The following is a 284,034-nucleotide window of genomic DNA, read 5'->3' as shown; positions in this document are numbered from 1 at the left end:
AGGGATCCTGCACATCTGGCGGAGGAGGGACAACAGAGTCGAAATGCTTCCTGTCATCAGCATCCGCTCCTTGTTGGAAAAACACAAACAGGTTTGTTAATTAACTAGTCAAGTCAAATGGATGATGTGTCAGAATCGGGTTTCTAATAACTAATTTTGACATTCACTTTTGTTTAAGACCCAAGTTGGAATATTTAGCCCCTACAAATTCTGATTTTATTTATTTATTTTTTCACCTTTAAATTTCTGTGACTGAATGATTGACACACTGGCATCTTGGAGTAAAAATTATCTTGATTTTCAGTTCTGGTGAGACATGACTGAGCTTTATGGACTCATTATATTCCATCAGAAAGTTACCAAAAAAGACTGTATTTGGGCTGTAATTTGGATCATAATCTTGTGTAGCCAGACTTTTGGCTCATGGCTATGTGTGGCATCAGTTGGCTTGAGATAAACTATCAGCCATTTTTCCTTCTGAGAGGAGTCTTTGTGTTCTGGGCACACACTTTTGTTCTTGGCGTTGTAAAAGGCGGTCAGTGGTAAAAATACAACTGAGAGTGCTGTGGCTGTAGGAGACCTCCCAGGACAGGCTGCTGTGGGCCAGGGACTCCTTAAAGTCATACATGCTCATATTCACAAACTGCATTAACATAGTGGAGGAGTTTTTAAGATATGTAATGACATTACATGCCACTACATGTTATGCAATACACTGGATTCAGTCTTTCCATGTGTGTTATTGACCGTTTGTGCAGCAGGTGTGACTGACACGTCACCTGGTGCTGCTGCATGCCAGTTTGAAGGGGCTGAGAGCAACAGCTCCACACTGGCATCCACACTGGTCCCATCGAGTGATGAAGGGTATGATGAATGCTCCAACGTGCGAGTTGAAATTGAGCAGAGGTGGCAGCAAGTTGAAACCGCACCACTGAGGGAGGACAGACGCGTATCCACAAGCAGCACTTGCGAGTGTACGCAAGAGAAGGAGAAACTGTGCTGTGAACAGCAAATGGGGCAACTTGTCAAAGAGGTGGGTGAGTGTGTGTGTGTGTGTGTGTTTATGTGTGAGAGAGAAAGACACTGTGAAAACACTGTGTGGTCCTTAACGCTACAGTTACTGAGTCAGGAAAATAATTACCCACCTTTACCCCACTCTTCTCAAAATAAATAACTGTGTAAAAAATAAGATAATTGTGCTAGAGGCAACAGTGATAAGTGTGAGCAACACTGCAGGTGAAAAAGCTTAAATTAAAAAAATGACAAAAATATATAAGTTTATTCAGTATCACTTTATTTGGACTGTCCACTGTTATTATTCAATTTAGTATCAACCTAATCCTACCACTAACTCTAACTCTAACTCTAACTGATATAAAGTTGATGCTAATGTTGCGTTCATGCCATGTAGGAGAGATTGTAAGTTCAATGTCCGAGTCTTCACACGCCCATTAAACTGTTGCAGAACTGTCTCTACAGCATCTGAATTCAAATTTACCTTGATATCAATGATAATAATGACAGCTAGAGTTTTCACTCTGAGCACTTCCTGCTTCCTCTGCGCAGATGTAGAGAGGCATAGGAGACAAAACAGATAAAAATAGGTAGATATGAATTCATTTCTATTAACTCTGACACTGACCTCTTGTCCATGCTCTTCTGTGGTAATACATCAAGTGGAGACATCGTGCGGAAGTAACAAATCCAGAGTTTCCAAGTTGTTAATCCGAGTATGAGAAAGATGTGAATGTTTTTTTCCCAGAAGGAAACTTGTATTTACAGCTACAACACAATAGTGAGAACTCGCTTTAAGTTACAAGTCAACTGATAGTCAGCTGATACTAAGTTCAGTATTGACATTGAGCAGCTTCATATGAAGCTAAGTATTTACTTTGACTCAATTGTAAAACTTGGTTGATGGAGATTTGTTACTAAATTGTCTCTTTACATTGAATAATCCAAGAGAGACTGTTTCTTGTCATTATGTTCACGTCATGTTCATGTTACAGTAGGTCTTGAGTCTTAATATTTCAATGTCTTCTCTTTGTGCTGCTTGTTTTTCCATCTGTCCAGCTGGAACAAACACAGAAGGAGCTGTCCCGACTCCAGCAGCTAAACAGGAACCTGCATGATCAGCTGCACCGAGAGAGAGAGCATCGTTCAAGGGAGAGAGGCCATCCACAGGTAAAATGAGCATCACACTCAAAGAAACATAATTTGTTATTTGTTTGTTTTAAGTTGACCTGTTCACTCCCTTCATCATCTTTGTAAAAAATCCCAAATATTATATAAAAGCACAATAAGCTGCTTTCAAATGCAAAAGGCTTGTCCTGTCATAAAAAGTTTGTCATTCACAGCTCAGTTTTTCTCACAGGTTGCATGTGTAATGAAAGGAGCAGTTTATCAGTTTAAAGAACAGCCTCATTTCATTCTTCTTTGTAACAGCTGGTGTGAAAGGTTGTCATTTCTTCAGATAAAATCACAAAATGATTTTGGACAGTATAATCCATGTGTTCTGCATCCAAATGATTGGGCTGACAGTCAAAAGGTCCAAATTTTACTTTATGATCTCTTCTTAGAAAACTGATATGATAATATTCTCCTCATTCTCCTCATTGTCCTCATTCATTGCTGCTCAATGTACTTCTGAATCACTTAATTTTTATTTTCAACCCAAAGTAATTATAAGCTACAATGGCAGAATGAAGTACAGGATATTCACAGCCGGTCACAATTACACATTTGTGTAACTGGTAAGTTAATTGGCTAAACGTTTTTATGGACCTAAAAGTCAAATAAAGGGTGAGAATGTCACATCTTGGCGTCTTTGGTATGATCTAAAATTTCCCTTTCCTATTTGTACTTACAACTTCACTGGGTCATTCAAGTGCACTCTTGCCATAATTACTATATTCCCTGCAGCATTTGAGGGCAACATCTGCCTACTGCTGCAGTGACAGCTGACTCATTGCAGAATAAGTGAGGAGAATCTAAGATAAAGTGAATGCTTAACCTTTTCACTCACAGTTCAGTCACTTAGCTTCAGAATATTTGGATTATGGTTTGTGGACTAATTTTATAGTAACTATTATTATTATAGTCATTATTGGCGCTCTAACTAAATAGCCTCTGTTTACTCCAGTTATTTGGAGAAGGATGAAATTCAGCCAGTTAAGTGTACATTATATTGACAAACAAATTTAAGCAGTATTTCAACTGACATGAAGGTGATTAGATCATGACAAAAGTTATTCCTTAAATGGATGTTAACTCAAAAGTAGTTAAGTTGATATAACTTCAACTATAGGTATGGCACCACTGGCACCATTTGTCTTCATGAAAGCTCATTGTTGTCCTGTAGAATGGCCTTGTTTCAACCTCCAGCTCCTCATCTGCACAAGCTTTGGCTTTACATCGACTGCAGAAGATTAACCACGACCTGCGCTTTGAGCTGGAGGCACAGAGGAGGAGCCAGGAGGAGGCCAGAGAAGCTGAACTACGGCGAAGAGTCGATCTGCTAGCTCAGCAGGCACAGTTACTGGTCACAGGGGACGCCACAGCACTGGCACATGCCATCCTAGAGCAAGATCGTCGACACTTCTGTGATCAGCAAGGAGAGTGGGAGCGCTGTGTGGCGTCCATGCGGTCCCAGCTGCGCATCAGTGAGGAGCAGAGGAAGGAGGCTGAGTCGCGCCTGACGCAGTTGCAGGAGGAATCTCGGGGCTCCCAGAGTCTCCAGCAGGAGGTTAATCGGCTACGGGAGCGTCTCCAAGATATGACGGCTCAGCTTTGTACCAATGAGGAGACACAGGCTCAGAAAGAGGCTCGGCTGCAGAAGCACCTGCTCCTCCTTCAAGAAAGCCAGGACAGAGAAAGGAGGAGCCTGGCTGCCAGCCTGGCACAGGCCGAGCAACACTCCCAGGTGCTTCAGGAAAGACTGGACCGGGCTGAGCAACAGGTGGACAGCCTAAATAAGGGTCAGTCATGGACCGGCCAAATAGAGGAAGCACAACAGCAGCTTCAGCAGGAGCTAGCGCGCACTGTGTCTGCTGTACAGAGGCTGCAGGAGGAGAGAGAGCAGCTCGACTCTCGCTGTCAAGAACTACAGAGCCAGTTAGCTGAGGCAGACGGGGAGGTGAGCCGGCTGCAGAACCGCCTGAAAACAGAGGAGACACACTACTACAACCTTGAGCATTCGTATGAGAGAGTTTATGAGGAGCTGCAGCTGCTCTTAGGGCAGGTACAGGGCAGGGAGGTTGAAGCACAGGACATACGAGAGGGCTACGAGAGGCTCCTGGACAGGAAGGAGCAAGAGCTAAGTGAAGTTTTGTTGAAGATGGAAGTCTTAGGGAATAGCCTTGAAGAGACAGAAGTGAAACTGACTGAGGTGTTGAAAGTTTGCACCTGCGCCTCTTCTCAGCGGACGAGTGAGTCTTCAGCTCAGCACAGTGAGGGGAAACAGGAGACGACTGAGCCTCCTCTCACAGTGAATGACAGTGGGCCTGACAGCTTAGAGTCTGTCAGTGTTGCTGAACTAAACAGCAACCATTCCTCTGCAGAATATGCAAGAACGCGCTCTCGCTCGGTTGACCCGTCCTACCAGTACATTGTGACCGCAGGAGACGACCCAGATAGGTTTATGTCCGTGATCCAGTTCCTAGAGACAAAGCTTTATGTGACAGAGGAGAAGCTGAGGGACATTACCCAAAGCCTGGAGGAACACCAGAGTGACACAAATGGCCAGGACCCCCACCTTTGCTCCCAGCTCACTCAGAGCCGAGCCACAGCCCAGCACCTCAGCCTGCTGCTGCACAACCAGGCCAAGAGGAGCCAACGCTTTGCCCTTGAAACAGAGAACCGCTCCAGGATGCTGGCCGACAGGTTTCAGGCTGCGCTGAAAATTGTAGACGCTTGCAGGGAGAGGCTTCAAGCTCTTCACAAGAACCAGGGAGAAATCAGCTCCACTCTTGAGATTACTGAGTTTGAAAGACAATTAGCCACTGCTTCTGCTTGCCTCCAGCAAGGAGAGAAAGATGCTGAAAAACAGCAGCATGAATCACATTATGCCTGCAGAACGGAGGATAAGATGATCAGTGATGAGACCCAGGCTGAGATCAATGTTTGTGCTAAACAGGCTAAAATGTCATCCGCAGTGGATGGAAGAGGAAGTATTGGCAGAACATTAATGAGGGAAGCTTTAGTAGTAGACAAAATGGTATCTGTCCTTCAGAATCAACAAACCATTGGCCAGTTGCACTTAGTATCAGGAGAAGATGAAGGGGATGTGACACACAGGTACAAAAGCATAATCTCCCAAAGAATAGCTTTAGAAATGGAGAAATGGACCCAGCCAGGGAGGGCAGAAGGGGACAGCAATGAATCTTTGGAAAGCACCATTGTCAGAGTTTGTGCTGAAGCAGAGCTCATTCATTCTGCTCTAAGATATCAGCAGCAGTATGAGCGCGTAACTCGGGGAGACCTTCGGGTAAATGATCAAGAAGTGGAGCGTCTGTGGCAAAGCCCTGTGAAATGTGGTGATATGAGCGTTGTTTCTAGGAGGGGTCTGGCAGATATTAATCCCCCAGAGCTGGCTCCTTATGAGGAGCAAGTGCAGGTGGACGCCAGGGGTTCTGCAAAGCCACTTGACAGAGAGCAATCTGTGACTAACAAGGTAGAGAGGCAAACAGGCTGGTTGGAGAGACTGGTGTCCCGGTTGCAAAGAAGGGCTAAAGTCTTGCGTCAGCTCTGCCAGGAAATCTCTGACTGCAGTGAACCAGACAGTGAGAGTAATGTGGACTGTAACTGTGTAAATGATTCTGCAATAGACTTGACTTGGGCACAGGAGCAAGCCAAGCTGATCTATTTGTCAGACAGGCTGTGCTTGGATTTAGAGCTGGAGTTGCAGCAAAGTAAGGCAGCGCATGACCGACTGCAAGCCGTGTGTAAAGAGAAGGATGCTACTTTTATTGATGAGCAGCAAGCTTTTAATCACACCTTATGTGAGCTCCAGGACGACAACAGTGTCCTCAGAGAGCAGCTGGAGCGTGCAGAGCAAAAGATAATATCTGCAGAGACTGGGAACCAGCGGCTCCTAGAAGACATACAGAAAATTGAGGATTATCACGAGGCGAGGATGCAAAAACTAGACAAGGAGTTCCAAGAGAAGATTTGTGAATTACAGCAGATCCATGAAGAGGAAATGAAGCACTTACATAATTATTATGCCAAGTCAGCCTGCATTCCCAAAGATAAAGAGGCCAGATCCTACACTGAAGCACCTCCTGCCACCTCCCCACCAGACCTGACCCTGAACTCAGACTCACAGGCAGCTGAACTGATAATGGATGGACCGGTGGATCAGGTTAAACTATCATCCACTGGGACAAAGAGGGGTCAAATCAATGAGTTGGAGGCAAAAACAAAAAATGAACAAGGGAACCACATGGTGGAAGGTGATGCAGCTGCTGTGAGAGAGGCTTACCAGAGGGACTTTGAAAAATTTAAGGTAACACAAACCTTTCTATCCACATATCTGTGTTGATAGTACACACACAGAATCTCATTGATATATTTTGTCTCCTTAATAAGTAATTAATAACCAAATTTAACTGCGGTTATTTATGATAAAAAACATTTTCAAGGAAATGGCTTTCAGAGAAGATTCTATTTCTATCGATCATGTACCATCATTTCTTAGAGTCTTAATTGACTTAATGTACTTATTTCCCTTTGATTCCCGTATGCTAGTTACTTAAGATTTTTTTAACTTGGAAAAAAAATAGCTGAAGGTTGAAAAGAGTAAATGTTAAAATTATTAAAATGGTCATCAGTTCATATGTATGTTTGCTTTGCAATATATTGAATAAAACTGTCTGCTGGTGAAGTTGCACTGTATGTCCATTAAAAGAAAACATTATCTTAGTATGATAAATATCTTAATGTGTCATACTGATGGAAATTTTAAACAATTTCTGTGTTTCAATACAGGCATCTTGTGATGAAGGTTTTACCTGTATGGAGGAAATGCACAGGAAGCTGGTGGGCGATCTGCAGCAGCAACATCAGAGGAAGGTGGCAGCACTTCTGAGGGAGAAAGACCAGCTGCTGAAGGAGGAGACCGCTGCCACAATGACAGGTGACAGAGCCTCAGTGAAAACAGTGGGAAACTGTACAGGCACTGTAACTGAATGGAAACTGAATTGCACTTTTTTAGGAAATCATTTTTTTGTGACCAACACACTTTGGCACATCTTTTTACATTGCAGAAATGGCGAAGATTCATGAAAAATATTCCCTAAACTTGCTTTAAATCAAAATGTTGGGATTTGAATGTTTAGCACTTACAAATAAGAGGATACAAAGGAAGGCATGGTAATGTAAAGACACTCTGCTGATAAAAAGAAAGCAGACTCAATGAATATAGTTTCTCTTACTTTAAACTGCATGAACGTCACATTAAAATGATAAGGTTTTACTGCTAGAGGCGATGAATAGAAGATATGAAACAGAGAAAACTACCTGCCATATTTGATTTAATCTACCCTTGCAAAAAATGTTTTGTCCTGACAAAAAAAAAAAAAAAACTTGGAAGAAAGGCTCATATTTATGCAGGCTGTTGATTTTGTCCTGTCTGTCCTGTTTACAGCGATTGTGGCGATGAGGAAAGCCCATAAGGACGAGCTGGAGAGAAGCCAGCGGTCTCAACACACCAGGCGGAGCGGCGACATCACACAGCTGCACAGCCAATATGAGTGAGTGACTGCTGCTGCCTTCACAAGCTTATTTTTCAGTTACGGCACTGATGTCACTGTCTTTATCAGAAATTGTTCATAGCCGAAATCCTCTAAGATGAACTGATAAAATGCACTGATGCGTGCCTGGAATAAAAGTCAGTTTTGGTGGATTCCCCTCTGGACTGATGGGAACAGAGTTGCTCTCAGTTGATTTGGCCATGACAGCTCATCTGGATCTTTTTGAGCAATGGGCTCTGAACAGACTGATGATTTGTCTGCTAATGCTGATGCTCATGCTGTGTTCATTTCAACTCGGAATTCACAGTTTCACACTGTAAATTTCCCAAAAATGGAAAAATGGATGTCAGCATGAGTATTCTCTTACTTGAGCAATAAATAATACTTTTTGGTACCTGCATGCTCTTAAGTAGGGTTTGACCGACATGTCAAAATTATTACTACAGTAAATGCTCTTGAGCAAAGCAAATGACCAAAGAGAATATTGCACATGCAACATAAACAGTCAGACAATAGAACGACACTTTAAAACAATGTGGTAAATCTGTAAGAAAGAGCCAGAGAATAACCTATTTCATGTTGAAGAGAGAATAGATGGACATGTCAATATCCAATTTTCAAAAAAGGCTTGATATGTCAATAAACCAATTACTCAGTCTAGATCTACTACTGCTGTCACTTGAACTGAAATTGCAAAAAAAACAGACCTCTGACCTGAAGTGATACTCAAATTGCTGAATGACTGCAAATTCAGAGTTTGGACTAATTTATTTATTTCGGAAAGTAAACAGAGATTACAACTTAGTTTTCAAAATAAGTCATAAGTCACTTTGTTACTTTGCAATGACTGGGTGGAAGCCTATTTTATGCGGTGTGTGTATCTTATTGGTATAGGCATCTGTTGTCGTATCATAACTGTACACACTGTAATGCAGCATCATCTGTGCTTCTGTTTGTCTGTGCAGGAAGGAGATCCAGTTGTTACATAAGGAGCTGGAGGTCCTGTCAGTCCAACACACTCAGAAATGCCTGGAAAACTCTCAGATGAGCCAGGAGCTGCAAGCCGAGCGACAAGCCCTGTTACAGTACCGCAAAGAGAACCAGGAGCTCAAAAACAAACAGGTACTCAGCAGGCTGTGTAAACCGCAGCTTTAGGCAGTTTTTATCTGGGTTCTGCTGGGGGATAATGATTATAAACCCTGTTTTCCTCTGAGGGAGAAAACTACATGTCACCAATACTAACCAGAAGTTAAAAAAAAGGCAAAAATTACTCATGCAACCTGAATATGAACTGAAAGAATATCAATATGGTGTATGTGTACCAGGGTAGAGGAGGGGGTTGTGCCAACTGAAACAAAAATCATCACAGAAAAATAGTATTAATTTGTAAATTGACTTGATCCTATTTGAGGCTTTTTAAAAAATGCCTTAAATAACGTTTCAAGTTCTGAATAGTGGTGCACAATTTCTTGCTAATCCCTGGACTACATGAGAGCGCTCGTTCCTGCAGCAGCAAGCCCGTGCCTGCATGGGGAATGTGGTTTTGATTTTGCTTTGACAACAGTGCAAGAGCACAAACCTTTGAGGAAACCATTTTGAAATGGTTTGAATTATTATCACAGGATTATTATTTTTAACTAAAACTAAACTAAAAACTAAAAACTAAGTTTGAAAAAACATTTGACTGAAATAAAAATAAAAACTAGACTTTAGAATAAAATGAAAACTAACTTAAATGATATTGCATTCTTACAACAACAAAACTAAAATAAAAATGTGCAGAGAAAATGTCTTTAGTTTTAGTCTTGGTCAGTTTGGTAAAAATGTGTGAGGGCAACAACATGAGGAGGTGTTGGTGTTGATGTTTACTGAGAGTGGGAGAGTCAACTGCCTTCACAAAGTGCTGGGTTTAGATTGTAAAACCTATTCTGAACTTCTTCAGTCTTGCCCCTGACAAACACCACCCTTATTATAATATTAAAAAACAAGCCAAAACTAATACTGAAACAAGTAAAAACTAAACTAAGACCAAACACTTTTAAACAGTAAAACCAATACTGGACGAAACTCACTCTGGAAACTACCTGAAAGTAAACTGAACTGAAATCGAAAATTAAAAATGAAACAAAAAACAGTGTCAAATTGATCAGCTCTCTCTCCTGCTGCTGGCTGCCCCTGGAAGAACAGAGCACATGAATAAGATCAGTTTTATCTGATTTTCAAAAGAAGAGTGAAAAACTTCCCTATCACTGAACTTCTTTGTTTCAAAAAGGTTTCTCAGATGGCAAGTTAAAAAAAAAAAAAAGGTTGTGTTCATTATAGCTCAGATTGATCTTGCATCTCCTCATCCTGGCCAACGGTAAATCCACAGTAGCAGAAAAAAATGTTGAATAAGAGTTTCTGATGCCATTTATCCACACATCGCCTTGTGCTCCTTGTGCTTCTGCAAAGGAAATAAGTCAGAGAGCGACAGAGGAGATTCGGTCCTCGCTTAATGGGAAACAGTGCAATTCAACATCTCAAGCAAAGGACCTCTATGAGATGGAGGTGAGTGTGTGGAAACCCAGTTTTACAGAGGGGCAGAGCTCATACTGCAGTGGACTGTCATTTTTATTCAGTTGGAATTCACTTTTTAAAAATGTTACTAGTGAACACTGTAACAACAGTTTCATCCCACTACTTATTTATTTTACTGGCAACAAGAATTGATTATTATTTTTTTTTTTCCTACTGTGTAAGCTGTTGTGTTTTCTGGCTAAACTGAGCTGTAACTTGAGTTACATAACTACGCTGGGATCTGAACGTGATTAATAGGCTATTTTCCTTGGCATGGCAAGGACCTTCACTGGAGATCTGGACTCACTCGCCCTCAGAGCGAAATCAGAAGTTTACACATGGTTTACCTCTCTTCTGCTGCAGGTGATTCTGCGGGTCAAGGATGCAGAGCTGCAGCTCGTCAGACAGGAGGCCCTCTCTCTCAGGGAAGAACTGAAAACAGCTCAAAGGGTACCCACATCTCTCGACATGTTTCTGGGGAACTGGCCGACAGAGAGTAGTGTGCTAGAGGAGAGGAAGCTACGTTTAAAGCTAAGCGATTCTAGATTAAAGGTAAAGCCAATCTAAATAAAGCATAACGTCCAGTATGCATGCCCTGGACTTACATCAAAATGTAAGTCACTGTGGGACCAGGAACGTGTTCCTTTTCAAAGAAAGAGGAAAAAACTATTCCTCACATCAGACGTTTAGCAGCCACTGATCTGAACTCTGAACTCTGAACTCAGCCAGGAAAGGCATACGCAGAATTGTCAAATCAAGAATGTGTTATTTCTCTGGCCAGGACAGTCAAATAACATTTTAAAAAAACAAAAATCAGCTCTGGCCATGAAACTAAATTCAGTCTGTGATTTCATCCTGATGCAAACTTGGAGCTTTTCTGTGCAGATTAAATGCTGGAGCCTGAAACTTACACTGATACTGCCTTCCTGTTATCACTGGAATATTTTAGGGGAAGTGTTAAATGGAGGGATACAACACTTCAAATGTTGACCTTGCATTTATTACTGACAAATGTACAGACCTTAAAACTAGTCTGGCTTCCAGTGTACTACAGTGAAAATATTTGTTTACCGCACAGGTCGGTGCGTCTGTTTCCAATCTAGGTTTTGTACTGTTTCGATCCAAGCCCTGAACATGTGTGTGTGTGTGTGTGTGTGTGTGTGTGTGTGTGTGTGTGTGTGTGTGTGTTACAGGACAAAATATATGTCTATAACAAGCCCAAAGGACTGTGTCCCAACAAGCAGGACAAGGCCCAACATAACGACACCAAACTCTGTGAGGATTTCAAGTACGCGACTTGGTCTCCCAAAGGTCCCAGCTGGGTCGGTCCCACCTCAGGGCAAGGGCATGGTGAGGCACTTTTTCATGTATTTATGTTGATCATGCAATGTATGGAGCCCCGGAGAGGCCACAAAATGTTTTTTTTTTTTTTTCCTTTTTCATGCACACAATGTACTAAATCATACCAATGAAGAGCTCAGTCACACACATCTGATTTGTTTTGTGCTCTTAATTTAGTACGCCAAGCTCTCAGACTAATGAAACTGTGGCCATGCTTTTCCTAATTTGTGCTCTTGTTTATTTATTGAATTTAATGACTTGATCCAAATCAGCATATTGATGCCGGTGGAGCTCATGCACGCCCAGGATCCTCCCTGTTCACTGTAATGCCACGAGGGGCGAGGGCTCTCATTATGTCTCCATAATGCATCCCCATGTCAAAATACACTTTAATCAAAGAACTCCAAATACACACAGGCTGCTGTCAGCTCGGTGATGGGGAGGGGACAATTTAACTAAAACATGGGCGCAATTTGATGTATTTGAGAGCTTGAAATGTCACATTGAGAACACAAAAAATAAATTGTTCATGAATGCTCACAAATGAGGACTATGTGACTGTGATTTAGGATTTTGATGGCACCATTTAGGATTTTGTGCGCACAGAATAATAAAACGTTTCATTCAAGCCTGTAGATTAGCTGGCGAGTGAATGGTGCTGCCTGCCTCATGACGCCATCAGCTCACGGCTGACTCAGTGAGCTCCTCTTTTCTCTCTTCCTCTTCTCTTTGCGCCCCCCACCCCTCTTGTTTACCCAGGGGACATCATCACAAACAAAAGTGAGGCTGTTTTTCTGAAGAAAACAGAGAAATCGTCCCTCACCCGCCAGATCAGAGGAGTGAGATCAAAGGTAGAGGTTGATGCTAAAGTTTTCCTCTAAGAAATGCCAGTTGTAGGAGAAATTATTGACCAATCAAATAAGTATGTATTGTCATCATAGATGGCCCAAATCCTAAGGTGAAAGGTATATATTATTTCTGCTTACATTAAAAATGGCCAGTCAGAGGTTTTATTAACAGCACTAACAAGATAACCAGATCATTGACACCAGCAAGCTGCATGGACCTGCTGCATGATGCCTTGTAGGCAGTTCACACCACCTAAACTGTGTGTGTCAGTATTTGTGGATAGAAATTCAAAGTTTATTCCGCCTCCAGAGGGGAGGACACAGAGCAGGCAGACAGAGTAAACAAAGGAAACTGGTCCCAAACATTGATCCAGGGTGTGAAACCTTGGACCTGCCCGTCTAGCGGCTCAGCCTCTGGGGATTCAGGCGATGGCAGGCTTGAGGAGGCAGAGTGGTCCAAAGTTTCAGCACAAACTTTACTTGTGCACTTTCTTCAGCAATTAAAATAACCGGGTGTCCTTGTGGCTCAGGTGGACAAGGTGTGTGACACGTACCTGATGTGTCCTTCCCCTCCGCTCACACACAAACACACAGAGCTGCGTCATGTTTCAGAACATATACATGGTGCCATAACTGTGGTGCCATTGCATGATATAAGAATTATTTGCTCTTATTTATAATTAATAGTTTTTGGGCTTCTGTATGAATGCTCACCTTGGATTATAGTGCAAAGGATTGCAGCATGAAGTCGTGGTTTTGGTAAATTCAGATCATCTTTAAAATACAGTACATCATTTGTTTTAAATTATTGCATGATATCATTTTTTGTCACATTTATTAAATAGACGTTGTAAACTCTTGGTGCATTTCTGCGTCTCTGCTCATCTGTGTATATTTATTTTTATTTTTTTTCCTGTTTGCCTCCCAGAGCTTAAAAGAGGGCCTTTCTCTCCAAGAGAGAATGAAGCTGTTTGAGACCGAGTTCTGAGCCGGTGAAGACGACCCTGTGGGATTTTCTGGATGAACAAAAACACATCACAGCGATACCTAATAGTGTTTGGTCGAGGCAATTTGCAAACATTGTATTTTGCTCAAATTTGCATTATACTTTAAATGTTTTTTTGGTTTGTTTTTTACTGACAACAATATCATAGCAGGGCACAGACCATTTCTTTTGTATGAATGTTGATTTTGTTGCTGTAATTTGTTGTGTCACATTCTGCTTTGTTGGTTATTTGTCAGAAACAAGAGTTTAGAATTGACAACAGGAGCAGAGAGATTGATTTGTTTCTAGTAGGTGTGTGTGTGTGAGAGTGTGTGTGCGTGTGTGTGTGTGAGAGAGAGAGTCAAAAAAAAAAAAAAAAAAGAATCAGAATCATAAAAGTGAACCACTAGAGGGCGCAAGAAACACTGACTTTTCTACATGAGCAGCAGTTCTAAATAACATGCAGTGATAATACACAGTGTGTAGCTGATGGCGTTTTATGTGTAGTGTGGTGACTGTTCACATGGTCGTACTGCAAGTTCAAATTTGTCTTTATTATATACAGACTGGAATTTCAAAGTTTGCCAGTAAAGTGTTTCTTACCTGAAAACTGAAATGCTGTCAGGATTTTATATGAAGTTTATTTCTCACATGAAGTGTGTGATGATCCATCGAGAGCAAGATTTACAGGCACATCTTTTATTCCATTAAGCATGGGGGGGGGGGGGGGGGGGGGGGGTTTGGAGCTCAGAGAACAGGCCGAGTCTGAATAGCCCTTTTTTTCTATTTTGCTTTTCATAAAATGTTAACAAATTTAATAAAACTTGAATAGTAATTTCTACCTGTGCTTCCATTAAAGTCACACTATATTCCAAGGGTTGTAGAAAAACTGTTATTTGCATATTTTACCACTAGAGGAAGCATAATACACTCATAACTCACCCAGGCAAGACTGAGACTCTGAAACTGAGGTCATTTGAACATGTGGGGAAATTTCTTAACCCTAAAGTCTGATGTGCATTTGTTACAGTCACAGTAAAAAATGTTTGGGTGGGAGAATAAAATAGGCATTTTCATTATAATCTTGTTGCACTACCATCAGCATACAAAACTAGTCATGATGCATTTTATCTTGTGCTATGAATAATTTTTAGTCTGTTAAATTGCTGTAACCCTGTGGGAATCATATCAAACGTTCCTGTGTGAACAATTACTTTAAATAAATCAGTCAGAGTTGTGGTTTGAAAAAAAGAATAATTTTGCTGAAAACCACATGCCCTTCCTCTTCAGCTCCCTTTAACCAAATGTTTCCCAAACTGGGGGCGGCGTCCCTCCAGAGGGACGCAGCAGGTTTGTCAGTGGTATGCAAAACAAATGGACAAAAATAAAAATGCCGTCCTCACTGCCCACGCTCAGTAGTGCATCATCGTCAGGTGTCAGCTCGCTTTCTGCCTTGTACCAAAGCGAATGATTTGTCTCCTCCTGACAAAATGCGAGCAACAGAACCCGAGTTTACAGCAGCAACCGTCTGAGACGTGTAATTGCACTCACCTGGCGTCCCAGGTGTAACACAGACCTCTGAGACTGAGATTGAGGATCAGTGCCGTGCAGACTGAACGTCACAACAAATGCAGACCTTTCGTGGCCTTTAGTAGAAAAAGAAATGAGCAACTCGTGGGCTAGAGTGCAAATATTCATCAGTGGGACATGTTTTTTTTTTTCCCTGATCACAAGCCGGCCTCTAACCTCTCAGCCATCACTGCCCTGTAGCTGTCATGCACGTCTGTTTCAGGAGTTATGAATGGGTTTTAATGAAATGTGTTGCCCATGGCAGCCTGACTGAGCATGTGGAGCCGATGTGGGATTGTATGACAGACCTGTGACTTGTGGTCAGGAAAACGTCTCAAACGCATGTTTCAGTTTTAAGTTAAATTCACTTTTTTTTTTTAAATTTATACCCATATAATGGTATTTGTTGATCTATGTGAACGTAAAACATCCACCAGGTTTGGTCCATAAACTCCTCCACTGTCATGAGAATGAGAGCTTCACCAGTCTGCTGACCCAAAACGGATGAAGGAGATAAAGACCGGAAGACAACACGGCTCTGAGAGGAAACACAAAGATGAAAAATGGTTTTGAAGGACGCACAGCAACGCACATTTGTTTTGGTTTCACTTTCATCGCTCTTTTCTTTTTTTCGCATAAACACCAACAAATTACACTATTATATGTGTAAAAATCCAAACTCTCACTTTAACTACCCGGTGTGGAAGCCTAGTGAGCTGATCATCAGTCTTGTCCTTGTGAATCCCGGTCGGCGACAGTGTGTGACATACAAACTGTGGCCCTCCGGAGTGAAGAAATGACACTGGCGCAAACAAAACACTGATGTTCTCACTCATAAGCAACGCACACCTCGCTAATGAAGCATCACATTTGGACGGAGTCTGTCCAGGAAGTGATAAGACATTTCAGCGAGGCAGCCAGAGCCAGAGAGCCCCTCACAGAGGAAGAGGATGAGGAGATGCAGGAACTTGGCAGGCAGAGGAGCACTACAAATAACTGGCAAGCTTGATCGCTCTGGTTCCCTCTCCAGATGGCCCCCAAAGGTTTTGTAAAGATTTTTGAAATCTACAAAGGTTAATTTTCTTCTCGCTTCACTAATCACTAAATTATCTTTTGCTACTGGAGTTGGACACAGTGTTTTCTGAACACACTCTTGTCTCTTAAGCAGCATGCCTCACACACAAGCTATCCGAGCTATACGGCTATCCTCAGATAACCACAATATGATCTAAAGTTTATCACCTTCAGATTAAAAAGGATATTTCACGTATTTTAGCAATCTGTCCGGTTATATTCTATTTATATAAAAACAGATCCATAATACTTCTCTATCTGCCTCAGTCATCCGCGGCCTTAGATCTGATTTCTTTGTCGGTAATAAATCGGAGATCTTCACGTCTCTGCAGAGGACTTCATCTTGATGTTGCCGTCTTCCTTGGACTCACATTCCCTGAGAGGAACATGGCACCTCATTAAAACTCAATACTCATCTCTTCCTTGTGACTCCTGAGCGAGAAACTCCGTTCGTGTGAGCCGACACTTGTATAAAGAGCAAACAAAACAAGTGTTGTCCGTCATGGATACTAAAGAGCCTGTGAGCTTTTCTGGCTTGGTGTGACGGTTGAAACAACTTGCAGCCTAAACATGTAAACAGTCATAGTTTAACATCAGGGAGGCAAATTTGTTCAGCCTAAAGCACCATAAGAACTTGAAGCTCCACTTAGCAAGAAATTAATGCATAAATACGCCTCTCTAACTAGTCTAAATAACAATGTAGCGTGCAGTTCACTGACATTTTGTTGCATGATTCTTTTTTTGATGTACAAAATTTAGAAACAGTTGCATCTTATTGTTTTCATTGCCTACCGGGGTCAGCACTTTTTCTGTGATGTACCATTGTGCGATTTAAAACTACTCTTCCTCTTTCCAGACATTTTGTCTTCAACATAAGTCTTAAAGGGTATTTTGGGAAGCCACAGATGTGCAGAAAAAATAACAGAAAATGCTGTTGAGGTTTCTGGGAGGCTAATTTAGGCCTAGATGATGCCAGATCATTAATAATCAGTTGTAATCTACCTGTGCTAAGCATGTTTCTCTTAACCCGACTCTGGAAAACAAGTTTATCATTTTACATGGTATTTCAGAACTTGGATAACTTCTTTACATGGGGAACAAGCTGATTATTACACTTACCCCTGAGGCTATTTCAGCTGCAGAGGCCTGGGTTTGAATCCAATCCAGACCCTATGCTACATGTCATCCCCTCCCTCTGCCCCATCTTTCCTGTCTCTTTCCACCGTGTCTTTATAAGAAAGCAGAAATGCCCAAAAAATAATCTTACAAAACAAACACATTGGCAGGGAGAGCCTGTAACCTTGTCAGCGTTGAACTGATCTTATCAGAACGCACAAAATGTTGAGCAGAGGAAAAGAAAGTGTAGTAGTTTTGTTCTAATGAACAAGCACATAGACCTACTTACTTAGAGAAGCCGGTGGGGAAGTGTACTTTCAGTTGGTCTCCCCAGTGCTTTTTGTGTACCTATATGTGTGTGTGTGTGTGTGTGTGTGTGTGTACACCTGCAGGGCTTGTTCTGAGCCGGGCTGCCCCACTAACGCTCCCAGCCCTCATGACTGATCAGCGGCTGATGTTGAGACACCGGCACACAGATGCACCTGCTCAGGATATAAAAATAAGTGGCCCATTTAGCCATGCAAAGATCAATTACTGCTACCTGCTGGCAGAGGCGCTCAGCAGCACAGCCTGCCTTCTTGGCCCAATGATACACTTCAGCTACGCTCACGCTGCTCCTCAAGCCGGCCTTACGCTGTGTTTTTTTCCCCTCTCTCATGTGACACGGGCCTGTCGCTGTCACATCTATGGGGAAAGCAAACTACAACATGGAGGCAGATGTTTCTCAGTTCCTGTGCTTTTTTTTTGGTAAGGTTTTTATCTCACCTTCTGAGCAAAATTGACCTCAATATACTCCACTCTTTCTTTCTTTCTTTCTTTCTTTCTTTCTTTTCTTTCATTCATCATAGTAATTATCTTTATCTTTATCTAAATCGATTTGAAATGTACTCTATATTTACAATAATTACAAATAGTGTTCGTAATTTTCGGTAATATTTTGCTTTTTTCTTAACTAATTTCTTGCTGATTTGGGGGTTACTTGCTAATTTGCTTGTCGCCTTTTCCCTATATATATATTTTTTAAAGAAATCAAGTCAATTTGCACAGCTTTCAGACGTTTAAACAGCTTGTGACAGGCATCTGAGTACAACCTAAAAAAAAAAAGCTGCAATTGCAGTTAACTATTTGGTGACTAGACCAACTATAACAATTCACTGGTGGGCTAAAGTGCAGGGGACAGAGGGAACCAGCTCCAGAAGTGAGGGGGAGATGCCCCACCCCCCTCCCTGCGTCCGCTATGCCCCTGCATATGTGCTACATGCTTAGTGGGTAGAAAAATCAGATTCACACGCATGTGACCTACATGCAACGTGTATTCGCATGCTCCAGCTGGAATTTGTCACGTTTTCCATGACAAAGGGTGAACCCTGCATGATTCACCTGAGACTCCCGTCATAATTTGGCATCCACGGCTGCTTGGTCGAACCAGTTTTAACAGAGAGGACAACAATTCAAAGAATGTGAGGCGAGATAGACTCTCCACCATTGCAGGTTGCCTCGCTTGCACCACATGGGAGGAAACATCAGTACGTAGTTGTCTGTACTCAAAAAAAAAAAAAAAAAAAAAAAAAGCAGGAGGGCCGGAGCCTCAAAAAATAGCCATGACACTGAGATCAGGGGGCTATGGATTTATTCCATAATTGCAGTGAAAAAGGTGGTCAAGTGCACAAATGAGGTTAAAAAAACATGGAGCTATAGGAAACATTTCAGTCACCAGTGTTGCTCTGGAAGGACCGAGCTCTCCCCCTCTGTCACAACGGCTGAATCGTTACTCATATTTCAGAAACTGAGGACACATCTCTCATGTAAAGTCATGTGACAGCAAAAACAAGGAGGCATTTAAGGAAATGCTTCAGTCAAATCAAAAGTCAGAAGCACAAAAACAGATGTGACGTCTTTTGTTAGAGTTACAACATCACTGTCGCCTCACACCGGCATCAGATATCAACAGCCAGGAATAGACATGAACACTGACCCCCCCCCCTCCAAAAAAAAAAATTGGATATGGGCTGCAACTTCCCAACTGAGCATGAAGATTAGAATCTACTTCTCTCCATCGACGGGGTGATGCAGCTACAACATTATATGGATGACAACGCTGTGATGATCTTCATCCGTCTTGTCATCTGTCCGTCTTTGTTTATCAGCCGGCCTCTCCCAGCTGCAGCCGGTGAGTGACGGCTCGCCGAAGACGACGGAGAGCTTTGTCAGCTCCATGCAGACAAAACAGAGACAAACTTGCAGACTTTTACTCAGACCTGGAAAGTAGCATGCATCGTGTTTGAATCTTGTTTGCAGTGGAAAGCTACTGTATGGAAACATAGCAAGAGATTATTAATCACCTGTACACTCTTTACTTCCTGCAAAATTATATTTGGAATAGTGTTCTGACCCCAGACTTTGATGGGGCTCCCCAGTAGAATATTCCCTAACCAGAGCAAAGAAATTAGTGATAGGCTGCTCTTCCTTTTAAAATCCCTGCCTCTTTGTGTATGCATATTTTTTCCCCTTGAAAATGGCATTACATGTATTAATGTCACAACAGTCTTGGGCTTTTTCAGCTACACCAGTGTTTTTAAAAAGATTTTCCTCTGTTTCACCATCTACATTTTTATCCGAGTTGGCACATTTATACTACCCTGTCTACACTGTGCGGCATGTAGTTGTCCGGTCTTAGAAATGTAAGTGACTTCTAATACCCTGTGTATCCTATTCTAATCCTGCGTTGAGAAATGGAACTGCACTCGTGTCATCTTCCATTGTAACTGAGTTACTGTCGCAGTCATCAAATAAGTAATTATCCGCTGATAAGGGGAGGAAATCGATCATCCTAATCATCTTGGAAGTAGCTTGCACCATGTCACTGTCACACTGTGAAATCGTGTATCTGAGCAAAATGAAAGGCATGCTAACCGGGACATGAAATTTAATGGTCAGAGGCAGGGAAATCAAAAGCAGAGTAAAGGGAAAGGGAATCACACCCATATTATACAAACTGTCTTACCAGTGAAGCTCATAAAACCTTGGATACTGACAAAAAGAACGCCTTCTTTCCATGGAGCACACTCACAATTTTGGGAGCAGGCGGTAAAAGAAAAAACAATTTTTTTTTGTCTATGAAGGCATCTGTGGGTCAGCATGCAGTATACTGTTTTATAAGAAGCATAAGAACTGAGAAACTGATGCTTGAAGGCAACATGTAGATCTAGCTATCTATTTATGTATGTATCTGTCTATCTATCTATCTATCTATCTATCTACAGTATATATATGCATGTCTGCAGGGAGTTCAGAGCCTCTACTCGTAGCCTTTCATCTGTGATTGTAGGCCATTAAAAAGGTAGATTTTCAATAAAAAAAATTGAATTTTTTCCCCCTAACTGTGATGAGCTGTGTTCCCTTAACCTGACTGAAAAGGAGTGAGGAGTTTCACGTTACAAGCTCTAGCTCAAAGATGTTAAAGGCTGATCTGAGGTGACGCCACTCTTTGGGTATTAATTTGACTGCCGCTGTCAATTACAAGCCGGCACCTTACAGCTGTTTTATAGGACAGTACATAACATAAACACACAGCAGTGAGGCTGAACTAACACACAGCTGTGCCACCACTTCAGCGTGTCATAGCTGTGGTACCTGCCATGCTCATGATCCTCAGTGTCCTGCCAGAGTTCGTTACGTCTGCCTGAGCTTTGTGCATACATGCTGTGCTCCTCGGAGCCACAACATGACATAATACTCTAAATGAGCCAGCCGCGCGTTTTATGTGTGTTTGTGTGTGTGCTGATTACCTGATAGGCAATCAAGTTTGATCGGGCGCTGCAGCTCATGTACTGAGCGTGGTCGGGCCTGGCCCACTTTGTCCTGCCGCATCGAGGCAGCCTTTAAATAACTCACCGTGTACGTGGTATTGGCTGGACGCTGGGCTCGCTCTGTCCCAATAGCACACTTCACATCCCCATCTGGTTTGCCATCCCCTCACTGTATCTGTAACCCACTTACAGGCCTGACATCACAGGAACGCTTGATACCAAAACACACACATACACCCACACACACACCGACAATGCTCCCTCTGCACAGATGTTTCACCGGTGATATTTTTTATACACTTGCTGTTATATATTTTATAGAACAAGTTCTAATGTTTTATGTTGCAAGTTCATGCCTATTCTCAACAGACTTCTTAGTAGTATTAGAACCAACAAGTCCCGCAAAACCAATGATTTGAATCTGAGCAAACTGTGTGTTGACTGACCCATCCACCGCTCCAGGACTTCCTAAGGTTTTTGTCGCTACATTAATACGACACCACCGTGTTGTTATTTACAGGAGCGCTAGGGGTCGCTTACCTTTAAAATGTAATTATAAGTCATAATAAGCTACTGTACAGCCATTTGTAAAGGGCTGTTCCTCCGACAAAAAGTCATTTCCACAATAGATGGCGTACATTCTGCCATGTTGGTATATGGGGTGTCAAAAATCCCGTGTTCACTGGAATTAAAATCCAAGTGCATTCAAAGTCCTAAAATTTGACATATATGTGACATATATTAACATTGCTTCCATGATTTTATATCCATATGCATTGCTCAAAATGATGAACTCTGGCCAAATATGCATGCTTACAAACAAAATAGCAATACAGTCTTGTGTTTACCTTAAATCCTACAATTGACAAAGATAAGTCATTCATGGGAGCAGAAGGTGTAAGCGGTGATGATTTTATTGTTAAAGCCTAAAGAAAGGCTAATCTCACTGTTCTCTCCTTTATTAAAGAATTCCCACTGCAGATCTAATGTGTTTTAGTGCCTGCCTCGAGGTAAAACTTCCTGCTGGATAACAATAATTTGGTGTTGACGTCACCGTACCTCTTGAACAGCAAACGTCCAGCACTATGCATGAAATGTCGCAGCTCTACAACCAAAAAGGTCACGTCGGGCTTTCTTTTTAAATGGGAAACTGACACCCGGGCGTTCTCGACTCCTCCTTGGTTACCACTATATTACAGTGTCGCCTGCACCTTCCCCTTGGTTCTCTGCTCTGTGATGACCTCTAGTGAATTTGGGTCAGGCCAATAATGGAACTGGATGGATCCTGTTTCTGTCCTGTGAATGTAACGAAACGACGCAGGACCCCTGGGGCCAGTGGGGTGGTCGTGTTTTACTGGGGTGGTCATGTTTTTTTTTTTTTTTTCTTTCAAGGGTACATCCCCTTCTTGGCCCCATGACTCAGCTTATACCAGTAAACACCCTGCACCCTGCAGACGCAAGGAGTTCATTGAGAAACCACTGCCTTCGTTAGCTATGGAGAGCGCAGCATGTTCAACAAGAGCTGGTGTGCTTTTTGGATTGATGAGTCAAAATGGAGACCACACCACCCACTCTGTGATCTGTTTTGTCTTAGCCAAAAAAAGGTTTCATCACAGAGCCAGTAAGCAAATTAAATGCATGAATTACTTATGATTTTACCCTCCGATCGGCAAAATGCTGCTGCAGAGAATTTTGTTTCAGTCCAATTGAAGCAAAGCGGCGATAATATTGTTATTCATATTTATACATATCAATAACACGGTTTATTATGCTCATTTCGGTCTGCGGTGCGTTTCCAATTGATTCTTTTAACCGTGAGCATCAGGTTGCCTCCCCGGTGCTGGTACAACACTTGTCAGGGGGAAGAGCACATAGTCTCCAAATGCCAAGTAGCTACAGTGACATGGTGAAAGGGAGGGGGAGGATGAGAGCAGAGCGGTGAGCAATAGTTCACTGGATGTGGGATAGAGAGAAGGATCTGCAGCAGAACAAGATCAGATAGCAGAGATACTAAGAAAGTGTGAGACACGGGAAGAGGAGAGGGGGAGACTGCCGACTGGCCACGACTCTAAAATAAGCTGTGTGGAATTCATTTTTTCACTGGAGTTGGACCCTGCAGAGCGAGAGAGCCCCTTATAAAACACTACCTTCAATTAGGGATATTAGCATTGTTCAGTCAGGTCATTGCACTTTTTTTTTTTTTTTTTTTTCTTGAACGTGGGGGGGCCAAGATCACGGCTTCGATGCTTCACTGAGGTCATTTCCCAGTTTCTGATCCAGTGGATGTAATCTGTGCCCAAACTTCGGATGACCTCACAGTGAAAAGTGAGAGGTAATGCCCTCTTTGTTGGGAAGAGGAGCAGACACATGAAAACTAGGAGGGATAGACATGAAGGATCCCCGTGGCCGCTTACTTCTTCTCTGCCTCGCGAGGATAGAGTGGGTCTACCCTTGAAAGACCTGAGCAGAGGAAGCCTGTGTAGAAACATGCAGCAGTTTGGCTAGGAAACCTGGACACACCTGGGGAGACGAGGCAAAAACTTGGAAATCATCGTTTGACCGGAGCGCTTGCACACAAGGTAAGCTTTTACACAGTTGTGATCTAAATATTTTCCTGGAGCTGCCACCTTTCCTCAGACTTGCAGTGTGCTTTCCTCCGGCTATGACCGCCTCTGACTGTTTAAAACCTGCATTTCAGAGGAATCTGGGCTGAGAGGAGTTTTGTTGTGAAAATGTATTTACAGTTTACTCCTCTGCGTGCCTTGTAAGATCTCTGCACAGCGGGCTTACTGTAGCTCCTGAGAAGCAGTCGCACAGAATATTAGATATTAATATCCCTTGGACACTCAACATCCTGCTTCCTAGCAACTAGAGCATTCGGCAACAGCAACGGTGGAACGTGCACGCGCATGCACGCACATGCACACACACACACACACATGAGCCCGTACATATACTGTACAAACACATACACAGCAAATTTGAATCAACCTTGGGTAAAAAAAAAAATTAAAATCTGTTGAATAATGTAACCCAGGAGCCTGTTTGCACTACAACCCTCACAATTCAGACCGTGGTTTAGTTGGACCTACACAATGAGTTCTGTGAGAGAAATTCTTCATAATCACAATTGATAATTTTTGTTTCCTTTTTTCTTTTCTTTTTTTTTTCTCCAAGTCTTTCAGTTATTCACACGCTCTTTGTTGGTTGGGTTTTCAGTTTGTTAGACATCAAGGACAAAACTGTAGGATAACCAAGGCTGGGGAATACCCGTAGGTGCCTTTCACACCCTCTATGAAAACTCCCAGATATAGATTTAGTTAGTTTGCTCCATTTGAGTGTCTTTGAGGTAAGATCACAGCGGTTTAATGCTGATTTTGGAATTTGTCATTAATATATTCATGAGAAAACCCAAGTTGTTTTGCCGACGCAGCTGTTCAAATTGCTCAAAGTGTTGCACCTCGCCTGCTCCCTGAAACACAGAGAAAGCGGTCAGTGTGGAGACCCTTACCACCTCACCTCACTCTCTGATAAATCACTGTTTGACTTTCACTCAACTGTCAGTGTAATAGTCCTGTGATGCTTGTATGTGTTTAGATCATCTAAAATGGCTGTAACAATATCACATCAGTCACAGTATGAAAGTTAATATGCTGCCCCCCACACGCACACACACACACACACACACACACACACACACAAATGACGCAGTCAGTCAGTGACAAATATGCCACCTTGTTCTGACCTCCCCCATGGGATTAAAATGGTGGAGTGCCCTGGAGAGACATGAAACTCCTCCAAATTTCGTCAAAATCCAATCGGTGGCGTCTGAGATACTGCAAATGATGAACAGACAAACTGGCAAATGGACGGAGACGAACCCGTCCACAATCCTTCCCTCTGATTTTAATAGCAATTTGAACCATTAATGAGCAGAGGAAATCGCAGTGGAAACATCCTCCCATGTGTTTTGTGCTCTGACTATTAAGCCTCATCCTCAAATTTGGGCTCCGGCCAATTAATTTTCAAGTTAATGGAATAATTTATGACGTGATTGAGGAATTTCTTGATTCAGTCATCTGTTTCACTCCCTTTTAATCTTATTGAAATGGTCGAGTAAAGGGTCTAAAAAGACTTAAAATCATGCCTTTCCCACTAATGTTGCAAACCTAATGTGAAGCTATAAATGGATTATACTTGATCAGATAAATGGATTGGGTATAATTCAATATCTGGCTAATAATCCCCAGAATTTTAACCATGATTCTGGCTTGAACATCACTACTTGTCTGAACTTTGATTATTTGATCATTACATTTTAATCGCAGCTTTGTTTCACACACAAAATGTTTAGCTGCATTAAATTTGGATGATCTGACCAGCAGAGCAACACCAGCGGTGCCACACGGTGAATCTGCAGTGACATAATGTGGCAGTGACAAATGTTCTGACTTGAAATTAATGAACTTCCTTCAGAGCAAAATGTAATTAGTGGATAAAGATCATACCACCTGCACAACTTCATAGGATTTTAACTCGAGGTTTGTTCAGCCTGTTACCTCGGAGCAGCACAGTGTGAAACACGTACTTGTGTATGGTTTTATATGACAGGTGGTTCTTGAAGACCACCAAAGCAGAAAAGTCTCTCTCGCCGCTATAAGCCGGCACAGAGATAAGACACTGTGACTTTCTTTCGGCCGATTTTTCCATTGATCTCCTCTGTAAAAATTTGCCGGGAGAATTTTCAGGCTGGAAAGTGAATTATCATTTAGAGGCACAATAAAACTTTGTGGAAAACCAAGTCACATCTGTCATAGCCGCACTGCAAATGACACAAATAACAGTATGGGTGCAGCAAGAAAGACTCTGTAGCTCCTGCCACTGTGGTTTCACATTTATTTTGTGTGTAGTGTCCCCTTTCAACTGGTCGTAGCCTTTCTTTCTTTCTTTCTTTCTTTTTTTTTTTTAATCATCTAGTCTCATTAACTTTGGCTCTAATGCTGTTGTCGGAAATGAGATTCCTCTTTAATTAACAAGACTGACAAACGCATGGGCAGTTTTTTGCCCAAATGTTGTTTCAAGCGATCTAAGCTGCACTCACCTGGTCCATAACCCGTCTCTCATTGAAGAGCCTGGGAAACTATTTTGGTCCCGCTGACAGCACAGTGTCAGGAAGGAGCAAAGTGGTTCGGCTGTGACTGGACTGCCTCACAGATGACATTTTGAATCCAGCAATTGCGGGTGATGTTTGTTGACATAGTTTAGCTAAGTCACTCTCGCTAATGTGTGGCCCGAGCATCAACTGCCTGTTTACATTTAAATCATCTTCCAGCCCATTAAGTCGCCGAGCTCAAGCTTAAGCAGGATACAAACAGGTAAAATGTTACATTAAGACCACTCCTGCTTGATTTTGTGCAGAAGGCTCACCTCGCTGCATGAAGACAAGACAATGACAAACACCAGAGCAGGCTTGAAACAAAATTACTGAAATTTGAGGACAACATAATAGCATAATGAGCAGAAAAATAAAATAGTGGCCACACAGTTTGCAGGAAATTGTATAGGATGTATCCCTGTTTTTTTAAAGAATAATTCACATTGTATTTCATGACAAAACAAAAGCTGCATGTATAATGAAGGCAGCCTGAGGTTAAGATCTTTTTCCCTTAAAGTGTCTGAAGTTATCCTGTCATTCCCTGGCTCAGCAGCACATTTCCAACTCAACTCCATCACTTCTCTGATACCTACATTTCTCTCTCCATCCTCTTTTTTTTTTATTTTTATTTTACCCTGTATTGTTTTCCAGCACAATCTCACAAGGGAATCACTCAGAGCCTCACTGAATCTGATAGCTATGCTGCTGGAGGAAACAGAAAATACGTCATGTAACATGGCAGGGCATTGGATTAGCGAGCTATTTCTGTATCTTGTTGATCAGAGCAAGGTGTATCCATTAGAGCAGGGAAATAAGAGAGGTAAGACAGAAAAGCTACTGGACGCTTTGACAGTAATTCATATTTAAAATGTTTTTTTTTTTCTAGGCAAATTTACTTTTATTTTATTTCTTAACAGAAGATTAAAATATGTAATGCTTCAGGGAACCAGGATTTCACCACAGAAAGCAATTTGGAGATACACGATATTGTATAACTGTATCACCTCCATGATGACGTAGGCCATAAATTGTGCATTTTATATTTAAAAACAGTAAAGCATCTTCCAAATAGTATATTGCATTTACAACAACAGCAACAGTCTTTTTTTCACAATACTGAGATAAAACCATTGTTGTTCCCAGATCAGGGCTGAAGATGTTTTAGTTGGAATACAGCATGCTTTGGCTGAGAAATGGTTTTATATTAGAAGCTATAATTAGACATGAATCAGTCCTAAAACTTGCTCTGGGCCAGACTTAGAAAGAGATGACAGTGAGTGATAGACCCTGAACGTCCCAGTCAAGATACAGTACCCTAGTGCATTATGGGTGTACACACAGCTGAGGGAAGAGACACCCCCCTTCACAAGTGCCACCACAGTTTACACACTCATTTTGCTCCAGAGTTTGAAAACAATAGAAATGTAGGCAAAGCACAGATCTACAGCAGTCTGACAGTGAAAACATCTTTGTAACTATGTGACAGACGGTCAGGCCTCATTTCACCTTCACACCCCTTCTCCTTATTAAAGAAAAAGTGACTGACACCATTCTGTGATTCATATGTACTATTATGTCATTAATACATATTTTATATGAGTACTTAATTCATGTTTCTAGAGAGGGGTTTGGGGTTTCTGATGTTTTTATACAGGGCCTGCACTGGGCATTTACCTTGTATCAGTGGTTCTCAACCTGGGGTCTGAGGACCCCCAGGGGTTCTTAAGGGAGTTCCGGTTCGTCCCCCCAAAAATTAGGAACATTTTAATTTCACTGATATTTCACTGACTAGAAGCTCGTCCAGTGAGAGAATATATGGGAATGACTATTCTGTTCATAGGCTTCACATTCTTCACTGTTAATCTGCCAATCAAAATTAAAGACAGTTATGGATTAACTAAATTTGATCAGAGGGGGGTCCCCAGACTAAATCTCATCAAATACAGGTCTGCAGCCTGATGTGCATCAGTTCAGGAGTCCTTGTCACAAACATGTTGGGAACCACTGCCTTGTATGATACTTAATGGGATGGTAAACCCCGTTAAAAACTGTGATTTTTGTCACTTAGTGCTCTTGAGTACCATCTGCATTATCCACCAACATCTGAGAGTTCCTAAAAATCACTAACTGCGATAAAATGAGTTTTAGGGGCAGCATTTTCTATAGTAATCCATTCCAATTTCTGATCGGATCTCCTCATTCTTATATGCGAAAAAAGCTTTTAATCCTCAGCAAGACTGCTGGTTTGACTCAAGAGAAATCAACCGATAGGCCTCTTTCTGCATAAAAAACAAACTCCAGTTCTCAGTTTCTATCTCATGATATTTTTGTCTACACTCAATGATGATGACAAAAAACGTGTTTTAGGACAAATTACATATTTTAGTTTACCATCTGTTTAAAATTTAAGGACTATGCCAGTGAACATGATATGCAATGTTCTCAAAAATGTGAACGTATGTGAGTGCCACCTACTGAGGCAAAAGAAACTGGCCCATCTTCAGCATAATGGTGTCACATGTCCAGACAGACAAAATGTTGGCTTTTGTATGATATTATGATATCATTTACTGATTTTTAACTATGTTGAACAAAGGCAAATACCCACAGAATCCATATGGCATCCAATATGGCAGTGTTAAGACATGAGAGAAGATATTTGTTACTAATCTTTTGCCTCTCCTGTCTTCTCCCCAGGAGGCTTCACTCGTGCCTCACACCGCTGCACATCCAGGTCTGTGCTGGAAACAGCTGTGGATCGTCAGTGAGGTTGGTCATTTTGTATGAGCCGGAGTGATACTGAGGAACCACGTAGCTGTGCCACACTAAGGCATGAGTGTGGGAAGGGCCCACCGCTACAGCTTCGTGTCCTGTGAAGAAGAAGGCCTCAGACTAGATACCATGCCTGCCGTGGGAAGTTTTGGCAATGGAAAGATCCACACAAGACGCAAATGCCACAGTCGGTTTGTCAGCAAGACTGGGCAATGCAACATCCATTTCTCAAACATGGATGAAAAGTCACAGCGGTACATATCTGACATTTTCACCACTTGTGTGGACATCCGCTGGCGATACATGTTTTTGGTGTTCAGCCTGGTCTTTGTGGTTTCCTGGCTGACATTTGGGCTGGCATTCTGGGTCATTGGCCTGCTACATGGTGACATGGACCATCCTGAAGGGGATGACAGCTTTGTTCCTTGTGTCACACAAGTGAACACCTTTGTGGCAGCTTTCCTGTTCTCTATTGAAACCCAGACAACTATTGGGTACGGTGCCCGCTGTGTGACAGAGGAGTGTCCCACCGCTGTCTTCATGGTGGTCTTTCAGTCCATCGTGGGATGCATTATCGACGCTTTCATGATCGGTGCAATCATGGCCAAGATGGCACGGCCCAAGAAGCGTGCGGAGACTCTGCTCTTCAGCCACAACGCAGTGATTGCCATGCGGGATGGGAAACTGTGCCTCATGTTCCGGGTTGGTAATCTCAGGAAAAGCCACATTGTGGAAGCTCATGTGCGGGCCCAGCTTGTCAAGCCCCGTGTCACGGAAGAAGGCGAGTACATCCCCCTCGATCAGATTGACATGAACGTAGGATATGACAAAGGCATTGACCGCCTCTTTCTGGTTGCACCCCTCACCATCATACACGAGATTGATGAGGAAAGTCCGTTATTTGGCATCAGCAAGCAGGATCTGGAGACATCAGACTTTGAGATTGTGATCATACTCGAGGGGATGGTGGAGGCCACAGCCATGACAACGCAGGCGCGCAGCTCTTACCTGTCCTCGGAGATCCTGTGGGGTCACCGCTTTGAGCCGGTCGTCTTTGAGGAGAAGAGCCAGTACAGGGTGGATTACGCATACTTTCACAAAACATTTGAAGTGCCGTCCACCCCGAGATGCAGCGCCAAGGACATGGAAGAAAGAAAATTCCCGACACCGAGCGCCAACTCTTTCTGCTACGAGAACGAGCTGGCCTTCATCAGCAGGGATGAGGAAGACGAAGGGGACGTAGAGAAGGAGGAAGACAGGAAGAGTTTGTCGGACGAGCAGGTCACTCCTGGACGAGATCAAACGTCCTCACGTAAAGAATCTGAGATCTGACCTGTGGCTGTTGCTTTCCAGAGCATTCTGCTTAGATCTGTTCTGTTGTTTTCAGATGCGGTGAAGTGAAAGTGTCATTTGACGACACAGGAGGTGCCCAGTGAGTGTCACTCTGCTGCCACGAGGACACTCCTGAAGAACGCTCTGCCGTGGAGGGGGAGGAACAGCAGCACTGACCTCCTAAGCCAACAGGAAGCTGAAGACATTTCTCATTGGAAAAACTGGTTTTCTTTCATGAGATGGTTAACGAGCTTTATGAAATCCAAATGAAAACTATATGTTTCAATTTGTAGATGACAGTTGCATGAAAATAGCATAGTTTTGTATTAATATTTTGAGAGGATTGTGATTATTCTGGTGGGATTGCCTGATTACAGCCCTCATATATGTAGTTTAGAGTTCGGTCTGAGGTGTTGATCCTGCAGATTTCCACCAATAGTGAGGTTGAGATTGGCACCTTGCCAGTTTTCAGAGAACCAAGGCTTGGGGAACAGTTCTCTAAACTCAAGCGTCAAACTATAGAGGAATGAATAGAGCGACAGTGGGTTTTCATCGTTAATTGCGTAGAATATTTGAACCTTATAATTTACAATGGATCACTTATAGATTGCACTTAGGTACGAGAGGCGCACAAAAAGTAGAGCTATGAATATTTCCCATACAAAAGTAGAAGCTACAGTTCACGGTGCATCCAGTTTTATTTACAAAAGCTTAAAGGAAAACTGTCCAGCCAATAGAAGCCACTGGAGGTGAATTGATATAAAGTTTGCATTTTTTTGCAACTGAGAAAGGATGGGATGGGTAAACATATATAATTGTTTACAACAGTTAAAGCAGTATACAGTGCAGCTGCTGCTCACTTAAGTTGTAGTCATGTTTCCAGGTTCAAAAGCCCGAAGACCTACAAACCTAGCAATGGACTCTCACAGGTACTGTTGCTTAGAATTTGTAAACCAAATGTCTTCAGGGTGGTGGACGCCGCCTGGATTAATGAACTCACCGATTTATTTTAGATAATTCAAAATGTGTCCTGAAAGGAAAAGTGACATGGAACGAACAACTTGGCATTAAAGGCTTTACTCCACAGATGAGACATTTTCCCTTCAGAGACGCAGCGTTGTAGGTTAAAAAGCCATCCCTGTGACCTCGGAGAGCCTAAACTAAAAATCACCCAAAATAACAAATAACCAAAGGCAAATAACACACACCTCAAAGTTCAGCAATTATGCTAACCTCAGGGCATAACACTGGGGAGGATGAGGAGGGGAAAAAAAGACTCCAAATGCTACTTGAGCAGGGGAATTAAACTCTACCCCCTCACACATGTTCCTGTTAATGGGAAATCCAAGACTTGACACATAATTTTGGAAGGCTCCCATAGGCAATAGAAGAGCCTAATTAAAGTCATCCAAAATTAAAGCCTGTCACAGGCAAGACTCCCGGGTGAAGGAGTGGAGTAGTTTTAATACTGTACAACATCTGTGCACTATAAGCTTAAAAGCCAAAACAAAAAAGCAAATACTAGCAAAAGGGAAGCCCTGACACAGAAACACCCAGACGTTTTTTGCTTACACAGATCCCCATACAGCCCATATGTTCATAATATTTTATATTATATTATATTATATTATACATCTATATTGTCTCTAAACTCTCAAACAAAAGAGTCTTTTTTACTACAGTACAATAATAAAGTTATGACATGCTCTAAATCATATTTTATTACATGATGATGCCTGGCAGTGAAATTAAGACGTTTCTCAATCCAAACATTAAATGACAGTGAGTCATTTTACATATTAGATCAGTAAATATATTTCAGCTCTTAAGTCAAAATGAAATAACCAAGAGGCAGCAGGCAATTATGAAAACAGAGTATGAAGAGGAAATAATTCAGCTTGTAGATTAGGTGACAACAATACACACGGCGTGTAAGCACGTCGAGCCTTCCCTTGGGCAAACTCCTTAGTGTGTCATTACATTGCATGACTATATAAACAGCGAGGCATTCTAGATGCATTCGTCTGATGATCATGTTGGTTTTTTTTTAGCCAGTTCTGTACAGGGCAAGCGCGGTTCCCTCCAAGTGGGCTTTTAAAACGTCTTACACAGATAAAGTCAGACTACAGCCACGGTGAGCCTGACCATTTCTCTCAAAAACACTCCATCAAGGTTCACTTGTTAATATCAAATCTGAGCATGTGTTTTAATTCTGGTTCTTGTACCAATTCCAGTGCTGATATTATCATGATAGTTTTTGATGCTCATGAATCCCCTTGGTCTGCTCCTTTCTTTCTTTCTTTTTCTTTCTTTCTTTCTTTCTTTCTTTCTTTCTTTCTTTCTTTCTTTCTCTCCTTTGTTCTTTCTTTCTTTCTTTCCTGGGGATACAAGATGCGGAACATGATCATCCCTCTTGCAGACATCCTCTTAATGGGATGAGCAACAGAGATATTAGGTCAACAAATATATTACTGCCTCACAACAACTTATCCCGAGCGAGATGAATTAGTTTTCCCTCCACATTTTTCTAAAGTAAAAGTTGCATATGGGTTAACCTATACACCTGACTGCCATTTCAGCACATTTCAACTCATTTGTATTTATATCCTGCTGACTTGTGCTCTTTGGAGATATGCGAATATGCTTGCTGTAGAAAACAAAGCGTGGCTCCACTAGACCACCACCACTTGCACTAACAGCAGAGCTCAGGACGTCCTGCATGCGTAGTAAGAGAAATGAACCATGCGCTAGAATCCGATTTGGAGGGCCATCGTTGTAAATAAGATTTTTGTCAACTGACCTTTCTAGTTAAATAAGTAGAAATAAATGTTAAATCGATGTTAATATCATAAGCCATTCGAGCAAAGCAAGTTAGTGCAAAAGCTCTCTTTGCCCGATGGATGACTGACATGACGTCTGCTGAAAGGGATGAACTGATCAACTCTGACCTCTTTAGAGCTGTCTTCCACCTGAATGCATCTGAAGCAATCTTGACTCTGAGTTGCACCTTATTTCCTCCTCACAGGCTTCAGTCTCTTCTGTGAGAAATCAATTTGCAAAATGACAGATACATGGAAATAAAAAAAAAAAAGCAAATAATGCCAGGTAGATTACCATAATAAAATATATCTGACTAAACCAACTGTTTCCTTTTTCCTTCATAGTAGACAGACCAGGGATGAGTAGCAACATAAGCGCTGGAATAATTTTACACTAAGTACCTGCTGGATTTATTTGTTGTAGGAGTGAAAAGGCAGTGAGAGCAGTGGAGGGAAAGTGGGAGCAACCTGTTTGATAAACAGAGAGGAATGGACTGTAATTTATGGCTGTGATTTTGTGGGATGGTATCTGGTTGGGGTCAGAGGTTTCTTCTTTCACTCTTATGCAATCCATCATGCACGTCTTTGCATATGCACGGACGAGATTTGGCCGTGCTGCCTAGTTTCACGCCACTGTGACCTTGAACACTGGAAACAGATCACACGCACACACATACCCACACACACACACAGTTCTGTGTCGACAACAAAAACTTAACTCAAATTTAGTTTTGGGTTAAAATGTCTAATTTGTGTTGAGGCTTGTATAACATTTTACTGTATTTCAGACAACACTGGATTTTTGAGGGGTTCATTTCAAGACAGAGGAAGCTTCATGCATGAAAACAAACACTTGAACATTACAAGAATGCACTACAAGAATGTAAAATGACTGTCTCTAGTATCATTACTTTACATAATGTAGTGGAACGCATTGGCCGCGCTCTTGCTTTTCATGCGTCTTAAAAGGCTATAACCAGTTTTTCCTGATGGGTTCAGGCTCATATTCCTGCAAAACTGGCCAATTTAACTTGAATATCATTTTTTGTGTGAGTTCGAGGAGCGAGGAGGGGGGAGGGGTGATGCACCCCCATCCAAGGCTAAAAGAGTTGCACCGCCGCAGCACTTTGTGAGTCAAGACCAGTGCATCGACAGGAAGACCCCCGGCTATCCACGCTTGGTGCCATTCAGTTGGTAACCCGACCGGTCAGCTGAAAATGTGTCAGGTGTAAATTGTTATCATGGCAACCGAGAAGTGTCGCTTCACCGAGGGGCATTTTGTAAAATCTAAGCCCCATCACAGTAACATTTACCAGAATAAATACAAACAGAACCACTGTTTCATTCATTTTCATCATCTCGCTCATTTTCTCTGACTTTCAGTAATTCATGTCAGAGCCCAGTGGATATTATTTTAGTGCCCTGAATCCTCTGAAATGTGCTGTGTGATGATTTTTTTTTTTTTTTTTCATTTTTTCTTGTCTTCACGGAGGGAGCACAGAATAAAATGGGTTACTTCCCTCCTACTTGTTAGTGTTGGAGGATGAAAAAGGCATGGAGGGTCATTCCTCCAGCCTGCGGAGTGGGTTGTTTAAAGGCAAATTCGGCCTTAATTAAATCAGCGATATCCTTCACTGGCATCCTTTGCCTACAAGAAGGAGGTGGAAGATGGAAAAAGAAACATGATGTAACGCTGACAGTTGCCCTCCACACAACATAGTATAAGACTTATCTCTGGCCTTTTCTTCTCTGAGAACCTTCTTTTCCTTTACTTTCCATCACACCAATCAGCTCTAACTTAAATCATGTCGGTGGCTTCACTATAGAGCTGCTAATGCCTTGCTCAGGTGGCTGCAAAGCTCTCGATCACAGGCCTATAAAGCTTCCAAGTCATCCCTGCGCTGCAAAAAAGCTCCATCTCAGCAAGTCATTTAGTCTCATGTTCAGTCTTAAAATCATAGGAAAAAATAATGATAATTTAAAAAAGCGTAAAAACAAATCTTTCCAATGATAATCAACTTGTTTCTGGATTTTTTTCCCTTGTCATTTCCTCAACACCGGCTGTCTGATCTGATTTTGCCTCGTCTCAATATTTTATATTTGGCCCAGAAAAAATCCTGAAATAGGTGAAACTGCATTGGAAACAAGAAGGGTTATTTCATCCCACTAGCAGAGTTTTTCACTTGTTTTTAAAGAAAAATGAGGTTTTAAGAGTCAATTTAAGACTAAATAGCTTGTTAAGATGAATCATTTGCTTTCAGTAGCATGAAAAGGATTTTTTTCCAACACAGAGACTGCTCGCTCTGTAAGGAAACATGCTGTTAAAAAGCTGTGGATGAAAATGATCTGAAGTCATGCTGTTCCTCTACAGTTGAGATACTACCTTGGCCACTGTTTTTGCACTTGCTGTTTACTCATTACTGGCTGCAGCTGCCTGTGTACATGCTCCACTCTGTGAACTTTTGTCACTGATTAACTGAAAACCAAATATGTGCATGTCAAACTACACCATGAATGTGATAAAGATGTGCTTTGGCTGCTTTTGCAGTTGATTTTGTCTTTTGCTCACAGGCCTGATGCTTGTAGGACTGGCTGAGCTGCACGCTGAGGCCAGAGAAGCACAGACTGTTGAATGGACGTTATCAGTCATAATCAGCCCACAGGTATGGGTTAGCAGGTCCCTACTGCACCTTATGGCTAAACTTAACATCTGCTTGGCTAACACTGCAAAAATGCAAAATCTTACCAAGATTATTTGTCTTATTTCAAGTCCAAAATGTCTTATTTCTAGTCAAAATATCTCATTACACTTAAAATAAGACATGATCACCTCAGAAGTAAATTGTTTTTAGACAATTTTCACTTGTTTCAAGTGAAAATTCACTTGAAACAAGTGAAAATTTGCTTGTTTCATTGGCAAAATTTGCCAGTGGAAAAAGTGAAAATTCATTTGAAATAAGTGAAAATTAGCTAGAAACAAGAAACAAATTTTGCCAATGAAACAAGCAAATTTTCACTTGTTTCAAGCAAATTTTCACTTGAAACAAGAGACAATTGTCTAAAAACAAGTTACTTCTGTGGTGATCATGTCTTATTTTAAGTGTAATAAGACATTTTGACTTGAAATAAGACAAATAATCTTGGTAAGATTTTGAGTTTTTGCAGTGAAGAAAGACTGATGATAGGAATAGATAACTAATCCACCAGAAAATGCAGCTCTAACCCATACCTGTGGGGGTGATTACAACTGATAACATCCATTCAAAGGTGTGATAACGGTTAAATCAGATGCGGAAAAGTGTAAGTACCTCTGTGGTGAAGTTGTGATGAAATTTTGATGAGACAGGTGTGGTGGAAAATGATGGGAAAACAGGATTCAGGTCAAAAATGGCTGGGAATTTGTTTAAAGTTGTGTCTCATGTGGTCAGTGATCAACTATCTTCACAACAGAGTAAGTATCCTCACGTCTTCATGCTGTTTCTCTCCTGGTATAAAACCCAGTTGCTAGGGCAGTCTCATATTGTAAGTGGACCTGATATACTGGATGGATATCTTAAAGGTTAAAGAAGAGGACTTATGGCTGGGAAACTGAGTTCCCCACCCTGACAGTGAAAATCTGAGCGGGGCATCTGAGCAACGTGTTTGATAAAACATGGCGCACTGGGCTGTAATTTAAACTCCGGCCCGACTGCCTCTATATGAAGCCGTGTAGTGGGGCACCATGTGAACTTCCAGTTCAAGTCACAGGAGGAAAAACAAACCTGTACCATGAAGGTTGTCTTTTGACAGCAGAGATACATCTTACATGTTGAAACCGCTCAGATGGCAGTCACATATCGTCAGATGAGAAATAAATATGACAGCAAACACTTAAAATAAGGCAACATACTATGTTCTGGAATTAGCGTTCCCATTTATCCTTCCTGTCCATACATGCAAATGCTCACCAGTGCAAAGCTCAGAAGTGGAGTCTGTCTGCATATACAAGTGCTTTATGCATACATTTTCTCCTATAATACCAACAACTGGATTAAAAGTCTTTAAAAATTGTTGTAGTGCAAATAATTTCTTACGTCTTGTTTGTTATCAGCCTACATGAACAAAAAAATGTTTTTTTAAAAAGTGCCAGTTTGGCTTGTCATGATTTCACTACAATGCTGTAACAGGAACCAGGTCTGTCCAAGGAGAGTTGAATCGAGGGCAATCAGACTTTTTCTGTAGATCAGCTTCATCAGAACTGAAGAAGCCTCTTCAAGGAGCTACAAACAAGTGCAGTTGCCCTCGATTCAACTCTCCTTGGATCATGGAGAATCACAGACCATAGTGACCCTACAACTCCAAATCTGCCAAACTCATCAATACAAACAACTTCAGGTTCAGTGAACGCACCAGCTGAAACATTTATATCAGCAACAGTGCAAGAAGGTTTACAGAAACGGCTATCATGTACAGAGGCAGTGTCTGTTTTTTTTTTTTTTTTGCACCGGTGTGAAACATCTATCCCTTTAAGTTGTTTTGCTTATGCAGACACCGTTACCCCAGCTGAGCATATCACTCATACAGTAGTCGTAGCTGCTCCAACTCCACTCCTGCAGGCATATTTGATTACAGCAACAAGCTGATTCAATTACAGGAGGTGCTGACTCAAATAGCCGCAGCAAACGCAGAGCAACAGGAGAACTTCCTGCTGGGAATGCCGAACAGGAGTTTGACCCTGAACGTACAGGGGGCCACCAGGAACTGGTCCCCCCAACTAATACTCCAATTTTTTGGGCAAAATACCCGTTTTCCAACTTACCCAGACTGAGACAAGATGTTCAATGCCATTTTCACCTCTGTGTGTCCAGTGGTTCGGTTCCAGTGGGTAGCAACTGGTGTTAGCTTAGCATAAAGACTTGAAGCCTATGGGAGTCGTTAGCCTAGTTCTGTCAAAGTAAAAAAAATAAACCTTGCAGCAACTCTGCAGCTGTCTTATAATACGTCATGTGTGTTTGAAATACAAATCTTGAGATTTCAAAAAGAAATCAAGAGTCATTTTAGGAGATGTGGATGGTGGAGCGGCAACTCTGAACACATTTATTCTTCCATTTATCACAGTGATCTGCACACCGCTGACTGTAAAGGAAGATCCAGGACAAATTAACTTCTTACTTTTTTAAAAAATTCCAAGATACGTTTTTCAAACACAAATGATTCATAAATGTGAATAAGACAGCTTCAGAGTTGCTGTAAGGTTTATTTTTTCATTTTGATGGAGCTAGGCTAGTGACCCCCACAGACTTCAAGTCTTTATGCTAAGCTAACATGACAGGACGTACAGAGGTGAAAATGTTATCAAACACCTTGTCTCAGTCTGGGTAAGTTTCAAAAATGGGTATTTTGCCCACAACGTTGGAGTATCCCTTTAACATACTGACCTGATTTACTCAAGAAAATCACAATTCTGTAAACACTGAAACAGTCTGGACTCCCCTGTATGGAAAACCATGAAGTATGGTCTGCCTCCTGGTCCCTAATGCCAGCTCTTCATTTTGAAATGTATTTCCCCTGCAGGGCCGGCGCCCTTGGTCTGCGCTCCTGTCTTCATGCTAACAGCACTGTCCTGCTCTGTCTCAGCTCATCTCTCTCTGTTTGCCGAACTTAATTTATTCTTTTGACAGAGCGTTTCCATTCCTTGACTTCATTTTTGTAATTTCACTGACAAGACTGAGCCAGGAGTAGAGACGGAGGGAAAGTGTGTCTGTGTGTGTGTGTGTGTGTGTGTGTGTGTGTGTGTGTGTGTGTGTGTGTGAAACAGGGGCTGCAGCAGAGCAGTGTATTTACAGTTGTCAAAGTAGATATATATTTGACTGTACTGATAACAGTATTTGTTCTGAGAGCTACAACAACAAACTCAGCAGAGCACGGCAGCGACGATAAAGACGTCTCAACTTTGCTGTGTTGAGTTTAGGCTCAGGACTTTTAACCCCTCATGAGCCAGACCATGAGACTTCAGGTGACTGATTTTTTTTTTCTTGCCTTTTAACATTTTACAATCCATCCTATTGTTTGTAAAACCCTGCTGTGTTTTTTTCTGGAATATTTCAAAACATGTACATCCAGAAAACAGACAAAGTCAAGTCATTAATGATGAGCAAAAAGTAATAAATTAATTAAAATTCAGTTTGCTATACATTTTAATTCTTAGCGCTAATAATTTTAAATCATAGGTAATTATCGATATGGAGCAGTTTGGCCAAATCCTGGAGGTAATCAGTGTTGGGCAAAGAGACTGATGCCCCTGTTTGCTGCCCTCATGTGGCCGGTTTATGTATATGCAGTGCATTATTGTGCAAAATGAATTGATTAATCTATTATACATGTTTTATATACAGCACATATATCCACCAGTGATCTTAAAATAAAGTGGATAATTTAAATGATGTTTTTCCCCACAAATGATAAATAAAAGGCTGAAATGCTTTTGAGTTGTTAAGTATTCAGTCCCGTTGCGATGGTACACCAAATGCCCTAGTGTCTCTCAATCTGACTGCGAAAGTTCACCCATGGCCGGCTCAGCTGATTGGACGTGATATAAAATCACAGATGACATCACGAAAGAGGAAGAAACTACCTTGCAGTCCAAAGAACTGTCTGTATAATTCAGGGACAGCACTGTGAGGAGGAACAGACCTGAGGGAGGATATCAAACAGTTTGTCAAATGTCGGAAGCTCACCCCAGTACAGCGGGGCCCTTCACTGGGAAATGGAAAAACAGTGAGAAATGTGCGGTGCCTCTTCCTTCAAGGGTCTCAAACTCCCAGTGCATCAAAGACTGAGTCGTACTGGAAACCACTAAGTTTCCCCTACCACTTATTGCTTCTGCCCTCAAAGGCAACTGTAATGATTTTTATATTGAAAGCCCATTATCTACTTACGGTCAGCTCCTCACCATGTTTGTATGACATACTTGTATATATAATGCACTACATTACTGGCTTTTTTCACAGCAGCAGGTAAACACAGGAGTTATTAATGAAGACTCTGTTCCATTCAGGTCTAACAGAGTCAGGCTCCTGCTGGTGTTCATGCTGTTTCACTGGAAAGACTCTCACACTTAAATTGAATTAAAGACACTTAAATTGAACAGAATCTTAATTAATGTCTTTAGTAACACCTGCATTTTCCCTGCTATTTCATGCCAAAATGGCTGCTGTGAGGAAGTAATATTGGATCAACATTACAAGTGCATGTCAGTGGTGAAAAGAGTACTGCAAATTGCTATTCAAGTGTATTGTTAGTTTGCTGAGATTTTTCTAAAGTAGAAGTACTGCTGTAAAAATCGACTGTGGTGGGAGTAAAAAAGTACATCATTTAAGGTGTACTCGGAGTAAAAGTTCCTGAGTTACTTTTTATAAACAGTAACTGTGTTTAGGTGTGATCTCTTCCATGCAGTTAGAGGACGAGAGTACTTAAGGTTCAAACTAGATTCTTTTTAAAGGGGTGTTGTGTAAATTTTCTGAGGTTTGATTCAAGTGAGGACCCTGGAGACTCAACTGACCAGTGTGTAATAAGCACATAATACGATGATATACTCACTAATATTATTCCACTTTTTCCAAATGTATTCCCCATTTTTTCCAGTTATACCATCTGCAGTTTTCATCCTGCATCTTTTATTGGAACTTTGGAAATGGCAGCAAGTAGAACCAACAAAGTAGAAGCAGATTCCTCCTCTGTTTATTGTGAAAGGTTCCACAATCTGTCACTGATCATTTGTACTTTATAATGGAAATGATTTAAAATGTAGTGAAGTACAACAGTCAAGCAGATGTGTATTTAAGTAAATATAAAATTACTGACTTTAAGAAATACTCAAACCAGTACAAGCAGCCGACACAAAAAGCCTGTCTTAATTGCGAAAACAAGCACAGGAGGAGGCACTTTCATTATTAAATACATTTTATTACATAAATGACAAATGACAGTCCGGCCTTTAGACACAAAGACAATGCTGAACATCCCATTGCAGATATTCTGGTTTGGTGGAACTGCAGAAAAGAGCCATGCCTTCCTGCGACTTAACTCCTGTTGAAGGTGTGAGCATGTGTTCAGTATATGTATATTTCTATCAGTATTTCATATCTTAGCCAGACACAGAAATCTTCTCCCCATTCCCAGATCACTTTCCCATATACATGCCCCCCTCCCACCCTTTTTGCCTTTCTCTCTTTCTCTCTCTCTCGTTCTCTCTCTATGAGCCCCAGTTGCACTGGTCTTCTTCTGTCATGGTCAGGATTTCTGTGACCAGGCCGGTGCCGATGGTCCTGTTGCCATCTCTGAGAGTAAACCGCTGACCTTTCTCCAAAACCATCGGCTGACGCAGAGTGAGCGTCAGGGACGTGTCCTCGCCTGGCATCACCATTTCCTGGAGGAAAAAGGACAAATGGTTACCATCAAAGGCACTACAAATGTAAACAACCTGAAATACATGATAATAAATGATCCAACTCCCACATCCCACAATAATTTTGATTTAATGTCAAAAATTACATTTTTTTTTTTTTTTTTTTTTTACATACAAGCATATTCAGAAAAAATATCCTTCACTTCCAATAGGGTGATAGGACCTTTAACATTAGCCTTATTAAAATGTTTCTCTAGAATTTAAGGCACAGATTTAACTGTTATCTTGAAATCAAATACAAATACATCCAAGTCTCAGATAAATGTTGACATTTCTGTACACAGTTTGTGTCCCGCTCCCTACCACACAAGGAGATTAGCTTTCAAGTCGTCTCTCCTAAAATTAGCTCTGAGTTTTGGATCGCTTCCCAACTCGTCCCTCCCTAACGCTTGTCTTGTTTTTATTTGTTGATGAAACCGTCAATAGACTTCATCATAGGTTTTGTGATCATAAATTAGTTTTTATTAAGTTATTGTCTTGTTTTTGTCGTTGCTGATGAAAAGTAGGGCGAAAATTATTTGTCCATGACATTAACACTGACTGTGGGCTACCCAGAGCAACACACACCTTCTCAGCGGGCAGAGAGATTCTGCAGGCCATGTCCCAGGTGAGAGAGAACATGACGGGCATGAAGTTGCTGACAAACGGCTTATGTCTGCCGCCCTCCTCCTTACTCAGAACGTACACCTGAAACACAGAGGGGACACATGAGCACACACACCACGCTCATTTTCAGCTCACCAAAAAATACTGCAATAATCATCACTTAGCATAAACACTTCCTTAAAATGTGTATTTTGCTGTGAAACCAGCCATTTTTCAGTAGTCCCAGATGTTACTGTGGCATCTGGGTAAACCAGTAGAAAGAGGGGAAAATGACCAGAGAAGATTATTGGCCTGACAGAGGGAGTGTTTCCATATTCAGAACTGATGCACTGTTTTGTTTTGACCAGTCAGCAGTTGGGCTGAACAATCAATTGAAATATTATTGAAACTGCAATATGGCCAAGTGCAATGTCCAAATTGCAGGGGCTGCAATTTTTTGATAAAGGTAAAATGCTTGACAAACATTGTAAATGAAGTATTATGGTGTCATAAATATCTCTTAACTTACATATTCTTTTTTCCAGATGTAAAAAACACGATTTTTGGTACAGACACACACAAACAAAAAACAAAACAAAAACAATATCATCATGATATTAACAGCTTCTTCAGTGAAAATAAAAATTATTATGCAGCTGCATCAAAGAGGCTGCTCTTTTGTCATTGCAGGTGTGCTACAATTGTTGCTTGTGCCTACACAGTGATACAGTAAATGTGGATAGCAGCATGCAGTACTTATTTTCATCTGGATTCAAACTGAATTCAGTGACTCATCAATAACCTACATGACAGATTAATCAGTCAAAACCATCATTAGCTGGAACCCTGCTGGACACTACGGCAGGCCTTACAGCTCATCACACAAAGCACAAACCTCAGCAGCTGTAAAGTCACAGACAGACAGCAGTCTTTAGAACATATTCTTAAATTATGAGAATATTCCAGCATGAAAAAATTAGTTAAAAAACTGAGGAAGTTATAGTTTGTATTTCATTGTGACTTTAAAAAAGTGTGTTTCTGGAGAAAGACTGTTGATATTTGTAATCAACAGCCAGATTTACCGTCTCTCTCACTCGCACTGCCTCCTCTCCCCGAGCTCTCCTCCCCTTCCCCCTGTCCTGTGCATGAGCGTGAGCGCCCCCTGCTGCTGACTGGCTGGTATAGTGTTGCCTGACCCGTTCTGAGCCACTGTGTTTGTTTCCTATTTACCAAGCCAGGGCTGTGTAGCAACACCACAAATCACAAGCTCTCTCCAGACTCGCTGGCTGTGCCTTTAAATCTTCACATGACATTATGGCAGTGAAGCAGCAGTGAAGTGCAGACCTGGGCCTTGACTTTCTGGTGAGGCATGATGGATCCTGGTTTGCTCATCACCATGCCTCGCCGTATATCTTCCCTCTTCAGGCCACGGACCAGAGCGCCCAGGTTATCTCCCGCTTCCGCCCGGTCCAGAGACTGGTGGAACATCTCAATACCTGAAGGCAGCAGGACGGACAACACAAGGAGGAACAACATAAACTTTCTGTGTGATGGCAAACAATACCTGCGCCACACTGATCACTCGTCTGCCAGGAGAAGACGTGAATAGATATTTACAGAAATACTAACTAAATGCAGCTGAATGAATTTAATTGCTAAGTTACACTGACAGTGACGGGTACTTCACGTGAAAACAAAAATGCCACCAGAAGCAGTTGCGCCCATCAGAGCTGAGCCCGGCTGCCACGGCGACATCGCTGAAAGCCGAGGTGACTGACGGGCAGCTCTACTGACAGAACAGCAGCACTACCCACAAACCTCAGCCACAAAAAGGCTTTATGTAATTTTAAAGCATGGCTAGGTCTGCCAACAAAGTTAGGAGGTTTTATTTTCTTCAGTTCAGTTTTTCAGTTGCCAAACAATCTGGACAGAAAGCTCTGAAATAGATATGATGAGTATTTTTAGAACAATTGACTCTGGATCCTTTCCAATCCATGGTGCAAAATTGCTGAAGGTCGATTAAAGTGACGTCTGTTTAGACCCCACTAACAAAAAACGTGTAATGTATATAATGTGATGAAGTATACATGGCTCTCATCATCATCTGACTCATTGATAGATTTATACACAAAATCCATGATTTCATCAGTTGAGTCTAACTTGTCCTCATTTCAATTGACCCTCTACAGTTCTGCATGGTGGACCTTTAATGTCACAAAAATCATTTAGTTGTTATTAGGAGTAAAGCTGCTAGTTTGTTGCTTTGGTTTGGTGGTGTTTACTTTATGGACAAAGACATGCAGGTGTGCTGTTGATCAAATAAAAATGTGACTAAAAGCAAACCAAACAACATAAACAATGAAAACATGGCTATAAGACTAAACCATTATCTGTGACGGATCACCTCAGTTCACGAGGTTATCACATTAGTTAACTGAATATCATTTTTGTGCAATACAGCATCCACCCTCTAGCCCCTTTACATCTCTATGTGTCATTTATGCAATTTATTTTCAAATAAAATTATGAAGTGCATTGTTCCAATACCAATTTAATAAAGTGGAATGGGAATTTCAGATTCAACTGCTTTCTGTTCACGTGTCACTCGACTGGTCAAACATGTTGCATATTTGTCTAAGCAGTAGGTTGTATTTTTAGACATTTGTCCCTACACAGCACCGGAAGGCCAGATACACCAACCATCTGTTTCCTTTTTGAGGTATAATGCAGCCTCTGCCGTTCAAACTGAGGCAAAATTTTAATATTCTTGTTATGTTTAGGCATATTTTCATATGAGTCGAAAGCCACACAAGAGCTCAGTCTCTTTGCTTGATACCCTCCACCTTTCACTCACCTGTAACCACAGACTTTATGTGGCGGTTATGTCCCACAAACTCACAGTCATCTCCCTTCTTGATGGTTCCTCTTTCCAAAGTGCCCGACACAACCGTACCCCTGCCTGAAAAAAAAAAAAAAAAAGGAAATCCAAGTTTCAGATTCAAGTTCAGAGTCAAGTTGGAGATGATCTTTGTTCTGGTTTATAACAATTTTCAATCAGTCCCCTTCAATCGTGAGATATGACATTTTGCAACAAGCTAATCTTGCACATGCTCAAATCTGTCATAATAATTTAAGGTACAAAGCACACACATTAACCTTAAATACTGTAAAATACATGGAATGCTGTAGTTTTTCCCACCTGGGATGGAGTACACTCCCTCAATGGGCAGCAGGAAGGGTTTTTCCAGCTCCCTCTTGGGAAGTGGAACATATGTATCCACGATCTCCAGCAGCTTCAACACGGCATTGGCACCGAGCTCAGGCTGTTTGTTCTGAAATGGAACAGGAAACTATTTGATCAGGAACGATATCATCACTGCAAAACAATTTAAACTCCCAGGCAGGACTGAACGATGTGGTAAAAACACTTAACTGTAATGATTTTCTTACAGAGACTGTGATATGATTGACAGTTTTGGTGGGAATGATAATATATGTACCAGAACAAATCACACTTTTGCAAATCTTTAAAACATCCCCTCTCATCAACCTGTCCCTTCAAATAAAATTGTGTTTCTCTCCAAATCTGACATCCTATTGGGTTTGGGTTTGGTCTGTGCTCTTGGTGTGAATGATCCTTTGCTGCCCTGCTGTCCCACCCAAACATCCTGCCTCAACAGGAACTACATATAATCAAGAAAGTAAGAGTCCACTTCAAGCTTCTTTAGCTATGATACTGTGACATACATACATATAAACATAGATGCATTTTCTATAAAAGTTTGATTAATTGTTCAGTTGAACTCCCAAGACCCCGAATTTACTTCAATAAATGATGTATCCCATGCTAAATTCTTTTCAACATTACATGAAAACTTCAGCCATGTTCTGCCACAGCTTTTCAGTCAGACTTGGTTACATAACTGTGAATTTCAGCAGAGGATAGACTCAGAAGTTCAGCACAGCGTTGTTAAACCGTTTAGTCACGACCCTCCCCTCACCTCCAGGGCGCAGAGGGCGGAGCCTATCACGACAGGCGTGTTCTCGCCGTCGTAGCCGAATTCGGTGAGCAGCTCGCGGATCTCGAGCTCCACCAGCTCCAGCATTTCCTTGTCCTCCACCGCGTCGGCCTTGTTGATGAACACCACGATGTACTCGACGCCGATCTGCCTGGCCAGCAGGAGGTGCTCGCGTGTCTGAGGCATCTGGCCGTCCGTGGCCGCCACCACCAGGATGCAGCCGTCCATCTGCGCCGTGCCTGTGATCATGTTCTAACAGAGGAAAGAGGTGGAGGATTAGAGGACATTCACAGGATGGAGAAATTAAACAAGTCAAATCGGGGGAAGCTGCATCATGTTAAAACTTTTCCTTTTCCAGGTGCTTTGAGAAGGAAAAGGAGCTACCTTGACGTAGTCGGCGTGGCCGGGACAGTCTGTGTGAGCGTAATGTCTGTTGGCTGTGGTGTATTCCACATGAGAGGCGTTGATGGTGATTCCTCTGGCCTTCTCCTCAGGAGCATTGTCAATGTCTTCATACTTTTTGTAGCGAGCACCGCCGGCCTCCGCCAGCACTGAAGTGCAGAGACAAGACGAGTCATATCGACAGATCAACTCCACGGTCTGTTCAATTCCCTGTGGCGTAATCCAGAAGATGGGAAGTAATCCTACCTTTAGTGATGGCTGCGGTCAGCGTGGTTTTGCCGTGATCAACATGGCCGATTGTTCCTATGTTCACGTGAGGTTTGTCTCTGCTGAATGTCTTCTTAGCCTCCGTGGCAAAGGTCCGCCGACTCAGAGGCACAGCACACTGTCACACAAAAAGAAATTAAGAGTTAATTTGTTGTTTCTGCCAAGAGTTCCACCTCTATATCATTAGAACTTTATAAAAAATCCATTTGAACCGAGCTTCATGGTTTGTGTGGATACTCACTAGTTTGAAGGAGCTGTGCAGCAGACTTGGCGAAGAAAGCTGGAGGGCTGAGCAGCACGAATAAATAGGTGAGAACAGTATAAACCTGATATGACAGTGAACCACAGTTTGTATTCCACGATTATCTGCATAGCCTCTCTGATTTCATACATTTTGAACTGATGAGTGGCTTCATCCAACACTACAGGTGGTGCATATTTACCAGAAAACCCAGGATCTTTACATGAACTTGCCAAAGGCCGTGATATAACTTCAGCTGCCTTGTTAGTTAAATGGGACACTGCAGGTGTAGCTGTGATTGACAATACAATGAGTCAACAGTGCAACACCCGTGTGTATGTATGGCATATTTAGGTATACAAGTGGACTTTTTTTTTTTTTTTTTTTACATGGCTCAAGTTTTTATTTCTGTAATTATTGTTGTAATATTTTGCAGGATTAAGAACATATCTACACGTAACACACTTCATTTCTTTAATTTCTAAAGGCACATTTTTTTTTTCTATCTCTTATGATTTTATTCTTCACTTGAGAATTTGAGCAACTGCAAATGACTTTATTTCCCCTCTGGGATCATTAAGTATCTTTGGTTCTGTGTCTGATTCTAGCTCAGTGTTTGGGCTTGCAGGATTACAATAATATCTCCACAACTCAAACTATAACACGGTCGGTCTCTGGTTTCTGGCTCTAAGCTGATGATGCCCACAAATTAAAAAAACACAGTGTTGGGGTCACACATTAGCAGAAAGCAGAATCAGAAATACTTAAATGATCCCCTAGGAGACAATTCTGCAGGCCTCTGTTAAATTATGTCTGAGAGAGTCACTGGGGTTTTATCCTTTGCAATATTTTCCTCGTGGTTCAGGGGACATTCAGATGACATTACTGCAGCTTACATCGGGTGAAAACAGTCAGCTAATATGAATGAATCCCTGCAGACAGGACAGCTAGCGAGCTAATGTTAAGCTAGCAGCTCCCCTGAAACACACGGTGACAGCGTCCCTAAATTAGCTTGAGTTTAACAACCAAAAAACCAACGGCACCAAGTGACGAGACAACCTAATACCTAATCAATACCTAATCAATCCCCTGTCCTTATCAGCGAGCTCACGGCGCTGCGTTAAGACACATAACGTTACTCTGCAGCTAGCGAGTAACGTGACCTTGCTCTCCCGTCGGAAGAGACAGCATCACCTCAGTCTCCATGCTCTGTCATATTTGTACACATGCAGAGAGTGTGTTATACCGCGGAGTTAAATGTGTGAACCAGGAAATTAATATTAACTGATAAACAGACGGAGACAGACACAGTTTGACATGCTAGTACATAATTTACCGGAGAAACATGCACGCAGCCCCACAAGCGCCGCCATCTTGGACGGTTAGACAAGCCAAAGATGTTCTCTGACGAAGATGTTCACTCGCCCGCGGGAACGTGGCTGCTCAGTTTGCTACCTAGAAAGGCGCATTATTACGATAATTTAATTTGGACAATAGACCCAACAACGCACTGTGTTCACATTGAGAAGATGCATTCATTCAGACCACAGTTTTATTCCTTGCTTTTAATTGAAAGTATATTTCATCTCCACAGTCTTGCCCTATGTGGTATCAGACACCCAACAAAGCCAATGAACTTAATCTGAACGTGCTGCATCTAGAACATAATAATATTTCTCCTCTTGTAAATTCTAATCTAGACAGATACTGTGTTGCTCTTCCCGATGCTCAGATTTTCTTGATATCAAAAGAAATATGGACATGCTCCATGATCTCTAAACTGGTAGGTCCTAATTAAATAATGCTTATAACACTTATGTTTTTGATAATTTCTCCAACTAAATGCAGGATGGTGTGGTCCAAAGCCAGTATTCTATATGATAATTCTTTTAATCTTCTGTAAGGACTTTTGGCATATGTTTCAACTAAATAATAACATGAATAAAAACACGTGTATTACATATATATTTTATGTACTTGACCTGAATTTCCCCAAGTGGGGTGGGGAAGTGGGGGCATCGACGGAGGACTGAACAGAGCGCGCTGTTCGCTCTCATTTTTTTTACTATCTCTGGACGAGCCACCGAAAATGACGTCATCATCCCGACGACGCTCAGCTCTGTAGTAGTCGCGCGTTACTCGTTCACCTAAACTGTATCAAACCATATAAACATCAAACTGTTTGTCGGAGCGGCCCTTCGTCAACCACCTCTCACATGCGGAATAAATCTTTTTCGCTCTCCCTGTTTTATATATGATTTTAATCGGACTGAAACGACTTTAGAGAGAGTGGCAGTGCGCCGGGGGAACTGTACCTGCCCGTTTGGTTGAGTCTTTACGGTAAAGCATGGCAGCTTGCATGACACTCACGAGAGCAGCTACCTTAGCCAGAATGTTCTAGCATCTTCATGTTTGTGTGTTTAAAAGGTGAGTCAGCCGGCACACCGAGCAGCTCACACACACCGACGGTGGACTGGTTTAACACAGACACACAGGACGCCCGGTGAGACAGGCTGACTTTGTTTTGTTCTCGTACAAACGGCAGTTAGCCTTCTGGCTGTGTGGCCGAGCGAGCAGGGAGCTAACATTAGCTAACGGAACACGAGCAGCAGATACTTGTCACCCCCTTCGTGTTTCGGTACGTATTTTGACTTAATGTGGTCTTACATCAGTGTGACTTAAATTGTAGAGTAATAGTTACAGCAGCGACTGTGGTAGTAAACTGCTCTGAAACGTCTCCATTGGGAAGCATGCCTGGTCAGGGCTCATAGCTGTGAATGGAATGGATGCTGTGGTGTTTGTTAGTAAAGGGCTAAATGTGTTTTTTTCCTTCTCAATCCTAAAGTCATGGCAGAGGACAGACAAAACAGAAGATACCCCCCAAATCTCCAGGGGGTCCTGCGGCTGGCGGTGGAGGCAGGCTCTGCAGCGGAGGGACCTGCTCCTGTCCAGCCCCTGTCAGAGGAGGTACTTATACACTGTGTTTTGGTCATTTTGACAAATTAAATTAAAAACCAACATAAAGTGCTCTAGTGTGGGATTATCTTTTGGAAGAATGGTATTCCATTCCTCCAGTAGATTTTCAGAAAGTTGATGAATCTGTGCCAATTGTGTTGGTTAGTGGTGGCCCAACTCCTTACTAAAACAAGTGATATTTTATTCATCGCTCGTCTGTGTTTGTCCCATCATGATTATTAACAACATTAGCAGGGGTAGCCTCATGCCACAACACATCTGGTTGATGGAGAACATGAAGCTCTTCCACAGGAAACACTCTCATAAGCTTTCTTGCTCCGTGTTTCTGCTCCAGAGGAAGGAGTGGTTGAGAGGAGCTCTTGCAGAGATGTGTAAAGGGCAGCTGGACGAGGTGGAGCAGATGAAGCAGTGCTTGGCTGTCCTGCACAAAGATGGAATGACCGCCAGGGAGAGAGACGGAGAGGAAGAGAGGGATGAAGAGGACGACGAAGACGAGCGGGAATCAGCCCTGGAGCTGCTGTCAGAGTTGTGTGAGAACCTGGACAACGCTAGAGGTTTGTAACAAACTGCACTGAGCTAATGAATATACATACATTATTTATTTATTTATTTTTACCTCATCCAAGTTCTGTGATGTAAAATTGTTTGTATCCCATGCAATGAAAACATTAGGAAGGGCTTTAAACTTCCAAATTATAGATTATTAAATGATTTGCTGTAACCCATGATGTGACAGTCTGTCAGAAGAAGCATAAAAGTAAATAAAATACATTTTATTGGCTGTATCCTGACGGCGTCCCTCTCTCTCTGTCTCACAGACCTGATGGCTCTGGGTGGACTGGAGTTGTGCGTCTCTCAGTGCTTGTGTCACACCCAAAGTGGCGTCAGGTGGCGCACCGCCCAGCTGATAGCTTCCTGTGCCCAGAACATGCCAGAGGTGCAGTTCCACTTGCTTGGCTTGGGAGCGCTGCCCAAGCTGCTGCAGCTGGCAGACTCAGACCCCCATCCCACAGTCCGGGTGAAAGCCCTGTACGCCGTCTCATGTGAGTGTGTAAGACTTTGGTGCTGAGAGGCAGCCAGTGCCACAGGAGCTCACTGAACTATATAGGATCTCACATTAATAACCACTGATCCATAAGGACAGCAAAGAGCTGGTTCATAAAATGCTGTGGTTGGATTCTATTGTGTCAGATGCTGGGAATGTGCAGCTGTGATGCTTGTTCACTCCAAAAGTGTGATGTAGCTGTGACATAAGAATATTGTGGAATATTGTGGTATGTAGGAAACGCATACATAAATTATTATAGACAGCACATCATTTATATCAGTCTACATGTACAGTATGTATTGAGCATTCTGTAGCTGGTCCAGTTTACCGTGACAAGTTGTCTTATTTAGAAAGCATTCATTGGACATGAGAAGAAGATGATGAGTGTCATTACATGTCTTAAGTGTTATGTGCTGCCTTTTGTATAGTTTAAAATAACTGGCCAATAGAGGTGAGAATCTTTTGCACAACATTAGTTCAATCTATTAAATCTATTAATCCATGCTGTAGCATAAGAATATCCTTTTTTCCTGAAATGAGAAAAAAAAAACAAAAAAAAACTAAAAAACAGACGGCCTAAGTAACATTTTTTATTTTATACAACAAACATTATTGACAAAGTAACTTGCAATTTATAGTATTCGGTATGATCACTACAATGTTAGGTCTTTTCTTTCTTTTGTCTTTGAGAATTGTGAATTAATCAGGTTGAATCATTTCATATTGAGACATTCCTTCGATGCAGTGAATGAATCGTTACCTCCTGCTGTTCTCCTACTGGCCCGTGACGCTCCACAGCAACACGGTGTGACTGTACATCTTTGTTGCCTCAGGTCTTGTCCGGGAGCAGGAGGCGGGACTCCGGGCGTTCCTCTCTCACGACGGCTTCTCCGTGCTGATGCGAGGCATGCAGTCGGACAACGAGAAGCTGCGCACCAAGTCGGCATTCCTTTTGCTCAACTTGCTGACGGCACACCCGGAGCAGAAAGGTACGGATGTATCAGATGTATGGGGCAGAGGAAACATACAGTGCAGGTAAACCAGGCCAGGTGGCTATATTGCAACTAAGGAGTAGCCATTAGGTTTTTCGAAAGCTTTTTTTGTATTGCAGCTGGTGATAACAAGTAGTTTCTGCCAACATTCAATATCACATTTTTCCATTTCCATGCTAAAGATGACAAGTATCCAGTGTTTTCTTCAAATTTATTCTTTACAAAATAGAAAACTCTCTGAAACAGCCTTTACCCACTAAAACTCCAAACCACTGAAAAGCACTGATAAGCAGTCAAGCTTCTTCTTCCTTGACCTGATACTGTTGCTTGAATTAATTTTTGGTTGTGATGCATCTAAATCTGTTTCCTCTTTCCTGCAGACACGGTCCTCTCCATGGGTATGGCACAACAGCTGGTATCTGTCCTTCGCATGCCCCACTCTCCTTTCCACGAACACGTGCTTGGTGCTCTTTGCTGGTGAGAAACACTTTTCTCCTCACTGTTCAATACACACTCTCAACTTGACACGAGTCCACTGCTCACACTTTTCTCTATTGCCCTTTCTCCTATTTGTGTGTGTGTGTGTGTGTGTGTGTGTGTGTGTGTGTGTGTGTAGTCTGGTGGAGGATTGCCCACAGGGGCTTCGAGACTGCAGGAGTCCTTCTCTCGGCCTGGAGGAGCTACTCAAACAGAGAGTGAAAGAGCTCCAGGGAAAAGAGGAGAGTGAGGTAGTCTTTGAGTGTTGAAAATATAATTTCAGAGTGGTGGTAATGGTCTAAAGCATTGAAATCTTCAATTGAATCTAGGCTCAAAATTGTGTTTAAATAGAAATGCACACTTTTTTTTGTTAGAGCAAGATTTAGAGTCTGACAGTAGGGAAAATTGAGCTCAGTTCACTTGTCAATATGCAGTTTCACTCTAACATTGTCTCAAATAAAGTTAAATAATCTGCAGTTGGAATTTATAATGCCAGTGTTGAACCCTTGAGGATAAGGACTAAATACTCCTGTGCTCCATTTAAAGAAGGGCACCTTCAGTAAGTGGAGCATGGGAGTATTCCTGTGCAGAGCTGAAGTCAGCACGGCACATTTTTATATGCATACTTGCCCAAATAAAACCATGCTCACCTTCTGAGCAACTGGAGAAAACTGCAGCAAAGTTTTAGCTCAGAGGCTGAATGAAATGCGTATGTTACGAAATGCATAAAATTGTCACAGAATCTTTTTTACTGCAGGCCAGTTGGTTCATGAGTGTAGCTGTCCCACCACAGCCATGGCAACATAAATCCAAAACATTCTGATGCATTTTCTTTAATATTTGTTGAGTTATGTATGACCTAAATAAAATTTTGAACTGGATCATTTTGTACCTTACACAAGTTGATAAATAATTTGAGCATCACAAAATCTTTTCCTATTGGCCTGTGGTGAGATGCTCATAGATCTCTCTCTCACAGCGGTTTCATAGTTGCACCACAGTCATAAGTGGTGTGGAATAATAAATTGTACAATTTTGAAGCCGGTCCTTTGCCATTGATAGCCTCTAACAATTTCTTAACAACAAAATCTTTATGTCTTAGGATGATGGCCTTAGTCATGTAGTTCTTTAATATGATTTTGAGATGTATGTTTAAAAAGAAAAAAAAAAAAGAATAATTTATGTTGTGATTCCTTTTGAGTTTGTTAAAATTTTTCCTTCTAATGTCAACTGGCTCACGCTTGCTGCCATTAAAAAAAATCTTTTGTCTGAGTGCAAAAGAAAAACACTGATAACTGTATTTCTGAATTTATATTTTTCAAAGCCCTTCGGATGTTCAGATAGTAGACGTGTATGAAGATGTTTTTCTGAAGCCACATTTTTGTCTCCAACAGGAAGAACTTGACTTCTGTGAGCGTTTGAGGACGATGTGTTTCCATGGACTGAAGTCAGACGACAACGGCATGGATCGCTGAGGCCTCGCTGGTTATTCACCTCACTTGATTCAGTATCACTTGATGAGTGTTTAAGGACTTGGATCGTGGTTCTAAAGCAACTTTTTCTCTCTGAGGGCAAAGTTTCATTGTTGGCATGTTAGTGGAGTGTGGAAATACCCATGAGGGCCTGGCTTTTACATTGTCCATGAATTTGATGTAAAATATCCCTGAAATTTGAATGTGTCACTTCTTACTTTGTTGATGTCCAGTGTTTTCAGTTCTCTTTATCTCAAATGTAAAACACACCTTTTCATTATATAGTTTGCTACCATATATTCAAAACATTTTCTGTTTGTTTGTTTCATCATTTTCATCATTGTTTGTTTGTTTGTTTCATCATATTGAATTTCTTCAAGGTTAGGTTTGGTAGATCAGTAAGTTAAAAAGAAAAAAATTAAGTCAGCTGTATCTTCAACTTTACACCATATTTATTTATTATGAATATAACAAAAAGGCCATTTTCATGTCTTACAGCCAGCTTAAAAGTGGAAAACATTGACACCACATGTACAACCTACAATTAAATCATATGTATCAATACAACACAACATTGCTGATCTGAAGACAAATCAGAGAATATTAATTTTGAACAGATACCACTTGATTTTGACATATAATGACGTCTTATTTGTAGAAATTATAAGTGTTTTTTTTTTTTTTTTTTTTTTAGATTGATTAATTTACGCTATTTTGAAATGTTCTTTTTATCAGGGTTTTGGAGTATCCAATTCACTTCGAAAACATGACTACTGGAGTCTTTGAGTGCACAGTATGAGGTTTTCTTTTGTTTTCATCTTTTCCAGTTGTAAGGTGCTCGTTTTCAGTGAGGTCTTAAATGCCTCCAGTAGCTGTCAAGTGCTGCTGGTCCAAGAACTGTCCTTGTTCTTTTGGCTGATTATCCCACAGGCTACTGATGACTCTTCCTCTGTTCCTTCACTTGATGGGTTCTCTTTTTAAAAAGCCAGAACCTGCATCAACTGTTCACAGAGGCTTTGGAAGGAAGTGTGAGGAGGATACTTCAGACTTGAGGGATGCCACAGGGATGCTACTTAGGACCTCTTCCATTTTGCAAAGTCATCTTCGTTCTCCACCGCTTTTATATCACCCACAGCGATTAGAAGTTGTGCTAAATAATAGGTTATCATGACAATGGTGTAGCCATGCTCCAGCGACGGCATCACCTTGAATATTTGCAGGGCCAGTGTCAGATCAGACACCATGAAGGACAAGCCTCCTAACAATGTTGCTGCCCGGCGGGTTCGGACGGCTAATGCCACCATCAGAGTAATTAAGGCAACGTACACTCCAACGGCTGGAGTCAGTACAGCTGCGTCAGGGGCTTTCTGAATGTAGGGGTATAGATAGACATAGGAACCTCCTCCCATCACAAACAGGAGCACATATAGAAAGCGGATCCAGCAGGACGACGAGGAAAGTGGTGAATAGCGGGCGGAGAGGAAGGAGAATGCGTACAGTAGATGAGCCACAGCAAATGCACCCATTCCTGGAACAGATGGGAGATGTTCAGAGCATATTGTGAATGAGTGACAAACAAAGTGAAACACTTGGATGCTTTTGAAAGGTGCTGCTTGAATCTAGAGCCTCCTCTGAATGTGTCTTCACAGTGGACAAGATACTGTTTCAAAGAATATCATGACAATATACACATTATATACTGTAAGCAGTGATTATGGTGATAGACAAATGATTTCCATGCAGCTAAACTTGTATTTGGTAAAAGTGCCAGTTTGCATTTCACAAGGCTCTCTTACCGTGGAGAAAAAGCTCAGACCAGACCAGGCAGATGTCACCAACCGCTGAGGAGACCAGTCCTCCTGCCACTCCCAGGACACTCTGACCTCCCTTCCAGCTCAGCACCAGAAAAGCCAACAGCAGCGTGGGCGCTGCCTTGACACCTGCGGCCACGGCGGAGGGTGCAAAGTCAGGAGTCCTTGTGTAGAAGAAGGCAGCTGTGGCCAAAAAGAAAGGCACAAGAGAGAGACAGAGTGCACAGGACTGGGAGAGAGGAAGGAGGGGGGAATTGGTACAAAGGGGAATAATGGGGGTGAAATAAGTGATTGAGAAACATCACAGCTTGAATGTGCAAATAAATGTACTTTTATGATGACTACAGCCTATTTCATCATGGGAGTAGCTGTTAAAGTAGCATGCAAAAGTACTGAATCTCATCATAATTGAATTTAAGAGTGAGAAAGTGAAGAGTTTTAGGTACCGTGTTTCTCTTCTGCCTCCGGTCATAGGCGTCTGTCTCAAGGATGTCCATCTTCTGACAATCAGGATCGATGTGGCCGTCAGACCTACCTGCCTACACACCTTTATAATTCCTCCTACCTTTACTGCCTCAGTTCCCGTTAGGTATAATCCTCTGCTGCTCAGCCGGGACAGTCTCCTCTCTTTCCCCTCTCTGTCTGTCCCTGTCAGTCACCGCTTCGTGTCTCTTGGTCTGCTGGTGTTCGATGGCAATGAACTTTGGACCAGTCCTTGCAACAGGCAATCTATCAGATTGGTCTCTGATAATCAGTGTTGCTCCCTGTTTTGAGTTCCCATGGCCGAACAGCTGACCTTTGACCTCTCCAACTGGAATACGTTGGTGACATCAGCAGCTGAAGGGCAAAGTTGAACCAGGCCGATACAATGGCAGAATACCTTGCAGTATCTGTGAATAGCAAAACTTTGTTCATATAGGCTATGATACTTGATGTGATTTCCTGCTGTTTAATGTGTGTTGGCTCTAAGGCACTGCTGCTTGGATTCTGTCAAATAAAGTCGGGGAAATTGTCCACATTCCTGCTGGAAATTCCTGCTTGATCATTTGAAACCTCAAAGGCGATGCACCATTTCTCTTCAAGCAGAAATGAAACAGGAACAGATATGTCGGTCATCCAGCATCTCACCCTTTGTGTTATACATTATGTTCAAGCCATGAAATATGTTTTACCCATTTACTTTTATAGCATAAAATAACTCCAGTAATATAAATCAAAAGAGATTAAAAAGCTGGAGTTTAGTTTGGAAAACAACAGAAAATAGGCATAAAGAATAGATATAAATAGAAATTACACATTCCTCTTCTAATTAAATTCATGTTTCTGATGTAAAAAATCAAGGTCATGTTAAGGAAAACAATGACTGCTTGTGTGCTATCATGGCACATTGTTGCTTTAAAATCAGAAATATGTAAGTACCTTCTTGTAAAAGTTATTTCTGTATTTTCCTTGAAGAGCATCGGTGTTGCTCCTCTGTAAGTCACAGAGTGGCAGGCGTGCTGGTTATAGCCTTGTTTGAGTTGCAGTACTGACTTTGGCCACTAGGTGGCAACACTTCATCAGAGTTCTCACAGAAAGGCAGCAGTCACCCACCACTTCCTACTTTGGAAAAAAGTGAAACGTGCCTACAATCTCAAAACTAGAGCAGCTTTGGAAAATCCTAGCAGTGTATTATAATAAAGATGTTGAAATTCTGCCTGTAAGAGTGTTTGACTCAAATGAAACAGGAAGGTGAGTGCTCATACAAACATACATTTCTAAGGTAAATGTTTCCAGAGTTACAGAGGAGTATTTTACACACATACATAACTCAGAATCCTAAATAAATGTGGTTTGTTGCAATAGAGGAAGTGGGGTGATAGTGTGGGGTGGATCACATTACTTATAAGCTTATATGATAGTAAACCACACACATTTACACAGTGCATACAGGTCAGATGAGAACAAATGTCTAACATGTAGATGCAGGGTGATATAGTTGAATTTAGGCTGAACCTTATGATAGATGATGATAAAAAAAAGTTTAAATGAGCAGAGGAGGAGCCCAACCTGTGATGATCCCACAGATCGGAGAACTAATGATTAACTCAGTCCTGTCTGTCTCAAACTTTGTACCGTGTGTTCCCATAATCCCTTGAGCTACGGGCCTGAAGGTGTGCTTGGAGCTGGGAGACGCAGCTCCGGAGGGGTGGGAGACTCATCGGTGAGTAGGACAATAAATGAAGGCGGTGCGGGTCAGAGAGGGAATGGGGGAAGTCTGATAACGGGAAGAATCCAAGGCAAAACACAGTCAGACACAGGTCTATACTGGAGGTCAGGAGAGCAGACTGGGTAGCTTTGTGTGTGTGTGTGTGTGTGTGTGTGTGTGTGTGTGTGTGTGTGTGTGTGTGTGAACCTATGGTGTCAAGTTAGAGGTGAATGTTCTTGACGTTCATTTGATTCTTCTTTGCTGTCTCCGGCAGGCCATGGCTACCAACTCGTCTGCCTTAAGGATTGGAATTGTGGGATACGGGCATCTAGGTTTGCACTCTGGTTACCCCCCACACCTTGCACACACACACACACACACACACACACACACACACACACACACACACACACACACACACACACACACACACACACACACACACACACACACATGCACACTGTTTAGGCTACTAGTCATTTTGACATTTAATTCTCCTTTGTGACCAAGGTGTGGCAATCTAGCTTTTCTTGGAAGTGAGTGACTGTGTGTGTGTGTGTGTGTGTGTGTGTGTGTGTCCTCTGTAGGGCAGTACCTGGTGGAGAGGATCCTTAAAGAAGGAGCTGGTTCGGGTCTAACTCTCGCCTTCGTGTGGAACAGAAACACTGACAAGCTCAAAGGTTCAGTTCCTGATGAGCTCGTTCTCGGTGATTTATCAGCCTTTGCAGACAGGTGCAAACATACACACACACACACACACACACACACACACACACACACAGTGCAGACCCATATGCAAAGCACAGTAGCAGCATCATTTATTATCTGCTCTCCATTGTAAACATGCACTGAGTGTATCATGTGCCCCAGTGTTGCTTTACAGCCGCTGTGTGCTCCACAGGCAGTGTGATGTGATTGTAGAGGTGTGCCATCCTCAGATAGTAAAGGACTTTGGGCTCCGTTTCCTCTCTCGGTCGCATTTTATGGTAAGATACTCTTCTGTTTGTCTTTTTATTGGTATTATTAAACAAGGATCATGCGCAAAAAAAACGTTAATCTCAAAGGGAGAAAAGATGATTTATGCCAGATTTAGCTGTCAGCCATTTTCCATCTGCGGTTCCTGAGCATGTACACACACACACACACAACAACCACCAGACGCTAAAAACATTCATTCACATACAACACCATTACATAGACTCTATCACACTGACAATAATACAGACGAATCTACAAGCACTCATTAAACACAGTCATCTAATACAGCTAGTGCACATTTGGGTGTCATTAAATGTAGACTATGGCATTAAGCCTTAAGGGACCTGCTGATGGCATCAATAATTACATTCTAATTACATCAATTACATCATGAATTACTTTTAGCATTCAGTTCATGGTAACTCTGTCAGGCCTGCAGAAGGGCATCATTCCTCTCATGCAGAAATATATAAACAATTAGATAACAGCCCATGACATTGTCACTCAGTTCACTCATAGTGTTTTAAGATGGAAACACGTCATTTGCATCATTTCACAGTAAAAGTAGATTCAGAATCTATCCCATAATGTTACCTGTTACTTATGTTCCTGTTCCTCAGCTGTTACAAAGATTAAGATCAGTAAAGTATTTTATTTCTGGCAATAAGAGTTCAGCCTGTAAGTCCTATATTTTATTGTTGCTGGCATAAAGTTGTAGTTGAGACAGTGCTACTGTTTCTTTGATTTTATATATAAACACACTTCGTTGACTATATGATGATGATCTACTTAAATGTGACAGTTCCTTGTTTTTTTTTTTGTTTCCTCCACAGATAGATATATAATATAATATAGTCACTGGTCAACAATAACTGGCTAGACTGGCAAGACCTTCAACTAATGATATATAAAATACTGGCTAAAAGATTAGTGGTGATGTCTGCACCCTTTGTTGTCCTTCTCCTTGTTCTCATGTCCACTTGTTGTGTTGTGCGTTCAGGTGGGCTCCCCCTCCGCCCTCTCTGATCCTGATCTGAACCAGGCGCTGTGTCAGGCCGCCAAGCAGCACGGCAGGACGCTCTATGTCCCCAGTGGTGCATTGTGGGGAGGCCACGACATCCAGAGACTGAATGATAGTGGAGCCCTAAAGGTAAAAGAGGCTGTGGATGGTTAGGCTTACTATCATCTCAAAGCCATGCACAATATTGCCCTACAAACCGAACTGTTATACAGGACCCAGTTGCCAAAAAGTGTCTGATTTTGTTTTTTTGTGGAAAAAAGGCTGATAAATATATGAAACATCATGTAGATTCTCCCACTATGAATATCAGTATGGGGTTGATTTGACTTTTGGGGTTTAGATGAACATATTAGTGATAAAAAGGTGGCTGAATCTGACTTGTTGCTAATGAGGCCCCGAACTTCCTGTGATTCTCTTCCTGCTTTTTGATTTATCTCAGTTTCTTGTCTTGACTTGTGCTCAGGCTTTGTTCATAAGGATGTCCAAACATCCATCCTGCTTCCGGCTGACAGGAGACACGCTCTCTGACTGGACAGAGGGAGAGGGGAGGCGTGTTTTATTCAGCGGCTCGGTGGCAGAGCTGTGCCCTCTCGCCCCCAACAACGTGAACACCATGGCAGCAGCGGCGGTGGCAGCAGGGACGCTCGGCTTCTCTGGTGTTAGAGGAGAGATTGTGTCTGACACAGCGTGAGTCTAAGTACAAAGCTCATACGCTCTGAATAAAGGAGGCATTTCGTGATTGAACAGCCCAGTGTCTTACCTCTCCCTGCGGCAGGCTGAGTGACTACCATGTGGTGGAGGTGGAGGTGACCGGGGCCAACGGCTTTTCAGTCCACACCGTGAGGAGGAATCCAGCCAAACTGGGCGCTGTAACGGGCAGCGCCACTTACAACTCCTTCTGGCATAGTTTACTAGGTGGGTTCTGGCTCTCAAGGACTCTCTCTTAAATCCTTTTATAATTCACAGAGGATTTAAACATTATTTGTATGTATACACGTCCTAACATTAGTTCTCCTGGGGGGACAAGTCACACCTGGCATGAAAGTGTCATTTTATAAGACTAACTGAGTGAAAATGTCATTTAAATTATGTTGATTATGTTGATTCTGGTATGGGTCAAAATTAAAATCACAAATTCAGTATTTTTCAGCAGGAAAGAAGTGGATATGCCACCTCTTCATGCATTTGTATGGAGACGAGTGAAGACATGTGGAAAAATGTTTAAAAGCCATTCATTTAACATAATGTAACATGTATGTGAGCCTCATCCCTTATATCAAATACACTATTAGACTCGGTGTAGCAATTCTGGTTAAGTCGGGGCGTGAAAAGGCACATCTTGAGTTTACACGTGCAAACGAGTTTCAAGTAAAGATCATGTGTTTTATTATCCTTTGCATTTTCTTTTTCTTTCAGTTTGCAAAGGCCACGGCGGGCGAGTGTACTTGTGCTGAAGGAGGTGAAAACTCAGGAAGATTTACAAATGCACAACCCAAAATCAGGGATGGTAGTTACTGAGTTACTGACAATATTTTTTCCAACACACCTTTGTTCCACTGCTCAGAGAACCAATAAAGATGATCCACTGCAGGTTTCCACATAAATAAGAAGGTGTGTACTTTGAACATGGTGTTACTTGGGCTGTATTTTCTCAGTATTTGGAGCATTTGAATACACAGAAACCTTTGCTTCTTTGTGTGGCAATAAATGGCATCCAAACAAACAAAAGAAGAGGCTGTTATCATTTGTGACACACACGCACGTATACATATTTAAACTTTATTTTAAGTTAATCTGGTGCAAGATTGTAACAAATGATAGACTAACTGGGAGTGTGCATACTCCTGGTGAAACCATTTTCCCTTCTTTCAAAACAACAACTAGTCAGACGTACAGGAGCTCCCTTTCTCTTATTTCTTTCCTCTAAAAACACTGTTACCATCTCAACCTAACATCGTCTTCCCCCTCAGTGTGTCCCAGCTTCATTCCTTCTAGAAATAAATACTTGCACAAACAGGCACACAGACAGATAAACAGGAGTGTGAGGTTGCTGATAATTGTCACTCAAAGGCTGTGATACAGTAAGGCTCAGAACCAGAAAAAAAGAAAAACACACACACACACACAAACAGCACTATTGTCAAAATGAGAGAACCAAAGGCTTTTCAGCATTGTGTTCTGAGGCAGTTTCTTGATGTGCAGGTGCGTGTGGTGCGTCTCATTTCCATTCAGGGACGCATTACAGTGAAAAAGGCGTCTGGAAGAGAAAAAAAAAAAAGTGCTACCACGAGGTGATCATCTGAGTTCAAAACAGTCACCCAAATAAGTAAGGAAGATATTGTAAGTGCTCTGAGTAGCTACTGAGAGGAATTTAAACCACCTTTACACAGGCCACATTTATGGGGAAAATGTCTGTTACAGCTGTGAGGATGTGCAAAGATGATAAAAAGGAGGGTTATGATATCCCTGCTTTGACCCACCTTTCATTCAAATAAAAAAGCCCATCCTGAGGCCAATAAAATACTCTGTTATCTATTCAATAATGCTGTTATCATCTGTTAGTGCCCTACCAAATCCATTGGAGCAATGGTGTATTTTTTTTTTCTTGTAGAGCTTTAATTTAGCCCTTTCTAGCTGCTTAGTTCATACACAAAATAAGCCACTGATTTTACTGCTGGTGTAACCCAAAAATACAGAGACATATTGAACCAATATATATTTAAAAAATACTGAGGTAAGCAGAGGTTGGGAAGACATTGACGGCGATATAATTTTCACAACAAACTGCTTTAACCGCTCATGTTCGCTCAACTGCACTCATCTATGAATTGTGTGAGTACATGGATGGCCGTACATACTACCACAGAGAAGTGTCACTAGTGAGTTCTGTGTGTGTGTGTTGCATGTGTGTCTCAGTTTTTCTCGGTAGTAGCACCATCACCGTTGGCCCCGTAGACAGTGTAAGCCTTGTTTTTGAAGGGCAGGGCTACGGGCTGGCGGATGTTCATCCGATCCTTTTCCGCCTCCAGATCCTCGTCGTATCGTTCGTCTTCGTCGTCGTTGTCCTCGGCCTCGCTGTGGTGCGGGGAGGAGTGGCGGGACAGAGCCGGAGACGGGGGCACGGAGGCCGGACGGGGATAACGGAAGCCCGAGGCCTGGGGAGGAGTTACAAAAAGGCATCAAAACATCGAGCAGAGGATGAAGATCAAACAGTTTTACCTCAATAAATGACACGAGCACATCAACAGATGAAGCAGGCAAAAGCGGTAGAGTTCCCCAAAGCTGACTTACCGAGTTGGGCTCATGAGGTTCATATGAGAAGGCGTCAGGGTAGGCTTTAGCCAGGGCCATATGACGAGCAGATATGTAGTACTAGAACAGAAAGAAGACGAGAGAAACAAAACGTAAATCGGTTCAGAGCTGCCACACCAGCGAATATGAGCTTTGAGCTTTTGAGACTGGAGTCTCACCCTGCCGAGGTATCTCCAATCCAGGAGGTCGCTCAGACGCTCGGTGCGGTTCCTCTGGATGATCCGCTGGCGCCGGCTCTGCTTGCAGAACTGGAACAAGAAGGAAGTGAGCTGGTTGCATGACTCGTCAACCCCTCGGTACCGCCGGTCCAGGATGTAGATACCTGCAGAGGGGCAACAATAATCCCAGTGACTAACTGTAAAGAAGAACAATCTTGGGTCCACTGCCAATTTGAAAGATACTCTTAAAAAAAAACAAAAAAAAAAACAACCCACCATATGCTGAAGGGTCTGCTATGTGTTCCTCCATGAAACATCCAAAGCCCGACAGATTAGTGGAGATTGATGGGATACCCATAACTGTGCACTCAGCTGAGGACGAAAGAGACATAAAGAGGCCTGATAAAATTTCATATCATTACACCAACACACACACACACACACACACACACACAGTGTGAGTCATACCTGGTGTGTAGCCCCAGGGCTCATAGTAAGATGGGAACACACCGAGGTGGCAGCCTCTTACAAACTCTTCATAATCCATTGGAAGTAAAGGAGAGGTGGACGACAGGAACTCTGGATGGAAGATGATCTAATGGATGGAAAAGCGAATCGTTTCGGAATCAGGACAAGATACCCGGGTATATATCAAAACAATTAATGAGGAGCAAATTCCTGTTCTTGGCTCAAAATGTCTGTGTTGCCTGACAACGATTTAACAAGCCACCATGTGATAGACGGGCTACCATCACAGTGAAGGCTATGAGGTGTAGGTGCACAGTGTCGGGTTTGTACGCGTCATTGATGGAAACATTGGAGTCCTTGATTGTTTTGGTTTCATTCAGCAGAGCAAGCACCTTTTTATTTCCTGTCACTACACAAGCTTGGATTCACAACATTAGAAATGTGATCCAGAATACAAAAAGCAGGAAAAAATAGCGATTTAGTCACCATCTATTAGAAATGAATGGATATGTTCTCAGAGCCCTTGAAAAACATTCAACAAAAGCATATGTGGAATATTTAGCGTGGCGACGAGGCATGTGCTGCAGCACCACTGGTCAATTTGCTCTCATTATTAATGCAAACATTTGTCAAGTTGCCTTCTATAAGTCGGCATACTGATTTAAAGACTGGACGGGTCGTGATGCAAACCCTAACCCTAACCCTAAAACCATATGCTGGAGAATGATATAATGAGTAAACACTCTGCAGTTCAATGGACAATTAGATAAGATGTACCCTTGGTAGCCACTTTATTAGGTGCACCGTGTTAGCACCAGGTGGGACCCCCTTGTCCCTTTGGACGACCCTGAATTCCAAAAGGTGACGAAACTTTCCATAGTGATCTCAGTCAATGCTGACTTTTGCACATTTTCTGGTGGCACATTTATGCTGCAACTTTTTCACTTCACACTTCATCCCAAAGTTCTCTGTTGGGTGGAGAACTAGGGCCTGAACTGTTGTCAGGTGCCTTGAATGGTGTTGAGATCAAGTTAAAAAGGACTGGACATGTTGAGTGCAGATTACTCTCGTACTTCATGGTTATTCCCATACTTGGTGGCCAATCTGTTTGCATTCACTAATTTTTGCCATTGCTCTCATCAGAAAGGTGTTTCCATAAAGATGTTTACTGTAGGAGTGAACCGTTGGCATGCACCTATTAAACCCACCACTGAGTGAATGTGCGTAAACTTTTTTGTTAATGAATAAAAAATGTTCCAAGGAGCTGTGAGGTACCTTGACACGGTCAGCAGAGCTGTTGAAGAGGCCGATGCGGCGGATACAGTTGAGGATGGGGTCGCTGCTGTCCTCGAGCATGTTATGGGTACAGATGGGAGGCTGGCACTGCCTCTGGGTCGCAAAGATGGCCCGCTTCATTATGGTGAAATCCTCTTTATCTAGCATCTTTGACACGTCTGGTAGCTGCCCACTAAACAGAACAGATTGTTATAAACTTAATGATGACAAAAAATATAACCGTCAAATCAGGGGTTTGGGTTTCTCATACACTTTCCAAAACAATTACAATGTATGCTGTACATGTGAGCATGAACTTTATCAGAAAAAGTGAAATTCAGTGTTGCCTAGATTTCTACCATCAAAGTATTGCATTCATAAATTACAACATTGGCTTAGATGTTACTACTGAGAAAACTGAAACAACCGGATTTTACCATCTGATATATTTTTCACTTTTATGAGTGGAGCAGATTTCATCATATTTTTTTGAACTGATGTTGTTATAAGAAAAGTCATTGCGTGTGTCCTCTAGCAGGTTTCGTTCATTTACTTACACTAGGAGTGACTCATAAAGTTTCTTTCCAAAGCGTTCCTTCACCGTTTGAGCTGTATCCCTGTCAGTGAAATAATAGACAATACAAGTGCAATCAACACGGTGCTTCTTATGCCAAATTAAGGTAAGATTACATGAATTTGCCTACTATAAAAAACAGTTAAAATGTGCCTCTAGGACGACAGGTGTTGGATGGAGGGATTGCAGATGAAAAGCAGCCTCACCAAAGCTGCTTCCTGACTGCTTGGCCTTTCAGCGTCTCCACGTTGAAGTTGTTTGTCCTTGCTGGCATGATGAAGAATGCGATGACCGTCACATCACTATGGTTGACCTGCAACAGACAGGCCAGAGAGGATGTAGGTCTATGATTTAACACCTAGAATTCACCTTATACACACACACACACACACACACACACACACACACACACACACACACACACACACTTACCCTCAGCAGATAGTTGAGCCTTGCTAAAGCCTCCAAGAAGATATCAGCCCCTTTGTTGGAGAACTCATACCGTCCAGCTATGAAGAGGAACAAACACTTGTCCAGGTTGAAGTCAAGGTGCCTAATGGTCAAGACAAAATAAATAAATAAATAAATAAACAAACAAACAAATAATCAAATAACTGAAACAAAAAAGACAGAATAAGTCTGCACATTGGCTGGCTCACAAAGTACTTTTTGCAATGACTTCTTGAGTATCCAAGCACTATATTCTTTATGATAACTGCATTAATTTGATGAAAGTCATAAAGCCTCCTAAGTACCAAGATGACTCAACAAAACATACCATACGAATAAAATATACCATAAACACACTCAACAATGTCCTGTACACGTGATATATCAGTACGCAAACGATTGTCTTCATAACACCTCGTATAAGAAGCTAAATTAAAGATGCTATAAATGTTTGTGAATCCACTGCGATGCTGGGAATGTGTGTTGTGGTATCTCTGACCCGTAGAAGTGTCCTCTGATGAACTCCTGGATTCGATTCTTGCTCTGAGCGTGCAGGTTCTGAAACTCGTGCATGGCGGAGAACTTCTTCACGTTCAGCCCGTTTGGAGTGACGATGTCTACACAAGGTTACAGAGGTTAAGGCAGGGGAAATGAAGGAGACAGAAAGAAACACAGAGAGAGACACGAGGGGGAGAGGGAGAGAAAGAAAGAGATAAATCAGTTTCAGGTGCCACTCATGTTTGTGTGCTGTGAAAAGTACTATAGAGTACAGAAGATACAGTATAGAAAATATACTGGAAAGTTCCCAAAGCCTTTCGAGTTGTTCCCTCTGTATGTGCTTCACTTTATCACACACATTAATACCAGTTGTCGGGGTCCTATGACTCATCAGCCATTTCTGGCTTTTTGCAACAAGTCATACAGCTTTGAAATCATGTTTCAAAAAGAGCACAAAATAGAAAAATTTTAAATTATTACTCTCTCTCTCTCTCACACACACACACACACACACACACACACACACACACACACACACACACACACACACACACACACACACTAAAGACCTGCAAAGATCATGCAAATAGCTCACTGATGTATGAAACAGTGATGGCTGTTTACACGCCATTTGTGAAGCATTAGGCTATATAACCTATTTTAACCCGTACTCTGACACTTTTTACAGCGCTGTTTCCCAGGGTGCTCTGTGTTCTGTTGACTTCCTTGTCAGCGCTGGGTAAAGTCGCTCAAAAAATGCAACACATGTCCTGGATCTTTTCACCCGTGATTGGAGCGATCACAGCTACAACAGGATGAAAACAAGTGAGTTACACAGTGGATGAAGAGAGGGAGCGGCGTATAGTGACCCTGTAGGCTATGTGAAGAGAGAGAGACAGTAGTGGTGGTTGAGCAAGATAAAAAGTGAATGAAGAGAGAGAGCGAAAGTAACAAAAACAAATGCTTTTCAAAGTTTTTGACCCTTTGCAACCACGAGATGTTCTTCGTCGCACAGGCATGACTGTTCGCAAAAACATTAGACTCAGCAGTTTGCAATGTCAGCCGCAGACGGACACACACACACACACACACAGAGACACACAGATCCAGGACCAAACACATATTAGGTAAATATCCAGTCATTATAACAAAATCCAGATGTTAATTATTTTGAATCACCTTATTATTCTGATATTATTATTATTATTATTATTATTATTATTATTATTCTGAAAATGGTTCAGCTGTAACTGAATCTGTATTTGACTCACTGGTACATGTATTTTCTCACCACCAGAGTTCAGATTGTTAAAGTGAGCAATACCGTTTCATCCCCCATCATGACCAGTGTTGGAGCTCCTCAGGGACGCACGCACCTGATCAATACATTCTTAGGTACTCTGATGACACAGCCTCAATATCTCTGCTAATGTACTCTAACAACCCTGACATGCACCGACTTGGTGTGAATAAAGCGGTCGAATGGAGTGACAAAAGCACTCTTGAGATAAACATGAAGAAAACAGAGGAAATTGTCTTTGGTTTACCTCCTGACTCCTACAAAGCTCCTGCTGTTGTTCATAATGGAAAAATCACACAGGTTTTTTTTTCAAATAAATACTTGTGTCTAATGACTGATTCTCTGTTGTCGTGGAAAGAAGACCAAACAAAGAATTTGTTTTCTCTGACGTCTTAGGTCTGGTCTCTTATTAAGTGTGTGAAGACAGTGTAAATCGAGAGGAGTTACACTAAGAGGGACTCTTCACTGACGCTGTCCTTCCCTGGATTTTGGGAATATAAGTCAGATGATAAAATCAAGTACCAGGGGTTGAGTGAGCTGCCCTACAAGTTGGTACATGTCCGCTCCATTGAGAGCAGCTGTCTGTAGTTTAATTTTCACCTCGTGAGTCATTTAGTCCCAATATCTGTAAGCATCTCTATTGCCACACAACTACACCGCAAGCAGCTCAATCAATCAAACAGAGGTCCATTCATTTGCTATGAAGCCAAAGTCTGAATGTGCACACTGCCAGAAAACACACTTCATTAAACACACTTCATTTGACTTCATCAAATTAGAAGACTAGAGTGTGCACACTGTATGTAGCTCCCAATAAAGAAAAATAAAGACGCACCTGGTTTCCTCTTGAGCAGGTGCTCGGCCTCGATGGCTGTGATCTGTGACACGGTGGTGAAGACATGGGCGCAGCGTGCAGCTGCTCGCTCCAAACAGTAGCGGTGGTAGATCTGTCTGTCTCCTGCCTCCTTGTCCACATTGAACTGAAACACAGCCAGATCAGAGACAGGCAGACAGAAAAGCCTCATGAGGACGGATCCACATGTCGATACCTTGTTGAATTCCACACCACCGACGTGCTGCCTCATTATCAGAGCAGCACATTTTCACATATAATAATGTTCTTATGTAATGTCTAACCAGGAATGTGCTTTGCTTTGTTTCCTTTAATTTTATCCACAGTGAAGACAAAGTCAGCTTACAACATCAGTGGCCAAACAAGTCTGTCTACTCTGGTTTATTTAATTAAATTCTGCTGACACGGTCAGAGATTTTGTAAGACGCACACACACACACACACACACACACACACACACACACACACCTCAGCAAGGTTGTTGTAGAAGTCGACGTTCCCAGCACACAGGTAGCGTCCCAGCAGCGTGGCGTGTGTGGTGAAGATGGTGGCGACAGGCAGCTGTCTCTGGCGACACAGCACCAGGCCCAGGCCGGCCAGCCACTCATGGAAATGGGCCAGGATGTGTGGAGGCTCCTCACACTGGGCTGCATACTGCCATATGGGACAACACAGGTCAGTGAGGAAACACGCACACACACACACTTACACTGACATTCACACACATTGGATTTGTAAAAAATGCCTACATTCAAACTAACTACAGCAGCAAGTTGACCGAATCTCTCATTTTGATATTGTCAACTAAACTGTGCATCGTTTCATATCTCATCACTTCATGTCAGCTGTCCGGCATCTGCCGGGCAGTGTGACCTCTGACCTCTCCCAGCAGCCAGGCCGTCAGGAAGCCAAACAGCACGGCGTCGTTGGCCTCACGGTCAAACCACGGCACCCCGATGGCACAGTTCTCCCACAGCTCGCTCTTCCAGCGGTCCAGAGACCAGGCGGTGAAGCCGACGTCGATCAGAATGACGTAGGGGCTGCCCTCGATGAGCCAGCGCCCAAAGTAGACCTGGGAGAGAAGGGAGAAGGGGCAGAGAGATGAATTTAGTCAGCATCTACTTTAGGGGTGGAGACGATTAAATGACTGGGTGCTTTATCACTGAGTGATACATTAGTTGATAATAGATATACTAAAAAAAGCAAAGCAAATTTTGTTTTACTTGGAGCTGCCACAGCAAAAAACAAATGTTCCTTTACTCATCATTCAAAATAGGAAAAAAAACCTAATTGTCAGTTGGCTATTTATTTTGCCATCTTTCAGTATCTAGATGAACAGGTTAATCATTTTCACAATATTAGATTAATGGGCAGTAAAATGAGTTAAAAACAAACAACAAAGAGACAAACATCTGCACCTTAAGTTGTGTCTTAGTCTACATATAAGTATAACCCAGGTACATAAGCTTGAGTAAAGCAGGAAGCACCCACACACTGAACCAAAATCTTGATAAAAATGGTAAACCCCATCAAGAAAAATGCATTGGCCCAAGCAAAACATTTTTTATATTCTTCATGTTCTGTCACTTTTCCATTTGTGTACTGATCACTTTTCCTTTATACTTATTATGTACATTTTTCTTAGTGCACTTTTGTTCATGTAAAACTAGCTAAAATACACATTCTTAATCTAAGTGTACTTTTCTGCCTTTGTAAATGTCATAGGCAACCCCTGAGACAGAAAAAAAAAAAAACCTGTTGTAGTATTTCACTCTCGCTGACACAGAGTCTGTTGTTGTTTCCAGTCTCACAGGCATGCAGGACTTAGTTTAGCACTATAGGACCTCATTTTCTGAGTGGTTCTCAACCTCAGCGACCTGCACTGGAGTGTCTTTTTGCACCGACTGAAAGGTCTTCCTGATTCAAGGCCGGCCAGACGACAAGGCTTCTAAAAACACTGAACTACCCCTTTAAAATAGCAGCATGACCACTCTGCACGGCCTTGACCCATAATCCCATAGTGGTCCCACAGTGACACAGCAAACACACACAGCGCAAATGATTAAAAGGGATCTGGACAGACGCACACATTCACACTCAGTCGTCTATTTCTGGTGAGAGAGACGGAGAGAGAGAGAGAGACATTGATACAGCCTCTAACCTTTGAGGGGAAATGCCACGGGGTTTAGAGACATGGTCAGGGACAGACAGAGCGGGCAGGGAGAGGGAGGGGCAGATGGGAAAGATGGACTGAGTTAGAGGGATAAGTCGGCATATCTGGCCGAGTTTTCCCGTGCAGCGTACGTTCCTCACACATGCTTTCACTGATCTCCCTCCACAAACCTGAAACTTATACACTGACCTTTCAAATGGCACATATTGAACTTAGAGGGTGTGTGCCGCACGGGTGCAGGCTGAGGGGTTTATTGTATACACATGATGTTACCTTACACCCGCTGCGGTTCATCTTGTCAATGGTGCTTTTGAGGGCAGGGTTGGTGGGCTCGATCAGCTCCACCTGGGTGCGCACGTTGCTCTCCACATACGGGCCCACCAGGAAGTAGTTCTCCCCCCATTCCTCCGCGGTCAGACGGGCTTTGGTCTGGATGACAGTGTAGATCCCTCCGACTGCACGCAGGCAGCACACACACACACATTCACACACACATTCACACAGGGTTGTCCAGACAAAAGACGGGATATAAACCAAATCATCATCAAATATCAAAGTACCAAAGTATTGATGTATCGCGATACCTTCTCTTGTGATATGTTATCAAAACCTTTGTGCAAAGTATCGATATTTGAGTTTATACCATTTGCACAGATGAACACTTGAGTTCACATGAGGCGTGTTTCTTCCCTGACTTTAGGTATTTTAGCAGGAACTGTTCTGTCTTGTTCGTGTTGCATTGTCACTGTGCATTAAATTCAGTTTAAACACTGAAAAACAGGCTGATTCCTGATTATTGGAAATTTATTTTGCCTTTTTCATGGTATTTCTTTCATCTTCAGTTAGTGGTAATGTGATGTTATCTGTACCATCACCATCACAGCTGATTATCACACAATATATCACATATTGCAGAATTGCCTGTATTGTGATGCCATCAGATATCATTATAGTATCGAAGCGCCAGTGTCCCATTGATTCCCACACCTTCTTATCAAAAATACATGATGATATATATAAATAATGTTCTTAAAATGCAAATGCTTATACACATTTTTATTTCACCTACTTTCAACATGGACATACGACTGTGCACGATCAAGCAGCAAACATGTATGCTCACACTTTCACACACCACTGCCACTTGCCTTTGTTGGCGACCTCCCACGCGATTTCAAAAAGAACAGCATCCTCCAAATCAAACTCCTCGTCCCACTCCTCCAGCCCTGACAGGGAGGTGACAGATAGGCTTCGAGCCAGCGGCATGCTGGGGGAACACAGAGCACAGAAGATGCACCGATGGATGAGTGAGTACAATACATGGTCTGTTATGACGGTTTCCTCCACTCGTTATGCCCACCACAAACTCTTTAGAGGTGTGAACTATTCACATTAAGCTATACTGATTTTACACAAAAAACTCCTGTTTTACTTTCTCTTCCAAGCCCTTATTTCTTACACAAGCAGTTCAATCATATATTATCTTCCTGCGGACATAAGAATATTGATTACATCAAATGTCAGGACCCTCTGACTGTGACTCTTGTACTTTCCTGCTCCTGATGGTTGTTCTTCATGTTGGTGACCAGGAATTCAAGTTGATTTTATAGTTTCATTCACTGCAAGCTGCCCCAGATAAGATTATCAGTTAAACTGACAGAAAAAGAAATAAATGATGTAACACCAAATTACATGTTCCTCTAAACATCATCATGGTCATTTCCCCACACACCAACAAACCAGTTTGTCAGCAGTGGACCACAACCCCCATTTCATAAGTCCTATTACATTACGATGCTGTGATGTAAACACAACAGACACGTTGAAACTTCTTTCACAAATTCGACAACAATTTCAACAGTTCTCAATTTAGCAGGAAAGTCAGCTTCTCCGGAATCAAATCCAAACCTCTTGGTGGAATTTAAAGAATCATCCACATGGCGGTAAAACACTGATAGAGTGGCTCGCTACTTTTTTTTTCGTTTGAAAATGCATTTCTGACATTCCCAATTCCCAAACACCTCATATTAACTTAAAAAAAAAAAATAGCGCTGGCTTCTGTCTCTCCTATTTGCCCTTTGGCAGTTCTCACAAGAAAATCCAGCCTGTCACTGAAGTGGTACATTGTGTAACCCAGATTCTACTTACTGTGTGTGTGTGTGTGTGTGTGTGTGTGTGTGTAGAGTATGGATTGGTGTTTGTATTAGTAGGTGCAGCAGTATAATCTGAGATGGTAAAAAAAGGCCTTCCTTTGACAGCCGCCTCATAAAGCTGCACACATGATGTAACCACACAAATGCATTTAACAATCTTTCATATCACACACAACATAACTTTACAGCTGAAGTGAATCATAAAAGCTGTTTGACAGTGAGTTTGCTTCTTAACTGTGCAGTGGTGAGGTGCTCGTACTTTGTTTTTAAGGTCACCAGACATAAAAAAAAAGGCCTGTAGCTCTTCTCAAACCATCCAGCTGAAAGAAACACAATGGCTTCACAGTTTTTCACAGTGCAACATTGTATGGGGAAAACTGTGCTCAAAAATACCGCTTCAGTTCCTGATGCATGTGGGTGAATGGTGCAACCTCCTGAACAGAAAAAAAGGAGTGGTGTGAGAAAGCTAGCAGAGGCAGAGGGAGAGTGCAGATGAGGATGTGCATCAGGTATGGACTTGAATCAGCACTCCACGGTTGTGGCAGTTTGTTGACGACATGCACCAACAAAACACTGTCGTCCTGTGAAGCCCAGACATGTGTAAAGCCACACTAAAACCTGCGCACACACACACACACACACACACACACACACACACACTAACCAAGAACACAGTGGGACTGCTCTCCCCCTTGTTCCCCAATCCAGTCCATAATTTTTCTGCTTCTTCCGGTCCTGTGATTCCCTGACTCTGTGACCTCAAATCTTATCTGTGTAGACTCTGCTGATGTGCTGACCTCAAACTGCTATCTGAAGTTCCTCAGCAGGCTGGAAGACAGCGCAGTGAGGCCATCAGAAGAGACAGAGTCAAGGCTGTGCAGCACTGGTTAACAGCCCATCACTGTCCTGCTGACACACACAGGGCCCTGTCCACATCTCTGACATGCATCATATCAGACAAGCTCCCATCCAGCTGCATGCACCAGTTTGTGGGCAGGTTATTATTATTTTTTTATTATTATTATTTTGAATGACCTACACCCTACAATGGAGTGCAAGTGTGTGAGAGCTTGTGCAGCCCTCCTGATGTCCCAGATCAGGCTATGAAGGCGACGCGCTGCACGCCCACCTTGGGTAACAGCTATACACCGAAGGAAGCGCAGACCAACAGTGCTCCAATTAGTCCTATAAAGCATGCGAGTAAAGGGTGCCGAGATAGTGTTTTTTTTTTTTTTTTTTTTTTTTTTTTGCATGTTATAGGCAACCGCACACAAGCCCTGACTTTAATAGCAACAGAGTGCGAACGTGACAGCAGGCACCTAGGCTGAGACGCTGCTACGGAAACGCGCAGGGACGGTGGACACGGCGTCCTGATGCGCGCTGCTCACGGAACTACCAGAATAATGTCATTGTAGCGGGAGAGAAGTCAGTGTACTCACCCTGCGGTATTGTCCCAACTTCACAAAGGTAAGCTACAGCAACATCAGCAGCTGTCACAGTCAATCCCCCCTTCAAAAAAAAAGAAGAAAAAAAGAAAAAAAAATGGAAAGCTGAGACAGAAAAATGGGAGGCGGTCTTATTTAAATAGCAGAGGCTCCCATTGGTTCGCTGCGCGGTCTGTCATGTTGACAGACAGGACGCCCCGTGGCTATTGGCCCGGGAAGAAGGCGGGGTTGTGACTGTGGAGCCACTCCGCTGGCTTGAACTCCTTTTATTTAGGAGTTTTTTGCCATTGGCCTGTGCCGGTGCCCATTCTCCGCCTCTGAAAACAACGTGACGGGAATTGGGCGTTTTCCCCAGCTGAGAGATACTATTGGCTGAGTGGAGTTGTGAGGGATTTTACACTGCTGGGTGAATTATCATATCACCCCTAAAAAGAGTGGACTGGGTATAACGTCAGCAACGGGGTTAACGTTTTTTTGTGAGGGAGGGGGAGAAGGAGAGTGTTATTTATAGAATAATGGCAGCCGTAAGGGTCAGGAGGAACATAGCTGGGAGAAGACAACGTGACCGGTGACATTAAGACACCCAACCTCCCTGCATATCTCTGAGTTGTATCCTGTATTAACCCTTACAGCTATTTTCCACCACCCTGTTGGCAGGTCTGACCACACCGGCCAAACAGCCCGGGTCTATATTGGTGAAGCTTCTGAGAATAAAAGGGAGGCTGTGTGACCAGAGCATCCACACTGCGGCCTCTGCAGGCTCCAGAGCAGATGCCGACCTCTGACCTCCCCATGGAGCAAGGAAAACAAGTTCCCAAGCATCAGTAATAAACAAACAAAAAAAATCATAATAATTAATAATAAAAAATAAAGAGCATTCACTGTTACCCAGTCACACTGTGTCACATTACTATTTCACTATTTGAATCAGCTCTCCTTAAGGCAGAGCATTACTAATATTGCTGTAGGAACATTAATTTTTTTTTTATACTTTTATTTTTTGTTTTGTTTTGTATAAGCAGGGCAAGGTGTGGGCCACTACTACACAGTCAGTGTAGAAAAATAAATATAAAAAGTAAATAAATAAATAAAAGAAAAAAGAAAAACAAGAAGGGGGCACAGATATGGTTAATAATGCATTTAAGAAGGTGCAGACAAAAAGAAAATCTTGCTAAATATCCAGGTGTTTTCTTGTTTCCTTGTTTTCTGTGATTTAGTATCACACTGATATGACTATCATGTTATTGTCAACATTGCTGTCACTTCATCTAGCATTCATTACTATTGCCTGTTTTCTTTTATTTGAATTATGTTAATAAACTGTAACTCACCTGTTTTAAAAGGGTTTGTATCAAAAATATCATTTAAAATTATGATGATGTAATTGAAGTGCAAAATCAGTATTGTTTTATTATATTATCATCTATTCATTACACAATGGCCAGTCTGGCAGTTTTATTATGATAAATGTTATATTTACAAAGGAAAATGACCTGGGAATTTCTCTGGCTGGTGTTTCCCTCATCCCTGGCTGAGAGGAAAACAAACTGACAAACATGGCTTTGCATGAGTTATCTAGTTTAGTGTCACATGACACATGGCTGCCTGTCCCACTTGCTCTCTTCCTCCTTTTCTGCAAATGTAATTCATCACCTACATAATAAAACTCTGAATGCATCAAACTAACAGCAAATATGTTGAGGATTTAGGGAACAAATGACAAACACACACAAACTAAACACTGTGTTCGTATCTGGGGTGAAACTGCATGACATAATAATAACATGTATTATTTAATCTGGAAAGAGGGTTTTTATGTATTAGCACAACACTTCACAGACAGATTATTTATTTTCCAGATTATAATAAACTGCGTTTCTGTTATGCATGCCCTGTAGCCACGCCCACACTGGCGTCATTTTGCCGGGACACACGGCTACTTGCGTGCACAAGGATTGGTCAAGCGAAGCCGCGCGGACGGTCCCGAGCAGCGCGAGCGACCAGTTTCCGCCTCATGCTGTCGTCATTGACTAGTCCTTCCATGATTGGTCCGCGGCAGGAAAACGGAAACTTTTCGCGCGTTCTGCGGTGAAAGTTCACGAATTAAAGAAGAGTGGCGGGAGTTATTGTCAGCCGGGGGCTGCCGTGAAGAAGCCCAAACCCAAGGTATTTATAACTTGATAGGAAACACATCAGTGATCGATAAGTGACACTGCAGGTTTCACGGTGAGTGCGGCACGGTCACCTGTCACCGTGAGCGTCTGGCCCCGGGCTGGTCTCTGTTTACACCGAGCCTGCTAGCTAGCGTGTTTAGCTCGCTAACAGAGCTGTTGGTGTGCTGGTAAAAATGTCACTCCATGAGACTTAACCAGGCAAGCCCGAGGTTTACTTTGTGTTTCTAGAAGCGTGACGGTGTATCAGTAATGCTGGGATGTGTTGTAGTCACCGTCAGTCATAGCTGCGTGTAACTTCAGTAAACAATACAGAAGGCGACACGGTTTCGCTTTGGACGTTGTGTGGCGTTAACTAGCCAAAACATTTGATAAAGTCGCAGGAGTGTGTGGAGCTTAAAGTTACAAAACAGCCATGCTGCTGGTGTTACACTGCTGATGCTCTCAGACAGGAAAATGTAAGTGTTGGCTGCTTGATGTTGCAGCTGCTGTCTCTCATGACCACACATCTTTTATTTTCGGTCATGTGTTTTGTAACATTCACACTCCAGTATGGGAGAATACAGGATTAGGATTCAGGGCATCTGCTCAGTGTTTGTGAACAGGCTCAGCTCTGTCCCGAAGCGACGAACAACAGACCTAAGGTTCAAATCTCTCCGCTCATCATTTTTCAGCTACCTGTATCGCAGACTTTGTTTCTGTCCTTTTGGATTTCAGGTTTTTAGTGATCATAACCTCTGTTCTGCATCTTGAGGAAAAAGTCATGACTTATACTTTCTTTCTCTATGCTGAAAACCTTCATACTGTTGCTCTTAAGACACACTGTCCTCTTGTTTGTCAGTAGCAGTTGTTTGGTAACAGGATAATAATCCTGCATCTGTTGGTGATACTTCAGTGTAATCAGACATGTTGATGTTATTCAGCATACATGCTAGTAGACAAGTGAGTCAGCTAAGTATTGTGTCCAGACTGGAGCTGCAATGATAAGACAAATAATCAATTAGTTGCCTACTATTAAATTAATTGCTATCTATTTTGATAATCAATTAACCATCGGTTTAAAGAAGAAAATTTCCAAATTCTCTGATTTCAGCTTCTCAAATGTGACTATTTACTTCTTTAATAATTTATTTCTCTACGACAGTAAACTAAATATCTGGTTTGAGGACGGTTGCTCAGGACAGAATAAGACATTTGAGGGCGTCACTTTGGACTGTGGGAAAGTGTGATCAACATGTTATGACAGTCTATGGGCCAAAAAACTAATCGATGAATTGAGAAAATAATCGACAGGTTAATAGATAATGATTATTAGTTGCAGGTCTTGTCCAGACTCAGTCAAAACTTTCTGTCACTGCACTCAGTCTCACCTTTTTATTTGACAGCTTTGCTTCCTGTCATTCAGTTGACTTTAACTGTAGGTGTAAATAATCTTCCAAACTATCACAGCAGGAGTTTGTTGCATCATTCTGTATTTGTTCCCTGTTATAATTTTGCATGTATTTCTATCCTGCCCAGCCAGTTGAACTACAGCCTGACATCCTCAGTATTCATACTTTCCCCTGATATGCCTAATATGTGTTTTAAATTTTGACTTCTAGACATGGAGTTCAAAAGACGAAACGGCGGCCCAGTAATGGGTGGTGCATCCCAGCCCAAGCGAGGCAGAACGGGTGGTGACTGGGAGGACAGCCCATCGCTCTTTGAAGAGGAGTTGTGCATGTTTGAGGAAGCAGAGATGGAGGCAGAGGACAGGGAGGGGCAGGCAGGGCACGACGTCATTCCTGTAGGTGAGTGGATCGCAGAATAAACGGCACACACTCACAGAGACATGGTCACATGGTTTCCCTGGCACAGCAACAATGTTGACCACTGATTTGTGGCATAAGGCACCCTTGGCTGCATAGTTGCAACCTTGTATATTTGATTAGTTTGCGAGTTTATTGAATCATGTAAATTGTGTTTATTTTCATCAAAATGAAAATGGTTAAAAGCTACCAGTAAAGTGTGTGAGTGATATGATAATTCTTGTATTTTTTCATAATTTTCCAACTGCAGTCTGATGTAATTTTATTATTTCTGTCACATGGAAATCACTTGAAGAGCTGAATTTGTGCACTCACTTAGGAAACAGCTTAAGGTGAAGTTTGTACTCCACAAACAAGTTCTTAAAATTCACAGAGCAACCATGTGAATTATTAACCCAACAAAACTGTGCCATAATCCTAATGTTTATATTCAGCATGATTTTCTCTGGCAACTGCACATCTAGTTAATCATGTTTCTAGTATTTCTCATGTTTACTTTGTTGGTTGTGAAAATATGAAAGCATTTTATTTACCTGGTTGCATCATCATGGCAGGTATTGTGAGAGTAAAGAGTGCCTGCTTGGTTATTGCTGCTATCTTAACTATGTTAACCCCTGCTTTGGTGTTTAGGTGACCTCTTCTCGGCAGACCTTAACCCTCGCTGGCGGCGGCCTCATGCCCCTTCGCTGGACTCGGATTCTGACACGCTGGTGTTTCAGCAAATTGACCTTGACTACTATTTAGGTAAAGGCACTAAAGTGTGCTTGGATTGCTCTTTTCACAATACTGATCTACTGGTTCACCAATATGGGATTTTTAATGGCCAGTGCAAATATTTGGAGATCAGTGCGTCCAATGGCTGATTTATGATGCCCATAACATGTTGTTGAAATAAAATAAAATAAAATACACTAATTTAATAATGATCATAACACATGAGACTCTAACATAAGTAGATCTGCACTCTGTCTGCAGTGAACCTATTTTAAATATATGTATCAACTAAATAAATGCCCACAGCTAATCAAAAAAACTAGACTTTGTAAAAAAAAAAAAAAAAAAAAAATAGTGCACTTAACAAAAGCATTTATCAGTAGATAAGGGGGAGTGCTTACCTTCTTCTACAGCAGCCACACTGACAAGACGGTCTGCAGACATTGTTTTGTTTATCAGCCTTGTTTATTTAAAAATGCCCAGATATCGGCCTGATTAGTTGTCTATCTCTATATTGAACTAAAAATGTCCTCTATTTTTTGTCAGACAGCTCGCCTTCAGGGTGAATAAACACCACAAGGCTATGGCCAGATTTGGCTCACTGTCAAGGGGAATATTACTCAAATACTTACTGCTGTATTAAAAACCAACAAAACCTTAGGTGGTCTTGCACAATCAGTCTCCCATTCATAACAAGGGGAGCAGTTCTAGATGTGGAGTCGTGGTGAATCCACAAGTTTACAAATATGGATTGGACTGTCCTGTACCATAGGAATAACATATGACCTCTTAAATTTGGTAATATCCCCTTAAAGTCATGCGTCAAAAGTGAAGGTGAAAGCCCACAGGCTTTCTCTGAAGGTCCAGCTCTCACCTTGGATAGCAGGTTTGCAGTTTAATTAGATCACAGAACACATCCGTCCTCAGTTACCTCACTGCTCTGTTTTCTGCCTCTGTGTTGTCCAGGCTCGGCGGTGGCTGGCATGCCCGGCCAGCTGCAGGGAAAGGTTCCAATCATCCGGATGTTTGGTGTAACAGACAGCGGCAACAGTGTCTGCTGCCACGTCCATGGGTTTGCACCTTACTTCTACGTACCTGCACCAAATGGTAAATACTTCCATGTCTTACATTTTGCACATATTTAACTGTTGGTAATTACCGTTCCTCTGAGTAGTTCTCTTCTCAATGGGGCTCCCAGAGAGGCCCACATTAGTGATATTCAGTCACATGTTCTGCTTATCTGAAAAGTAATTATATTCCATCATTGGGTGAAATGATATGAAGTGATCTTTTTTCTGTTTTCACAAAGGGTTCACATCCGATCACTTGGGTGAATTTAAACGGGAGCTGAACTCTGTTGTGCTGAAGGACATGCGCTCCAATAAGGACAACATCTCGGTCACAGTGCTGGCTGTGGATATCACCCGCAAAGAGAGTGAGTACGAGTTAAATATCATGGTTGAAAGAAATATATGAGCCCTTACAAACATTCTCTCTGATTTACTTGTCTTTATTGTTATGAACTTGAAATGGTTGGTAGTAGTTGCACTTTTGCACACATCTCATGCACTTAGTGTCAACACACTTCAGTACTACAAAAATGAAACCTCTGAAACCTCTATTCCCTTTATCATGGCAGCTAACATTTTTGCATTCCCTCACTGTGTCCTGACAGGCATGTATGGTTACCATGGGAGACGGAATCTGGACTTCTTGCGGATAACCATGGCGATGCCTCGTCTCATCGCCCCAGCAAAGAGACTGCTGGAGCAGGGCTTTAAGTTCGGACCTTTCCCCATCCAGAATTACCAGTCCTACGAGGCCAACATTGATTTTGAAATCAGGTGTGTATGTCTAAATACGGTAGATATGACTAGACAACTGTAACTGTTTATCTGAACAAACTCACTGCTCATGTCAATTATATCTATCCAGCAGATTTTAAAGTGTCCCTTTCCCTCTGGCATAAAAAAGTCATGGAAACCCAGCAGTGGTGAAAATGTGCCTTGTGTGTTAAAGGAAAATAACTAACCCAGTTTTCCACCCAAATTACTCAGGCAAATTGCACTGCTCCAAAAAATTAAGGGAACACTTAAATCACACATCAGATCTTGATGAACTAATAATCCAAGTTGAAAATCTCTACTAATGTACATCGTATAATTTGTGGAGAACAAAATGACACAGCGATGGTCAGTGGAAACCAAAATCATCAACCCATTGAGGGCTGGGTTCAAAATCACACCAAAAATCAAAGTAAAAAATTAAAATCACAGGCTGATCTAACTTGTGTGAATTTCATCATGGCAGCACATAGTGTGTATGGCCTCTGCGTGCCCGTATGGCCTACCGACAATGTCTAGGCATGTTCCTGATGAGTTGGTGGACAGTGTTCTGGGGGATCTCCTGCCAGACTGGGACCAGGGCGTCAGTGAGCCCCTGGTCTGTGGCGGCACATGGCGGTGTGTCAGATGCAGAGATACATAATATCCCAAAGGTGCTCAGTTGGATTTAGGTCAGGGGAACGTGAGGGCCAGTTAATGGCATCAATGACTTCATCGTCCAGGAACTGCCTTCACACTCTGGTGTCACTGGCCATGACGTGGAGGTCTGTCGGACCCTCCGAGGATTTGGCTCCCCAGGCCATCACTGACCCACCGCCAAACCGGTCAGGATGATGTTACAGGCAGCATAACGTCCACCACGGTGTCTTCAGACTCTTTGACAAGTCCTCAGCGTGAATCTGCTCTCATCTGTGAAGAGAACGGAGCGCCAGTGGTGGACCTGCGACTTTGATTACCTGTGCAACCTGATTGGGCTGCTGTTACCGCCTTCTGCTACAAGTAGTGACAAGGACACCAGCAGAACACAAAACTCAGTTATGACATGATGGATTATGGGAGAGCAAGTATCTCTGACCACCACATGCAAAACCATTTCCTCTTTGGGAATTGTTTTGCTGTTGTCACTTTCATTTGCACCAAAGCAGGTGAAACTGATTCACAGTCTCTTGTGCTTCCTAAATGGACAGATTGATATCCCTGAAGTTTAACAGAATTGGTGTTATACTGTGATGATTGAGTGTTCCCTTAATTTTTTTAGCAGTGTATTACCAGGCTAACCTTTTCCAGGAAGTAAAAAGTTCCTGTATGTGTTTCCACCATTGTCTGAAGACCCGCCATGATTAGGCAAATTAGTCTGCTGATGTATGAAACAATGACAACTGTTTTACTATTTTAACCCCCTTGACACATTACTGACTGTGTGTGTGTGTGTGCCAGAGAGAGATACAGAGGAGGAAACTAAGCGTCTGTCTCCATAGCGTTCTCTCTCTCTTTCTCTCTTACTCTCTCTCTCTCTCTCTTTCTCTTTCTCTCTTTCTCTCTCTCTTTCTCTCTCTCTCTTTCTCTTTCTCTCTCTCTCTCTCTCTCTCATGGGGCACCTACAGCAAAGCCTCACTTTACTTTTAATGTTGTCAAAGTTCCTGGGCGATTTGAAAATTTGCGCACTACCCCTGAGTAGTGACTTTCTGGGTTAAAAAAGACATTCCCCCCAACTACATTTAGCCCCTGGTTCCTGCAGTCAAAACGCTGACAGTTCTTCAAAAGGTTCCTAGTCCCTGGGGAAAGTTCCTTCCATGGAAAAAGAGCCTCTAGCCAGAGAGCGTTTGAAGTTGTGACTGTTTGTATATTAATGCCTCTTCCAGAAAATGGTCGAAGGGTAAATAAATAGGGTAGCATCTCAGCCTCCTGAGCCTCTGGTGTTTTTCCAGGTTCATGGTGGACACTGATGTGGTGGGATGCTGCTGGATCGAGCTCCCCAAAGGAAAGTACAGAGTTCGTGAAGAGAGGAGCGCGGGGGAAACAGACCCTCACAACCCGGGGAAGGTCAGTCCACATTTTGCCCTGACCTATGGCATGATGAGCGTCCCTCACATTTCTGTCTTGTGAAATGTACCCTTCTCTCTCCTCCTGCTGCGTGCTCCCTCTCGCCTCCTGTTCACCAAACGACAAGCCTGACCTTCCTCCTCTCCTCCTCCTGTCCTTCAGGTGTCCTTGTGTCAGTACGAGGTGGATGTCGGCTGGACGGACCTGATCAGTCACCCGGCAGAGGGAGAGTGGCAGAGGATCGCACCGCTCAGGGTCCTCAGCTTTGACATTGAGTGTGCTGGAAGAAAAGGTGGGTTTCTTCCAAAGGAAAAAAGATGAAATTAAAAGAAGTGTAATTTATGGAGGTCCTTAAGACTTAGAATGTCTTAAATTAACTTAGTAAATATTGGCATTAAATAGTCTTGAATTTGAATTCCCACATAAACATGTTATCTAATTTCATTTATCCAATATTTTTGTCTTTTTCTCAAAACTCAAGCTGCTGAAACCAAGCACTGCATGTACATGCACGTTAGTAACCAGATTATTTATTCACCCTAGCAGAGAGAAAGTCACAAATATCCTTGGACTTACCCGTTCCAAGTTCTGTGGTGGATTTTTTTTCCACCAGCAGCTTGCTAGCTAAGCTGAAGGAGTTTATTAGAATCATATAGTCAGTAAACAAACATATTCCTACCTGAAACTGAGCTCAGCATGAGACCAAATATATCATATTTACCTTTACTCTTACCGGAGGTGTTCATCTGAAAAAGATGGTTTTTGTTTTTCCAAAAAATTGTCTCTAATTTTGTTAAAATTTATCTTGAAAAAGGTCTTTTAAAAAGCATCAAATTGGACTCTCTGTGTTATAGATGAAGCAGATTGTCTACAAACATCAAGATGAGGTTTTGAGTCCCATATAAACTGAAATAACCTTCACACATCAGACATGACAGAAGGCAGACCGCATGCACACACATTTTGTGTCAAATTTCATATGGGGCAGATGAATTGAAAATTGAATTTCATCTGTTTTAATTTGCATACCAGTGCAAGTTTTTTTAAAAAATGGGCAAATTTGATGTTTTCTAAGCACAAAAGTATGAAATACTCTGTTTGGGACCAAATCGAACGGCTTGTTTTGAGTCTGTTTGCTGAAGCTGTGACTCCCTCTTGTGGTTACAAACGGAGAAAACATTTAAGACAACAAAGGATTACTGATTGTTACGCCTTAAAAGCAGAGGTGATATGGCAAGCAGTTTGTTTGACGACATTTTGGTTTCTACTCTAAATTCAAATTCGTTTTTTTTTTTTCATTTGAAGTGGCAGCTTTAGTTTTGTATGTCAAGTCTTGTATGTTGTGTGAAAACACCAAATTGTCTCAGTCATATGAAACCACGCTACACTACAAGGCAACAACACAACACTACCAGACCACCTAAATTAATTTCAGTTTTCAAATCAAATAATTAAATAAGCGAGTTGATGAGTTATCCAGAGTGACAAAAAGGAGAGCTGCAAAATGCTGTAATTTGTGTGTTCTTGTGCAGCTGAATCCAAGTACAAAAAAAAGCTGCACATTCTGATGTGTTGCCTTCACTAATAATGTGGATCACGCACATACAGACATCAGCAGGCCCTGACTGAACGTGGGATGGAGTGAAAATGTGGCGTTTAACCGAGACGTGTCCTTTCTCTCTCTCCCTCAGGGATTTTCCCCGAGGCGGACAAAGACCCTGTGATCCAGATCGCGTCCATGGTGCAGAGGCAGGGTGAGACAGAGCCCTTCATCCGCACCGTGTTCACCCTGCAGTCCTGCGCCAGCATCGTGGGCTCCCAGATACTGTGCTTCACACAAGAGAAACAGCTGCTGCAGGTACGCACACACACACACACACACACACACAAACTTACTGTGGGTTACACTAAGGACAGTTATTTTTGACATGTTCTCACTGGTCTGTGTTCTGTTGCAGCTAGAAATGTAAATCACAAGTTTCATCGCAATGTGATATTGTATCGAGTTTTGTTTTTATTCCATGATATGATATTTGCCGATACCACAAAGTCTGCAATGATACGATTTCAGTTCGATTCAGTTCAGGAGCCAACAATCAACATGAGACAATATCATGGGCCCATTTCACACAATCGAATACATTTCTGTTATCTCGCAAAAAACAACCAAGATATGATTTGATGATTTTTGTTAATTCGCTCCTTCGGACATTTTAAATGACTTTTCTCATGTCTAAGTGCAAATGTTCAGTTAACTTAAAAAACCCTTGATGACCTTTCGTATGTGACGGCCTTGGCTGCAGACAGCATTTGTTTCATCTGTTGTTTTGTCTTTTTTTCTGAAATATGAACTTCAGCTGATTTATTCCTGAGAGGGGAGCAAATGTCCTCGTATTTTTTCTTTTTTGATACTTGGAAATGGATGGAGATTGTCACATGGACATGGCATGGGATTTTCAAAATAAAGGTGCAATGTTACTGTAAAAATTTTATGGATCGATGCTTTCACTTCACATCAGTGATATTGGATTGTCAATCATTTAATCAATTCATAGATCCAGATCAGTGGATTGTTGCACCCCTGTTTGCTGCCTACTTCCTTGTTCGGCTGTTAAATTATTGTGTGTGTGTGTGTGTGTGCAGAGCTGGGCGGAGTTTGTGAGGACAGTGGACCCCGACATCATCACTGGATACAACATCCAGAACTTTGACTTTCCGTACCTGCTGAACAGGGCGGCTGCTCTGAAGGTTAGGCAGCAGAATTCATTCACACCTTCCAAACAACACCTAAAGTGTTCGTGTCTGTTAAAGATTCGCCTGCATTTATGAACTACAGTCCAAGTGTACTTAATAAAAATGTTCCTTTGTGTCAAGGTGACCCTGTTTCCCTACCTGGGCCGAGTGCAAGGCATCAAGTCGGTCCTGCGGGACATGAACTTCCAGAGCAAGCAGATGGGCCGCCGAGAGAACAAGACCATAAACATAGAGGGCCGAGTTCAGTTCGACCTGCTGCAGGTCCGCACATTGCCAGGGTGGAAGAATCTTCAAGTGCTTTAAAATATGTTTGACAAACATGAGGCCTTCAGTCATTAAAAAGTTTTATATTTGAACTAAGGAGATCTTAATTTCAATAGAAACAGTCTTATCTAATTGATTTTTTTCTGTTTCTTCTTGTCAAAATGAGTGAAGTTAAGTTCTGCATCAGACATGAACCTGCTCAACCTGATACTGCCTTTATTCACTGAGCACACTCAGTCTACACCCAGCTGCTTTTATCACACTGCCGTATTGACACCCAGCAACACTGTGTCCTATGAGTTCAGTCTAATTGGTGCTTCTAGGACTGAACAATGTTGTAAAATAAATCATATTGCAGTTAATTTTACAGATACTGCAGTTACCATATGATTTTTACATGAATAATATTTTTTGCATTATGTTAATTTTCACCAAAAAAGCCTTTTAAAATGATAATGATGATTTTTTTTTTCTCTCTCTCTCTCTGGTCTGTACTGAACAAATATGTTTTCATACATCTGGAAAATACTATTTGTAGGCCGGGGTGTCTCTATAGCACCATTATGCTTTACTTACTACAATCTTTTGTCACACATTTTACCTTTTAATCAAAAAAATTGCAGCTCCTGCGATTTGGATACTGCACTTGGCCACACTGTGATTTCAGTAATATTTAGATGTATTGTTCAGCCCCAGGTGCCTCTGTCTTTCAGGTGCTGCTCAGGGACTACAAACTGCGCTCGTACACTCTGAACGCCGTCAGCTTCCACTTCCTGCAAGAGCAGAAGGAGGACGTGCAGCACTCCATCATCACCGACCTGCAGGTGAGGCACACAGAGACAGCCCTGCCACATCTGGAGGAGAGCTCTTTACGTCCTTACATGTCTGCAGTAATTACTGCTTCGCTCGCCCGATTCACTCCACTGAGTTCTTGCTGCTCCTCTCTCCATCTGCTCGGCCCCTTTCCACTCCACCTCAGAACGGAAACGAACAGACCCGGCGGCGTCTGGCCGTCTACTGCCTGAAGGATGCCTACCTCCCCCTGCGGCTGCTGCAGAAGCTCATGTGTGTCATCAACTACATGGAGATGGCCAGAGTGACGGGCGTGCCGCTCACATACCTGCTGTCCCGCGGCCAGCAGATTAAAGTCGTCTCCCAGCTGCTGCGACAGGTAAGAATGGAAAACACACTGCAAGGTTACTGCTGGATGGATGCTGATTTATGGGTGGAAACTGTAAGGGTGTGTGTGTGTGTGTGTGTGTGTTAGGCCATGAAACAGGACCTGGTCATGCCGGTTGTGAAGACGGAGACAGGAGAGGACTATACCGGAGCCACAGTCATTGAGCCAGAGAAAGGGTGTGTATCTCTGCTCTGTGTGCTTTTTGTGTTCATTTGTTTTATAGCTGCGTGCTTGTCGAATAATTTTCGTCTCGTCTGCACAGGTACTACAGCGTTCCCATCGCCACACTGGATTTCTCCTCCCTGTATCCGTCCATCATGATGGCTCACAATCTGTGCTACACCACTCTGCTTCAGAAAGGCTCCGTGGAGAAGCTGGGGTGAGGATCTCTGTCTTTGAAGAGGAAGATAACAGAACCAGTTTTATTTTTCTTTGTCAGTTTTTTTTTTTTTTTTTTTTTGAAACCTGGTCAGTGAAATTATGAATTGAACTGGTTGTGTTTCTTCAGTCTGTCACCAGAGGACTTCATCAAGACGCCGACTGGCGATCAGTTTGTCAAGAGCTCCTTGAGGAAGGGACTTCTGCCTGAGATCCTGGAGAACTTGCTGTCTGCCAGGAAGAGGTAAGAATTAATCCAAACAAAGAACAAATAACTTGAAGTTGAGTTAGATGTTTAGCAAAGCTCTCAAAAAGTAAGAAATATAGCTGATCACCACTAAACACTAACTTAAGGTTGTTCTCCGTTAATCGTATGGTTCCATCAGGAAGCTCTAACACCTGAAGAAGTCCTGAAACTGTCTGCTGTATTCAAACTCCTGCAACCTGCTGCTGCTTCAGTCTGTTTGCTTTCTAGATCCAGAGACTCACAACACAGCTTGTTAGTTTCTCACTTGATTGATTCTGAGACCCAGACTGACAAAAGCAGGGTCATGAATTATTTTGAAAAAAAAAAAATGTGTTGCAACAGGAAAAGTCAGAATTTAACAAATTCTAGACAAAAGGCATGCGATGACAAAATGATGGAATTTTGTCGCCTCAATTTAAGAAAAATCTGTAATTTCTTCACTAAAGGTGGTATTCACTGTTGTATTCACTGTCCATGTTTTACTCACTTTCAGCACAGAGTAAAATAGAACAATAAACCTTTAATCAAGGGAAAAAAAGCTTAACATGACCTTTTTATATGTGTAAAGGAAATTGAACATTTTAATTATGGAAAGTCATATGAAAAGCCAGGTGATTTTACATTGGCCACAGAGTGGGAGCCCTGAAAAAACAAAAGTAGCTGTGCTTGACTGTCTCTGTTTTGATGACAGTTGACACAAGCAGGAGCCGCTCTCCTTGTGCCTGTAACTGAGCCAAACAGCTTAAGCCTCTCATCTCGTCCTGCTGTCTGTCCGCAGGGCGAAGGCTGAGCTGAAGAAAGAGACGGATCCTTTCAAGAAGCAGGTGCTGGATGGTCGACAGCTGGCCCTCAAGATCAGCGCCAACTCGGTGTACGGGTTCACGGGGGCGCAGGTGGGCAAGCTGCCCTGCCTGGAGATCTCACAGGTGAGTGTTTTCTTCTGGGGTGGCAGGTCTGTAGGTGCAAACCTGGGTGACACTCATCATGTTAGTTATAGACCAAACTCTTCAAATCCAGGCAATAAATTGAGATTCAGAAAAATAATGGAGCTTTCAAAAGAAAACAAGTGAAGATTTCACCACATGACTGATTATGCTGACAAACATAAAGGACATTACCTGTCGTGTGTCCCCCCCAGAGTGTGACCGGCTTTGGGAGGCAGATGATCGAGAGAACCAAGCAGCTGGTGGAGTCCAAATACACCATCGCCAACGGATACCAGGCTGATGCTAAGGTGAGAAAAACGTGTGGCTGTGATACTCCAGATATGAATAGTCTGTGTTTGTTTTGTTTGTATTTGTGAGTGACACCTGATTCTGATCTGAAATGTCTGAGAAATTTTCTTTTCTATTGTGGATTAAACAGTGGCAGTTATTTATTCATTTATTTGTTTTCTTGACCATTCAAATCCAAATAGTGTTTACACACAAGACTTAAAACATGGAGATTTTTGTTCAGAGCATAACTGTAAACCAGACTTTTCTCTGTTTTTATGTCATTAAAATGTGCTGTAATAGTCATGGGTGTTTTGAGGAGACAGGGTGAGAACCCTGATGATGCCTCAACATTTTTTAATACGTATTCATGTTCGCATTTGTTTTTGTTTTTAAGGTAATTTATGGGGACACTGACTCCGTCATGGTCAAGCTCGGTGTTGCTACGGTGAGGGAGGCCATGGATTTGGGCAAGGAGGCAGCAGAGTGGGTGTCGTCCCATTTTGTACATCCCATCAAACTGGAGTTTGAGAAGGTACCAGTTCATTAACACGTGTTGGTGTGTGAAGGGAAAATTCAGGAACCTGTGAAACCTGCTGGATTCACAAACTGAGAGTCAGCTCAGCTCATCAAAACACTTCCCAGTAATTTCATCGGCCTGGTCAGATTGTTTCTTTGAGAAGAGAATAGTTTCAAATGAGAGCAATATACAAATACAACTGGAAAAAATTCTTTTAATTTTCCTAGCTGATAAAAGCCTCTTTGACATTTCCTCAGGTGTACTACCCCTACCTGCTGATCAACAAGAAGCGCTACGCAGGCCTCTACTTCTCCTCCAGTGCAGACACACACGACAAGATGGACTGTAAAGGCATCGAGACGGTCCGCAGGGACAACTGCCCGCTGGTGGCTAACCTCATCAACACCTGTCTGCAGAGCATCCTCATAGACAGGTACACACACACACACACACACACACACACACACACACACACACACACACACACACACACCACCTTAAATGAACCAGGGTGTCATAGTGATGAATGGGTGGATTACAATAAAATGTTCAGTGACAAATTTGAACTTGAAATAAGTTTTAACTTGAAACCTAGTTCCATTTAATGTGTATTAAAGTATATTGAGCAAATAAGACTGTAATAGTGCAGAGTGTTTTTTTTTTCCTCTTTAGAGGGAAATTGGGTGTGTTTGTTAAATATGTTCCTGTTATCAAGTAAATACTTTGAAACGAGCAGGCATTTATAGAGTCACCACTAGGTGTCACTATCACACTGAGCAGCATTTAGTAAACCTCTCTGTAAGTAGCTCCTTACAGGGGGAGCTGCCTTGTTTTAAAATGATCAGAGCCATAAAGCCACTGAACACTGTAGCTAAGCTGTTAGCGTCACTACAGACTCTACTTGTTTGTAGTTTCAGTGGCTAATTACACAAAAACAGCAAAAAGTAATATAACTGCCTGAATCACTATGCAAATATGAATGTAGTCCACAACACTGCACACAATATATAGTCTACTGTGTATGTCAGCCATTATTTATGTCACCTGAGTTAAATGTGCTTCTTGCAATGTTATCCCTTTCATTTCTCTGGAGAAAAAATCAGACAGATTTGACAGAATCTCTTTTTTTTTTTGTCTTTCGTTAAAGGTAGCATTGCTCTCCATTGCTGTCTGACTATATCTGTGTTGATCAATGCACTGCTTGTATGGACTGAATTATAATCCAGTCAGTCAGATGTTAACCATGAGTTCATGACAATGCACACTGTGGCTTCGATATTTAGGAAATTCATTCTTTTCCAGATTATAAAAAGTCCATATGATAATTCACACAGCTGTAGAATAGGTCAGTTTACATGTGAGCATCTGGAGAATTTAGTGTATTCATGTACACAAGGACACCTCTGATGGGCACATGAACAGCTTATGCATGCAAGGATCTTAATCACATCCTGTCACACTGAATACACTGCGAATGTCAACACATTCAATGTGATGTGTGCACAGGGATCCCCAGGGTGCTGTGGCCCACGCCAAAGAAGTGATTTCTGACCTGCTGTGCAACCGCATCGACATCAGCCAGCTGGTCATCACCAAGGAGCTGACCCGCACCGCGCAGGAGTACGCCGGCAAGCAGGCGCACGTGGAGCTCGCCGAGAGGTCCGTCATCTTGTTTTTAAAAGCGCTTATAAATGTGATGCAGGTGTAACATCATAGGAGAAGAATCAGTCATGTTGTAGGCAGCTGAGGCGACAGCGGCTTCTCATCTGTGATTGGTGGTAAAAGCAAACAGTCATGGAGCGGATTCTCTCTAATGTTTGGACAGGATGAGGAAGAGAGACGCAGGCAGCGCCCCCAACCTGGGAGACAGAGTTCCTTACATCATCATCAAGGCTACAAAGGGTGTGGCGGCATACATGAAGTCCGAGGTTCGTCCTGTCACCTGTGTCGTGTGTGTGTGTGTGTGTGAGTAACATCCACATCCTGATTAGTTTGTGTTTGTGTCCACTTTCCTCCCACGTCGCTGCAGGACCCCATCTACGTGCTGGAGAACAACATTCCCATCGACACACAGTACTACCTGGAGCAGCAGCTGTCCAAACCGCTGCTGAGGATATTTGAGCCCATCCTGGGAGAGAGCAAGGCAGAGAGCATCCTGCTCAGTGAGTCTGCACACAACACACACACACACACACACACACACCCTTAACGAACACCAGGATTGCACTTAATTTGTAATTTCTTTTTATTGCCGCAGATTATGTGCATCCCAGTTGTTCTCATCATCAAACACTTGATTAAAGAAAAAAAATTCTGACTTTGGATCTGCAATACAAAGTCAATACAATCTACTGACATTGTTTTGTTTTGCAGAGGGCGACCACACACGCTGTAAGACCGTGTTGACCTCGAAGGTCGGGGGTCTCATGGCGTTTGCTCAGAAGAGGAGCACCTGTATTGGCTGCAAAGCTGTACTCAAGACAGACGGTGAGCATGTGTGTGTGTGTTTCAGCTTTTTCACGTTTGGCAGATGTCCTTCAGATTGCGTGTTTTAGCTGACCGGCTGAACTGACATGAACACATTGTTATTGTTACAGCAGTGCTCAGATTAACTGTTAATGTGTTTGGAGGGAAAGTGTTACACTGGACGTTCATGGCTCAGAATCTAGAAAATAACAATAATTCTAATAATAATAATAATAAGTGACCTTTGCACTGCATAATGATTGTTTTATTTTGTGAAAACAGGCTCTAGATGATCGCCAGCATGTTTATTTTTAATGTCCAGTTCCCGTGAGGGGTCGATGTGTGAACTACTCTCTACATTGATACATGAGTCTCTGTCTAACATGTGCTGTCTTTACAGCGGCTGTGTGTGATTTCTGTAAGAAGAAGGAGTCTGAACTCTATCAAAAGGAGGTAAGCAAGATTTGAGGACAAGTCTTTGTTTTAACATGCTGGTTTTCTTTTACAAGAAGAAAGCTTAAAAGTTCACTGTTCGCCAGTTCGCCAGCTCAGGACTGTCATTTCATTTACATCAAGTGCCAACCTCGACAGTGTTTAAGTCAACTCAAAGAAACATTTCAAACTTTTGAAAAAACTTTTTAAACAGACTTTTCAGTTTGGGATTATCAAGGTGCTTCAGTAGAACCCAGTGTAGTGTTTATGATGAGGGTGCGTCCTCATGTCGCCCCCTGGTGTTTGTGTTCAAAGCTCAGTGAGGGCAGTTTAAATTTTCCTCTGGGAATTTAATGCAAAATGTAATTAGAAAACATTCAAATAAACCTGATAGAACCTGCATTTACTTGTATTTGCTTGTTGGCAGATAATACTGCAGTCAACTCAATCATATGAAACAAGAAAATGGGGATAATGGCAAGAAGCATCATATCAGTAGGAGTGAGGGCTGCCAGTCGTCACTTTCTCTTGCCATATCTGCTGATTTGTGCTCATGCCGAGCTTTTGAATTTCAGATCTCTCACCTTAACACACTAGAGGAGCGTTTCTCTCGTCTGTGGACTCAGTGTCAGCGTTGTCAAGGCTCCCTGCACGAGGACGTGCTCTGCACCAAGTACGTATACACACACACACACACACACACACACACACACACACACACACACACACACACACACGCAGTCTGTATTTATGTGGAATAGAATTATTCTATCTTCTGGTTAAATTAAGAGTGAACATGCCGTACCAGTGCAACTCACTCACACCCACTAACCACTGTCTGCCCCCCCTGCAGCCGGGACTGTCCCATCTTCTACATGAGGAAGAAGGTCCAGAAGGATCTGGATGACCAGAGCAAGCTGGTGGCCCGTTTTGGATGGTGAAAGGCGCACACACACTCCTCTCCCCAATTTGTGCCTCATTGCGGACCTCACAGGCTCTTACATTCTTATTATATTCTTTCTTGACATTGTAAAAATGTGAAACTGTTTTTGTATTATGAATCAAATGACATTAGCTAGCATCTTTTTGTAAAATAAAGGAATTGTATTTTTGTGCAAAGAGTGTGATCATTGTGCGTGTTCTTTGTTTCAAGCGGCTTTGATGGCGCCTGCTTAGTCACCAGTTAAAACACGCAGTGACAGCTCAGGACTGAAGCAAGTCAATTCATGTTAGCAGTAACTCACTACTCTTCACATACACAAACACAGCAGTTTAGAATGGCTTGGGGAAAAAAGCACCTCAATATTAGCCAAACTGCTCTTTATTTAAGAATATTCTAACTCCAAAAGACATGAAAAGTGGTGTAACCATGGCAACAACCTGGCAGGATTTATTTACACTGTATGCGTTGAACATAAAATTCTCCATCAACACTTAAAAAGCTGACAAGTGGTTTAAAACGTGTCTGAGTTGCAAAAAGAATGGAATACAGTGTTGGAACATTTTGCCACTTTCATACAATTTGATATTACAAAATGAAAATGGCATATTTTTAAAAAACTAAACGTTTGAGAGCGTCAAACATTAAGTTTAATTGTATTTCATTTTTCAAGCATCAAGCTTGCAAAGTGACATACAATTTGTCCATCATTGTGTGGAAGACAGAGTAACGCTGAATGGACCATTAAACTTCAGTCTGCACACACTTGGCCTCCCTCACATTGTTACTCAGTCACAACTTAATATCAAAACGCTCATTGAGAACTACTTTCTTCATCGTCTCAGTCACAAACTTGCTCCTTCCCCTCCACTGAGTTGGGACCTCGGAGCTGCATTTGCACAAGCAGAAAACCCTCAGTGATCAGATCCACTGTGCGTTCTGCCTTTTTCTGGGCCACCGACAAAAGATGATGCGAGGACCTCATCCTTTTACTACACCGATCTTTTTACACTGGTGCAAATGGACGCTTCACTGTCCAGGCTGTTGTATTTGCACATCCTGCTGCCCCTTTGTGGAAAAAATAAAACTGATCTTCACAAGCCCTAAGCAGCAAAACATCCAGCTCTAAAGAAACAGCACAGCGAGGACATGAAAGCTTGAGATCCTCACAACAGCTGAGAGCATACAGACTTTTTGTCTTCAACCACCCGGCCAACTGTTGGCAGATAACATTTTGACACGTTTCCATATTTTAAAAATGAAATCACATCTTGATTTGAGATAGAGACAGTGTGATGTGAGACCAGCATTTGGCAGCAACCAGGTGTACAACCCCAGTGAAGTGTGACTGACTCCTGTTGGCATGACTCAGCTGAACTGAGCTTCTTATTCAAGCTGTATCGATAGGATTGCAACTGTCACTGATTTTAGATCATGGGGAGTTGCTTGTAATGCTACAAAAATAGAAATTATCAACCCGTTATATTACAGGTCAGACAAACACCAGTTTAAAAAAATCTATTGATCTGTTGAACAGACTCATCATCCAGACATGTTTTTCATTTCTCGAGGACCTGCTGAACTTAAAAAGGAAATCTGTCACATCAGTCAAAGTAAATGTAATGCTATCTGAGCATCAGTGTGACAAGAATTCACTACATTGCACCTGTGTGTTTACATGCTCTAGTATACGGCACGGTAGGTATGAACAGTGCTTTGCAGCAAGCAGTGTGTGTGTGTGTGTGTGTATCAAACAGAATTCAGACACGGCTTGAAACACATTAAAGGTCAACTCTGGAATAAAATGTGACAGTGCGGCCCAAACAACCGAGGTGACGAAATCAACTGGCATGACTGAAAAAAATACAATGACAAGAGTGCCATGAGATCACAGCCGCTCGTTTCACAGCTTCCAGCCGTTATTCACTAGTTCCTGATACGACATCATGTTCCTGAGTAAACCTTTAAAACTGGAACAACACCACGACACGACAGCAAATGGATAAAGTGCAGCGAGGAGACTGGAGCCCAGTTTGTGAGTATAAAGTAGAACTGTGTTACCGTGGTGATCCTGCACTGCTGCAGCATTTACAGCTGACAAACTTCCTGTGTGGTGTAAAGAAATCTTATCTTGAGGATTGTGAAATGTTTCTGACATGACTGTACGAGGTGAAACAAACTTCACTTTTTGGCTGTTTGGATTTTCACAGGAAAATGAAGATATATTCGTCCCACTGTTGCGACCAGTCCAATCTATTTCTTGTTTGGGATTTTCATGATCTCAGAATTTTGACAAGTAATTACAGGATAATGAGAGATTTCACCTCCCAAAAACACTGTGTTGCAGTGTTCAATTATGCTATACACCCTCTAAAGTCAACAAAAAAGGCCTAAAAAAAAAAAAAAACAACAACAAAAAAAAAAAAAAAAAAACACTGTCTCTTTAAAGTTGAAACTGCTACACAAATGCGAATTAACTTTCCAAACAAATTCTGATTCAAAGCTCTTGGCCAAATATCTACCAACCACAGGCTAACAGTAAGCATTCATAAATGTGTAAAGTAAAAAACAAAATTCACTACAAAAATGAAAACTGCACCTATTAGTTGCTCAGTGATCACAAAAAGAATTAAAAAAAAAATAAAAAATCAACAATTCACAGCAGGAAATGGCCGCTGCCCACTGGGTGAGTAAATGCGAGCTTGTCAGGCCATTTAAGTGGAAGCTGTGACAACTTTATGTCAAAAGAGGATTTTGCCATGTCTGCTTCATGGTCCAGTGGCGCCGGCCGCCTCCGAGGTGACGGAGGAGGAGGAGGACAGAACAAGTGCTGCGGGGCGGTGGTTGCTGTTGGTGTATAAAGTGTATGTACTATAGTATTATGCAGCGTCTCTGAGTGCTCTTCTTGCTCTTCTTATTGCTGCGGTTGGTCTCCTTATATCTCCTAATCTCCCGCACAAGAGAGTAGAACGCTTCCTCTACGCCCTGAAAGAAACAAAAAAATGCATTCAAAAATAGAGATAAAGGTCAGCCATTAATATTAGGATTATTTCAGGCATTTGAAGGTGATTAAACTGTGCTCATGCATGATCAAAGAGAGGCAAGATGGACATTCATCTCTTATAATATACCTTGATATCAATACTGTAACATTTTAGAGATGACCAGCTGAGGTTTCATATTGAGCGCCTTGAAGAGATTTTTGATTAACAGTTATCAGTAAGACGACCAAGCAGGGAGAAGCAAAAAACAACTAGAACAAGTTCAGATGTTTTTTGTTTTTACTGTAATGCCGTCTTTAAAACCAGGAAAAGACAACACTAACAACATATCATGATACTACGATATCCAAAACCCCAGAGGATGTTCAGCCTCATCACAATATTGATGTAATAATCAATATACTTCGGTGCAAATCAAAGCAGTCAGACTGCAAGTTAGAGTCATTTCTAGAAGCTGGTGGGCCACCTGTCTGGTTTTGGCAGACGTCTCCACGAAGGGAACTCCGTAACTCCGGGCCAGCTCCTGCGCCTGCCGCGTCTCCACACTCCGAGAACCCAGGTCACTCTTGTTCCCCACCAGCACCATGGGAACGCTGTCGCTGTCCTTCACCCTGTTGATCTGCTCTCTGGGGAAGACATATACCCAACAGCACCTTAGAGACTGTGAAGTGACCCCTGTTTGAGTTGTGCTTCATCATCACTGAATGAGCAGGTTGGACATGGTCTATGACAGTGTTCGCATAACGGTCAGGAGATGAGCCGAACACAATCACAAGAAAAGTTCACTCCTACACTCAGCGTCCACTTTATTGGGTCTGCCTGTACAATCTAATGCAATTCTACCTTTTAAGAAAGTTTATAATGTTCAGTTTTTGTTGACATTGTGGAGAATATGTAAATATAATTGTGTTTATTAGTGAGGTTGTAGTTTGCAGAGGTCTTGTACAGGACTACATTATACTGAGAGGAGAGGTGTTTCTAATTTTAGTAGAATAGTAGAAACAGCTGTCAATAAAATGCAGTCCAGTCCAACAGCAGCACTAACTATGAGCTCAATGCCAAACACAGAATTGAGTTAACACCTCTGTTACTGTGACAAAAAGAAAACCTGAGCATTATAGGCAGCAGAAAAGGAACCTTTATGGCAGAACAGTTGGACTGGATTGTATTAGATTGGGCAGGTGGAGCTGATAATGTGACCACTGCTCATCTCTATATAACATTACATTACCTCATTAGCTCTGTTCACACTATATTTAGCCCTGGGTTAGCACTCTTATTCTAAAACCTGCTACAGAGCACGGTTATCCCTGATCTTTGGGGGGTATCCCCAAAAATACACAGTTATGTTCTGAAGTGTGAATTGAACAAAAGGAACAGAGTGTTTGTTGTCCAATCAAAACTGAGCTACAAGTGTCCTGGAGACATTAACTCATTATCCTGAAAAGGGCACTTAAATACTACGTAATCAAATGCCGACAGCCAGAGAGAAGATTTGCCAAGCGTACACGTTAATGTCACTTTAAAGTGCCTCCACTCAGGCTTCTTTACCTACAAATTCAAAAATCGCATAAGAACAGGTGGATGGAAACGCAGGTGCCTGCCAACAAGACGTACAAATCTGTCTTATTCTATGTTTTTATTGTTTTGTTTTTTTTTTCTCAAAACTAGTCTGGGATGATGGGGGCTTACGCGGCCTGGGGAGCCTCCTACCTGTAAAGATGGACGTCTTCGAAGGACTTGCTGTTATTTATGGCAAAGACACAGAGGAAGCCCTCTCCTGTCCTCATGTACTGGTCCCTCATGGCGCTGTACTCCTCCTGACCTGCAGTGTCCAGAATGTCCAGCAGACACGTCTCCCCGTCAATCACCACCTGCTTCCTGTAGGAGTCCTGCACAAAAAAATCAGCAAAATCTGAATATAAAAAGAAGAGACTACACCAACAAAGTTAATAGTGTTGATTTTCCAGTGACAAATACTTGGCAGCCCACAGGTTTTGACCAAAGAGACCTGCTGCTGATCAAAACTATCCAAACTGTTATATTACCTGTTGGTGTGGACTACATACACACTGGAGTGGTTCTGATTTTTACACGTGAATCACCACTAATGATTACAAAATCCTCCAGATTTCACACTGTCGTCCATGTAACCTTCACTCAGGACCTGCTGAGCTACATGGATGCCTGACATGGAGGAGTGTGATCGCAGTGGATCAGAGGCTCACCTCTATAGTGGGGTCATACTCGTCGACGAAGTGGTTCTGGATGAGCTGGATGGTGAGGGCGCTCTTCCCCACACCTCCTGCCCCCACCACCACCAGCTTGTACTCGGTCATGCCTGGAGGGAGGTGGACGGCAGCTGGAAGTCAGGAAACACAGCCTTTGTTGTGATTTGAACGCGGCACAGCTCTGAATGTGAACAGATCCCTGACATGGCGAAGAGAGCAGCCCAGATTTAAGCTTTACCAACATCGGCTGTCTTTCAGTCAGTCAACCTGGCTAACTCACAGGACTATAAACCACATGGGAAGTGCGCAGTGTGTGAACGGCCTTACCTTGTTTGTGTTTTGTCTGGAAGAGGGATAACTAAGCTTAAGGATGGCAAAATGAGATTAGCTTGCTACATAGCAAGCTCAGACGATTTCCTTGCTCAGGACACTTAGCCTAAAAAGGAAGAACTTCAGCTCTCAGTCCACAAATAGTTTTGTTAGCGGAAGTTACACGCCAGACTGTTGACTAAAAATGTAGGTAAGTACATAAAGTAACTAATAAAAAGATTTATACGAGTTATAACTACATTAAATGGTTTGAATTCTCCTGTTTAGACTCCATTGTGGTTCATTGTAGGCACGGCTTTCAGGTTAATCGCTTCGATAAGGATTTTCCACCAATGAAGTGGTGGCAAATGGACAGACGTCGAAACGGCCCAATCACAGCGGAGGCTCAGTTCCTTATCTTCACTAAGCCCCACCCACAGCTGAAGAGGTTGACCAATCATAAACAGGCGCTGTCTCCCTTGGGCGTGTCCAGGCGGGCTCACGCACCCGGGGCCTCGAGTACGCCGAGGCACGCCCAAACGGTCCCGACGCCGTGTGCGTGCTATCCAATCAGACGGCAGCATAGAGGTGACGCCGCTGGAAAGAGCGCATTCACGTGTGATTGGCTGAGCGTGGGGGAGGCGGTGCCACCCCAGGAAGGCAGAGATGTGATTGGCTGCCAGGGACCTTATAGCGCTTTGAAGATACACAAGGTTGCACACTTTCTACATACTTTACGGTTATTTAAACACAAAACACAGGGTTACAATAGCTGAAATTGCAAATTAATTGTTCTATATATTATTTACATTACCGTATTTACATTAAACAGCAACTTCAGGACTTAGGCTTACCCCAGCCTCAGTCCATGAGAATCCCACAGTGCCATCACACACACACACACACACACACACACACACACACACACACACACACACACACACACACACAACACACACACACACACTGCATACAGGCACTATGCACCACCCTCTGCATATCCTATGGCCCATCACTTCCGCTGTTCGTGACGTACATGTTTCTCCCTCACTCTCCCACTGAGTGCATCTGCTTTCCTATCTAATCTTTGCCTAAAATCACCGAGATAATCCTGCATCCATCTGTCCTGAGAGGGCAAGAGAGAGAGAGGGAGAGAGAGAGAGAGAGGGAGAGAGAGAGAATCATCATTATTGTGCCCACGATGATAAACGCTGTGACATTTGTGCTCAAACAATCACATCATGTTAAATTGTTTCAATTTTATTATACACAAGGATATCTCACATATACATCTTTTATACATAGAATGTTTTTTTCACATTTTTTTTTCCGTGTTTGAATATTCATCATTTCCTTTTATTTTATGTTTTATTTTTTAACACTGATTCCCCACAGGTAATCAAACATTTCATCAAGACGTAGGAAGAGAACAACGGAGAGACGACAGAAGAAACTTGATTGAAAATACACCGATACAACACATTTTAAAAAAAAAAATGACATCGTTCACAGGAGCTGTCATTCCTGTCTCGGACACATTTGTACTCATTTGTACTCAAAATATAGTGGCAATCTGCCTTGGCCACATTCAAAATTAATATATACCAACACTTTTTTTTTTTTTTTGTAAATATTAATCCTTCAGTCTGCATTACAATAAACCTTTGTCAACACCCAGCAGTGCATTTGACCTGAGCTCAAACCACAAACTCCTCTATTAGTAAAATGGAATTAGATGTTTGAGCTTAAATACAGCCATCTGCATATTATTTAATTAAAAAAAAAAAAAACTCAGCATGACATGTAAATGCAGAACTTCAGTGTCTGTCTGCACACACACTCACATACACACACACACAGTATATGTGCATGTATGCATGTGCATGTGTGCCTGTGCGCATGTGCGTGTGTAAAAAGGGGAAGAGAGGGACGGGGTGACTGCGCTGCTGTGCTCCTGCCTATCATTAAAACATGCTCACCGCACAATGTTTCAGCACCTGCACCTGCACCCAACACCACACACACACACACACACACACAAGCTAAGCTCTCATACATGACTGACAATCAGGGATTAAAGACAATAAAACGGCACCGACAGAAAAGCCATAAAGGGAGAAGACAGAGGAATAAATACATGGAGAGGCAACAGAGATGAAGAAACAGCCAGAGCTGCTGTGCTGCCCGGGAATATTATTATAAGCTTGATTATTCCACGCTATCTAACATGTCAACAGTTAAACAACTATCACACTCTACTTGTCGTTCTAGGCCACCTCTCCGATGGGAGCACACACACCGAACGCAAAGCCACAACTGTCAGATGATTACTCTCGATGTGCGCTTTGTGACCCATAGGCCGAGCTGGACGTGACCTAGTTAGGTCATACCCAGGTGAAAGTTAGCTAGACGCCACATGCAGCTTTGTGCCCACGCTCAAGCATGCGCCTGTGCACACACACACAACCCATGCACCCACACACACACACACACACATGACAGACACATTAGCCTGGTGTCACAAAAAGCTCTTTACATGTAACGGTTCATGAAATCAATTTTTCTCTTAGCAAGCTGACTCAGTGAGTTCGGCAAAATGTTGAAAACACCGGGAGGGTGATCACATCATAGACACACACACACAGACACACACACACAGACTAACACAACACCTAAAGCACCTTTCTCCCCCCTGACTGGACACTTTGAAAGGCGTCATCAAAGGTTTCAAACATGATGGATTGTTGCAGTAAATGAAGCCATAAATACAACCACATACAAGCATGGTTTGATAAAGCATGCTCTGGAAACGACTGTGTGGCAAAGGAAAACGAAGCGGGTGCAAGGTCACACTCCGGAATAGCATCGTCTTGGTTTTGACAAGATCAAATCATCAGACGTGCAAAGCTGTCGGACTAATAAAGCCGGGCTTACGCTGCCTGACTAAACTTGAACTCACCTCTTCAAAACTCAGTTGTTAAAACTTGAGCTTTTGTTGCTGTCAGATTTTGTTTTTATCAGCTTGAGTGATGCTGTGCGCCCAAAAGCTTTGTATTTCACATCTCCAGGGGCGCTTTCCCAGCACAAACAACTAAATGGTGGCTTACATTTGAAAGTAAAATGCAATGCAATGCAGAGAGTTGCTGTACAGGCAAAAAGTCCACTACACACACACACACACACACACACGCACACACACACACACACACACACACAGAAAAACTCCTCAGTGATGTACTTTCCATTAAAACGTCACTCCTGACCGATCACAAAGGGTTCAGGAGCAGCAAGGAACTCTGGGAGATGAGTTCAGTTTTTGCAAATGAATATGTAAGCCTATGTACATTATGATTCTATCACCTCCACACGCACACACACACACCCTCTTGCTCTCTTTCTCTCTCACACACACACACGCACACACACACACACTAAAATGAATCCGATGCATACTTTTTCACATGTGCAGTTGTAAATATTGTACAAAAGCACACCACAGTTCCATTCAGCTTCGCGGCGAAACTTTCACACTCTCCCCGTCCCGATTTGCTCTCTCTGTTTTGACATGCAACGTGTTAATCCTCTATGTCAGCTCCCTCTCCTCTTCTCCCCCATACATGTACGAGTTGTATCCGGGCGGCTGCACGTACTCCTCAGATTTATCCCAGTCCGTCACCCAGCCGGTCCCGGCTCCCCCACCTCCGCCCCCTCCCCCGTTCGAGCCAACGGCCGGTTGGTTTATGGCGCCGTACTGCCCGCCTCCACGGTAGAGCTCCTCCGTCTCATTGGCCAGTTCGTCCTCATCGATGATGCCGCACTTCTCCTCGCTCGTGTCCTCGATGTCCGCCCACGGCTGCTTCTCCCCGGACGCAAAGAGCCCTAGCGACAGAAAACCACAGAAAAAAACAGAGACATGTTTTTTTAATGCAGTGCAGGAACATGAGTTTGCCACAAGGGAAATGAAGGTGCGTTATTTCTTGCAGCTGATGGGAGTTTAGGAAGACATACCATAGAAAACCACTCCGCCATAGTGAACAAGGGAGGCAATGAGAAAGACATACTGCCACTCCTCACGTGTCTGAAGTGATGGAAAAAGTTATTAAGAAGCGTTCTTAAACTCATTTTACAGTAAATATCTACATGTTGCTACATTTATAAACATGTAATTCAGACTTGACAAATGTAAATAGATGCACCTTGTGTTTGGTCATGGCTCCCACTATGAGAGGGCACACCATGCCCGACAAAGTTCCCACTCCATTTGAGATGCCCATCAGTATGCTGGCGTAGCGAGGGGCAATATCCAAGTGATTGACGTTAAATCCTGAGTGAAAGAACAAAAATATGTTGCAGCACATTTAGAAAATTCTCCATGCACTGCCATATCCTCCCCTCAATAACTCAAAAATGTGCAGCTGCAGATATGATTACATTAACCTGTACGCGAAAGTACTTACCTGAGATAGCAAATCCACTAAAGCCCACTGCAAGGACCAAAAAGGAAATGGCCACACCCTTCGTGTGAGAGAATCCCACCACCAGCAGGAGGGTGGCCTCCATACCAAATCCTGAGATACACAGGAAACATCACAAACCATCACAAAAAAAACAAACAAACAAAAAAAAAAACCCTCCAAAGCTCTAGATATTTTATCCTGGTCACAGATAGCATGTGCATGAACATATGCACTGTGTCTTTAACGGCAAACTACAATGCACACTCTTGTTTCTTCTTAAGCTGAAAGATAGCATGACATTTTTGCAGCCTTTCAAGTTGCACTAAAAATTTAACACTGTGCACAGGAAGGCTCTGCACTTTCAAATGAATATTTAAACATTCTGAACAAGACTTGCTGAATACAGTAGTTGACAGTTTGAGGGGTGAAAGGTGCCGGCCACATGACGCTGCAGTGTGCCAAGACCCAGCTCACTGTGGGGGAAACAGCAGCGATGCATACATGTAATGCTTATGCTAGCTAGCACTGCCCCAGCTGCAGCTGTGTGGCACAAACTGTCTCCTCCCAGCAGCAAGTGATCGAGGCTAGCTCAGCTGACAACACCTGTGATGTGTGCATTGACACACACACACACACACACACACAATCTCTCCACTTGGTGGGAAAAGTAAATCTTTTACTAAAATATCGCTAACAGAATGGAAAATCGATGGTTGATAAATTATTGATGCATTAACTTGTAACAAGTGTTTTAATGTTGTAGGTCTGACTGCTCCATATCCTGTTGGCTGGTTTACACTCCAACAGGGCGCCCTGAGTTACTCTTATGGTTTGCATGTAAAACTTTATTCTGCAGAGTAATTGATAACTACAGCCATCAGATCCTTCATCAAAGCCTGACAAAATGGAAATACTCAAGTAGAGTGCCAGTACCTCATGTATTTGAATGAAAGTACTTAGTTAGAAAAAGCACCTTGCCCTGCATTTTGTTTTCTTCCTCTCTCTGTCTCTGTTAATTCTGCCTGTGTTCAGTTAGAGCTGTGTTGGCATGCAACAGAGCTTCTGAACCCACACCGATTATAAAACATGAACTACATTCCTTATTGCATGCGACCAAAGAGAACAAATTAAATTGGATATAAAATATGATTTATTTTTTGTATTCAACAGTGTTGCTGTTTTCCTTCAGAACTGCTGCACTCTTGCATCTCATCTCATTTCACAGAGAGAAATGTTTTGAAGACTTGAGGAATGGCTGAACTTGGGCATGTAACCATGCATTCTTTGGGGAAGGTGTGTCTCTCCCAAAACTGAGAAAATGCAAATTTGCTTCCCCTCAATATACAGTAGAAAATATGTTTTAATCGTCGGAACAGAACAGCCCCGAAACTTCGGTGGTTTCGATTTGCTAGGAGGCTTGCTTCAAGTGTCTTTGGTTGTTTCTTAACTGAGGCACCGATTCAGGAGCAGGTTTGCAGCTACTCTGATTCTATTGAGAGCCTTTTTTTTTTTTTTTTTTTTTTTTTTTTTTTACTGAGCCAAACCTTCATACAGTTTTTTATTTTACATATTTACATAAACATGTAAATGTGGCCCAATTTTCCCCATTGGAAGCTATCATATTTGCTGTCAGTGAAAAAGACCTTCCTGTAATAGGTAGCCGTGTCTAAAGTCAGTAAACAGTAAGTAACTGACCGTGAAACAAAGTGGAGAGGCAGCCAACATATTGGAGAAATCACACACTACTCCTTTAATTGTGAATTCAAATGATTAACGAAGTCCTAAAGCTGTGCTAAAAATGCAAATTTTCATATACTTATTAGAATTGTGGGAAAAGTGCTTAAAAAATCATTTGGACCTCCCCGATGTCTGTACTGTGGTTACGCCCTTGAACTTGGGGTGTATGTTGGCTATTCGTCACATGAAGTCACTCTTTCTTTATATCGCTGGCAGTGCAGTCAGAAGTGAGGCTCCTTCATCCCGATGAGGACGGCTTGGACTCGGGGATTGACTGGTCTGCTTGTGTCCACTGTGTGTATACTGCTAATGATTCCCTAAGTTTACAATCAGCCGTGGTGGTCAGCTGATCTGCCAGCCGTTGCTCTGATTAGGGTCAAACACTGAGTCTAGAAGCCCAGATATTTACGGGCAGAGCAGCTGGAAACAGTGGACCGTTGGAAGTCTTCTTGAATTTTGAGCGCATTCATCAGATGCTGAGAAAGTTGCACTGATTTCAAAATGAATTTTCATTTCTGCTCTGTGCAGTGTTCACGGGCTACAGCAGCGGTCAGAATGAGATTTAATTGTGTCACTATGACACCCTTGACCTGTCCTCATCCATGCTCTCACTGGCAGCTCAGTGTGTATCGAGTTGCTGTCCTAGCGCTGGATGGGCTCTCATTTTTCATCTCATTTTTATTGTTCATTCCCCTCCTCCATCTAGCAGCCACCCCTTTCGTGTTTGGCCTCTCACCTCCACAGTTCATGAGCTTTCTGACATTGGTGGTGGACATCAGGTTGTGGCTTCTCAGGTAGTCTGCCAACTGGCCGCCGATGGGCACAATGATCGTCATCACCAGATGAGGCAAGGCTGACACCAAGCCCACCTGAAAGAGAAGAGGGGAGAGAGAGAGAGAAACAGAGGGACTGAGAAACGTGGTCAGTTCTATGATGCTGTTGCAGATCTGTCGTCCAAAATTAAAGCTTGGTGATATGGATACCCTTGACCGGGTGCGCCAAAATCGATACTGTGACAATACTGTAGAGAGGACTCCTGTAAGATGTTTACACAGAGGAGTTTTCTGATAAACAGTGATTGGTGATGTGGAAATGGTGAGCAAGCAGGTAGAGGCAAATCATAAAACAGTCTAGTATATTCAGAAATTTGCACCCCTTTACTGTAATGCAGCCTGCAAAACCAGGAAAAGACAATACTTTTGCCATGTAACTTTTACTATATCTGAAGTCCCGGATGATATCGAGTCTCATATCACAATATTCATTCATTCATTCATTCATTGTTATTTATTCCATTCATGAAAATGCACAGTAATGAAATTAGCACAAAAAAATTCACAACACATATTTCAAATTGATGCTTTTCATGATTAGAAAGGAGCAGTGAGAAGAATATAATTCTTATTTTTGTCTGCCCCTTACTTGAATACAAGAAATCCTAGATGGGCTGTCATCTCCAGTTACCTACCCTTTGCTCAACACTGACTGCACCCTTGATTACAACAACTTAAAGCAAAATAACCCATTAAGTAAAAATGTACAATCTCAAAACAAATAAAGATGAACATCCAATTAAATTTCAGAAGCATATTTCCTAATTTGTCTGTCTTTATACATTTTTTTAAACTGCACAATCTCTATACAACCCTTTAAGTTGATATGATATCGATATATTACCCAGGCCAATACTGATTTTTTCTCTTTATTTATTTATTTTTTCTTTTCTTTTTTTATAGTTGAATTCTGCTGTCAAGTAATACAGTAACACTGTAACAAAAAGCACTTGAATGCCACATTGTACGGCAAGTAAACACGATCAACTGTCTAATCACTTTGTGTTCACAAATGAAGTCAGGGAGTCAGATTGCACACTTTAATGCACACACTACGCTGTGCAATCTTAGTGTACGGTGATCATCTTGGTGTACAGTGTGCACCGGTCATTAATAATCAGACATGTGATGTACAAACTAGATGCTGCTTGTTTTTTGTTTGTTTGTTTGTTTGTTTTTCACAATATTAAAGCGTTTTAGGGTGGATTTTTTTCTTAAAATTAATTACTGTAATGTTCATCCTAAGTTTTGTTCCCTGGAACAGCTCAGGATCAGGATCAGGATCAGGATCAGGGTGGGTGAGAAGAATGAATGTTTCTCCTTTTTGCCTTAAAGAAATACTCCAATTTGCCATATTGTGATGTGGGACAGCTAATTTGTCCTGGATCTTCCTGTACCTTCATTGGTGCATGGATCACTGTGTTCAGCAGTTAAAGTTGCACAATCTATCTTCTCCTGAAACAACTGTCAAGAAAAGCAATCCAAGACAGACAGCTTCGGAGTTGCTGTAAGGTTTATTTTTTCATTTTCACAGGGCTAGGCTAATGACTCCCATAGACTTCAAGTCTTTATGCTAAGCTAACAGGAAATGCTACCCACTGGAACTGAACCACTGGACAGACAGAGGTGAAAATGGTATCCAACAATGTCTCAATCTGGGTAAGGTGGAAAAAGGGGTATTTTGCCCAAAATGGTGGAGTCTCCTACAACTAATGCTGATGTGCTCTTGAGCAAGGCACTTAACAGCCAACTGCTCCGGTGGCCAACAGCGCACTTGGAGCTACATCTGGGCACATCCCAGATGGAAATGTGACTGTGTGACTGTGTGAAGGTGGCATGGCATTTTCTGAAAACAAGGGCAATAGTGCCGTCAGCCTCCTTTGTATAATGAAAATTTGAGACTATAACGTAGATTATAATCTCACCTTGCTGATCTCAAAGCCAAAGACTTCTTCAAAGTAGGCCGGCTGGCTGATGAGCAGCAGGTAAAAGGTCCAGCTCCTGCAGAAGTTGGCTACTATGATGGCGTACACTGGCATGGAGGTGAAGAAGTGTCTCCATGGGGTTTTGAATTTCTGCCACCAAGAGGAATAGGATATTACTGGGGTTTGTTCACAGCCTTCACACAGCAGGAACGGCAGCAGATGATAGCTTACAGAGAGACAAAATCAAGAACTAGAGAGTCAGCTGTGTGTGTGTGTGTGTGTGTGTGTGTGTGACTTTGTCAATGTGTACACGTGTATGTGCATGTGTTTGAGTGATTCCTCTGCGCATCATATAGCGGCGTACATGGAGAGGGTTGAGAAATGCTGCTGACTCTCCGATTGCGTCTTCAATGTACTTCCTCTCCTCTGGTGTGATGGTGGGATGGGCCGCGGGGCTCTCATATGACACCAGAATCCAGAAGCAATACCAGAATATCCCAAAGCTGCCTGGGAGAGGAAGGGAGAGAAGGCGAAAGACAGAAGCACAGGTACAGCGGAGAAAGACCAAGTGAGAGGTACGACAGTGAGAGAGAGAGAAAGAGAAAGAGAGAAAGTGAGAAGAGCAGCAGGAGAAACGGTGGTAAGCTGGCAGATTGGAGGGGTTGGAGATGAGTTTAAAGGTCAAGCATGTGAAGGGACTTGCTTCACATGTTGGACACAAAGAAATTTTCCACCTTCAGAACTGAGCCCGGTGCCAATAAAAGCAGAGCAGGAAACAAAGCCAGCATGAGAAACATATTCAACCAATCAGGATATCTTTAATAAATCATCATTTGCTCATGTGACAGACTTCTGACCATGCCTCTTAGCTGTTGAAAACATCTGGATTTTAACCGTCACAAGTAGGTAAGTGCTCTGCTGAAAATATGTCTCTGTTGACCCTGAAACATACAACTGCCAATGAAATGTAACTGGCAATTCGATGTAATTGAAAGGCCCTGATGTAAGTGCAGTCCAGTACAGTAACCACTGCATGCAATGTTTCCACCAACATCTTCATAGAAATTATTAGATATGCAGGTTATTTAGATTCTTATAAACATTTTATAATCTGATTTTTTTTTTTTTTTATTGAGAGCAACAACAAAGACTAGAATAAAGGATACGGATGCATTCCAGTTTGACTAGATGCATGTTAATGAACCCTCCCTGTCGGGGTACATGTACTAATTCGGGAAAAGTAACAATAACTTCACAATGTTCACTGTCTACAAGTGTGTAGCATCCTTGGTGTGCTGGCTTAAAAGTCTTATATTGTCTTTCAGATTATAAACTAACATTATTGTACTTGCTAAGATTTTTTTTTTTTTTTTTTTTTATCTGAAAGACCCACAATAATGCAGTAAGTGAAGATGAGCAGACATTGGAAACAATTTTTCAATGGGAGCTTTGTCACAGCCGGGTCTGACAGATTAATGCCACTAACCATAAACATAGAAAACTGAAGGCCACCCAGAGTATTGCACCAGCACCCCAGCTAGAGGCATGGCCACCACCGCCCCTGCATACGATCCTGAGAAGACATCAGACACAAAGGAGAGGAACAAATCACTCTTTCACCCACAGAAAGATTATAGAGCTAATCTTCAAATATCTCTGTGGTTAGGCTGAAGACTGCAGAATGCTGAAATTGTATATTAGACGTTTCACCACAAAAGGCTGTTGTGGCCAGTCGACTTCTCTCCAGAGGGGGGGCCCACTTGGCCCAGATCCCGTGGCAGGCTGGGTAGGATACACCCTGCAGGACACGAGGCAGTCAGAAAACTAAAACAGACCATCACCAACTCAGACATTCAAACATCACAGACAAACACTCAAATACAGACATTCTTACAAAATACAAGTGCATGCACACGCGTATGCAGATACACTGACACCTCAAATGGACATGGCTCTTGTACACACACACACACACACACACACACACACAGAGCCCCACAGCGTACCTCAACAAGGCCCTGGCATATCCTGACCAGTATGACACAGCTGTAGTGGCAGCGGGCGGCGGATGGAATCAGCATGTTAAGCGTGGATGTGGCCACGATGGCAAAGCCAAACACTCTGGAGCACAAAAACACAAAGAGGCTGCCTCATGTCGAATGCCGGACAAATCACAGCAACAGGAAAGTGACCAGATCGAGACACTTCACTTATCACCAGTGGCAATAAAACTTCAAACCTGTTGATACATGAAATTAGTGGTGTGTGGTTTTAACATTTGATTGATTTGTTTGGTAAAAAAAAAAAAAAAAAAAATCCTGTAAACTATCACAAAATATCAGTTCCCTTTATGACAGCTGAGCATTTTTCAGTGTTTTGATGACACTGATACCATTTAATGCATGAAAAGACACTCAATAGGTATCTTACTGTATTTTGCCTTTCTTGTGATTATTATAAACCACTCCAGCTTACAGTGCCCACTGCCTTTGATTTATTACCTATTAACACCAATAAATAGGATTCTGGAGATGATACTGTAAATGTTCACCTGTTGGCTGCGAATTTTTGACATATAAAGCCACCCGGAATCTGTGTGACTATGTAGCCCCAGAAGAAGGAGCCGTGGATCATCCCGACTGTCTCCGGGTCCCAGGTGAACTGTGCAGCCTGGAGAGAGGAAGACACTTCATCTGACTTGATTCACTTGTGTTTGAAATGGAGGTCTGAGAAGTTAAAGGTCAGCATTAGTGCTTCTTAAATCTGCTAACACAGACTGAAACTCCTTAAAAATATATATGTCTCTTTGTCTTATAATACCTTTTTGTGCTGTTGTATATTATTGTATGATACAATACAATAGCACAGAGAAGTATGACAAGATGATCAATGTCATGTTATCTTTTTTTTTTTTTTTTTTTTTTGCGATTGTACCTCATTGTATTTTTCATGCTTTGGCTTTAAGAGCTTGTTCTACATTAGTTTTGCTTAAATATGTTACAGAAATATTGTAAATCTACTTGAGATCTAGAATCCAGGAATCACATTTTCTCTGTCTCTTTATCACCCATTTCTTACTTTATAGAGACACTTTACTGGCATTACTGTAGCTATTAAAGCAACGACAAGAAACTTTTATTTTGTGTTAATTTTGGTGGCCCCTGTGGCCAAATATGGTATTGTTTCCTAGAATAAAGCCCACATAAATCATTTTTTCTGATTCCACAGGGGTACCAAGCTTGTAACAGTAAATAATAACTATATAGAAATAGCCAGTCATGTCGCGAATGGTCTCATTTGCTGACGTATGTTATATAGAGGCATCAATATTAAATTGAGACTGTTTCATAACCAGTTAAAAACTTCCTGTAGTTGCTTTGAGAAAGAAAATATAAATATAAAAATAACAGTGCCTTGCAAAAAAGTCATGAACATGTAAAAAATCCTTCAAAAACAGAAAAGGGAGCAATTCCCCAGAATCCACTGCAACAGCTCGACAGCAAACACACTACTGTGTTAGAACAAGCTGCTGCAGTCGATTCTGCGAAGAGGCTGCCGTTACCTTTTTGTGAGTATTTTTTTAAGATCACAAAAGACTTGGTTTGTTTGATATGATGCTCATCAAATGTCCCTGACTTCCTTCCTCAGCATAATGGTAAAACTTTGTTTGCCCACTCACCACGAGGACCTCCTTGTTCCCTTTGTAGACCGTGTGGTCGTTGACCATGCTGACGATGGCCACACCCAGGTTACACCGGATGCCAAAAGAGATGCAGAAGCCCAGGCCGGACAGGATGGCGATGATGTAGCGCCTGGGCAGGCCGAAGCAGGTGCAGTCCACCACTGGCATCTCCTTCTCCTCCACCAGCTCGGGTCGGCCCTCCGCTGACAACTCGATGGTCTCTCCATTAGGCTGCCGCTTCTCTATCAGCCTGAGAGCAGCCAGAGAGACGGGGTGAGCTTACAACAGATGAAAACCTCTAACTACAAAGCATCTCTAATCTGCAATTGATTATTACTCAGAAATATGTGGTGTTTTTCTACCCATGACAGACCTTTCCCATTTTGGAGTTACACCACAAAACTGCAAAGGCAACCACAGTATTCTTCAGCTGAAGTGATCTAGGAGTAAAGTGCCTTTCGTAATTGATATCCCACTGGTTTGGTTGTTGTATTTAATGACAACAACTTCCCAGCTGACACCTCTGCCTGAATATGTGATCCTGCATTTTGGCCTCCACATTACAACTAATTCACATCAATTGACCGATCCTAAGTCCTGCCCTCCAAATGCAAACCAGCCAATCATGGCTTGGTAAATGTTGATATCTGTCTCTGTAGACATAAATAAAGTTTCTCTAGATTTTGAGGTGTTTTCAGGTTTGAGGTTTATGTTGCTGCCTTTAAAAAACCCTCCCCTGATGAGACATCGTGCAGCAGAGACACACAGAGACTGAACAAAACCAAAACAGGCCCGAGCCACACACCTCCTCTGGATACACCTGTGTGTCCCTCCACACATGAATATTAATTTAGATCAACGAGCGCGCCTTCTAAGAGATGTACCATAAAAAGACTGGGACATGTTGAGGTTCAGCAGAAGACACTGAACATTTTGATATACAACATGCTCTATGTTTGAAATAATCATTCATAGAAAGAAATACATGGAGGAGCTGCTCTTTCGAAGGTCATCTTGTAAAAAGTAGAGGTCAAGTTGCTACAACCCCGGCATAGATAAGATTCAGCAGAGGACACAGAAAATATACATGTATAATGTGTGTGTTTGTTTAAAACTGCGTGAACAAACACATTGAGTCACATATCACTGAATTTCATTGTCTCCATTGCTAAGAACATAAATAAACGTTGTCCGACTGAATTTAACTTCTCGAATAGAGTTTGGTGTTAGAGAACATGAACCACTGTCTCTGTCTTTGAAATGAGAAAGAAGAAAATGGAAAAGGAGGCTGTGAAGGTGGCTGTCCTGGAGTCTGAGTAGATTTCTGATGAGGTGTTGCTGCGTTAAAATGAAATTTATTTTGGATAAAGATTTACATGAGAGAGGCACGGTGGCTGGCCTGGCGTCAGCAAACAGACGCCTTGTACAAGTGCTTTGAGCGGGACACTGACTTGTTAGCAGCCCCGGGGAATCAATAAATCACTGCAGCACTGCCTTAAATACACTGCAGGTGCAACACAATATTGAAAATCCAGTATTTTTCACATTATTTGTGCATCCTAATCCTTTGAGTACTTTTTTTGTCTATGCCTTTGTGTATTCTTCTTTTATGCTTTGTGGTTTTGCGTATTCTTTAGGAACATGCGATTTATGCGCTCAAACATGAACGGGATGTTGAAGGTCAAAGCAAAAACGTGGGAATCCTCACATTCTTCCTTACACTAGAGCCTATCTTGCATCTTGCATCTATCTTGCAAAGTCTATCTTGCATACATCGTAAAACATACACTCACGCTCAAATACTGAAGCTCACTCGCTCACACACACACACACACACACACACACACACACACACACACCATGCAGACACACGCAGAACGTGTATGGGTCACGTCTGACTCAGCATGTCCCAGTGTGTGGAAGCAGCTGTCACTAGCAGAGCACCTCGGAGGAGAGTTCGCTGCCACAGCACATTCCCCCAGCGCCCGGCCCTTCAGGACGCCCCGGCACCGGCTGCCACGCACCGTCCAGGCCCTCACACACACACACACACACACACACACACACACACACACACACACACACACAGGAACTGTCTGGAGCCGCGCCTCCAACTACACCCATAGTGCTGGACACACAGGTGCAAACCTGTCCTGTTTGCACCTGTGTGTGATGAGAGCAAGAAAGAGAGAAAGAAAGAGAGAAAGAGAGAGAGAGAAAGACTGAAAGAAAGACAGAAAGAAAGAAAGAAAGAAAGAAAGAAAGGGTAACACTTTATTTCAGCACCCGCATTAAGCTTGTATAGATGCTGTGTAAACACTTGACCAATTAATTTTTAGCACTGTAATATAATGGTAAGCACTTATAATTAGTAACTATATATACATAATTATTATAACTTGAAAACGTTTTTATAAATGTTAATGGTATCAGTATATGTGCTTACAGTGCTGGTATGTTTTAGTATGTTTATACTGTATTTACAAATGCTTCATGTGGGGGACTTTTTTTTCTTTTTAAATAAAGTGTTAAGATAAACAAAGACAGAGACAGAGAAAGTTGTAACAGGTGGCACTATTGTAAGATTTGCAATTAATAGAAGAAAAAAAGGAAAAAAATCTGGATTTCATTTTTTTTTTTTTTTTTTTTGGCTTATTCATAATAGATTTTATAAAATTTAGAAGCACAATCTGGATTTCTGATAGTGAGAATCATTAAAGAGCTGCCCTGATTTTATTATTACATTGTTATTTTTATTTTATTTTGCATATACATTTATCTATTTATCAGAGGCACATGTAAGTTATATAGCCTGTTAAGTGTAATTATAAGTATAGTATTCTTATAATGGGTTTCATCCAACAAGCCAGTTTGTACATTAGCTTTTGCCAAACTTGTAAATAAGAGTCTGTTCTTAAGTGACTTGCCTGATTAAATGAAGGCTAAATTATAAACTAATAAGTTAATAACTAAATAATAAAAAGAACAAATAAATAAAATGTCCATTAGGTCAAATCATTAAGATGTGTGCTCATATGCATACAATTCATACCTCATCTGCCATATTCAGCGGCATGTTGTAATCAGTTTATCGGTTATATTCATTGTTTATATATTTGTTGTTTCATTATTTATATAAAAAATAAATCATTACCTCAGGTTCATCAGTTGATTTATAGAAGGTACACAGGGTTCAGTCTGTGCGAGTGTCATTTTGTCAGCCAGGTGTGTTACCCGGTAAACCATGTGTGTGTGTGTGTGTGTGTGTGTGTGTGTGTGTATGACGTTCAGTATTCCGGCTTATTTTCTGTTTCCACTCATTTTGTCACTAGACGACTGCACATTTCTCACACAGGCGTCACACAGAGAATTCAGGAGCGACGCCATCTGCGTGTACTACAACCTGCTTACACTCAGCAGCCACACACACACACACACACACACACACACTCACCAGACACATTCAAATACATATACAAGCTTGCTGCAGATATATTCCTCCATTTAACAAACTACCACAGCACTGAACTCCAGTGTAGGTGTGTTTTTAACGTGTGTGTTTGAGTGTGTGTGAGTTCACAGGGCAACACAGGCGTGTGTCGGCCTCCCCGTTTCCATCCGGCTGATCCAGTTAGTCAACGAGCCGGAGAATCACGCAGAGAAACAGGCAGAGAGTCACCACGAGGATGCGTTCATTTTAAAAAGCTGCTTAAAATTGTGAGCTTCAACGCGTTTCTAAAAGAAGTGCTCACTGCTCAGAGCGCCGCGATGTTTCAGGAAAGTCACCCGCTCAAAGGAGTTTGAGTCGTCCAGGCGGCGTGCAGATGTAAACTTGTTCTCTCATGCCAACACAAGACGAGTCAGACTCTTCTCAATTATTGATGTGTTTTTGGGAAACATCAATTATTCAGTCGAGCTTTGTCACTATCCTTTCACCATCACTTTCTTTCTATCTGTCTATCTATCTATCTGTGTATCCATCTGTAGCTGTGCTTGAGGCCTGTAGTCCCTGCCTCTCCTCCACAAAGCAGATTCTGTGTATGTTAATCCCTTTATACACTCAACAGGCCTACATGCAATCAGTCAATAAGAGCCCGCCAGCAGGGTCAAAATGAGAGTGCGGCCAATACAATTATACACATCAAATCAACCTGGAGCCATCAGGAGATCCACTAGTTAAAATAAAACACAAAAAACAGAGAAGTTCTACTCTGTAAAGCAACATTTTGTAATTTGTGAGAGATTAGAGAGGCTGCATCCTCTCTCTCTCTCTCTCTCTCTCTCTCTCTCTCTCTCTCTCCCTCATGAGCTGCAGGCGTGACTCCACACTCTCTCTCCTCCCTCTCCCTCTTAATCTGTCACATTCAGATTAGGATTACAAAAATGATTTACTTCCGGAAATGAATATGGAAGGACAAAACCTGTGCTGGGCATGGTTCGGCTGCATCACGCACACATGGCGGAGTTGGTTCTGACCGGCTGTCGTAACGCTCTGTGTGAGCAGCCGCGGAGTCTAGTTTTTAACGCTGGAGCTCATATGTCGACTGTGATGTGTGTTCGCATACAGAATCCCAAAGATACATGTCCTGTTGACCGGCAGATACAGAATATGTACATGACATCGTCCTACAATATGGGGGAAGAAATGCTTTATTTATTTATTTATTTATTTATTTATTTATTTTTACCTTTTTCAAACTTTTAAATCAATTTTAGTTGCTATCAATTTGGGATGGATAAGTCCTCCACATACATGTCATGGTGGCTTAGCTTCTAAAATGTGTGAGCCAATGCTTTTTAAAATATGCTGTGATGCTGCATTTGAGATTTCTCCAACCCACAGTTATGCAACTCTGCTTACCATAAATAATAAACCCACACTGTAGCAAATAATGTATTTGACTAACTTACTGTTGTGTGATATGAGGATCAGTGGCAATTTGACCCTTAAGTGACAAGCTGAAGTCATATCTGACCCCAGATACATACTTTCATTCATATCTTAATGGTTATTATGTCTTTGATCTTTCCAACATTTCTTGACTTTGTCAATCAATTTGTCTTCAAAAAATCCATATCATAGTTTCTGGTTTCTGCTTTCATTGGGAGTTATCAGATAATTATATTTTGACATATCATTTTGGGTCATATATGACCCCAGATATCAAAAACAACACGTTCCGCCTGTGTTCCTTGATCAAATTATTCTTTATATGAGTCCAGGTTTCTCTGGGGACGAGATATCAAGTGACACACACCCACAGAGGGGTGAGGGGGACTTTTGTGTGTGTGGAGTTATTTTTTTCCTGTTCTAAAATATGAGTGAAACTTACACATTTTCATCTTTAACTGTTTGTAAATATGCTGCAAATGTAATAAAATATTTTTTCATTTTTGATGAAAATGGAATGTCTGTTATAGCTCCTGATACACTTGGTTTAGGGTGCTGGAAGAGCTTTGACCTGCACTGTAATGCACTAAACACTCAACACAGAGAGATGAAAGTGTTGGCAATCTTCAAATGGCGAGCATTAAGTCGATCAAAGAGCTCATGTGTCACAAGAGAAGGTGCATTTCTTTTCTTTTTTTTCTTTTTTTCTTTTTAAATTTCATCATTTGGCTGCACGAACCCTGCTGTCTGTTCTGTACAAAACAAAACCAGTGAAGGGTGGACTGTGACTCCCTGAACTGAGAGCAGCTCAGTGTACCTTGGAGCCCAATCCTGCTGCATCCTCATTAAACCTGGAGACAGATTGCAGCCTGACACCTACACATATGCTACCAGCTAACGAGGCTAGCCCACAGCAAAAATTAGCTTAATTACAGATGCTTTCCACTAAAGGGCAATCTCACTTTGTGTGTGCGTGTGTGCCTGAGTGTGTGTGTCCGTCCCAAAATAGCTGACTGGCTGAGGGACTCCCTCTTGTGATATTATATTTTAATGTGAGAAGGAAGTCAGCTTGCACCGACACAGCATGACAGATGCTAGATACGCACAGCGAGCTTGACGTGAGCTCTCTGGTAATGAGACATCACTTTCTGTAAATGTACACATTTAACAGGGACAGAGAGGAGAGGGAGCGGTCCCTCGGCGTGTCCTGCGTGTGAGCCTCACGTGCCTCCACTCAGCTGATGTGCTGCCCCCCTCGTTAGCATGGCGAGGATCTGATTGGCCTCAGCTGGCAACAATTAATGAGCGAGGAGGCATGAGCAGGCAGGGGTCCCGCGACCTCAGGCTGTCTGAAATACCACGATTACAAAAACTACTGGCAACCCACCGCTGAACCGCATGTTGTGCATTTCGCTTGGAGTCCAGGAAGTTCAAGCCGCAGCCTAAAAATGCCACTGATGGTGCGAGAGGGACGAGTGACATCAGATTTGTTTGTAGGAGGGGCAGCAATGGGACAACTCTGACAAAACTCCTAACCCGAAAATGAAGCCTGAATAAATTATGAAATGAAATATCACGCATAATCAAACTGACAGTCAGCTCGAGTGCTTTAGTTCAGATAAAACAGGGCCACACTTGCAAAGCAGAAAGGCAAGACTGGCCGAGTGAGCAGTAGATAACAAATATGAAAATGCAGGGAAACAAATTACTCCAAACAGGAAGGCATTTTAGTTGCGCCAAAAGTGAAAGTGAAAGTGAAACTGAAAGTATAACAACGAAGAGGGAAAAGACGAGAAGACAGGAACAGATTTATAAGATTTTTTTGTTGTTTCTTTCCTCGTTATTATACTTCTTCACTGCTGGAGCAGTGGAACGCCCTCCTGTTTAAGGCTTGAATACTTTTAGGACATTTTGGAAATATATTATCCTTATGGTAAAATAGAGTAGATTTAACCCTGTGAACCCTGAGCAGACAAAAAATTTGTACAAAGAAAATGACCTGGAATTTGGGGAAATAAATAAATACAAATAAAACTAAAAAAACAAAACATAAAATGGCCTGAATATTGGAAAAAAAAAATATTTTACAGTTTTTTTTCTTTTCAGGTCAGTGTTTTTTTTTTTTATTTAATTTTATTTTTTTTTAATTTTTAGGACTTTTTTGGTTGCTTAATTTCAGGCCATTTCCTTGTTTGTTTTTGTTTTTTATTACTCCCTTCTTTTAAATTTCGGGGTTACATCTTGTTAAGTTGCTCCTTGCTTCTTTCCTGATGTTTTTGGTAGAAATCTAACTGATCTGCTCAGGTTTCCAGAGGTTCATCACTGGCTAACCAAACTTTAACGGCTCTGTCAGGAGGGAAACGCAACACTCCAGAAATGAATGATACATCAGGTTTGCATTCTTCAGGTTTTTATTACCGTAAATTTGTGTTTTACACCGAGTGCCCGCTTCTAACAGTGCTGCACTTGCTTTGTGTTTGTTTGATTAATAGCTCTGTCTTTTGGGAAAATGAATAAACGCTGATAATTCAGTACTATTTAAGACAGCACGGTCACAATGCATACGTATGATTTAACAATCCCTACACCGAACAAGGGATTAGTGTGTGATTTCTGTGTCTTGACATCTTCACGGTCCAGCTCTGTGGCATTACTGACATGTCCTTTCTGTGTGTTCAATCTCTGGACACCTCACCACTCCTCCTGCTGCACGTCTTCATCTGCGGCTGTCCTTTACATCCAAGAGAAGCCTCGATGACGTTAAATCAAGGCTTTTCACGTGCGTGCGGGTGACCTAAGACTTCTGCTACCTTTCATATTAAATTCACCAATTCACAGAGCGTTCTTGGTAATCCCCTCATAAGAGGATGATAGACAGAGGGAGAGAGGGACACTGTGACAGCAAAAATATTATATAATGCCAAACGCCCTGGTCAGTATTTGTTCGTCTGCTGGATTGTTCCTGCGTCCTGACATGTGTAAACTGCCTTTGTTTCTTCCCCTCTGTCCGTAGATTTCTGCTCTCCTGCCCCAGACCAGTTTGATCTCATTTCTTGTTGATTTGTAAGTTTGGAATTAGAAGTTGTGTAATGGTTGTTTTAAATTTGTCCTTTGACTTGAATTGTTAAGAAATCTGTGCTCACCAATCCCCCCTATGGAATTTTCTGTTGTTATTTTATTATTTTTTATCATTTTATCATGTTATCAGTGGTGTCCCCCTCCTTTCTCTCTCTCTCTCTCTCTCTCTCTCTCTCTCTGTCTCTGCCTGTCTCTCTCTTTCTCTCTCTCTCTCTCTCTCTCTCTCTCCCTCTCCTCCCTCAAGTGAACAGATTGGGTCTCGGTGGGACTGTGTCACCTAGGGAGACACCCTCCCCCCCATCCTGTTACACTACTTTTTTTCCCCTCTCCCCCTCTACTGTAGACACACACACATTATTTAAGCATGCAAACACACACACATACACACACACATACACACACACACACACACACACACACAGACATGCACACTTTGTATGACCTTCATAGACTTTGTTATCTAAATACTTCCAGAGCTTGCATAGTGTAACCCAATAATTTCCTGACTGTGCTCACACACTTAAATGTAGGCTCGGATGATGTATGACTCCACGGCCGGTCCACTGAATAAGCATGTGTCTTACTTTGGCTTTGCCTCATTATTCACAGACCTGAACATACAAGTTGTAACGACTGAGGCTGCAACATGGTAGTAACTGAATTTTGTCCTGGTAATGCATGGAGACACATCACTACCTAAAAACATCTTTTTTCTTTTGTTTGCTTGTCGTGGTGGCTGACCGTTTTCACCTGATATGATGATATGATAATATGATCTTATCATCCCAAGTCTCTTCAACTCACCACCGTCATTACTTTATTATAAATTCTAGTGGAGATCCCAAGGTTTCCAAAGATACCAAACATTTCCTGCTGAATTGCAGGGAAATGTGTATAAAATGATGCACAAGTCATCTAGATATTTTTTATTTGATGCAAAGCTGCAGCCATAAAACAACAGTATGTTGGGTTTTAATATTTCACTCAGTGTCAGTGTGATGTGGCTTCAGTGAAGAGTTGCAGATACAGAATGTGACATTGTCGTACACTATGGAACAAAATGTTTTTTCTAACTTTGAAGCAACTTCAGGGGAAATTTAAGGGATTCAAAACTAGCCCTTAGTGAAAAAGAAAATAATTATGATGAAAAGCCCTGACACAAGAGCATGGGGGCCAAAAACTTTTCAAGGGAGCACAAAATCACTAAAACATGGATGGTACAGCCACAGACACAGGAAACCGGTCGGCGAGGTATTTTCAAAGCAGCACACAGGCGCGCTGTAAGTACAAGACACTGGAGCCGTGCTGACATCATGGATACAAACAGCAGCGCTGCCAATGCTTGCTCATGCTGAGCGGTTGCTTGCTTACTGTCCAAACTGCTCACCCTGGCAGATGCATCATCTGCTTCCATCACAGACCCGAGTGCATGTGGCCACACCCACACCGTGAGACAGGTGGAGCGAGAGAGAGACACAGACACTGGCAGACAGAAATAGAAATGGAGGACACAAGCAAAAGTGGCGTAAGTGTAGCAGTCTGATGTCCGTCCAACTTCTGCGAGCCTCCGACACGCATCGCTCTCCCTCTCAAGGTTCACTGACCGATTCCTCTCTGCCTCTGTGACGGCCATCAGTCAGCTCTGATTTATGTTGGACAGCAACTGCATTAACCTGGTGGTTATCACTACTTTTTTTTTTGTTCATATGTTTTGTATACCTATATTATGTTATTACTCTTATTCTGGGGTATGCAGGTGTTGGGATGTGTGTATAAGCTGCTGGATGCCGGAGTTTCCTATCCATCTATCTATGATCGTCAAGGGTGGAAGCAATCAATTATTTTACTTAAATAAATGTAATTGATTAGCTTTACTGTGTACTTGTGCTTCCTTTTTTCCCCTATTTTTCAAAGTCCATAATTTTACTTTTACTTGAGTACACTGTTACTGAGGTAATGCACTCTGCTACATTTTAAATCCCATCCACAGTCTAAATCCCATCCCTACAAAGTAACTGAGTAAATTCTACCCTTCTGTACATTTTTAACAGAGATCTATGTCAGTATTTTTTTATTTCTACATGCTGTAAGTGAAATTATCAGCAAAGTAACAGTGAGGAATGTGCTGATATTGGTGCTAATGCTGCACTAAAATGGACTTTTCCAAGACTAATATCTGCTACCAAAAGCCCTCAGTGACATTTCAGAAAATAAACCACACTGTCTTGAATTTCTGCATTTTTAGCTCACAGAGGCCTGTGATAGTAAAATGGTGGGAGGATTTAAGATTTTACAGCAATTTTGTCCAATTACCTCAAGATAATGGTTCAGGATGACATTGTCCAGCTTGGACCAGTGATGCTAATGGATCAGATCAGCAGGCAGTATTTCACTACTTCAAGTTTTCTGCTTGGAAACAGTGCTGGCATTGGAAACGTGGTACCAGGACATGACACATAACAAGACATCATCATCATCATCATCCTCATCCCAATCGGAGAGAGAGGTTTTTTTGCACATGTATTGTCCAGCTCTTTTGCAGTTGTTTATTCTTGTATGTTTTTGACCTTCTGTATCTTAATTTGTTGTCTGTGTTTAGTGGCTCTGCGGTTTTTGCTTGCACCTTTAAATGTGACAAATAACACTCTGGAATCTTGAATCTTGAACATGATGGAGGATCGAAGCTGTTGGTTTTACCCTCTGCCTCATGACCGGAGATGAGACATTCTGTGTGTTTGTGTGTGTATGTGTGTGTGGCAGTGTTTTGGCCAAAAGTTACTGTGATGAAGTCTCACGTGTTAACAAAAAGTGGCTGGTACCAACGTGAGTCTCATCAAGAAACCCTGAGAGACCCATCTGGTTTTGCACACGTTCAGTGAGTGAAGCCAAATAACAAAGCTGCTCTGCTGTGTCAGATGGAAATACTCTCTCTCTCTCTCTCTCTCTCTCTCTCACACACACACACACACACACACACACAATAACTGACAACATGCTAAGTTTTAAAACATCCAGCTTTCCTCCTGCAGATGGCCACAGTCCGCATGTCCGCCATAAAATCATATCAATAAATTTCAGTTTCAGTATTTGCCTCTTCTATCTGGTGACTCTTACAAACAACAAATCCAAACACTTAACCACCGTGTATGTCTGCTGACTGAAAAAGTGGCGCTGTACAGCAGGTTAAAGGGATTAAAAATAGATTGCCTGTTATATTCTACCTTGCCTTGCGTGTATAAGGCTCCATGTGCAGCCTTATATGATGCAAAACATGGGATGCTACAGATTTTTCTGTTTTGTGAGATCATGAACAGACAGATTTGTAAATCACTATATTCATTGAGTCCCACTGTGTAGTTATTATTTGGTGAAGGAAGATAAATAAATGGTACATGGGCGTTAATTCAAAGATGTTAAAGAAAGGGATGGCGAGAGGAGGAGAGCTGCAGAGTGCTCCTGACCTTACAGTGCTGAAGTTTATGCTTACCTAGTGGAGTTTAATATAGAAACAGGAGATGCATTCTGATGGAGAAAATGTTTAAATAATAGATGAACTCCTGGCTGCTTTCATCGGCAGGGATCACGGTTTTGTCTGTGAGGTGGAGAAATTGCCCACAGACGCGCTCATCTATTCACTCAGGCAGGAATGCCCTCTGCACACGAGACTACGTTTTCACACACACACACACACATGCATGCCTGTGCAGATGAACACAAGCACACATCTGAACACAGAGGCAGAGTGCATCGCACCCGCAGCCTCACACACATCATATTCCCATCTCATTTGAGCGTTGTTTTTGTGCTACGCCGTGGCCACGTAAAGTCAGAAAGTCTGCGAGCTAAGCCCGAGCAGGCCCACTAAAACCAATCTGAATCCAATCCCATACACCCTCACAGCATCAGCCTGGAGCGTGCACGTGGCTCTGGACCAGTAAGACAGAGGAAGCCTGTGATCTGCTTGCCCTTACACTGTTAATCCAGCAGACCTGGACGGGCTGAGAGTTGTCCAGGCCGCTCTCTCAATGGGACGGATGGATGGATGGATGGAGAGGGGGGAGGGGGAGGAAGGGCGCGGAGGGAGAGGCTGGAGGAAGTGACATGGGTTGGGGATGGAGTGAGTGGGAGGGGAGAGTTTAGGGATTTGCATGGGCCGACAGCTGGACTGAAAAACAGGCTATTTCAGGACGGGATTTATACGTTTGGTTGCTACCTCAAATCCTGAGAGAACGCAATGGTTATTGCATGTAGCTCCAACAGCGTCTATAATCTCCCTTCTGCAGTGGAATATTTCCAGCAAACCTTTCTATGTCGCAACTTATTGTGTCACTATAGACTTTGTTTCGGATATATTCAGCACTTTCATGAAAAATAAGTCGAAGCTACACATCATAATGACCTTTAGCTGCCCTTTAAACCAGTACATCCTCATGGATCTTAGCACATGAACTATTAAATCTCCTGTTTTTTCATAAATGGCGTCTAGAAAAGCTGTTGTTGCACATACACACATGCAAAGTTAATTTTTACTGTTCTTTGTCAGTGCATTATTTCATCATAGCATCGGCATAAATACAAAATGGAGGATTTTTTAAATGGCCACGGTCAGTGACTACAGTGTGTATTATGATGCGTAAAAATACAGATTCATGAGGTTATTTTTTTCACTGATTTCATCAATACAGGCCTAAGGTCTCATGGTTAAACGATTGGATGAAGATGAAGTCACTTTTATGAATGATGCCCTGAATTTTTTAACATGGCTACTTCAGCCTTCAGGCTTTACAATTACTCCTGATCCCACTTGGGTACCAGACCATGATTACTAATGTTTTACCATCAAACAATACAAGAGGTGATAATCAGTCAAAACAATTTTACCCATATTCCTGCTTTGTTCACTGAAAAAATATCTTGAACTTGGGGATTTTGTAGCATAACAGGCCACCAGTTTTTGTTTTTTAGTCACAACATAGTTTCCCTGTGCTCCCTGAAGGAATCCTCTGAAATATTTACAACAATCAATGTCTTCACAAATTCCCATCCTTCCTGTTCCTTAATGGATTACACAGAGGTTAGTTTATCTTGAAAAACAACAAAAGATAGATAGATAGATAGATAGATAGATAGATAGATAGATAGATAGATAGATAGATAGTTTGGTCTAATGGCTACTAATTCAGCTCTCCTGCTTTGGCTCCATCTGGTCGATACTGAATCCGCCTGGACGCGCCTCTTACACATTATGTAACCACAGCTCTCCTTGACGGAAACACCAATTTACTTTAATCCCAGAGAAAAACCAATGACAACAGCCTGGTGCCAAGCAAACACCAGCACTTTACAACGTTTTACAAATGCAATTCGTTTAATCTAAAAGCAATAAATAAAGCAACAAACCCTGTAATATAATATGTCACAAATAACAACTGCACCCCTGTGGAGATTTCTAGTGTGTGGTACTGTGTTTATCGCAACTTTTATGCTTTTATATCTAGAGTCCAATATTCCTCTGAAGGTCTTTCAGTCTAGTTTGGCTGTGGTGTTTGTATGATATCCCTCTGAAATTGGCTGTTATAGGATTATTATAATTTTTTTACGAAAGGGAACAGATTCAAACAAACTATCCAGGACAGCCGGACTGTTTCTACAGTAATTCAGCGTTTTTTTTTCCATCCGTCTCTCTGTGTTTTGTCTCCGGACGGTCCGGGCAGATATTGCTTTTTGCTGCGCTATGCGCCCACCTTCCAGCCCAGGTGTCCCGCCGGGATGATCCTGCGCGGGTATCTGCGCTACAGCCCCATCATCAGCCTACTTCCCCAACAAGAATCAAAGAGTACAGGGAACAAACTTTTTCTCCTCCACAAGAAAGTTAGTCAGAGGAGGAGAGCGGATGGAGACCCAGCTGCACCCCATCAGGATCCGCGCGGATCAAACAAACTAATATTCACTCTCAGGGAAAAAAGAGAGATGGAAATCGGATAAAATCTGGGGTGGGATCGGATAAATGTAAAGTAGTTGTGTACCTGTGTATTTTCCCCAGAGTTTTGCCCGCGACGGCCTTGAACCTGTCTGGTCGGATCTCCATCCTTGCAGCTCCTTGACCCGGCCGGTGTGCTGCTGTCCCGCGCGTCCTCCTGCCCTGCCTGAGCGCGCACAGACACCTCTCTCTCTCTCTCTCTCTCTCTCTCTCTCTCTCTCTCTCTCTCTCTCTCTCTCTCTCTCTCTCTCTCTCTCTCTCAACCCCTCCTACCCTCCACTGTAAGCCTTTCATATTGGCCACACAAGACGAAGGTGTGCGGGCCTTTTTGTCTTTTGCAAACTATTAATTAAGTATGATCTTAGGCGACATGTGTCATCCTATTTGTTTTGCCCTGTTGTCGGTCTCATTGTATTTCAGGATGTAGGGTGGACTGATAAATGCCAAGATTGTGGAATGAAAATACATGAAGGAACTTTATTCCAGCTACCACGTTTTGTCTGATTTTAATTTATACTTATAAAGTGAAGCGGCAAATTGGACATGAGAAATGCAATCACATATAGCCTACAGCCTCTGAATTTGAACACATTAGCAAAGGCACATTGATTTATTGATTTTTTTCCTCTAAGATATTAACTGCTGTTATTGAGATTTTCATTTCATTTTATTTACTTAGAATTTTGTACACAATTTTGAGGAAATCTAGTCCGCTGTAGTAGGTAATGATCAGTTACCTATGAACAGACTGTTACATATCGCCTTAATATGTAATTATCAGCTCCTGGATATCTGTGAATCCTCATAGTGCTAAATGGAAAATAATCGATAACAAATCATTAGCTCCTTATTATTATACATCTGTATTTGTTACTATTATTGTCTCCACTCAAATAAAGTAGTGTATTGACTATATCAGCTAAATATTTGCCTTTAGCAAATTAACTTTGGTATTATGCAGTCATCTTGTGTGGTGTGAGGAGTAAGGTGTGGCAGTAATCAGCTAAAAATCAGCTAAAAATTATGATATGAGTTGCTGTTTTAAATCACAGTTGACACAGCAGACAGTCTGTCTTCCTGCACATGCTGCGGTTCCCTGTACAGATTGAGCGGCTGTGGGCTGCTGCTGCAGAATATGCAGCGTTTTTTTTTTAACTAATCTAATGCATTTATACTGAGATGCACTTCAATGATGAAAGCAACAAAAAGCAAGGTATTCTGGTGGACAGAGCAAGCAGAGGAGTTACTTACTGACACTTGTTCCTCGTCCTCTTCCTGGTGGGCCTGCAATCCTGCATGTCAGTAGCACCGAGTATAACTCCAGTGAAGTTTGTTACATCACTTCTCATAAGTAATTTGTCACTTCCTAAAGGTGACGGCCCAGTTTACTTGAGGGACACAACAATAATAATGAATAGGGACGTAATAAGGAAGTATTGAATCAAGGATGATGCATAAAGTAAGTTACTGTTATGTGGACTCACAGATATCCAGGAGCCAGTAAGTAGGTAGGCCTAGTTGTTCATTCAGATGATATCCATCAGTCTGGTCCTCCATAACGTATCATGATCTTGCCTGCTAGAGAGGAGATCTGCTTCAGAGTGATTCACGCACTCCTCGTCATCTATTCCAGTTCACTCCTGATTTGTTCCACCATCATGTCTTAGTAACTAGCCTACTCACAGTTTTGTGCACCATATTGTAAAGTGTCATCAGTATTTCTAAAGAGGAAAACCACAACCTCAACAAAAGCAAAACCTAAAGATCCTAAGGGTGCACATTTGATATTGAGTTTAGCTTAAATCCCCTGTTTGCAAACTCAGTTTGAGAATAAATTAATTAATTGTGCAGTGACTGATATGAAAATCTGAAAGCAGGACATAGGTTCACCTGATCACCTGACCATCTCAAAGTGCCTGTACCCCCGTGTGTGAACATGTGTGAGATTCCTCCTCCTCAAGAAATGCACAGAGTCACTCAGTGGGTGCTGCCACCTAGAGGTTTATTTCAGCCCTCATGCACTTTAGTCCACCTGGGAACTCAGTTTTGCAACAAGGCCAAACCCAAATCTCGCAGCCAAGATGAACACTTAGTGTGGACAAATGTAAAAACATTGCTGTGGTCTTATGAGGTAAAAACATACAAATAACACACACACACACACACACACACACACACACATAAAGGCTATTCTCTCATTTCATGAAGATTTAGGACAGAAACCTCAACACACACACACATACACAGTAGTGGCACATAGGGCTGGGCACTATGAACAAAATCAAATATGATATTTTTGACAGAATAACTCAATACGATATTGCAAAAATATAGGGTTGACTACTGGGATGCTGACAAAATATTTATACTGAGTTTTTTGATAAACAATAATTAGTAATGTGGATATAATGGCCAAGCAGGCAGAAGCAAATAAAAGAAGAGCTAAAACAGTCTAAAACATTCATAAAACTACATCCCTTTACAATGCTGCAGCCTTTAAAATCAGGAAAGACAAAGATTATGACAATATCTAGTATTATAGTATCACAGTATCAATATATATCAATATATTAGTGATATATTGCCCAGCCCTGATTATACAGACAAACAAGGACACAAGTGAATCACAGTTGTGCAAACACAATGGTTTTCATGCAAATCCATTCTCGATATTCAACTTACAATAAAACAAAATAATATATTGTCAGTTATCAGCCACAATTTTCATATGTTAGACCTTATATATAGATATATAGATATATGTATAGACAGCAGCAAGTGTGAAAAGGGGAATAGAGATGAGCTGCCCTGATTTAGAGAGGGATGTCAAATAATTCAGCTTCAAGCCACAGCTTCTCTGCATTATCACATCAGAGAGGGTAAAATAATCAATTGACTTTTTGTTATTATAAGAGATTTAAATCAACAGCACTGCATTGTTTTCTGACACAGTACGGTAATTAAGAAAGGACGGAATTACTTTTCAAATGTCATTTCTTAGGATTAAGATATGAAATTGCACTTTGATCATTAATAATAATCAGAATGGAAAGGTGCAGCTGAGCAGTGTTTTACTGATGTTTTGAGTCCTAATTTCTGGTCTCCTCTTGTAATATTAAAGTGATTTAACAGCATCTGGCACTTATAACCTCTCTGGCGCCCCCACATGATATTTCTGTCACACACAGAGAGAAACTCGACTCTGTTTTTGGGGCAGAGGGTTATACTTTCCGTTTGGGTCTTGTAGTGATTATGAGATTAATTTAACAGGGTATAAGTTCAATCAGCAATAAAAAAAAAAAAAAAAAAAAAAACATGAATAAAATATGTAAAATGATTGGCACATAAATATTCTTTCATTCCCTTTGATAAACAGGGTTCTGGTAGATATCACTAAGCACTGAATTTCTCACAGTGAAAAAGGCAGCTATGATCAAGAAATGTGTCTTCAGTCCACAAGAGGATTAATACATCACATGGGTCATCATGGACTCATGGCTGATGGCTGCACTGAGTTTAGATCCTGGCAGTGTTGTGTGGTAACCTGTTACACACAGCCGATACAGGCAGCATAACCAAAATGTCTTGAAATCCACTCAAAAGAAACCAAATTTGACACAGACTTTGTGCTGGCAATTTGATCCCACTTCTCCCGCTCTCGCTTGTCACCTCCAGAGTTTCGAGCCTGCTGAGTAAACCTGCCTCTGTCACTGTTTTACCAGCTAAACCTTTTCTAGCCTTCAGATAATACCTGGCTACATGTTAAAGTTGCTGGTAGAGCAGAAAAACAAAGCTATGTGGCACAGGAAGGCTTGCATGTCTTTTTTTTGTTTGGCTCCTTATGTTAGTGTTTTATCATTTGGCTGTGTGATTGACCGTCGATTGGACAGATCTATGATTCTCTGTGAAGTCCATTGAGACTTCCTCTAATCTAGCAGCCAATGCCTCTCTACTGCAATTTATTTATCTACCATTTGTGCTTGGTGAAAATGATATTTCTAGTAAATACATGCACTGGAACTGCCATGGAGTCCCCTCCACATTTTTCCTCCACTATTTGCTTTTCAACTGGAGTTAAGCCGTTTGAAATAAATGCAATTACACTGTACACCTAACATTTAATGGTAATTTCAGAGGTATTTGTATACAGCTGAACCAAGCTTGGAATTGTAGTGCTGCATTTCAATAAGGCACCTGAGCTTTACTTTCTGTAACTGAGCCCTACATTTTGTGACTGTAGAGCTGTTTTGTTATGTGAACATCAGCACATTACATAGTAAGTATCCATACTGTTTCTTAAATAATATAAATAGTTAAGGTTACTTTGGCTTGTCCAGCTATAATGACTATGTAGAGATTGTTACTTAAGAGGCAATGAGACCTAAATAGTCTTTCTCAGATATGAGTGTTTCAGTTTCTTGGCTCGTCTCGTCGCCACCTCTTTCTCCGCTGTCTCTCTCTCTCTCTCTCTCTCTCTCTGAGGTGCAACATGTCCTCCTTTCACAGACAGCTACCTTCCCAGTCCCACGCTCACACCCCTGTATCTTCCTCTTCCTCATCATCCTCCATGCCCTCCTGCTGGGGGAGGAGCCGGTAGTGGTCGTCGCCCAGCGGCAGGAAGCCAATCCTGGGCTGAGCCTCGTCGTGCTCGGAGGAGAAGCGAAGGGAGCCGGAGTCCAGCTGGTCTGAGGAGCGGCACTTGGTGTACATTTCGCGGTGCATCTCCTGGCCGCCTCCGTCTGCAGAGCCGATGTTGACAGCCCTGCGGTTCTGCAGCATGGAGTGGATGTAGGCAATGGGCACGGGCAAAGTCGCAAGGAGGATGAGCATGCCGATCATAGCCAGAGCCCAGCCGGGATACTGCAGACTCATCTCAGACCCCTGCAGACAAGAGGAGAGATGCTGCATCAGAGAGAAGTGTGAATAATGAGGAGTAACAGACGACTTCTTTTTCCCTTTTATTTTTGCTATATTCTGAATTTCATGCTGTTTTACAAAGGAAATTACTTCTACTACCACTCATTTCCATGTTTAACATCTGATTTGTATGTCCACATTGCAACTGGGTATCAGAGTGGAAAAACAATAGAGGCCAGCTAAATTTTCTGAAATTGGAAATGTTTTAAGGACTTGAATTTGTCTAGTGAGTGGTGCAACTAGACCTAAACATTTAGCACTGTTTGAACTGAGTGTGCACACAGCGGCTGTATATGTGGACAGTGTATGTGACAGATTTAGATTTTTAGATTTTTTTTGGATTAGACTTAAATGATTCTTGTGGGGATTTGGACTACTGCAGTGTACAGAATAGCATATAAAAGAATATAATAAATGATCCGAACTGCATTTAACAAAAACAAATATTTACAACAAAATGATGACAGAATACAGATGCATGGATACAGCAGCTTCACCAGCAAATCAGCAGATTTACAGGTTTAAGTCAAGACAGGAGGAATGCAATATCATATGACCAGCAGCGTGTCAGTGTCTTACTGTGCTCTGATTCCACGCCGTGTATGTGGGTCTCTTGAAGACCATGCGCAGCAGACTGGCTGCCAGGAGGGTGACCATTGCCAGTAAACAAACATACTTCCAAAGATACTTGTACACCACTGGAGGGCGCCACTTGAGCATCACTTCAATATCATCTAGGAAGCTGGGGTGGGGAGAATAAAGATAATGACATTTCAAAGCATGATAGTCAAATCTGCATCATTTTTTCACTCTGAGGAATGTCAGGCGTCTTACCGATCTGCTCCATAAATCCATGCCACACTCAAAGTTTCAAAGATTACAACAATGATCAGCGGCAGGGTTGCAGAGTAGTCATCAAACATGGTCACAAAGTAGTTCCCTGAGCGCTGAGTGAACAGCAGTCCAATGACAAACCCCAAAGCACAGCTACACACTGAAAAACACATGAGGACAAGACAAAAGAAGCACAAACGAAACAGGACTTTAACTTTGAAGTCAATAATCATAATTGCAAAACACTATACAGACAAGTCAGGTGAAGCTGAATGTCTAATTAGCATTAACAGTATAATAGCACCATAAAACTACAGGCGTTATGCATCTTAAATGATACACTCTTGTAAACTAAGGGATCCACATAATAAATGATGCATCCTCCAACTACTAGCAGTTCAGCTGCAACTGATTGTGAGTCACCTTTCTCAGTAATAATTAAAAAACATAACAAACAAACAAAAAACTTAACATTTACATAAATGTAAAATTAAACAAGAGAAATTGCGGTTCATGCACATCCTGAATGCATTTATTTTATTTTTTGGGGGATATTCAAACCAAGAACTCAACTTAACTCAATCTACCCATCCTATACTTTGCTTAAGTATAATGAAATGTATGATTCTTAAACCCTTTCCTAATAAAATGTAAGCAAAGATGTAAGAAAATAACCTGCTATTAAAGTTGTTAAAAAGGCACAATTACAAAAAGAAAGTTTGCAAGGTATTGTATTGTAGATATCTTGTTTTCGGTTTCAGATTTACACTTTTCTTTTGTCCACAAAATATCAGGGCTTGTTGGAAACATCACATAGTATTTAAGATTGACCCAGCAAATATCTGGTGATATTGGTCAATTTTTTTCGATTTGCTAAAAATGTGGAGATAGTAATCACACTGGTAGAATATTGTCATTTTTCAAAATATACATCATCATTAAAGTTGAATAATAATAAATAACCTTCAGTGCAAATAAATGTAAACAGGTAAAATTACTATTAAAATGTACTTTACTACTGGACTTTTTTTTTTACTTTTTCTGTAGAAGTACTGGAAGAATTAATTCTTGGATGAAGTTTTAAAAATAAAAGATAAAAACTGTGGCTAACCAGAAATCCTCAGACCAGCCAGATTTATTTGACCATTGATGACTTATGGGGCAACATGCGCTCAAATGTGGATAAATTCTGCCCACATGAAACACAGTTTAATTTGCATAAATGTACTCTCTGACGAATGCCTCAAGGAGTGCACTGTCAAACAAAACTTTAAAAACCCTCATAGTATTGTCACACAGAATAACGTGGGAACATGTGGTGATGGTGTGCAGAAGGTTACTGGTGAGCAGGGTCCGATGGCGTCCCAACAGGCTGAAATTGTCCATGAGAGGGGTGAGGATTCCCTGCATGGTCCCAAACATGGTGCTGAGGCCCAGGTTGAGCAACATGAGGAAGAAGAGGGTGGACCAGAAGGGGCTGGCTGGGAAGAGGGCCATGGCCTCAGTGAACGCTATGAAGGCCAGACCTGTCCCCTCGACTCCCTGGACTCACACAAAGAGAGGTGAAAGAAAGAGTAGAGAGCATGCATGAGTTGTCATGTAGTAGTACAAACGTGTTGTTTTGGCCTAAAATGGTGTCTTTGTGCAGACGGGGGCCTAAACAGTCTTGGAGTTGCATCAATTGGCTTTGATTGGAAAGCTGAGACTCTTGTGGATTCAATGAGCCACATTTGATCCATGTGTGATGATGTTAGCCCCCATAGCAGCCATTTCATTGTAGTGAGACCATTTTTTGAAACTTGACGTCACTGTATAAAATGACCTATAGTTTCTTTTTTTTTTGTTTACATCTGAAGCTTACCTTGTTCATCTCCTCCTCCAGGCTGCAGTCTGTGATGTTTGGACCCACCATGGAGCCGTAGTGACTGTACCATTCGCTGTAGTCATTTATGGACACTGAACTGGGGTCTGTTATGTTGAACCAAGGCCACCAGTGATGGTCAGACCCATGGGAGGCAATGCTGCTTAGGAGACCAAGGTTTCTGGAAGACGTCAAGACAGGACAATCAAAAAGGACACATTTGCCTAGAACTGGGTTTCATTCCAGTACTGCAGGTAATCATGAATGGTAATTACAGCAGTACAGAATAATTGCTGAAAAACATGCTACCTACCATTTTATGGTTTATAGATAAAGAGGATATGCAATTTGATTCAAGAAAACCTGCACCTTCAGATACTCTCATAACGCTATATATAAATGTATGACGTTCAGTGCATGAAGGGTTGTAATTTACCTTTCTGTAGCCTGTTTCCCTTTACCTGCCTTCTACCTCCACCTCAGTGACTGATCTCCTATATTTCCACAAATGCCTTTCACATGTTCGGACAACAGCCTGAGCCTGTTACACTCAGTGCATGCAGCTGTGGAGAGCAACAGAAACACTGAGAGTGTATTACACATCCGTACTCAGCTACGCAGTTTAGCGCGATGTTCTTTGCACGGAAACCCAGCACAACGAAAACGACCAGCGACGCCAGCACCGATGTCATGAAGTTGATGCCGGAGACCATGAGCGCGTCCCTGTGGCAGTTGTTGTGCACGGGGTTGTAGGAGGAATAGGCGATAACAGAGCCGTAGCCCAGCCCGAGGGCGAAGAACACTTGTGTAGCAGCTTGCCGCCACACCTGCACCTCACCCCAGATCTCCAGCTGAAACAACACAAAGAAATACAGAACAAAAATTAAGAATAAATAATAGCACTGCCTTTGAAATGTCTCCTTGGACTTTAATATTTTCTACATAGATTCGAAGTTTATACAGTACAGCTACCTATTCAATCCTTTGCAAATTAAGAGGTTTTCTGTGAAAATTAAGACTGAGCATAAATCTGATCACATCCACGATGAAAGCTGTGCTTACTTTGGGATAAAACATGTAGGTGATTCCTTCTATGGCACCATCCAACATCAACCCTCTGATGAGGAAAATAAAGAGCACCACATAGGGAAAGACTGAGGAAAAGTACATCACCTGAAGTTCAGAAAACAAACAGAAAAGTTTTTTTTTTTTTTTTGCATCTGACCATATTATTATGATAACTGTGAAACTTCCAAATTTATATAAGAAACTTTATAACTGCGTATGAGCGTGCTTAAGTTTTGGATGTTCACTAGTGGGGTATCCTGTGAGGGGAAAAGAAGAGAGATGTTACTTTACCCTCGCAGAAGATTTGATGCCCTTGATCATTGCCAAGGAGACAATAGTCCATGCAGCCAATAAACATCCAGTCATGATAGGGTTAAACTCCCCAGAGTCATCGATGGAGTTTGTGATGTCGAGGGCTTTGCGGAACCAGAAGTACGACGTTGGAGAGCTGCTGGCGCATTCTTTCACTGTTGGACAGGAGGAGAAAACACGAACGTGGCCATTTTGAACTGACATCACACTGCAGGAGCTGCTCAGAACTGAATGAGCATATTTCATATTTTAAAGCAATTGCAAGGAACTTTCATTTTGTGTTGATTTCGGCGGCCCCTGTGGATAGGAACGGTAGTGTTTCACGGAACAGAGGCAGACATTTCCCATGAGCACCACTGTCTTGCGTTGTAAACATCCTCATCTGGCCTTGTTGTGTAAGTGAGTGGGAAGAGACACAAACTGTTTACAGCCTGGTCCATGGCTTATCGCAGCAAAGGCTGGAAATTTTGGCTTACTTAGGCTTTGGTGGAGCCTGGTTTACTGTGAACAGGGATCTGACAGTTTACACGAGCCGTTGGTCTGACGGTTATAAATTGTCTTCTGATTTCACAGTGACTCCAACCCGGTGACTGGCATTTAGAATAACTATATAGAAATAGCCAGTCTTCTCACTGATAGTCATGTTTGCTTATGTGGGTCACATGTTGGACATTAATGTTAAACTGAGACTCATATCCAGTTAAAAACTTGCTGCTTTAAGATAGATACAACAATGTAGCATGTCACTAGTAGCTAAGATTAACTTCTAAGCTGAATCCAAGCAACTGTTGTAATTGTTAGAACCAGTTTGCTAACAGACCTCAGTCTCAGCAGCCATTTTGACTTGAAATAGCAGGGTAAACACAGGTGCTACTAATAACATTAATATTCTGTGACATTTTCTCTCCAGTGAGCCAGCACGCACCACACCAGGGCCTTTATTTGATGTCATTGGTGACTCTTTTGTGTTTACCCTGCTAACTATGCCAAAATGGCTGCTGTGAAAACGGCCCATCTGAAATCCTTACCAATATTCTGCAGTAACACTTTACACAGTGTCACACATTATCTCCCGCCCCAAATGTTCAAAGTAGCTGCTGTGAGAGCAAAGTCAACAGTTGTTTCAATTAACACTGTGTAACGATTTTAAAAAGGGTAATCCAACTAAATTTCTACATTGAAATGTCATCCCTGTGCCCGACAGCTGTTTGGTTATGCAGCCACCACTATTGGCTGTTGTAACGAAAAAGCTAAGTTTTTCCTGCTTCAGGTTCTGTGATCTCAGACCCATGTAAAACTCTGAGCTACATGTGCAAAAGAGCACACGTAGCTGACAGTGACTATAACTTTGACTAAAAAATTACTTACTTTGCTATTAATTATAATTAATAGCAAAAATGTTTGATGTTGCAGTTGGATAATTAAAATGGACATAATGGTTTTTGTAGCTGCTCTTGGGGCCTGCAATTCAATTATTCATTTTCATTTCTATATTGATTTGATTTTTAGTTTAATTTTACTTTACTAAAATGACATATAGTAAAGTTACATATTGTTTAGTATAGTTTTGATTCAGTTCCAACTCTACTTTTTGTATTTTAGACAGGAGAGGTATTTTCTTAAAAGCATGACAGAGGTTCACAAGGAATTTTGTATACAATTGTTTGTAATACCAAAAAGTATATGTCACTAGAGTATATTCAGGTCTTCTTAAAATGTATTTGCATAAAGTTTTCAATTACTGTTGAATGTAAATAGCCAAAAATAATAATATAACATGTAAAAATATAATAATAGCCTTGATGCACATACATATGTACACACACACACACACACACACACACACACGCACACTGAGTACCTGTGTCATTGGTGACCGTGTCGACAGGACACTGCTCCCAGGGCAGAGGATACTGAAAGGAGTTGCCCATGTAGAACAGGCTCCATGCAATAATGACGTTGTAGTAGAGAGCCACAAAAAAACAAACCTGGAAGAGAAGAAAAGGTTAATGAAGAGTTTACTCAGTGCCAGACTATCAATATTTGCATAGCAGGTCCCTTAAGATGTAACAAATGTGCTGACTCATATGTGAAATGTTCCTTCGGTCAAGGTCAAAAATCTGATCTGCGAGAACAACATTCCTCGACCTCAAATCCACTCGGGTATTTTTAATGTCAAACTCAATGTTAGCTATAGTTGGGACTGAGCAATATATTGGTAATATATTGGTATCGTGATATGAGACTAAATATTGTGGGATTTTGTATAATGTAGTGTTGCGAAGTATTGTCTTTCTGTGCATTACCGTAAAGTGATATATTTTCTGAAATCACCAGACTGTTCTAGCTGCTCTAATGTTCACCTTTACCCACTAAGTTATTGTCTAGGCATTTATCCAAGTGAATTTTATTGAAAATGTCATTGTGGAAATATTAATTTTAAAAAAATCTCACGGTAAATATTTTGTGAAAGCACCAACAGTCATCCCCACAATATTGTTTTAATATCAATATGGCAGTGTTTTGTCAAAAATATTGTGATGTTTGAGTTTGTCAATATCGCCAAGAACTTAACTGAAATAAATTCTGTGTAATTGTGACTATTTGTGCTCATTGTAGTGTTACTGTAAAAAAAAAAAAAAAAAAAAAAAAAAAAAAATAGACGTACTGGAGTAAAAGTACACAAACAGTGATTTTTAAGATAATTGTATTCCTCTTCTTTAGATGCTTTACTGAGGCTTTAAGTGACCTTACAGCAATGTGTGTGCTTGTGTGTGTTTGTGTGTGATGTGTACAGCCAGTTCCACTCTGTGTTTGTTCTGCATCTTAGCTGTCAAGACAACTGTTGCGCAACAATTTTCAGCACATAAATCAAGCCAGTACTACGGCATACAGTACAGCTGCTCTCACATTACTGTGTGGTAAAATGTCATCATCAACATTGTCCTTTCTCAAGTGCAGACACAAACACACACACACACACACATAGAGTTATACAATAGGAAGTAGGCACAGTGGCTTCATATTGAGATAATAGAAAGAGTGTAAGAACAGATTTTGTGCTGAACTTTCATTCAGGTGTTGCCTGATACATGATCATGTGAGCGCTGCTGGAAACACTGTTAGACACAAAAAGTCACTGTAGCCCAGCCGCCTGCTATGATGAGTGCTCATCGTGCCAGCCGGTGTGTGTGTTATGGGCTCAATCTGGAGCATCACCCTTATTTTTTATGCTTTTTTTTTTTTTTTTTTTTTTTTTTTTTTTTACAACATTGACACGACTGGCTTCATGATATACTAGATGGAGAGAGGATTGCAACATTGCCCAATCTCCAGGTCTGTACTGCCCCAACTAAAAATAAAATGAATGTACAAACATTTTATATGCCGTGGCAGTGTGCACTGACACCATGGTGCATCCCTTAGAAACAGGTCACCCCAATACACACACAAAAAAGATGTTTTTATCCCTAGTATAACCTACCATTCCAGATAGCTTCTGTGTGATTTGGTGAGGTTTTCTGGCTCCCAGCACCCCAGTCCATGTGAAATACTCAGCAGCAAGTGTCTCTACTAAAGAAATGACGTGGATAGCCAACATGATCCACAGGCATTGGGGTAAACTGTATCAATCCACCTGCACGGTGGCAGCTAAATACAGCTTATCGGTCTTCTTCTGCAAACTTTCCATAGGAAAAATATCTTTTTTGTATTTTGGGTGAACTGTTCTTTTAAGTCTACTTTCTTAAAAAGGACCATACCAGTGATTCTGAATGTTTCACCCATTAACTACAATTTTCCCACATTTTACAGTGCAACAAGCCATTTTGCAAATCATACACGGCTAACAAAGATTTCACAACATAATCGAAACACCTCGATTTTCAAATTTGAATTTTTATCTGAAACACCCACCTTATAATGTTCTGCTTCTGTGGCAAACAAAGTCGTCACCATTCATAAACCACAAACCTGATAATTCACTGTGAAAGCAAATGTTTCCTCTGGGATTATGATGAGAGACCGTTTCCCTCCGCCCAATCTCAAGTCATTAAAACAAAAAAGTGCTGCTGTTTTTAGGAAAACTAATGTGGATGACTTTATTACAATGATGGATCATATCGTCAGGGAATCAATGGAAACCAGTGGCTGGATAAAAGGTAGGAAAAATGATATCTGAGATCTAAAATACGACTGCTTGCTTTGAAAACATTAGCAGAAAGGTGACGTTTATACATTTTGTAGATATTGTACGTTAAAAATGCAAAATCACTGGTGTGGTCCTTTATGGCAGTGCTACTAAGTGACAAAAAAACACACACAAAAAAAAACACACACAGCTCTTACTGGGTGCCCTGATGCACACCTCTGTCAAAAAACCTAGAAAGCAACGATGCAAAAGATAAAAGCAAAACAAAACGTGTGAATTCCTCACCATGCAGCTGGAGTAGCCGATACCTGCCAGCTTTGGGGAGATGTGCTTCCACACACCAATACTGCCCTGTCGAATTGACTGGCCGGCCGCCAACTCCATGAAAAAGAGTGGGACCCCCACCACCAGCAACAGGACAACATAGAGCAGCATGAAGGCCCCTGTGGGGAGAGATTGAGGGAGGGAGACATTAAAAAAAGAAGAAGAAATATGTTGATGTCAACCCTGAAAACAAACACATCCTTCATAATTTTAGAGATATAATATTTTATATTTTTGGTCTATCATTTGATCATTAGAGGTTCAGGCTTGAAGGGCTGAAACCCTACTGTTTTTGTGCTGGATAATTTCTTCTTCTTCAGAAATCTTTTTACAAATTCCCCAAAAACTGAGATTCTTGTGGATTCAGTGAGTCATATTTGATTCATGTGTGATGATGTTAGCCCCCATAGGAGCCATTTCATTGTGGTGAGACCATTTTTTGAAACCTGAAATCGCTGTATAAAATGACCTATTGTGACCTCTAGGAAAATCACAGCCTCATGAAACTTTACAGCCACAAAGTAGAGACCTCAGGCATTCGGAGGATGCATGGCTTTCCTAGACATATGGACAATAAGGGGGAGTTTCTGAGCAATTTCCAGAACAGAATGATCCTCTGTCCACTAGGGAGGGGAGGGTGTTCCCACGTGAACAGTTTGTGCTCGGCACCATTCAGTTTTCAACCTGCATTGGCCAGCACTTATAACATGGTGTACAAAATGCTAATATTTTAACCAGTGTAAGAGTTAATATTGAGAAGGAATTTAGTACTTTTTGTATGCCATAATTACTAGTTGTTGGTATAGCTGACAGTAACTCATTTCATATTCAACATGCATATGGGACAAAAAATAAATGTACTTTCGTTGCAGTTTATTTACAAGCTCCGGGTCAAGAGAACACAGAGGTAGACAGGTAGAGAGAGAGAGACAGAGAAGGCATGGAGTCGGACTGGAGGAAAGACTGTACTGCTGCCCTGTGGTTTATGCTGCTCACTAAAGTTATGAGAAGAGCTCAAGTGTCTGCATGTTCACTGAAGGAAAACTCAACACACACGACGCTTACACTAGACACAGCATGCGTCAAGTAACAACATAGGATTTCAGCTTGTCAGGCTAATGCACATTCACTACATGTCCTGCATCTCAACAGATGAGCTGAACATAAGAACTGAAAGATAAACAAAAAACTGTATTTATTCATGCAGCATTTCACCTATGAAACATTTTAGTCTGAGATATTATTATGGGGGGAATAACAGACTTTTTTATATACTCGATGCCTACTTAAGTGCCTCAAGTATTTGTGTGTGTTGGCACAAACAGGCAGGATTTTGAGTTTGCCAGCCTATCATTATCAGTGGAATATAGAGGAAGCCTAGAGTAGATTTTTACATCACAGGAAACCACAAAATTGATTCATAACATTTTCTCTCAAATGTGAGGATCTATGCATCACAATTTCAAAGATATTATAACTATACTATCATTTTGGACAATTAACTTATGTATCAGTGGTATGATGTGGGTGCTATCACAGCCTTTCCATGGATTTGCACAAAAGTCTTCCACAGATTTGCAGTTGCTGAAAAGGATATGTACCAATATTTGTTTACTCTTACAGACGCCAATCAAAAAGAGCTGCAAGTGACCCGAGGCTGCAAAGAAAACATGGACTGTTGGAAGAAGGCTCCTGTGGTGGGTGACGCAGAGTAAACGTACCCTAAAACCATTGTTTTTTCTGACTTTGATTACATTACAATGCATTACTGTGTGTGAAATTGCTGGACTGAAAATCAACTTAAAAGTTATGGAAAATTCCAAAACCAAAAATCCCTTGTGACTAATGGTGACATTTAGGAACCTCAGAAAAAAAAATTGAGCTGTAGCCACAAACCTTGACCCATTTTGAGCCATCTGAAAAATGTCAACAGACTTGTGCTGAGCTTTGCTACGATTTCAAGCTGGAATTCCACTGTGGACATTAATGAGTTATTCAGTCCATTTAAAGGGGAATGCCAGCCATTCAGAGATCTCCCATATTATTGCTATGGACTGCAGTATAGATGTGGGTATGGAACTGGTATTTCTGAGATTTCAACCTCATCTGAGTGAAAGAGCTCTACTAAACTGTTCATGTGTTCACTAGTCAGTGTTCTGTTTATTGCATACTGAGCAGCTCCAGGTTTTATATTCTCACTTATGTCCACACAAGTACCTGAAACATAACCTGAAAATCTCACTCAAATGAATTACTAAGGGGGTGCTACAAATGCAAAGTAAAATTACTGCTGTCATGACGACTGGACTGATGGACAACCAGAAAAGTCACAGGATATGTTTCATAACAGCACTGCACCATGTGTGTAAAATTATTTTGAAGTCACTCAATAGGGGGCTCCACCAGGTACCTGCAGCGAATTTGGCCATAAATTAGTGACAGTTTGTCCAAACTTGGTGGATGTCTAAGGGTCTAAGGACAGAGGATGTTGTATTTCCTGTAAAGCCCTTTGAGACAAATTTGTAATTTGTGATTCTAGGCTATATAAATAAATAAAATTGAAATTGAATTGAATGTTTTTTGATTAAACTGGTGAAGCTTTCAACTTCTAATAGGCTTGCACCCTGGAATCGCTGGTTTCGGCTATGCTCTTATTTTTCTTTGCCCTTTGAAAGTTTTTTTCTTTATTATTTGTTGTTATTGTCTTATGTGTGATGTTTTCCAGAATGACAAAAGTATAAGATGATCTTTTGAAAGACACTCACCTCCTCCGTTTTGGTGGCAGAGGTATGGGAACCTCCACACATTCCCCAAGCCCACGCTGAACCCTACTTGTGCCAACACGTACTGCAGTTTGGAGTCCCACGCTGGCCGGTCGTCTGTCTCAGCTCCGTCTGGACTGAGCGACGCAGCGAGCTGGGACGCTGACTGGCCCTCACCCAGCCAGTTCCTCTCCTCGTCGCTGGGCAGAGGAGGCTTCTCCGTCTGGTCAGAGCCACAGATATACGCAAAATGTTGTCTAAATGCTTACTGTGGTTTTCCCTTAAATGTCCCCTTAAGTGCCATCAAACATGTAAGGTTTTCCACCTATATTACACAACATCATATACACACAGTGTCCAGTCTATTAGGCCCACCTGTACAGTCTAATGCAGTTCAGAGCAAAATCTTTGCCATAAATATTATCTTTTTAACAAAGTTTATAAAGTTCAGTTTTTATTGATGTTGTGGAGAATGTGTAAATTTAATTCTGTGTTTATTATTGAGCTTGTAGTTTGCAGAGGTCTTGTACTGGACTATGTTATATTTAGAGGTGTTTCTATTTTTTTTGTCCTCCCTATTTATATACATGAGGACGACAGAATATTGGAAACACCTTTCAGTAAAATGCAGTCCAGTCCAACAGCAGCACTAACTATGAGCTCAATGCCAAACACAGAACTGAATGAACACCTCTGTTACTGTGACAGAAAGAAAACCTGAGCATTATAGGCAGCAGAAAAGTAATTCTTTATGAGAGAACAGTTGGATTGGATTGGATTAGATTATACAGGTGGACCTAATAAAGTGACCACTGATTCAGCAGTTTACAAAGATGAATCCAATGAGGGCTGAAGAGGTTAGGACTCATCAGTAAACTTAACATTAAGCATTTATTAGGCTTAAGTTTGTAGGCATTTATACCTCATACCTATATCTCTAGATATAGTTATCAGCTTTAAATCGGACCACTTCCTGGTCTGCCAATTTACTTTGGGCCATGTTATCCACCCCCCACCAACCCTTTTGTGCACCACTGCAGCTGGGTGGGAAGGTGACCTGGCATTCGCAGGAGTCTTTTTGAAATCCTGGCAACAATATGTCTGTTTCATGTTTCAGTGGACACCCACTGAGATCCGTTTGTCAGGAACCAGGATACACTGTGATAACACACAAAGTTGCAGGGTGTCTGCAAAACAGTGAGAGGATGTGCTGTCTTCTTCAACGGATCTGATGAAGACCACTTTGAGAAGATCGAGGTGGGAGCGAGAGGGGGGCAGTTTTTACATTTTGTTGTTATAGTCTCACGTGTATGCAACCTCCTGCTTCCCTACCTCGCATATGAAAAGACAAACATAAGGCACATGTAACTCATATGGCACTCCCTTTACCTAAATAAACACAGGAGATTTGTTCCATGTGGGAAGAAGGGAGAAGTTTAGACAAAATACAAAATGGGGAAAATTGGAGACTACTGTATTCTCTGTATTGTTATTATAAGCTTTCATAATTGAAGAGTGTGGTGACACAGCAATTTCGGTGGTCTTAGTGAGCCAAGTGGAAAGGGGATCTGATCTTCAGAAGTCCCCACATTCACTGAGCCACACGCTCTCACCATCTGACTCAGCTCACATGGACGGCCAGTATCCAAAATGGCTGAACATGAGCCAAATGGCTTGGTGCATGACAGAGGAGTATACATTGTGTGTGAGGCTGCTGCTGCTATCAGCTGAGGGAGTGGAAAAGTACGAGGAGTCTGCGACTACGGAAAAGTACATGGTTGCTTCAGATATGTGGCCAAGTAGAGCAGGTGATTTCTCAGACGCATGCACACACACACACACACACACACACACACACACACACACACACACACAATGGTCCGGTTCCAGAACAAAATGACTTAGGATGCATCTGAAATTAGTGGAGGTGCACTAGCAGCTACAGTGCAGGCCGGCAACAGCGATGAAACATAGTTTAGGTGCTCAGGTTGAGTGCACTCCCCGATGAACAGATTATGCTGGAACACAGCTGGAAAATGATGTAAACAGTCAGTAAATAAAGCACGTCGTTCCTTTTCAGCAGCAGTCTGCTTTTATGAGTCAGGGTGTGGGGTAGTCGGTAGTCTGGCCTCCACACACAGGCTTCATGACGAATGGGTTTGGACTTACTTTAAATGGGCCGTTTTTATTTAGCCTAACAACACATATTCTACTAATGTAACTAATACATATCTAATACCTATTTATAAAATGGTTCAATAACTTTATGTGGTCAACACTGTTCTTTAAATCAAACACTGACTATGAATAGACACAAGGATTAGTCTATTGCATGGTAATTTGTGACCAACAAATCATCAAACAGCCCTAATTATCAGCTGTAATAGCAATTAGCAACAGGAGGACATGAATAAAAATGAATGCTAACTAAATTGATATCTTAACAGCTCCACAAAGCTGACAAGCACTACAAAATGGCAGATACCTGGGTGAGATTTCAAATGTTGCTGTGTGTTAGGTAACAGGACTGCCATTTGAGGAACATTAAAATCACTCTGCGTCAAGTCAAACAAAATCAAAAATATCACAACACATGTATTTAAAATAAATAATAAATAAAACCCTTACTGAACCTCCCTTAATATCACTCTAATAATCATTCTAATAATATCACTCTTTAATGGCAGATTGTCCTTTTGAAATCCTGGCAACAATATGTCTGTTTTCTGTTTCAGTGGACACCCACTGAGTTCAGTTTGTCAGGAACCAGAACACACTGGAAAAACACACACCGTCGAAGCTGAAAGTTGAGAGAGTGAAATGTATACACACAGAGGCAGGAGCAGTGGCTCCTGACAGGTCCTGGGCTAAAAGGGTTTCTCTGTGATGGCCCTAAGTGACGTCTGGGTGGGAGTGGGTGGGGCGCTCCACCCAGGGATATTAGGATTACACTGGTTCACACTGTGGGCGTTGTCGTCTCACTTAGACCGTGCAGCAGATATAGCTGGCAACCAGGCGGGGGTCAGGCTGTTAGGATTCAATTCTCATGTCAGCATTTGGAAGAAATCCACGAGCTGTCAGCAGCAGCAAATGAGACAGCAGTTTCACTGAGGTTTGGAAAATAGTTTGGATTACAAAATATCCAAATTGTGATTACATACATAATATGAGTTGCTAATGTTCAGTTAAATGCCAGCAGAGCCATGTCTCATTAGTTTGAGGTTTAAAGTGCTGTTTTGTACGGAAGCCCTAAAGGGCCATACATACATATATTTTATTTCCTCCGTTTTCTCGTGATAACGAGATAATTTTCCTCCGTTTTCTCGTGATAACGAGATATTTTCCCTCCGTTTTGAATGAATGAATGAAACGTGATAGGCCTGAGATTTCCATCATACGTGACATGTCATGCTGACTGACGTCTCCTTGGACACATAAAGCAGAGGTCACCAATCATGTGCCATGGAGGGCCGAGAGGCTGCAGGTTTTCATTCCAACCAAGACCTCCACCAGGTGATTTCACTGATTAGCTCCAGGTGATCAGTGAAATCACCTGGTGGAGGTCTTGGTTGGAATGAAAACCTGCAGCCTCTCAGCCCTCTATGGCACATGATTGGTGACCCCTGACATAAAGCATAAAGCTATTTCAGCCTGTGTCAGGCCTTGATTGAACAGATAAGTGATGCAGTGATCAATATTCTCCTGCTCCTCGTTATCACGAGAAAACGGAAGAAAAATATCTCGTTATCACGAGAAAACGGAGGAAATTTATCTCGTTATCACGGGAAAACAGAGGAAAATTATCTCGTTATCACGAGAAAACGGAGGAATTATCTCGTTATCACGAGAAAACGGAGAAATTATCTCGTTATCACGAGAAAACGGAGGAAATAAAATATATGTATGTATGGCCCTTTAGGGCTTCCGTAGTTTTGCACATTTTCCAAATACACTTTTTACTGCAATTATGAAACACACACCATTTGGAAAAAGGGACTCCTATTCTTAGATAAATTATGGTAGTTTTTAAATGATAGCGCATAATGTCAGCACTTTGTTGACAAAATGATATAACCTTGTTAAGAAAATTATATTACAGTGATTGCAATTTACAGTTACTGAATCAAAATATTGAATTGTTGTATGTTCAACTCTTCAAATGGCTTCTATTATGTTATTATTTCCATCTATGAAACAGACAATGACAGGCAAGCCTCTAAATACTTCAGTGTTTAATCTGAACTTTTGTCATTTAAAAATCAGCATCAGATCAGCATCATTTTGTCCAGGAGGGCTTTTATTTTGGCAGCACTCCAGCTAAGGTTACCTCTGCTTCAATGTCAATTTTCAACTAATCTTACAGTAATAGACTGTGATGTGATAGACACTGCATAACAAATCTCTGACTGTCCTTGCAGGCACATTTCTTTTCCAGGACAAGATAGCTTTGGAGTTGCTGTATTTTTCACTTTGACTGAGCTAGGCTAATGACTCCCATAGACTTCAAGTCATTGTGCTAAGCTAACCGAAAATGCTATCTATAGGAACCAAACCACTAGAGGTACAGAGGTGAAAATAGTATCAAACATTGTGTCTCAGTCTGGGTAAGTCAGAAAAAGGTTGGAGTATTCCTTTAATTTAGTACAATCACGGCTCTATCCTGACAAGCAACAAGCCACTTGGACAGTCTCAGAGCACAACGTGCCTATGTGCAGGAGGCCCTGCAGGATCATCTGGTGTCAGTGTGTGAAGCAACCCTGTCCTTCCCTTGTGGTGTGCAACACCTTTCCATGACGATACTTGTCACACAGTTTGTTTAGAGTGGAGCGGTTTACATTTCACTGTCTCCTCAAGCCTTCAAAATGAACTGCAAACTGCCATCAGCTTTCAACAGAAGCAGCACCAAGCAGCGCACGAACTGTGCACTCTTAGATATCTCTCTCTTTGAAAGCTTTCTACTGAACTATTTTCTCTTGCCCTCTTCTATTTTTAACTTAGCCCCAAATCATTTTCTTTCCCTGAACTTGAAACCCTTCCAGAGTGGTTACAGCCCTCTGTGGTTTTTGGCTGCTGGTCACCGAGGGTCTATGCCTGTACAAAATGAGTCAACCACAATTCAATAAATAATGATGTGTGTGAGTAAACACACAAAAGATACACAGAAAAAGACCAACTCGCCCGTCTAATTTCTAAAATCACCTTGTCTATGTTTTTAACAGTATTTTTAGAAATGAGAAGTTATGTTTTTCGAAATAAACTAACATCTAAAAATGTTTTGTGCAAAGATGCTAAACCTGGGTGATCAAAGCAAGTGTGACTATATGCAGTGTATGCCATTACTGATGTGCAATAACACAAGTGATATTAGACACTGTTTTCGGTATGGCCAGACATACTTAGAGAAAGAGAACATTTAAGGAGGAAAAGCCAAGAAACTTGCATTGTGAGATCAAAATTATATCATCAAAACAGCATTATTATCGTTATTATTATTTTTAATCTTTTTGAATTTGCTTTACACATTCATGGTCCATAAAGGATCAAAAACTGTGACTGGTCCATCCGACTGCTCTGTATTCCCTCCCATGTGTTTCTGGTTGACTTCTGCTTACTATATAGTGAAGACAACATGGAGTTGTCCAATTGGGAGATGAGCTGAGGAGATTGAGAAACATGTTCATTTGTATGACACCTCAACCCCTCGACCTCATGCAGAACTTTTGGTCCTTTGGGAGCTTTTTGCCATGTTGCTTGTTCAACTGTAAGTTTAAGTCCAAGTTTATTTTGAGCCCCATGACATTGTTTACAGTCTCAAATGGCTTTACAGGCCCAGAAGGACACAGAAGACAAAACACAAGATATGCACATGCCATTTCTTTCTTCAAGCCAGCAAAGAGTTTTCAAAGAGAAATCCCACGGTGCACAGTGTTTCATGCTTACAAAAGCAGAAACAGCAGGTTTGGAGAACTGGGAAGCTAAAGGAGCTGCTGTTGCTGAACAAAGAAAAGTGTTCCATCTCCAAAGACAAACAGTGAGAGAAAAACCAAGGAAGAAAATAGCTATATCATTTTAAAAAAGACAAGCATACAAACAAGAAGAGCAACCATCTCTGACCCCCTGAGCGTTTCCTTTGCAGGATGAAATGCATTAGTAGCTTCTACTATTGGTTATTAGCCACAGCCTACTTTGAGGAATGTACTGATTTTGGCCAGCGCCTTGATTGATTTGCATCTTGTTATCTCTGTTGTATCAAGTAGATAGGTCAAGAGCAGGCATTCTCAAAGTGTGGCCCATGGGTCAATTGTGGCCCTCGGAAATGTTTCTGATGGCCCGTGATCAGCTCTTTAACTCCACCAAGGTCGCTGGTGTCCCACCTTATGCTCTGCTTTTTGGGTCAAAAACCAAAACCTGCATCACCCAGTGCTTTGGTGTTAAGAATGGTAAAACTGCACCCTGTGGGCTGAGCTTAACAGCTTAGCCCCGCTGAACAGCCCAGCAGTCAGTTTTCTCAAATCTGCTTTAGCCTCATTAACTACAAATTGAGTTTACTTTACATTGCTGGCTGCAAACCTTTTCTAAAGCATAAATCGTAGACATGCACCTTTATGCAAGCACGGCCTGCTGCATATTTCCCAATTTTTGTCAAATAAACAATAAGGAGCACAATACAGACTTTGAGGTTTGTAGAGGCAGTGAGGCAGCTGAGTGACCTTGAGCCCTTAGTTTTCTTACTATGACTTTATGTCTTACAGTCCAAGATCAGTGTGGAACCGTATTGGTTTAAAATGGAGACAAATACTGGTTAATCACTGCAAAATGGTTTAATCAAAGTAATATGGCGCAATTAATACTTTTCTCTCATCTTGTTTGAAATGGAAGGCCGGTTTCTTCCTCTGACACTGTACATCACTGCCAGTCTGTCACTTTCTGTGCTCCAGCCCCTTTGTGTTTCCAGCTCTCTTTTTTCCTTACCTAATCCTTAACTTTCTGTATTTTTGACAATAAATGTATATATTTACAACCCAGGATCAAAGTGAACCATATTATAACAGAGACAAATTTTGTTTAATGGCTGCAGTGTACTTTAATAAAAGTCATATCTTCAGGCAAAACACAGTAGATAGATAGATTTACTTTATTGACCCCAAACTGGGAAATTCTTACTTAACTTCAATCAAATCCTTCAGTCAAATGTCAATGCTTCAACAGAAAATATACTATGCAATTAAACAAAAAACTACAACACATCCTCAATGTACTGATCAAATGGCTTGATCAAAGTTCAGGCAGCTGAACCTGACAGGCTGTGATAGGATGGAGATGGGCTGGCTCCCTGTGTGGTTCTCTGCAGGCTGGTGGTGTGTCTCCCTGGGCAGTGTAGTGCTGGCGGGGCCCCTCGTAATAGCGAGGAGGAGATGCGAGGGCATGTGCTGCTGGGACGAAGGCACCGTGACATCAAACAGTCTGCTCATCATTTGCATGAACATATCTGTCTCTTCATTGTACTGTTTCTTTTGCATGTCTATAAAGGCACTCGTCATGCTGCTCACACCAGCCTTTGTCTTCTGTTGTGTGCTGGTGTTGAGCTACATCCAGAGGTCTCTGTGTGTGTCTCCTCTGAAGTGTCTGTTAGCATACAAGTATGAAAACAAGTTAGAAATTAACTAGTCTACAACCAAAATAGCATTTTTGATGGTATACAATACATACACAAATTAACATCCTGCATCAAAATGAACTCCTGTCTCAAATTTTTGTCTCAACACAGGTAACCAGAAATTATGTTTGGATCCTGGATGGTCATCAGCATCTCTTTCAGCATACTGGTCTGAGATAATGCCCATGTTTCTGTCAACGTGAATAGCTTGTCCACTGATTGTAGCCATAGTTTCTTTATCCTTGGCCCATAAATGGAACCAGTATGGGGAAAAAAAAACTTTTAAAAATGTGAACATCTACCTGTCACTTGTTCAAATTCACGAGCTGCTCAATAGTAAAGTACTATTTTGTCCCTGAGACTCTACCAGTCACTTTTGTATTTTACCAGAATTTGCCTGGTGACTGGTCAGGGCCGGGTCTACGCAGGGGCAAGAGGGGGCCTGGCCCCCTCAAATAAATGTTGTGCCCCCTCAAACTAAATGCCCCAAAATATATTCAGTTAGACATGGTAAAAGGTGCTGGAGCACAATGCCCCCTCAACATTTGTGGCTGCCCCCTCATACATGTCTGGCTAGACCCGGCCCTGTGACTGGTGCTTATTTTCCACCTTGGTTGGAACTACATTTTTTCAGATGAGCTGGCCTTGTTGTATGGCCAGTTGTTCTCTCTAAATCAACTGTGGCTCCAGCAAGCACACACAAATGCACCTGGATATGTCTTCACAAAATTGTGGATTACGAATGAAATGGAGAGAGGGGATACTGATGTTGTAAGATACCGGTCCCTATCCCCTCAACTGTAGTTTGTATGCATTTTAAATGCATTTCTGCAAAAGAGCTACACATAATTCACACATGGTGTCATTATAAAATTATGGATGCAGGCAATAACCTACGACTTACCGCTTGTTGGCGGGCTCACTGGTGGTCTATCCGGTCCCACGTCCTCTTGATCAGATGGTATGAAGTTGATGGTGTTACACCTCAATAACATTAGGCTCACTGGTTGGTTTTAGATTGATTATGCTGTCTGCCACATCATAATGCAGAAATTTGTCCTTTTCATCAAGTGAGCTGCCAGACTTGCGCACTGCATACACTGCGTCCCGTGAAAACCCCTTCAGACTCTGTAAAACTCTGAACTGCCCTCTAGATGAATGTGAATGCTCACCTTGGATTATGGTGAAGGAGACAGTAACATCATATCATGTGTATTGATATTAGCGGTGTTCAATAAACCCATGATTCGGTTTGTATTGCGATTTTTGGGTCACGATTTCGGTTCCTGTTCCATTTCTTTTATCCATTAGGGAGAGGGAAAAAACACACAATTTCTAATTTTTGTGTTATTTGCAAAAATACCTTTTTTTCCACTCAGAGATGTGAGATAACAATATGAGATCAACAAATATTGTTTCAAAAGCAAAATCTACTTAGACTATCTAAAACAAACATAAAAACATTTTCAGTATATTCATTAATTCCTCGGCTTAGTGTGTGGTTGTATAGCTCTCATACAGTGGATGTGTTTGTAACACTGCAGGGTGTATTGTTTACTGAACCATTTGTTGTTGTTTTTTTACAGCTCTATTTTACACCCCTAAGTGATATAGGCTATACAAACCATATACCCTGTATATGAAACTATAAAAAATCGATTTTATCATCAGTGAAAGTCGTTCAAAATAGATTTGAGCGATTTAGATGTATTTTCTTCATATATGTTGCTGAAAGCATAAACTGTCAGTATTTTGGCCACTCAAAATATTGTGCAAGTCCAAGTACATATAAGGTGCTTTTTGTAGCCTCGGTTTTAAAAACACGCTGCATATCTACACAAATTCTAAGACAGCCGATATACAGTATACATACATACATTTTTGTGTAGGATTCCAGCGGACTAACATTCTTATCGGCCTTAACAAATGCACAGAACAACATCTGCTTAGGGGAGATAATCCCAAGTCAGGCCAGCCCCAGCCAAAAAGCCCATTCTTGACCGGTTAAGTAAATAACAGAAGCCCATTTGTCATATGGGACATTATACAAGCAATTTAACCCAACATGCCTCCGTCATGAGAGAGAAAGGGACGAGGAACTTGAACGTACATGCACTGGAGATGATGAGGTTTTTTTTTAACATTTCAAATGACATATAAAGCGTCAGAGTAGAAACGCGTGCGTTAGAGACGTACCATGCTGAGCGCACCGTGCCAGGGGGGAACAGGCTTTCCAGCAGACTTGGTGTTGGTTTCGCTGCTCCGTCCCTCTCCCCCTTGTCTTCACTTGTCTGGGCTAATTTGACACTCTTTCTTACTTTACTTTTGAACATATACGGGGAAAATCAGTTTTGATTGTAGGAAGCGCTCTCTTGAAGTAATCTCACACATGTACCGCCACGTTGTTTGGAGGGACTCAAACTCCTCCGTCGCCAACCCAACAAGTTAAGAGGTGCAGCCCGAGCCAATGGAGGCAGCGCAGGGGCCGGTCCTGAAACCAGCGCCCTGCCCTTCCCCAAAACGGTCAAGGATACACCACAGCCGGACGGCAAGGGCACAGATACGTCGCCTGCCGGGATACGCCTCCCAGACAATATCAACACGGTCTATTTATTGCTGCCTTGCCGTAATATAATTGAGCATGCTCATGCAGGGGCCCGTGGAGGGTCGTATAGCCTGAAGTAACTTCACACCCATTCAACTGTTTCACTGTGCAATACTTTATACCTGTTGGGCTTACAGTAAATCACCAGTGCAATGCCCCGGTGCATATATGGTGTAGAAACACCCAGTGACCACTTTATTATCTCCACCTGTACAGTCTAATGCAGTTCAACAAAACAGCTGTGCCAGAAATTCGACCTTTTAAGAAAGTTTATAATGTTCATGTTTATGTTGACATTGTGGAGAATGTGTCAGTTTAATTTTATGTATTACTGAGGTTGTAGTTTTCAGAAGTCTTGTACTGGACTACATTATACTGAGGTGTTTCTAATTTTTTGTCCTCCACATTTATTATACACGAGGGAGACAGAATAGTAGAAACAGCTCTCAGTTAAATGCAGTTCAGTACAATAGCAGCACTAACTATGAGCTCAATGCCAAACATAGAAGTGAATAAACACCTCTATTACTGTGACAAAAAGAAGACCTGAGCATTACAGGCATCAGAAAAGGAAACTTTATGGCTCAACAGTTGTGTTGGATTATATTAGATTGTGCAGGTAGACCTAATAAAGTGGCCCCTGGGTGTAGGTGTGCTTTTTACATATGCTCATTTAGTATTTAGCCTATTGTAGTAATATTTTTGTAGGATTAATGCATATATTTATAAAAATGCATATATGCATGTACTGGTGCTGGCATTTTGCAGTACAGCTTGATGCACTGCTGTGCACAGTATTGCTGTCTGTGACGCCCTGCAGCTCTCCATATCCTAAAATATGGGCCCTACTTACCCCGCCTCAGTGCATGTTTTGTTTATGTTAACAAGGCCCAGATGCAAGAGTAACTAGAGAAGCCAACAAGTTATTAATTTGATATTAGAGATATAAATTTGTTTGATACTAGGAATACTGGAATGTTAATTTTCCAAATGATCAGTGCAAGTCATTGGAGAAATTCAGAAATCTCAGGTTTGTCTAGAGGAAGACTTAACATCTTAAATCACATCTCTGGATACAGCACATTGTGATGAATATTTCATTAAAGGTACACTATGCAATTTTACAGAGCTTTAGCACCATCTAGTGGCTACTCTCCTTTCACATCTGTAGACAGACTCAAGAGCATGGAGGAAAGAGTATTTCATATTTATTGACACATTTAGAGGTGGTGGGTGTATACCACAAGGCAGGTTAAGTTTACCAGAAGATTAGAAGATTGGCGGATGGGAGCTACATACAGTATAATGTTGCTTTGCTGAACAACAAATGCAAAAGCTGATTTTGATATTCTGTTAAGGAAAACTGGCTCTGAGATCTTGAAGAAAGGAGTGTGAATGAACATCCTGGATATCTTTGGACTATCCCAGCATGTGACAGACCTTACAGATAGTAAGGGACATATTCTAGACCTAATTATTTCAAAAGGTCTACACATTTCTGAGGTTGACATGACCGATGTTGCTCTTTCTGATCATTACTGTGTTTTCTTTAAAATGTCCATCTCTTAAAACGTAATTGTTTGCTGCAGCTTACTAATAAAACACATGTTACTACCTTCTAATCATAAAGTAATTTTTCGCTCGCTCTAGTTGCTCATTTCTGCTTTTATCGTTTTTAAACTTTTCTTGCTTTGTGCTTTTCTTTTATTGTCTTTAAAATTTTCTGCTTTTATTGACTTTAAACTTTTCATGTTTTCTTAATGTTTTATTTTTCTATATGTATTTCTATACCTCCATGAAGCACGTGGAATTGCTTTTTGTATGGATAGTGCGAGTGCCTTTGGTGAGGCTGCAACCTCTTTTCACATCCATCAAGAATTGCCCAGAGCCTGGTGGCAAACTCATGCAGTGGCTTTGCAGTGACTTTAAAGCAGGACCAAACTTCTTTTATCGCCAGCCATTAACCAGGTCTTCATCATTATGTGCCCTGCCCACCAATACTGACTGCCCTCCATCGTTCCATATATCATCTGTAGGGAATACTGATTTTTAAGGCTGATTTCAGTGTAATGCATACATCACCAGCCCGGTGTATTGGTCTAACTGAAGAGAGTGCAGGAATTACAGATCTATGTTTCCTTGTAATTGTTATTATAGAAAACCTGCAAATGTAAGTGGCCATCTGACCAGCACAAGAAACAACACATTAGACCTTTTTGTCCTGTAGCTAAACTGTGGGGGGTTGAGAGGTGGGTCTGTGACCAACTTGACTTCGGTTGGGGTCAGATGTCTTCATTATAAATGTCAGTACAACTCAATTAAAGCCATGAAGGCAGGCAACATGACCCCTCTTTGGCCAGGGGACAAACTACAAGCACTCATAGACTTTGCTTATAGACAGCAAGTGCGTATTAAAGATGCTGGTGAACACTGACACCAGCTGGCCGTCTCAGTGTCTGACAGCTGTAGGTGAGACTGGCCCTGCAGCTTTCCTGACATTTCCTGGCAGTAACATGAATTTCATTTCAATGGAAGCAGCTGGCAACTTACAAACTATGAGGCTAACAGATCTGTGGTTGATAATTTAGAAATCTGCTGCTATATCTTTTTCTGGACAGGAAATCTGCAAAGGAAGACATCGTGGAGTATACAGAAATGCTAATTATTTTCTAAAAGACTCAAGGAACCACCACTTGCCACTTGTGCAACAGTCAGCTCATCAGATCAGACCAAAAATTACTTTGAACGATGAGGGCTTCCCTAAACCTTTTTCTCCAGAGCAGCAGCACCATCGACCTTTACTCCTCCTGTCTAGTGTCTATCTAATCCTCAGACTTCAGAGTCTAACCCAAACCCCTGCCTTCCGCAACTCATCTAACAGGAGGTTGTACAGAGACTTTCCTTGCAAAAAAAAAAGAAAGAAAAAAAAAAATCAGAAGAGCTGCAATTCCAGATTGAGTCTCACCCAAAACCTTCAGACATGGTGCAAGCAAGCAGATGTCGGTGTTCACCAACATCTTTAAGCCCTCACAGACAGTAAGGGACATATTCTAGATCTAATTGTTTCAAAAGGTCTAGACATTTCTGAGGATGACATGACTGATGTTGCTCTTTCTGATCATTACTGTGTTTTCTTTAAAATGTCCATCTCTTAAAACGTAATTGTTTGCTGCAGCTGTTGAATCTGCCTCTGCAGGAGTGTGTTACCTAACTTAACAGACACTCCAATACCTCCTACAAGCGCCGAGGAGTCATTTTCACCGCCCACGGCAACAGCAAATTACAGGTTGGTTAATAAAAAATAAATATAGTCTGGCTCTTGTGAACAAATGAGCATTAAATGAACATGAACATGAACTTATTAGGCTAGGCTTCTAATAAGAGGGTTGCTCTCTATGTTGTCTTGCACACACCACTCACACTCAGCACAGTTTCATGAACCTCAGCTTCTACTATTACTGCTGCATTCAGTCTCAGATAGCATATACTGTCTACCTCTGGTCAATGTCTGTGTGGGCCTTTACTACATTTAGTACTTCTTCATATAGGCCTACTTCAACTTTCTCTTCTATTAAATTTAGTACATCTGTAAGTGCTTCAAACTGAGCAGGAACACACAAATTTTCCTCCGAAAATTTAGCTTTTTCTAGCTCAATATGGAATTGAAAATGAACACAGTTGACTTCCTGCCTCAAAAAATCTTAAAAGAGAATTTAATGATAAAGTAGCATAAGAGATTATATAAATCATAGAGTTGAGGCTGGTTATCCCCTGGTTCTGTCCTCCCCTTTTACTGTACTGAGCCACTGCACTGAAGCTACCATGAGCCAGTCATTTAGTAGAGGTTTTACTTAAATATGAAAAACAACAATGGCATATAGATTTTTTTGCTTGTGTATGAACATTTACAACCAGATTTTCTAAGCTATGTACACGTTTTGTTTTGTTTTTTACACCAGGCATTAAGCCTGTGTAGTTGTCACCACTAGGGGGCTCTACTGTGTTAATTGTGGAAAAAGTCAGTCAGTCAGTCAGAGTTAGTGTCACAGGCTCCCAGTTTCTGGGTCTGGCAAGGATGAAAACTTCTGACACTGGCCTCTTGTCACAGACTCCCCTGTTGACTCCACATGGTTCACCCACTGGACACCGTAGAGGTGAGAGGATATTACAGTCAATCAGCTTGGACATGCACTTTGTCCTGGGACGGCTGAAAGTGTCTTGTGTCTGCACAAGGATCCACAAGGCGATATCTAACAGACAGACAGCAACCTTATTGGGTCAGTGTTATACCCCTTGTAAGATGCTAAGAGAATAAAAATAGCCAAAACCTACAACATGGTGATGAAACAGAAACACCCTTGACTGCACTACATAATATTACAACCCTACAATACTACAACCCTGACATTTCTGACTTAAGAAACCTAAGAAATTGTGTCTGTGTTGTATAATTCCCATGATTTATTTCATTTTATCCAGTATAACTGCCTCATAGTCCCTCAGTAAGCTGTAAATTACTGCTTAGCCAATACATTTCCTCTACTCATAACACCTTTTCCAAAAGATTTACAGTGTAAATGTTGACAGCCTGTTCGTTAGATGTCTTTTTTTAAATTTTTTTTTTAATCTCTCTACAGTGATAAAGAATTATTGTGGTACAGCCTCAAAGAACAAGCCACCAGAAAGCACTAGGAAAACATGATTATTAGTTTAACAAAATATGCATATTAGGCATAGCTATTTTGTAATTAAGTCTTGCACAGCCATTGGAAGGTAAAATTACCTTTGTTTGAGTCTTGGTTGTTTTCTGCAAAATCAAAATCAATAAATTCAATTGTTTTATGGGCTTGTTGTATGTTTACAGGACCATAAATTGAAGACCTCAGAGGAAAGGGGCTCAGTATCAAACGTAAGTGAACTACATTGCACTTACAAGGCTCCTCTATTTGAGCGAAAGGCTAAAGAATAAGTTGTATTTTTAACCTGTAATTATACTGATGATGTCTATGCACCTATAGGCCGTGTCCTATAGCATGGGAATGTATGGCAGTCTCAGAGGAACCTGAATGTCACTGAAGCTGTCAAGTTGGGGGAGTTAGAGGAAGAGTGCTTCACATTTCTGGAATGGCATCTGATGCAGGTCACACCAGCCTCCTGGCAAAAGCTGCAGGCAGTTGTTGAGAGAAGTGTCTGTCACATGGTGGGGGAGTGAAAAGAGAGGGCGTGAATGAGCAGGAGTGTGTTTCGCAGAGCGCCACACAGAGGGAGAGGGAGAGTGAAAGCAAGGCAGATTTCCTGCAGGAGGAAAGCCAGACTTGTTTTTCTAGTTCCTGCATATCTCAAGAAGGTGGGACATAACTTGTGTAAACAGCTAAGCTCAATGCACATACAGCTCGGTGCAAGGGTTGGCTTCTGCTCGCGCGCTGGACTCACAAGGCTCAAACGGCACTGAAAGGTACGGTGATGTGGACTATGTGTGTTAACTTTGTGTACAGTAGGTAAAGAGGGAGAGAGATGTGCACCTGTCACAGCCAGGGTCAGCTGTCTCAGGTCAGAAATGTCTTCCTCAAAGGAGGCGTGGGAATGACTTAGAAAACTGACTTAGAAAATGCAATAACTTCTGATTGAAAGGCATTGACTTCACATTGTGTACATTCTGTGAAAAGTAGTCATCTTTGTAAAGGCAGCACAGTTTATCCAGCAGTAGTTCACCATCAACATGGATGAGGGAAAATAAAGGATGGGGGGGTGTATATAAGGGCGGGATGAGACAGAAGAAGAAGATGAGGCTTAAAAAAATAAAATATGGAGGCTGTTTGTGTGGTAGAATATTGTGATGGACTGTCTTTACTACTCAGCGTGTGCAGTTTCTTTATCAAGTTTTGGTGGCTGTCTCGGTTGCATACCACACATCTTGATGACAGTGGTTTTTCCTGTATTGTGTCTGCCATTGACATGCACACCAATGCGCGCATGTGCACACATGGAATGCTGAGCTGCATTCCTATCATCAGCATCATGATTAATCATCATCGTTGTCGACTTATTTTAACATATTCCTGTGATAGTGACTTTTATTAGCATGTTTTGGTCATCTTTTAGCTGGATTAAAATGTGGAATAGGTGATTTCAGAATCTGTTAACAATCCTGAAAATGACTTGTGTTTTATGGAAACTTTTGACCTCAATATATAAAACAATGCCAAGTCATTAGGACCAGCCCATTTTGATGTTTTCCACCACCAAAGTCTACAGCCTCACCATATTTTCAAAATGGAGGACAGAGACAAAATAATCTAAGCAATCCAACAGCAGGCTTGTGAGAATGAAATGCCTCCCTCACTTCCATAACCAAGACTCGTTTTTTCACCTTAAGTCTCTGTTTTGTGCAAACAATCTACCTTAAACCTGGAAGCAGGACTTTGAGCTCTCAACACCCTCCAGTGTTTTTTTTTTTTTGAAATCTTTAATAATATTACATGAATTCACATTTATAAAAATATTTATAATTTCCAAATGGAGCACACAGGAGTTACATGAAGCTGTAATGACAATCTGAAAGATTTATTTGGCTCCCTTTCATTAGTGTTCATCACTCAGCCTTTTGGGTAGAGACCCCCATCCCCCACCCCCGCACCTCACCCCACCCCCCACCACACACACACACACACACAGAAACAAGAAAAGCCATAGAAACTGAGAATTATTTGCTTGTTTCAAATTGTTTCAATGATTTCGTCTGTGATTTTAGCAAAATCCTAAGGGTTCTTGAACTTTTTCTAGATGATGTCGGTCTTCCTCACCCACACCTCACCTATTTGTGAGCCAAGGTTGTGTGCTGACATCATACTGCAGTTTATTTTTCCATATACACCTGTGATACACCGTCATCCGTTTCCTACGAACAAAACACCCATAACACTTCACCTCATAACTTACTTTTCCTCATGTCTTGATTGAACTTTTCTATACAAATCTCAGCAAACTCTCTCTCTGCACCCACACACAACAGATGTCTGCACAGCCTCCTCCGCTGGTCCCCAGGAAGCCGTCAGGGGTCCGAGTCATGCCGACTCCAAGAGAGCAGCCTCCTCCTGGTAGCCTTCCCAGCTACACAAACGTTCCAAAGGGTACGTCCTGTTTTTGTGTGTGTGAACAGAATGGGTGAGTTACCATATCTGTTGCCTGAAAGTTGTATTTTTGTCCTGTAACTGCTGTTCTTTTGCATGCAGCTGATGGTTGGCTGGGCATTTGTGTGGGTGAGAAAATTCATGTTTATCTTGAACAAACTGCACCACTGACTTTGTGCCCCCTCAGTGAATGGTGCCAGTGGGGAGCCAAGTCATGTATCGCTGGCAAATGCAGAGAGAGAGGTGGTAAGTACAAAAATAATGTTGGTAATCCTTTAAAAGGTGTGGTTATCAGTCCAGCAAGGAAAACACTACAAGTAATCAGTAAGATCTTACAATCAAACAAAAGGCATCCTGTGTCAATAGGCTAAACAGGTGTAGCACGTCATGGTATTGTGATATAAATTTAGTTTTCATCAGTATCTGGTACGAGATATCTGCACAATCAAGGTCCATGCCAGAGAATTGGTGCATTACTGTAGTCCCAATGAGATGACATGGAAATGTGTATACACGTCTAAATTTTGTTAAAAGACAAACCAGTTTAATCTTTGCAAAGGTGCATTTGCGAAAACATGACCTGTTTTTAGTACGTGGCTCATGTTATTTTGCTGAGTCAGCGCCTCAAGTTTAGGAAACAAGCCTCCTGTAGGACCGAGAGCCAACTAAGCATGTGTAGAAATGTGTTCAAAACACCACAAGGGCCTCAGTCTTTGCTGAATTCAGTTTTTAAAAAGTATGCGACATCAAAAGTGCATACAGTGAATGATAAGAAACATACTGGAGGCGTATGTAGCATTAAAATTTAGTCAACAGCTGTCAAAAGGGAGCAGAGGTAGAGGAGATGTGCTGTTGTTTGGTTTTCAAACTTCCTGATGGACATGTTAGAGGAATGCACAGAGGTGGAAGAGAGTGGGAGCACAGCTGTTGTGTTTTCAGCTTTATCTATATATGAGGAAAGAAGGCACTATTGAGTAAAAAAAAAGGTTTATGGACATTCATGCATTTATTTTGCTTCTTTTTACCACAGTGGTGTCTTCCCTCTGTTTTAGTAAAGCAATAAAACATGCAGCATCACCAGCATCATGCCTTGGAGTGATGTTTTCAAGCAACTATAGAATTTGACTCCACATTGTGTCATTTTTAAGAAAACCATTTTATTTGTTTTAAAAAAAAAATGCTGAAATTCACATTATTCTTCACAATGTTTCCATTAGTTTCCCCAACTTCTAGCATGCTGCATTGTTTCCTTGCTCCTGACACTCGATTCATACATTTACTGTAGCACCTAGATTTTGTGCAGACCCTGTGACTGAAGTATGGTGACTGTTTTCCTGTCTGCACTTAAGTCGCTCTGACGTTCAGCCTTAAACAAAGGTGTAAAATCTGCATCAGGAGCTCCTGAACCACTGTTTTGATGATGTGGAGCGATTCATGGGGCGCCTGCATCAGACAGCTGAGGCTCAGACTGTTCTCAATCAAAGGAAGAACAAGAAGAGAAGCAAGAAGAGCAAAAAGAAAGAGGGCGATGATGGTGAGAGCGCTGATTTGCCAATTAACCTCTTATTGATTGACTGGTCTTGATTTTACAAGCCTGGTGAAAAAAACAAGTGAGTGGTTCTGGTGTGCAGAGCATTCCTTGGCACGAAAACAGCCCAGCCAACCATACGAGGTAAAAACAAATACCAAACGCTCCTCAACATGGCATTCCTGGGCTGAGTGATCAAAGTCGGCCTGTGACAAATATCTTTCTTCAGCCAGTACCTGCCTGGCTGGCACAGCCCCCATTAAAATGCCTCCCATGGCCACTCAGTGTTTCAGTTCAATTCAGTTCACTTTTATTTGTACTGTGTCGAATCATGACAAAAGAGACCCAACAGATTTTGGCTCATCTGTGAACCAAAATCTTCCCCATGATCAAGCACATGGTGAAGAAAAACCCTTTTAACAGGGAAAAAAATCTCAATTTTCAGAAATAAATTGCTGTGATTGGCTCTAGCCCCTGGAGGCACTGGACTGGAATAAGTGAGTAAAGATGAAATGATGAACAAAATGATGAGACGTGTTAGTCACTTCCACTGAGGATCAGTACGTCCAAACCAAACTAGAAGGAGCTCTGTACACCACGACAGAGCCATCATCAGTGGTGCCACTTTGTACTGAGACATTTCCATTATTTGAGTTATATACTCAGTTCACTTCACTTTTCACAAGTTTCACTGTCAACGTTTTATCACTCTCAGACATTGCTTTGGAGCTTGTGAACCATAAGAGTATATCAAGTTGGGGGAATTATTATAAAAGCAGGTGTAATAACCTTGGTGACAGTGGTGTAGTTGTGGCATGTTTCCTATACTCAAAGTGTATTTTTAAGTTGTTTTAATTAAAGCTACAGTATATAGTGATTGTGGTTTTTGTGTGTGTGTGTGTGTGTGTGTGTGTGTGTGCAGATTTGTTGACCATGAAAGCGTGCCCTCCAGCAGAGGAGGAATTTGTGGACATCTTCCAGAAAATCAAGTACTCCTTCAGCCTTCTGGTGAGATTGAGCCTGGAGTATTTTGAAAAATTCAGGAAATAAAAATCAAACTATTATTAATTAAAAAGGGGGAAATCTGAGTATTCATGGTGATATGCCACCTCTGTGCTTAATTTTTTTTCCTGTTTTCTTCAGGACCATCTCAAATCATTAATTGCAGAGCCCGACTCGCCAGAACTGCTGCATCACATCTTTATCCCACTTGGACTGGTAAGGCTCTTATTGTATTGCTCAGCTGTCTCTTTGTCTCTGCCTGTCTGATACCCACTTTGAATGACCCCCTCCCCCCTTCCATTCACAGCTGGTGAAAACTACTGGGGGGCCGGAGCTGGGGGCCACGGTGGCCAGCCCTGCTCTGACCTGTGGTGCCGTGTCGCTGCTGCAGGAGCATCTGACTGGGGAGGAAAAGGAGCTCTGGACTTCACTAGGGGCCAACTGGACCTCACGTCGGTCTGTGTTTTCTTATGTGTGCACTTACAGGATAATTCTAGTATTTTCCAGCTTTAGGGGTCCAAATGACTGACGGATATATTTTAGTCAAATTATATCCTCTAAAAGTGCTTGTTTTTTCTTACTGACAGGTTCAGATTATTATTTTAAGTGTCTGACAACATTATGGAAAACATCCCTACAGTTTTATTTATGTCTAATAGCATAGCCTCCACTGTCTGTAGCAGGTCTCTCCACTCTTAGAGCAGCATTTTTCTTCAGGTAAAAATACTTTGGTACAGGATTTCTTCTCCTCTTCGGCTGGCAGGTGTAATCCTGGTCAAAATGCTCACTGCAGACCTGATGGTCAGCACGGAGCAGAGTACGGACAGGAGTGTTTGGATATATTTGTAGCAACCGCTGCACCAATTGTAGCGCGCCATTTAGTTACCAAAATGTGGAAATGCACAAACACAAACCATAGTTATTTTGATTGTTTGTTGTTTAGCCTTTAGATAACACCACAACAAACTCTTCCTGGTTATTTCTCTCTCCAACTGTCACATTTCACTGTTATCTCCCTGCAACAAGTCACCTGACGCGAGATTTTATCCTCTCCATAATGTTGTCAGACTCTTATAAACAATCTGAACCGCCACATCCAAACATTTTGGCCATGTGTTTAGTGTTTAGTTATTTGAAACCAAATAGGTGGAAAAATCAGGCACAGGTTAAAAGATATCAGAATTTGCCTTCAAATTAGCCTTTAAATCTTTATTGAGTGTATGGCATATATATATATATATATTTTTAACTTACTCTCCCTCTCAGCTCCCAGCTCAGTGTGTCAGTGCCTCCATACACACCTGTCTTCCTGGACGGGTGGCGGCCTCAGGCCTTCGACTCAGACGGCCAGCCTTTCGAAGACCCTGTTGAGTCGCAGCACAAACAGGATGCTCTCAGGGAAAGTAGGGAGGTACATGTGTAGAACATATGAATGTCAACTAACAAGTGAAACAGTCATTTGTATTTGATATGGAGAACCCAGCCTGATGTGTGACCCTGTCTGCAGGGGCATCGATGGACAACAGAGGGGCCCGTCTCTCCTGCACAGTCACCTGATGAAATGTAAGTCTCTGGTCGCTGAGACCAAAACATCATGAAAAATGTCAAGTATTGTTATGTTTTCAGTGACCTTTGGGTCTCAAGCTGAATTATATGACAGATTTAAAGCTCAGTTTATGATGTGGCTCTTGCAGGAGTACAGGGTCAGCCAATTTTCAAATAGCTGCAATTATTTATAGACCCTTTTCCACAGCAGCCACATTGACATTAAAATAGCAGGTGAACTCAGGTGTTACAGCACTACACACATTAATTAGGTTCAGTTCCATTCAGGCCAAACAGAGCCAGGGCCCCAGAGTGCTAGACTTAAATGGGACAAACTTGTAATGAATATCAGTAGTAACACCTGTGTTTACCTGCTGTTTCATGTGAAAATGAGTGCTGAGAAGAAGATCTATTACATCTTTGAGAAGATGGCAATACGAAAACAGTGTTTAAATACGGCTCTTGTCAAACATAATTTGTTTGCACACTTTCTGTAAGGTATTGTGTATCACAATACCTTACAGCAAGCACATTGGGTATGCACTGTGTACAATGTATACACTGTACTGTGCAAATAAAACCTTGGAGCAATATCTTGAGCAAAATGTCACGCTCCTTATTGCAGGATGAGTAACGCAGACAGTGTGTGCAGGAAGAGACGTGAAAGAGGATTATGTCTGTTTAGTGCACTTTTCTCACAGGCATGATTTTTGTCCTTTTTTGCCTCGTTATGACAGGTTTTGCATCTTAGTAATATTTTTAAACATTTGATTAAAACAGGTTTGCCAATCATGTTGTGTGACTGAAGTTGCAAAATGAGTGTTTTTCCATGTATAAGTCAAACTAGTGAAGATTCTCTAAGAATATAGCCAAAATTTATATTGCCACAAAATTCTAAATTGAGTTTTTTTTTTTTTTTTTTTTTGCATTGAATGTAAGGTGGAAAACAGTTTTGCCTGTTTTGTGCCATTTTCTCACAGGCTAAATGTTATCATTGCTAAATTATATGTTATATGTTGGGAAATGTCATCTACTATTGTATGTGCTGTGATTTCAGTGAATTTGGACACAACACTCAGCCAGAAATTTCTGTTAGGCGCTTTCTGTTGATCATATTAGTCATTACCTTATCTCAAACCACATCTTAGACAAACTGATCTCTGGCACTGCGTTAAGAGATTAATTCAAAATGTTGTACATATGTGCTGAGTAATATCTCTGTTTCAGAGAAGGAAGTGAGCTGCCACCAGAGGGAGAGAGACTCTACTGCTGCAGTTACGACTTTGTGGCCAGAAACAGCAGTGAACTGTCTGTGCTGCAAGGAGAGACGCTAGAGGTACGGCCCCATGACCAGTGATGAGCCTATAACAGTTCATATGTTCTTCAAATATGACCCCAAAAACCTCTCTGACCTGTGGAATATGCTTTTATTTTTCAGGTTATTGAGTCATCAAAGCGCTGGTGGAAGTGTCGGAATCGCTTTGACCAGATAGGATTTGTTCCCTTCAACATCCTGGAGCCTCTCTCTGCCCTCAACAACAATGGGAGACAAAGCCCGGTGGTATTCAGACAGTCCAAGGTAGTATAAACACACACCACACACACACTACATGCTTTTATCAGTGCATAGCAATCTTGGATTTTATCTCATCCCATCTGACAACATGAATTCATTCCTGCTTTCTCTTGACAGAAGAAGCCTCTTTCCCCTCCTTCAAATAAGTACTTCTCATTTGCACTGCCGAGCCCCACTGACAGCAGCCCGACCTCGACCAGCACGGCGGTGCGACCTCACAGCATGCCCTTATCTCCGACGACGCTGCAGGAGGAGCAGGCAGACAGAGGTAACACACCCACACATCGAAATACCAGCATGTCAGCATGTAGCTCTTATCCACTTGGGATGCAAATGTTTGGCTTCGGAAGACTTGGATCATGGTGTCTATGGAGTAATACTGATGTCATTTGTTGCTGTGTTTTGAAGCACCATCCACTGACTTCAGTTGCTTTTGAGAAGGCTGCTATAGAGTGCATGATGTAGAGGCAAGACTCTTCATCTTTCAGCTGGCAAGGGTAGATAACTAAAATTTAATTTTTGGCTGAACTGTTCCTTTATGCACAGTCGTGCATAATGTTGAGCACTAAACACACTTTTTCTATCACTGATACTGTAGCCTCTCTGCATGTGTACACATTCTAATGTACATGCGTTAGATTGTTGTTCTAAAACACGCTTGTGTGTGTGTGTGTGTGTGTGTGTGTGTGTGTGTGTGTGTGTGTGTGTGTGTGTGTGTGTAGTCCTGATAATGAATGATGAGCTGGTTCAGCGGCTGGCCAATGGGAGGCCCGGCTCAGTCCGTCCTCTGGTGATCCACCGCAACTCCGACTCCTCTCCCCCACTGAACTACCACTCCTCACCTGCTGAGGTGGAGGACTGGCTCAGAGCCAAGGGCTTCAGTCAGCAGTGAGTGTCCGGAGACCAAACCGCACCATCTTTAGCTTGTTTCCAAAACTTAATTCAGGAATAGCTTCTCGGAGCAGACATCAAGGAAACTTTAGTTCATTTAAAGCCACCACTAACTCTAGAGCTCAGCTATTTAAAGGGATAGTGCATCCAAATCTACCTGTCTCCTCACTGTACAAGTCGTCTATAGATACAAGCAAGCAATAATCAACGAGCATTCGCACGTTTATCCCTCAAAATCTAAAGGTTATGAAGCAAGAGCTCATTGTTGTACTGACAAAGAATAAATCAAGTCCCTTTTACAAACGAGCCGGTTTGTCACAGTATAAATGACAACTGGGTGAGGTAGGTGAAGGTTATGGCTCCAATGCTGATAACATGTTGCTATGGTTACAAGGTGGGTTGCAGATGAATTTAGACCGGTGATTAAAATTGAGCCGAACTACGTGTGCATTACACTGTTTTAAAGCACACCTGCCAGCCAATCAGAGAAGAGCATTCACCCAGACCGTGGTCTAAGTTGAAAGTGATTTGTTTTTTCAGATTTTACAAAACAATGGTCTTTATCAGCCTTTGAGGCATTTCACTTTCAGTTCAATTCAGGCAATGTAGCAGATTTTTTTTCTAATTTCAAAAAATTTAATCTTTCGCAATTAAAAACATTCTCATACCCAATTTGAGCCACTTGTTGAGAATGAAGGATGTGTAATTATTATGTGAATCTCAGTTTCTGTTTAACAATGTAGAACACCATCCCTGGCTCGGACTATTAAACACTCTTGTGTTTAATAGTTTAATAGTGTTTTTTGTTTCTCTGCCCCCCCTCTCAGGACGGTTCAGGGTCTGGGCATCCTGAATGGAGCTCAGCTTTTCTCCCTGAACAAAGACGAGCTCCGCACCGTCACACCAGAGGAAGGGGCCCGAGTCTACAGCCAGATCATGGTACAGAAGTCCCTGCTGGAGGTCAGTCCACTGTTACTCTGTTTGCATGTGTGTGTGTGTGTGTGTGTGTGTGTGTGTGTGTGCCTTATGTACCTGCTTATGCCATATTAGCAGAGACAGGTTTGAATAGGAGGTGATAGGGCACTAGGACAGAGGGAGTGTGACTAAAGAGAGCAGATTGGTTTGAATGTGGGTTTTTAAACACCTTTGAGAAATAAAATTTACTCTGAAAGACACAGGAGTGCCACAGGTAAAAAATATTTTCACTCATTAAAGCTTGCATGCATACATGCACAGAGATTGTGACATTCTGCTTTGTGGCAGCTCCTGTCATTGCCATGGTAACTGTATGTCCGGCATAGATTGAAGTCATAAAGATTGTTTTAAAAATCCATAAATTAGATTTTTACCTGTATCAGCTCTGTGGTGTCATGGAAGTCTGCAGTTCACTTGTGTGTGCTCGTCTGGACCTGCAGCTCTGTTGAGTGCTGAGCTGCGGCTCACTGCTTGTACAGGCTGACAGAAATATCAGAGTTGTGTGGCTACGCAAAATCTGATCTTAAGCATTTCAAGTTCTCTCATTAGCTGCAGTTACACGGACAATATTTCTTCAACCCGACTGAAATTGTTTTAATTAGAGATTCCAGCTTAACTGTTTACATGGACGCTACATAAAGGGATCTGATAAGAGTGGTTCTGCTGGAAATATAAATATAATCCAGGCTAAGTCATGCTCTCCAGTGGTCGCTCTCCCATCAGATCGTCCATAACTCTGTAAAAATAAGACCTGGTTGGGTTGGAATCACTTTTGCTGTTTTGACTTTTAGCTTTCCAACTTTTCCAGTGGTTTTTGATTTGGTCAGTGATTTGGTAGATTCCGGCTTCATTCATCGTTTCAAACAATTATTTTAACGACTTGTGCTTTCGAGCCTTTTTACCATGGAGACATTCAACAATCCTTTAAATATTAAATCTTTTCAATAAAAATAAGTTGTATCAGCTACAGCCCAGCTGTGTTTTGCTGCTGCCATGTTTCTGTCCCTTCTGGAAACTCGTCACATCACCTAATGTTCCCTCCATGTGGGGCAAACATGCAGAAAGAACATAATTATTCCAACCAGAGAGAAAAGATCAGATGTGCTGATATTTTCCTATTGAACAGATTATCAGATGTTTACACCACCCCTTTCAAACTGACTGAAAATTCCCTCTGATCAGGCCGGGTGGGGTCTCCTCTGACTGCAGTGGTCACATGAGGCATTTTTAATCTGATTGGGCTGTTATTCTGATTAGTAGTGGAAGAGTAGGGTCCATGTAAACGCAGCAACTGTAAACTGATGGACTGCACTGTCTCCTATTTATAAATGTTTCTGATATTAGCAGATTATTATTAATTTAAATTGACATAAAAATGAGCACACTGTTACTCAGTAAAGTGATGAGTTGTAGTGGAGAGATTATGCTGATGGTGATCTCATTATCCCATGGTTAAAACAGAAACTTTCACAGGAACAGTGCCATACATGAACACACAGTGAAATAAACAATAAACCAGTCAGAGAGTGTCTGAATTTTGCACCCGAATTTTACTCTCCTTGATCTTTCCCTTTTGAATAACTTCTGAATATTCCTCTTTGTTGTTCAGGATGTGCGCAAAGCTACAGAACTGGAGAAGGCCATGGAGAGGCAAAAGCAGAAGGTTGACTTGTAGTGGAACGCGGTGACGGAGCTATCCAACCTCCACCACTGCGAAGGCGGCATTAGGAAAAAAAACCTGACAGAACTGTAAATGGTTAAAAAATCTGTCCACAAATGGCACATGACCAAACAGAGGCATTTTAATCACTTTATCACACATGTAGTTACGCTTCCAGTGCAACAAAAACTGTCAACAGTAAGGCACAACCTGCTAACCGTCTGTATGGAGAGTGGAACTTTGGTTTTTAAGACAGAGGGGCTGAGCATCTGCTTTGCTTTTTTTTTTTTTTTTTTTTTTTTTTTTTTTTACAGTGAAGACATTCCTGAATATCATTTATTTAGATAATATATGAAACACAACTGTAAACGGCAAAACAAATGCAATACAATTAACCTCATCTTATGTACTGGGACAACTGAATAAGGTTTGTTCTTATAGCTGTTAACCCATGAAATGGCTATTATTAAATAAATGTGTATAAGTGCAAGAAACAGTCATTCAGAGTTTTTATTTCCTGCTCATCAACCTGTATTACTACACTGTCACTTGTTTTCCATCATCCCAGACATGAAAAACAAACAGGCCAAAATGCTTTATCTGCCCTGTTTAGACATCGATTGAAAGTGTAAAAAAGGAATTTCAGCACATTAAGTTGGAGCAGTCAGCACACTTTGCAAGTCAAAAATCACAAGAGTTCACAATACGTTATTATCCATTACTCATATAACACTAATGCCCCTTTTCCACTAGTACCTACTCAGCTCGACTCAGCTCGACTCGGCTCGACTCTACTCGGTTTAAGAGCTTTTCCATTAGGTCGTAGTACCTGCTAGCAGGTCCCATTTTAGCACCTACTCAGCCTGGGTTCCAAGCGAGCTGAGTCGAGCTGAGTCGCGCTGAAAATGTGACGTTAACGCCGTGCAGGCAACTGATTGGACAGGGAGTGATGAGAGCGACTCCTGCACGAAAACAAAACCCGACATTTAAAAAAAAAAAAAAAAAAAAAAAAAAAAACGGCAACAGCGGCCGTGCGCATTGATCGTCAGTGAAGTTGTCAAAGTCGGAAAATGGCAAGCAAACCGCTTCCGCGGTCAAATAAAGACGTGGAGACTTTTCTGAGCTTGGTGGTGGCCCAAAGAATCCAGAGGGAGCTGGACGGTGCGCCGCCTTGCTGTGACGACTCCACCTACGGCGAGGTGCTACTCAACTGTAATGGAAAACCACCTAAACCGTGTCGAGGCGAGTAGAGGCGAGTAGAGTCGAGCCGAGTCGAGCCGAGTAGATACTAATGGAAAAGGGCCAAAAATGATTGATCTCAACTAATATTACACATTGCAGACTGAAAACATTTTTAAACTGAAATTTGCTTATTTTTTCTGCTAAAGACTACTATTAATTTTATTTATTTTTATTAGTTATTTACTGTTGTTGTATGTATTATTAAGGTAGATGGACAGTGTCTCCAGTCAAATTTCAGTCAAGTAGAATATACACAAGTATTTAGGAGATAATTCAAGTAAAAAATTAGCTCGGTTAGTAGCCAAGTTCTTTATTACAGTGAATTTGAACAGCTTAAGGCTTCTTACCGCTAAAAAGGTAAAAATTACAGCCACTCATTTCAAACATAGTAATATCACCTTACTTATTATTCCTATAGAGCAATCATTTGTTTTAAGCTGTAGCCTATTATTTTTGCTGTGTTACATCTCTTAGCTTCAAAAACTGGATATAAATTTCTTCCCCATTCTGCAACATTTTGTGTAGCTATGTGTCTTTTGGTTGATGGATGAACTGAAGTTGCAGGTGTGCACGACTGATGGGAGAAACCAGACGACACACAGTGGTGGCCACAGAGCAGCGCAGTTCAAGAGTCAAATTACATTCTGGATGTTTTTTTTTTAATCTAAAGCCTGCAGTCATATTGTTGCTCGCTGCTTTCTGCTTGTCCCTTCCAAATTTTCTCAGGAGACTATTTTTGTTGTCTCATTATTAATTTATCTTTATCTTTAGTCAATTAGCACTGGTTAACCACTAAACCAAACCTTTTTAAAGGAAAAGCTAAGAATGAGTTGCCTTACCATTAAGAATACATGTACATTTTGAGCACCTATATTTATTATCAAAGCGTTCATATTTACATTATGAGCCCTTTTAGCCCTTAACATGTCAAAAGAGGACTGAACTTTTGACAGCTTCCCAGCAGGAGCACTGGATCATCGATTTTTCACCAACAGTGGAAACATGGTGGTTGTGGTTCAGGTAAGGAACCACACCTGTAAAGGCCATTTAAAACTGACCAATATGGAGGGAACAAAGCTGTCAAACTAATGTCAGTATTAAAATTTGGTTTGTGATGATTAGGAAAAATACATCACAGTATCTTGGGTTATTATGTTGGTGGAAAATTCCCTCAAAACATGTAACTCCTAGTCATTTCTCAAAATCATAGGGATTCTATTTAGCTGAAGCCATAAAAATGTTGGAGTATTTCTCCTAAGCAAAATGGTTTCTGTAAAAAATGTTTTGATGATAGTAAATGCATCCAGGCTTTTGCAATCGAGGTTGTTTGGTAAAAACCCTGACAGAGCTATTTCAGTTAAGAGTGTTGAGTCACTCAGACATTTGAACAGCAGGACAGGAGGTAGACGGACTGAAGCTGCTCTCACTTTGCTGTCCTCTCCACGTCTTCACAGCTCATAGGTGCTCGTCTGGTCACAGCAGACCCAGTTCAGCAGCTCGTTTCCCTGAAACCACAGCTGGATCTCCCTCTGAGCCCCCTCCAACGAGTCACTGGCATGGACCACATTCCTTTAAGAAACAGGAACACACAGAAAGTCAGAAAGATCCCTTTTTAAAGAGCTTCTCAATGTCACGATCCAGACCAGAGCATAATGAGCTGGTCTCCTGGAGCTCAGCTGTTATGGGACTTAATCTGGTGTCACTATAAGACTGACATCCTCCCTCCCTTAAGCACAATCAACCATGAAAGCTGTCATTTTAAGTATTATGTATTCACAGCCCATTCTTACTCCCATGACATCAAATACCACATCTTGGTCACGACCTCTATGTCTGATACCGACGCAAAAGGCACCTGATAGAAGCCAAAGGTTTGTGCCAAAGTTTGTGACTGAGATCAGTTTCTGTTTTGTTGCCTAAACCTAACCTTTCCCTCACCTTAACCAAGTGGTTTTGTTACCTAAATGTAACCTTGACGAATGACAGATGTCGCTGGACAGAGAAGCACACAGTTTTTGACTGTGTGTTGTTAGAGGTAGTGGCTGTCACTGTTGCTTGATATGGTCCCAGTTAAGTGCTAATAAAATGTTGGTTTATTATGCTTTATGGACATCCACTTTGGTGAGCAAATAAACAACCCTGACTACAGGGACACTGTGGAGTTTTTTTTTTTTTTTTTAACCTACAACATATGTCACTTACTACATCATCCATCATGCTGCCCAGTCCTCACCTGCTGACATGGAAGCTGAAATCTCCTCTCACTGTGCCCGCCTGGGCCTCGGCTGGGTTCGTGTGTCCCACCATGGCACGGGACGTCTGCACGACATTGAGCCCTTCCCACACCTAAACAATGAAAAATGAAGGAACAAGCAATTCATACACACTGCGGCAGGCTTACAGCTAATTAAAATAAATACCCCATGACCTGTCCATAGTATGTTATCACTCTCTGAAACAATTAATCCTTGATTCTGAGCATTATGTTCCCCTTACATTATATGAATATATTCATGTGGGCCTCTTACACTTTAATCTGACAGAATTTTGCATAGACCTGTATAGTTTAAATCTTAAAAGAAATGACAATTTGGATTAACTTACTGGCAAATTTACACTTTTTATAACTATGTGAATACATGTCTTGATAAGAAAACCCCAGAAGGTGAAGCCCCTCATACACTTTCAAGAGGTATTTACCTAGTTTCCCCTTTTCCACTGTGATCACTACATTTCTGACACTAACCAGGACCACATTAAATTTCCATTACAGTTCAAAATATAATCACACAGGCTACCCATTGTTCTGTATACTAGTAAATAGTAGGAAAACCAAAGATTTAGCTCTCTGTGTTTAGTTTTTATGAGTTTTTAAGTGATATAATAATTAAGTTTATGGTACTAAGATTAAAAATTATAAATACAGTGAAACCAAATATTAGTTGAAGTCTGAGTTGTCTTGAGCCATATACTGTAGTTTGAATGCAAGAACATGGTTTCATGTTCATGTTCCAGACCTCAAAGTTGACTCATTAACCTGGGAGCCCCATTTGAATTCTGAATTTGGCCCTCTTAAATTGTTCAGATGTAACACCTGAATAGTGACAAATTCAAAGACTGAAACATGATGTTGAAATAATATTTTCTAGCACAAGAACATCTATAGAGTGTTTATAGAGTATTCTCATTTTAGTAAGGATCCCCCAGAAGCCCCTCAAGGACCCCTGGGGGTCCCCGGACACTACTTTGAGGATCACTCAAATGGTGTAAAAACAGGGGATCAGCAAAGGAGCCCCCTGGGAGCGCTCACCATCACAACCACGGGCCCCGAGGTCATGTACTGCAGCAGGCTGGGATAGAAGGGCTTCTGCCTCAGCTGGCAGTAATGCTGAGAGAGGAGATCCTCTGACACCTTCACAGGAGACAAACTCACAGTTCAGAATTCAAAAAAAGGGGTGTGCATGACACAGATACCCCAAATCCGGATGATGTCATCAGATTTCTGTACCTGCAGCATTTTCAGGCCCACCAGTTTGAAGCCACGTTGCTCAAAGCGCTGGATGATTTGTCCTACGAGTCGACGCTGAACCCCATCCGGCTTTACGGCTATGAGAGTGCGTTCACTCACATCAGGGACACCTGCAGACCAACACAACTGTTTACTGTGTTGTTGAGCCGAGCCCTTCCATCGTGCCGTCCCCTGCCACCTACAACCAGTGTGACTAAGTGGAGGACAGAGGACTTGCTGTTTGTTGGGACAGGGCTGAGCGAGAGGGGGGAGACTGACTAAAGCTCACCTACACTACTCTATTTATTTACCAGCTCATTGATTACATATCTGTCTTAATGTGGGTTTTTATTGCATGTTACATTGTCATTTGTGTGTGAACATGCAGGAAGGTGCTATACAGTTAAACTTACAACAACAACAACAACAACAACAACAACAACAAGATGAGGAGGAAGAATAATTATTATTACTATTATTATATCATACCTATTATTATATATTATATATTATAACTATAGGTATAGGCAGTGGTGTAGTCTAGTTTATTCTAGTGGGTATACGCACACTCACGCACACACACACACACACACACACACACACACCACACGCGCGCGCCACAGGCTCCCTTTCTGAAACGTTAACGTTAGCTCCAGCTGTAGTGTCCCCTGAAACGTCACGCCTGACGGAAGCCCCTGTGGTGAACAGGAAAGTGAAAGTTATGTCAAAAAAACATACTGATACGTATCTTTGCGCAGTTTTAAGTGGTTATACGGAAATTCGGGACCTTTTCTAGTGGGTATACGGCGTATACCTGCGTATCACGTAGACTACACCACTGGGTATAGGTAATTGCAATAACAACAACAACATTGATTTGTGGCTATGAGATGGAAAACCCCTCATACCTTAACATTTCAACAATGGGCTCTTACTTTCTTAGACATTGCATATATGGAACTCTCGGCGGCCCGACTACACGGTGCAAGTGAGAAGAACATTAAGGCATGGTCTCAGATCATAGAGGTGCGCCATGAGCATATTTTGAACAGTGCTTGACCTTGTAGGGTGTTGTTCTTGGCTTGGCTGTGTTGATGTGTATTTATATGTGGTATATGTGCATGTGCAGGTGTATGTGCATATGTGTTGCATCTGTGTACATGTTGGTATGGCACAAATGTGATACAAAGAAGGATGTTGTGGTGTGGTTGGTCCCAGAGGAAGAGGGAGGGGGGTTGGGGGTGTTTGTCTGTTGGTTTGATTTTTTTTTTTTCCTTTTTTTTTTATTGTTTCTTGTCTGCTATATAATGTATTTTATGTATGGAGCAAGAGCATTATGTTGATTGTTTTTCAATTAATGATACATACATAAATAAAAAACAATTAATAACAAAAAAAAAACCAACAACATTATTGATAATTATAGTTACTGTCTTTGCTGATGTTATTATTTGTATTAGTATTATTATTATTATCATTCTTCTGCTTCCCGCTCTTGTTCTTTCTCCTCTTCTTCTTCCTCTTTTTCTTTTTCTTCTTCTTCTTTTCTTCTTCAAATCACAAACTGTAGGCTATGTGTATTTATGCGTGGCTGTGTTTGCATGCTAAACACTCCTAATATGAATTTGTCCCTGAGTCAGTGGCCCATGCCTGCTGATCACAGTCCTCTATTTATTTTGGCCCCTGTTCGTGTGTGATCTCGCCGGGTCACTCCGCAGCCACTCAGCTGGGTAGATCCGGACACAAGTCGTCACGCACTCTGCGGGCTAATGAATGACTGCACACGACCAGTTAACTCGGCACGTGACTGCCCCTGTCACACGTCATTGTGCGGTGCCGGTGTCCCGGCGGACGCTTTTCCTCTCGACCCGCACACCCACCGACACCGGGCGTGTTGGAGCCGCAGGTCGAGCAGCTCCGGCACGGGGCAGGTCAGTGGCACACAGCCCTGCACCCCCGCACCTCCCCGGAGCCTCTAACCTACTTCTAGTTCATGACCTCGTGTGTGTGTGTGCCGAGCTTATTTGTTTTGGGACCAAAAAGGAAAAAAAAGAAAAAAAAAAAAGAAGAAGGTTGTTTTAGTCGGCTGTGGGCCAACAAAGTTAAACAGTATGGCTTGAATGTGGACTCATGTAGGCTATTTATTATCTTCTTCTTCTTCACATAGTAAGCCAATGCTAGACGACTTGCTCTAATTATTTGGCCTGAGTGTGAGAAAAAAAAATCTTACAGCTTCATTAACGAGCATGTCCCTGCTGCCCTCTGCACACCTTAACGAGGGGGAACAGAAACACAACTTTACTGATGCACTGTGAAGAGGCTAATTGTACAGCCAGTGTTCACACATGCCGTCTCCCAGCAGTAGGCTACATGAGTTAATATTAATGTCAAAATTCCCTTGAGAAATAAAGTTACTCACTTGACTTGGTCCTGTGTCCGGCAGCTCTGTGGCGGTCCAGCAGCGCAGCGGGACACACCGGGACTCTCGTGGCCTCCTGGCTCCCGAGATAACACGGAGCAAGTTGGAAAATTCTCCTGAGAACACATCGCTGTAAGAGGATCATGTTTCTCCCAGCCTGCACACACACACACACACACACACACACACACACACACACACACACGCACACACGCACACACGCACACACGCACACACACAGAAGTCAGTCCCCTAACAAAAATCACGAGTGGTCTCTCTGCGCGCCGGCCCGGCTGAGGCAGAAACGTGATTTAGGTCCGCTGGTGCCAGAGGAGCTGCCTGCTGTCTCTGATTTGCTCTGGGAATCCATGAGGCTCCTGCTTTTATAGCCTCTGTTGTCTGCCTCCTCAACTAGGACACAAGGCCAGAGGTGAATTCACAGTGACTAAAATCAGAACCATAGGCCCATTATTACACTGGAATACACTTTTCAACATGACTAGGCTATGCCAAGACTTCCTACTAGACTAATTAACATACATATCCTTTTGTGTAATTTTGACAGCCGAGATTTGTGATTCAGAGCCAAGCACTGACCTCAGTTTATCAAAGTTAAACAATTAATGGCAACAAACTGAAGTGAATCACATCTAAACCATGAGCTGATTGTGCATCATCATTATTATTAACCATTATCAACCTAACAAAATGAATAATCTGTTATTTTTTGGTATATAATGACACTTGATGCATGGATATTTAGCTATATGAAACATATAAGTGGATTCAAGACCACTTGGGCTTAATTGTGGAGATTTTTTTTGTGTGGGATTTCAACATGTATAACCTAAGGTAAACATAAGAGAAGTCGGTGAAAACGTCTTAGAAAGAGACCAATGCATGTGTATGGTGTATTAAGTCTTTTCCTGGCAAAATTTACATAGGAGTCAAGTGATAAATAAAATATCTGCTCTGAGCTGAACTGAGCATCATAACGGCAGATTTGAAAAGCAAATGAGAGATAGGCTGCAAGTGCCTCTACTCTGAATTAAGCAGGAGGTGATTAAAATGTCCAGTTTTTGCTGTGGAACATTACATCAGTCTTATTACTACCAACACTCGTGGCAAATTAGTGATCAAATTCGTGACTGATCAATAAAGAGGGAACCTGTGATTCATTTTCACCATTTTACACAAGTATTGCACTCTGCTGCATCACGTCCATTACAGAGTGCAACAAATACCGCAGGCTCTCCATGAGCAGCAGGAACTGGACCATCATAAATTTGCCATAAAATGGAGCTCTTTGCAGTGAAAGGTCGGTCGAACAAGGAAGAGTAATCTGGTTTTACAGTTTGTGCACTTTTTATTGTAACCTCCAAATTCGCCAGTTAAATGAAATTAGATTGAACTCTGCCCTCTTGTCTCTCAGTAATGCACAAGATCACAGTGTTTTCTTACATTGTCTGTTTTAAACAAGCTACTTTTCCACTCAAGTCGATTTTTCCACTTTCTTATGTTAAATATCAGAACCTATACTTGAGCAAAAACTTCTAATAGAGTTAATATTTCTCCCTGTTGATCCACCGCTACCACTTGGCTACCTCAAAGCTTTATAGCAGATCTTTGGCAGATGAGTCTGTTTAGGGCCATGCAAACAGGAGCGTGGCCAACTGGACTCTGACTGAGCTGAATGCACAAAACATCAGGGACATGTTCCCCATGTTAGGCTGTGGCCCCTGCTGTGATCCACATCCCAAGGCTTAAAAATGATCTGCTTCTCTTTCTCTTCATTGCTCTATGATTGGTATAGATTTAATATGTGAAATCGATAACGGCTTTTACCTGAATTCACCTTCTTTTTCATGCACAGTAGGGTAGGTGTCCTTAATATCAGACCATAAGTGAAGAATCAGTGATTATTGTGGCATGTTGGTTGGTCTGGATGACGCTGAATTGCTTTGTGTTCCTATGCTTGCCAGAGGAGCAGCAGTGTGTGTGTGTGTGTGTGTGTGTGTGTGTGTGTGTGCATGTTCTGTGGATATCAACTAGAAAAAATGGATGGTCAGAATGAGAGAGAGATTCTGCTAATAAAAAAACAAAAACAAAGGGCCGCTAGACGCTCAGTTCCTCAGCTGCCCTGTTAAACTCTGGAAATAGATCTGATATAAACTCAGCCCTAGTCTTTTTTTTTCTGACCAGAATTTTATGACTTTCCTCTCAAAGTTGCCTGTTGTCTCTTTTGAGTATTGTGCCATGTTGATTAATCTGTCCTTGGTGTTTAGTGTCTGTGTGAGGCTGACAGGTCAGGTGAATTCCTGCCTCTCCTCACATCCCAGGCTCTGTAGTGGAGGAGGTTCACATGAGGACAAGTGTCTTTAGTGACAGGGAGTGATGTGATCTAAATTATTAGAGAGCTTTGTTTACTCTTGCTTACCTAAATGGATATAGTATGCTTTCCTTGATAACACATTTGTTTATACCACTTCTGATTATTTCTGGCTGGACTGCAGCACCGGGGCCAGCCCTACAAATGCAAATGTCCCCTACTGAGTCACTGATTGAGTGATGAAGTTACACCATGGGCCGCTGCTCTTTCAAAATGTTCATGGCCATAGCCAGCTAAGAGGATGAGGAGGTCTGCACCTTGGTAACCATTTCATATAAATGACCAGTACAGCCACTGTTCATGGAACCAAGGTCAAAACAGCTGCTTTTCAAATGTAGCAGAGCTGCCACTGCAGTGGTGACAGTGGCCTACAGGACTCATACATTACCATAATTAGCTAATTAACTGCTCCTGGTTTTTAAATGAACTGGATTTAAATCAGTTCAATTTTTACTGAACTTTATTGTTCAGGCTTTATTGGCCTGGGGAACTGATTGCCAAAGCAAGTGTGCAATAAAAACATCCATACACAGTCGAGCCAAATGCTGAGTTTTGACCTAGTCTTGTTTATTGTCAGACTTTCAGACTGAAAATTGGAAAAATAATATGTGGGACTGAATACTTGCATTGAATAAAACAAGGGATATTTGTGTTGACACCCTAAATGCACTATATGGATAAAAGTATTGGGCCATTGCACCTACAGGAGCTTTTTTTTTTTTTTTTAAGATTATTTTTTTGGCATTTCTGCTTTATTTGACAATCACAGTGGAGATGGACAGGAAGGGCAGGGGAGAGAGAGGGAATGACATGCAGCAAAGGACCTGAGGTTGGATTTGAACGCTGGTTGCTGTGATTGGGACTGGGCCCTGGTGCATGGTGCATGCTCTTGGCTGGTGAGCCACCAGGGCGCCCCCCTACAGGAGCTTTTCTGACCTCCCATTCTAAATCCATAGGCATTAATATGGAGTTGGTCCCACCTTTGCAGCTAGAAATGCTTCCTCTCTTCTGGGAAGGCTTTCTACAAGATTTTGGAGTGTGTCTTTGGGAATTTTTGCCCGTTCATCCAGAAAAGCATTTGTGAGGACATCAGACACTGATGTTGGACTAGAGGACCTGGCTCGCAGTCTCTGCTCTAGTTCATCCCAAAGGTGTTGGATGGGGTTGAGGTCAGGGCTCTGTGCGGGCCAGTCAAGTTCACCAAACTCAGCCAGCCATGCCTTTATGGAGCTGCTCTGTGCACTGGGGCTCAGTCATGCTGGGACAGAAAAGGGCCTTCCCCAAACTGTTCCCACAAAGTTGGAAGCAGAGAATTGTCCTAAATGTCTTGGTGAGCTGAAGCAGTAAAGTTTCCCTTCACTTGAACTGAAGGGCCGAGGCCAACCCAGAAAAACAAGCCCATAGCGTTATCCCTCCTGCAGCAAACTTTACAGTCGGCACAATGCAGTCAGGCAGGGAAGGTTCTCCTGGCATTCACCAAACCCAGACTCGTCCATCAGACCACCAGATAGAGAAACACGTGTTTGCACTGCTCCAGAGTCCAGTAGCGGTGTGCTTTACACCGCTCCATCTGATGCTTGGCCTTGTGCTTGGTGATGCAAGGCTTGCGTGCGGCTGCTCGGCCATGAAGCTCCCAGCACTCAGTTTGTGTGCTGATGTTGATGCCAGAGGAGGTTTGAAGCTCTGCAGTTACTGAGTCAGCAGAGCATTGGTGACTTTTATGCACTATGAGCCTCATCGCTTGGCAACCCACTCTGTAACTTTACGTGGTCTAACACTTGAGCTGAGTCGCTGTGGTCCCTAAACGCTTCCACTTTGCAGTAATCCCACTTCCAGCTGATGGTGCAATATCTAGGAGGGAAGAAACTTCACCAGCTGACTTGTTACAGCAGTGGCATCCTATTACATTACTATCACAGCACCAGGCTAGAATTCAGTGAGCTCTTTAGAACGAGCCATTCTTTCACAAATGTTTGTAAAGGTCGACTGCATGGCTAGCTGCTGGATTTGATACACCTGTGGCAATGGGACTGAATGAAACACCTGAATTCACTAAGGTGAATTCACTCCTGTCCACAATTCATTAAGGTGTGGCTCAATGCTATTGTCAATATAGTGAATGCTTGTTAACTTTTTTTTTTTTTTTTTTTTTTTTTTTTTGTAGCAAATGAGATGAATCCTTTGAGGATGTAATGTCACTGTGGCAGGACGTGTTGGATGAAAGACAAAATTGGGTTGAGATCAGCCATTATTTGTTTTTTTCCTCTTATGTCTCATGCTCATTTTGCCACATTGATATTCACAGATGGCAAGTATGTTTAACTACTGCAGATTTAGTTTTCACTCATTTCAAAGTGGAATAGGGAATATATATATACTTTTTATATACTCACTATGATTAGGAATACAGCATAAAAACAGTGCTTTGTGAAATAAATTGTCCTTGACTTGTTCCCACCCCTTTGGGAGCTGAAAAAAGTCAACAAACATCATGCAGGTCATGTACCTGAAAGTGTTGCAAAATAAGTTAATAACCTTAGTCCAGTAACCTTTTGGAAATATTGATTAGTGCAAAAAATGTTTTTCAACAGCAATAACTTTATGAATGTGAACCCAACTGTAATTTAAAACTCTATATAAAGTTGAGAGCAGAAACTGAAGACTCAAACTTGTGACGCCATCAGATAGAGGCCTCTGGATCTAGTTGATGGACAGTGAACAGGACTGATTATGAGCAGAGCGGTTGTTTTCAGCAGCAGCACCGTCTTTTCTTAACAACAGTGATAATCCCTCATCTTCAGTGCTCATGCTCATTATTTGACTGAACTGTCCTTCAGTCTAGGAGCGTCACTGGGTTTCTGATAGGGAATGCTATTCTTCACAAATACTCTGTTCCCTATTTTGAATTCCATGTCAATTTTGACGTATTTTAAAGACTTTAATTCATTTCATTTTTTTAGTAGCAGCTCAACATGTGCGGTTTAACAGTATATCTGAATGTGAGGGCAGTGTGGTACTTTTGCCTTGTGTGGCACCAGAGTGGTCATCACACTGAATAAGAATCTGTGTTCAGCATTTAAACTGCCATCTGCAGAACAGCTGTGACTATCCCAAAACAACATGTACTGTACAAATTTCATTTGACTGTAACCATCAACAAAACTATTAACCCAATCTTCCCCTGGGGATCAATAAAGTATTTCTGATTCTGAATTTTTCAATCAAATCTAATCAAAATGAAGTCTTGTTTAACCCACAGCCTTGAATGAACCAGTGAACTGATTTGTGTGTGCCTGTTCTAATCAGACAAAAAGAACTGGCTTAAATACAAGTACAGCAGGGACTTTAAAAAGATGCAGCTGGGAAAAGGGTTAAAGTTGTGTAAACATACACAGAAGTCTTGAATCTCTTAATGCAAAAACTATTATTCTTCTATACTGTTGTGGTAAGTTACATTACATTTGCTGACATAAAATAACTGATAACCCAAGTTTTAATAAAAAGCACTTTATTAATCAAGCATGTTTTTTTCTGTTTCAGAATGGAATGATATGAAAGAAATTAAGTTGAGAGTCTGTCTCCTTTGGAGATGAAAAAACTGAAGGCAAAATGAATAAAAGCAGACATTTTAAAAAACTCAAATTGAGTTGAAAAGTGCTCAGTCCCAGCTCGGCTTTGCTGCAGAGGCGTGGGACAGAAGGCCCGGCTCAGACTGCTCCAAGCCTGAGCCAGAGCCAACTGTAGACCAGGTTTACCCTTCGCCAAGTCATCGTTGGCAACAGATTAAGGAGGGCACTGCTTAAAAAAAACAAAAACAAAGCGCCAACCTTCTACAGCAGAAATCAAACAGAAACATCAGCAGCATCCTCAACCTCCAGCAGCTCAACCAAAAATTCACCGTGTTTGTTCCTTCCTATTCCTCTGAATAGGTGGAGCGAGGCTGGAGCTTGGAGCAGGAGTGTTGGGCAAAGTGGTCAGCACAGTAATCCTTTAAGATCATAGTTGTCGTGTGGAGTGGTTCTAGCCGTCAGTCGTTGTGCTATAGTTTGACGGTGCCCGTGGGCAGGCTGCTATTACACAGTCTGTAATAGCGGAGGTCATTCACCAGCCTGTGCACACTCTGAGTGAATGATGGCAAGTCCTTGAAGAAGATAAAAAGGCAAAGCAGAGAAATATAAAAGTTACAAAACCAGCAGGAGTTCAGAGTGCTAAAAAGTGATATAAAAAGGTAAGGTGCGTTAATGTGTCTGTGAATATATCATCAAATCCTCAGATTTTTGTGTTTAGTCCCACATGGCATGGTGTGGAGGAAATGAAACTGAGGTGTAAGTAAAGGTAACCACTACCTCTATTGGACACTATAAATGCAAAACAGATTTTTTGGATTTCTGTTCTGCTCACAAAACCCATAAGTCAGTGTAGTTTTAGGGGCCACAGTTTTTGTTACCTTTTCAGGAAAACATCGCTGTTTCATTTCTTACCCGTTCAAGTTTGAAGTTGCGTGCGAGAACAGCCCGCTGGTTGGTGTCCACCCCTTGGCAGCCGTTGAGAAACTCCGGCATAAAGGCCGAGTAGAAGGCATCAAAGTCAACAGAGGCCATGTTGTAGATGGCTAGGGTGATTTCCTCCTGCAGGAGGTCATGGCTCTTGTGAAGCAGCACCTGCAGGAGCACGTTGATGAAGTGGAACAACATGGAGGTCCGAAACAGCTTCTGCAGTAAAAACAGTAAGACAAAAAAAAAAAAACATACAGTGACCTTGGAGTCTACAAATGCCTGAAAATAAAGTACAAGTAAGAGTACAAGTCACACTTATTGTAGCAATTAACATTTATAGTGGAGCAAAACACTTTCTCAGGCTCTGCTCCAGAATCTTTCATAAGCCATGGCCAATGTTTAACATCACTTTGATGCTCATTAAACCACTGAGGGATAATCTGAGCTGTGAGGACAGGAGCACTGCCATCCTTCCTGAGATCATTCACATCAAGGTGCTAACCACTTTCCTGGGTGAAACTCTGTGACTGCCGAGTTATTATACTGCCAAACACTGCAGCTTCCTTATTGAACCACTAATTACCAGTGGGAGAGTGGCTGATGAAAGAAAGAAAACATGGATACAAGGGCTGTCCCCTATAAAAGTCACTGATTCAAAGCATCGACTGTAAACCCCCTGCACACACACACACACACACACACACACACACACACACACTGCTGCATGGACCAATTCAGTGCAGCTGACTTAGATTTTAAAGTGTATGTCTGCATGAGTGCATCTGTTGCGTTTGATTATGGGTGATCATAACTCCTTTGATTGTTATTTTGTAATCTATCAACACTAAAGTGCTAACACATTTTCTGATTCCCAGAAAGGCAATAAATTAAAACAAAGACTCAAATCGTTACTTTGAACAGCAGAATCTGATTCGACAGACGACATTCTGATTCAGGTGTAGCCACAAAAGCTACTAACACTGAGGGTAAGGGACTGGATTGATCCAGCCCAACATTGCCTTGACAAAACTTACTCTGTGGTACAACTTGTGCTTGCTGTTGAGAGACTCCAGGTAGGAGAGGTTCTGCTTGAAGATGTGGATATCCGGCTGCAGGAACGACTGTCCAAAAGCCTGTAAGCAACATTTCAGTATAAGTCAGTGAATAAAGTAGAAGCAAGGTCAACAATGTCTTCATCTACACATGTTGGCATCACCTGAAAAATAAAGTGACATTGATCCCTTTACTCATACAATTAATTTATGCCTACTTGGCTGTATATTGGCCAAGGCAGATGGGCCCACATGCCTCCTATGGCTTCAGGTTTGAAACTTGAAGCCATATAGGCTCTGCTGCCCTCTAGAGGCTGTTGTCAGTACAGTTCAGCATCCCTCCCACAGTGGTGTAAGTAAACACTTCCTGGAGCCAAACGTCTCAGTCAAAATATATGAAGAGGACATCTGAAGGTCTCAGACGCAGTGTCTGTGTCAACAACTGGTCTGTGGTGGCGTTAATCAGACAGCTGACTGACTGTCACTCTCAGTGAACTTGTGTGATGATCTGAGGAATGCTTTAATCTCATGATTAATCCACAGAAAAGTCAAGTGTATGTGATGAGCCACATCACTCATCAGAGGTTTCTGAAGGGAAGTTATGTCTTGCGCTCCAGCGACTTCATACTGACAGATACTCTGAGGAGTCCTCTCTACAGCTTTTCTTTCTCTCTTTCTCATTGTTGGGTAGATTTGGATGCCATTTTGCAAACTAACCCCACTACCTAGCTGTATGTGACCATAATGGGGACATTTTCTGCAATCTCAAGTTTTGCACCTTCCATCACACTCACACACACACACACACACACACCTGCATGGCAGCTGTGAACTGGGCCTCGTTCTCCATGGTATCTTCCGAGGCTATCTTCTGGACACTTGCCAAGACTGAAGTTTTGAAGAAGTACCTCCAGTTTTGGTGGAGTATTTGGTAAAGTAACTCAAACATCTCTGCCTTGACATCTGGGGAAGATCGCTGTCACACACAAGACAAGCACCATATGTTATCCTGATATTCTATAAATGCACGAGACTAAAGTTAGCATTCAAAATACTTTCATTATTTTGTGACTGATGATTTTTACGTGCAGAATATTTCAGTAAGCTAGTCCTGAGAGCTGTGCCATGTCTGACACTGCTATCAGGACTTAAGTTTCACAACCTGGCCTAAAGCTACGTAAGCAACAGTTGTCACATCTCAAACAACTTTTCCTGTGCATTGCGACAAACTTTGCACAACATTCAGCTTTAACAGTGGGTGGGATCATTTCTCCTGTTTTACAAAATAAGAGAAGAACAACATTTTAGGTTTGAATACCTGCTTTTCAGAGTGCACTGATTATTGTGAAATCCTAATGTTAGGTGGCTTGCTGGCTAATCAGTGGATGTGCAAACAAACACATAACAAAGCTAAAATAGCAGTGGAGATTTTCCAACTAGGTGAGCACCAACTGACCTCTGCCACAATGGGGTAGACCTGCTCCATGCAGAGAGAGAGGATGCTGGGTAGGAAGGGTTTGAAAGCTTGGCCAGGCTCTTGCACCACCACCTGCAGTATTTTCAGGAACTTCTGTACCACTCGACAGCCCGCGCTGCCCTCTTGCAGAATACTGGCCGCCAGCTGTTCTCTGTAAAACACACAAGTGACAACAGACAGCCGCATAAAAGAGGTGTCCGACATATTAAAGTGTTGGTCGGCTGCCACTCCAAGCTTAAAAAGTAATAACCTTTATTTATACAGGACGCTGCAGAACAATGTCACAAGGTGCTTTGGAAGCACTCAATGAATTCAAAGCGTGAAAGACATTGAAAATTACAAACATCAGTTAAAAACAAGGCTAAAAATAATCTAGCGAGTGTTCAGACGTTCTGTCAAGAGGTCATACGAGGCTAAGGGGGAAAAACAGCGCGTCAGCTGAAGCAAACCACCCATCATTAAAAATGCAAGAGAGACACAATTAGGTTCAACCAGTATGATGGGAACCTGTGCAAGGCTGTCCCAGAGAAAAACATCCTCAACGTATTGGTTAGAGTGAATTAGGGCTGTCATGATACCAGAAATTCAGCAGTTGTTATCAGTGCCAGTGAATTTCCACAATTTGCGAGTCGTTTCTATACCACAGTACAAAATAAATAAATAAAAAGGATAAAAAATCCCATTTACTTTAACACACACTCCTTTATTAAAATCTGTTGATCATCCCAGTGTTTAAAACAAGCAATAAGTCAACTGTGCTTAATAACTTCTTAGTTTGCACAGAATTTCAATTGCAATATCCAGCAGACATGAAAATATGGAAATTTTGATGGTACCGTTTGCATATTTTGTTTTCATATGTATTATTATCCCCTGAGCATCCGCCTTGAACACAAAATCCGACCCAGAAATGACTTTTGCTGTTTCATTTGGACAAAACGAGGCAAAGCAGCCGCTCCATCTTTCCTGTGTGTTTGTCTTATCTTTGGTGCACACTTGAGCAAACGTAAATCAACTGTATACTGCCCCCGTCACTTCCGGAAGTAAATGTTATGACCCGCTGAAGGCTTAATCTAAATAAATGCTAACTCTAAATAAATACATCCAGAACCTACGGTGCCACAGGAAAACAAACAAATTTCTGGACTATTGGCATCGATTTGATACTGATCAGTTCTTGAAACATCCCTACAATTAATCATGTTGGAATGGCAATGAATACTTCAGCACAATGTCCAAAACCAAAACACAAAATTAAAGAACCAAACAAGCAGCCATTATATATAGATTCATTGTATTTTCTTGTAATATTCTTTGTGAACACTGGGGGGTGCATGAGTGCAGGAAGGCATGAAGGTGAGCTCACCAGAACAGGTGGATGTGATTGTAGACGGGGATGAGCAGAGTTTTTGACTTCACTGTGGTGACTACTGCTACTCAAAGCACCTTTGGGTCATTGCTAGACTGAGTAAATTAGTTGGGACACGTGTACGCAAAACAGCATGTGCACGGCTACAAGCTACTTTGTTGTTTTAATGTATGTTTTTATTCCGCCCCAAAAAATTAAAGTGAAGAAGATTTACACTATATTACCAAAAGTATTCGCTCACCCATTCAAATGATCAGAATCAGGTGTCCTAATCACTTGGCCTGGCCACAGGTGTATAAAATCAAGCACTCAGGCATGCAGACTGTGAAACAAGACATTTGTGAAAGAATGGGCCGCTCTCAGGAGCTCAGTGAATTCCAGCGTGGAACTGTCATAGGATGCCACCTGTGCAACAAATCCAGTCGTGAAATTTCCTCGCTCCTAAATATTCCACAGTCAACTGTCAGCTCTATTATAACAAAATGGAAGCGTTTGGGAACAACAGCAACTCAGCCACGAAGTGGTAGGCCACGTAAAGTGACGGAGAGGGGTCAGCGGATGCTGAAGCGCATTGTGCAAAGAGGTCGCCGACTTTCTGCACAGTCAATTGCTACAGAGCTACAAACTTCATGTGACCTTCAGATTAGCCCAAGTACAGTACGCAGAGAGCTTCATGGAATGGGTTTCCATGGCCGAGCAGCTGCAGCCAAGCCACACATAACCAAGTGCAATGCAAAGTGTCGGATGCAATGGTGTAAAGCACGCCGCCACTGGCCTCTAGAGCAGTGGAGACGCGTTCTCTGGAGTGATGAATCATGCTTTTCCATCTGGCAATCTGATGGACGAGTCTGGGTTTGGAGGTTGCCAGGAGAACGGTACATTTCAGACTGCATTGTGCCGACTGTGAAATTTGGTGGAGGAGGAATTATGGTGTGGGGTTGTTTTTCAGGAGCTGGGCTTGGCCCCTTAGTTCCAGTGAAAGGAACTTTGAATGCTTCAGGATACCAAAACATTTTGGACAATTCCATGCTCCCAACCTTGTGGGAACAGTTTGGAGCGGGCCCCTTCCTCTTCCAACATGACTGTGCACCAGTGCACAAAGCAAGGTCCATAAAGACATGGATGAGTGAGTTTGGTGTGGATGAACTTGACTGGCCTGCACAGAGTCCTGACCTGAACCCGATAGAACACCTTTGGGATGAATTAGAGCGGAGACTGAGAGCCAGGCCTTCTCGACCAACATCAGTGTGTGACCTCACCAATGCGCTTTTGGAAGAATGGTCAAAAATTCCTATAAACACTCTCCTCAACCTTGTGGACAGTCTTCCCAGAAGAGTTGAAGCTGTAATAGCTGCAAAAGGTGGACCGACATCATATTGAACTCTATGGGTTAGGAATGGGATGGCACTTCAGTTCATAGTATGAGTAAAAGCAGGTGAGCGAATACTTTTGGTAATATAGTGTAGGAATAGGTCTACAGTCAGGAGAGCTATTCCATTGGTGATATGGTTTGTATATGATCCAGCGGTTCGATGCAAAACCTCTTTGGTAAGCAAGCAACTAAGAACACACTGCCCTTTGAGCCTATGTTCTTGAACCCGAGTAAAAACCTGCCATTACGTTGCTTAGAAGAGAAAGATGGAGAGAAAATACTTTGCACATGCATTGTTAAATACTGAAGAATAATACATGCTTCATCTACAAGTCATGCTAGGAGGCTCAGAGGTTTTCCATCTAGTTGTAGGTTTAAACTCATCTTTAGCTGATCATAAGTTAGTAATTTCAGTGTTATTGTCCAAGTGTGTAGGTAAGAAGAGTAAAGACGATTTCATTACCTGGTGAACATGCTGAGGAAAGTGTGGATAATCTGTCCTGTGAAGGGAACGCCCATCTGGACTCGCAAGGCTTGAAACAGGGTCAAGAAGAAGGCCAACATCTCGTCTGTCACATCTAAGGCAGAAGAATTACCATTAATTAGCAGTTGGTGAGTTACAAATCCCTTGCCGAGGTACACGGTCACAAAATTACAGTGCCACATTAATAACAATAACCTTGGAATACATTTGGAGAGTAGTGAGGTCAGGTGGCTGACAGGAAGTTGCACATATCCTACAGTTACATTTTGCAGTACACTGTAAGCCCCAGTTTCTCTCTCTAGCAAAACATTTTGACCATTTAAAAAGAAAAAAATTCCAATTGCAATTACTGTAATTTTTTAAATTTATTTTATTATTTGGTTTAAGCTTTATGTGATTTGTATTAGATTGGGAATTTCAGATGGCTTTTCATCTTAAAGTGATATTCTGACACACAATTGTACTGAGATCAATAACGGCGCTTTTCCATTAAATAATATAAGCTCAACTTGCTTTACTTTTCTGGTTTTTGTTTTCCACTGTAGATAATATCTCCTCACGGTGAAGCAATTTGTAACTCGTGGGTAAATACCAGCTGTCACCGCTGTGTCACTTCCTCGTGGCAAAAAGAATGTGATCAGACTGAAAATGTTGCACTGTTCATCATCTTGATACACACTGTGATCAAATTTCTCACACAAGTACCAGTTGGCAAACCAGGTAAACCCAGGATTAGTTTCTCACCTGGCTGCTGAATAAAAACTGGGAAGAGGCTGAGCGACACTTGGACAGACTCCTGAAGACTCTGGTAACAGATCTGACGTGATTTGGTGGATTCCCCGGAGATGCTGTTCACGATGTCTCTGAGCACAGGCAGGGTCTGCTGCAGCACTGTTTTCACTGCAGCAGGAAAGAGAGCGGCAGAAAATGTGTTTACTGAAGCACGCTCCAAAAGAATGACAATGTGTGGAAGATAGAAAAGAGAATAGACAGGATGAAAAAATACCAAGACTTAAAGACAGAATGACAAAAACAAAGGACAGATATACTGACTTTGATCCAGGTCTGGGCCCCGAGGGGGCAGATTTGCTGTGCCCCTCAAAATCCGGTAGTCCCGGGTGAGTGCTGCCAGAAGGCTGGCGTGGTTGCTGGAGCGAGTTTGCCACTGCTGCTCACTTTCTGGCAGGTTGGGCCATGGGAGCAGCAGCATGTTGGATAAAGCCCTACACACCAGCATGTGAGCCTGCAAGAACACAAAGAGAGCGTGCACATACGCACACAGTAGTTGTTGAGTACTGAGGACATTTTTTTACCTTAAAATTATGTTGAAATTAAAAGGTCTATCTGAATTTATCAACACTGAGTTACCTGCATATCCTTGATATTTGAATGTTATATTACATGTGTGTGATGCATTTGGGATTCAACAGGGTTGGACAATAGGGACAAAATCAAAAATCACAGTATTTCTGACTGTATAACTTAATATCGATATTGAAGAGATGAAAGTTTTTTGATAAACAACCATTAGTAATTTGAATCTGATGACCAGCTAGTTGGGGACAAATATAAGAGCAGCTACAACAGTCTGATGAGCTCAGAAAACTGCACCCCTTTACTGTAATGCAGCCTTTAAAACCAGAAAATGGCAGAATTTATGCCATATCATATTATTATATCATGGACATTCCAAGTCAATATCTAGTCTCAAATCACAATAGATATAATATTGATATACTCCCCAGCCCTAGGATTACATATATAGTATTGAAGTATGTGAACATAACTCCAGTGGAATAGCATCTCAGTTAATATACAAAAACACTGAGTTAAACAAATGGATACTGAATGATTAATCCATCAGATACAGTGTGTAGCTCCAAGTACAGGTCTAACCAAGACATGTCCCTTATAGTTTAAGTAATTTTTAAATGACGAGTTGTGAGAAGCAGAAACACTCTGCAGCGAGGGAATGAGGCAGCTGAACAGCAGAGTGTAGCAGGAAAAAAGAAGCGAAAAAAAAGGAGGAAGACAATTGAGTCAGAAATAGAGGTAATCAACAAAATTCCCCATAATGCAAAATCATGTGAATAAGAAGTACTACAAAAATATGCAGGAAATAATCTTACTTTACGGGAAGTGACTGTAGCCGAAAACACATGACAGGCTGGCTGCCTCACTGTAAACACAGAATCTTAAGGATACAGGTCTGTCCTGATTTAGGCGCTCCTAAAATATTCAAGTTACAACTGTCCTTGGGTTTTGATTGATTGATATTCAGGTATTCACCTGCATCTGCTCTATAACTGAGACACTTCCTTATTTCACACGGCAGACAGTTGTATTTGATGGTGCAAGAACGAGGGCCTGAAGCTGAACATCAGTTAAGAGAAGGAAGTGACAGACTTTAAAATGGCCAAATAGACAAAAGCCAAAGAAAGGCACTGTACAGTCTGGAGGCAGCAGCAGAGCGGAGCATGAGGACTTAACTGAACTCCATCTAAAGCAAAACCTCTCACTGTCTCTTTGGTGAGCACATGGAGCCTTCAGCCTCCACCTCCACTACATCAGGTGCTCCTACTCGGCTACTTAAGTCCAAAAAAGCCCCGTCAGTGTGTGCAACTGCTAAGAAACAGCAGCTATGTGGCTGAAATGTTTAAGTAAGCCACAAGCTAAATATATATCACTTTCAGTCAGCACATATCACATGTAAATTAAAAGCACAGGACACCAACCTCTTGAGGAAGTCTGCGCGTCTGGTTCTGCGTGATGAGGTTGAAGATGTTCTGCACAGCAGGCAGAGTGACCAGGAACACGGGCCGCACCGTGGAGGTTATGGAAACCATCAGATGGCACGCTGAGAGCAGCAACTTTTCAGGTACCTGGAAACGAGAGAAAATAGGAGTAACTTTGCCATATCTTCTACTGCCTGTTTGGTATTAAGTATTAAATTTGAAGCCGAGACAGCTTTTCAAACTGACATGGCAGCAAAACCTTGACAGCCAACTTGAGTCAGAGGATTTGCATAATGCATGAGACTCTATGTCCTATGTGGACACTTGGTTGTCAGCACATTGTGCACCCAACAGTTTTTCCCCCTTCATCTCATGCAGACACCTCTCAGGGTTTCAACGGTATGACATACAATACCTGTAAGATGTTTCATCTACCTTTCTGTACCCTTTTACCTTTTCACAAAGGTATCTACAACATCTGCTCTTTCAGTCCCCTGAAACCTAACACTCTTGTGGATGTCAGCCCAGTCAGTTTTGGACAGACACTGCTTGTCATGTGTGCTGCATGTCTCTCTCTCATCTTAACATCTCTACATCTCTTTTGTAACATGAAATAAATGTTTAATAATGATAATACCAGTTAACCTAGAAAATACTTGCAAAATTTGGGTAGAAGGAATAATGACCAGTAATGATGCTGAAAAAAGTTGCTGACAAACACAGAGCAAATCCTCGACATTGGATGTAGATTTAGGCATCGGAAAAGATTCCATTCTGCATTTCTTTTTGTATGAAGTTATTGGTTAACTGTTGATTTAAAGCAGATAGCTGAATCATACACATCATCCTGTTCCATAATGTCCACTAATACAACATAATTTCCTATTGATTGACTCCTTTAAGAAGAAATATTGATGTCAGGTAATACCTCTGAGGAAGGCATTATGATTAATCAGTAGATTTGTATATGATGATGTTCAACCAGCTCAATGGCTTAGACCTCTGTATGTAACTACTGCAACTATTACTAAAAATTTCACATGACAACACAAGTCATTGTTATGCAAGAAAGTATGTTGAAATAGCAAAACATGTCACTATGAGTAAAAACATGTCTGTCTATGTAACTTTCTAATCATGATTGTTAATAAACAGTAAATGAATTATGATTTACTATTCATGTCATTTAATGGTTAACAGCTACTTAATGATTACTACTTCATAACTTTATACCTTATATATTTTTATGAACATTTCATTAATCAATAATTAAATAATGTACACTATCATTAACATCTTACTAAATCAATTAATAATTTGTGTATGTACTTGTGTACTGTTAAGTAATTAAATAATTGAACTGTGACTTCTTTAATTAACTTGAGTGATTTATAATTAAAATCACTCTATTTAAAACTAAATTAAATACTTACAAACAATTTATAAATAATCAACAAAAAAGGTACCTTTGTGGTCTGTCAAATGTCGGTGAGTAGACAAACAGATACTTAAATACAATTTGCTTGCATTTTCCTGTGGTTTTGCTAGATATTAAAAACTCATAAATTCACCATTTGTTGGTGACCATTACACCACAGTCAGGCCCAGCCTCACATTCTGATTGGCTGAGAGGTATTCTCATGAGTGTCATTATCTTCTGGTAATGGCACTCTGTTTACCTTTGACAGCTGATAACAAGGAACAGCTGACGTATCCAACTATCGCAAAGGGCTGTCCAAACTAACAACAGCAGCGATGAATTATGACGATTTTGTAGAGATTTATGGAGCTCCAAACATGAACTTAATGTACGAGAGTGTGAATGAGGGGGAAGCTACCTTGGCAGTGATGAGTGGGCTACTGGCATCTATTGCAGATGTGATGAGGGTGATGAACCGGTTCTGGTTTTGCCTGTGGACCTCACTGTAGAACTGTGCGAGCCAATGAGAGTAGGCCTGCAAAGCAGCAAGGGCTTGGGCATGGCTGGAATCCACACACACACACACACACACACACACACACACACACACACACACACACACACACACACACACACACACACACACACACACACACACACACACACACACACACCACACACACACACACACACACACACACACACATAAAGAATACTGCTATGAAACAGACAAAGCAACATACATCTTTTACTTCATTTAACTTTTTTCAACTTTGTATTTGAATGTTCCTTGTGTTGTCTTAACTGCAGTATATCCTACTTCTTTATGTATTATAAATTACAAGCCAAAACAATTATATACAGTTCAAATGGGCATATAATTTTGTATAGTTTAGTCAGACTTCAGTCTCTGAAGCTGCTATGCTAACAACGAACAAGAGGTAACTGTACAGATAACCTGGGTAGTGTGGTTGATTTTTAATTCTGCTATGAAGTAAAGCTCCAACAAACATCCTGGCAGTGCATTAAGTCAGTTCCCTATTCTCTGTCAATGCTGCTATAAACTGTGTTTGTCTTGAACACACAACAGATGACTTGATTCTTTGGATTCCAGTTTTCAGAAGCAGTCATTCATGTTCAAGAAAATTTAATTTCATTTTGTGGTACAGTTTATATTACCCTCTGATACTCACACATCAATGAGGTCTGGCTTGAGCACAGAAGGCACGGCGGTCTCTAGGTCATAAAGGCTGGTCTGAGAGCCGTAGCAAGTGACCTCAACCAACCTGGAGAAACAATTATTTTGGTCAAAATCTTCAAGGTGGCTTTCCTGCTCACACCAAATCTTTAGGAAAATGTTATCTTGCAGTTTCTGTCTTATGGCGTTTTGGGAAGTTAAGTTATGCCTTTTACAGTCAGTGCAATGAGCTGCAAATGATTATAAAAAATCTTGAAGAATTTTAATTTTCATGAAATCAGAGCATCATAACATATGAGTACATTAAATCTCCTAGACCCTTACAGAAATAGCGAATAGACAAAAAGAGACAGAAAATTTGTCATTAACTAATTTGATTTTTTTTTTCATCCATGAGTGGTAAATGATTCTTAGTGTCAACATATAACCCTAAATTTTAACATTAAAAAATGCAAGTATGCTTTTATTAAAACATTCCTTTGATCTTTTTTTCTTTATGGTGACACACGTTGATTGTAAAATTTAAATTGTGTATAAAAACTTCAAGGGAAATAATATTTTCTGGAAAAGTAACAGAGCGCTGACCTCTCCACCACTGCCAGGGCATCATTGAAACGTGCAGCAAAAACTTCCCCGATGAAATACTCAGCCAAGCGGCCGACGGCTTGCAGGAGGGAGCTGAGGTCTCTGAGGGAACAGTGCAGTCGACGGCAATCATTCTCTGCCGTGATGTTCAGCCTCCGACCTGCAGGGGTCACACCATTTCAGCTTGACCAAACATTTTCATTGCTCAGCATCGGTCATTTTGACTATACCTCAAAACAAAGGATAAAGAAAAGACCAAGAGACCGACCAAGAAATAAAAACACAACAGGACTGTTACTTACTTGTGCCAGTGGTGACGATAAACTGCTGCAATCCCAGGTATACATCCAAATTTTCCTGAAGGACTGGAAACTTTAGAAATGGAGAGGGGGATAAAATGACACCACCACTGAACAGCATGCACTTAAAATGCACTATCACATGAACAAAATTCACATTCAATACAAAATGTAACTAATAAGAATGAAAAAAAATAATGCATTCGATACCATTTTTTGTTTGGTGGATTTTATGACTAACTCTTGCCACAACAGCACCACCAAGCATGACTATTTTGGAACGAAACTGCATAACCTGAAAATTAATTTTGGGCATGCTGCAGCAGCTACAAATAGTTGCCTCAGTAGTCTGTTTTGGAGTTACCTTTTTTTTTTGGAGTCAGCGTGGCAACCCCGCTCTTGATGTGTTGTGTTCTAGCTTGCAACTTTGTTTACATCACATTCTTTTTTATGGCTCAAATAAAATCCCCTCCCCTGAGCTGACACACAAAACACTGTTTTGCACAGATAGGTGATAACTGACTCTCTTCTAGTCAAGCATATAAAACGGTAATTGTTCCTAAATCATCATATTGACATTAGAGGCCTTGAAATTATGCATCAGACAAACCTACAGCAGAGACAAAAAAAAAAACTGTGTCATCAACCAAGAACTTTTTGGCTTCAGTTGAGCTGTTGAAACTAGAAAACACTTTCTAGTACAGGTGTCTTCCCACCCCCCCCCCCACCCCCCCTTTTTTTTTTTTTTTTTTACTGGCTGTGATGCTACTATTAGTGCAGAACAAAAAAACGTCATGTTCTAATCTAAATGAATCACTTTTTTGGTGCAACACAGTTATTCTGCATAATTAACTCTTCTTTCAATTAGTGTTTCAAGCTCTCTTGTTCATGTAGTGCCATGTAACTGCTACAGTTAACTCGGTGTCACTGTAATTTTGTGTGCTTGTCTGTCTGTCATGTTTTATCCCTCCAAAACCTAAAAATACCAGTCATTTGCTTCCAAAAGAAAAACAGTAATTTAACACATAGTGTTCCACAACTTGCTCAGCTTAATATTTTTCAAACCTCTAAACGTGAACTGAAGATGTAACAAAATGGTGCTTTCAAGATATGAGGCTTTTTAAAGATTTACAATTTGAAAATTTAAGCCTGAAACACTGAAACCGTTTTAACGCCTGGGGGGCGTCCTGTAAGCAGTAGAGAAAGTCTACAGAGCACACATTATAATGAAGCTCTAATGTTTTATTAGAAGTTGGCGAATGAAATACTGTACTGTGAGGGCAATCACGTTTTAACCTTCCATCACTTCACTACACTAATGAGAATCATGAAGATTGATAATTTGATGCAGGATGACAAATTCTTTTTTCCACTAGTAAGGTAATGCAAACTGGAACTTCATCAAATTAAACCTCCTGAAAACTGTTGCCTTTGTGTCTTCAAAACCTGCAAAATGTCAAGCATGACAACAAAAACGATCTCTTACCAAGTAGAGAATGCATGGGATGGGAGCAGCTCCATCACCTTGGCAACCACCTCCAGACTCTGACGCAGATACCTCTGCCACTCAGTCTGTTGCTATGGTTATCAAATGGCAGAAGATACAGAAAATGACTGGGGTGAAATATAACATTCTTTTGCCAGGTCTAATACACTATTTATGTAAAAAAAAAAAAAAAAAACTTCTGTCGCATACAAGCCTACATTCTGTAGCAGATTGAAAGCACAGAAGGATGAAGAGGTGTTATGGATATGTTGTGAGGTGTGGGTTAGTTATTCTTACATCATCATCAAGAGTCTCATCATCCAACTCCTCCAACTGGGCCTGATTGTATCGAAACTGTATTCGATTCAGAACTTCCCTTAACAGAAGCACTAAGGCATCTTTGTACCTGTGGAAAAATACAAACAACTCATGTTGCGTGGGCATTTAAAACACAAAACAATGACAAATGGACACATAAAAGCTGTGTGCACACATTATGAATTCATTAATGTGGGATTTGCAATGTTTTTCTCATTCTTCAGGTGGTGAACAAAAACATTCAGGGTACAGGGAATTCATCCATTTTTGGATGACTTACCTATTTAGAACACTTTCTCGGTCAGCTAGTCTGCTTTTGATTTTGGTTGTTAGAAAATCCAAAAAGACACTCCATATATCCAAACAGGCAAAGTAGCCTTCATGGTTTGGCTGAAAAACAAAGAACAGGCGAGTTTTTCCAACTAGTCACAACCCATGATTTGCAGGATGTTTTCTTGTACATACTTCCAGTGATTTAGTATTTTTACCTGGTTGAAGGTGTACTTGAAAAGCAGGGCTAAAAACTCTACAATTGGAAACTGAGGACTGGACTCAATCCGCCTCAAGTGAACACTGACAAACAGGCGCAGGAAGTCTGTGAACTTCTCCAAGTAACTGTAGGTTGAAAGAGAGAATGAGACATGTCAAACATCTCCCATAAGTAACCCAGGCAAAGCTGGTTATTGCACAGTACTGAGTGGAGATGTTCACCTCTGCCTCAGTAAGATGAGTCACACATCATGCAGCCAAATATTCTTTAAGTCTCTGTTGATCATGTCACCTCTGTTTTCACACCAGTTCTATTTTAGCTGTGCTCAAACCATTTTCAAAAATGTCAAGCAAATAGCCTCAACATGCACAAGAAGAAAACCAAATACACCGATATGGGTGATGGCTGCTTTGTATATTTTCCTACCAAATATTAGACTATATATATACTGTCAACACTAAAGTCAATGAGAGGTGAAGGCATTAACAGGATCAATTAACAAGTCATACTTTCCCCAGCATGTGCAAATATGGCAGTGGATAGCATTTACATAAGTCAATATTTCTTTTACTTATGGGAACTGGAATTTCAGTGGTGTTTTTTTTTCTTTTTGTAATAGCTATAGATTTGTTATAGTTTTATAGTTTTTTATAGTTCACTTATGTTCTACATCCCCCATCACCCATTTTCAACCAGTCAACCAATAAATGATAAAGTGAGTTTGTTTTGGCACAGGATATTGGCTGGATCACCGCTACGTTGCATTTCTGTACTATGCTGCAGCAAAATCACATGGCTTCACACGGACACGTTTGATAGCCTTCTCTCCCTGCTTTATTTCAGTGGATGAAATTACTTACTTACTTACTATGCATAGAATTTAAATTTGACAGCCTAAACATGGAGGTAAAGTACAGTTTCATGCGCTCATGGGGTAGCCATGCACCCCAGTCCTGGATCTAATGCAGCTCCGTCACAACTCCGGAGTCGAAGCAAAACAATCTGTATTCTAGGTTCTGATTCTATACGGGTGCAGCCCAAAATGCTTATCTGAGCATTGATTTTTATGCCTCTACGTGGAAGACAGCTGTTGCTGGAGGCATTATGTTTTCAGGCTGTCTGTCCATCCTGTTCTCAGGAAGACCTTGAGGGAATTTCTTCAAATTTTGCACAAACATCCACTTGGACTCAAGCATGAACTGATCAAGGCTATTAAAAGAAGGCTGAGACAAAGTGTTTGACCCCATGGGAGGCATAGGGTACGACACATGCGCAATGTAACTGGAGCTGTGATGTTGGAGGGTTACAGCAGACGGCGCTACAAATATGGGATGGTGTCCAAGGAGTGTAGCATTGGTATTCTATGATCCTGTGCCATCTATTGATCCTTTCCGCAAGTCCAGGCCAGAATTTACTTGGTAAGCGTTGTACCCTTATGACATGATGCAATATGACCCCATGTCCTCTCCTTCATTTTAGCTTTGTGGATTACATTTTGGTGGTCAGAGGTCAAAGGTCAAGGTCCCTGTGACCTCACATCCATCCCATTCTCGTGAGCTGTGATCTCTAAGGAATGCCTGAAAGGAATTTCATTACATCTGGTACAAACATCCACTTGGACTCAAGGATGAACTGATTTGAATTTTGTGATCAAAGGTCAAAGGTCACTGTGACCTCACAAATCAGGTTTGTGGCCATAAGTCAAGAATTCATAAATCATAATGCTAATTATGACAAAGTTTCACACAAATGTCTAATAGGATAAAATGATGAAGTCATGGCATTTTAAAACCAAAAGGTGAAAGGTCAACTCCACTGAGACATCACAATGTTCTGATTTACTCTTCAGGGAGAACAATGAGGTGACAACAATCCAGTTTTTTTTTTTTTTTTTTTTACTGATTTGGACCCCAAGCCACCCTCTTTACTTCCAGTCCCTGGATGACAACCAGGACAGAGGGCCTTCTGTTCCTCTGGTGGCGCACCATAAGCTCTCTGGGTTTGCTAATATTGAGCTTGAGGTGATTATTGTTGCACCATGTGACGAAGCTCCCTATCAGTCCTCTGTAAAAATAGTCTCCAAGTGAAGACAGCATGTGTCTCAGTGAACATTATTCACTGGAATCATACATGTCAATATAATGTTAAATTCCATTCCATTCCACCAAAAATACACCTAATGCCTTTTTTAAAATTCCTTCAAAGTCTTCCCTATTAAATTATGAGTCTCACAGACATGGATGTAAACTGCTTCTTGACTGGTTGGCAGAGACATAAAACCGCAAGGTGAAGTTATCTATTGTTGGTAAATCATTAATGACACTAAGTGACTTAAACTGTAAAAAGGACAGTTTGTTTTCTCTTGGTGAAGACTGGGAACTGCCTTTGTTTTGCTACCCTTAAAAGATCTTAAGATCTTTTAAGGGTAGCAAAACTCAGGGAACACTAGAAGAACAGTAAAAGGCTAATATATAATCTACACAGGTGACATGTTTCAAGCCACAGCACAGACTGCATGGCATCCACACAACATGAACAATTTTTGCAGTCGTGATCTTCCATACATTTTTTGTTTAATTTTTGGGGGATAATGAGAGCCCCTTTTTATCGTGGATCACTAGTGAACAGATTGAGCCATACCTCTCATCAAGTTCCTGTAACCGACTCTTGACTGTGTGAGCATTATTCTCCCGTGTCAGCCTCTGCAGAAGAAAAAATGTCTGCTGGAACATGCGCAGCAGGTACTCCTCAAAATCCAATGGCACACAGTTCTTTGACACCAGTTCATTGACACAGGTCATGGCCATGATGCCAAGACGGGCCTGATCCACCTTGCTCCCCTCACTCTGTTGCAAGGTTCGCCCTCCTCCATTTGATGTTGGTGCCAGTGTCCCTGGATGCAGCTGACCATTAGAGGAGGACGAGGTGGAGGAGGAGATGAAGGATCCAGTCTTGGCCTTTGTCCGAAGGTCACAGCCAAAACGAGCAAAATGGAAAATAGATGCCAGCAGGGTGGGTGTGATGCTAGTCGACAGTGGGATCCAGCTGAAAAGGTGGGCCAGACACTCCAAGACGAGGCAGCACAGTTGCTGGCTCTCATTGTCCAATGTTGCCACAGGCTGGGAAAGAAGCTTGGAGTACTGGCTGCCCTGAAACAGACTGCCCAGCAATTCCACTGATAGAGCAAGGAGACAAAAAAATGTACTGGTTAACACAGAAACACAGCCGCTCCACAACACATATATACTAGATAGGAAATTGGCACAAGTCACTGGCTAAATGCTGGCAGATTTTGACAGTGATTTTGACAGCGGCTGCCAGCTTTAGGTGTCTGGTACCGCAGACAGAGTTTGAGGTTAATGAACACACATTTCTAATGTTGCTGATTGCAGTGGCTGATAGCTTAAAAAGCTGATTTCCCATCCTAAATATATCATAGTCAGTATTTAGAAATTGTGACCAGCAACAGTTTAATCCTTTCTGTCCTCATAACCACAGTATTAGTGATTCACAGCTGTGTGAAGCAACTCATAGCTAAGTCACTCACCACTTTCTCCTGAGGTGGGTGAGGGAGGGGGGGTAGAAGCTATGACATTGTGCTTGTCCCCGTAGGTCTCCAAGATACCTACACAAGAGGTGACAAAAGGATGTTAATAGTCCTCATTGTGACAGTTTATTCTCTCTTTAACAAAAAGCAGTGTTAGCATACCTATGCAGCGTTGTACCACAGAGTAACCCGAGCCACAGAATAGTATCAAGAGCAGCCACTTTGCTCTATAATGGTCTGTCCATACTGATCTCACAGGAATAAAATGACTGAATGTAGTGCTAACTCTTGAAAGCCAACGTAATATGATGCCTAGTGGCAGGGACAGATTACTGTTCAGACAATGCTCTTCATTTTGAAAACATTACTAGCAAGAGACCTATTTGTACACACTGGTGAAAATGCGAGCAACAACACAACCATTTTTGGTTTGGTTGAACAATTCAAAAAATAAATTTAACTTGCTGTAATAAAAATAATATAATTACATCAAATAACAAACAAATACTGAAACAAGATGAAAGAGGATGTTACTGGAACCTAGACTTAGAACTGTGGCAAGTAGATTCGCTGTATAGGCCTGCCAGTCTTTCAAGTAGCTAGGTAAAAATTATCCTACACATTTGTTTGATTCACTTTATGCATCTATGTTCTTGTTAGCACAATGCATCAGATGCCTGTCAACCCTAGAGCAGGTCAGCATGAAATCTGGTAAATGTGCTACTTCTCAAACGGCAACATTCTTCCAACATTTCTTCTTAAAGTCATTTGTCCTGGTTACTTTTCTCTAAATGACCATATGCGGAACTCAAAGAAAACTACACAACTGAAAAATGTTTTTTTCAGAAACCATGTTCTAATGCACTTTTAAGAATGTCATTTACACAAGGCGATCGGAGACGCCAAGATGTCTAAAGGTTTCTCACCAGTCAATAGTCCAAGCACTGTGGGCACTTGTTCCAGCAGCAGTTTACGCAACTCATCTTTCCTTGCCACACTTAAGTCTTCTCGAGGGCATGCAAGCTCCTCTGATGTGGTTTTTAACAACACCAAGCCTAACGAGGCCAGGGCTGGGGACTGGATCAGCTGTAGTTAAACATAGATTGATAAATAATGGGGGGAGGTTACAATAGTGGATTCTGGTTACATCAAAGTTCAAACTAGGTCAACAAATTCTTTTCCTTTGGATTTGTTCGAACTTGATTTCAGGAAAAAGAAACAGCCCTATTACCAACAATCTCACTCCATGAGTACTTCAAAATGTTTTTGTGCATAGTCCTAAGCGACACTGGGTAGAAGTACTCAGTGTTCCTGTCAATGTTATTAAAACTGCAACAGGTAAGTTATGTGTTTCACAAAATATACACATTTTGTATAGCCTGACTGGGATAAAAGATTTTTTTTTTTTTACTTAATGCTGTGGAATTTAATATATTTGCCAATGCATCTCACACATCATCGAGCAATGATCACTTGTATTTGTGTCAATCTGTTTTTGCAATTTATGTATGACAAAACAGCATACCAAGTTCATGTCGAGGTTAAAGCCAAAACACAAGAAATCCTAAAATGCAGGGTGAAATAATTCAACAGATGTGCAACAGGCAGAGAGAGAGGGGTACTTTTTAGGAGTAATTTCAGATTAAAAGCAAGTAATTTTTCTGTGTAACAGCAGGATACATGTAATTATAGCCCCTGCATTGTGAAATCTATATGCAGAAGAGCTCTGTTTTATAAGTCTTAAAGGGCACAAAAAGGTCACAGTAAACATATCATTCCCAGAAACGATTAAGTTACTTTGTGGGCCGATGATATGTCACTTTGTTTTGAGCTGTAATTGTAGTTCACCAAAATCAATCTAAAATTAAATGCTGGAATGCAGAGGTGAGATGCATTACTCTCCCACATTCAGGCGAACTCCAACTAGTGAACAAACACTGAGAATCTCCCCTTAGGCCAACCAGGGAAATTCTTAAGATACCAAAGTAATGACATCATCATTCCCCCAAGTTCTGTCAAAATACGATCAGTGACGTTTGGGATAGAGTAGTCCCTCCCACAACTGAAGATTATCAGTAGTTAGCTACAACTACTGGAGCAGACATTTAAACAGGTTTCACAGCCAACAAGAGACACCACCACAGCAGCAGAGCTTACCTGAAGGGTGTTTGTAAAGAAGTCATGGTAGAACATTGGCCAATCCTGGCGACCAATGTCTACGATGACTTTGCACAGTTTATTGCGGATGAAATAGGGCATTGCTTTGTGCTGGGCTAGAAGCAGCTTGGGCAGACAGCTGCGGATCTCCATCTTGTCTTGTGAAGCCACTCCCAGCCACATCTTATTCACCAGGTTCTGAGGATAAGAAAAACCAACAGCTTCAGGGGGTCTGAATGCAATCCTCTAAGAAGTCACACAACACATACATAATGGTATATTTGTACTGCTGAATGAAGTCGTCTGAAAGTGCTCAGCAATGACGTGGTGTCACAGTAACAGAATTTCCACTATGACAGCAAATGTAACATTATAATAGCGGCCAATCTACCCTAAATTCCCCATTAGGCATTATATTTTATACAGAAAAACATTTTCACTGCCATTGCACAATATACCGTAAAAATATCTGTACCGCGACAGTGAAGTGTGAAATATCATATCGAAGCTTTCTGTAAAAGTATGCAATATTTCGTGTATGCTGTGGCATTATTAGGCAAATGTCTCCTGTTGGAAGCTGAGTGGCAGTTGGCATGAGGAGGCAGAAGTATCGAGTAACACTTTTTTTTTTTTTTTTGGAACGATTTAAGATTTAAAATTTGTTGTATGTAACCAGCCAGGCCCTGCTGATAATGTGAGTTTTATTTTTCAATATTTTTTATAATTTAGTAGTATGACATGTCCTGCTGACATGGTCAATGTTGAATGTTGATTGAAATAAATCCTTGTTAAGAGACAATTTGTCAGGACACTGAATATTCTTTTTCAGCCACTGCAGATAGAAATATAAAGCATTTTCCTCATAGGTTTATAAATATCAAAGTTTCAATATGCCTGGAAAATATCACAATAACAATATTGTGCAACTTTTCGAAAAAGAAAAAAAAAAACAAAAAAACAAAAACAAAACATGATTATCACCAAAACAGCCAGAGACATAGAATTTAAATGTGCACTATGTAAAACTGCAAAACTGAGGACCCTTAGACTCAACTGACAAAAAATATGGAATGAACACAAAATCTGAAGGTTGAGTCCACATGGTTCTGATCATCAGCCTGACTTGTGATAAATTACATGCTTATTCCACCTTTTTGGCAGCTGAGTATAAATGGTTCTTACATCAATCAACCCTCAGTTTTGCACTGCATCTTTCATCAAGAACCAGCAATACATACAGTTGCAAAGGAAAAACTTCATTTAGTTGCAACAAAATCCAATTTTAAGTACTAAAATGTCACCCATGGCTTGAGAAAGTAAAAGCATGTAAGGAGCTGTAGGATGAAAGAAATTTCACCCTTTCATGCCAAGTCATATGGGAAAATGATGAAAAAGTACATTTTCTTCTTGCTGCTAGATATGGTAAAAGCATGTAAAATACCTTTTCGTATACATAATACAGTCTCACTGTTGATCTAAACATCTAATTTAGTAAAGGCATTTGGCAATTCTATTTGGCAAAAAATATTTATTTTCAACTCTCTTCCACCAACACAACTTACCTCAAATACTGTCAGGCTATACATCATTACATACTCATTCCGAGTATTGGAGAGGAAGAACAGGCAGTGACGCCATGCTCCTGTCTGCTGAGCAAAGTTATTCAGCAGCTCTTCTGCAGAAAAAAGGAAGTAGGAAAGATCAGTGAAAGAGGTGCAAGACAACCTTGTTGTTGCACAGGCTGAAACTACTGCGTCACAACACAGAAACTGTGTGAGAATCAAATTGCAAATAGTGGGCATACAATTTCAGGCTAAATAACAGCTAGGGCAATTCTCTGTGCTCCCCAGTGGCATTTAGACTGACCAGTCTGACAGTTTGAGCTGCATATCGCAGGACAAGTTATTTCACTTTTGAATTTGCGGATCCAGACACACTGAGACAGAGCTGAACTTCCTGACATAGAGCTCAAGTCTACACCAGGAAATAAAACCTAAAAATTATGCTGCCTTATAAACATAAGTATAACATTCATGACAGTTTATTTACAGTACTTCATAACTCAATACAGCAGTTAATGTCAAGCTGTATACAACACTGGGAGGCATGTATTTTAAAATCACCAAAAATTACTCAATGTTATAAATCTAATTACATATGCCATGCAATGAAAATAACTGGGGAAACTGTATACTAGATGCTGACACTAGTAAATACACTATAATTCTAAATCACACTGGTACACTCCCTGAATTTAGCCCTGAAGCCTTAATTTGGACTTTTTCTGCCTAACATTGCATCTACAGATTCAGATATTTAAAAAAAAAAAAAAAAAAAAAAAAGAGAGAGAGAGAGAAAAGATCTCAAAGCCATGTTGGCTCACCAAACACATTAAACCTGAGCATGGTGAGTATTTTTGAACCTGTACCAAAGCCTTCACTTCAACATCTAAAGCCACGTGCATTTGGACCACATCCTTGCTTTTTATTCACAACGGAAGGTTTCACACGGTGGCCAAACTCACCTATCTCTCTCTTGCGCTCATTGGTGGTGCAGCTGTGAAAGAACTCAGTCATAAGACTCTCCAGCGCACGTAATGACGCCTCCTCTGATGCCTAATGGAGAAAGAGGTGTTGGAGGTCAGTACGGTTGGTACCAAACACTAAGACCACATGAATAATGACATTCAAATTAACTGCCATTTGGAATTATGCATCATCTAAAAACCAGTGGAAGCTGCAATATTTTATAACCATCTTGGACACCATCAATTAAATTTGTCAGACTGATATCTGTCACCCTTCAACTGTGTGCACGCACTCATCAGCCTACACATGTGGAATAGAGACTCAACTGCAGACCAATCATAAGCATCCCCATCAACTGCTTCACCAATGAGAAACCCACCGTCAAATTTTGAAAATATACCTATGTCAAAATTATGCTAGTCATTTTGGTAGTGGCAGGAAATATTTTGATCTCATGATCAACATACCTGCTAACACTGCAATTTCTCGAGCAGGTTATTTAACCGTGTCCCCTGTCTTGACTTACTGTCACTTCCTCTTACTGTCATTTATCTCACACTAATCACATTAAATAATTTGTCTACCAAATGAGACTCTATTATGCTTGGCTCAGAGCTTACATATTTGAGAGTTTTGTTCAGACACATTTGTACTGACTCATTTTGTTATATGTGGAATATATGAAACATGTTAGAAAACCACAACGTGAATGCAGTTAAGGTCTGAAAATGTAAATTATGATCTGCTCTTGGGTCAGGCCAGCCCTCGAGCAAAAAGACATCAATCTAACATGCGGCCCAGTAAACAGCTTTGAAGAGGAGACATTTAGTGAGTGTTTGCAGGCAGCACGCCTATGAACCTTGGAGCACTTATTGGGCTAGGAAGTGATATCATGGAGTCATAAGGAAATATGGTTTATAGTTGCAACTATTTTTAGCTCAAACCAAAATCAATCACTTCAAAGGACAACTGCAATGCTTGGAAAAAAGTAAACCGACTTGTTTGTCATATGAAGCTCTACCAAGTGCAGGGCAGTAATGAGAATCCCAATTGTAATAAGCTGTAATAAAAGCCAAAGGCAGCGCAACGTGTCTTAACGGTGATCACCCATTTGACAGGTGAAGGAGGTCTGGCCCTGCCTCACCAAACCACTGGCTAGCAAATGACATTTTCAGTACCATCCCCTGTGGCAGGCAGGTCTGAATTCCTCAAATGAGCCACAACTTGCAGAGCTTAACATTACTCAACACAAATATTCGCTTTTGCAAGATGGGCGTCTTGTATCGTGAAATGGCTTAGCGAGCTGCTGCATCCCGGAAATCCACTGGCCTCTCACAAACCGTTATATCGTGTGAGCTGCACTGAGGAATTCAATGCATACATTCAGATGACTGTTAGTTACACACAAAAGGACTGAAGTGATTAAGTTGCATTCTAACCATATAATTAGGTCCGTCTAGGTACAAGACTGAAGCTGATGCACCACATTGACGTTAGCCAGTGACCAACTGACGCTAAACGATTGTAAAAGGAGATAAACACGGATAATTAGCTAAATAACGAACATATACTCACCATGTTTGGCTAAGATGTCTCCCCCCAGATGGCTTAGTCTCAATTTAATATGAGTAGCAAGCCTGTGATAGCTAACTAGCCAGGCTCTTCAACAGCTAGCTGAGGTGTTGCTGGCTAATGTTACCGCAGCGGTGGTTCATGGTCTGCCTGCTCGCCTTGTGTCCATGCAACATACAACTAACTTAGTCAGACAGCTAAGGTTAGCGAGGTTAACGTTACCTACAACTACAACATAACACAACGACGAGTTAACATGTATCTGCTAGCGCACAGAATAATACAGGTTTCGGTTTCAGCGAGCAAGTCAGCTCACTAGTCGGGATGGCTAACTTGTTCTAAAATGGTAGCCAGCTGCATCCGTCGCATAACGGCTGAGATTTGTGCATAGAAAAAAAAAACAAAAAACAAAAAAACAGAAATCGTTATTTTCGGAAATTTAACACTGACTGCAACTCAGGCGAAATGTACAGCGGTGGTTGGCTATGTACCCCACCGTATCAACTAACATTACACGACTGCTAATGTTACACCGGATAGCTAACTGGGTTAGCTTTTCAGGAATAACATTTGTTAGCTGTCAAACATGGGCATCATGCTTCTTTGGCTGTCGCTCACATCAGCTTCACTGCTCCATAGCAAATTTCAAAAACCGGCAGCGTTAATTATGTAATCATGAGTCTATCGAGCAAGGCATGCAGCGACATTGAATAAATATGATATCATGCGCGCTGGTTCCTGTTTTCCCTTTCAGAGCTCAGGGGAGGCTCAGGCGACAGCTAGCTCGCTGGTTTCAGGCTTGGCTTCGCAACTTCCTCGTTTACGACAGAAATCAGCCAACCCCACTAACCCGTGTCAAGTCAAACGCAATACAAATAATACCATTTCCGGGTAAACTTTCAAATTAAAGCATGATTCTATGGTTTAAAAAAAAAAAAAAGCATGAGGGTGGAATAGTACATCAAAGTGTGTTATTTCCCCCAAATGTCCTTTTAAAGAGCAAGGATACTCTTACAGTAAAAATGGACAAAGCAAGATTCATACACAAACACAAGGCAACCACTGACAATGTATTCTGTCTTTAACAAGTCTTCGATGGCAGCTGGAACCATGCACTGACTATACAGATGACTAAATCCGTATTTGCACATGATTAGTACTCGAGTTGAGGGGGGGGTGAGGGTGGATGGCATACCCCTTGAAATAAAAACGGTCAAAATCATCCATCCTGTAAAACTGCCATCCTCACTTTTCATCAAATGAAAAAAATTGACCATCCCCCCTGAATTTTTTTTTACAACTCGACTACTGCACATGATCACTACTATTATAAGTGCTCTCTCCTTATGAGTCATGCAACTAAATTCATAGTCTGCAAATTAGTTAGTCAGTTCTGCACTTCTCTGTAAGGATGTGTTAAAATATGATTCGAATTATGAATTAAGAGTCATAACATGCAGTTAGGCATTTGTTGACATGCGTATGAAAATCATTCAGTTTGTCTTCAAAGCCACCATGCGTTGTGATGAATGGAGCCTGTATTGGTGTGTCTGCAGGTTCATCAGGTTCAGTGGAAACATTTCCCATGTCAACGGGGGAAATCAAGAAACTTTTTCCACAGCAAACGTCTGAAGGAATCTTAAACACTCAAGAAGCCCTCAGAGTTGTCACATCTTTAATGTATTATGCAGTTCAAATATGTTAAATATGCTATAAGCTGAATCATAACAATTAAATGATTTCAAGGACTGAGCATCCAGAACATTTTCATTTACAAGTATGTAATTCATACAGGCCTACTAATTTGTAAAAGACCTATATGTAAATCCATGGTGATTTGCAACCTTGGGTTAATAACAGGTCACATTTTAGGTAAAAGTTATTCATGTAAAAACAACAGAACTTTGCCTTACAATGAGTTGCCAAAACAATGCAACAAGAAAAAAACATAAATAATGGATGTGATTATGAAGGTGATTATGGCTGTTACATTTGCAAACATTTCTTTACAATATGATGTTGTCACTTCATCTTGAGTTAAGGCAGAGGAGGCTACAGCTTTAATAATTTGATCATTAAAACGGTGTTCGCATCACATATCATTCCTTGCTGGTTTCTTGCAGGAGGCTGAAGAGAGACTACCAAAGTGAGGCTGCATCTGATCACTAGAAATGGGAGGGCCAAATCTTACAAACTCACTTTGCCATTAAGCAGGAGGGAATGTTGGGACATTCTACCCTGAAGGACAATCTTTGACGGTGGTTAGGCTGATGGATTTTATATAAGGATATATTGTGTCTGCAAATTATATAACTAAAAGGAAGCATATGGATAGAGAAGAGTAAGGGACCTAGAATCAGACCCTGGGGAACACCAGACAAAGATTATCAGAAAACAAAGACACATTTCCCATAACATTTTGTTGAAGCCCCCCTAATAAAAGGTCAGAGTAGAGACACTTGAATGGTGCAAGTAGTGCCAGCACATTTTCAGAAAACAAAAACAAAACAAAAACAAAACATAATTGAGCTTTTCAACACAGTAAAAACAACAGCAGATGATTCCAAATTTGAAGGCGTATTCTACTCCTGGGGGCTATAAAGTAAAGGTATGATGGACCCTTGGTGTTGCCTGGGGGACCCTTACTCATTCATACACTATGTGGTTTAAAGAGTTCCAGTGAAGTCACTGCATGACTAAAAAACCTTGACTGATACTTTTCCTTTTGTGTTTTCTAGTTTTTATTGTCCTGAAGTTTGAAATTAAAATCAATTCAATCAGAATTCTTTCAGTTTAATTAAAATGTAGCATAGTTGTGGTGAACAGTCTAGTAATAACTGAACTTTGTTAAAATATCAACACTCTGAGATAAAATAAATCCTATTAAATGTATAAGTAGTCCATATGTCCATAATGGTCCATAACATTTATTGAGACTATGAATAGCCACTGAGGAAGGAGGCCTTCTTCTCTTTACACTTCAACAGGGATCCTGGAGGTGGTGTGACAGTCGTCTTAAAGACTCATCATCAGACTGTGATTGGAGGTCCAGGAGCTCAGGGGTAATCCTCTTATTATGATAATGATAAGAAGCTGATGATGAAGTGTCTTTCTTTAGCTACTGTAACAATTGAACTTTTGACCTCTGAAACAGTGTTTGGCTCAGTGTTGTGAGCTTACTGTGCTTGGGTTGGCAGTGAAGAATAGTCACATCTGGGCTTAGCTTTCATCACAGCATGGTGATATCTGGCTACATGAGATTTAGTTGTTGCTTTGTGCTTGCCATCTGCCACTCTCATGTTACCCTCTGCATCCTCAGGATGGGTGTGACTGACTGTGGGGAAATGTGATTAAATCTTCTACTTAAACAGTAACTCCAGTGGTGGTTTTCCTTGTGTAGGCTGTCCGTACCTTGATCTATTTTACAGCAGTTTGGTCAGTCTGTGATAGAATGACACTTAGCACCCTTAAGCCACATGCAAAGTATAATTCCTAATTTCCTGTAAAACTCTTCCTGAGTGCTTCCTCTCCCCTTGGTTAATTCACCGACAAGGTTTCCTGTGAGAGCATGTCTTTCCTCTTGCATGCATACTGCCTTTGGGCTTGCATGCTGTAGGCCCAGGCTCGGTCTACACCATGTCCCTCAGTCCTGCAAGGTGTCCAGTCAGGGAAGGGAAAACGGCCAGCGACTACTAGGGCGTCATCAGGAAGCTCAGCCTGCAACTTCTCCTGCAGCAGCGGCAGCTAGGAACACAACAGCACAATGAGAAAGAGTCAATTTTAACTGTCCTGAAATGTTTGACTATTTGATCTATAAAGCATCTGAAGAATGCATCTCCACCATGCTGTAATTTATTCTTCCTAGAAGAACGGTACTTAAAATTTTCAGCAAACAAACAAAATGTAAGATATTTTCCTTAAGGTATACTGCTACCAGGCCTGGTTGAGTTATTTTCGAATAATTCATTTTTAACCTAAAAGCTGAGGTTGATTTGCCACAGTGGAAAATTAAGAAAATTATGATTCTTATTCTTATCCTTCTTCTTGTTATTATTATGATCAGTTTTCCTGATGTTGTATGCTCCATCCTTTCAGAACTCAAGATAAGTTAAAACAAATGCTACAGAGTGTTTCCCCCTTTATTTGACCAAGGTTTGACTAATACACTTGTAATGTGTCTAATTACAGACAAGGGTGCTCCAGGGAGCTCGAGAGACTCAGCCCTGAAGCACATGAACTGAACTGAACATCATTTTTTTATGACCATCACCTATTGGTCATGATTTTGCATAAATGTTTAACCTCTGTTAGTGTCCAAAGTTAACTTTTTGCTGACCTGCTGGGGCTGGTCAAAATTTGGCAGGACAAATTAATCAATATGCATTTTTTACAGTCACACATGTCACCCTACCTGCAACAATGCCGCCGTTCCACCATGCCACCCGTTAGGTTACTACATTTTAAAATGATTTTGTATCTAGTCAAGGGGTTTCCAAACATCAACAGAGCTGTACAAAAGGCAGTAACCTGTGACAAGTACTGTGTGAGACCGTGACTGGGCAGATTACCATGCACTACACAACATTTATCATGACCTAAATACCTTCCATGCCTTTTAAAACAGCCCTACTTCCTCTGAAATTCTTTTATGCATTACTTCCTTGAGTGCACAGCACATTAAAATGCCCTGTAAACACCCAGTTCATGGAGAAGCTTCTCATAATGTATAACAGCTGATTTCACAGGATAATCTGGGCTGGTTGAAGCTGTGTTGGGTTTAGGTTCCTGTGAATCCTCCGCATAAGAACTTGCATACTGTGCATGTGGCTGCTGACAGGTGAAAACCACATATCTGCAGAGTGTCAGCTTTTCAGGAACTAAGAAAAACAGTCTTGCTTTTAGCATGATGACTGTGCGTATTTCATCTTATCTAGCCAGCTTTGAAAAGGTTTCATAGACCCAGTGTTTGCAGAACTGCCTAAACCCACAGAGGAGCAGGCAAATCCTCCAATAAAACATGAAAACAACCAAAACTGGAGGTCCTGGGGTTTCAGCTGACAGAGATGATGTGTTTGGTTTAAATTAGAAACTGTAGTCAGGTGAAAACATTTAAGGTGATGTTTATGGCCATATGTTCATTAGCATGCTACTCACCACACTGGGAGCCAGGAACACTGTGACATTCTTGCATTTGCTCAAGTCGACCTGTGATGAGATGTAAGGCAACACATGATCAGGCCTACACCAACAACCTGTGGTTTTGGTCTGATTGTTTTAAATAATAACAATAATAATCAAGATAATGATAATAAGAATAATATAATGATTGCATTAAACAAATTCTGTAGTTACTAAACTGTTAATTCAATGGACATCAGTTCACACGATGCCCAGTGCGAGCCTGTGTGCAGTCGTGTGGTTTTACACCAGTTGAGAAAGATTCTGTGGTTGAGAAGTTACAGAAAACCAGCTCTGCATTCTATGCTCCTTCCTGGGAACAGGGACCTCTGCTCTACAGTCAAACTATGGCTGAGTAATTATTTGAAATATTGTCATAATCACATTATAGCCAAGAGCAACATCCAAATCACAGGAGTTGCAGCTTTTTGATAAAGGCAAAATGTATGTCAAAATATTGTTTTGAATGAAGTATTGTGACGCTACAGAAATGCCCTGGATGACAAATTGTATTTTCCAGATGTAAGAAAACATGTTTGTTTGGTACAGACCACAGCAACAACCACACCATTATTTTGACAGTTTTTTCAGCAAAAATAGAAAAAAAAAGTGATGCAAAAATGATCATTTGTACTAAAATCGCAAATCATGTCACGATCACATTATCGGTAAAATTAATGGCAATATGATTTTTTTTTAACTATATCGTTCAGCCCCAAGTCAAACTATCTAGTTATAATCACATTCTGTTGCAAAGACTAATCAAAGTCAAGTGAGAATATGGTAAAATGCCAGAATGAAAATGAATATTTTATTGGCCAATTTCCAGACTACAGTGTATTCATTCTGTTCTGTTTTCACTGAACATTTAGGGAACAGTGAGCATATTTGTTCACACTGTTTATGTCATTAATCTGCCCACTGCTTTATATCTGATATGTGAAGCTCCTCATTAACTTGCCCACTAACCCTAACCCTAATCCTAACCCTAACCCAGGTAACTGATGAAGTGCACCAATACAACAGACAAATGTCTCACCTTCCAGAGATCCTCCCTCCGGTACGACACTTTACCGTGATGTCCTGCTCTCCATGCATGGAAATGGGCCAGGCGGACAAGCCAGGGGTTGAGCTCATAGCCAACAGCTGGAGTGAAGCCCTGGCAATGGGCCTCCAGGACCTTAACAGATGAAAATTCCCCCAATCAAATGTCAGCAGAGTCAGAGCATTAAAAGAAAAGTCAAAGTGTAATGACAATAAACTGCTGACAAACCCTTTTTTTTTATAACCACATATTTTTTTTATGTGTGATTGATCTATTTTAATCAATTTACTAGAAAACAATGACTGTTGATCACATTTACAAATCTACCAGACCTTGTGTGTGTGTGTAACAGGGTAGACCTGTATTTGCCTAATTGAGTGATTGCTCTGAGCAGTGTGTTTGGGGTGTGTCCTTTGCGAGTGGTGTGGTGTGCAGTGGTTGTATGTTTGGGGTGTGTCCTTCACGAGTGGTGTGGCGTGCAGTGGTTGGTAATTGGGCTGATCAGTCACAGGTGTGCCGGGTGTGGGACCTCATGCTCTGCAGTGTATTTAGTGGAGACACAAGAGTTGAGCCACAGGCTGGCTGGGTTTTCTATCATGTGCAGGTTCGAGTCACTGGGCAGCTGCTGGCGCTGCAGATTCCTGGAGGGTCGTGTGTGTTTGGGAGATGGGTGATTGGTGCAGCCGTCGGTGAACCTCCCAAGACTCCAGACAAGAGGTGACAGCAACCGGCTAAGCAAAGCAGAGCCAGCAACCTGGGTGCTCAGTGACATGACAGACATCACTTGCACACTAGCTGATAAGGATGAGAGCCTCTAAATTGACATAATAACCAAGTTATCTGTGGAGTTTTAAGTCTCTGCTCCCATGTGAATATCAACCACACACAATTATGCATCCCACCTCGCCTGTATTCAGTTTAACTTTATTTAGAAGTGGTGCAAGTGAAAGGAACATGTAAGTTCAGCCTGTACTTACAATGCGGCCATCACCAGAGCCCAAATCCACGAGGCCTCCCTGTCGGCCCCTCAGCAGCCTCATTACATTATGGACTTGGGTCTTGCTGGCAGGAAGGTACGGAACCTGGAAAACAACAACAGCAGCTGCTGAGAGGAGCGGCATTCACAAGCCTGTTGCGATAGGCTCCAGATGCTGAAGACATATTTAGGGTTTTCTGATCACACACTGGTTAAAATGCTCGGTCGTTTAGTGACTGTAGATCTGCACTGTTCTGTTCTGAGGAGCTTACAAAACACACTTTCAAGGCAAACCAGTCCTCTGTGTGCCTGCTGCTGTTCGTGCCTGTATTAAAATCCAAGCTAAAGCGGTGATCAGCATCATAGTCTAGTAATTTTAGGCCAAAATTGAGGTCAACCTAGGACAAATTGCAAGAGAAGCAAACTCAATTGATTTTGTATCCTCAGTTTGTCCTGAGTGAGGGAAAAAAGTCCCAAGGCATCCATTGGTGGAAAGTTTTGAAAATCACCTATTTATGACCACATATTACCAAAAAACACTGTTTTTAACACACAGGTGAAAGGGGCTCAAAATTTTACTTTCAGATATCACTATAAAAATTCACAAACTGATTACACACACAAAGACAAGAAAAAAAGTCAATTACAAGTTCTTTGAATTATTCTGTTTACACATGCATATCACACATTATCTGATTTGACATGCGCTAATTGGAATAAATGCCAGAACAGATATTTAAACAGTGAATTAAAAGGTTACTATATATATATATATATATATATATATATATATATATATATATATATATAGCACATATCAAATCGGATAATGTGTGATATGCATGTGTAAACAGAATAATTCAAAGAACTTGTAATTGACTTTTTTTCTTGTCGTTGTGTGTGTAATCAACTTGTGATTTTTTTACAGTGATATCTGAAAGTAAAATTTTGAACCCCACTAAAAAGGGTGTTTTTTGGTAATATGTGGTCATAAATAGGTGATTTTCAAAACTTTCCACCAATGGGATTTCTTGGGACTTTTTTCCCCTCACTCAGGACATACTGAGGATCCAAAATCAGTTGAGTTTGCTTCTCTTGCAATTTGTCCTAGGTTTTTTCATAAAATAACTAGACTATCATTAGAGTGTGTGAGTTAACTCAGTAGTCAGATATTAGGAGTTATTCGATACCTGTAACCTCAAGGGGACTTTTCGAAAGCCTGGCTGGAGGATTCCCACCCACATAGCATAGACAGCGAGGCCGGTGCCAGCAGCTATCTGGGCGACACCCCAGCCCCCGAGACGCCTGTCTCCCTTGAAATCAGCAAGGACCTCCTCTGGTGTGGCGTCATCCATTCCTGCATGAACATTGACATCATTTCACTGAGATCATTAAAACCAACAGGAGAAATGGTGTAGTCTTCTGATAAATGTCTCAAGTGTCTATTCTGTTTATTGACCTGTAAGTAATCAGTGGCTGCAGAACGAATGATCCCTGACTGTTACACTGGTGATCAGATAGATAAACTCCTTTCCCCATGTATGCTTTGCAAACTAGCCAAGGCTCCTGATTTACTCCGTGGTCTTTAACTGAGCTCACATGTAACAGGGTTCCTGTCTTACCTCGACTTAAAATAAAATCTTCCCCCTGGTTAAAACCTCAGCAAACTAACTACCTCCACCTGAGCAGGTTTGTTTTGTTTGAGTGCTCTTGTTTGTTGGAGTCACTTCACAGCCTGTCACACTCCCTGCTGCTGCTGCTACTCATTCATTCATTCATTCATTACTATTATCATTCATTCATTACTGCCGCACGCAGGCAGCTTCACGACAGTGCTGGCACAATCAGCGAAACATATATGACGCCAAAAGAGTTATAACATTGCCGTATTTGTATTATCATAAACACACCACTGACCTCCAGGAGCGGGGCGGACGAATTACCGAGCCGTACCATCACGTCCGTCTGAGAAATATTCCGTATGTCCACGAGCTAAGCGGCACAGTTCCCCCTAACTTCAGCAGCGCAGATGAAGCCACTGACAGGAAGTGGCATCCACATGGTTAAGCTATGAAAACACCTGCTGAATTATTTTTGAACTGAACAATAGCAGAAGACTGATTATCAACTGGAAGCATAGCCCACAACTCAGCTGATGAAAGAATGAGAACTGTGACACACTGTGCATGGAAGAGACTAATTTCTCTCAGTGATGACTTTCATGGGGCTGGAGGGTCTACAGCTGACCTTGGCATGGGAATTGTTAGCTGTAGGAAACCATGGGATGTGTCTATTCTATGGGTTAAGAAGCTCGAGTGATTGATAAATGTTGCCTGACTGGTGTATTGCAATTCAGTTTACGCACAGTGACAAGAAATTCATAAACCTAAAAGAGTATACTCCCTATAAATGCCATCACAATGAGGATTGATATTTAAATAGGCATCAGTTAACTCATTCATCAGTTCCTTTAATTTCCTTTAAAGTGCTTTCGCCTACATATACATTAGTGGGGCCTGGCACACTCCATCATGGCTGGACCACTGTATTAATACAGCTGATGCACATGCTTCAGTGGGGTGTACGAGCCTTTTGTACTGACTGATCATGCACCCTCTGCACCTTTAAACATCTACCTGCACCATCTACAAATGGAAATAGTGCCAGCACAGGAAAAACTGGACTGGTCAACCCTGACAAAGGAGGACATCTTAGCCTATTACGCTGATATAAACAAATGTTTAACATTCATCTACATAGGGACACCTAAGCATAGGACAGATCTCTGCTCCATGTGTAATGATAGCCTATAGTAAGTGCTTTATATGAAGGCCGTAAGCCCTACTACAAGCATAAAAACAAAATAAGACACATCACATCAGGCCTGGGTGGAACAGGTATGACTCTGAGTATCATGTTGAAATCATGGGCTATTGCAGGTAGATCCAGACGAGGGCCTGTGCTTGAGCAAAGAAACTCTAATGCAGGATGTAAGCATGCCTTTCGCTTCATTTGTATTGCGGAGCAAGCCTTAAGGGCGGATCCCAAGGCTGAAAAGATGCAAAGTAACAATGCTACCGATTTTTGAAAAGAACAACTGTAAACATCTCTTCCATGTACGGATGGAACAGACAATATTGCTGAGTTATGGCAAGAGCATTAAAACACCTTATTAAACTGCATCCAACAATATTGAAAGTAATATTTCAATGCTTATGTCATGAGGCATACCAAGCTCTAAACAAGCTGCTGGCAAAGCGAGTGGTTTAGACCACATGACTGCTGAATACCTTAAATACGGCAGTCTGAGGACGGCTTCTGTCCTTGTTTGTTTGAATGGCTTTATGATCTGTGGCTTGTTACCCGACTCTGTTGTCTGTTCTGTACAAGTGTGCAGCTTAGACATGACCCACAGCTTTAGCCAGCATACTGTCAAAAGTCCTTAAAGGAAACTGTAAACAGATCTAAAGGTCAGAACTCACCAGTGTGTTTTATTGATGCTTCCAAAGCTTTTGATCAGTGTGAGAATTCAGGCTCACTGGTAAATGTCCACCAGACTATGCAGGTAAAATGGGGCAATAGGGTCTCAGTTCTATTTGGGGTGAGCAGTGGTGTCAGATGAGGGAGAATTTTGTCTTTTTAATCCATACATTGATGATCTGTCCAAGCAATCGAAAGCCTGTAATTCTTGGTGCATGCTTGGTAATTCTCTAATGAACCATATTATGTATGCAGATGATCTTGTGTTCCTTAGTGCATGTAGCACTGGTCTCCACTAGCTCCTTACTACATGTTCTGTGTATGCTGTGTAACATGATGTCAAATACAGTGCCAGTAAGAGTGTTGTTATGATCTGTAAAACCAAGGAGGACAAACGTCTAAAATGTCCCGTGTTTAAATTGTCTGATAATAATCCTGGTGCCTGTAATAAGGTAAATATCCTGGACATTTTATTACATAACAAATGACAGGTGATGATATTTGTAGGCAGTCTCTCACATGATGTACACGGGCAAACATTCTCCCACACAGGTTTGGTCTGTGTACAGAGCATATTGTACACCACTCTATACTGCACCCTTGTGGTCAAGCTACCAAAAAGTGAGCTTGCAGAGACTTGAGGTAGCCTAGAATGATGCCATGAGTATATGTAGACCTAGATGGAGTGGTGCAAATGAAATGTTTGTGGCTGCAAGGGTCAGCACGTTAAACCAACTCTGAAGAAATCTCTTGTATAAATATATTTGCTGGCTTAATGGCTCCGAAAATTAAATCATCCTGGTTTTACCAAACATAAAAGTTTGTACTCAAAGCTACCAATCCCAGCTATAGAGACACTGGTACAGTTCTTTTGTAAGACAGTAATATGTATACATGTTTTTTTTAAACCATGATCTTTTATTGTGCAAAAGCACAATAAAAGTCCTGTCTTTTATCTGGACCCTTGAGTCTTAAATATTTGAATTGAATTAAATGAAATCTTTTTTTTTTTTAAGCAAACACAGGTCATAAACAGAAATGAGTGATACAAACTGCATCCGCCAAGTATATGTACAGTATCACCCATGAGTGTATTCTATTTAATAAAACAAATTAAAATCAGTCTTGATTTCAGCCCAGGATAAATGCAGATATAATTCCTTATTAAACATGCAAATACCTAAAAATATCTCCAAAAATCAGTGTAGACTCAAATTTTTGTATCAAATTATGTGGTGATATGAAAGTGAGTTGTTCCCTGATTCTTGAAGAGTATTTCCTTCAGCAGCACTCTAACTAGTTTCTTGAATTACAGTCACTTTAGCCACCAGTGCAATGAGTTTGTTTTCAACACTGGTGCAGAACCAAACTGACAATTTACTTCACAAGCCAACTCACACATCATGCAAAGTGACAGTGGAAGATGTGGATTTGAGCTACATATTATACAGAGGTGTATGTCCTGCAGCACACCAATCCATTGCACATGAAATAAACTGTAATAAAACATACCTTTAAACATCAATTCTGTGATGAAATCATCTTTGCACCTTTACAGCTTGGCAATTTGCATCTCTGCTGTGCTGTCAGATCTCTATTCATTGTGCTGTCTTTCTCAAACTCTTTAATTAAGAAGCATTGGCAGAGGCTGGCCACCCTGGTTTGCATAGTCTCTATCCAACATTTCAAGTTACCAAAAAATTCACTTAATTGGTACTCCTTGTTTGATTTGACCCATGTGAAAATAAAAGGACGTGTTCATATAAATCTCTTTTATTAGAAAAATTTAAGAAATTGACAACGATTAACAAAACTAGTTCTTATCAGTAAAGCCATGTAAATGAAGTGCACCGTGTGTTCTCAGGCCATGTTATTAAAAGGTTTGTAAGTCTGTCCTTCAATATCACGGTAACATTTACAAAAGGTCAAGGAATGTCAGAGTCCAGGTGGAACATCGGTACTCGAGTGTCCCTGTCAGTCGCTGTCTTCATCGCTGATGATGCCCTGCAGGTTGCTCCAGTCTGCTGCTCGTCTGCCCCCTCGGCCTGTGTGGCTGTCCTCGTCGCTGCAGGAAGAGTTCAACGTGCGCTGATACGGAGAGGACTCAGGCACACGCTGTCCCTGCCACGCTAACGCTGCTCTTCGTTTAGGTCGACCTGAGAGAGACATTGGCAATTCATTGACAGTGGGTTTCATTCATAAGTCTGTTCATATACTGTAAGTACAAATTAAACAATTCTAAAACATCTTCCATTACAATTCTGAAACCAACGCCGTAACCACTATACAAACATTTGCAGTCTCAAGTTGTGGTTCCATCTTCCATCTCACAGCCTCCATGATGGAAGAGTCCACTGTACAGAGCTCTATACAGTGGACTGTGGAGGGCATGGATGATAATTAGTGTTACACAAACATGGGATTAGACTTTTAAAGTCGCAAACTATGGTAGTTAGACTGACACACAAGCAAGGAACGAGAAGAGGCAGGCTCTTTACGACCTGTAGCAAATACAACCACTGTTTTCCAGTACAGAGCTGCTGAAAACAAGTGCCCATCTCTGCTCTTACTGTTACTGTTAGTAATCACTAGCTGTCCCCTTTGTTGAGCGAAACCCACAAAAAATGGGATTCTGAAATGTTCCCACAGTGCTGACCATTCCCAAAAGGGCCAAACATGTTGTGTTATTTAATGAGTAAACAGAGTCACCATCACAGATGACTTCCAAACCAAACCCCAACACCAGGGAACTGCGTCTTAAACCGGGTCGGTCTCTAAACCCTGAATGAAGACAGACCTGGGATGAGGATCATAAGCGGCTCTGAGACCAGCGTCCTTGTTTCATCTTAGAGTCTCAGAGGCGGCACTGACTTACATTACGAGGTGTTGAAGCTCTGCTACTAGTAAAAATGAGTGTTGGGCAAAGGAAAAATATGACGTTATCATGATGTGTTCAAAGTAATCTTGTAAAATTTAGTTTTCAGTGAGCAACTACAATATTTAGTTGTTTTAAGGAGAAATGGAAAAACACATTTACTGTTATATACTGTTTATATTGCTGTGTAACAGCATCTAAAAGCTAAGGACTCTGCTCTTTCGTAAACACCTCTGCACCCCTGTGACACCTTTTTATGTGGCTTCTGAGCAAATTTATCTGTATCTTGTTCAACAGATGATGCTCAATGGCACTTAATTATTGAGGATCTATTCAGAGTTGACTATGTGGTGTCTGACCACAAAGGTTTGCTGTAGCAATGTATTTCAAAATGACACAGATCGGAAATGGACAGCTGTATGAGCTGTACTCACTCACTCTTATTTTGGTTGGAAGGAACTAAAAGCAAAATCATTTTACTTTCCTTTCCTGCCTGTGATCATATACATCACAAAGACATGATAAAGAAGGCTTTCTTCAGAAAAAAAGTTGTGTAAAACATGCTAATAATCACCTTGTGTGGAAATGATGTTTCCGACATCAAGCTCAGCTATTTCTTTAGCTTCTTCCCTCAGACGTCGGACCTCTTTGCATTTCTTAATAGATGGAGCACCTGTGTGCAGACAAGAAGTGTTATTACATTAATGCAAGTGTGAGAAGGAAAAAAAAAAAATCAGTGATGCTGTGAGTGTTATCTCAGCAGAGAGACTTTCAGCTGCCCATCCTTAAATAGCAAGAAATGTTTTAAAAAGGCAGCAGGTGTAAATAGCTAGACATCTTCCTGCTAACCTTGCACGCCGAGGTCTTCGAGCTCCTTCTTCAGAGTGTTCACCATCGCGCGAACAGAGCGACAGCCACCGAGGAGCTTGCTGAAATTCCGCCTCACACCGCAGAGGTAGATGTAGCGCTTCAGCCTCACCACAGCTTTATTGTCATCCTGCACAATGAACCAAAAAGAAAAGACTGATAGAATTGAGGCACAAATATGTTGTGAAGGAAAAAATAAGGGTATCCCAAAACTTAACCACTTGTGCCATCTGTGCCTGGGTTTAGCTAATTCATTTTTAAAAGTCTGCATCACCTGCGTTCCAGCTCAACTCATGTGATTCTACATGTTACCAACAAAAATCACAGTGTTTTGAATAATCTTTGGCACAGTGCAAGGGAGTACTTTTTACTATGGATCTTTTGTAGCACAGAGGAGATATGTTGCTCAAACACTCGATATGTAGTGTTAGTGAATGTTTGAGTTGTAGAACATAATAAATTATCTTGAAGGAGTAGATGTTTACCAGTAAGCTTGACTCCAATAATTTAACAATGTTAAATTATTATTTGTTTTAAAAATGTAAATTACTTATCAAACAGACCCAACAATTCAACTACCAATGAATGAGTGGGAGTATGCATGTGATAGATCGAATATGAAAAATAAGCCGAAGTGATACCTCTTCTCTTAATAGACAAGCTAGGCTGTCAGTGTGCTGCTGTTAGCCAGTGAAAATAGAGTGGAGTGGCAACTCTTCACTTTGTTACACAATCTATGACAGTGCGCTAATGTAGCTGGAAACTTTCCCTGCCCGTTGGACTCGTACGGTGCCGGTGCAGGTGTTTTTCTAATTCAGCGATTCCGTCCGCGACCCCGTGTTGGCGGAAATTATAGAGCCCTAGTTAAGTTGACCCCCATCGGATCTGCACGATTCACACAAGTCACCCAAATTGACACGAAAAAAGCGAGTTGCGCTTTTCGGCGTGCTGTTTGCATCCCTGAAAGGTGGTACTTTCCGAAGTCACTGCATGGCAGCAGACACAAGGATGCACAAAACAAAGTGCAATGGTGCATGAATGTGACTGTCACTGGCAACTGTCCACACATGCTCATTTTGAAAAAAAAAAAATAAATAAATATCTGCATGTGTTGAATCTTAGTGGATAGGCTCACCTTATTTTCTTTAGGGATATTTTTCCTGTCCTCTGTTTTTGTGGATTTCTTCTTTTTGCCAGTTTGTGGTTTTTCTGTCCCATTCTCCTGTTCATCTTCCAGAGACTGGAGTGATGATGAATCCTCGTCATTTTTCTTCTCCATCTCTTCCTTCCCTGTGGGATGTCACAAAAAAAATAATGTTAAAATAAGCTCAATCCTCCTTTTTCAAAATTCATATGCAAGATGTGACTCTAAGTGGAAACATGCCTTCACCTTTTTCATCATCATCTTCTGAGGACTCACTGCTGCTTCCTTCAGTGTTGACTTCAGCGTCTCCATCTTGCTGTGATGAAGTTTTCTCTCCCTTGCTGGCATTCTGGCCTTTTTTCACTCTGTTCTTTTTGGTTTTTTCTACACTTTGTTTTTGGTCATCATCAGAACTACTGTCTGAAAATACTTTACCTTTTTTGCTTTTTTTGGATTCTTTCATTTCCTCTTCTGATTTCTCATCTTCACTGTTATTCTCTTCTTCACTGTCTCCATTTTTGTTTTCCTGTGATCCTCTCACCTTTTGCTCATCATCTCCAACTTTGTTTATTTGTTCTTCATCTCCATTCTCCTCACTTCCTGTTTTGTGGTCCTGTTTTTCATCCTCTTCTGTCATGTACCACCCAAAGAAGCACATGTGAGTGTTTGTACTGGAGCAAGAGTTACAGACATGATGCATCCTATGAATAATAATGCAAACACAATGCAGCCGGGAAGGTAACTGCTAGCATTTTCTGTGTCTACTAACAACAACAACAACAACTAAAATGCTTTATTGACTCAGTGTTGACTGAAATAAAATCTGGGCTGAGAGTGACAAAGCTCATCTGGCTGTTATATTGTTCTATGTGATATAATTCAACAACTGGCAGAAGTACACTGAAGCAAACAATGTCAAATACATGCAAATGTTGCTTGGTCAAGACGTGGAATAAAAAGGACCTGTGTAGATTTTTGGGCCCCTTATTAACAGGATGACTTCTTCAGATTGTATGAGGCAGTCTGACTGCATGACTGCACCTTCCACTAGTGACATTTACATAAACCCTTACTGCAACTTCAGCTTACAAAGAAGAAACAACTTTCACCTTAACATTTCTTATCATATTTTAAGAAATGTTATTTGACAGAATTTCTAAATGCATATATTCAATGTCCTTATGATACAAATGATCACAGATGATCACAAATGAAAATCACAGGATCCAAAACCTCTACAGTTGGAAAAAAGAAGTTAAAACCCACCTGATGAATTTGATTGATGACGCAATTTCTTTGCCTTGGATTCATTGTCATCAGCCTCTCCTCCACTGCTCAGGGGCTCAGTGTCCTTTTCCCTCTTCCTCTTTTTTTGGTGTGGCATCACAGCTGGAGTCTCTGACTCACTGCCATCTTTGCCACTGTCCTAGCAATACAAAAAGACAATTTGCCAGGAACACTGGTTAACACTGAAGTAAAGACTGCAGAGATCAAATGTAAGGCACCATAAAATTACAAATACACTCAAGTGAACATGATCATTTCTTTTTACCTGCATTTTCATCAGTTCCTCTATAAGCACCTTTTTCATAAGTTTCTTGGCCTCTGGACTTAAGGAGTCACGGTCCACAGATGCCAAATACCGCTGCTTTAAAATGCCTAAAGTCAGGGTACTTCAATAAGACATGAAAAAATGATACTGATTAAAAATAATTTATTAGGATAAACCCCTCAAGATGCACTAACTCATTTTCAAGGGGGTCCCAACATTTATCACAATCACTACACAACAGCAAAAGAGTGACAGCGTTAAAAAAAAAACAACAGAAATATAGTTATCAATACAGCAACATACACATAGACAACAGACAAAGACACAACACAATACATACAGTAAGTAATGAAAACAACGAAAACATTACAGCCACAAGGTGGCCAATAATAGATAAACAATAGTTAGAGTAGATCAAATACCATCAGGTGTAAATATCAGGCATAAAAAGTGACAGCTTCATCGATAACAAGAGCAGTCCTTCTCAAAGTCAGTGTATAATTAACTTCAACTTTCAACTTTACTTATTTTATGTCCCCAAGGGGGCAATTAGTTTTGCAGCATGACAGACACACAGACAAACAACACACACTCGAGTACAATGGTACAGTGGTAAGCCACCTTGGGAGACACCACCTAAATACAGCAGCAGGTCAATAAATAGCAATGCAGTAAATATACAAGATGCAGGTTAATAAATAACACTACAATAAATATAAAAGATACGAAAATGTAAAATGTGCTATATATAAAATGTAATAAATATAAGATACATAAAATACGTTAAAATACCTTGTGGCCACAAGGAACTATAAGACTCTGCCAGGTAAGGGCTTGTTAACCCCTCCCCTGACCAGACTTTAAGATAGAGATGGCCGTGGGAATAAAGGAAAATTTATACCTGTTGCTTTTGACAGGTGGGAACCTAAATCTGGAGCCAGAGGGCAGAGTCTGAAATTCAGTGAGCAGGGGGTGACTGGCATCTGACAGGATGCTTTAAGCCTTCCTTCCCACCTGTCTGGTAAACAGATCAGAGAGCGCGCTCTGCTGTACCCCCAGAAACGTGCTGCACGTGTTCACAATTTTAGTGAGTGACTTTTTAGACTTAATGCTCACGTTACTTTGTACATATTAACAGACTAAAACTAGAGGAAAGATTAAAGTTACGTTAACTTAAGTCAGGACATTATAGAAAGCTCCACCTGTTGAATTCTGCCTCGGTGTGTATGAAGTGTAAACTAACGCCGTATCAGCAGCTGCTCCGGTCCAGCTCACGGTGCTAACCCGTCGCTCTGTGGGCTGAAAAACAAAAGTTTATGTGTGAAAACGTGCTGCTTTCTTTACCTGAGGTCTGGCGCGTCCCTCAGTTGACGGCTCACAAACAGTTTGATGTGTACTTCGTCCTCCGGCTCCATGTTTACTGCTGCTGCTGGCTCTACTTGTCAAACTCTCTGGCGGGCGGGCGGGAGCGGGTCAAACGCTGCCGGAAATGACGTCAGATCCAGCCACGAGTACCGCGCTCCACGCCCACAAAATGTCAACACCACTGTATTCTTGCGCAAACAAAATTAATACTTTTACTTTTGTTTTGTAGATATTTATAGATAATATAGTGTATTTTTTTCTATATAGTGTGTATTCTTTAATGCTGCTCATTTACTCATTCACTGCCCTGTATTTGTGCAAATGGAAAGAAAAATCTGTCTCTTTTCCATTTGGTGTAGCAGAGCCTTTCCAGTGAGCCAGCAAGCACAGCACCGGTAGCCTGGCTCTGTTAGACAGAACTGAATACAACAGATCCTTAATTAATGTCAGCAAATTTACACCACTTAGTTATGTGGAGAATTTGACGTCGCTGCATCTGTGATTCAAAATAGATACATCTGCTATTTTGAGCATGTGTCGAGTTTACAGACACTTGATCGGCACACAGGTCAGATTCTACATTAAACCACAGATAAATCACATTTCAGTACATGCCTGCTCGTCAAATGGTAAAATGTACACAAGTCATTTCCACAAGGGAATTTGCTGCATCTGTCAGTGCATCAAAAAGGACTCTAAGAAACAAGAACTGCATTTCTTAAGTAATTTATTGAGAACAGTTTCATCACCACTAGCAAATTAATTTTGGACGGAAGGTAAATTAGTGCATATTTGAAGGTATTTCAAGCTGTGATTTAGAAAAAAAAAAAAAAAAAGTTTGAGAACATATTGCTCTCATTCATGCATTTTAAGAATCCAGAGTGATTACATTTGTACAACATCGGTGAATTAGAGCAAAAAATGTTTATCCTGTCCCTGAGGGCAATAAAAATACATCATGGTATTAAGTGTCTACAGGCAAAATTTACCAGCAATTTTTAGCCAATTACTTTGAGCAAATTGTAGCGGTTTGGTATATAACAAAAAGCAGTGCAACATCATGGCTCAGAACAAAATACCATAATATTGACAAGAAAATGTTAGACGTGTCATGGCTCATTTTTCGAAATAGTTTTTAAACTCACAACACAAGGTGAGGAATACAAAAGGTGGTGTGTGGGGTGCATTATTTCCATATCAAAAATTTAAACTGAAATGAACTGAAACTCACTTGAACACTAGCTAACACCATTTGCACAAGGCTGCATACAATAAAAAAAGTTAAATACCAAACAATAAATTAAGTTCATAAATTAATAGAAAACACATCTTGAAGCAATAGCAGTAATAATTTAAGAAAACTGGAGCTGCTCAGCACTCCCACTTACAATCTCCGTACCTGCAAACTATAAATGGCAACTTTTTTCCAGTGTTAAAACAACAAAGTTTACACAGAATCGATCCTCTGTTCATCACTGTTGCATTTCTGCCCAAGTTATAAAAAGGAGACAGATATTTTAAAACCTGAATGAGCAGGTTTAGTCTAACACAGAGGAGGTTCCCAGTGCAGATCGCTCACACCCACGGTAACAGCAGGATGCGCCCTCTAGAAAACAAAACCACTGAACATAGTAGGAGTGGTCGGTAACTGTGTGGCAGGTTACTTAGTTTGGAAAGTAATATTCAAGTCAGTCCTGTGTACCAGGTGAATATTTCCTAGTTTGAGAATTTACAAAAAATGTTTGAGATTTTATTTTCTTGTAAACAGAAGCATTGTTTGACCTCCAAATGTCTCACTTCAGGGGCAAATCGGTCAACAACCCCTACATTTCTGATGTGGCTTTTGAGACATTTAATGTTAACCAAAGTACCTTACTACTGCAAAGATCAAAGTCGTCTCTTTCATTCTGCTAGTCTTCAACAAAAACACTTTTCACATGACATGAATTTTCTTTCATGCCTTCCATCCTCTCATCATTAGTCCTTGTACACCGTTTGCTGACCGTGCCCTCTCTCGTCGTGCATGATATGTCTCCTGACGTGGATCCGTCTGACCCGCCTGTCCCCTCCTCCAGCACCCTCTTCCTCCGACTGGCTTGCTCCCAGCGACGAGCCCGAGCCTCTGGAATCTAACAGCGGCAGGCCTCCTGGACCGGATCCTCTGCCATTTTCATAAATGAGGATATTGAGGGTTTCTTCAAAGATGCGAGCTTCAGGAAACTCAACCTAAACAGACAGAAGTCAGTCAAGTTTGTTAGTGAAAGGCTCATAATTTACTTGCTCTAGATAGTTTGGTTTAAATTTTTGTTCTTGACAGCGCACTCATTGTGCAGTGGACAAGGGTTAATAAAATGTTTAGCTATCTGCCAGTGTTTTAAATGAACCCCTTTCTACTCTCAGTCTCACTTTACGACACCTGCTACATTTCCAAGGACTTGCCATTTTCCTGTGCAGTGCCCACGTAATGTAAATAGCAAATGCACTTGTGCCAATCTGTGCACTCATGGGTGTGTTGGTGTTAAAATGAGGTGTGGTCAGGTAAATTGTTGGTGCATTGTATCTTGAAGCAGCTATAAGTGATTGTGCGACTGACGACACAAACCAGGTCTGAAGTGAGTGGTGCAGTATTTCACTGTTGTTTTAAGGGCACATCATCAAGACTTTAATGTGCGCATATATAGATTGCTGCCAACGCGTCTGCACTCTGCTTTTTCCACACACGTCTGCTTAACCTCAGGGAGCTTTGATGGAGTCCTGCTGTTGCTGTAGATGATCTGCTTGTGTGCTTTCACTTTGTGCATGAGCAGATTAATTTCATCTGCAGAGAAGCATTCCTTCTTACCTGGCAAATGCACAAATATAATACCATTCTGGCAAGGTGAAAGGACACCTGGCTTTTAAAGGGAATGGGAGATGGAACTCCGATTAGTTTACTGCATATTATGCCCAAAACACACTATGTACAACCTTTGTGAGCCAGGCAGCTGGTGCAAACCTTTTTTTTTCTGCCTTTAAAATAGCAAAACTGAACTTGGAGCTACTCTAAATGCAGCTGTGCCATGCTCTTCAGACTGTGCACTTAGACCATTAAAATAGAGCCCGTTGTGTTCTAGGGTAGGTGACAGTACCTTATCAAGAATTTTTTTGACTCAAATAAATAAATAAATAAAAAATAAAAAATGAACGATCACGCTCAAATTGCATCACAAATAACTGACTGCAGAGTTATGGAAATGCCAAAATTATAGCTGCACATGTTGCTTTATCTATATGACACTGAATGTAACTGAAAAGGGAAACCACAAAAAAGCAATTTACTAAAAGCTGTTTTCACAGGTTGCTTATTTTGTCAACGATTTCTTTTTCTTTTCTTTTTTTAAAACTTAATTGACCATGAAAACATATCCAAAGAACAACATTACAAACATAAAAATGCAATCATGGTGTTGCGCTTACTTTGGTCTGCTTTTTCTCTGTTGCATAGACAATGGAAGTGCAGCAAACTTCAGCGATCTTGCGGCCTTCACCGTAGAAAGACCAACAACAGATCTCATCCCCGAGAACATCCTTGACAAACAGGACGCGGCCATTGAAGCGGAGGCCGAGCTTGTCAAACAGTTCAATGTTCTTGAGCAGGTTGTCATCAGAGTTACTGGTCACAGGGAGAGACACAGGGCAAGAGGTTATGAGCAGCCCAATCGGTGCGGTTCATTCTACATCAAGAGAGTGAGCCTCAACGGTGAAGGTCAAATAATCAGGTTCACTGACATCATTGATTTGTGCCTTGTTTTTCCCAGACACATTGTTGGTTGAATCTCACCTGGTGTAAGAATATTTGTTGTTTCCCCTGTTGTTCTGCAATTTTACTACAGGCTGTAGAAACAGGAAAAAGGGAAAAATGAGGCAAACTGCTAAATTGTGGAGAAATTTGTAATAAATCAATGAAAATCACTCACTCACTCTCACACAAACACACCCAGTATTCAAGTCCTTCAAGAGTTTGTAATTTAAAGACACAACAATAACAACTGAACAATGTCTGAACCTCTCAATTTCTAAAAAATATTTATATGGCTTATAGTATTGAATATTACATTTAAACCTGATGTAGAAAGCCATAAATATTTTTAAAAAAATAATGGATCACAACCTCCAGGGCTCACAAAACTAGTGTTATGTAGTATCATGAAAGACAACAGACACCCCAGACCCAACAGCAATCCCTACAACACCACCCACAGACAGAGCTCCATCTTTTCTTTCTCTAGCCATCTCAAGCAACCAAGAAGTCTCCCTGTGCCTTCCATCTCCTTTTGCCCTCTTGTCTTGGGGATATCACCTCATGGACCAGTTGCAAGAACCCAATCTATCCACCCTTTGCCTCACTAAGTGGCCATGGAAGCCCAACCTAAAAAATCCAAACCTAACCTTGTTGGATGGGATAAGGCCCTATCCCATCCCATCCAAAAAGCCCCCCCACGTCTTTGTTGGAAGGTCTCATTATTCTAAATACAACCGCCTGAAGTCTATAAGCTGGCTCTTCTTCACCAGTATGCGACCAGTGCGTCAGTAGGTAGACATATAACTCTGCTGAGGGAAAAGTCTTCTGCTATCCCAGAGCCTTGATCCACGACAGCATTAACCTTAACTGGTTTGCTCTAGTGCTGTCAGAGGGGCCAGCTCCCCTGAGCACTGTGGTTCATGTTGGGTCTGATGATATTAAGCTGGCTAGCTTATTGAAGATGAAAGATTATTTTGGAACTCTTAACTAAAATCAGTAATCTGGTTGAGAGCCTGTAATTTCAGATTGTCTGCTTTCCTAGTCCCCTTAACTTAATCTGCCTTTGCCAGCTGCACATTTTACTGAAAGCTTACTGTAATGCCTTTGATGCTCCTTTTCTCTGTTTGACCTCGACTGGATAAGCTCCAAAGGACTGGCTTCAAAACTTCTGGCAGCAAAAATGGAACTATTAAACTATCCAATGTTTTCAGAAGGTTGGTTTGTTCTAAGCCTCATAAAGCTGTTTACTGTTTACTAATTTCTAATGACAAAACCTACACACAGGTAACAGCACCAGCATTTCCCCAGGACACTATGTGAAGAAACGGAGTTGGACAGATTCTCACCTACAACACATGCCCGGTTCTGAATTTCTGCTGGTCTGCTGGTTAAATGCCTATTGAGAAAACTTTCAAACATCTTCTCAAAAGGACACAGAAAAATTTACCTTCCTACATGTAGCAATCATCCTCTGTTCTTCTTTGGCTGAGGTGATCATGGGAATACGGCAAACACTTTCATAAACATCCTTTTTTTTCTGAAAGAGAAATTACAGTTACATAAGAATGAGGTGCATTGTGATATGATACATTCAGAGCTGATAACGAAATCATTTCTTGTTGTTGTTTTGGGGGTAAATTGTAGACTCAGTGAGAGCTGCAGGTTTGAACCCCTGGATCACTTGACAAAATGGAAAACTCTAAAAACTATGGGACTACTGTCAAGATCATCTGACCTCGTTTCTACATGCCTGCTCAATAGCAAACAGAAAAGGACTGTTTGTGTCATGTCTTTCTGAATGTGAACCAGGGTAATGCTTAAAAGGAGCGTGAATTATCAGCAAAACAACTTTGAATGCTATGAAAACATTTTTTTTTTAATTTTAGAACCCAACTACAAAGAGTTGAGAAATGTTCCAAGTAAACTGTTGGTTAGTGGGTCATCCACTTACCTGCATAGCAGTGAGGCAGTGCTGGATGAGTCCCTGGACCCTGTAGTACTGAGCCTCTTTCAGAACCTCATCCAGTTCTCTGTTGTCCTCTGGAAGCGGCACCGAGCCATCTCTCAGAAAGTTCAGAACCAGCCCAAAATGACGGCCACATCTATCCAAAACCACCCAGCCTACGAAGAAAAAAATGATTAATTTACATAATTTGCATGCTTTGTTGCTTGATTTAGTAAATCACTGGCCCCCACTGCGTGCTTTGATTATGGCTGTAAGTTTGTAGCTGACAAACTCTGAGTGTCAACATGAGGGTTGACACTTTTGTAAGATGTTTTGGATGACAGAAATACTCAAATCATCTCTGGATAAGTCATCGTGAGACATGTCTGACATCTTCCTAGGATGTTTGCAAAGACAGTATGGTCATGTTCAAATGCTCTTACAACTCTAAACTAAAGGTCCTATGTGGATTAACACCTCCTCTCACAATTAGACAGCAATGGCAATAGTGAGCAGCAGGGAGGACTCTCTGAGGGTAAGGTTACTTTCTGTCCAAAGCCGACAACACCACTGCAGGGATGATCTTATTTAGGTCAGTACCAAAACATTCTGTGGCTCCCGGTCATTGTCTAAGGCTGGGAACACATGCACAACATTTTGGCCAATAAATTACATCTACAATTAGGTCCTTATAAATGATTTTTAAGACCAGAGCAGAACTGAACAAGGATGAGATGGCAGAAATAGTCAGCATAAATAACATGCAGTGTGTAAGAGTTAAGGACTGGATTATGGATTTAACTGTGACATGCTCATGTTCACAAGTATTGACATAAATGCATTTAACATTATACATACATTATGGATAAAACCTGGGCAGTAAAATGCTTTGTGCTCCTCAGATAGTTACCTTCTGAGTCTAAGGTGACCTCGGTGCCTCCATTGCACATGCTCCTCAACAAACTGTCCTCTTTGCTTAATGTCTGGACGGTTGTGTAATGCAGTGAACCACCGACGTTTAGCTTGACATATTTGCTCCCCAGCAGACCCACATTTCTGTGTGGCTCTGGGTTTTGGCAGGCGGCCTGGGAGTCGCTGGTATGGGCAGAGGCAGCAGTCATACTGCCACCTGAAGCCTCAGCTGACATGGGGCTCAAGAGTCACTTCCTGACTGTAAAACAAATAAAACCACAGATAACACTGATGTTCAATCTATCAACTTACTTTGCCAAAATATCACATGAAGCCATTATGCTTTTTGTAAGAAACAATCACTCATTTGTTTATATACAGGCACACAACAATGTAGAGCTGGGCTTTAAGGACAAAATCAAATATAACAATATTTTCAAATACCCTGATGTCGATATTGTGAGGATGACTACTGATGCTTTAGCATTATTTGGACAATGAGATGTTTAATAAAGAATTATCAGTAATGCCTATACAATAACTAAGCGGGCAGATGGACATAATAGAACAACTAGAGCAGTCTGGTAAGTGTATAAAATTACACCACTTTACTGTAGTGCTGCTTTTAAAACCATGAAAAACAGCATATGTCGTATCATGATACTGCGATATCCCAAATCCCACACGAGATTTAACATTAATCTCATATCACAATCTCAATATATTGCACAGCCCGACATTAGTGTGAACATCAGTCCAGAGTATCTCCTTGCTTGCTAGATGACTCATCGTGACTATCACACTGTGTATCGTGATACGCAGTGCGATAGTCCTGATCAGGGCTATCCCATCACACCCATAAAGCCACGGCTGTAAAATAACAAAAAGGGATTCAGAGTGTTAGCTCGACGATTTAAGGTCAATCTGTAAATCTAGGCGTTTTCAGTTCTCTCTTAAGACGCTATTTAGCTAACAACACCCAACGTCAGTCGCTTGCCACATACTGGACTTACCACAGACGTAAACCATCCAAGGGAGTGACGCTGATACTGAAACTGGCGTGAGACAAATATGTAACTTTAGCTTTGTTAGCCAGCAAGCGCGAGTAAGCGAGCCAGCTACAGGATAAAGACCCACAACTGCATTTAGCTATAACATAGCTAAGGTTTGGCAACTCATATTAACGTAGCAAAGCCAAATAGCAGCCGAGCTAGCCTAAATCAAAGTGGCTAACACGTAGCACGTAACGTTATATCAACCAGGCTTCAATCCAGGGCGGGCTTCAGCTCCGTGTCGCCACTTCTTTGGTGAGAAAGTAGCAACCAACAATCAAAAGGTAAACTTCGTGAACCAGAAAAGACAGCCTCAGACAACTGGATACAACAATCTTAACGTCAAGATGCGTAAATAGGTCGACCGGAAACTGGCGCATCTTCTTCCGCCACTGCTGTCTTCTTCTTCTGTCCTTTCAAACGGGCGGCTCATAGTTCACGAGGTGAAACAGCGCCAACACACCGCAGCGGTTAATCATCCCGAGATTGAACCTCTTCATTTCACGAGGCGTGATTGAACACGAAGACTTCAAATTGGGTAGTGTCTCTGGAATATATCTGTAATCTTTGTTTTAATTGAGTGATAATCAAGGTGGTATAACTTAATACAGCGCTTCAATATAATTTTGTTATTTCAAACGCAGATGCCCTGCTTTGCGTCCTGGTGGCGCCAGAGGGAAAGCCATGGACTCACCCAAATTGGTCTCATCTTATGAGGCTAGAGATTTATGGACATTTATGGGCAATTATGATTTGGTGATTTTATGACCTACTGGCATTTCAGTTCAGTTCACAATTAATAAAGCTCCCGTTCCAAAGTGTTTGCGGGCAACTGTAATTCTACTGTCAGGAGTACATGTATGTAATGTGGTCTAAAGGCTATTTCAATCACAAAACTCTTTGGAAACATACATTTCACTGAATGTAATTTTCCCAAAAGTTTTGATGCATTTTGATGCGTGTTTTTTGTATAAACACGCATCAAAATCCCTTCATTCGAGGTTCAGATAATCAGGTAATTGTACTATATTTCAGCTCTCTTTTATGTATATTTCATCTTTTTCTTGTTCAAATGCCCCCACATATGTTCAGCTGTTCAAATGAATCATCTTCCAAAAAACCTTTAAGTCAATCAGGGTGGCATTGCCTCTGCAGAACAGATTGCTGCTTCTCTTTGGTCAGTGTGTGATTTATCCTGTACAAGTCATCAAATCCAGAACAGGCAAAACTATCCTCACACCTGAATATTTCAGTCGCCATGTAGGATTGCATAGGTTTTATGCACTGTTGCTTGCAGGCTGTCTTTCCAATTGCCTCAGTGAAATTCAAGCTTTGATATGTCAGTAAATAAAACTTTCTTACCAACTTTCGAGTTATTTTTTGGAGATTGTTTGGTCCATGGTGAATCTTAAGACTTGTTTTGTTGCCTGAGAAGTGGTACAGGATCAGCAACTCTACTGTTAAGGCCACAGTTTGTAACTCATATACTTGTTGCACTACCCCTTTAGAGGCATGGACTTCAGCAGCCAGATGACTGTCACTGGTTCAGATCACACACTCACTCCTTTCTTATGTCAGTGCTTCATTATGATTCCCACTGAGGCTTTCTGACTCTACAGCTCTCACTAATCATTGACCCTGTAAACTAGTTTGGCCTGCTTTTTGTAAAGATAGATATTTTGTCTAGTGCATTTTAATTTTATTTTTAATTTCATTTTAAGTCCAGGGGAATTTTATCAATCACAATGAATTTGAATGCACAACATTACAGCCTTAGTTTTCAGGTTACTGAGTTAATTCATGTTCACTATCTTTGTGCATTACTCACAGATATAATGTATATAATGCACTGAACAAACGAAAGACTTGGATCACGCTGCACAAAGAATTCCAACGTGATGTTTTCATATCCTTATTGTTGCCACGGCAACGCCTGCAGTGCTTGCAGCCTCTCTTCTCCATGAGACATGCAATTTAAAAAAAAAAGAAAAAAAAGAAAAACTTTGTTCATCCGACATTAAAAACAACCAGGCAACTTAAAGTTTTCTGGTGAAGTCTTCCTTTAACACAGTGTGTCTGTGTGTGTGTGTGTGTGTTATGTAATGTAACCCAGGTATGGCCTTGGAATGCAATCACTTGGAAAAAAAAAAACAGAACTTCATGAAGTGTTACACCATTCAACAGAGACTTTATTTCAAGTTCAGCAAATAAATTACTGCCTTCAAAAGAGTGTATTTATATATATGAAGCAAAGAAATGCTACTGATGATAAGAGAAGAATTAAGTCTACAAAGCAAGTTTCCAAGATCCTTCATTTGGCACAGTGAATGAAACTAAATTCACTGCTCAAACAATCCGTTGTAAATAAATACATAATGCATTACAGCAAGCAGCCAAGTTTGTTTTTCATCAACATAGTGCATACAACATCAAATCTGATAACAATGATAACTGTCAATAACTATAATGGTAATGGCGAGATATAGCAGAAGCAATAAAATTTACAATCAGTGCATGCTATAAGCATAATGACATTCATGTCCTCACCTTTTCTTACATGTCCTGTGACATTGGGTGAAAATGCACTCAGAAACAGCAAAGAATAAAATTAAACACTGGCTTTGTAAACACTATGGCAACAAGAGATGAAACACTTAGGGACATTAAATTATTTAACATTATATTTTGGCACTGAATTTCCATTATACATATATATATAATGAAAATATATAACCTTCCGCCACCATGTATAAGTGTATATATATGAGGCTTATATATATACAGGTAAATATATTTATATATATATCAGCCTCAATAAATATTAAGTCAAATATTTACATTCAATTTGTGTATGTGTGATACAGACAAAGATAGAGAGAGGAAGAGAGAGAGAGAGAAAATGACCGTTGAGCTCAAAAATCTTTATCATTATTTTAAAAAAGTATTCTTCCCCTTTAATACATCTCAAAATAGAACATAAGCCACAATCAAATTTAAAGGAAAAAAAAAAACATTCAACATTTTTGCTTATGAGTGTTACCTTTGATTGTTACATATAAAGTATTGCCAAGTTCTCCAATGTTTTGGCCTCATAATAATTTAAGATATTAAGCAAATCCGTTTCCCTTCACCTCGTCAGCCCTCCTGCTCTTATGCCCCCAGCTCTGTCATTTCCTCCACGTTACTCATTTCTTACCCATAAGGCACCAGTCCTAGTGATACTTAAAGCTGGACTGTGAAGAGGAGCCCACATTTAGGAGACCACCACAAGTGTGCAAAGAAAATGTTGTGTGAAGCAAGCCTGTAATTGGTAACACAAGCGCATGGCGATGGTTCAACAGAAAGATATAAGGGAAAAGAATGTTAAAAAGGGAGTGAGGCCATCTTAGAGTAAAGAACTTGACTTCCAAAAGAATCAAATCTTTCTGTGGTTGTGAATTCCCCTCAAGACACTTTCTTTAAATGGATACTTCATATTCCCGTGTGTCCTGGGAACAAAGTGAGGATAGAATCAGTTCAAGTGGCTTGGCATGTTCTGACAAAACACTTAGTTATTTGTAAGACGACACAACGTTCTACACTTCACAGTAGAAACAGGGAATAGTCACTATAAAATGGTCTATAGCCACAGTAAAAACAAAGAGGAAGCACAAAGAAGACGTATGTATTAGACGTACTTACCCCCGCCTCATAAAGAGGGTTGTTGAAATCTGACTCAACTGTGATGGGACTGTAGGAGTGTGTGTGAGAGAGAGACTTCCAGAAAAGAGGCTTCCACTCTAGTCTGCATATGCTATGGGCGAGAAGAGAGAAAGTGAAGAAGAAGAAGAAGAAGAGAACAGTCAGTCAGTAAGCCAGTAAGTCAGTGAGTGACACACCAGGTACCTTCTAGTGGGGGTCTGACAAAAAAAAAAAAAAAAAAAAAAAAAAAAGTTCATTTGTTTTGGCTGTGTAGCTAATCTGAAATGTTTACTATGATGGTTTTGACATAAATGGCATAAATAAATGACATAAATGGTGTGTTAAAAAAATAGTGTTTGCTGGCATCATCACCACTAGGAGGCTCCAGGAGGTTAACTCTTGAAAAGTTAAAAAAGTCAGTAGGTCAGTAAGTGACATTTAAGTCTTTGCTGTGAATCTGCAGGGACAAGATTTTGGTACGGGAAGCGTTCTGGTTTTCATTTCTGTTCCCGCTGTGGTCTGAGTCATTGCCGTTTGTAGTTGGAGTGGATTCATGAGGGTAAACCGTCCATGTGTGGAGCACAAAAGGCAGAACATGTTGGCAGACATGTTGTCTGGACCAAAAATGCCTAGAAAAAGTATAGATGTTTGTGCATTGTGTGGAGAGACGTTTAAGTTTTGTACTAAAACAGACAGGAACAGTTTCAAGCTTGTTTCTGGCTTGTTTCGCCCCGAGAGGCTAAATCATCATCAGATACCAACCAGTGGCTTCTGAGATCATCCCCCGTGTGTTTACTAATTTATCACCAGGACGACAGTAACATTGGACATCAGCTTTAATATCAAATGAAATTACTCTTAGCATTTACAAAGACAACTGAGTATCACAACTTTTCAAAGAGAGTAAAGTGTCACAGCCAACATGACACTAACTTTCTTTGAGTTCTCACTGTTGCCAGCCTGTAACACACCACTTACCTGCCAGCCACATGGTACTTACTTTGTGTAATACATGTAAATTCCTCCAATCAAAAGAATGACGAGAATGATGGGCAGAATTATTGCCAAGGCAATGTTCTCGCTCAGTATCTGATGGGAAGGCTCGAATGACTGGGACACTGTGAAACAGGGAAACAGCGGGGAAAATCTGTGAATAAAATGTTTCTATTGATGCTTAAAATATTATTTCTGCTCCTACTGGACTTTCGATCCAGTTGTTAATCTACCATTACAATTTAGTGAGTGAAACACAGCACTTTAAAATACATTTTTAGATGCTGTCTTTTGTTTATGCTGTTGGTTTGTTTGTGTCCATGTGCTTCTCTTTTTTCTTTTTCGGGGGACAATGCTGTGTTTGCACTTTTTCTGTTGTGAAGCACTTTGTAACCTCGGCTTTAATGTAAATAAAAAATGTACTTACTTTAGTAAAATCAATGCACTTGCCCTTTATGATGACCAGAGTAACTAAAGGTTTTGTTTGACCTCAAAGATATAACAGGAGAAACTCACCTTCTAATTTGTGGTCATCCAAAAGCTCCTCATATGCCACTGTGTGTAACAAAGACAGGAGAAAGAAGACATTTTCATCATTTCGAGAGACAGAAATTAAGCTGTTTGTTATTGCCATCTGTGAATAACCTGGAAGCCAGATGGAGGCCTGGATCCTTGCAATACATATTTATCCTGACTGCACCTCTTGGATCTCACTACCATTTTTTTTCTAATATATTTTGCACTAACAAAACTACACCACCTTGCAAGCAGATTTTGTTAGATAGCTAAAGGCCTTCATAACACAAACATGTCCTATCCCATTGGGTGGCATAAAGTGTAAAAGAGAAAAATTAAACTTCATTAATTCAGACTGGGGAGCTTGCAGATGAGATGCTCAGAGCAATTTTCCTGCCTTGCTCCGTGACTGTAAATATTCCCCAAAGACGGTAAAAAAACATAAGATCTGGATATTAGAAGGCGGAGACAGTGACCTTTACCTTTGCAAAATGGTGGTGGGCTGTTCCACTGGGATGGATGGCCTGGGACGCAGTTGATAATGACCTCTCCAATGAGCTCATAGCCCTCATAACAGAAGAAACGCAGCGATTCCCCTGCCTGGTAGCTATGTTTGTATAACGTTTGGTACCCATTGTCGGGAACACCAGGGTTTGGACACGGGTCATATTTTACTGTTTGGAGCACACAGAAACAGACACACCATGGCTAAGTATTTGCACTAAGTATCTGCTGTATGTGCTGCAATAGTCTTAATAAACTAACAGGCACATAAGTGGCGGGCAAGGAAGGGACTCACAGACACACTTTGGGCTGCGGTCGCTCCATTTAGGGGTGCCAGTATCCCGTCCATGGCAGGAGATTTGGCTGGGACCCTCCAGTTGATAACCCTGGTTACAAGAGAAACGCACCACCGTCCCGACTGCAAAACCAGCCTCAGGACGCACCGAGCGCGCTCCATTTACCACCTCGCCAGGATCGGGACACTGCTGGACTGTGGGGGACAAAATTAGACAAATATCATGATACTATTAAAGACCGGACTAAAGGTATCTCAACACAAAGAACTGAAAACAATAGTTATGTGGATAGCTCCAGTAATTATGTTCTCAGCTAAAGTAAAAAGAGCACACAATCAGAAAGAAGCCTAAATGCATTTTTCTTCACAGTTAATATTCTTCAAAGTCACAATACAATGAAAAATGATTTGTTATTGTTATCTTATGTCACATACCATAACATACAAGTATTTGTCTTTTTTTAAAATTTCCTTGTATTTTATCAACTGCCAAATCACAGTTTCTCTGTGTTTCTTCATGCTGCACTAAGAGGAGTAACTCCAACCAGCAAAACCATCACAGAATTTTGGCCAATCCTGCTCATTTACCCCTCCCATCAAATTAAACAGCCTCTCTCTCCCTAGCTGCTTTACACTAACTTGCGTCTTGTGTCCCTGCGTGCTGTTTCAACAGAGAAGTCATTAAATTAAGGAAGCAAGATGCTCTCAAAGTGCTGTTTCGGCTGTAATCTATATAACACAACTAAAAGAAACGAGATGATATTTGAACATCTTTCTTGTCCAGTGTTAAGCTCAAATATAGTATTCACATGCCAGTCCATGGCTGTGTTCCAGACCGAGAGAAATGCTGCCCACTGATGCAGCATTCAGAGGCAGGAACGCATCAAGTCAAGCCCCAGTCAGTTTTTTCTATAAAATGCTACCTACTGAGGTGCCTCTAACCGCCTGTTTTTTGAAGGCAGCATAGATGTGTCCTATCTTGTGTAGGATTTCAATTTTTTTTTTTTTTTTTTTTTTTTTTTTTTTTTACTAAGAAATAAGAATAAGTGAAATCATTGAATATTTACTTGCTTAAACATCTAACATTTGGGTCAGATTCCCTCTTTTGAATCCACTGTGTTGTTCGAACGGATCTATTCAACCTCGAGTGACTTTTCTGTTTTCTATTCTGGAAACAAAAGCAGAGTTAAGGACAAATCACGTGCCACAGTAAGGACCGCTAGTCATGAAAACAGCTGTCAAATGTGGTGTCTTAGCAGCAGCAGCAGCGTGACATCTGCTACCTTGGCAGCCTGTCTAAAACCAGAGTGCTGGTGTGACAGCGCTACCTGCTGAGGACGATGTCTCATTAGGGGACACGTGGGCCTTTAAAATATGTGTCCTCCCCACCCCCCTCTTGCCTCACCTTTGACACAAGTAGGTGGACTGCTGCTCCAGGAAAGGTCCCACTGGCATGTGATGATGTCGGAGCCGCTGATATCATATCCCGGTTGGCACTGGTAGGTCAACACGCTGCCTCTGACAGGAGAGGAGTGGGAGGAGCTGATCCAGCCGAACTCAATTTGAGGGAGGGTGGGGCAGGTGTCATTTGGCTCAGCCTCTGCATGACACAAAGGGTGCATTTACATTGAAAAAAGGCAGTCAAGACTGTGTTTGTCATTTTTCTGTTTTATATTTTTAGTTGTGTTAAATGCTGTCTTGTCCAACATTTATTAACCATGCAGACAGAACCTAATCCCAAAAATGCCCAATACATCAATTACGGATAATTTTGAGTAGTGGGGATCATGAACAGAGGATTAAAAATTATTAAGACCTTGTTGAGACAAATTATTTACAATTTGTACATTTGTGTAGGAAACAGCCTTAGATCTAAATCTCATCATAAATTAATAGGTAACTTATTCTTGCACATGAAAATGACAGTGTTTTACACAAACAGTGATTGTGTAAACTCCCTCCTAAATAATTCAGCAAAAATGTGTTTTTGAGCACTGAGCCTATCTCCTTAACAATTATGAGCTGGATTTATTACCACATTAACCACCAGTTTGCTCAGGGAGTTCAGGGTGTGTGGTCAGGGATCACTTCAGGCCACACAGGCAGCTTTAAAAAGAACAGCCAGTGGCTGTGGCCAACAAGAAACGACACCAGTTGAGGTCCCAAATATAGAAACCTATGACTAAGACAGAAGTTATATATCACACAGAATGATGCCAGGATCACAGTAGCAGGAGCAGGCAGTCATATGTCATCCAAATAGTTAATAGTTCAGTTTACAGTTTGTGGATGCAAGTGGGTTACTGAAGCACTGTGGAAGAGGATCAATCTTCCTTTTAGTCTACTGCTGTTGTCTCCTGTTGTTGAATGGATTTTTTTCAAACTGGGATGGTCAACCTGGTGTTGGTGAGACCAACAGAGAGTTTAGAAATTAATAGGTAATAATGAGAATAAGGCAAAACTATCATCAGGAAAGTCTTTAATCATGTCTGTTATCAATCAAGCACAGTTTCGTGGATCTGATAAATGCATAAAACCTAATTTAACATGTACAGGCATGGCTGATTCTGAATTACGGATCACCTGTTGACTTCAGTGAGCATACCCAATACAGGTTCTATCTATTCAGAGGACTCAATCATCCAAAGCACCATGTTGTGCAATGCTTTAGGATATTTTCATATGGACAGTTTCCAGAAAATAAAAAGTGGCTGCCACACTGATGAATACACAAGCCATTCCATGCCATTGTGTACCTTTATGTAACTAAAACTGTATATGGTAATTATATATTTAAAGCTGCAATAAGCAATTTCTGACCAGTGGAGGGTGTTGAGAACTCAAAATCTATTTAAAGTCAGTCCTGCTTCTGGGTTCGAGGTAGATTGCTTGTACAAAAGGTGAAGGGAAAAAATGTGTTTTTTGGATAGAAAAATTGGAGATACATCATATTTTCACAAGGCTCTTGTCAAATTACTTTGATTATTTTGTCCCTAACCTCCAATTTCAAATTGTGGTAAAACTACAGACTTTCAGCTACAAGGTAAGCTGCTTTGAATGAACTTTTCCTGTCATTGCAGCGTTGCTTGCAATAGCAGATGCACTTATGAGACTGATCTCAGATTTGGATACGTTTATCTGCAGAATGTGTGGTTTCAGAGAGAAATTTGGGAAGCTCAAACCAGGAAATAGCAACAAATTGGCTGCAAATTGTATAGTGGAAGGAAGAGCCACATTGATGTTTTGAACACTTCCAAGGGTCATTCTATTGCAGCAAATTTACATTTAATATTGCTTGATGTAACGTCAAAGAGCAGACTTACCGCGATAATGAATAAGGAATCCTTGACTTAGGATGAAACTGGAATCATCTGGATCACTCTGAAATTGAATGGTGACCTCTGACCCACCAGATACAACCTGGAAGCGCTCTTTGGACCCCAGGTATTGGCCGATCACGTGGGACATGAGATCATGTCCATCAAAAATAGTCAGCACATCAGTGTGGCGGATATTCAAACTTTGAGAGAAAGACAAAACAAAAAGAAAAAAAGAAAAAGAAACAGAATTTTACTTCAAGAGAATCTGCTTTTATGTGTGGGCAGTGCACCCACATGACGTTTTTCATCAGTCAGTAAAAGACATGTATGAGTATATTCTCGAACATGATCAATAGGTTTCAATGGAAAAATGAACCAGGCAGCAAATGAACAATCCAAAAGAAAATGTGCAAAATAAACATCAATTAAAGATTCCCTTCCTGTGTTTGCAGTCTTATAATTTGTCTTATAATGTGTTTGCATCATTCACTATGTAAAAGTCTCCTTTATCTATGTTAGACCTTACATGATTATTCAGTTTATTCATAAAATTGGGACTTGAAAAAGCAGGGTTGATCAATTTTGCCATCCACTGTACCTGCTGTGCTATACTCACATCTGTACATCCAGTTCGATACGTTTCTCCTCGCTGCCATGGATCTGCCAAACGCAGTCTTGCCCCTTGGAGTAGCTCTGTGGCCAATCAGGAGACAGGATGGTGCCGGAGGGCTCGGTCAGCTCCCCTCCACACAGAGCTTACAGAGCGGGGCGAGAGAAACCGAGGTTAGGAGGCAGACCGAAGGACTGCGCACAACATCAAAGGGTGATGAAATAACCATGGTGCAAGAAAAGAGATGTGCGAGTGAAGTGATGGGAGATAAAATATTGATAGAGAGGAAAAAAAAGACAAAACAAAGGTAGAAACGAACTGAAATTATGGGGGAGACGTGATAAAGGTTTTCAGAAAGCGCTCAAAGAAGAGGCGGACAAATGTACGAAAAAAGTATAAAGCACAGAACACCATTCCCCAGAGACTTTGTAAAAGAATTATGTCTATCACAAAGAGCAGCTTAACCTAATATTTTGAGAAGTTTCAAACAACTGTCTTTACTCACAACTTCTCCCATCTACCACTTCCTTCAAAAAACGCCTACGGATCTTTGACATGTGGATCAGCTGCAGAGCAGATAAGTGAATTCTTAAGTGAATTGTAGAGCAATTTCTCTCCCCTACCATTTTTAACATATTCCATTTTCAGGAACGTTTGCAGACAAGCCACATCACAGTATCATAAAAAATTGGTATCAAAGGAAGGCAAGTTTATCTGTGCAGCACCTTTCAAATACAAGGCCATTCAAAGAGCTTTACATAAAATTTAAGGAGACATAAAAACAAGATTTAAAAGACACAATTAAATTAGTGTCAAGAAAAATATTAAGGGGGTAAAATAAGATATAAAAACAAGATTTAAAACACAGTCAAATAAAAGTCAATCTCCATACTTTTAACTGAAAACCCCCCAAAGTATTTTGCCTTGTGTACACAATTTAGAACTCAGTGCCTTGGTTTCTGGGGTCATGAGCACAACAGAGCCTCCCTTTTCCCAGCGGACGCAGATCCACCAGCTTTATTGATTAACCGAAATGAGCCTCTTTCAGCTGATCCCAGAACGTCTTCCCACGGGTTTAACCTCACTGTGGGTCTTATCTGTGTCGGGCACAGCCCTAAAACACTGCCCTGGAAAAATCACAGCTCTGTGGCATTGTGGGGTTTCAAAGACAAAACACACCACAGTCTTTTTCCCACACAGAATACATAAAACCAAGTAAAATCGGGGACAGAAATAAAACCCAACAATAAGATGGAAAATAAAACCCACTTGATAAAAATAAAGTGTGCAGTGGCAGTGGCATAAAAAGCCATTTAAACAGAATTAAAAAGATTTAAATAGAGGAAATGAGATAAACCAGAACAAAATAAATAAAACACAGGACTTAAAGTTGCAGTGCAGTGTAAGATATTAGTCAAAAGTTTCAAATTGATTTTCAAACTTTTTTTTTTCTCAATTTCTATTGCTATGGCCTGAGAAAATACTCACATTGATCATAAGCAAAACAGTCTCATCTCAGTGGACAATAGAGAGATATTACCTATCTATTAGCTATCTACTATCTGTCAACACTGTTACGTAACTACGGGCAGATCAAATCTAAGCCGTGGAGGATGATCACTCTCACTCTGACACCACTACTGTCAATATATTGACCTCAGCTACATTAATTTGCGAACGTAACAGAAATACAATACAAGCTGTTGATGAAGTGTATCAATAAGGAGGGAAGAGCTCTTGTCTAATGCAACACACGATGCCAAGTCTCGCTCTCCCACCAGCCGCTGTAGGAAAGGCATGTGGCTAGGCTGGCCTGCAGAGTGAATCCACAATTGACTCGTCACTCCTCTTGCACGTTTTCCATGTGACGGACCAGATCAGTGCAAAAACACAGTTTACATCTGAGACCAGCCGCTACGAGGAACAGTGTGTGTCCAGCCAAAACACAGCGGTAAAAAATCACCGTTCGCAAACCATCTGAGGAGGCTATGAGGGCAAGATAAAAGGGGTAAAAGAGACCGACTGCAGAGGAGCCAAATATGAGCTCGATAAGACAGGCAGGGCCACCAATACAAAGCCCGAGCAGAATCTGGAGCAATAGCCTTGCTCTAATGAGTGCACCTGTATTTGTGAAAGGTCTATAAAATATTATCAACCACAAACACAGCGTTCCCCCCCAAACACAGGCTGATTCATCATCACCTAACCACTGGAACGATTCTCAGCACACATACGAGGCAGACCCTCTTTGGAATTGGAAAGTTGTTGGGACTCTGCAAGGCTGTGACACTTTTAACCTCTTAAACTCTGATTTTCCCTTAAAGGAAAACTCCAACATTTTGGGCAAAAGATCAATTTTTTCTGGCTTACCCAGGTGGAGACAAGATGTTCTTCACCATTTTCAGCTCTGTACATCCAGAGGGTCACTGGACACATTATGTTTTGTTTAACGGCTGCAGTATTGCATAAAAAACAAAATATCTAGACGTCTTGTGCATCATTTTATTCACATTTATCTGTAATCAACAGGACACATTTGGTATCTTTAGATACCTACCTTGTGCTAGACTTTAAAATAAATTTCTGTGGGATTAAACAAAGACTGTGGCAATGACAAAGCCACCCATGGGAGTGGCGAAGTTGAAGAAGGTAACCTTGCATATAGCATCATCTGATCTCTCCCCTCCACATCCTCCCACCTTCCTACACATCAGTGCACACGCTCCTGCTTTTCAGCGGGCAAAAAAAAAAAAAAATGCCAGTGAGCAGCTACTGTATGAATGTCTTCCTGTCACTTTAACACTGTGTTGAAAAGACAGCACTTGTGTTTTCCGCCAGTCCCCTGCCTGGTGATAATGACCTTGGTGGTAATGAAATCATTTCATCGCCTGTTCCTTTCATTTTGCATCGCATGCCAGTAGATCAGTGCATGACACACTCAGTATGGCTCTCCAGTTCGTACAACATCTTGCTGCTTCAGGCGCGTATCTCACATTTTCACTGTGGATTTCAGTTCTACATTCTGCACATCCCCACTGCAGTGCTGCACTTTAAGGACTGATCAGATGTCTTTTTCTCTCCATCAACAAATTCTCGAGTGTTGGACATTTATCAGTTCTGCACAGCATTCTTAATGCTCCTAAAATTCAGGTAGTTTTACAAAATGCTAATTATCTCCTATTAGCTCCGGTACAGCCCAGGTTCTTTTTGCCTAAATGAAGCCCAGTTTTAAAAAGAACAGCAAATGAATGAATACATATTTAAATGATGCATTAATAATAGTTAATGTCAAGCATTAAGCAGTAGTTCATTTGTACAAAGTAATTCTTTGTGCTTTTTGTCATATATCTCAGGAAATGTAAGTGATTGGCAAAGCAGTTGTTTTCAGTGAATTGAATCTTCAGAATCAGCTCATTAAAAAGATTAATTTAAGAGTTGTTCACTGGATCGTTCAGAAATGAAACGTGGCCGAGCGTTCAGCTCAGCTCGCTAAGTGAACTGCGAAAAGCCGTTCCTGAAGGATAAGCCTGTGAGCTGAGAATTTAGGTGGATAAAGATGTGGTTTGCAAAATGAAAGCTGCTATTACAAAGTGCTATCCTATCACTCACAGCATGCGTACTTTTGCGACAATAAAATATTTGGTAGTACGTCCTACTTCGAGACTTCAGGACATGAGAGGGAGGGAGTGGGAGCAAGGCGGTCTTGAGTGACTCAGTGACTGTCTGTCACTCAGGACTCATGTTCACTGTGGACGTTCAGCGAACAAATCCCTGAACATGCACTGTTCCCTTGCAACAGAAGGATCTGAGACAGTGTCAGGCTCAGCCACCCATTTCTTCATATTGCACTACGCATTGCAGACTATGAAAGCAATTTTGTTTGTGCACTCTATGATAACATTCCAGTGCACACAGTAATGTGAAATGTCAGCCTATGCATGTAATTTAAAACAAGATAATGTCATATATCTCTTGTTGTCCAAGACCAATGTTGTTGAACCGTTTCAGTTAAATATTAGCAACCCGTATCAGCCGTGCATTTTCTGGCTCATTTCTGGCACATGCCTCCTGCCAGCGAATGACGTGATGTCTGTTCAGTGACTGTCTGCCAAAGTGAGACTTGTGGAACTTGTACCATAGTTGATAATCTATCCCTGACTCTCTTAGTTACACAGATATTGTTAATGTGGAGCAGCTGTTTTGAATTATTCTTGTTGATTTTTGGGGGGCTGGTAGAAAAGAGAAGACGTGTCATGAGAGCTGATTCTGTTCAGTTCGTTCACCGAGAAGAGAAAGAGATACAAAAAGGCATGCAGCGAGTACTTTGGATGATTAAATGAAAAATGTTTTGATTTCAGAAATAAGAGCTGACATTTTATTCAATTTGTCAGGTTCAATCATTTAAAGCACGGCTGACCCTCTGCTCTGTCGCTTACCTCTGCACACAGGCTCACTCTCGTTCCAGTGTGGATCGCTGGGGTCGACACACTCAATAGTCCCTGAACCTTGCTCCATGACGAATCCTGGAGAGCAGGTGAAGGTAACGACAGTGCCCAGCTGATAGGTGATGTCACTGCTGCTGAAGTTTCCATGGGGCATGTAGGGCTCCCAGCAATGCTCACCATCAAAAGCTACACAACACACACACACACACACACACACACACAGAGAGAGAGAGAGAGAGAGAGAGAGTAGTAGTAGTAGTAGTAGTAGTAGTAGTAAGTAACACTGTTTGTGTTTATCTGTGCGTGTCTGTGTATAAGCTATTACACACGTTGCCTTCTAAACTTTTCGGGCATAAGCTTTCTACAATTTCTGTGTACAAACTCTGACCAAAAAGGCTTTTGGAAAGTGCTCTGTTCTATAAAAAAGACATATATGTGACAAAATGTCCAACAACAAAAATCTAGATTGGAAAAGCTAGACTTTTGCACTTCATTTTGACAAAATAGCAGTTTTTCCTACAATATTTTTTTCCCTAAGATTTGGGTAAATTTATGAAATTTCCACAGCAGAGTAGATTAAATTATTATTATTATTTTTTAATTTTTTTTTTTTTATTGTTTTTTATTTTATTTATTTTTTCTTCTGTTTTATTAGTTATACTCATCCAAATTTTGCTGAGAAGTGAGTTGCCTTTGGAGATGATGCAGCTGCACCAGTTTACTGCGTGGGAGCGATGTAGCTTTTAACTGTGTAGCCTCTGTAACCAAACCTCAAGCCCTCTCTGGCTAGAAAAAGTCTGAGTGGTACAGAGAGACTAAAAGCTGATGGAGTGAACACCACAAGGCTCAAAACAAATCCCACAGAAGCGTCTTCTCCCCTCATTATGCTGCTTTTAAAACTCGACAAGAAACTAATGAGAGGAGGGCTTAAATTTCTCAAGGGCTGTCACTTATTAACTAAACTGTTCATATTTTTTATTATCATTTTCATATCAATCCATCGTGACATTTACTCTTAGTTTTTGGAGACTAAACTTTCAGTGTAATTTCAATTTATGTTAACCTTTGCCATAACCTTTTCTAAGTTCTCAGGGTCAATTTAGATCAATTTAGTCCTTTTTTCTCGGAATATAATTAAACTGAAGAAAATGACAAAAGAAATCATTCCCACATTTGGTTAACCATCTTGTGATCATCTTGATACAGTGTTTAAAGACAGAATGAGTGGGATTTTTCCTAAACAAACAAACAAACAAAAAAACAATGTATATAATTGTCCCTCTCAATCCTCACTTCTGAGCCACTAGTAGTGTATGTTGGTGTGTGTGTCTTGTTTTGCTGTGTTTGGGACTCGTCTGGGCGTCAGTCTTTGGGCAGCGGGTGTGTAGCTCCCAGCCAATCACAGTGCAGTGTGGTGCCAGATTGATAACACCATATCCAATGGGAAACACGAACACTGTGTAGGCGGACCAGGGAAAAGGAAAATCTGGCGAGATGAAGCACCAATCAGATAAAACTTGTTCCAAACCAGAGTGAATCAGGGGTTGGCGAGCGCTGACGCAGAATATGAGGATGAAGAGTGATGCGGTATTGGCCTGTTTTCTGTGAGACAGGTAGGCGCTGGTGGGCCAAAGGACCTAGGATGGCGATGGAGTGAAATGTTAAACATTCCATCGCCGTCCTAGGAAATGATAGATCCTGGAAAAATTGATTGTGACTGAGGTGCAGTTCTGTTGCTGCCTTAGTATTTTGTTGAACTTGGGAAAAACTGGCTCATGGTAGAAAAAGAGAAACAAGAGTGTGGAGTGTCGGTGCTGCTCACCCTCATAGCGCAGTGCCAGAAGCAGAGGGATGGAGGAGGAGTCAGCTGTGAGCTCCAGATACAGCGTGGAGCTCTCACTCAGCAGCCCACGTTCAGGAACATCATCCAGATCTGAGTCAAAGAGCGGCGGAGACAGGGAACTGTTCCCACTGCGCACAATTAACCTAGGAGGAACAAACCACAAAGAGGCCCAGCGGGATTGGTAAACTTGACAGATGAGTAAGATGCACAATCAAGAGCGCGTTAGGCCGGAAACCCCAGCTGTAAGCGATGTCTGAATCGGCCCTCAGCACAGTGTGTGGGTAGCTGCTGATGGCATCAGCAGTGGAGTTTGGAGTAGGATACAGTCCTCAACATTTTGCCACACATTTGCATCACATTTTTGATGTTACGGCTATAATTTTCAGATCTACTCTGTGGTGCTTAGATCAAAAAAAGGTTAACTTATTTTTAATGGAAATACAGACAGAGCTGCAATACGTTTTTTTGTGCCAGACCTCCAGTCCGTTCAGCCAAATGACTTGGCTGATCAAACAGAAGTTCAATCAACTGTTTACTTCCACGTTCCAAAATAAGATGGATAGGCAGGCAATTAAATTTACAGGTGAATACTATATTATTAGATACAAAGCTAACAAAAGACTGTAATAACAAAGCCAGTTATTACAGTCATTACATTTTACATCAGCTTACAATAAAATAATGCCTTTGTCAGATTCAGACAGATTGGAAATTAAGTGAGTGTAGGCAGAAGAAAGGCTCTACACTGGTCTAATCTGCCCTATGACTGCCTCCAAATGATGCACAAAAATGGAAAAGGCTTACAGGTGCATCTCAAAACAACACACAAACATTGACTCACCATAACAAAAAAGGCTCTTATCATTTTTAAGGTTGATATATGCATTTCACACATCTCAAGTGCTGAAATCAATTGATGCAGACTCTTAATAATCTGTGCTCCATCTGGTCTTAGAAACTAGGTTCTTACTTGTCGTCGTCCTCATCCAGTGCAATCCTCTCAAAATGTAGGTGGAGTTTGTGTCCCTCCTTGGCTTCTATTAACCAGTGGCAGCTCAGGTTGTTTCCATTGCTGTGGTTGCTGACAGATGGAGGGGGTGGTGATAATATCCGGCCCACTGTTGCATTACGGATCCACCCACCACACGACACAGCTGAGGAAAAATAACATCCCAGATATTATTTCCAAAAATCTAACACCACAACAATCAGAATGACACTAAACATTTACCAGTGATTTACATCTAATTTAATTTATTTTGGTGTTTTATTTATTGATCTGGAATGGAATTCTGGTGTATATTGATTTTTTTTTTTTTTTAATTAAGATAGGTTTAGATATGATAGCTTGCAAGGCTTAAGGTGCCAGTAGATTTTGCTGAATGATGAATGTGAGACAGTAGATTGATCTGCTTGTGTTCAGCAAAGAGCAATATACTGTATTTTGAAAGAAAGGAAGACAGAAAAAGGATTATGTACACTCAACTGACCGACACACTGTGGCTCAGGAGTGCTCCAGTGCGGCTGTGTCGTGTTGACACAGGTGGCCAGCTCATGGCCCCGAACCTGGAAACCCGGATCGCAGTGAAAGTGGACCTGTCCTCCGGGATGGATGTCTGTCACTGTCACTCCACCCCCCTCAGGAGACAGAGGGAACGGGCAGGACAGCAGAAAGGCTGTTTTTGAGAGATAGATAAGGACAGTAAAAATCATGATGTAATTCAAGTAGAATGAATGAATGATCAATAACTGGACTTGAAACACATGAAATATAATCTGTTCTGCACCATCAAGCCGAGGCCTAAAAAGGAGTGTTGTAATCTGTCTCTAAAGGCCGTGACACACCAGCTGTCAGCCAATGTTTGGCTGTCGGTGAGTATATGTGGCCCAAGTATTTGCAGTGTGTCCGGCACCGTTGGCACCGAACTGGACCCTTGTCTGCAGCTTTTTGGCCAATCGAGCATGTCGAATTGGTCAGTGAGAGAGATCACTCTGATTGGCTCTTCGGCTTAGTGAATCAGTGCATGAGGAGAGAATTATTTGCCTCTTCTTTTCTTCTTCCACAAACAAAAAAAAACAAAAAAAAACAAATAGCTGACAGCACCGGTAACATTTACAACTTCTTGTCAGACATATTCTCGATTTGGAGTGGCTATATATTACGAAACTGTCTGCGGTAGGCTGCTTTGTTTATGTTTTGTATATCTGCATTCCTTGATCTTCCAGTTTCCCTTTTTGAATGACAAATACAGACAACTGCCACCTGCTGGTATGAAGAGTCATTTCCTCTCACCCAGGCGAAGAACATACATGTTAGTTAGCCACTGGCTGTAGTCTTTGCGATGTGTTCAAGTTCAACGTTTTAGTCCCAACGCAGGAGACATGAGGCGACACAACCTTTGTCTTGTTCTTCGATGTCAGTTTTGGTGTGTTTGGACCTTAATTTGTTGGCATTTTGAGACTTCCAAATACAATCGTCTATAGGAGAAATGAATGGTTTTCCAATTCTTTGACTTAAATCAGTGACAGAAATTATTATGTGAAAACCCCATACATTTTCCCCACAAAGGAAATGGGTTTAATCCGGAATGGCATATTTGGGCCCCTTTATCAAAAGACAAGGCTTTAGTTATGTGTGAATTTTCTAGATTTCCTCTAAAAGATGGTCCTTTTCTCTTTACATTACCCTGAAGTATCCAAGCAAATGAGCGTTATTTACCTTGATAGTGAAGGCTGAACACGCCGTGATTGGTCTGTCGGAGACTGCGATAGTGAATGTGCACCTGATTGGTTGAACTCCGGATCACCTGACCCTCTCTCATCAGGGTCTCATTGGCTAACAGCTCTGGTCCTGAACCTCCATATCCCAGGATTGTCAGAGACTCTTCCTTAGACAGGTTAACCTTCCTCACCTGAAAGGAAAGTTAAACAAGAAAGGAAAAAAAAAAAACATAGAAAATTCATATAGAAAGTCACAATGTCCTGCTGTACAATGTCCACTTTAGCAAAGGTTCTTCCTCTTCATCCATCCTGCAGTGATGACTTCACCATTTATTAGTGGTCATTTTCATGGTGTTATCAATCTAGCTTTAAATATGAATCCTCACACGTCACAGGATGAGAGAATATGTTGTAAGCTATGTTGAAGTAGCCTTTTTGGACTATATTCTCCTTCATCACTTCATCAATGACAACACTGACTTTAACAGACCTTATTTGGTCAGTGTGAATAAATGATGTGACTGATGTGATGTGCTGCTTATTGATTCATATGGAGACAACACGCATTACCTGAATTTCCACACCATAGCCTGTATACACAGTGATGCTGTAGGTGCACTCCAGAGGGGAAAAAGCAGATGATGATGCAGGGTCTGGGGACTCCACAACGTCCTCCATCGCTGACAAAGTGGCATTGCACTGAACTGTGAGAAGAGGGAGGAAATGGGAGAAGACAGAATATTCCAGAACATGTCTTTATTCATGGGTGAAGAAATGGGCTTAACTTTAAAATAAATAAATAAATAAAACTTAACATTAATGCTCTTTTTTAGCAACAGCTTGACTCAGTTTCATTCAGTTGCACATTTCTCCTCTTGGTGAATTAGTTGGGTATTAAATGCCCTGCTCAAGGGCTTCTAGGCAGCTGCTGAGTGATGCCCCTTTTCCACTGACAAAGAATCATTTCCATTCTGGTTCTTGCATCAAATTTTGAACCGTTCTTTACATTTCCTGCTAATATAGATTGGTTCCCAAACAGAAAAGTTGGTTCTCAGCTGGAACCAGAAAGTAGTGGTTCTCGAGTGGGAACCAAGTGGACATTATTATTCTACTAGGAAAGATGATTAACTTTGGGGTCTGGTTAAAAATAGTGGCTAAAAATGTTTCCCTAAAAAACAGTTAAGAGTTTATAATTCTCAATCTGAATCCTATAAGACTCAGATTATGTGGCCTAATTACTCCAAAAGGTACGATGGGTTGGGCTCCGGGCTGTAGTAGACAGCAGTTCCACTGCACTGCCAGTATTTACTTCAGTGCACGCCCACCATCGACCATGCAATGGTTCCACTCCAAAAACTGGTCGAAACGCAGGCCAGGGCCTTAATTTGCACCTTGAACTGAACCAATTCAAGAAACAGAATTTCCTTGGTGGGAAAGGCATATGAGGGATGAACATTGCTTTCAGCCCGCCAAGGATTTGGAACCTGTAAACTACTCGGTAAAAATTTGCTGCTGCCACCACAATCTAAACTGACTAACTAACTAAATCTAAACTAACTAACTAACTAACAATGATTCTGTTTTTGTTGTTGTGGTTGGCAATGGTGAACCAAATGTGCAGTTATATTCTCTGCACTTGACTAGATAGATAGATAGATAGATAGATAGAGGAATGGCAAACAAATTTTCCCAGTGCTCTTTCAGTTTGTCACATACCAAATATTCAGCACACAGAAACTATTGTAACAGCAGTGAGCTCATTGATTGAAAACTTTTCAAACAGGGTTTGTAGGGGCCACAGTTACGTACCGAGTGGCAGCTTCCTTTCAAACTGAAATGAGCAGAAGCCCATCAGACATCACAGAAGTAAAAGGTATGATTTAAAGGTTCACAGCAGCTGCACAGAGCTTTCAAAGGAAAGAGCTTCAAGTCGATAATTCAAATTACAAATACATGCTTGCTGTACCAGTGCTCTACAACTGAACATCTTTCCCACCGTGAAATAACCAACCATGTTCTTTTGTTTTGTTTTGTTGTTTCTTAATAAGTTAGAGTGATAATTTCATTTCAGCATGCCCTTCTACCAGCCCCTGTGTGTAATTTCATGGGTAAGGGCGGTCTCCCAATGTCAGCCAGCTTGGTGTCCTTTGGCTCTCACATCCTCGCTGCCGGCTATGCTTTCAAACGTTTTTTCCAATAAAGACGTATTTTTTTTTCTTTGTACTGAGTAATTCTTGACCAAGCCAAGAAAAAGATGGTGGCAGCTTTATCCCCTTTTTACACTGCTGCTCCAGTAGCCTGACACATCATTACAAGAGGCCTGTCATTTTCAGAATAAGCACATTTCCTTATAATGCATGAGTGCTAAATTACTAATATTGTGTCTTGTCTGCAGCCACAACTTACCAGGGTGCAGAATAAACAGAATTTGTGGAAATCCAGAAATCTATCATTTTTCGTTCCGGTTGCTGTGTATATTCCAATTTGATAAAAAAAAAAATTGTGGGGCTTCTCCCCTGATTATAATGATCCCCAAGGAAACTGTTGTATTGTTTTGTATTGGATTTCTGAATAAAATGACTGATGTGCCAGCCTAAAATCACATTATTGACCTACCCTGACATTGGTAATAGTATCATGAGAGGCTTCACACTCCAGCTGGCTAAAAATACAACAGTGACTGGCCAAAGCTACTGCAAACTGCACTTTATTCCACCTACAAATTGTTATTCCAGTTCTGAAATAGTTCACCCACTGTCACAGTTATTATTTTCTTTTGCAGACATCTTTGACAAGCATTTAAAACTTTGAAGTGACAAAAAAATAAAAAATAAAAAAAATATTGAAACATTGCACAAACATAAATAAATAAATAAATAAATAAATAAAATAAGAAAAACAGAAAAATAAAGAAAATAAGAGAAATAAAAATAATTACATAGTATATTCAAAATTAGGAAGAAAAAACAGATAAAGAATAAAAGAAGATAGAAAATAGACAGATAGAATAGATAGAAATAGAAGTCAGAAATTTGAATTCCCAAAAATTCCCCTCAAAATATGAAACTTAGAAAGAAATTTAACTAATTTGGCTCAGTGGGTGCCTACCCACAGTGCCCTGGGGTTACTATTCACACAATCAAAGTCACACAAACCTGTTGATTGAATTTCATGTTAAAAAAAAAAAAAAAAAAAAGTTTAAAAAGTCCTGAATATTCGATCCTCCTCACTTCTGAAATAATGTTATTCCCCGTTTCACTGACAGCTGATTTAATGACTGAATGCTGATTCAGCTGATGTAGTTAACTGGACTAAACGCATTAGTGGGAAAGCTGCGTACCTGAGCCCCGTCAGACCACGTCTGGTGGCAAACGGCTGGCAGAGTTGTGATATGACCTTATGAAGTCTAGATAAGCAGGTCATGTATTGACAGCATTTTAAAATGTCCTTTAAAACTGTGATTTGTGGTTGCTACTGATTGCTTGTCCCACCAAAGCAAAGGTGAGATGTATGTCTAAAGCACCAACACTGTGTGTGCTGGTCTGTTGTATTGCCACAGGGTTCAGTTCACATCGTCCTGTCCCAGTGGGGGTGAGTGCTGTTCACAACATGCATAAGCTGCATTTCAGACTTTGTGCTCCTTTCAGGATCTGTATCGGCACTGTCTGATGTAGCTCCTTGCTACTTTTGAAAGTTCAGACTTTGTCCCATAACTTTGTCATGCCTGCCCGTTGGGGAATGGTAGACTAGAGATAGCAATAAAAACATAATAAAAAAAAAACAATAAAACCCCAGTAAAAAGAATAAAATAAACATATGAAAGCAAAGCAAAACAAATAAATTCCCACAACATGCACAAATCTACACCAGCATCAGTCGATAAAAGCAGATATTCAATTTATCAATCAGTCAATCAGTCCCACCAGAGCAATATGTTTTTTAATGCTGCTACTTTGTATTCAGGCCGCAGTCCTGGTCCACATCAATCTCTTAAAATGTAATCTTCTGTTTCCTACACCTATCTTAGAGCTATCTTCCACTTCCTCGTCCGCCCTCTTTCTCCTTGCTCTTTCCCATGCATCAATACCAGCCTCCATCTGACTTTGTTACGTACTTCAAAAACAACCTTGCCGAAATCCTCATCAAACCCTGACCTCGACCTCACTAATTATTCTTTCGGGCTTGACCTTTTTCCCCTCCACATCTGATGCCACTCGGCCGAGTTACCACCTGCCCGCTCCGCTGCCTCATCTTCATCTCGCAACATCGTCACCACCACGTCGTTTTTCTCCCCTCCCTGAATGAACAGCAGCTTCTCTGAGAGCAGCAAAGGCCGCTGAGGCCGGGCCTCTGCTCTCATAATGCACCACTGAAGTGCATTTTTCGCACCATGAACAGAATGCCATGCGGTCCTCCAACAAATCTATTATTTGGTATCTGGTCGTGTTGACATTGATGACTAACTGATACTTTGTCGGATTAATGCTGCTGCTCTTATGATGCTCTGCCACTGATAGTGGGTGCTGCTTGAACTAATTCTTATTTTCATTAATCACTGAATAGACACCAGCTGTTTTCATAGTCCATGATACTGTTTTTTCTAATAATTTAATGACAAAGGGAATTCTGAAATTTTAGTGAAAACAATCTATCTATCTATCTATCTGTCTGTCTGTCTGTCTGTCTGTCTGTCTGTCTGTCTGTCTGTCTGTCATGTACAAGATATGAGGAATATCTCCTTATTTCATAGAAAGATAGATAAATAGACCCTAATCCTAGATGTAGATATAGATATAGATAAAGCTATACACATATTCATGCACACATGCACCCTGGGAGCCTATATGATTGCATTTTCAGCGAGAAAACACAACTGCTTAGCCAACACAATCAATAATTAGGCTACTTGGTGCTTGCTTCTCCTGGGCTCCAGTGTGTTTGTGCCCACAGGGCTGTAGGTTTTTAATCTGTACTCGACAGTTTGCTGCTGCTCGACCAAAACACTTATGTTTTCAGCTGCTCGGCTGGTAACATCAACCTTGTTGCAGTTGACGGTCTAATATCAAGTTGCTGTGGAAGTTATTGCTTCAATCAGCTTCCACTTTGTGTATCTATCAACTTCTCTCAGACAACTCCGCTCTGTTTTTGTCCTGCTCCTAGTCCTTGTGCAAGAGCTTTGCCGCTGTCACTCTGCAGTGACTGAGCATGGGCCACAGGGGATCTTAGGAAACAGAGTCTAGGCGATGGGTAGAAAGTTACATAGGATCACATTTTACCAGTGCAGCAGGCTGTAGATATCTCAGCAGCCCAGCCACTGTGTTTTTCTCGTTTTATGGTTATAAGAGAAGAGAGGTGGTTTCGCTGAACACATCAGAGGAGCCCTGTTGTACTTTAGCAGCTACACCACTAGGTGCTGGTCTTTCAGCTGATAGCAGAGGCTAGAAAACGAGTAAAAACATGTTTGAAAGGCTGTTTGGTGTTTCATTGCTATATGAATGGCAGCAGGAATGCTCTGGTGAATATAAAGTGAGTAAAGTCAGGTATTTCTTCCTATGGTGCAATAATATAGCCTAAGGCAAGGCGGTATTAACGTTTTCATTTCAATTGCTTTTTAATAAATATTTTAAGAGGCAGACTTTAAAGTAAGAATCTGCAACATTATGTATAAATAAGTGTCCTTTTTGCTGTTCTCTGCAGCCAATTGAAATAGCACAATCCCGCTCAGTGATTCAGGAGTTTTGGTGAGAAATCAATCTCACATATGAGTCGTCAACATGCCGCACTACACCCTCTTCAGTGTAAACATCCCCCCTCTTCTATCATACATTATTTTCAGAAATTATTGACTCTTATGTAGCATGCGGCACTAATTGAAGTATTGTTAGCATTAACAATACTTCAATTATGTATTAAAAAGAAAGAAAAAACAACTGTATATCATTGGTTGTAAATGTTTACTTGATCTTTATTGCTTTAAGAGATTAACATTTGTTGTAAAAGGAGACCTACACTTCTTTCTGTCAACATGGGACCCAGAGATATCCCATCTGAGAAAAGGCCAACACAGCACACTGCTGTGTAGTCTGTCTATCCCAGAGCCAATGTGAATGATCCACTGCATACTGAGGTGAGATGTATAGTTCTTTAATATAATGGGTAAATAACATGTGTATTGTCATTGCCCTCCTTGCTCAACTAAAGGTGACATGTAATGTCTCTCACTCTGAATTCTTACTCCTGCTTCAGCGGTTTGTTTCTTTTTTTTTTTATTGTCTTGTCTCTGAAATAACACAATAATGATTCAACCTATGGCCAGTTCATCAACGTATTGACTGACAAGTGATTTTGAGATCTGAGGGCAGTGAAAAAACTCTACAGTGATCTCAACAAAGATGTTAACAGAAAAAAAAAATTATATTTTGTGTATTTGCCTTTTGAATTTGTGCACTGCCCTGGTTTTAAGTCACATTTCATACGCATAATCTTTAACCTGTTGGGTTTTAATTTTAATTTTTGTTTTAAATGTAGAGCACTTTGAAACACTCACATTTCAGTGATTTATATTGATTGTATTAAAACATCAGGGACCTCTTGCAGATATTGAGCTTCAGCTCCTTTTTTCATAATAAAGATTGTTACAAAGCTTAAAAAATCCCTCTCAAACTCACAGGCTATTCTTTATGCACATCTTTTCCTTTGCGATTGGTATTGATTTAATGAGGGAAATCAGTGAGGGATTTTACCAGGATCCACCTAGAAAGTGTCCCTTTGTTTTAGCTAGCTGAAATATACAAACCAGCCTCTCTTCAGTTTGTACCCCCACTCTTTCATGCTCTCCAAGACTTGACTTATCTTCATCTTTTGCCTGCCACCCTCATCCTATAATCAGATACACATAGAACACGTTACATGGGAGACAAGCCAGGGGCATACACAAACACACACAAACATCATTCTAGTATCAATCAAATTATTTACCAGCACTTGTCATACCTACTTTTAATTTAGCTGAACTAAAGACACTACAGCATTAGCAGTAAGCTCAAAACCTAAAATCAACATGTGATGCTGACAGTTTTATAGACTGGAACATAATTTGTAGTTTGCTAGAACAATTCTTGGTACAAAAATACAGCATTAGGTTACTATGGGCTGAGCTAACACTGTTGGTCTTTTCATTTCTGAAGAAATACACAAAATCTTATTTATTTATTTTTAGAATATTCCTCAAGTTTCGGCATTCAGCTTTTAAAAAGGATGCTTTACATTACCTTGTTTGTAAAGATTTCCTCTTCAAAGCCAGGTGGAGAGGAGAAACAGATGACATTGCGACGAGAACCAGTGTGACTCAATAGAAACGTATTAGTTCTGTGAAAACATACCACTTGCCACAGCTGCTACCACCGCAGTCTGGAAAACTCAAACAGGTCTGCAAAACTCTGAGCCGCAAAATGCTGGAATCTGAATGATTTGCTGAAAGCGTTCTCCACATCTTTTTTTTTTTTTTTTTAATCTGAAGCACATTAATTGGATAAACAAGTACAGCTAAGCCAGGCTTCACTAAATTCACAGCAACATGCAAGTACCTGGCACATGCATTGTGGTTATGGTTGTTGTGGTGATCAGAGTCGTAGTCGTCTCCTCCTCTGGTGGTGAGGACATTGCATTTCTTGATCCCGGCTGGCTGGCTGCAGAAGATGAGGTTAAAGCTGTGGTAAGCACCCCTGGTGATATGACTGTAGCTGCAGACTCAGTCTGCCCAAGCCCTGGCACAGCCTGCGTCGGGTTGGTGGTTGTATCTGCAGGGTCCAGAGGTTCAAAGAATGTAGCTGTCAATTCAAATGAAGAGCTATCTGCATAGAGCTGTGGCCACGTTACCCTAGCTGTGACTAAAGACCTGTGTTACTGTACCTGTGCCTACAGAAGCCTGTCCCAGGTATTCCTTACTCTGAAGGGCAGCATGGATCAGGTCACCCAGTGGATAAGAGTCTGGGGTTGAAGTGGGTGGAGTATCAGGCTCCGGGGTCACAAAGCTCATTCCTGAAATAAACATGACTAATTATTGGTTACTGGAAAAAAGAATGAGAGCATAACTTTTAATGATGCTCATGATTAGCAGGACATAACAAGCAAACTACATAGCAAATTATTATTTTCTCAACACTAGTCTGTCATCTAAAAGCCATCACCACCTCTATTCTATCATTGTCAATAACCATGCATGCATTAGAGCATGCACACAGGCAAACACACACGCACGCACGCACGCACGCACGCACGCACGCACACACGCACACACACACACACACACACACACACACACACACACACACACACACAGACTCCCACATCAGTTGTTACCTGACGCTAGGTGGATCATGGTAACAGACAGCATCACAGCAAGACTTGAGTACCCCATGGCTTTGGATGAGACTGAATGACCTGAGAGGTTTGAAGTGTATAGAACAGAATGAATAAGCAAAATGTTCAATGATCGTCCAAACAAAAAGATGATGTCATTAATATAATCTCATAATTTAGTAACACGCAAGGTTGCAACAACAGGCGCAGGAATATTCGTTGTTGAGCTGCAGTATGTCAGTTTTTCAGATTTGATCCTTGGGGTAAAAAAAAAAAAAAAAAAAACAGAACCATTTCAGGCACAATGTTTCGTAATTCAGGCACTGATCATGTGTTTACATCACATCACACAGGCCACAATGACTCGGATTAGTGGATTATATTGCGATGTGATACTGCAAAAGCTCTGCTCTCGCAATCTAGGAGGACATCCACTCAATTTATGCAATTCTGACCCATAATTGCCAATTTAATAAAAGTTGTTTTCACAGGCCTGGGCGAGTGAAAGAGGTAAACACTGCACCAGTAAGACGGTTAAAAATTTCATTCATTCCCCCTGCGTTTTACCCCCCAAATCTGCAACAACATGACTGAAAATGCGCTATTCCAAAAATCACCAAGCAAGCCCCCTTCTCAGCACGTACACTACAAGCCTAATTATAACACTAACGTGTTCATGATAATGCGTTAATAAGCACGTCCGTCGTTATTCGAGGCGTTTCCTCGGTGAAAATGCCAGCGTGGTGTGTGACAAAATGATGGGGCTACAGGAGGCAGCATCACTCGCATCTCTCCCGGCCCTCTTTGTGCGGAGGAAGATTTTTAGCATCAGTCATCAGCAGTGTGGGAGCGACAATCATCTGAGCAGCGTTGAAAAGGTAGCCGCCGCTTACCTTTGTCCACCAAGTTGCCTCTTGTGGTCTTTGTCTTTGACCGTATCCTGTTGCTTTAGGCCTCGACAAGGTAGAAGGGTTGTTGTTGGTGAGGTGCCCCTGGCTGGTTACCGTGTGGTTGACGCATTCGGCTATGGTGTGAGGGCATTTGTGCTGAAGCTTCAGGTGCGCCCTAGTGGCTGCAAGCGCTCATTGCACCGGCGAGTCAGTTTCTCAGCCTTGCCTTGTGCGCTACCGTCGGAGGAGCTGTCCACCAGCGCGGTGCTGAACGCAGTCCAGTGGAAGTCTGTCCCACACAGCGCTGTCTTATTCTCAAGGTAATCAGCCTGAGACGTGGCGTGCTGTTAATTGCACCGTGTGCCTGCTCGTGAAAATGGCCCGCATGTGCCATATGACGCGCATGCCGAACGCGTTTTCGTGCAATGTTTTCCTATAAGGGGCGGAGGTTTGCGATGCTTTGCGCTGACATGCTGAATTCCAGCCGTTAAATGTAAACCACAGGCCAGAGGAACTGCAGAGGCCGGCGCAGAGGAAAAAAGAAAGACAGAAAGAAAGAAAGAAGCCACACGATGGGTTGTTTATACATTGCCGTGGTGGTGTGTGACCGTGCGGTATGTGTTTCCACTGGGCACTATCATCACTTTGCATGTAACTGCTGCAACCACGAAACTAATCCGTGGCAACAAGCCTATTAGAAAAGAGCCCTCCCACCACAAAAAGTGTGTGTATAATGTGCACACATGCACATACGTTCGTAAACGCACATCACAGACAGTGTTTTGCTTCTGGGTGAAGGAACAGTGAAACCTCAAACCTCTGTCTGTCTGTCTGTTCCTCTGTGTTTCTCTCTGACAGTTCATTGTAACACTATTATTATCTAAAACAGGGGTTTCAGGCAGGAGTTTAAAACTTTTTCATGTTCTGGACCCCCAAATTGACTTTCATTAAGCCGTGAGAGATTTTTTTCTCCAAGAATGGCGACCACGTTTGAATGGTCATTTTGTCTTATTGGTTAAGGATAGGGTTAATATTAGGGTTAGGCATAAGTTGGTTATGGCTAAGAGTAGGGAAAGGTTGTAGAGAATGAATGGGTTAAGTAAATTAGGTAGGGTAAAGAATGCCGCAAGCCGTGGACCCCTTGAAGTGACTTTGATCTATGGACCCTGATGAAGATATTTTGGTATGTGTTGAAAATTAAATTGTTTACAGGCCCTGCTTCAACAATGACAAATAGAGTCATAGTGGAGGGATTAAAACATAATGTCAAAATAATCATACACAATTTTGCATTGTAGCAACTGCTAGTGAATTAAAATATAGTGAAATTTTCATAGTTAGCTGAGGACAGTGTGGAGTCCCCCTGCCCCCCACTCTGCACCCCCTAAAAGAATGTCTTTTGGGGATGAATGTATGGACAGTGACATTTTTGAAGTACTGAGTCAGCTGTGAGGAACATGGTGGCTCAGCTCTGCTGTCTCACTGCAAAAAAATATCAAGATATGATGCTTGGCCCTTTGAGTGAACTTTTTGCAAGTTCTGCCTTTGTACATTGTTTTCCTCTTGGGACTCTACTTTCCTCACACTTTTTTAAAGACATGAAAGTCAGGTGGACTGGACTCTCCAAATTGCTCTTGGCCACTGATGGCCTGGCAGCCGATCCAGGGCGTCTCCCTGTCTCCCACCCACTGCATGCTGGGATAGTCTCCAGCTCCCTGCGACCCTGAGGAGGATTTAAATAAGCAAAATGAATGAATGAATAGACTATTTTAAGCCAGAAAGATTCTGGCTTAAAATGTGCCACGAGATGACCTCCTCTTTAATCTTTTTGGATTGCAAGCCAGGTCATCTGAGAACGTCTCTACTTAGTTACTTTTATCATGTGATCATGTGATTTTAGAATGTCCAAACAATTAACAATATATTATCTTGCTGAATGTGTCATGAAGTTGCAGTGCCACAGTGCCACCTACAGTATTGAAAAATTTAAAAGTTTGTGACACTGACTGTTAAATCACATCACATCACATGACAATTGCTATTCAAATTTTACATGGTCGTGCTGTGGGAATATTATGGGAATATACCAACATAAGGATAGGGGTCCACTTAATGTGAGCCATTATGTTAATATTAAGATAAGTGTCATCTCTGAATCTGATTCCATCTCATTATTCCAGCATGCATTGGTCAATGAACCCCCTCCCCCTGCCTTCATATACTGAGTTGGGTGTGCATCCATTGAGTGGCCTTCTGTGGACTCTACTGCTCCTCTTCCTGTGGCACTGTTATCGAATCGGCTCCGACCTGCCCACCCCAGGCCGGACGCACCCCGGAAAGCTCAAGTCGGGCTTGAGGCGGACCAAGTTGTCCCGTGGTGCTGGAAGTGAATACAGATCCAAACTATCAAGAGCTGACAAGGTTACTCCCTGCATTCCCATGGAAACAGGGGAGGACGAGGAGCAGGAAAGGGGCTACCTTTCTCCAGTGCTGAGTCATGCTTTGTTCCCAGCCCAGGCTTCTGCAGAAGGCAAGAAACTGTATGCAGCACTGAAAGAGTATGCCAAGCGCTACAGTTGGGTGGGCATGGGCCGCATCCATAAGGGGCTTCGGGAGCAGGTATGAGTACAATCCATACAGTACATGGGCTGGTGCTCATTATCATACAGCAAGTCTTTATAATGTGGTCAGTAGTGCATCACACAGAGGCGGTATTTATAATTTTGGTCAAAGACGTCTGGTTGATAACATACGTAATGCCTGTAAAGTAACAGAAGAAGAATTAATCTCACACTACGTAACACACAGGCAGCTCATAAGGCACCTGTCATTGTATATTATGTAGGCGTAATGATACAGGAAGTAAATATACAACACTTTCTTTGGTGGGAATCAAAATCAGTTGCAGTCTTAAAGTATGTTAACACTGACAAACAAATATCAGTCTACAACATTTCACTACAACATTTCCATATATAGAGAGCAGGGGCGGATCTAGACAAATATTCATGGGGTGGCAAGAGGGTGGCATGGAGACTTTAAGGGGTGGCAGAAATATATATGCTGATTTAATACAAAACGATCACATATATCAGTATTTGCTTGGAAAACCCCCAAATGAGGATATTTTAACTCAAAAACATTCTATTATTGTGGTACATGAGTAAAGCATTGAATAGAAAACCAAAAGGTGGCATTAGACATATTTATTTATTCATTTATTTATTTATCAACCCCTTAAATAGTGGGAGTGTCATCTTTTGCTGCATTTACTTGCACTCGGACATTTGAGTCTCCTAACAGCGAGTTTCCGAACAGCCACAATTAAAAAATAAATAAATAAATTGTCTGAAATTGGGGTGGCAACTATGGTGGAAAGGCATTTTTCTAGGGTGGCAGCTGCCACCCCCTGCCACCCCCTAGAACCGCCTATGATAGAGAGAGAAAAAGTGAAAGGCCATAACCAAAACTCAATGTGTCTAACAGAACTTCCTTTTAACTTACCATTTACTAAAAAATAAAAATCATTGTACTTGCTTTGAAATTGACTATTGGGTGACTTTTTGGTTTGTTTGCTTTTTTACTTGTTTGTTTGAAACATTATCAAGGAATTTCATTAAGAACTTGCCACAAATCTCTGATTGTTCTCACTTCAGGTCAGATTGAATAATCTCTCTACAATCCAGAAGCCTCATCTTTTCTTCCTCCCAGATGTCCCAAGTGTTCCTTTCTTCCCACGTGACGCCCATCGCCATGACATCGACGTCTTGGAGGCCAACTACCCTGCAATCCTGGCTGAGTTCCAGGCAGTTTACCAGAGGGGTATTGACCCAAAATTAGGATGGACCTGCCAGGGACCAAAGGTACAGCAAATTATAAATCAGGCCAAAATCCACTGTGAAAGATGCACAATGTATTACCATGCAAGAGACAAACTGTGTTTCAAACTGTGTGATGTGACATGTGATTTATTAATCTTGGCATTATTGATGTTTAGATTTACTCATCAGTTTTAGAAGCTGATCTGAGTTATACGAAACACATCTTAATATCTTTTTCAGGGCCAGGCAGTGTTTCCATTGTACAGCGCAGGCGTCTGTGTGGCAGGGAATTGTCGTTCCTGTCCCTGCACCTACCGCACACTTCTCTCTCTCCGTACTTTTATAAGCAGTAACTCCTTGGGAGCCGCTGGGTTTTGGCTGTTAGGGCCCGGAGCTACACTGGGAGGCTCATACGGACGCACCAATACACGCCTACGTTGTCACCTAGGTGAGTAAATGAGTTAGATTCGGGGAGACAAACATTTTTTCATATGATGGAGTTTTGGGGAATAGCTCAGTAGTTTGAGATTCTGCGTGTTCAGGTTTGAATGAAATTGTAGAACACTGTATGTGGGGTACAGAGCAGTGAAAAGAAATGCTTGTGCACCATCGAACCTCCATTGCACAGGTGTACCAAGCTCTGAATAGTATTCCTTTTTGTCATTTTTTCAAATTTCTGCGCCTATTGATGACCATGAGAAGAAGATACATATTGATTTTGATGACCGCATGACATTTCCTACAGGTCCACCATCAGGACAGACTTGCAGTTTGGGAACATTATAACTCCAGTCGTTTGTATTTGAGTCTCAGCCAGCTGCAGACTGAGAGAAGAGCTCTGACATCCCAAACCTCTGGCACCACCCATCCCTAATCTTAACCATGACCTCAACCTCTTTTCCTGGCAGAACCCTCTGAGGGAAAGCACTTTGGGCAAACTTCACTCTTGTGCACAGTTTTCATTAACTTTTTTATACCTCAGACACACAATGGGCATTTCTGGCACCTCAGAGGCTTGCAGATGGGCTCTGCATGTCAGGAGCTTTTCAGAGTCAGCAGCCCAAGCAGCTCTTTTCAAATTGTCTATGCTGCTTGATGATCTTTATTGATTCTGGTGACACCATAACCTTCTCTCATGTGGCACCATAAGGCCAAACTTTCAATTTGTGAACGTGATTACTCCAATAGTTTTTATCTATTTTTTTTTTTTTTTTTTTTTTCAAATTTGCTGTCCAGGAACAAAACCACACGGTGTCAGTAGCTGTGGTGACATGGACAATATTTCTTCAACCTGACTGAAATCATCCTGATTAGAGATTCCAGCTTAACTGTTTACATGGATGTTAAATCAAGTGTCAGAATCAGAATCAGAATATAAAATCAGGATATAACTTTTTTGACCTGCTCAAAATGGTTCCACCTGCTGGGAAGCATCTAGTCTGCTGGAAATATAAATATAATACAGGCTAGGTCATGTTCTCTGGTGGTCGCTCTCCCATCAGGTCATCCATGAGTCTGTAAAAATGAGACCTGGCTGGATCGGAACCACTTTCGCTGTTTTGACAGTTTGGCCTTCCAACTTTTCCAGTGGTTTTTGATTTGGTTGATGGTTTGGTGGATACCAGCTTCATTCATCTTGTTTCAATAACTGGTGGTTTTGAGCCTTTCAACCATGGAGGCATTCAACAATCCATTGAATATTTAATCTTTACAACAAAAAAATTCTGTCAGCCACAGCCCAGTTGTGTTTTTCAACAGCCACGTTTCTGTCCCTCCTCGAAACCAGATTGAAAATGCCTTTCTTTTCCAGTATCAGGGTTTGGGTCAACCCTGTTTAACTGGGAAGAAAAAACTCAAATTGCGGTGGTCACATGAGACGTTTTTACTCTGATTGGGCTGTTATTCTGATTATTAGTGGCATGTTAGAGTCCATGTACATGCAGCTATTGAGGGTTCAGGTTGTTTTGGAGATATACCCTGTTGTTGTTCATCGACAGCACATGTCTAGTTTACAAGACAACTCATGTGCATAAGAAACGATAACGTGAAACAGCAAAGAACATCAGGTTCAGTGAGAGGTGGTGCACCAATACAAAGACGTGAGGGAACAAGTGGACTCATCTTGCCCAGATGTCCTCGCTCTGGGATTCAATCGAACAGGCTGTTCTACCTCTGTTCTCACCTCTTGTTTTGTGTCTGACTTCACTCAACTAAAAGCCTGAACAAATACTGGGAAAAGAGATTCTGTGGAATCTAAAAAGAGGTTTAATATATTTAGATTTTGTGGAGTAAACAGAAGAGTTGCTGACTCTTAAACCCCTTGCTAAATTATATTTTGTGGTTTGGAGTCAAAAGTTCACCCTCTGTAGCACGTTCTCTAACTGTGATCCCTCTGATGCTAATCCTGTGTTTTGCCTTTACTCGAGTTGAGTTAAGGCTGGAGTGCATGCCCCTCTTATTTGGGTGAAAATATAATAGGTTCTTTGAAATGGCAAAAATAGAAAATCTCTTTTCGTAGGACTGCAGACTCCACCTCATTGTGAGCTGGTGGTGGGGGGCGAACCTCAGTGCTGGTCGGAGGGACACTGCCTCCTGATCGATGACTCGTTCCTTCACACCATCTCTCACAAAGGTCTGTGAATCACATATGAAATACTTTTCCTCTTATTTGTTTAGCCTTTATGTATTATCAGTATTATACCCCTAAATATCCAAAACAGAAATGAAATGTTCTTCTATCTCTCTGTATACAGAAAAGGTTGCAGTGCTTTGAGTCTCTATTTTACTCCTGCAATGCCTTTATCATCCAAGGTAATAGTGTGTATATCCAATATAGTGAACCACGATGCATTGCTCCAACAAGCAAAAAAAAAAAAAAAAAAAAAAAACCCTCAAAATTAATGGTGCATAATTCCATCTAGTCTGTGATCTGAAAGTTGCATGAGCAGGTAAAATCCTCAAGGACGAGGTTCCTTTCTCCAGATTTGATTAAAAACCTGTTTAGTGAAGTGTGATGTATCTTTGGGGAGTGCAGGGTTACCCACATAGGTGAGCAAGGCTTCAGTACGTTAGAAAATGAATTGCAACATGGGAGGGTGCTAGCCCACAATTCCAGATCACAATGTGGCTGTTGCATATTCTCTTACAGTGTTTTTGATGGTTATTTTTAAGGGCCTCCAGAGGATGGGCCGCGAGTCATCTTCAGCGTGGATCTGTGGCATCCCAATGTGGCTGCAGCCGAGAGACAAGCTCTGGACTTCATTTTCAGCCCTGACCTCTGAACTTGCTCCTGCGCTATCAAAATATACGTCATGTGGGGTGCCTTGTGGGTTATAAATCTAAATGTTAACACCATTCCAGTAAATAAATCACTGTGTGAATCGACTCAAAGGCCGGATTATAGTTCTGCGTACACGAAGCTTATGGGGGTTGTGCGAAGCTTACGGGGGTTGTGCGACCGCCGCAGAGACTTGCCGCGCACCTCCGAAAAATTGTAACTACGCAGACCCCATGTAGCCCCAATGCAGGCCCCCCACAGACAACAAGAGCTATGATTGGTCCGACGAACTACATCATTTCCGGCATTTCGCCCCTCCGGCGTCACGTCCTGTTGTTGTGCCGGCAGCGGCGTTTTTAAAAGAACTGCTGTTGTGATCGCATCTCGACTCGTCGGTTGATTTCAAATTGTTTGGAAAGTTTGGATCATGCTGGATCTGGATCTACTGCTGCTCCTTTTAAAAATGGCGCTGCCGGCACAACAATGGGAAGAGCAGCGACCATACGCCACAGGGTCTAAGTAGGTCTGCAGAAAAACAAAAAAACGCGCCCCATAGCGTTGTGGCGGAGAATTGCTTAGCGTTTAGCGCAGAGGTATATTGGGCACACACCATCTGCGTGGCAACTGCGTGCGCGTTGCGTCAAGTGTCTGCAGAACCATAATCCAGCCTTACGAATTATACAAGCCATTAAGACCAGACCTAAGAAGAGCACAATTGGTAAGAACTTTTCTAAATGAAACTCAGCATCGTGACCTGCTATATTACACTCATGAAAGCTCTTCTTTGCATGTGAAGCCTGTTTCTCCTGATTACAGGACTTTTGTGCATGTGCTAAAATGCCTTTTAAGTTGGAGAGGCCTTAACAATCAGCTTGAGATGCTCAATTTTGAAATTTAGGTCGATATTCTGTGGTTTAATGAACATACTGTGAAAATGGGAAAGAGATATAAATGTATAGCTCTGCGTTTTTAGTTTTGTTTTCTGATTTGATGCCAAAGTTGTTTTACCTTTTGGATACTGTGATTCTTGCTCTATCTATCTATCTATCTATCTATCTATCTATCTATCGATCTATCTGTGAAGCATTTTCACTGTGGTTTCAATATAGCATGGATTACAGTATCAGGGTTTGGGTCAACCCTGTTTCACTGGGAAGAAAAAACTCAAATGATATGCAGCAAATAAATCCGTATTGATTCGGTGGCATTGTAAATTCATTGTAAAGCTTATGATACTGTGATAGAATAGGCTCTTACTGTGCTCACAGTTTTCTGACATGTGCATCATCTGTCATGTGTATATGCAGATATATATGTATGTATATGTGTGGCCTCTTTCAGTTACTGCGGGACACATATTTGAGGTCAAGACCCAGGGGAGTCACTGTTTGACTTATCTTGGCGTCTTCTCACACACACACACATGCATGCATGCACACACACTAAAACCCACACACTTCCCTGTACAATCTGTGGTGGAGTTTTGTGCAATGGTCACCGTTCAATTTCTGCAAACTTTTTCCGCTAACTTTTTATATACACACGCTCTAACTTTATTTTGAGCACAAACTCCTGTTCAAATTTAGCTCCAATAGCCCTTTTTGGTTCGTTTTTTTCCCCCCTTCCGTGAGTAGATGAGTTTATGTGGCGATTTTGTCTCATCTGCCATCTGCTCATCTGAGATTCCCATGATGAGGATTACGGAGATTGAACTAATCCCTGTCAGACAAAAAAAAAAAAAAAAAAAAAAAGATTATTCCAGAGATTGTTTATGTATCTTATGTAGGCATATAGTTTCACAATGTATCATTCATTTTACATCAGACGAAGGGTCAGGGAGCGGCGGGGAAGTGAATAATCTAATTATCAAATTATCTGTATTTTGTAGCTAATAAATCAATAAATCCAAAATTTGGGGATTGGAGTGGAAGCCAGTGGAATAAACTGGAACTCTTCAGCAGAATTCTTGGAATGAAAACTGAAATGAAATTAGTTAAAACCTGCCTGCAGTACAAAACAGCAGCCTGTGGAAGATATGAACCTGCATCAGGCTCTCTAAGTATGAAACAGGCACTTTTGCTTCCCTGAACTCATTACTGGAAATATCTCAGCTACACTGTAGCATCTGTTTTGTCATGGTGTTGATTTATAGCCTGCATTAATATAGGCTAATATTGGACATATTTTTCAGATGGCAATAATTAATGTAGAGGTGTTTTTCACTTTCTCAGCAATCTTATTTCCTTACCTGGCTTCTATGAGACGAAGGTTATCTGTGGTTTTCCAGTCCACAACAATATTTCACTGTTAGTTTTATACATCTCAGACAACTAACACATGAAAATACTAGAAAAATTACACTCCCTGAAATATACACACTTGGGAGGTTTTCCAGCTAGCATATAATACACTTTCATTACAGGAATCACCATGCTGTTCAAATAAAGAATTCTGTTTGTGTTTATGAAATTAATGGACAAAATTAGATTTACGATATGGAATTACATGGTATACCTGACATAACCCAATATGGTGTGAACTTTTTCTTTAAACAGCATCACGCCATCATACAGTGTCAAAAACTGAGTCAATGAATTATTGGATTATTATTGGCTATTATTGCATTTTTATTGGAATTATTTATCAGTTCAAGTATTTTCAATGCAAAATTGGTCATTACATATTATCTGAAGATTCAAATTTCCTTAAAAGATTATGACCAGCTCACATTTATTTCAAAGGGAAAAATAACAATTGTTCCTTCGTGCAGCTTATATTATTGACCTTTTGTTACGCAACAATATTAGTCAACCTCAGAGGGATTATTTTCATGAGTGAAAGATGCCAAATGAACAAAGTGGTTGGGAAATAATTCTGCTATTAATATCATACACAATCTGCCATTCAGAGGCAATGTCAGGCATGCCTGGTGGGCTATTGTGTTTGATCAAATACATGGGAAATTTGGTTTAATCTGCTTAGTACATATTTTATCAATTTGAGTGATTCATCTTCCTCTCGATCATCACCGGGTCTCATCAGCCTTTGCTGCTGTGTGCTGGGCTTTTCTCATGGCCCCATCTGCTCATTTTACCACTCTCATCTAATTCATAACACGGAATACAAAAGGAATACATATTGTTTACTTTTTACTCTCATCAGTTATCCTACCATAAGTCACGTGAGGGTTTTTACTAAACCCTGTCTTCGATTCCAAGGTTAATTGTTAAGTCCATTCTGGTAAAATGTGACATGTTTTCCATTTCTAAAGGAGTTATATTAGCCATGAAGAGAATTTCTGCAGAAGCATTAAAATCAGTTCTTGTTAGAGTGCCATTATCATCATTTTAGTTGACATGTTGCTGCACTTTAGAAAAATATTGGTGGCAGATTACTGCTTACATGCCAGCATATTCAAAAGGCAACTGTCAGAGTGGGGATGCTGCTACTTGGTTCAATTTATTCCTAAAATGGACTCCTAAAATTAAAGTTAATCAAGTCAACAGTTTACAAGAATAAATGCTGATGATCATAATCAAACCACATCAAATGATTCATTTGGAAACCAGCAAACATCACTGTGCATTCTTGCATGACAGAGTAGGAAAGACTGGCACTCTGATAAGAAGACTGACTGACAGTATTCACCACTGTCATGCAATCAAGGCAGTTATTTGTAATGTAATGTAATGTAACATTTCATATTGGACCAAGTTCACCAAGCACATGCATGATGAGTTTTATGGAAATGATACCAGTGTTGCCAGAAGTATGAAAGAGGTGTTTAACTTGATCAGGCTGACAAAATCCTTGGCCACAAAAAGTATCCAAAATGCTCACATTTCTTCCTTGACAGTTCTAGAATAGTATTTGGTGGACAAGATCTGCACATAAACATTGCACATTTTTCATTGTCATGAGATAAGAGGAAGGTTGAGGAGCGATGCCCTGCACAGTTCAGACTCTGCAGAGTCCTCAGACCCTGTCAGCCTCATCAAGAGTACCTACATGTTGTACAGGAGACATGAGCCCACTCTTGTGTATAGTCAAAAACTGCTGGATGTTCAGTCTTTATGAGTAGGAGGGACCTCTGTGTATCTTGGCCTGGAAAACTGATGAAGCTCTTATGCAACATACCTCAGCTTTCTGGGCCCATGAGAGGTAGCTGTCCCAAAAGTCAGAATTTACAGATTTGTGAACCACATCTCTTGCTCCATCTCTTTCAGTTGTTGCAAGAGAAACAGAAACCAACTCACTGCAAGGTTTTAGGAATTTGAGATGGCATTTCTACACTGAACGACTCTTCTGAGACTACGTCAGACAACATCCCCCTCTCATCGTGTGAACATGACCGGCCCCTCCCACTTAGCATGTGACTTGTGGAAATGAAGTGGAAATGATACAGGAACTTAATGAAGATTTGCTGAGTTCGAGACAACTCACAACTCAGAAAAAAGAGCCCCAAGTTGTCAAAAATAAACTGAATGGCATCAAACTGAGAAATTACTGGTAGGAAATTTGGGTGCCATTTTAGAGCTCCAATTTATCCAACTTGACATTGTTGACAACATCAAAGAGCTTTCATTGTTAATGGTAATTAACATATTTACAGTATTTGTTGACATTTTAATTAATAATTTGATGTGTACTTCGATGTGTGCAATCTTTGAAATACATATATACAGTATTTTGCTCTGATTATAGCAAAATGTGGCTTTAATAGCTGTTTTGCTGTCTCTCTCTCTCTCTTTTTTTTTTTTTTTTTTACTAGCCCCATTGTGACTAGCTATTAGTAGCACCACACTGCATAGCACAGTGTAGTAACAACGGAGCTAACGTAGGTTTTTAATGTTACTGACTGTCTCTGCCAAACTTCCCTCAGGCATCCATGTTTTCCCTCATGTTAAACTGCAGTGTGAACGCAGCGATGTCGGAAGTCGAAAATCTCTGGGCTGGAGTCCAAACTCTGAGTTGTTTTGAATCCAGCAACTGTCTAACCCTCTGTCATAGAAGCGTTGTGGATGTTTCTGTGCCTGGAGCAAATTTTCCCTTGCAGTCTAACCCAGAGGATGGTGTTTTTCAAGCAGTTCAAGAACAATTGAATTTCCGTCTCACAAATATGAGGGAATGTCTGGGATCCAACCATAACCAGGTAACATCCGCCCTTTCTGAGAAAAAAAAAAAAAGTCCCCCATCTTGACCTCAACCTCCAGTCTTTGGAACAGTCTCTGTGAATCTTGGGTGAAACTGGCTGCTACTGAGAAACACCTACACTGCACTGGCTGTCATGAATGCTCCCCTGCCCATACTTTCATCAGTTTTTTAAACACAGTTCAATCTGTGCCTAATAGTAGGGGATATGGGCGGCGGCAGCCAACCACAGCCGTTCTGTGCTCTGCGTGTTTTGCTTTGGGCATGTGTATGGGAGGTGCAGTAACAAGTGAGACAGGGCCAAGAAGCTCCTACCAGCATGGAGCTGGCATCAGGCATGTGGAGGTCCTTTTCTGGGACTCAGCGTGTCCTCCAGTCATCGGCTGGAAGGACAGATGGTTCCCTGCTAGGGCCAAGGCAGCAGTCAAGGTGGAGGGCTGGTGACACAGTTGGCACAGTTGGCACATTTGGCCATCGCTTTTGGGAGACCAGAGCGACAGAGTGACAGTGTGACAGAGCGACAGAGCGACAGAGCGACAGAGCGACAGAGCGACAGCGATCCAGCGCCACTTTTTCACTGATCTCTGAGGTGTAGCCACTGCCTGCAGGAGCAGAGGAGCTGCTGCATGTATAAGGGCAGCTGACTTTCTCAGAGGTTTTGACTGAAACGAATGCTGATGTCCCTTTGAAAAACTGTCAACCACAAATCCTCTGCTGCATGTCACCCCCTCTCCCTCTCCTGCCTTTCCTGTCTCTCTACTGTCACTATCAGATAAAGCAGAAATACCACACAAGTAGTCTTTAAAAAAAATCTGTGACAATATTGTGACAATATTTTGAGTCTGAACGTTAATACTCAGATTCAATAAGTAGGAAGGATATGCGGTGAGAGTTGTCTGGTTGTGTCAGAAAAATTTATTCCTGCATCAAAACATTGATTCATTCATATGCAAGTATAATTTACACCGCCAGTGCTACTTTAATGATAAGTTATCATTCTGTATGAGTTAATGCTATTGTTTCAAGGTTAACAACAGTCTATTTACAACAGGAATGAGAAATTGTGCTGTGGTGGGCCAAGAGCATGCAGGTTTTCATCGACTGGTGATCACTGGGTGTGTCCATTGGTGTCACTTGGTGACGTCTGGTTGGAGGGAAAACGTGAATTTTCTTGGCGCTCTGTAATGTGATTGTCCATCATCACTGATTTACAAACAGCCCATCCAGGGCTTTCAATTGCACACACACATTTCTCCTTGAATTCAGTCCATTGTTCTCCCAGTATTTACGGAAACAAAAAGAATATAAAAGGGAGGGATATAAGGGAGCTAAAAGTCAAATAGATTTTAGAGATACAAAATGTAGATTGTCTTCTAACAATAAGTGCAGATTTATCTGTGTCTTGAATGAATTGCGGATAACCTTCAATGACCATCCAGTCCTTGACTAATTTGCTGTGATTTCTGAGCCAAAAACATCAACAAAGAATGGAGGCTGTGACAGTCCAGAGCTACAATATTACAATCACATTTAATTAACTTTATCTGCTGCAAGTCTGCCACGAAATGAAAGTACAGCATTTTCTTTTCAGGTGGTAAACTTCATTCCATTGGAGTGGCTCAATGTGACTTTGTGCATGAGAAAAATATCAACTAGATGCATAAAATTATCCATTACAAGTATCATTAGCATAAAATTCCACAAAAATAATTCCTCTCCATTCACAATTATATATCTTGTGTTTGTGATCCTCATTCCCGTGACATCATTTTCACAAACTCTGCAAGAAAAACAGATGAGACAATGATTAGACTAGAATGTTACGAACAACATCATGATGTTTTTTTGTTTGTTTGTATTTTATCTTTGATCACATGTGTGCCACACGTGTCCTGAATTAGGACTGAACACAATCAATGCCATAAGTAAATGAAATAATCAAACAATAGTAATCCACCTAAAGATACACCGGGTGTATCTGGATCATTTTAACAGCATTGTTGCCTTTATTTGACAGTCCACAGTTAAGAAAGACAGGAAAGAATAGGAATTTAGAAAAGGGGACAACATGCAACAAGGTCCCCAACTTGCAACTGACCCCAAGATGTCACGTAGGCCGTGGGGCACCAGGGCCCTGCCGACTTAAAAATAATATGCCATCATATAAAACAAAAGAAAAGAGTAAAAGAAAATGGTCAAAGCTAGGGCTGCTATATGACAGGCCTAAACTTTTATATTCTTGTTGCTCTCTCTCTCTCTCTCTCTGTCTCTGTGTGTGTGTGTGTGTGTGTGTGTGTGTGTCTCACCCTCAAAGTCGACTGTTCCATCTCCATTGTTGTCAGCTTCTCTGACGACTGCATCAATCTCACTTTTGTTGGTTTGTTCGCCCAGTAACTTCATCATGGCATGCCTCAGCTCATCAGATGTGATAGCGCCGTCTCCATCCATGTCAAACTATATCAGACAGAAGGAGAAAAACAGACACCGTGAATGAGTGATTGCTGAATAAATATTGATTCACCATGGCAGCCTCTCTGCTACACCAGACAACTGTTATACAATTGGTAGGCGTTATATCAGGGTTCGCTGAAGATTTTCCCATTATTTTTCCACTGTTGTAAAACTCCTATAACTTGGCTTAGCACAGCCAGAGGGGCTACTGCCTTGTGGGCCTGCTTTCCACAAGGTAGAGGTTCAGAGTTGGTTGCAATGCCTGTTGAGCAAAGAGGATGGGGAAAGCTGGCCTACTACAGGTGTCAGGAGGCAACAGGGGAAGAAGACTGAACTGGTGCTGAAAGGAAGAGCGGTACCAACCAGAGGTATGATTCTGGTACTGAATGTGACAACTGAGGGGTTGCTCAGTACTTGGACTAGCAGTCACTTTTAGTGGTAAAAGAAAGAAGCTCAGGATGGCAACCTCCTTCCTTGTGTGCCCTCAGGAAGGAGCTTCTCCATCCGAAACGACACAATTAAGTTTAATGACAGGACCCTTCATTCACTTCTTTCTTTTACATATAGTCCCCCACACACCCACACCCACCCACCCACCCGCACACACACACACACACACACACACACACACACACACACACACACACACACACACACAGACACACGTTGGTTTCCATCACTTCTAGGGACATTACATTGACTTACATTCATTTCCTGGAGACTTATCCTAACCTTAACCCTAACCACTACCTGCCTAACCCTAACCCTAACCCTAACCTTAACCTAACCCTAAAGTTATCTTAGCTTTAAATCAAGTCTTCACCCTAAAATTAATGGTGAGGCGAGTCCCCACAACGTGACTGTGTAAACAGATTTATGTCCCCACAACATTAGCAATACCAGGTACACACACACACACACACACACACACACACACACACATACACACACACACACACACACACACACACACACACACACACACACACAGTGCAGGCCCTGGTGACAATAGGGTGGCATCTCTGCTTGATCTTCAATGTGCATTGAAAAGCTTTCAATCTAAGTTTGATGTAGTTGGGTTCAGACTTGGCTATTCCAATTGTAAGTCATGTCTGTCTCCCAGAGAAAAGGTAGCTTCAGCAAGAAGTGAGCCACTGTACTAATTCAAGAGGTTCACATCTAGGATCTTATTCAAAAAGAGTGGCTAAGCTCAGCAACAAAGCTTACAACACTGGTTTACTGGTTGATTTTCATTCGGACCCTCATCTGAGCATCATCTGGTGACTGAAAGAAAGACACTGTGGATAGAAGCAACCTAAAAGAGATTGCTGGACTGCTCTCCTAACTCTCAGGGTGAGGAGTTTAGCACACTAGCAGTATCCCTGAGTCAAGACAGATCAGCTGGTTCTAACACCTGGATGGCCCATGGGTGCATCCCTTAAGAGGTATAACAGAAATGGCTGGCTGACTTGACCTGACCAGCTCACCCTAAGTTAGAAAAACTTAGCACCAGGTGCTGCGAGCAACTGGGGGCATGTCTGGCCTCCCAGGTGCTGGAAGCCCAGAAATCCTTTCCTTAGGTGGTGTGTTAACAGTGTTGCCAGGACAGTCCAGACTCCAGAGTCCAGAGTCCAGAGTTGAATCTATGCCAACACCTTACCAAGGAACTTATTTTTTCACCCATCTATATATATTTTTTTAGTTGTTATTGCACTTCCAGGGTTTGTAGAAATCTGAGCTCAATATGAATTTGTGGTGAGGACATTCAATCTGTCCTGTGGTTTTAAGTGACAAAGTGTTTATCATAACAGTAGATATTGTGGCTACTGTAATGCAATAATGAAAGCCATATCTTTGAGTTAGCTGTCTGTCTAACTAAGTGGGGCCTATTGGTGCCACAGGCTGTTATATGAGATCTGTAGAGCATGCACACAACAGCTTCCCCGCTAATCTGTCTAACACAATCACTGGATGGGCATTGTCATCATAGCTCGCACTGGAAATACACACATCCATCGCACACTCAAACATGTTGGTACACCCAAAAAATGTGAATGCAATGCAACGATGTTAATCACAGACAAAACTTTAAATATTAATCAAGATGTTCTTGCCAAAACCTTTTTATTCAGGCATTATGTTGACCCACAGTGAGGCTCTCAATTTTTTGAAGCTACAGCATCACCTGATGGAGCTGGGTTCCAAATGCTCCCAATGCAAAATCAGCACTGTTTCCCATCCATCATACACTACAGCTTGTCACTTCATATGAAAACATGAAAGAAAAACTCACCTCTTTAAAAGCATCTTTAAGTTCCTTCAGTCCAATCATCCCTGCCGTTTCAGCCAGAAGCTTGGGGGTCATTAGTTCCACAAAATCTTCAAAGTCCACCCTCCCTCCCACTGCGGTGAGACAGAGGACACAACATAACATAAAATCATAACAGTTTCCTGCTTTATTTAGAGTCATATTTTAAAATCGGAAGCACATATTCTTGGAAACACATATTCTTGTTAATATATTATGAATTCATTGTCTCTGACCAACCTTAACACCCCTGAGAAATGCAACCGAAAACCTTTTCTGGAAGTTGTGTACCATAAAGTCAAACAAAACAAAACAAAACAAAACAAAACAAAACAAAACAAAACAAAACAAAACAAAACAAAACAAAACAAAACAAAACAAAACAAAACACTGGAATAATGGCAGTGACATTTCCAGTTATCTAGGAATATTCTTGAAAGCACACCAACACCTGCTAATTCATGACTTTGACTAATTTTTAATGATCAAAGCTTAAGTTGTCTGCAAATCTGATAATATTGTAGGCACAGTGGCAAAAATGCTAAAGATGTTTTTGGTCTGTTTGTTTTATGACACTTTACGCAGGTAAATCAGAGCAAATGACAGCACATTGAGCTAAAAGTCTTGAACATGCTTTTGATATATGGTAAGTATGTAAATATTTGGGGTTAACATGTTGTTACTCACTATTCATGTTGATGGTCTGGCCCAGTTGTATCAGCTCCATTTCGGTTGGCATGTAGCCCATGGTCCTCATCAGGTTCCCCAGGTCTTTACAGCTTATCAGACCATCCTTGTCCTTATCAAACTCTTCAAAAGCCTCACGTAACTCTACAAAACAGAGGGGAGAGGGAGACTGACAATTGCATATAACTAAAATCTACAAAATATTAAGCTGAAAATGTCACACTGCACTATCACAAGCATATTTTAATGAAAAGCATGAAAATGTTCATTACCTTCTATTTCATCATGTGTGAGATTTCTTGACTGCAAAACAATATGAAATCAACATGAGATGATAAGTACTTTTATATGTATAATACCTTAGCCCCAGAGTCCACAACCATCAACATATCAGCCGTCATTCACATGGTGGCATCAGTTTCATTGAATGAGGTCTTTTTTTCTCTTCAATAACTTTGAGGTCCGAATTGACTCTATACTTGTAGAGGAACTAATGCATTTGCAGACCATATGGCAGATCTTGTTTTACTATAGCAGACATTAAAAGGCATGCCGTAACATCTCACCACACCAGATTAGTCCATCGCATGTTCTGAACAAGGATATTTATAGCAACAATATGGAATGACATCAGGCTACATGAAAACATCTCTGATAAAAATAATTTTAAACAGATATTAATAACATATATTAATGAAACGTATGCCTATATCACATGCTGAGTAGTGAGACCCATGTGTATAAATAGTAATTGCCAGATATAAACAAAACACAACAAAACTCATTTTAGTGGGCTATGACTTTCATGGTACATGCATGATACTTTGCAAATAACAAACCTTAAATAACAAATGCTCTCAAATCTTAGACTTAGTTTATGTTGTTTGTTTAAAACTGGAAAAAAGAGTAAAAAGAAACTGAGTACACTCTTCAATCTAGAGGACACAATTGTCCTATAGAGTCTTTTATATAAAAATATAGAATTAGCTGTGCAGAATGCCAGTGACCGAAGAGAGAGGACAGGGTGACGAGGATAAGACTGAAGAAAATGATGCAAATTGATGTCTAAGATTTTTTTTTTTTTTTTTATTAAATTCTCCATTGTTTTGACAATTCCCATTTTTTGCCCCCCAAACCGCCGGAATGAGCAAAGCCTTTATATTTAACATGTGGTCTATTTCAGAAAACATTTTGCCAGCTCTTACAATAGATCAACCATATAGTAGTTGAATTTTTCTGGATGAGAAACACCTCATGGATACAGAGAGTGACTCATTCATTCATTCATTCATTCCTCAGCAGGATGCTACCAACAAGAGCTCACTGTCTCAGTTCTCTGCAGGTCCAAGTATTACACATGCACAACGGAAAAATGAAAGAAATTAAACATTTAACAAAATAGGATTGCATAACAGATTTCAGAGCGTATGTCTAAAGCAACTCAGTTATTTTCAGTGTATTTTCATACATTGTTAAAAATTTCCTTGACATGTGCGTTTCAGTTTGACAGACGGCAGTAATTCTAATCCCTGAGCACAAATTAAAGCATGTGTAGCATTGCTTTGCTACACTATATATACACTACACCACATTACACTACACCACACCACACCACCACGCTACACTATATGTACAAAGGTTCTCCATTCAGCATTTGCTGCTCCCCCAACTACACTACAGATATTAATATGATTATTATTTTGCATAGGCTTTGTGTGCCGCTGTAGTATTGTTGTGCTTTTGAATTTACTGCCAGTGATAATCCCATCAACAACATGACAGAGTAAACGCAGCACTCGCATGTGCTTATTGAGCCCTGTTAATGTGGAGGCCAAGTCCTGAGGAAAAATGAAAATGAAAGGAGTAACGTCTTTTTTTATAATCTGAGTTTTTCATATGATCTGCTTGATTTAAGCAGTTTTTTTCTTTCTTTTTTCTTTTTTTGCATTCTCATTTTCCACATCAGTTACTGTTATTACTATCAATATTAGTTTCTGCGCCAGCGTCCGTATATCTCTGTCCATCCTTTGACTATGAGTTGGTGTGTATCTCGGGACACATTTCTGTTTGCACGTTAGCATTATCTGTAAACATGTTATAATATTCTGAATGAGTGTGTGCTATCCTTTAAAACCCTGCTTAAAACCTTCTAATTTTTTTAAATTAATTTTTTAAAATATTACAATAGTTGATCTTATTGAGCCCAGATACATATATACATTCAGTGGCTACAGCATTGGACCAGATTTGCTGTGAACTAATGACATTTCTGCTTATCAAAATACATACATTGGAGTTCAGTACAGGTATTGTTTTTGGATATGTATTTTGTTGCATACACAAAACAGTTTTTATTCTGTGTACAACCTTTTAGCGATTAAGGACAAATAAGAGCAAAGCAGAGTCAAAGTCGATGCCCCCGGCTGGTGTAACAGCTAAAAAGTTTGCTCCTCCATCGCTCTGCCAGAGGGGGACTTCTCCTTTAAGCTGGTTCTCCCTTTGGCTCCACAGCACTTTTATCAACAATCACCAAAATTGTAAAATATAATAATACCTAAAAATATGTTGTTGTTGTTGTGTTTTTCATAACAAGCAACATATGAAGGTAACATCCGCCTTTCAGAGAAGCAAACCAAGGAAATTCAAGAATTACGTTATTTTTTTTCTTAATCATTAGAGAATTTTAATTTCTCCTCCAGTGAAACCACGTGTAAACAGAGAAAACCACTCAGCTAGAAACAGAAACCAGAAGGCACATGTTCACTTACTTGTCTCCTCTTTCCTCCTCTAAGAAAGATGCACGCTTGTCCAGAACTCATGATGAGAGGTTTGGTGGAGATCCCAGGATACTTTTTCCCCTATGTATTTGTGAAGCTGTTGGTCCGGATTTCAACTCTACTTTAATATGGTATGTGTGTTGTTGCTATATCATTGTTTTTCTCTTGTGTTTGTATGTGTGTGTGTGTAAAACCGTGATCGGTGTTTATCTGTGTATTCCAGTGAGGAGGAATGAGGTCTCTTATGGATTATCTCAGAAGCTCTGGTCTGGAAAAGAAAGACAGGCTTAAAGCTGTGGATGTACAGTATTCCAGTGAAACATTCAAATTGCTGTAAAAGCATTCTGGCTGAAATTACACCAATGCAACATCATCAAAATGGTTGTACTATAATAAACAACAAAATTCAATAAAAATGTGATAAAAAAAAAAAATCTGTATTTTCAATTCTTATATCTCACCTCCTCTTTGGATTTTAATCCTTATCAGTGGGGAAAAAGAGGGAATCCATGTAAAATAATTATCTCTCTTTCCTTCTTTTTCTTGTTTGCTGCTTTGCTTCCTGCTGCTGTCCCTGTCAATGTGGTTCAAGTTAAGAGTCACTAGAAAGGTCTTTCTAGCTATTATCCCTGAATGACAGCAACAAGAAAAAAAAAGAGTACTGGCAGGGACACAACAGATGGGAAGCGAGACGATAAGTGAGAGAGAGAGAGAGAGAGAGAGAGAGAGAGAGAGAGAGAGAGAGAGGGAGAGAGGGAGAGAGAGAGAGAGAGAGGGAGAGAGAGGGAGAGAGAGAGAGAGGGAGAGAGAGAGAGAGAGTCTAGTACTATAGCTAGTAGTACTATAGCACTGTACTATGCATGCCATTACATAATGTGGCACTGCAATAATTTCTTTAATTACATGAGACAAAATCAAAGGGAAGGGCACAGCTGTAATGCTACAAGATTTAATCTAATTATTGCTAATAGATGATATAAGTGATCAATTAAAGCATGAATGATAATTATTTGAGATATTATGGAGCATTCTCCAGGCTTGTGGGCCAGCAGGACATTGTGCATCACCAGCTTCTTACATAGCCACCTTTAGCACTGCTCTGGGGCAGTGCTAAAGGTGCTGATCTGAGTTAGTGTGGCCTAATAAGATATTGTGGCCCACGCCATGATCACATGTTAATTTGCATTGCTGCAGCTGGTCACTGCTGCGCTGCATATGAGGCAAGATGCAAATCAACACATATATCCAATTGAGTAATTCAGACACACAGTATTCAGTCAAAGGACCACTCTCCTTGTTACATAAAACACTAATAGCCATAAAAGTCTTCAGCGCAGTTTTCCAATCTTTTTACATAACCGCATTAATCCTCAAGTGTTCATATATGCTGTATACAGACAGACCAAATTCATTTGTGAATTGGTAATGAAATCACAGAGCATATGGACCTGTCCAGGCAAATCTACAAAGCAAATGCTTGTGCATTGTGGTGATTTTTCACTTTGAGGGAGATAAAGACATTATCCCAACTTGTTGTGTACAACAAGAAATGCCAAAGATTATAACCCAGTTAGTATTCATTCAGGCTTTCTTAGACTGAACAGCTGAATGGACTCCTCCAGCAGCTTGATGCCACTGCAGCAGCTGACACTTCAGGGAGATGATGTGGCGACACTGGTTGGGTATACTAATGATTTCTCTTGCAACATTGAGCATTATCAAGCAGTATTGATGCGCTTAGTATTTGTAAACCAAAGAATATGTCAGATATCATATTAACCTGTCAGTTGATGATTATTTATCATTTAATAAATTAAACTTCCCTTTTTTTTGTATTCCTGTGCTAACTTACTGCCAACACCAAATCCGGGGCTATACTTAACATAATGTATACACATGTTTTTTTGTTTGTTTGTTTGTTTGTTTTTGTTTTTTTTTTGTTTTTTTTTTTTTTTTTGCAGTCCAGATGTTTCAGTTCTTTGATAAAAGAGGAAATACAAAATCTAAGACACTCTTCAGAGAAAAAAAAGGTTTATAGAGGTTTTTTAAGTGTTTTAAAAGGTGTTACTCTCGTCTTAATTACAATTTTTTTATGTTCAAAATGTAATGTTAAAATGGCATTTAATAAATACTTTTCAACCAAAAAGTGTATTGGCTTTGTTTTTTTCTTTTTAAAGTGCACAAGTCACCTCACACCACAAAAGTGACCAGAAGATTTTGACTTAATATACCCAAATAAAATATTTTCTTCTGTAGCTGTTATCTAGTAGACTGAGAGCTTATAACAACAGAAATTTTAATCTGAAATGGACGGATAAATGAAATGAGATAAAATGTTTATGCTAAACAATAGAATTTAACACAGTCAAATTTGAGACTAATGAATTTTAAAGGTTAGTATTTATAACATTTAATTTAAGACATTTTAAGACTTTAAGGGTGACCATCGGAAATGCTGGTGA

General features: G+C 41.3%; 21 protein-coding genes across 34 annotated transcripts in view; 8 read left to right on the top strand and 13 right to left on the bottom strand.

Moving 5' to 3' along the window:
• Positions 1-452, top strand: part of LOC115363086 (uncharacterized) — an 8,466-nt gene extending 8,014 nt beyond the window's left edge. Inside the window, exons 7-8 of the mRNA XM_030057159.1 lie at positions 1-91; positions 444-452. The exon at positions 1-91 is cut by the window's left edge and continues 6 nt beyond it. Coding sequence (XP_029913019.1) covers positions 1-91; positions 444-452 — 100 coding nt within the window. The remainder of the gene's footprint in view (positions 92-443) is intronic.
• A 3,186-nt stretch (positions 453-3,638) lies between these two features.
• LOC115364005 (restin homolog) lies at positions 3,639-14,165 on the top strand. The gene is made up of 9 exons (XM_030058403.1): positions 3,639-6,505; positions 6,988-7,135; positions 7,646-7,751; positions 8,717-8,873; positions 10,203-10,298; positions 10,671-10,757; positions 11,501-11,657; positions 12,408-12,499; positions 13,425-14,165. The coding sequence occupies exons 1-9, from the start codon at positions 3,641-3,643 to the stop codon at positions 13,482-13,484; spliced, it is 3,768 nt and encodes a 1,255-aa protein (XP_029914263.1). The 5' UTR covers positions 3,639-3,640; the 3' UTR covers positions 13,485-14,165.
• Positions 14,166-29,036: 14,871 nt separating this feature from the next.
• kcnj12b (potassium inwardly rectifying channel subfamily J member 12b) lies at positions 29,037-30,463 on the top strand. Its single transcript, XM_030058108.1, has 2 exons — positions 29,037-30,257; positions 30,364-30,463. Exons 1-2 carry the CDS (start codon positions 29,037-29,039, stop codon positions 30,370-30,372), a joined length of 1,230 nt encoding a protein of 409 aa, XP_029913968.1. The 3' UTR covers positions 30,373-30,463.
• A 10,587-nt stretch (positions 30,464-41,050) lies between these two features.
• On the bottom strand, positions 41,051-48,542 carry tufm (Tu translation elongation factor, mitochondrial). Its single transcript, XM_030057473.1, has 10 exons — positions 48,424-48,542; positions 47,088-47,134; positions 46,826-46,964; positions 46,562-46,728; positions 46,160-46,429; positions 45,358-45,490; positions 45,013-45,117; positions 43,503-43,654; positions 42,141-42,260; positions 41,051-41,534 (listed from the first exon to the last, which is right to left on the bottom strand). The coding sequence occupies exons 1-10, from the start codon at positions 48,458-48,460 to the stop codon at positions 41,361-41,363; spliced, it is 1,344 nt and encodes a 447-aa protein (XP_029913333.1). The 5' UTR covers positions 48,461-48,542; the 3' UTR covers positions 41,051-41,360.
• Positions 48,543-49,169: 627 nt separating this feature from the next.
• hspbp1 (HSPA (heat shock 70kDa) binding protein, cytoplasmic cochaperone 1) lies at positions 49,170-54,619 on the top strand. 6 transcript variants are annotated; one of them, XM_030057478.1, is made up of 9 exons: positions 49,171-49,427; positions 49,633-49,725; positions 49,933-50,054; positions 50,398-50,617; positions 50,882-51,106; positions 51,945-52,100; positions 52,484-52,580; positions 52,720-52,831; positions 53,975-54,619. In XM_030057478.1, exons 3-9 carry the CDS (start codon positions 49,935-49,937, stop codon positions 54,053-54,055), a joined length of 1,011 nt encoding a protein of 336 aa, XP_029913338.1. In that variant the 5' UTR covers positions 49,171-49,427; positions 49,633-49,725; positions 49,933-49,934; the 3' UTR covers positions 54,056-54,619. The 6 variants fall into 6 exon arrangements, with proteins under 6 accessions (XP_029913334.1, XP_029913338.1, XP_029913336.1 ...); XM_030057476.1 differs by having other exon boundaries at positions 49,515-49,725; XM_030057477.1 differs by having other exon boundaries at positions 49,171-49,514.
• Positions 54,620-55,076: 457 nt separating this feature from the next.
• tmem86b (transmembrane protein 86B) lies at positions 55,077-56,360 on the bottom strand. The gene is made up of 3 exons (XM_030057484.1): positions 56,310-56,360; positions 55,849-56,092; positions 55,077-55,580 (listed from the first exon to the last, which is right to left on the bottom strand). Exons 1-3 carry the CDS (start codon positions 56,358-56,360, stop codon positions 55,126-55,128), a joined length of 750 nt encoding a protein of 249 aa, XP_029913344.1. The 3' UTR covers positions 55,077-55,125.
• A 1,087-nt stretch (positions 56,361-57,447) lies between these two features.
• On the top strand, positions 57,448-61,767 carry aspdh (aspartate dehydrogenase domain containing). 3 transcript variants are annotated; one of them, XM_030057481.1, is made up of 9 exons: positions 57,448-57,594; positions 58,003-58,066; positions 58,326-58,383; positions 58,639-58,783; positions 58,953-59,037; positions 60,030-60,179; positions 60,514-60,737; positions 60,826-60,965; positions 61,467-61,767. In XM_030057481.1, exons 3-9 carry the CDS (start codon positions 58,329-58,331, stop codon positions 61,502-61,504), a joined length of 837 nt encoding a protein of 278 aa, XP_029913341.1. In that variant the 5' UTR covers positions 57,448-57,594; positions 58,003-58,066; positions 58,326-58,328; the 3' UTR covers positions 61,505-61,767. The 3 variants fall into 3 exon arrangements, with proteins under 3 accessions (XP_029913341.1, XP_029913342.1, XP_029913343.1); XM_030057482.1 differs by having other exon boundaries at positions 57,463-57,594; positions 57,930-58,066; XM_030057483.1 differs by lacking the exon at positions 58,003-58,066 and having other exon boundaries at positions 57,466-57,594.
• Positions 61,768-61,815: 48 nt separating this feature from the next.
• Positions 61,816-74,808, bottom strand: gys1 (glycogen synthase 1 (muscle)). The gene is made up of 16 exons (XM_030057472.1): positions 74,704-74,808; positions 72,260-72,378; positions 71,385-71,566; positions 69,819-70,010; positions 69,407-69,592; positions 68,921-69,065; positions 66,787-66,904; positions 66,270-66,390; positions 66,044-66,150; positions 65,821-65,880; positions 65,264-65,456; positions 63,989-64,115; positions 63,797-63,892; positions 63,521-63,684; positions 63,342-63,422; positions 61,816-63,205 (listed from the first exon to the last, which is right to left on the bottom strand). Exons 2-16 carry the CDS (start codon positions 72,375-72,377, stop codon positions 62,963-62,965), a joined length of 2,133 nt encoding a protein of 710 aa, XP_029913332.1. The 5' UTR covers position 72,378; positions 74,704-74,808; the 3' UTR covers positions 61,816-62,962.
• A 1,916-nt stretch (positions 74,809-76,724) lies between these two features.
• Positions 76,725-93,863, top strand: pold1 (polymerase (DNA directed), delta 1, catalytic subunit). 2 transcript variants are annotated; one of them, XM_030057547.1, is made up of 27 exons: positions 76,725-76,875; positions 78,482-78,670; positions 79,319-79,432; positions 80,369-80,509; positions 80,712-80,837; positions 81,078-81,246; positions 83,175-83,289; positions 83,452-83,581; positions 84,981-85,147; positions 85,933-86,037; positions 86,164-86,304; positions 87,021-87,131; positions 87,287-87,478; positions 87,575-87,663; positions 87,750-87,866; positions 87,996-88,109; positions 88,891-89,038; positions 89,251-89,346; positions 89,724-89,861; positions 90,104-90,279; positions 91,353-91,505; positions 91,672-91,774; positions 91,876-92,008; positions 92,220-92,333; positions 92,713-92,765; positions 93,320-93,417; positions 93,598-93,863. In XM_030057547.1, the coding sequence occupies exons 2-27, from the start codon at positions 78,484-78,486 to the stop codon at positions 93,683-93,685; spliced, it is 3,318 nt and encodes a 1,105-aa protein (XP_029913407.1). In that variant the 5' UTR covers positions 76,725-76,875; positions 78,482-78,483; the 3' UTR covers positions 93,686-93,863. The 2 variants fall into 2 exon arrangements, with proteins under 2 accessions (XP_029913407.1, XP_029913408.1); XM_030057548.1 differs by having other exon boundaries at positions 76,865-76,935.
• Positions 93,864-94,049: 186 nt separating this feature from the next.
• On the bottom strand, positions 94,050-99,568 carry LOC115363376 (GTPase HRas). Of its 2 annotated transcripts, none has more exons than XM_030057550.1 (5): positions 99,245-99,568; positions 98,915-99,027; positions 98,400-98,578; positions 97,153-97,312; positions 94,050-96,669 (listed from the first exon to the last, which is right to left on the bottom strand). In XM_030057550.1, exons 2-5 carry the CDS (start codon positions 99,023-99,025, stop codon positions 96,556-96,558), a joined length of 564 nt encoding a protein of 187 aa, XP_029913410.1. In that variant the 5' UTR covers positions 99,026-99,027; positions 99,245-99,568; the 3' UTR covers positions 94,050-96,555. The 2 variants fall into 2 exon arrangements, with proteins under 2 accessions (XP_029913410.1, XP_029913409.1); XM_030057549.1 differs by having other exon boundaries at positions 98,915-99,048; positions 99,245-99,567.
• Positions 99,569-100,470: 902 nt separating this feature from the next.
• Positions 100,471-125,991, bottom strand: slc17a7a (solute carrier family 17 member 7a). The gene is made up of 13 exons (XM_030058103.1): positions 125,856-125,991; positions 111,858-112,110; positions 110,730-110,848; positions 110,185-110,299; positions 109,889-109,976; positions 109,665-109,751; positions 108,543-108,685; positions 108,179-108,328; positions 106,157-106,289; positions 103,684-103,794; positions 103,423-103,550; positions 103,235-103,304; positions 100,471-103,105 (listed from the first exon to the last, which is right to left on the bottom strand). Exons 1-13 carry the CDS (start codon positions 125,915-125,917, stop codon positions 102,810-102,812), a joined length of 1,755 nt encoding a protein of 584 aa, XP_029913963.1. The 5' UTR covers positions 125,918-125,991; the 3' UTR covers positions 100,471-102,809.
• A 1,806-nt stretch (positions 125,992-127,797) lies between these two features.
• On the bottom strand, positions 127,798-152,169 carry slc6a16a (solute carrier family 6 member 16a). The gene is made up of 12 exons (XM_030058102.1): positions 151,891-152,169; positions 142,041-142,260; positions 139,237-139,394; positions 136,663-136,789; positions 134,781-134,956; positions 134,484-134,594; positions 134,031-134,272; positions 133,422-133,602; positions 132,901-133,102; positions 131,561-131,720; positions 131,306-131,468; positions 127,798-130,690 (listed from the first exon to the last, which is right to left on the bottom strand). Exons 1-12 carry the CDS (start codon positions 151,891-151,893, stop codon positions 130,340-130,342), a joined length of 2,094 nt encoding a protein of 697 aa, XP_029913962.1. The 5' UTR covers positions 151,894-152,169; the 3' UTR covers positions 127,798-130,339.
• Positions 152,170-157,687: 5,518 nt separating this feature from the next.
• On the top strand, positions 157,688-168,895 carry eps8l1a (EPS8 signaling adaptor L1a). The gene is made up of 15 exons (XM_030058099.1): positions 157,688-157,754; positions 159,312-159,429; positions 159,617-159,675; positions 160,825-160,963; positions 161,880-161,965; positions 162,101-162,175; positions 162,267-162,415; positions 163,226-163,370; positions 163,467-163,522; positions 164,732-164,840; positions 164,943-165,083; positions 165,198-165,348; positions 165,803-165,968; positions 166,799-166,931; positions 168,556-168,895. Exons 2-15 carry the CDS (start codon positions 159,312-159,314, stop codon positions 168,619-168,621), a joined length of 1,593 nt encoding a protein of 530 aa, XP_029913959.1. The 5' UTR covers positions 157,688-157,754; the 3' UTR covers positions 168,622-168,895.
• A 2,401-nt stretch (positions 168,896-171,296) lies between these two features.
• On the bottom strand, positions 171,297-177,054 carry nme4 (NME/NM23 nucleoside diphosphate kinase 4). Its single transcript, XM_030057158.1, has 6 exons — positions 177,020-177,054; positions 175,776-175,855; positions 173,357-173,487; positions 173,159-173,260; positions 172,082-172,194; positions 171,297-171,417 (listed from the first exon to the last, which is right to left on the bottom strand). The coding sequence occupies exons 1-6, from the start codon at positions 177,052-177,054 to the stop codon at positions 171,297-171,299; spliced, it is 582 nt and encodes a 193-aa protein (XP_029913018.1).
• A 4,601-nt stretch (positions 177,055-181,655) lies between these two features.
• xpo6 (exportin 6) lies at positions 181,656-207,552 on the bottom strand. Its single transcript, XM_030057856.1, is given in 24 exon segments — positions 181,656-182,305; positions 182,646-182,876; positions 183,695-183,793; positions 184,527-184,688; positions 185,169-185,340; positions 188,394-188,508; positions 189,159-189,314; positions 189,468-189,657; positions 191,150-191,296; positions 192,988-193,132; positions 193,763-193,855; positions 194,353-194,512; positions 194,655-194,724; positions 196,128-196,229; positions 196,435-196,543; positions 196,736-196,845; positions 196,944-197,070; positions 199,586-200,120; positions 200,493-200,570; positions 201,419-201,578; positions 202,650-202,847; positions 204,212-204,324; positions 205,174-205,264; positions 206,753-207,552. Coding segments are annotated over 24 exon segments (3,468 nt in total). The 5' UTR covers positions 206,756-207,552; the 3' UTR covers positions 181,656-182,203.
• Positions 207,553-208,407: 855 nt separating this feature from the next.
• On the bottom strand, positions 208,408-215,951 carry antkmt (adenine nucleotide translocase lysine methyltransferase). 3 transcript variants are annotated; one of them, XM_030057853.1, is made up of 6 exons: positions 215,866-215,951; positions 215,139-215,305; positions 213,950-214,054; positions 212,967-213,107; positions 211,904-211,954; positions 208,408-210,493 (listed from the first exon to the last, which is right to left on the bottom strand). In XM_030057853.1, exons 2-6 carry the CDS (start codon positions 215,301-215,303, stop codon positions 210,287-210,289), a joined length of 669 nt encoding a protein of 222 aa, XP_029913713.1. In that variant the 5' UTR covers positions 215,304-215,305; positions 215,866-215,951; the 3' UTR covers positions 208,408-210,286. The 3 variants fall into 3 exon arrangements, with proteins under 3 accessions (XP_029913713.1, XP_029913715.1, XP_029913714.1); XM_030057855.1 differs by having other exon boundaries at positions 215,859-215,873; XM_030057854.1 differs by lacking the exon at positions 215,866-215,951 and adding an exon at positions 215,408-215,505.
• A 3,234-nt stretch (positions 215,952-219,185) lies between these two features.
• hirip3 (HIRA interacting protein 3) lies at positions 219,186-225,359 on the bottom strand. Of its 2 annotated transcripts, none has more exons than XM_030056949.1 (8): positions 225,211-225,359; positions 223,867-223,987; positions 223,581-223,740; positions 222,555-222,944; positions 222,306-222,460; positions 221,153-221,300; positions 220,878-220,976; positions 219,186-219,584 (listed from the first exon to the last, which is right to left on the bottom strand). In XM_030056949.1, exons 1-8 carry the CDS (start codon positions 225,279-225,281, stop codon positions 219,403-219,405), a joined length of 1,326 nt encoding a protein of 441 aa, XP_029912809.1. In that variant the 5' UTR covers positions 225,282-225,359; the 3' UTR covers positions 219,186-219,402. The 2 variants fall into 2 exon arrangements, with proteins under 2 accessions (XP_029912809.1, XP_029912810.1); XM_030056950.1 differs by having other exon boundaries at positions 222,561-222,944.
• A 582-nt stretch (positions 225,360-225,941) lies between these two features.
• Positions 225,942-233,313, bottom strand: kctd13 (potassium channel tetramerization domain containing 13). 2 transcript variants are annotated; one of them, XM_030058492.1, is made up of 7 exons: positions 232,883-233,313; positions 231,868-232,138; positions 230,964-231,133; positions 230,460-230,549; positions 229,052-229,104; positions 228,688-228,883; positions 225,942-227,457 (listed from the first exon to the last, which is right to left on the bottom strand). In XM_030058492.1, exons 2-7 carry the CDS (start codon positions 232,103-232,105, stop codon positions 227,209-227,211), a joined length of 996 nt encoding a protein of 331 aa, XP_029914352.1. In that variant the 5' UTR covers positions 232,106-232,138; positions 232,883-233,313; the 3' UTR covers positions 225,942-227,208. The 2 variants fall into 2 exon arrangements, with proteins under 2 accessions (XP_029914352.1, XP_029914351.1); XM_030058491.1 differs by having other exon boundaries at positions 231,868-232,128.
• Positions 233,314-235,087: 1,774 nt separating this feature from the next.
• On the bottom strand, positions 235,088-261,271 carry sez6l2 (seizure related 6 homolog (mouse)-like 2). The gene is made up of 19 exons (XM_030058784.1): positions 261,104-261,271; positions 260,211-260,291; positions 259,761-259,889; positions 259,436-259,648; positions 252,420-252,553; positions 251,848-252,040; positions 250,619-250,804; positions 250,099-250,282; positions 249,108-249,271; positions 247,277-247,471; positions 242,847-242,985; positions 242,234-242,430; positions 240,316-240,510; positions 238,911-239,105; positions 238,594-238,785; positions 238,112-238,150; positions 237,603-237,720; positions 236,603-236,714; positions 235,088-236,409 (listed from the first exon to the last, which is right to left on the bottom strand). Exons 2-19 carry the CDS (start codon positions 260,266-260,268, stop codon positions 236,380-236,382), a joined length of 2,673 nt encoding a protein of 890 aa, XP_029914644.1. The 5' UTR covers positions 260,269-260,291; positions 261,104-261,271; the 3' UTR covers positions 235,088-236,379.
• An 89-nt stretch (positions 261,272-261,360) lies between these two features.
• Positions 261,361-268,306, top strand: asphd1 (aspartate beta-hydroxylase domain containing 1). Its single transcript, XM_030058785.1, has 6 exons — positions 261,361-261,420; positions 263,281-263,719; positions 264,757-264,963; positions 265,162-265,369; positions 267,440-267,553; positions 268,093-268,306. Exons 2-6 carry the CDS (start codon positions 263,282-263,284, stop codon positions 268,200-268,202), a joined length of 1,077 nt encoding a protein of 358 aa, XP_029914645.1. The 5' UTR covers positions 261,361-261,420; position 263,281; the 3' UTR covers positions 268,203-268,306.
• A 5,943-nt stretch (positions 268,307-274,249) lies between these two features.
• Positions 274,250-282,227, bottom strand: cabp5b (calcium binding protein 5b). The gene is made up of 7 exons (XM_030058836.1): positions 282,034-282,227; positions 281,564-281,840; positions 279,068-279,098; positions 278,796-278,939; positions 278,094-278,203; positions 275,656-275,803; positions 274,250-275,129 (listed from the first exon to the last, which is right to left on the bottom strand). Exons 2-7 carry the CDS (start codon positions 281,612-281,614, stop codon positions 275,101-275,103), a joined length of 513 nt encoding a protein of 170 aa, XP_029914696.1. The 5' UTR covers positions 281,615-281,840; positions 282,034-282,227; the 3' UTR covers positions 274,250-275,100.
• Positions 282,228-284,034: the final 1,807 nt, after the last annotated feature.

Source organism: Myripristis murdjan, chromosome 8 (assembly GCF_902150065.1).
Source record: "Myripristis murdjan chromosome 8, fMyrMur1.1, whole genome shotgun sequence".
In the NCBI taxonomy this organism is placed as follows: domain Eukaryota; kingdom Metazoa; phylum Chordata; class Actinopteri; order Holocentriformes; family Holocentridae; genus Myripristis; species Myripristis murdjan.
Note: the sequence above shows the minus strand (reverse complement) of the source record. Positions and strands in the feature narration are given on the sequence as shown.

Excerpts from the sequence above, each read along its gene's own strand:
- LOC115364005 (XM_030058403.1), top strand. The coding sequence starts at position 3,641 with ATGCGGTCCCAGCTGCGCATCAGTGAGGAGCAGAGGAAGGAGGCTGAG. Across the intron at positions 7,136-7,645 it reads GACCGCTGCCACAATGACAG|CGATTGTGGCGATGAGGAAA; the intron begins GTGACAGAGCCT and ends TCCTGTTTACAG. Across the intron at positions 10,758-11,500 it reads AACTGAAAACAGCTCAAAGG|GACAAAATATATGTCTATAA; the intron begins GTACCCACATCT and ends TGTGTGTTACAG.
- kcnj12b (XM_030058108.1), top strand. The coding sequence starts at position 29,037 with ATGAGTGTGGGAAGGGCCCACCGCTACAGCTTCGTGTCCTGTGAAGAA.
- tufm (XM_030057473.1), bottom strand. The coding sequence starts at position 48,460 with ATGGCGGCGCTTGTGGGGCTGCGTGCATGTTTCTCCG. Across the intron at positions 42,261-43,502 it reads ACCAGAAAGTCAAGGCCCAG|GTGTACGTTCTGAGTAAGGA; the intron begins GTCTGCACTTCA and ends TCTGTGTTTCAG. Across the intron at positions 41,535-42,140 it reads TCTCTCTGCCCGCTGAGAAG|GAAATGGTGATGCCAGGCGA; the intron begins GTGTGTGTTGCT and ends TTTTTCCTCCAG.
- hspbp1 (XM_030057474.1), top strand. Across the intron at positions 51,107-51,944 it reads AGCCCTGTACGCCGTCTCAT|GTCTTGTCCGGGAGCAGGAG; the intron begins GTGAGTGTGTAA and ends TTGTTGCCTCAG. Across the intron at positions 52,101-52,483 it reads GGCACACCCGGAGCAGAAAG|ACACGGTCCTCTCCATGGGT; the intron begins GTACGGATGTAT and ends TCTTTCCTGCAG.
- tmem86b (XM_030057484.1), bottom strand. The coding sequence starts at position 56,360 with ATGGACATCCTTGAGACAGACGCCTATGACCGGAGGCAGAAGAGAAAC. Across the intron at positions 56,093-56,309 it reads GGAGGCAGAAGAGAAACACG|TCCTGTGCACTCTGTCTCTC; the intron begins GTACCTAAAACT and ends CCTCTCTCCCAG. Across the intron at positions 55,581-55,848 it reads GTCTGAGCTTTTTCTCCACG|GAATGGGTGCATTTGCTGTG; the intron begins GTAAGAGAGCCT and ends CATCTGTTCCAG.
- aspdh (XM_030057481.1), top strand. The coding sequence starts at position 58,329 with ATGGCTACCAACTCGTCTGCCTTAAGGATTGGAATTGTGGGATACGGG. Across the intron at positions 60,180-60,513 it reads ATGATAGTGGAGCCCTAAAG|GCTTTGTTCATAAGGATGTC; the intron begins GTAAAAGAGGCT and ends ACTTGTGCTCAG. Across the intron at positions 60,738-60,825 it reads GAGATTGTGTCTGACACAGC|GCTGAGTGACTACCATGTGG; the intron begins GTGAGTCTAAGT and ends TCCCTGCGGCAG.
- gys1 (XM_030057472.1), bottom strand. The coding sequence starts at position 72,377 with ATGCCGCTGGCTCGAAGCCTATCTGTCACCTCCCTGTCAGGGCTGGAG. Across the intron at positions 69,593-69,818 it reads CGGCCTGGCTGCTGGGAGAG|TATGCAGCCCAGTGTGAGGA; the intron begins GTCAGAGGTCAC and ends CCCATATGGCAG. Across the intron at positions 65,881-66,043 it reads GCAGTCAGGAAGCAGCTTTG|GGATACAGCTCAAACGGTGA; the intron begins GTGAGGCTGCTT and ends TTTCACTGACAG.
- pold1 (XM_030057547.1), top strand. The coding sequence starts at position 78,484 with ATGGAGTTCAAAAGACGAAACGGCGGCCCAGTAATGGGTGGTGCATCC. Across the intron at positions 92,766-93,319 it reads CTGAACTCTATCAAAAGGAG|ATCTCTCACCTTAACACACT; the intron begins GTAAGCAAGATT and ends TTTGAATTTCAG. Across the intron at positions 93,418-93,597 it reads GAGGACGTGCTCTGCACCAA|CCGGGACTGTCCCATCTTCT; the intron begins GTACGTATACAC and ends CCCCCCCTGCAG.
- LOC115363376 (XM_030057550.1), bottom strand. The coding sequence starts at position 99,025 with ATGACCGAGTACAAGCTGGTGGTGGTGGGGGCAGGAGGTGTGGGGAAG. Across the intron at positions 97,313-98,399 it reads GAAGACGTCCATCTTTACAG|AGAGCAGATCAACAGGGTGA; the intron begins GTAGGAGGCTCC and ends TGTCTTCCCCAG. Across the intron at positions 96,670-97,152 it reads CGTCTGCCAAAACCAGACAG|GGCGTAGAGGAAGCGTTCTA; the intron begins GTGGCCCACCAG and ends TGTTTCTTTCAG.
- slc17a7a (XM_030058103.1), bottom strand. The coding sequence starts at position 125,917 with ATGGAGATCCGACCAGACAGGTTCAAGGCCGTCGCGGGCAAAACTCTG. Across the intron at positions 112,111-125,855 it reads ACTCTGGGGAAAATACACAG|GCTGATAGAGAAGCGGCAGC; the intron begins GTACACAACTAC and ends GGCTGCTCTCAG. Across the intron at positions 108,329-108,542 it reads CATTTCTCAACCCTCTCCAT|AAATTCAAAACCCCATGGAG; the intron begins GTACGCCGCTAT and ends TCTTGGTGGCAG.
- slc6a16a (XM_030058102.1), bottom strand. Across the intron at positions 134,957-136,662 it reads CACGGTCACCAATGACACAG|TGAAAGAATGCGCCAGCAGC; the intron begins GTACTCAGTGTG and ends CCTGTCCAACAG. Across the intron at positions 133,103-133,421 it reads TGGAGGAGGAGATGAACAAG|GGAGTCGAGGGGACAGGTCT; the intron begins GTAAGCTTCAGA and ends GTGTGAGTCCAG.
- eps8l1a (XM_030058099.1), top strand. The coding sequence starts at position 159,312 with ATGTCTGCACAGCCTCCTCCGCTGGTCCCCAGGAAGCCGTCAGGGGTC. Across the intron at positions 161,966-162,100 it reads AGTACTCCTTCAGCCTTCTG|GACCATCTCAAATCATTAAT; the intron begins GTGAGATTGAGC and ends TGTTTTCTTCAG. Across the intron at positions 164,841-164,942 it reads TGCAAGGAGAGACGCTAGAG|GTTATTGAGTCATCAAAGCG; the intron begins GTACGGCCCCAT and ends TTTATTTTTCAG.
- nme4 (XM_030057158.1), bottom strand. The coding sequence starts at position 177,054 with ATGGTCCAGTTCCTGCTGCTCATGGAGAGCCTGCG. Across the intron at positions 175,856-177,019 it reads CTGCTCATGGAGAGCCTGCG|CCAGGAGGCCACGAGAGTCC; the intron begins GTATTTGTTGCA and ends TTATCTCGGGAG. Across the intron at positions 172,195-173,158 it reads CGGGGCCCGTGGTTGTGATG|GTGTGGGAAGGGCTCAATGT; the intron begins GTGAGCGCTCCC and ends TTCATTGTTTAG.
- antkmt (XM_030057853.1), bottom strand. The coding sequence starts at position 215,303 with ATGGATGACGCCACACCAGAGGAGGTCCTTGCTGATTTCAAGGGAGAC. Across the intron at positions 213,108-213,949 it reads GCTCTGGTGATGGCCGCATT|GTCCTGGAGGCCCATTGCCA; the intron begins GTAAGTACAGGC and ends TCATCTGTTAAG. Across the intron at positions 211,955-212,966 it reads GGAGGGAGGATCTCTGGAAG|GTCGACTTGAGCAAATGCAA; the intron begins GTGAGACATTTG and ends ATCTCATCACAG.
- hirip3 (XM_030056949.1), bottom strand. The coding sequence starts at position 225,281 with ATGGAGCCGGAGGACGAAGTACACATCAAACTGTTTGTGAGCCGTCAA. Across the intron at positions 222,945-223,580 it reads TCATCAATCAAATTCATCAG|AAGAGGATGAAAAACAGGAC; the intron begins GTGGGTTTTAAC and ends GGTACATGACAG. Across the intron at positions 219,585-220,877 it reads AAACATCATTTCCACACAAG|GTCGACCTAAACGAAGAGCA; the intron begins GTGATTATTAGC and ends TGTCTCTCTCAG.
- kctd13 (XM_030058492.1), bottom strand. The coding sequence starts at position 232,105 with ATGTCAGCTGAGGCTTCAGGTGGCAGTATGACTGCTGCCTCTGCCCAT. Across the intron at positions 231,134-231,867 it reads GGTCACCTTAGACTCAGAAG|GCTGGGTGGTTTTGGATAGA; the intron begins GTAACTATCTGA and ends TTTTCTTCGTAG. Across the intron at positions 227,458-228,687 it reads CAGAGAAAAAGCAGACCAAA|GTTGAGTTTCCTGAAGCTCG; the intron begins GTAAGCGCAACA and ends CTGTCTGTTTAG.
- sez6l2 (XM_030058784.1), bottom strand. The coding sequence starts at position 260,268 with ATGGGGTACTCAAGTCTTGCTGTGATGCTGTCTGTTACCATGATCCAC. Across the intron at positions 242,986-247,276 it reads GAGTGAGCCTGTGTGCAGAG|CTCTGTGTGGAGGGGAGCTG; the intron begins GTAAGCGACAGA and ends CCGCTCTGTAAG. Across the intron at positions 236,715-237,602 it reads ATTTACATGTATTACACAAA|CATATGCAGACTAGAGTGGA; the intron begins GTAAGTACCATG and ends TCTCGCCCATAG.
- asphd1 (XM_030058785.1), top strand. The coding sequence starts at position 263,282 with ATGCATTGGTCAATGAACCCCCTCCCCCTGCCTTCATATACTGAGTTG. Across the intron at positions 263,720-264,756 it reads ATAAGGGGCTTCGGGAGCAG|GTCAGATTGAATAATCTCTC; the intron begins GTATGAGTACAA and ends TTCTCACTTCAG. Across the intron at positions 265,370-267,439 it reads ACGCCTACGTTGTCACCTAG|GACTGCAGACTCCACCTCAT; the intron begins GTGAGTAAATGA and ends CTCTTTTCGTAG.
- cabp5b (XM_030058836.1), bottom strand. The coding sequence starts at position 281,614 with ATGAGTTCTGGACAAGCGTGCATCTTTCTTAGAGGAGGAAAGAGGAGA. Across the intron at positions 278,204-278,795 it reads CCAGACCATCAACATGAATA|TGGGAGGGAGGGTGGACTTT; the intron begins GTGAGTAACAAC and ends GTCTCACCGCAG. Across the intron at positions 275,130-275,655 it reads TGGAACAGTCGACTTTGAGG|AGTTTGTGAAAATGATGTCA; the intron begins GTGAGACACACA and ends TTTTTCTTGCAG.